Source organism: Sciurus carolinensis, chromosome 4, assembly GCF_902686445.1.
Source record: "Sciurus carolinensis chromosome 4, mSciCar1.2, whole genome shotgun sequence".
In the NCBI taxonomy this organism is placed as follows: Eukaryota; Metazoa; Chordata; class Mammalia; order Rodentia; family Sciuridae; genus Sciurus; species Sciurus carolinensis.
This window is the reverse complement of record NC_062216.1, coordinates 124,537,281-124,825,638: the sequence shown is the minus strand read 5'-3', so window position 1 is coordinate 124,825,638 and position 288,358 is coordinate 124,537,281. Positions and strand designations below refer to the sequence as shown.

Genomic DNA, 288,358 nt, shown 5'->3' with positions numbered 1-288,358 from the left:
TGAAAAGCTATAATAATATGATTAAAACAGAATTCATGATTATCTTCCATCCATCTCTTCACCTGATGCTTGAATCTCCTGACAACCTACTTTTGGACAGATTCTAATAATTATCTGTCTTCTGTTTGACACCTTCTGAAGAGTTGGGGTTGCATAGGTGTCACCCCTGAGAGCAGTAACACAGCCAGGCAAATAACAGGTGACCCTCAGCTATATTGTTATGTGACTGACTATCTATCACCTTCCTTCCACCCGCAACTGCCAGGCTAATGCAGACCATGTCTAAAGAACTCAAAAGTATTATCAGTTCCAACATCGAAATTTTATATCCCCCTGATAATTCCTTTCCCCTAAACTTGGGGTAATATTGTCATTTAGCAAAGGAATATCCCTTTGTTATTGGTTATACTTGCAAGAGACAAGACAGCAATGATCAATATCCCAGCAGGAAAAGTAATATATAACACATTTCCACATAAGAATTGCTTTCAAATGAGCTGCTAAGATTTGGAGACAGGTGATGGGAGAAGAGAAATGAGTGACAAGGTGAATGAAGACTTCACTTTCCATGAAGTCTCATTTCATGGTATCTTAGGGCTCAACAGGTGGATTTAATGAATTGAGCTAAGTTAGAGATGGTGACCTGGACTTAAATGTTCATCCAATAAAGGAAAACTTAGAAAATACAGGTTCCTACTTCTCCAGTCTTCAAAGAGAGATAAAACTTTTTTTTTTTTTTCTAGGACTAATGTTAAGGTTGCTAAGATTAAATGTTAATCCCAAGAATCTTTTCAAACAAAAGATGCTGTTGTGGGCTTCACTTGTTATGCAAGTTCAACTTTTGTCTTTAAAGAAACGCAGCATTTCAGGGGAATTTTTCCAAATACGTTTTTCAATTTTTTCTGGTGCTTCGTGATACTTGAAAGAGTTTTCAGTTGATTAGTTTCTCAAACAGATAGCATAATACACAGGGATAATATATCTTTTGTTGGTTCAGTAAATGTTTGCTTAATGAATCACAATGAACAGATGAGTACATTCATAAAAAAGTAAATAACCATATAGAATTAGGTGGTTCTTTCCGAAATATGTATCAGTTACATATTTTATGAAGCTTATTACTGGGAATTATAGATAATAATCCTATTACAACAAAAGACAAAACTAAGTGAGTAGAACCACTTCTCTGCTCCATGCAGGCAAAAGAAAGTCAAAAAGTGAAGCAATTATCTGGATAATTCAGACAAAAAAATCAACTTTTGAGGGAAAGGAGGCCCTTTTTCCTGGCCCAAATTCATTTGAGCCATTCAATAACATGACCCACTATAGTAGAATTTGGCATTAAACAGGCTTGTCTTGGCTCCTGTCCAGTGGAGTTTAGTTACTGAATTCCTTAAAGGACATTGTTCAAACATGGTCTCCCATGTAACTTGGTTCTAAGGCACACGCTGCAAGAACCTTAATGTCACCAAGTGACTCCAGGGCATTATTCCGTTGGATTGAATTATCCAGAAAATTACTGTCATTTCAGTTCACCTTCCTGGGTTAGACAAAAGCAACATGTATTGCTTAGAGTTTGCTACACAGCAATTATATGTGACTACCTGAAAGCTTTGCCTGCAAAGTATGTGAGTAAATATGATCCTGATTCCTGGATTCAGCAAATAGAAGCAAATGAGTGAAAGGTGACAGCTATTAGTGAATTGTGTACTCATCCCCCCTGCCTTCCACGTTCTTGGTTCCTCAGAAGGCACATTTGGTTGTTGAAATAATTGTGGTCTTTTGTGACTAGAAATTGCTCCCTGGATATTTGTTTACCAATTGGAGAAAATACAAGAATGCCTTGCAGAAAGTAATCATATTGCAAAAATGGCCATAGTGACCCTTTGCTTGCTTTTCTAGTGCTTCCACAGCTTCGTTAACCATGTCTGAGTACGGATTTTTTTTTTAACAACCTGGTATTGGGTCTTCTGCTAGGTACACACTAGCAAATGGAAGCCTCCTATCCTTGGGAACTCAGATACACGCCGGGTTCCCATTTTCTTTGCCTGCAAAACAGACAAGGACCAGCTGTTTGGTGCTGACACAGTTCACACTACTGGCGGGACACTAGTTAAGTGTTCTGCATTTGCTCATTATTTATCAATGGAAAGATATTTCTCCCAAGAAAAGCAAGCTCTTTGTCTTCAAGTAGAAAGTCCATTCTTTCAATGGGGGCCAATCTAGAAGGGGAAAGTCGATAATTCATGTCCCATGTGTAAGTCCCATGTGTAATTTCTCATGTGTAAGTTTTCATCTGAAGGTTTGAGTTCAAGTATAAGGAATGAACTGCAGTCCTAGAAATACCATATACCTTTTTTTCTGTAGCAATATGATTTTAAAATGGTTGCTTTTATCACCAATTTAAAGCATATATTATCATATAAGTATGATTAATAATTTGAAAATAACTTTGAACATGATCAGCCTCAAGGCAACCTAACAAAGCAGTACTGTGTTGTGTTTTTGCATAGACATGACATGCAATTGCCTGTGTAGACATGTGGACTTCACATGAGCTTGGGGACTCCAAAAAAATGAAGAATCAGACACTTGGCTAATGATTTTCTGAGGTCCATCCTGCCTCCTTTACACTATTCCACAGATTTCCAACATTACATGGGACGACATAGAAAAAAAATTAAAAATGGAATTTTCTACATCTCTACCTGAAATTAAAAATGCCTCAACTCTTGTTTTTACCTTTTCCTCCTTCTCTACCTCCTCCTCTTCCTCTTCTTCCTCCCGCTTCTCTGTCTCCTCCACCTCCCTCCTTTCTCCTTTACTTGTTCTTTTGAGACTTGTTAGATCCAATATCAGGTTCTCTTTTCTCTTTGAATTATTCATGGCACTCCATCTAACATTGTATTTATATCCATCCAAGGATGCTTAAGTTTTCCAATCGTGGAACTAATAGAGCATAAGGAAATGTAACTGATACCAAGCTATTGTCCTGGAAATAGATCTCATTACAATTATATGTAAGAGATATTAAAAAATAGCTGTAAAACAGGAGGCATATTTATGCTCTCCTGAAGATGAATAGACTTATTTATAGGTGGAGAGACATTCCATAAGATAAGCTAAAATTAATCATACTGCTGAAGTTTTCAAAGAGGTTAGAGTCCAAATTAAATATAGAAGGGCAAACCAGTTTCTTCCTCTTGTGTATTTTAATGAAGACTAGAGAGGCTGGGGAAATATTTATATTCTTTTATTCATATTTTCAGGATTACCTCATGTCTCGATTTTTTCTCCCAAATCTCTCATTTAAGTGAGGGCACTTCAAAGTGAATATGGGTAGTCTCAACTCCTCATATCTTTAAAAAAAAAAAAAAAAAGTGTGGGGGGGAGAATTAATGGGACTGGAAATTTAAAAACAACAGATGTACTGAAAGTGTGATTACCGCCATGAGTAAGACATATGGGGGAGGTCCACCAGTTTATGTAGTTTTGGTTAAGGGCTGATGGTATCTTAGAGGAACTGGAGCCTCAGAGCAGGGCTAACACCATCTCTAGGAAATGCTGCTGATTTCCCTTAGCATGCAATAGATAAGGGGTTGTTTCTCTCCAAACTTAGCTATCTAACTGCTTTGTGGTTGACAAGAGCCTCTGCAAAGCATTTTGGGTGATTTAGTTAAGGATGAATATCGGAACGTGCTGTGTGGTGAGGGAGGAAATCCTGCTCCCAGATGACTTGCTGCATTATTCTGATGGAATTCAAGGGTAGAGCCCCACCAGCCCTTCTGGAGTTCTCCGAGAGTGGACCCAGAGAAATAAGCTGAACTCCAGAACCCAGGGTCAGGAAGAGACTCTAGCAGCTCCAGGGGTGTTTAAAGGACATTCTTTCCATTCTGCCCCCAGGTTTCTTTCTCTATGCAGAACCATATTGCTGGGTCATGACGCCTCAAGTGAGAAAGCAACCTCTTCAGACAGCAGTTGAGATAAGAAAAATGCAGTGAACCGAGTCCCAGGAACAATGGTGCGCATGTTGATATCACTGAATTATGAACTATTTCCTTTTAATCCAGTTTCAAAAGATGACTTCCTCCATATGCAATTAATTCCACATATAACTACAAGGAACTGCATATTTGAGAACAGTTGTGTCATCAGTATGAATGTTTAAACAATCTCTGTGGTCTCTTTCCCACAAACTGATTTAACATGTATATAAAAAGGCTTTTGGAATGAGCACTTTACATTTGCTTCTCAAACTTCAGCGTCTGTTTTCAGTAAATATTGAAGATGAAACTTCCCTCCTTCATGCCTGGAGCACTGGCCAATTGCAACTGAGGAATGCAGATCTTGGGCTTCTCATGAATACAGTTCTCCACTTTTGAACCCAGCCGTTCTTGGGGCCATATCAACAGGACCATAACAGAATAGATGGGGATGAAGCATTCAAGGTGAATTGGTGGAGCTGGTCATAGGTTATGCTAATTAATAGCAACACCACGGGGGGTCACACGGACCTGGGTTCAAATCCTGGTTCCATCATTAAAGCTGGAGTGACCATATATCTGGGTTTGCCTGGAGTGGTCCCAGTTCACACTTACTGCTCTGATGAAATTACTCTTTCAAGTGTCCCAGTGATGTATACGCTTGCCCTATAATAGCAGCACCCAGTTGAGATCTCTGTGTCCTTGCTTTTTATAGGTGCAGCAATATGGGTAGAGGTTCTACTTTCAAATTCCCATTTCAAGTGACAAAATCATCAGAATGAATTATAAACATTGGAAAGTCAATGAAAACACAGCTATCTATGTGGCATAATAATTTAGTGGAATATTAAGGTATGGGTTTTCTCCTCATTTTTTGGTTCTACTTTTTCCATTTCAAGAGAAAGCAGTCCCTTTTATGCTTCCTTGACTCAGAGATATTTGCAGGATGGCACTTCCTGCCTTTTGTAAAAGCCTAAAATCATTATCAAGAAAAAAATACTACATGCTCCAAACTCCAAGGAAAAGGAACTAAGGCACTGGAGGGCAAAGACTAGGATATAGAAGTTCTTCTGCTTTAATGGGGTAGAGAAGGAAAACTGCAGACTCCTTGAGGAAAGCAAGCAGAGGAGGTGGAGACTACAGGCAGGATCAATTTGCAAGGCCCAGTGCAAAATGAAACTGTGAAACCTCTTGTTCAAATTTCAAGACAGTCACAGCAGAGCATTAAAACAAGCTCAGGGGGACCCTAGGAGGCTGTGCAGGTGTCATGTCCATGGAGCTACTGCTCAGAAGAAAGGACTGCTTGTTTGCCCGAAAAGTACACTTGCAAAGTCCTCTGGCCCCAAATGGGCCGCCAAAATCCAGGGCACTCCAGTGGGCTTCACAATGGGAAGCCAGTGGTACTTTGGAAGACTACAGATTAGAGCCCTTCCTCTATTGCCCTTTTCCTCAGAGCACCTTTGAGGTTCTGGGAAGGAGAAGGGGACCCTACCAGGGAGGAGGTAGACATTTTTGCCATTAGTAGAGGAAGAGTGGAGTCAAGAATCAGAAAATTAAGTTGATTTTAAAAAATAAGGAAATTGATATGTTTTGCACACTTCAGTTTGTGGACTGAAATTTATTCCACATATGCTTTTATAAATATTTAAGCATATAAAACCAAATGTTTAATATAAGATCCACATTGTAAATATTCCTTTGAGAGTATTTTTCTGCATGGACTGGAATGGATGCACTTCTTAAAATATAAGTCCATGAAGTGGTGGGGAATGCCTGCTTTTTTGGTAAACCCCACTGAAGCACCCACAGGCTTTTCTCACTGCTGCAAGACTTTTGATCTGCTTTTAAAATTCAGATTGTTTATCCCTAACATTTTCCTTGTCCATTTTATGTACAAAAAATGCCTGAGTGTGTGGTAGGTTCTGTGGGATAAGTTTCCATGGCTTTGGTTAACTGATTGTAAATTTGAACATCTTATTTATGACAGTAAATGTTTAAAAATAATTCATGATTCTCTGTAATAGTTCGTGATACTGGAGGAAGCTCCTTAACCAGCTATAGTATCCTTCTCTGTCAAATGTGGAATATACCCACATCTTGGGGGTGTTTGGGGACTACTGAGGTGACATACAGAGCACCAGGCATGCTCTGCTGTTGCTGACCCAGCACATGATTCTGTCCTGTTATCATAGCATTGTGACCCTGTTTCCAGTAGATGGTCACCTACAGGTTTTGTTGTTTTCAGATTCATTGTTGTTGTTGCTGTTATAAATGAGAAAAGCTTCAGTCACCATGAAGCTCTGGAAATTTATGTATATGATTTGTTTCAACACTAAGACCATGGCCTTAGCACCAGTCTCCTCAGATGTTCAGAGACCCTGTAACAAATTATTTCATGCTACTGCCCCACTCCTCCTGGCCTTGGGCAGATATTGGATTGTTGGAGATTAGAATAAAAAAGAACCAGAGAGATCATAGTCTTTAGTGATTTTTAGCACTAATGCCCAGGAAGGGCTCTGTGGAGGTGACTTACTTCTGGAGGAGCCCCAGGGGCCTGCTAATGCATGTGGTCCCAGACACTTCCTCCACATTTTGCCAGAGGAAACTCCAACTGTATCTGTTTTAATATATTGGCCATCTAAGTAAGATTTTGTTTAACAAAAGGACTCTCTAGCCAAAAACAACAAAAGCAAAATAAAAAGAACATTTGAAAATCACTGGTCTGGTCCAGCCCTTAATTTTAGAACTGATGAAATTTAAAACTTGAAGACTAAGTAAGTGCTGTAACCAACATTACACAGCAAGTTAGTGGCAGAACCAGGAATAAACTGAAACAACTCCCTGTCCTGTGCAGTTTTATCTCTTGCTGAAAGATAGAACTAACATAGCAGATGCTGTGGCGGGGGGGTGGTGTCAAGAGTCACACCTTCTGCATCAGATGCACAAAGACAGTAGCTATTTTCTATAATTGATTCAATCTTGCTCTGAAGTTCTCCTTCCTACAGATAGTAGGAAGAAACTTAAACTTGGGAAGTAATAGTCTCTTCCAGGGTGGAAAAGGGGAAATTCCCAAGTACAGTCTAATCTCTACCTCCTGAGGATCTGCCCTCTCCTCTTCTTCCCAAGGTGGTATCTGAATGATGGAGAAGATTATGGATCATCACCGAGTCAGGAGGAGGACTGTGAAGCTTGCAGGTTGTCTTTTCCTGCAGGTTTCTGCAATTCTGCTGGAGTAGAACTCTTCTCCATCTTTGGGCATAGGCCTCTGTTCTCCCTGCATGTGCTGTGTAAGTGTCTACAGCTGGTGTAATTTGCGGTCTGTTCGCTCAGCATGGACAATCTATGGTGATAGCTCCCAGGGAGCTGGGCCACCTCTCCCTGTGAAAATTCCAAGCAGGGTGTCAGTGCCGTGGTAAGACAGTCTTCAGAACAGAAACAACTGCTGTCGGAGAAGCTCCTCTTTATCAGGAACCTCAACAACCCAAAATTAGCTAGAATTGAATACATTCTTCCTTTCCCTTTTCCTTGAAGTAGAAAATTAAAAAGCAGCCCCAATTATTTTGAAAAATGAGTCTTCTTGTTAAAGACAGCAGAGTAAAACCATGTAAGCCAGTCCCCTTCCTAAAAAATCCAATGAAAACAATAAATGGAACAAAAATAGAAGGAAAAATCTCCCCATCATGAATGAAACAAGGAAACAGCTATAATCCCAAACCACAAACTATGAAGAACACCTGCCAAATATTGTAGGCATGGATGGAGACGAGGGAGGCCCTTAATGCTGACAAATGCCTCTTTGGATCTCAAGCAGCATCTATATTTCTCTCAAATTAAGTGAGACAGCCTAAAAAGTCAAACCCATAGTCCTTTGATTAGAGAGAGAGGAGCTTGAAGGATATAATATGTGAACTATCCTTAGAGACACCAAGTTTTGGATGCTACAGATTTTCACTTTCTCCTTTGTACTTTTCTAAGTTTCTTGAATATTTCATGAGTACTTTTTGCCAAAACAATAGTTATTCTAGCAATAAGTAAAAATTGAACAAAACAAAACAAAGCAACTGGCTTAATTAGCTGTGTCGTAGAAAAGCTAAGGAATAATGAACAACTACATCAGAATGTTTCCTAGGAGGGACAGCCTTTGGTGTAATACTTTACTACTTTATTGAGGGTACAAAGATAAATCAGAACCAGAATCTCGAAGAAGAGGGAAGAGAGTGAAGGCCAAATTGTTCTGCATTTCAATGTGGGTACAACTGGGGGGATTTGGCTGAGACTGTTACTCACGAAATGATGGGGGTCAGGGTGGGGAGGTGGAAGTTGGTAAAAATAGCCAAAAATCTCTCCAAGTTGAGAACTCTGAGGTTTTCAAGTTTTTTATTTGGATTACCTTGATATAAAAACCTTCCTGGCTTCTCTAAGTTTTCCACCCACAAAAATTTTGGTTTTTATTTACTTGTTTGTTTACATTATTATTTATTTATCCCATGAGACTGAGTAGACATGAAGGAAGCCAAAGGAATGAGGCAGCACCTGTGGGGACAGAAAAGTCAGCAGAATAGTGAGCCCTGAACTAGAGTTAATCAGGAAAGCCAAAAGTGCTCCTGCCCCCACCCAGCCCAGCCACCTCCCGCTCCACTCCTTGCCCACACCTGCAAAAAGGCGTGAGCCACTTTCACTTGAACTCAGCTAATCCCTAGATTAACTTCTGTTATATGCTTTGGGTTAGGAGGGAGAAGGGGCCCCGTTGGTTGAGTTTAGGCAGGAAGTCATTGAAAACAGCAGTGAAGAAGGGGCACACAGAACAGGAAGATCAACATGGTTTCTGTTCACAGGTGACAACTCTTCATCTCAAATGGCCACCTATATCCTATCTACCCATCTACCCTGATCTCTTCTAGACCACTTCCCCTCTCCCAAATCATCAACCACAAGTAAATGAAAGAGTAAGTTGAAACACACACACACACACAACACACACACCCTCCAGTCAGCAGAGGAGAAAGAGGATCACATAATAATGCTTCCACTTCCAGGTCTTAGTCCTTGCCAGGAATTCTGAGAAAAGTTCTGAGTCTACAACACATTCCTTCTCATTCTGGAGTCTTACTTCTTCTGAAGAATCTTCTATTTTAAATAGGGAAATACAGATGTGTTAGTCAGCTTTCCGTTGCTATGACAAAATACTTAAGAAAATCAGCTTATAAGGAGAGAAGCTTTATTTTGACTCACTTTCAGAGGTTTTAGTATATGCTTGCTTAGCCCCGTTGCCTTTGGGCCTGTAGGGAGGGGAGAACAGCAAAGCTGCTCGCCTCATGGCATTCAGGAAACAGAGAGAGAGGAAGGATCCCAGTATTTCCTTCAAAGACATACCTCCAAAGACCTAACTTCTTCCAACTAGGCCCCACCACTCAAAGGTTCCACCATCTCCCAATAGTGCCACAAGCTGGGGAGCAAGTTTTTAACATGTGGCTGACATTTCAGATCCAAATTGTAACAACTGATTTTTAAAAAGTATTGCTTACTGAAAACCCAAAGCTCAAAGGCTTTTTAAACAACAGTGGAAAGAAACAAGGTAACAGATTTTTAAACTTCCAATTTAAAAAATGGAACAAAGAGAAACTCAACAGTCACTAATCAGTAGCAAATAGAAAACCCTGTTGAGTAGGGCTAGGAATGACTCCAGGGCCACTACCTGCTACCTGGTTGATGATTCTAGAAGCTGCCCTCTGGGATCATCTCTTTATTATCCTCTATGGATGCATCCTTGATGGGTAATAAAGAATGTAGATTTCCTAAGGAAAGCACAGTTTTTGCAGACCTCTTGATGCTAATGCAGATCTAGAGGCATGGAATTTGTTTTAAGAATAAAAATCACAGGCTGTGACCAGGGATGATTGAGGTATCTTTGACAATGTAGTATCCTAACAATCTTGGTTACTTTTCTGTTTACTTCCTATCATGTGCACAGAGAACCAGCCAAAGTTCCTATGTGCACAGAATACAAGTGAAGATTCCCCCCCTTTACTTTCAGCATCAGTGATCTATCCCTTCCTGCTCTTTCAACGTCCACTTCTTTGAGACTTCATCGCTTCTCATGGGGAGACACATCTTATGAATTTTTCCAATGGGCCTGACCAAGGTCTTTTGTGGAGAACCTTTAATTAATAGGAGAAAGGTTCAGGGTTTTTCTAGCTAAAGTTTCTACTTTTAAGTCATTGTCTCTAACAGTTTTTCAGAGGAATGAGGGGAGCAAACAAACAGTTGGTTTTGTCAGCCTTTCAGGCCATAGGGCTTTGAACTTCACCTTAGCCACAGCCAGAAAGAACCTCCCTTAGGAAGCAATATTGACACTACTAGTATCTATAGTACTATTGGTATCTAGCATTTGGTGCATAACAAAGGCACTCTTAAGCCAAATTCTGCATTTTAGATTCTGACAGAAGTTAAAATTCATTCTACTTTCCTATTGTTGCAGACCAAATTTGTTAGTTTCTTTTCTTTGTTTTCTTTTGTTGCTATTGTTGAAAACTACAGAATTCATGTCATCTGGTTTAAGCAGAAAGGGCATTTGTCAAGAGTTATTTGTAATTCAGTGACTTATTGGGAGCTCTAGAGATAAAGAAGCTCAAGGCTAATGTGATGGGAACACAGTACAGAACCTCACAGAAGTGGCCTGATGAGGTGCTGCCGCCACTGCTCTTTGCTGCCACCTTCACCTGCAAAACGGATGCTCAGAGCCCAATCTGTTTCCTGTTGCTGCTGACTTCCAAATCAAAGCTTCATGTGGATACGTTCGAAAGGACTTAGTTTACTCCCTAACTGCAAGGAGTGCTGGGAAATTCTGCCCAGGGAAGGCAAAACTCACAATTAGGAAACAAAGAAAATGTACAGTAGGGATTTAACAGAATGACAAGTATCTGCTAAAGAGGAATTTTTTAAATGAGTACTTTTTCCTTTATAGCCCCAGAACAGTGGAGGGACTTAGAGGCACTAAGAACTGTAGAAAATAAGGATGAAACGAGGTTTGGTTGTAGAAGGTAGAACAGTCAAATGGCTAGATTTTTTCACCTACCCCATGCAACCAGACAATTATCCTTCCATTTTCTCATCCTCCTCTCTCTTTCCCCTAAGAAGACTAGAAGTTCATTCTCTGGGGAACTTCTGGGCTCAGGAACACCAGGTTTAGCAGAGGGAGGGGCCAAGGTGCCAGACTGAAAAAAAAAAAATTAAATTAATTTTTTTTTTTGGTAAATGTGGAAATATTCTATTTTCAAAACCCCAAGAGATGTCTCCAGCCATGTCTCACTCTATCCAGCAGCAGGCATGCTGGGAAACTCTGGTTCCAGGTCACTGGGTCGTGGGCTGGGGGAAGGGGAGGAAGTAGCTTGCAACGATCATCTGCTTCCACTCTCAAATCACAGTCGCGTAGGGAATGGCGCTCGCATTGTTTTCTCCCAGAGTCCGCTTCTTGCTCGTCCTGATGCTCCACTTCTCAGTATCCTCCGAGGTTCTCCAGAGTGTCCTGAGCAAGTCGAAGGCAATGGTGAGCCTTCCCGGTTTCCAGTTTAAGAAATGAGTGAAATGGAGTCTCAGTTATAGTACAGGTGAGCTAAATAACACAGAAAGAAATAGCGAGAGTGTCAAGCACAACGTCTAATAGTTAAAAAGATCACACACACTTTTATTCCTAACAGTTCAGAATTTGGCGGAGAAAAGTTGGCTTTCCCGGTCTCCCAGCGTCTGGTGTGCGCTGTGTTCTACCAGCTTGACACCACGCGCCACCTACTGGTGGAGAACTGTATAGCTCCGGAGTGACTGCAGAGGGCGGGGGACAAAGGAGCCCTCAACTGACGAAATTTAGGCTCTCTGCTTCAGGTTATAGGCGAGAACAGGTCCAGACCGCTACCTTAGGAGGTATGAGAAAAATGAAAACTATCCTATTTGGGCAAGTTTCTCAAAATTGTCATCATTCACTTCAAGTTCATAACCACAAAGACACTCTTACTTACATTCTCAAGTATTTTGAAGTTTTGACGTGGGAAGAAAATATCACTTCCAGAAACACAAAAATTAGACAAACTCAAAGTGATCTGATTTTTACACCAATCCTCCACCTAGAGAGCATAGCACCTTCTTAAGGTCTCATGTCAGATTCTATACTAGCCAGCGTTACAAGACGATTTTCCCTAGTTTTCAATCTTTATTCACTGTGGGGGTGTTTATTTCTAGTGTTGCAATGGCTTTCTGATAGCAGATAGGTGCAACTGAATAGTCTTTTTTGTTGTTGTTGTTGTGAATTCAGGGGCCCTTAACCACTAAGCTATGTCCCCAGCCCTTCATACACACGCACGCGCGCGCGCACACACACACACACACACACTTTTTTTTTTTTTTTTTTTTAATTTAGAAACAGGGTCTCACTGAGTTGCTGAAGGCCTCACTAAGTTGCTGAGGCTAGCTTTGAACTCATGATCTTCCTACCTCAGCCTCCCCAGCCACTGGAATTATTGGCCTGTACCACTGTGCCTGGCTAGTAGTCTTAATCAATGACTGTCAATTCTGTTTTTTTCCCTGTTGCAAGTATACATTGTCTTCCATCACAGTTATTTGAGCAAAGCAGGTCTGACCTGGTCTCCATGATGCCAGACTACTAGAAAGACACTATGTAGTGTTTGGAATACCTGGAACAACAGGTTACTCTCAAGGTTTGCTCCCAATCATTTAAAACCAAAAAACAAATAAACAAAGGATTCCCTCCCAGGGCACACATTCATATTTGATTTTAATCATCCAGTATGATGAGTGGCAGGAAAATAATACATATATCCTTGCATATTAAAAATATTCTTAAGCCTGTCCACTATTTGCAAATTGTAGCACCTAACACATTATAAACACACACAAAAGTACACAAATATATCTTGTACAAGGGAATACAAAGAATTATTAATTTATTGAGCAATTGGTTTGGAACCTGCCCTGACGATTCCTTGCAAGGATGGGGAAACTGAAAAGGCTTTGGCGGAAGGTGACAAATGGGGGGTGGCACATAGGTATTTTCCAATTTTCCATTTTTCCAAGGTCATTGATGGTCAGTGTCTTTGTTCCACTCTCAATATTTGGCACCCTAATGGTCAAGGTGCAGATTCCAGGTTCTTTGGCTAGTGTTTACATTTAGGTCTCCAAGTAAACAAAGAAATTAGCAGAAATTGTCAAGTACTGAGGACAGATGAGGCTGGATATGCTGAAAGTTGAGTTCTAGACATTACCAGCAATTAGCTCATGCACCTGTTGATGTATCTATCTTCTTAAACCTCTGTTTCCTCCTCTTCCATTTCCTACTTTTGATCCCTACTTCCCAAGTCTCCTCACCCTGCTGCCTGGCTAAGGGCATGGGAAATAGAAGACTCTGAGCTCCCTCCTCCTGGTGATGGAGTAGCGGGCCTCACTGCACATCAAGTCCTGTGGAGCATCTTCAGATTCCCCTTCCAGGCCCATCCCAGGGCCATCATAATTTGCTCCCTCCTTCCTCACCATTTGCCTTTCTGCTCCCCCTGTGCCTTATTTTCTTTTCTTTCCCTTTCTCTCTCCACTAGAAGCTTCTTTTCCTGACATCTAATCAACCTTCCAGTTCTATATCACTTTTCTGCCCCAAGAGGCCCTGTCCTCATGGCTATGTGCTATTTTCATGTAGCTCAGTGGCAGGGCATTTGACTGGCTCACTCAAGGCCCTGGGTTTGATTCCCGGCACCACAAAATAAAAAGAAAAAAAGTGTTTAAAAATATTGTGTGTATAGGTGATTGGGCTCGCTACCAAAATGTTAGAAAATACTTTCAAGTCCATGATAATGATGGTGGTGGCAGTGGTACCTCAGGTGGTGATGATAGTGAGGTTGGTGGCTCAGGTTTACCGAGTACTTGCTCTTTGCCAGGCGATGTTGAAAACACTTCAAATGTTTTCATTCAGTTAGCACCCAACAACCCGGAGAAGAAGGTACTACTATTATCCCTATTTTGCAGGTAAGAAAAGTGAGGCATGGAAAAGTTAAATAGCATAAAAATCTAAAAACTACTTCTATTACTCTGAAGCCCACAAAGAGTACTTAGTCCCGAATGCAGGGAATGCCTCTTTCTTTGTGCATGTATCTGTTCATTCCAAACCCATTCATGCCAGAGCTCTATGCTGCCCTCAGCCAGTTGTGGGATCAAAGGACACTTTGCAATCACCACATTTGAAAAGCAGTCTTTTATCACCAAATGCAGAGGGATCTTCTGACCAGTGGAAGGAGAAATAGGGAAAAAATTCCAAACCATCCTTCCTCCCTACACCCAAATCCTGTCATTCCAGAGACAAAAATCCAAATAAGAACTTAAGGTCTTGCCAAGAACCAGCTTTGGAAGTGGGAGTATTAAAAATAACAATGAAAAGATGGCCTCTACTTCTCCCCCAAGAGCAGTCATTCCAATGAGGGACATGTGTCCCAGAAGGAACCCTGGGTGTTGTTTCTCAAGTGTCATGTTCTAATAGGCTGTCCCAGTGATGGCAACAACTGAAACACACACACACACACACACACACACACACACACACACACACACAGTGCATGTCTGATGCTATTAGAAAGGGCTTATGATGTATTAAAGAAGAAAACCACAAAACAGAATGGGAAGTTTTGTTGGTAAACATTGTAAGGAAAAAAAAAAAAAAAGGTAAAAGGGGCATATAACCTGGGGAAAAAACCTTGAAAAATACAAAATTCATTTTTAAAAAAAGTGATTCCACCTAAACAAAACTTATAGAATTTTTTATCATTTTTTGTTCCTCAAATTTCCACCATGAACATGTATTATGTGTATACTCAAATAAAAATCAATAAATTTATTTTTTTTTAAGTTTTACAAATGATTAGGAAGGAGCAGTCAGTAAATCATATTTAGGAGAAATTCAAACTTTAATATTTAGTGGCTAAGCATTTTATCCTACTTTCTGCAAGTATTGTAGCAATCTTGTTCAGGGTTGTGGGGGGGGCCCTTATGTAATATGCCCAGGGTCACTTGACTGATAAAGGTCAGAATGTCCAATTCCAGGACACTGACAAGGCCCATCACCCCAACAAAATACCTCTCTTGAGACATCCTTGGGCTCAAGTTTCTTTGTGTCTTTGGCTAAGATGTAAATGTTTCTGAGCACACATTACCTTGAACCACATCATTCCTGAATATAAGAATGTTTGTCACCTTCTCTCCCAAGCAGATGAAGAGGGTAACTATTGACCATCCAGAGTGAGATGCCACAGAAGGCATAAAGGGCACAGAGAAGCCACTAGAATGTTCATGCCCTTCTTCAGAGTCCTGCCAATGGCTGGCCTTGATTATAATATTTAGGTTTCTATGTTTATATCCTGTCAAGGCAAAGCAGAATATCACATTCTATCAAGTCACTTGAAAAGAACCACTGATTTACAACTCCAAGGCACTAACAGAGTGTTTGATTTAAAGGAGTATATCTATGTAACTGGAATAAACACACTGCACTCCAGAAAGTCTGAGATAGCTTCCCTCTGAGTAAATGGCAGAGAAGAACTAAGACTTGTTTATATTCCTTCCCTTCCCGGAGGGTTATCAGGGCCTTTTTCATCACCTAGGAGGGAAAACAAATGATCAAAAGATGAATGACCCCTGTCCCTTTCATATCGCCTCCTCGGTATGTCAAAAGTCTTCCCACCAAGGCAGGGCAAGCTAATTATTTTCTTTTAATCAATCAGCTATTTTAATGATGTGTGACACGCCTGATCTATCAGTGCCATTAAGATAACATCCACTCTGTTCAGGGGCAGCTAGTTTATGGACAATCCACTAACCACCCTGGACACTCAAACAACCCCAAACTCAGGTTCCCCACACATACACTTCAAGGTCTCAAGTGGGAAAAGCAAACCAGGAGGCAGTGTCTCGATGTCTGGGTGGCCATGGTTAAAGGAATTTTTGAAACGTAAAGCTACCCTAAAGGCAACCCACAGAATCTGAAATTCCTACTCTTTCCTTTGAGTTTTTTCATGGTCTTCAGAAGAAGTTGCAGTTAATAAGACAAAATAAAAATCAACCATGAGCATAATTTAGGTATTACCATTCATTTCTACAGTACCTCAGAAGTCTTTATCAAGAGACAAAGAGGAAGCTCTGGAATATTGTCCAGGAGTCCTAGCCTGTGGACAGGGGAGGGATGATGCTGATGAGCAAACCTGAGGGTCCTTGGGGAGGTGGTCAACAGAGACAATGTTAACAGGAGTGGGGACATTCAGCCGAAACATGGGCCTGTGTTAATGAACATACACTGTTTTGTGGTTCACGTTGCCTGGAGCCTCCCCCTCCGACCCTGGGGTACTTAGCCTGGGAATGGCACCTCATTTTCAAGGGCCTGAGTTCCCAACCATGAGCCAAGCAGAAGCTTAATGGTGGCCACTGGGGAAAGTGGGAATGGAAGGAATGTGCCTGGCAGGCCTAGGAGCTGCTGGGGCTCCTCTTCCTCCTCACTTTCTCTGCTGCTCAGCACCCCCAGCAGTCCCAAGCAATCAGATGGAGGAACTCACTGACTCACCAGCTGACAGTGGCCCTGACCAGATGTTGCGCCCGGAAGCCTTCACACCCCTCTCCCATCAGGCAGTAACAGCCCTGGACTGCAGGGGGAGGGGCGCCGGGCCACTGGGCCACAGCTGGCAAGCAGCTTTTGTTCTGGATGACTTCAGCTTGAAAATCTGCCTGAAGAATGTTCTCCTCTCAGAGGAAGGGAAAACCCTATCTAGGCATGGACACAGGCTGCTTTCACCTCTGAGTGGGGCAGCGCAAGGGAGGGAGCATCCCTTCTCCTGTTCATAGATGGTTCTTTGTTCAGCAGGAAGAGGAACCTAGGACAGGCACCACCACTAACCCTGTCATTTGGCAGAACCTTCCAAGATTGACTGGCTTTCTTTGGGCCTTGTCCCCTTCTGTGGCACAGATAAATATCTGTGGCACCCCCCACCCATGCAAATGTAATTTAATGTGAACATTCAGTTCCAGACACCATGGGGTGCTGAAGATGCAAAGGGGAATAAGATACACTTCCTGTCCCTAGAGTATTCCCAATGGAGGGGGAAGGTACAAAAATAAAAACATGTATGGTGTCATAAATGCTAGTTGAGGTCTGTGTGGTTATGTGAAGATATGAGAGACAGAGAGAGAAGAATACAAGAGAAATCTTTGACAAGAAAAGGAATGCTGGTGTTGGTTCTTGAAGAAGAATGAGTCTAGAGATCAGCCAAGGCAAAAGCAGTTCAGACAGAAGCAACCTCACATGGAAGGTGTGGAGATAGAGGGAAACTGTGGTCCATGCAGTTGCTTCTGCTCTAAGAACCAAAGACAAAGGAATTCAAACTTCTGTTTGTTCCTTTGATAAGTATTAAGTTTCAAGCACTAGCATATTGTGAATAAATGTTTTCCCTTCCTAGGGCTTATAGTTTAGCCATAGAGATAGAAAATGAGCAAATAAATAAGCACATCAATTTCAAACTAGGGCAGGTACTTTGGAAGAAATAACCAGAATTTGATGAGAAAAAGAAAGCAGGTCAGAGTTTGCCTTAGGTAAGATGTAAGGGAGGCCTCTTGTATCTAATGAGGAGAATAAGCTAAGCTGAGGAAATAGCCTATGCAAAGTTCCTTAGGTAGAACAGAAAGGAACTTAGAAAGTTTGTAAAAGACAGAAGAGTTTTAAAAAGAGGAGAAACATAATCTGAATTTAGCTGAAGAAAAAAAAAAAGTACTGACTTTTGTATGAAGAATGTACTAAAGGAAGTTGAGAGTCAAAATTAAAGAGATCAAGCTGGGCACAGTGATGTATGCCTGTTCAGGAGGCTATTCAGGAGCTATTCAGGAGGCTGAAGCAGGAGGATCATAAGTTTGAAGCTAATGTGGGCAACTTAGAGAGACCCTATCTCAAAATAAAATAAAAAGGGCTTGGGGTGTAACTCAGTGGTAGAGCACTAACCTAGCATGTGGGAGACCCTCGGTTCAATCCCTAATACCACTAAAATACATGGGTGGGGATCATTAAGGAGGACTTTGCCTATAGCCCAGGCAGGAGCTGATGCTGGCTCTGTCAATGGCAGTAATCATAGATTTGGCAGAAACAGAAGGATTTATGATGTTATTTTGCCATTCTGATCCACTTTATAGTCTCAAATACTTTTTTCTTTCTCTTCTCTTCTCTTTCCTTTTGGATATTCAAATTTAAATACGTGGAGAGTAATACACTTTGTCTTTAACCTTCCACTACAGCAAGTACTGAATACATGTCCTTGGTCTATAAAAGAGGGAGCCACAGAAAATTGAGGTAAGACTCCAGCTTAATGTCCTCTCATCACGAGACTCCTGGAGCTTTTCCGATCTTCTTAATCTATGTCTCTCTGTCCAGCCCTGTCTAGAATGTCCATCTTGGGACGATTTTAGAAAAACAGACATGGAGAAGAGAAGTGTGGCCAATCTCCCTCCTCAATTACAAAGCATTCATTAAAAGCCACTTCCTCCATAGAGCCTTTTCTTGCTTCCTGGGACCTGGATGGAGGATGCTCACAGCACCAGACTACTCCAGGTATTGCTGCAGGTGGACACTCCTCGTGCATCCTGGGCTGTCATGTTGTCTTGACTCCTTCCTTGACCTTGAAGTCTTTCTTATCCTTGCAGGGCTGGAAGCCCAAGAGCATGTGCATAGAAAAGGGTAAAAATGTTCAGGTTTGTTTACAATTATAACCACATCTCCCCAGCAATTTTGAGGAAAGTTTCACATTCTCAAGGTCCTTATTTACTCTTAGTGAGTCTCTGGAAAACCTCCCCTTTTGAGAAATATGAAGATTTAGGTGATATTCTCTTTTGTCCCACTTCGCAGATCCTTTAGTAACTAGAAGACAATCGGTAGTGTGTGTGCATGTGTGTGTGTGTGTGTGTGTGATGTTGATGTCTCCAATATGTATATAAAACCTTAGAGTTTACAAAGCATCTTTCCATAAGTTTTCTCATGTAGTCCTCAATTCCATTTTACAGGTGGAGAAAATGAGTCTCAGAGGAGCAAAGTTATTTGGTTATGAGCACAAAACTTATAAATTCCAAGAACATGGAGTCTGTCTGCATTTTTCTTCATTAAATCTCCAGAGCCTACCACCCTGCCTGACACATACTAGATATTTGCCTAGTGTTTGTTGAATTCTATTGATAAGTGAATTCATGATGCCTTGACTCCACTGGGCTTAAAATTCTAAAGTCTAACCTTTCTATCCACCATGTATTGTTTCCCTCTGATAAAATGGTTGATCTAGCTGCAGAAACAGCATGAGCTAAAGTACCTACCCAACTGGATCACAGAGTTTAGAAATATTTTTGTGTAATGCATATCAAAGCCACACCTCGTATTAGTGACTCTACCCACTTAGCATTTCGTAGACTGAAGGAGGCCATGGAGAGTGGGATTCTCAGAATCTGTGTCGTTCACCACTTTGGCTCCACAATACTTTATATGCTACGCACCCCTTTCCTCAACCCCAGCCCCCACACTGTGCACGTGTGCTCACGCACAGTTTTGTACACCATTTCATGGAGTACACAAATTCTCTACCCAAGTGCAAGAATGTCTTTTAAAGTTTTTCTGCCAAGTTTGGTTAATGTACAGCAAGGGTCTCTGACAAACGGTGTGTCCCCCCATGTGCACAGCTACTGCTGGGCCTCAAGAGGAAGGAAGAAAGACAGGAGGTCACAAAATATAGTGCCCTTTTGCATCTTGGGGAACAGGCAAGTCAACTCACTAGAAGTTCTAGCTGACTTGGAAAGCTAAAGGACAGCAGAAGCCTGGTGAAGTAATTTTTCAGACCCTCCTACTCGATAAACCTCAGAGCAGCCTGCTGGTTAGCTGACTAGCTTTCCATTTACTTCTGAGGAATGAGAGAAGGTTGATTGTACATTTAAATCCTTGCTGACCTGTGGCTAGGAGCTCAATAGACTGACACATTGCATCAAGTCTTGGTTATTCATATAAATACGATCTACTTAATGATTGATTTATCCTCAGAGAGTTTTGAGGCCCAGACCATTTTTTTTACCCCTTTCTCCCACTAATATTCTTGGTAAATACAAATAGAGTGGTTTTATAAACACTCTTTTAATAAACCCCAGAAATTGAGCCAAGACTAGCATCCACAATCCCGCTTTCGGGAACAGGCCCCCTTCCCTCAGATCATTATTCCTTGTGAAAATACCACATTCAGTTAAACAGACTTGCTGGTGTGGTCAAATAAAATGGTAAAACTCAAAATAAAAAACCTTTTGTATGTAGGAATGAATGAAGTAAAATAATTCTCCTGCCAGCTCAAATACATCTAAACATCTCGGGAGTTCCACGACCTTCAAAATAAAGATGAATTTGTGAAGATTAGCAGTGACAGGCATGGGAAGTAGAGAAGGATAGCAGAGCCCAGTCCTTTTAATGAGGAAAAAAGAATTCAACCTTGAGAAGTCAGGGGCCCCGAATGCTGTATATAGCAACTGAATATAATGTAAGCTTCCCATATCCTGCTCCTACCACCACATCTCCACTTTAGAAAGGCCACATTTCTCCAGCAGAATGGAAATTTTATATAATCCATGTATAATACATATTTTTAATTCTGAAAGAAAATATGGAAAACAAATGTGTACATATATAACAATAAAATATACCTGAAAAATATTATATTAAAATATGTGTACATACACGAACTATTAACAAAAATCTAGTACTTAGACAAGTTTGATAGCAATAAATATTGACAGCACACACATATTTAATATTCGTCATGTGCCAGGTACCATTCTTGGTAGTTCATATATGTTAACTTATTTAATCCTCGTAACTCCATGAGTATGCAATTATTATCCTCATCTTATGGTTGAGGAAACTGAGGCACAGAGAGGTAAAGTAACTTCCCCAAAGTTATAGAATTAGTTAGTGACAAAGTCAGCATTTCCATTCCAAGTTGTCAGAATCTAGACTCTATGCTTTTAGTTGCTACTCTAAGAGAGAGTTCAAAGCAGAAGTTGAAGATCAAATTCCTATGGACAGATTGGAACTGGAACATACCTGGGCATTAGGGCAGCATCAGTTGTGCAGGATGAAGGTGTTGAAATCACTTACTCTATGTGTGCTGCAATGCTGAACCTGAAGTCCTGTCTAAAGTCACATGCTGGAAAGTTCTATCTTGATGGAGAACTTGGAAAATCTGTCTACCATGTCAGTGATGTGGCACTGAAGAAGAGGAAAGAAGTCACCTGCAAGAAATAGAAATCCCAAGATCTCTGTGTCTGGGAGGGGATTCCAGATTCACACCACCTATATCATATCATATGGGAATGAGAAGTTAACATAAAAACGGCTCCACAAACAAACTTTGGACCTCTCCATAGAGTTGCTTCTCACAGAAAACGACTCCCTAGAAGGAGTTCAGAAGCACATAAGGAAACAAACTCCCATGAATGACGGTAAACAACGGTGTAAGTGAGACAACTGAGCAATCGGAAAGAGGTTCTTGAAGGTGTTCTGGGTAAGCATTCAAAAGAAAAAGTGTAAAATGGGCAAAGAGAAATATTTGGGGGGGAATATTTTTTATAAGAGATAAAGTTTCTAGTTTTGAGAAATACAGTTATTAACAATTTTAAGCTTTAACATGTAAATACAACTGCAAAATTGAGTTGAGCAGAAAATTATTCAATTAGATAGAGATGTGAGGAAATCATTGAGAAAACCATTCAAAAAGAAAAAGTGATGGGCACTAAACCAGAAGGTAAAAGGACATGGAGATAGAATAAGAAGTCCAACATGTGGAAGACAGGCATTATTTGGAAAAGGTGGTAGAAATGTTGTCAAATTTAAAGAAACTTATGCATTCTTAGATCAAAAAGAACACAGACTTTGAATATGATAAATTAAAACCTGTACCTAAATATCACTGTAACTGTATTAAAAGGAAATAACATACAAATTGCCAGAGAGAAAAAGACATATTTTTTAAAAGGAAGATAATGAGATTATTAGTCACAACTGATTTCTCATTAATGACAATGGATTCCAGAAGACAATGGAATATCTTTCTGTGCCAATGGGACTGCATTGTTATTTTAGCTTTTTATTACCTGTGAAGGTTTCACTCTTAAATGATACCAAGTATAGATATTTTCAGACTTCCAAAAGCTAAAAATGTTTATTACTAAGACCTTCATGGAAATATTTTAGCCAGAACAAATTTTAACCCAGGAAGAATGAGTGCGGTACAAGAAGCATTGGCAAACAAATAAGTAGAACCCATCAGGAAATTTAAAGAAGCACTTACAGTGGAGTTACAAAACCCTGCCAGCAACAATACAGAAGAGGGATGGTCACTTTGGAATTAAGGAATTCTGTCTAATTCGGAAGAATAAGAGATATTGATAAAGTTTAGAAATTGAATATTATGTCATAAATGCAAAGCATAAACTATGCTAATTGAGAAAGAGAGTATTTCTCCTCCATTAACCCGTCATTTTTGAGTCCCTTGAGATTTTCAGACTCTGATGGTTCTCATTCATTGTATCTGAAGGGGGGTCTCTGTTTCTGTGCTTTTTTATACAGCACTGCCCACTTCCAGCAAAATTTGCCAAGCAATTGTAATTGTTACTGACTAGTTCAGTGGGGCACATCCTTCAGATTCTTGCTTTTTAGGGTCTTCAAGATACACAGGCAAGCTGTGAGCTAGAACCTATTGGAAAATCAGTGTGCCTTAAAGAGAAGCTCCCTGGCAAGTGTCCTGGGATTATAATGAGAAAAGTCTCTTTATCCTCCCTGGCATGTAATGTTTTTCCAGGTGATTGGTTTGAGGAGGTAATTTAGTAGATCCTGATAATCGGAAACAAATTATTTTGAAGTGACGATTTAAATTGGGTATTGGCAGGAATTGAATATTTAGGCATAATGAGTTTAATTGAGTATCAGGAAGTGTTTTCTACAATGATGTAATAACTGTTGGCATTCTGTATGTAATATTGGGGAGGTTTAAATGTTGAAGTGTTTGAGCAGTACTGCTTTTGAGAAAGTACTTTATAAAAATATGTAAAAGTTATTAACTCCCTCTTTAGACTGGGTGAGAGGCAAAAGTGAAAGCCTGACAGTCCCATAAAAATACAGCTTGGCTCTAACTAAAATTTGATGTCACTCACCAGATTCTTGAGTAAAAGTCTCATGATCTATTTATGAAAAATACTATTCAACGGGGCCCCAACTTTGCAAATTTATCAATGGGTGCCTACATATGCAGGGCCAAAGTCCATGGAAATGCAAATCCACCTCTTTTTCTGATGCACTGAATTTGAAGAACTTTTTTAAGTGCATAGGCTGTTATGTTAGTGCCCTCTCCCTTTATTTGAAGGCCTTGGGATATGGAGGAGGTGGAATTTAGAAATCATGACACTTGTCTATATGATTGAGCATACTCATGGAAGAGAAGAATGATCATTTAGTTCTTCCATTGGAAGAGGGAGATTCTGTCAGCTCAGTCACATTGTATTGCTGCCACAACTGTGAGCCCATTCTTTCTATTAGACCATGAATATCTCAAGAGCAGAGCTTGGTCTTGTTCATCAGGGAATCTCCAGATTTAGCCCAGGGCCCGGCACATACTGGGTACCCGATAGATTTTTTTTGAGTGTGGAAGAGAGTGAATGAATGAATCCCTGAGGTGGATGTACACTATCATCATCTCAGAGAAACATCATTTCTTCCCCTATTTAATAGCCCTCTGCCCCATGTAACCTAGGACAGTTTAGGACTTGGTTCATATGGACCTGTACCTTTTAACATAAAACTGCATTTGGCTATTTGCATTTAAATTCATTAAAAGTAAATGATATTTTTGTTTCTCAGTCAAACTAGTCACAGTTTAAGATCTTAAAAGTCACATATGACTAATGGTTACTGTATTCAAAATAATGTATCTATAGAACATTTCCATCATTGCAGAAAGTTCTATTGGACAGGCCTGACATAGCACAGAATCTTTGCTGAGACCTCTAGAGCACCACACATATCTCTGACTCCACTAGTTATTAACTGTGTGACTAGGAAAACTACTGAACCTCACATGTTCAAGCTGTTTCCCCTACCTGAAGCACTCTTCCCTTCTCTAGTAACCTACTTAATTATTTCTCATCTTTCAGTTATTGGCCCATTCAAAATATCCCTATTTAGGTCAAACTGGGTAATTCCTTGTCAAGGTCGATACGTATGTATTTTTAATGTAATTTCTTGATTGATTTCTCTCTCCCAGACCAAACTGCTCCAGGAGGATAGGGATCATGTCTAGTTTTATCCAGCATTACACACCCAGAGCCTAGCAAACTGAGTAATTCCTAGTATACATGCAATATTTATTAAGCAAATAATGAATGAACCAGCAATTTCAGCATCTTTCTCCAACCACTGCCAAGTGTTTGATGCTCTGCTGGGTGGATACTTGGCTGAGGTGCACAGGTGAGGCCACATCTTTTGATTACAACCATTACCCCTTCAATTGCTATCCACATTTATTTCCCTTCCTTTTTTGCCTAGGCTAAATGTTCTCAACATCATCCCTGGCTATTTGCCAGAGTATTTAAGACTTTGAAAGTGAATAGATCAACTATGCCAATTGAAATCCACAAAGTAGAGAAACAGCATTTCATCCAGTCTTTGAGGAAGGTACTGTGAACCTTCACACACACAGGCCACACAGCTAAACTTTCCATCAAATCAAAAGCCTGACACTGAAACTCTGGATGACTTTCTGAATAGTAACTATCTCTAGGACAGCCTTTAATGCCAGGGTTTAACATCTGGCCCAACTCTCAGGATTATATATAGAAAGTTAGAAAACATGCCTCAATGTCCCAGTACTCAAGCCACATTTCTCTCAAAGTGCCCCAGAGGTTTGCAACTGTCGGGGCAATTTTGTACACCACCCCAGGCCTCTTGTTGCAGCAGTGGAAACTGTAGGTCAGGCCAAGTGTTCCTGAAGAAGCGTCCAGGTCTGCACATCCCACAACCATGGAGTGCAGGCAAACCAAAACAGCAACAGAAAGGACCGCCCACTCGGGCTTCTGTGAGCCTTCACGTCTGAGTTCATGTGGCTCTCACTCCGAAACGGAAGTGGAAAACCAAATAAAGTCAACTCCACGGAGGTCCTGGGGACTTAACACTGAGCAGCCACACGAATACCAGAGTGATGCATCATGATTCATGTTATTACAATAAATGCCTAAGAAAGTAATAAGGATTTGGCACTTAGTATAAAGCATTGGCAAGACAGTTCAAAGTTTTCTGCCTGTTGTAAAGTGTAGCCTGGGACATTTTCTGTCTTTGAGCAACATGCATTAGCAACGTTATCTATGGCAGTAAAGGAGTTACTCATAAAGCTTTATTAAGTGATGTCAAGACTCTTTTTTTCCCATGTTCTTTTCTTTTGGGGAGAGGCTTTAGAAAAGACACTAAGTTGTTTTTTCCCAAAGTGTGTAGACCAGCCCAATATTAAAAGATGAAACACATACCTAAAGCATTAGCAATGCAGAAATCACCTTTCCCAAAGAATTGCTGAAAGGCTAAACAAGTACCTTCTTGATTTAATACTGTTCATATTTACAGAATAGACAGTAAAGGACAGAAACAAGTTAAGACAAAGAGCATTCCCATAGAGCTAATGTTTATTGGGGGAAAAGATCCCAACTGGTTAGCTAGACCCTCGTGAGCACTGAAAACTTTTGACTCCTCATGATGAAAGGGGTTTTCTCACTTAGAAAAATAAAATAAACGTGGATCTCCATGGTGGCTCAATAGGTGGTGCTGGCCCTGCTAACACATCCATTGTGACCAACTTTAAGATGGATACATCATTGCTGGCTAATCTGTTGTGTAATGATCTGTGTTACTTAGTAAGGCAATCAAAATAAGGAAGTTGTGGGCCACTTTTCTTGTACATCCCTAGTGGATAACCCGATGTTATGGATTCTTAGAATAGAGGAGTGGGATGAAGTAGTCCTCTTTGCTCCACTGCTCAATATGAGAGTCACCTATACATCATCTCCCACAGTTTTCTGGATCTACACTCTCAAGAAACATGAGTCAGAGGAGAGACCCAGGAGATGTGGGACAAAACTCTGGAAGGCCTTCCACCATCTCTGCCCAGGATCCCCCACTTCCTTATGGCCTCACCTGCTTCCAGGTTTTTACACACATGCTACTTTCTGCTTGGGGACCCTATCCACTCCCTACTCCTTATCGCTCTTGCCTAGCTAACTCCTACTTGACCTTGTATGCTATCCCAACCCTCAAGAAGCCCTTCCTGACTCAGAAAGATTTAGTTAGATGCTCCCTTTGTTCCTCTCACTACAGAGGTCAACCATCCCAGTTTGCCTTGGAAGAACCTTCTTGGAATGTGGGGCTTTTAGTGATTAGGTCAAAAGACAGTAGCACGCAAATCACATCAGTCACCATACCTTGCATGATCCTTGTGCTTACCTTCTCCTGACTTGTGTCTTCTGTTGTCACTGACAGCTTACTGGTCATACTGTAGACTGCCAGTTCCTTTAGGGAAGGGATGGGACCATTCATCGCTACAATCTTGTCACACACCTAGCACAGGCCTGGCACGTGGCAAATAATTAAAAATCACAATTTGCACCAAATGAATGAATGAATGTAAAGTTAACATCTGTTTCCAAAGGATCTCTCAATTCTTCCTGATCTTTCTTTTTTCCTTTTTTTGTGGTGCTGGGGATTGAACCCAGGGCTTTGTGCATGTGAGGCAAGCACTCTACCAACTGAGCCATATCCCCAGCCCCCTCCGTGGTCTTGCTTGAATCCAGACATGGATCCTGAGATTTGCTGTGGTATCTCTCCAGCCAGCACCCAGAACAGTGCATATACAACTGATAGAGGTTCCTGCATCCAAAGCATGCACTCTTCTTTTTGGCTCTGAGCCACCATTTACCCTCAGTTGCTGGTATAAAGAAACTAGGGCCTAGGAAACATCTTTGTTATTATTGATTTTTTTTTTTTTTTTGGCTACTATTAACAGAGAGTATATATGTCAAATGCTACTAGGCCCTCTCATTAACTTTCATACTTAATACTCAAAATATCCCCTTTTCTAGATGAGGACTGGGTTGTGTAGAGAAGTTCAGTACTTGCCCAAGTTCCCACAGTTGGTTACAGGTGAACCAGGGAAAGATCCCTAGTTGAAAGCTCTCCTCCAGAGACTGTGCTTTTAGCCACTACCCTCTCCTGCCAGGTGCTTCCTGCAGTGTTGCAGGGTCTCAGTACAGGGAGGACTTTGCTGCCAAACCTGCAGCACTGAGGCAAGCGATGCATAGGGCATGTTTCTCAGTCCTTGTGCACCACCCATACTGAGCCTGGCTCCAGTGGGGTGAAAGGGAGCGTGGTGCGGAAGAGCTCATCTCTGAATTTCAGGGAAACCTATCCCAGAGGACCCAATGAATAGTTTGTAAAATAGGCAGGTGTTCTACCCCTTTATGAAATAAATGAGAAGCCAAGATCAAGCAAGAGCAATACCACTGTCCAAGGCAACACAGCCAGACAGTGGCAACGCCAGACCCGGAGCCCTAATCCCCTGACTTCCTGCCCACGTTTTCTCCCCGCTTTCCCCCCATTCTATGACTATAAAAAACACATAAGGCTCTCTTTACCACATTCCTCAGGTTTTAAAGCCACTGCTCCTGCTGTCCTCTCTGATTCTGAGACTTTTTTTTTTCTTTTTAACATTTGAGGAAGAAAGTGTTATGGTTAACAGCATTCGAATTCCACAATGTCACTGTAACATGTAATAAATACTTTTTATTATTTATTACCAAAATGCTTAGGGGCTGTGGAAGACTAAAGGCTATTCTATTCTTTTGGATGCAGCTTTAACAAGTTTATCCCAGTCCCTGGGCCGGCAGGGGAGTGGGCACAGCTGGGCTTGGTGATTTAATCACCTCAATGCCACAGGCTGTGTGTCCACCATTATGCTAGAATTGATGTGACTGGAAGATTTGTTTTAGCTCAATCTTTGCAGCCTTGAGAATGACAGGTTCTAAGAAACACCTATCCAGCCTCACAGCACGAGTTGATTTAGCTAAGGGGTAAACTGGCCAAGGTATGGGTCTCCCCAGAGTCGACAGTAATCAGAACAAGGGCTACAGAAAGTACTGCACCAAGTTAGTAGGACAAACTCACTTTAGGGATATTTTTGGTATTATTTTAAACTGTGGTTAAAAAGACCCAGAGACTGCAAGCCCTCCAGACCCCACCCCCGTGCCCCCCCATACCTGCAACCCAGGAATTTTGCTTGCACTAGAAAGGCATCTTCCAAAAGGACCTATGAACTTAAAACAAATGTTGTTTAATTTGCCATTCATTAGGGGTGTATCTGGATTGATTTATTGTGCCCTTCTGACCCCAAGTCTTTGGAACAGCATTCCTGCACGATTAAACAGGGAAAGGATTCAGGCAGGACTTTCAGGGATAAGCATAGAAGGCTCCAGTGATACTTCAAATTGCTATGTATCGGGTAACCCAAAGGAAACGCCCGACCCAATTCAGCATCAAATGCATGTGAGCCAGACAACAGTTTGGAAGTTTTTTGACCCTGGTTCCCGGAGCCTTTCCTAAGGGATGTGGTCAGCATAGACCACTATTATCCAGATTATGGGCTTTTGAATACTTCCACATTTGGGAGATTCTGAGAATGCCTGACCACATACAATTGATCACAGAAATTGCAATCCCTTTTGATCCTGAGGAAGTCAGCTCTTCCTGGTAAGGATCCCAGCAGCAGGAGAGAGAGAGAGAGACAGAGAGAGAGAGAGAGAGAGAGAGAGAGAGAGAGAGAGAGAGAGAGAGAAAGAGAGAGAGAGAAACACCGGGGAGAAAATAAATTCTACTGGCAGCTCAATAGGCTAGCGTAATCAGAAAACGACAAAAACCTTGTAAAGTGCTAAGAAGAGTGAGCCTAAAGCAATTGCCCTTTAGAAACGAGATCAATCTCCTCTCTTGTGGGTGGCACAAGTATAATAACAGCAATTAAGAGGGAAGACTACAGCTCTTTTTTTCCCTCTTAATGTATAAACAAACAATTCAGGAACTTGTAAGCCTAAGAGAACTGATGTATAGTTTAATTTTATCTACTACTGCAACTCTCCTCATTTTTAATTGGTTTCCAGGAAAATTTCTAGGGTCTTTGTGGTTGTGGTTTTAGTTAAATACACACTTTTACCTGGAGCAGGGGTCAGAGAGGGAGAGCACAGTGCTTTCGCTGACTACTTAACTCCTGACCAGTCAGTTGTCCCCAGGCTGCACTAGCAGAGTCCAGGGCGCTGGGCGGGAAAGGCATTGGCGGAGGACACCCTGTGTCCTGGGCTTCCTGTGAGGCTTTGAGTACTGAGTACCCCTTAGAGCAACTGTAATTGGATCTGACCTCTCCTTCCTGCATTCCTATCCCAGACTCCCTTCCTCCCACCCCAAAGTGGCATGTGTTGGGGTGTCTAGCAAACATCCTAATTCTGTTTGGTTTGCCCACTGAAGCCCTGTGCCTCTAGAGGAAGTAAAGAGACATCCGGGGCACCAGATGAGGCCATCTGGTTGGTCATATTCTGTAGTTTGGCGGCTACTAGGAAGCCCTTCTCAGAACCAGCCCCCTGACCCAGTGGCTGATATTCTACCATCCACGAGGGGCTGGCTTCTCTAAAGATTACTTAGGATTTATTAATGCAGTTGAACAAAAGACTCTGTGACTATTTACCATGGAACTCAGCTACGTACATGCACTTGTTGTTATGAGATGAGGCCTGACTGCCAGTCAAGGGTTATACATTCTCCTGAGGATGCCTTCCCACCTCTCTCTGAAGAACTTAGTGTATGCTTTCACAGTCTAACTAAATAGAGCCTCTGAATACAGGGACTGTCCATCCAGCAGGCTAGCAGGCAGAAACTTAATTCTATTGATAGAAATACATTTCAGTTTAAAAATTACCTTACATTGCTCTTTCAGAAGGCAGTTGCTGCGTTTCCCTGTGGTGGCATGCATGCAAAGCAAGAGGATCTTTTCACAAGATGAGGCTAATAGGAGAAACGTCAATGGAGAGATTGGGAAACCCAAGCCCTCCCTCCAGCTTTGCAGCTACTTGGGGAACCAAGAAACAACCAGTGTAGGCTTTCTTGCTGTATTTTACTTCTAGGCCAGGGCCTTTTTCCTGCTCCAGGCTGCCTTTTTTACTAAATCTCTACAGGAAGCTCACTCTCTCCACTCCCTCCAACCCTCGCACAGCCCACCGGAACTTCTTGAGGATCTGAAAGGGAGCAGAGCTGCTCAGAAGCTGGGGCAAACTGGCAAAACTTTTCTGAATGATTTCTGGACTGAGTCGAGGGCCAAGTCAGCACAGCCACCAGAAGCTTCAGTGGGGAGGCAGTTTGTGGAAACCTTTGCCACCACATGGGGACTGTTCATCAATGCTATTGAAAGTCTGGTTTGGTTCAGAAGAAAGAGAAACCAGAGGCACAGCAGGAACTGGGAGTTACTTACTTCAAAAGAAATATGATTACCTAGTAGTTTTCCCCTCCATCCCATTCATGAATGAGTGGCTATGAGTACATATTCTGCTATGTCTTCTTGTTGGTTTGTTTGAAAATGACACATTTGTGTGAAGATACCAAAATTACATGCAATTATGTACATGCAATAATACGCACATGCAATTGTTGTTATGTTAATAATTACATGTTATTTAACAGGCACTACCTCCAGGAATTGTAGTCTGAGCCATTCTTTTAAGTTTCTATTTGACTGACAGCATTCACTCTGCACAAAGTCCAGCAAAGACTCTATGACTGCACCACAAAAGACCGCTCATTTAAACAGCACAGAATTAGCAGAGGGGCCACTAATTCTGACAATTCCTCACTCAGGGTTAGGAAGAAAAAGAGATAGAAGTAATAAAAGAAAAGCAGGAGAAACTTAGAAACACATGCAGGGCAAAAGGGACTTTATGGTTCAGATCTGGAATGTGTCCCAGAAGCTCATGTGTTAGACAATGCAGCAGTGTTCAGAGGTTAAGCAATTACATCATGAAGCTCTGACCTCATCGGTGGATTAATTCATTTAAGGGATAAATAGTTTGAATGAATTTACCATGAGATGGTGAATACTATAGGTAGGTAGAGTACAGCTGAAGGAGTAGGTCACTGGGGGCATGACTTTGGGGACTCTCTCTGTCTCTGGTCCTTTCCTACCTCTTTCTCTGCTTCAGGCTGCCATGAGCTGAGAAACTGTCCTCTGCTATACTCTTCTGTCATGATGTTTGTCCCTTTGAGTCAGCCAAAAATGGACAGACTTTTCTGAAGTCATGAGCTAAAATAAGTCTTTCCTCCTCCAAGTTGTTCTTGTCAATCAATGAAAAGCTGATGAACACAGACCTTCAGTGGAGAGTGGCTTTCAGGGAACTGGGGTCTTAGAAACCATCTGCATGATGGGCCCTGAGAATCACTGGTGAATGCTTCATGCTCAGGAATGAAGAGCCTGGATGGATGGCGTCTGCCTTTGGAACTTGCCTGAGGTCTGGCGCAGAGGTGAGGTTGGTGATCTCTGGAGTACATGGAAAGTTTAGTAATAAGACAACCTGCACTTCATCAGGCAGAGGACTAATTAATGCAAAATGATGGGACAAAGTTATTTAGTATCAGGTTTTTTTCTAGGTCTTCCCATCTTGAAGCTCAGATTTGAGCAAGAATGAGAAATAAAGAGGTGCTGTTGGGTGGGGATAGCAGAATGGGGGGCAGCAGCTTGGGGCACCTTTCTTAGTTCCACTACTGAGTCATCGTGGGAAAGTGAACCTCTTAGAGCCCCTACTTCAGACGAGAGAAAATTCTTTAGCACCCAGTAAAAGCATGACCATGCCAAATGTTTATGATTATTTTTTTTCTGGGAAAATAATGCATAATCAAAATGACACGAGAGAATCAATGGGAAAATGGATAAGTAGGCAAGACCCTGTCCCATCTCCAGCACTCTATAATGTCATATCACATCACAGAAAAGAAAATAGAAAGAAAAATGTGTCTCTAGAGAGTTTAACAACATCTCAACTCTATCTGTTCCATGAATGGAAATGTTTACATTTTATGTCCAAAATGCCATATTAGGAAATTGCTTTTCTGCAAGGTTCAATTCAACTGGGTAATGGGCAAATGGATTCAAAACGATTAGACAAAAATCATTTCCGTCATTCTTTAAAGCGTCCTTATGACTCTAGTTCCCCATCTCTGAATGTGCAGGCAGGCTGGAGTGTCTGAATAATGTTTATCCTCTGTGGGAAAACAGGCAGAAATGACTCTGGGATTCTAGCAACATCTGTGGATGATCTGAGCTTCATGGGTTCCAACCCCTCTGAAGGAAAGATAAGCCACCAGCTGCGGGACATGCAGGGGAAAAGAGGCTTCTTGATGCTGGCCTGAACAAGCTGCCAGACAGAATTGGTCAAGGTCCTGGGTCTCTGCCCAGTGAGAAGCCACACTCAGCACATGGACCTTTCTCATGAACAGCTCAGTGACCAGCAGTGTAAGTTAAGGGAAGGGGCTCAGGGATCCTTTACTAGTTTAGAATTCTGCCTCCCCACACACATCAGTTGCATGACCTCTGGAAATTTAATGGGCCTCAGTTTTCTCATCTGTAAAATGAAGATAACAGGGCCTCATATGAATAAAAGAGACTTGATAAATATAAATCACTTATCACAGTGATTCTCTCATTTATTAAGTGCTTCATAAATGTTAACTATCACTATTGTTTGCATTTGCTTGGGATGCAGTAACAAAAATACCATAGAATGAGTGCTTTAAACAACAAAGATTTATTTTCTTTCAGTTGTGGAGAGTAGAAGTCCCAGATTACAGTGGTGGCCATTCAGTTCTTGATGAAGACTTTCTGACTAGAAGACAACCACCTTCTCAGCTCTATCCTCTTATGATCGTTCTTTGTGTGTGTGTGTATGCATATATATATGCATATACTGAGAGAGAGAGAGAGAGAGGGAGAGAGAGACAGAGAGACAGAGACAGAGACAGAGAGACAGAGAGAGAGAAACTCTCTGTGGCCTCTTTTTATAAGGATACTAATCTTATTGGATCAGGGCCCACCCTTATTACTTCATTTAATCTTAATTACTTAAAATCTTCATCTCTAAATACAGGTGCAGTAGAAATTGGAGTTCCAACATGTGAATTTAGTTCATAAATATTATTATTTTCACTATTAAGATTATTTTTAAAAGAGTATACTTTGCTTGTCTTCAAAGATGTTCCCAAATTTAAAAACCAGGTCTGGGTGAGTCCAGTGCAAAACTGTGAAGTAAGGTACAGGGGTGTCCATGTCCCCTTCCTTAGGCAAACTTCAGTTAACCATCAGAGACTCCTGACCAGACTCTCAAACTCCCATAGCACACACACACAACCAACAACCACTACCATACACTCAGCACTGTGTCTGTCTTCCAGACCACACCACTTCTTGATGCTGTTTAAGTCTCTGCCATACCTAATAAGTACATAGTAGGTGCTTGTCAGGAAATAATCTCTTTAATTCACTGTTTTATTGTTGATAAGTTCCTGGTCTCCCTGAATGGTGCCCATTGCAGTTGTATGGAGGTCAGCACGTGTGGTCATTTGCAGAAGCTCATGGGGTGGGGGATTTCTCCTGTGTGTCACCTAGAGGGCATCTCTGCTTTCTATAAGTAAGATCTTCTCTCCAGACAATGTACAACCTGTGTATAATGACATTCTGATTCTCACTTTCAAATGATACATTATTTAGTCACTGTAGGCCCAAAGTAACTCAACCAAATTATGGTCTTCTCTTTCCCTGTTAAATTTCATTTTAAAGTCTATTCACTCACTAATTTATCCCAATTCAAAATGATTTTGTTCCCCTGCACGCTCAATCTTTGAAGTGAGAGGGATTTTTCTTTCTTTTTCTTTTCTTTTTTTTTTTTTTAATCCAGGTCTCTCATGGGCTTACAATTTGATGGCTGCTAGGGCTACAGTCGCTGCAAACGTTTTCTCACATGTTTAGAATTGATGCTGGCTATTGGCTGGGACCTCAGCTGGGTGTGTCAGCTGAGCACATACACATGGCCTCTCCATGTGGCCAGAGCTTCCTCACAGCATGGGGGCTGGGTTCCAAAAGAGCATCCTACAAAGACCATTTGGAAGCTGCATCACTTTATGACCTAGCCTCAGAATTCACACAGAGTCACTTCTACCACATGCTATTGGTCAGTCAGACTCATGGGGAAGTGCATAAGCCTCTTGGATAGGCTTCATTTCCCACCATTGCCAACTTGATTGGAAGGAAAGACCTGTCAGTCATTGAGCTGATTTCATCCTGAAGCAGCTAATTCAGTCAGGGCTGAGGCTGTCAAGACTGCTGGCATCTCCCTGAAGTGTGGTGGGATTGGAATTTATAGACATTTAAAAATGACCACAGTTAAGCAGAGAAGATCATTAAGATGTTGTATGATGACTATGACCAAATGAGTAACTTTTGCACATTGTAATTGGGGAAACAAACCCAAACACACTCCTACAACAGGAATTGTGGATTTCAGTAGGTTACATTGGTTGCCAAAAGTTCTAGCAGACTGTAACAGTGGGATGAACCCTGGACTAAGAATGAGAATATTTTCATTCCAATGTCACTATTTGCATTTGAACATGGGCAAGTTATTTAACAGCTATAAACTTCAATTTCTTCATCTATATGGATAAAGAAAGAATAATAATACTATCTACCCTGTGTGGTTCATGGATATTTATAAGAAAGCAGTGAGATGAAGAATGGAAAAGGATCATGAAAATTATAATCTGTAATTAGTATAAGGGATCCTAATATTGCTGAAATTTAATTCTTACTCTTCCTAGGCCTTGGTTTTCTTATCTGTGATAGTGATGCATTGGAGCAAATTTGTTTCTCAAATTTGGCAGCCTAAGGATCAGAAATAAGGGAAAGAAAATTATCATAAATTTATAAAAGTATATCTATGTTCCTTCAAAACTCCATGGATTCCAGTTTGACAAACATGGTCTTTAGGAATTCAAGTCTCACTCCATGCAATATCTTTTGATTGTAAATCATTAGTCCAAACAAAGAATCTCTTTTTTTCTTAAGAGCTAGTAAAATTTGTTTGAGATTATGATCAGTATGAAAATCACAAAATTAAAGGAGAATGACTGTAGAGCTCTGTGACCCTTGAGAACATATCAGTGTATCTGGCCAGGTAGTATTTAGATGCTGTCCATTTCACTGCATAAACCTGTAGTTTTGTAAGGTGATTCACTGAGCTGGCTTTTCCACTGAACTGCAGAGAAAGGATGTGTCTTAGACACCTTTGAACCCTTGAAGGCATTCTGCATATAGGATGCACTTGGTGAATTCTGACTGAAAGGAAGTATAAATGGATGAAGATCTTGACAATAGTAAGTAGGACAGAGTGTACACCTTTGAATCCCATCTTTTTCTCAAGTTAGTACCTTAATATTAACCCTCAACCCCATCCTTACCCCACCCCCACTTCAGTGAAGAATGCCAGCAGCATTGACAGCCTCAGTCCTGACTGAATTAACTGCTTCAGGATGAAATTAGCTCAATGACTGACAGGTCTTTGCTTTCAACCAAGTTGACAATGGTGGAAAACAATTTCAACCAAACTGATGGAGGGACAATTCAAAACACAAAATCCTGCTCTTTGCCTTCAGATCCAGAAGGATCTGGGCTCTCCCTGCCTCAAGCTCCATCTGAGCTCCCTGCCTCTCCCCTGCTGTTCCCTCTGGAACTCAGTTCCCCCAGCTTTTCATTTGGGTATCTCCTATCTATCCACCAGGCCCCTGTTTCAATGTGACTTTCTTGGCACTTGAGCCCCTTAGTCTAAGTCAAGTCTATGTTAGACTCAATCTTAGCACCCTAAATCTTCCACTTAAAAGAGCTTATTTATTTCAGTCTTGGGGTTTATTCAATTTCTGTCTTGCCTTCTTAGACTTTCATCTTCATGAAGATAGGAATTAAGTCTACGTTGTCTGTGATCGTCTCCCTGAGGCCAAGTATAGTGGCATAATTCAGACATCCAAGTAAATGCATACAGGAAACGAGCCAAGAGGGATTCTTTTTAAAAGCATGCCATGTGTATGTAGCAGCGTGCTGGCCACACAATTGTAAGTCAGTCTTTTGAAGGAAAAATAAAATCTTCCTGGAAACTGGGATTTCTCTTTTGAAACCAGCAGCCTAGTCCCCATTGCCTGTCAAACATGGCTGCTTTAGCTAGATTGACTAAAACCAGATCCCCTCCAGGGTTCTGTTTCACACCGTTTTAAATAGGATATGAATCAGACAAGATACCATCCAGCAAGCACTCAGCCAGGAAGCAAGACCTGGTAAACCTTTCAAGGTGAACTGCCTTACCAGCAGGATCCAGCCCCACTGACAGCATTATTATAACGCTAAGGAATGGGAACACACTTAAACCCCACAAAATATGTCTTGGATCCAGGTAACCAGCAGTTGTGGAAAGTGTGCTAAGTGTGGAAATTCCCTTCAAGTTTCTCAAGCAACTCAAAGCCATAAGCTACAGAGGAAGTTCAAAACTCCAAAGAGAAATTTCATTTTTCCTCTGTCCCAGTCTTTCCATTCCAGACCTGAATCCTGGTGGTTTGAGCCACTTCATGAATGTGGGATTGTTAGGGTCATTCCAGAGACTCAACACTATTTTTCTTAAGTTAAAGAAAGAAAAGAAAAAATAATAATTTGGCATACATGTTCTCTTTTCATTTGCCTTAAAGAAATCAATATCCCAGTCTGGGGTTACCAGATGTGGTTCATATGCACCCTAAGGCATAGCTACTTTATTTTATAACTGCTGACAGACATTCTTCTCCAGACCCTCAAACCCTCCTTCTGGCCCAGGCTCAAAGATGGGCTTACTGAAGTCAATGTTTTGACGAGGTCCTTCCTTATGAGCACTTACAAGGATTTACCTTAAGAACCAAACTCTCACCTCCGCTCACTTTTCCCTATCTACCCTGATGTTATTTCTGATTGGGCAGAATGCTATCTGTTTGCTTTACAATTTCAGGGACATTGAATTTTAATTCATTTCTGACTTCATCAATTACTAGCTATGGGTTCAGAGAGACATTACTTTCTCTCCAAGTCTAAATTTCTTTGTTAAATGGAAACCATCATTGTATCTACTTTGTACGCTGTCATAAATTGTGAAAGAAGCTGCAGATAACATACTCAGCACACTGCCTACACATAATATGGTAGATTAAAGATGGCTGCAAATTCCTTTCTTCAGGTGAGAGGTGGAATCTGTTTCCTCTCCCTTTGAATAGGGACGGGTCCGAGGGATTTGCCCAATATACAGAAGTGGTGGGACTGCTGTTGTGTGGCCTCCAAGGTTAGGACACAAGAAAATGTCCAGCTTTTGTCCTGTCAATGGAGCACTTACTGTGGGGCAGGCCAGCTGCCATATGAGGAGTACAACTTCCTAAGTCCCTGGCGCTAGGGGAAGTCCAGAGTGGCCACAAGAAGAAAAGGTGTGGATAAAGAAAGACTCTTTCAGCTATTGCAGCCCAGTAACCAGACAGATGAGTGAAGAGCATTCATTTCAGTTCCAGGGGATATAACTTGGACAGAAAGCAAGGAACACAGGCAACTTCTAGAACAAAGGCCCCAGACACATAGATCTAAGCACACCATCCCTGCTATCTCCACCCATTTGAGCACATAACTGAGGCACAGTCAATAGGAACTTGGTCCCTGTGGTGCCCTGCCCAAATTCTTAACCCACAAAGTTGTGTTGATTCATACCACTAAGTCTTGGGCTGGTTTGTTATGTAACAATAGAAAGCTAGAACCATGGTGAATGTTACTTAATGAAAATATTTATATTAGCATTTTGGGGGAGGATTTCACAATTGCTCCATTAAATTCTGAGCATCACTCACTGCAGGACACTTGTTTCTTGAGGGCATATGGGGCCAGGAGGATTTTTTGAAATGACAGAGGAGATGGCTTGACTATCTTGAGCAATTCCTCCTTCATAGGAGTGCAAAAAATGTTTCTTTCATGAATCAATAATATTAATAATGAAAAATTAATATCAATCTTTCATTAATTAATGGTAGGTATAGTACACCCTTTGGAACATTATTTTTTTTTATTTAAAAGATTTTATTATGGAATAAATTATGAAAACATTTAAATGTTTTGCAATGAAACATGAGACTTCCAAAAAATTATACCTTAGGTTGACCATTGAGGTTCTGATGTCACTCCTACCATTAGGATTAACTAATTGGTTTATTCACTTAATAAGTATTTGAGTGCCTATTTTATACCAGACACCATTGTAAGTGCTAAAGATACATTAGTGAGCAAACAAAAGATACCTGTCTTTTGGAGCAATATTCTAATTGGAGGAGATAGTGAACCAAAAAAAATAAAATAAAATAAAATAAAAAGGGTATATTTTTGAGTGTGATGGAGAAAAGGAGAGCAAGATGAGGGGGGAAGAATGCAAATAAGAGGTAAGAGTTGCTATCATTAAAAGAATGATGTTTGACACAGAGACTAAGGGATGTGTTTATCTGCCTTAGTTCTTTGGCTTTTTAGTATTTCTGCCTCTTGCAAAATCTTTCTCCTTTGCTTGTTCCCCATTTCAACATATCCTGTTTTTTAAACTTAAAAACATTTTTTAAGCTGGGCATGGATGTACATGCCTTAATCCCAACAGCTCAGGAGGCTGAAGCAGGAGGATCACAAGTTCAAAGCCAGCCTCAGCAAAAGCGAGGCGCTAAGCAACTCAGTGAGATCCTGTCTCTAAATAATATACAAAATAGGCTGGGGATGTGGCTCAGTGGTTGAGTGCCTCTGAGTTCAAACCCTGGTACCCAAAAAAAAAGTTTTTAAAATTTGAGAGAAATATCTCCCTAACACCCAGTACAGTGCCTGATATAAAATAGGCATCTAAATAAATGCTGGTGAATAAATGAAATGAGCAAACAGGGACTTTGGTAAAGCACATCATGCATGTGCAGCAATGTGATGTGTCATCTGAACAAATCCTGGCATCTGTGACTGTCTAGAAGGGAAAGAAAGATATGGCTAGTAAAAAATATAATGCAGACGGTTGAAAAGGAAGGGGACTTGAACTCTCCATCCTCTTGAGTCTCTGGCAAACTGTAGTTTTACCTGATACTAAGAAGAGATGACTCCCTCCCACCAGATGGGATTCAGCTGTAGAGCAAGAGTAAAGAAAGAAGGAGTATAGAATTATCATTTCGGGTCAGTAGTTGAAATGGATAGGCTATTGCAAAGGCTCAGCTTCCGTGCCTAGTAGAACTTACTCACCAAAGGAATTTCTTGGCAGAATGTCAATGACAGCAGCACCTGTGAATGAACAATGCAGGCCCAGGGCTGGTGTGACAAGGCATAGGATATTTGGGGTCTCTATTACTGCACAGCAAACTGTCCCAAAACTTAGTAGCTCAAAATAATAATATTATTTCTCATATAATAATATATAATTTCTCATATAATAATATATTTCTCATATAATAATAATATTATTTTTTGGACTAACTAGAGTCAGCTCAGTGATTCCCACTTGGGGTCTGTCATGTTAAGGTCCTCTGAAAGTTCCCTGGTTTGGATATCCAAGATGGTGCATTCACCTGGCAATAACTGATGCAGGCTGTTGTCAGGAAGCTCACATGGGGACTCTCAGCTGGGTTGCCTCTTTGTGGCCTCTTCACATGGCTTAAACTTACCTAGCCTTATAGCTGGATTCTTAGGAGAAGTATCCCAAGGCAAGGGAGAATCATCTTCTAAGACATAAGAAGGGGAACTGCCAGGCCTCTTAAAGGCTAGGCACAGAATTGATTCAATGTCACTTTTGCTAAATTCTGTTAGTCAAAGTAATCACAGGTTGGCCCACATATTAGCAGATGGAGTATATAGAGACCTCAATTCTTTTGATTTTTTTCTTTTAAAGGTAATCATTGCACATATTTATGAGGTACAATGTGATAATTCAACATGTATACTATATATAACAATAAATCAGGGCACATTAGCATTTCCTTCTCCATAAACACTTATCACTTCTTTGCATTCTTTGTATTTGTCTCTTTTAGTTCTTTATAATATACATAATAAATTGTTGTGAACTGTAGAGACTTTACTTCTTAATGGAGGAGAAGGAAGAGCACAGAGGGAGGAAAAGGAGGGATAGCAGCCTTCTTTGAAGGCAAGCTACCACATGGTATTCCCAGAGAGTATCTTCTAGATTCAGTAAAGCTCCCACAGAAGGGAATGGAATTGACCATCAGGCAACTGAATACTTATTAAAAAAAAAAAAAAAAAAACTTATGGAGAAAAATAGATAAATGAAATAAACCCACTGGGGGAGGGGGGGCACCAAAAAAACACACCTGGAAGCAGAATGAGGTGGATTAGAATTCCAGTAAATGAACTGGTGAGTTTGGGTAGAATAAATGGGTTTATTCCCATCTATTCCCTCAGGTTGATATGACCTGGAAAATTACCTGTTACATATAAGTAAAAATTCAGACTCAAAGGACTAAGATTTAGCATCATTAAGACAATTCCAAAGAATATGCTGTAGGTTTGAAGACAATTTCCAGAGAGACATACATCTCCAAATGTTTCCAGTAATGGCAAAGTCACTGGAGTGAGCGGCCAACCTCCTCCCTGGGGGAACCATGCTCATTTTGATGTATGTGCTCAGGACAGTTCACATTCCAACGCTTTACCTAATAGTTGCACCTTGGGCTCTTGGATACCTCTGAAAATACTTCCAGCCCTTCCATTTTAGTCATAGCAACCGACTGACAGTCTCCTATACCTTTGGGAGGCTTTAAGAGAATCTGCTACAGCAAAGTCAAAAAGGGAAAGGAAAACTGAACAAGGAAGTACAATTCTCTGCAATCCTCTCTTCTTTTTCTTTGAAGTAATCTAAGACCATGAAGAATGAATTCTTCTAGATTTGGGGTGAGGGTTCAAGTCTTCTTTCTTTTCGTTTTGTACATATCATCAGGGAAAAGGATAATCCAACCTCAAGAACCATTCCAAGCCCAGAGCACAGTGTTTTGGGGGCAGTGTTAACCGATGTGCACTGATGACTAACACTTGTTCTTCAGGCTCTGACTCCAGCGCCCCTTCCACTAAACGCTTCCTTCCCTCCAGTGGAGTGCAGTAAGTCCCAACCACCATGCTGCCGTCACTCTTCCATTAGTGCATTTCACTCTCTACTTCCTCCATATTTTTTTCTTTTTTTTTTCCTTCCCTTTTTCTTTCTTTCTGAATTTTGAGCAACTTGAGATCAGGGATCATATTGCCTTCGTGTGTGGATCCCCAGGACCTAGCACATCTCAGGAACATCTCAGTTGGTGTTTGCTGAGAGGATAAATGTGATAGGTGGTTCTTCCAATGATCTGCCAATGGGGTGCAATGGGGTTCATCAATGGGTACACCGCTAGCATAATTATAGCCAGAATAAAAGACATGACTTTAAGGAGGTGATATTCAGGCATGAGAAGATAACTATAATCTGGGGCAGGATGGAATATGGTATAGAGAAATCATACTGACTTTTAAGGTTTGGGTTCCAAGTCCAGGTTAGTGTGTAAGAACTCTTGTTTGTCCTTTCAAATCTGAAGCTGTAATGTACATTAGGACAAAAATCAAGAAAACTTTATTTATTAGTGATTTTGTTAAATTATATCTGTTCTCACAAAAAAGTAATCATGTGAGATGACAGATATGTTAATCTACTTTACTATGGTAATTAATATCTCTATATATTTCATAACACCATGTTGTGAACCTCAAATGTACACAGTAAAATTTATGCAAAAACGTATTTATTGACAACATTCTGTAAGCCATCTATACCTACCTCTCACTTAAGAACTTTAATGTTTCCTGAAAACCTCGCACTAAATTTTTTAAATAAACTGTTAAATTACCCTATGGACACATATGATTACACAAACAGTTTGAATCTACATCATACACAGCCATAGAAACAAAATGATGTACCTCATTTGTGTACAATGAATCAGAATGAAATCTGTAAAAATAAAAAAATGATAAAAAACTGTTAAATGTAAAAATACTTTTATTAATATTAAAAGAAATAATTAGGATGTGTTCTAAATTACCAAGCCCTAAGATGCCAGCTTTAACAGATATAAAAATATACCAATTGAAAATTGAAAAAAAAATCTAAGTATGCACTCTGCTGTTCATTGCAGCATTATTCAAAATACCCAAGATAACTAAGTATTCACCAATGGATGAATAAATAGACATGGTATGTATACAAATGGAATAATATTCAAACTTTAAAAAGAAGGAAATTTGTCACTTGTGAGAATGTGGATGAATCTGGTAGATATTAGGTCAAGTGAAGTAGACCAGGCACAAAAAGATACATACTGTGTGATCTCATTCATATGTGGAATAAAAGTTGAATTCATAAAAACAGAGAGTGGAATGGTGGTTACAAGGGACTGGAGGAAGTGCTTGGGGAGATGTTGGGTAAAGGATACAGAATTTCAGTTAGATAGGAGGAATAAATTCAAGATATCTATTGTACAACATGGAGACTATAGCTAAGAATAATATATTGTATTCTTGAGAATAGATTTTAAATGTTCCCACCACTCAAACTATTTTTCTGGGTTAAAATTTTATTTGTAAATAATGTTTCAGTATCAGAAAATCATGAGTTTCCCAAACTTGGAAAAATTGGTGATAAAATGATGCAGGAAAAATGCACTGTTGAAGCAATGATTGATGCCACCAATGCCAATCTAATCCTTATCCACATTGCATTTATTTCTTCCCAAAATTTATTACTTATAAGTACTTTTTAAAATGTATTTTTTTATGGTTTCATTTTTTAATTATTTATTTATTTTAAAATTTTTTACAGACTGCATTTTGATTCATTGTACACAAATTGGGTACATCATTTCATTTCTATGGTTGTACACGATGTAGATTCATACCATTCGTGTAATCATACATGTACATAGGGTAATGATGTCTGTCTCATTCCACCATTTTTCATACCTCCCCTCCCTCTCCTTTCCTTCTGCATAATCTAAATTTCCCCCATTCTTCTCTCACTCCCCATACCTCCACCCCCATTATATATCATTCCCCATTTATCAGGGAAACATTCAGCCTTTGGTTTTTTGGGATTGACTTATCTCACTTAGCATGGTATTCTCTAATTTCATCCATTTATTCCATTTATTTGCAAATGCCATAATATTATTCTTCTTTATGGCTGAATAATATTCCATTGTGTATATATACCACAGTTTCTTTAGCCATTCATCAATTGAAGGGCATCTAGTTTGGTTCCACAATCTAGCTATTGTGAACTGAGCTTCTGTAAACATTGATATGGCTGTGTTACTGTAGTATGCTGATTTTAAGTCCTTTGGGTATAAACCGAGGAGTGGGATAGGGGGTCAAATGGTGGTTCCATTCCAAGTTTTCTGAGGAATCTCCGCACTGCTTTCCTGAGTGACTGCACCAATTTGCAACTCCACCAGCAATGTAAAATTGTGCCTTTTTCCCCACATCCACACCAACATCTATTATTGTTTGTGTGCTTGATAATAGCCATTCTAATTAGAGTAAGATGAAATCTTAGAGTTGTTTTAATTGCATTTCCCTAATTACTAGAGATGTTGAACACTTTTTCATATATTTATTAATTGCCTGTATGTCTTCTTCTATAAAGTGTCCAGTTCCTTGGCCCATTTATTGATTGGGTTCTTTGTATTTTGGGTGTAAAGTTTTGTAAGTTCTTAATATATTTTGGAGAAAAGTGTTCTATCTAAAGCACATGTGGAAAAGATTTTCTCCCACTCTGTAGACTCTCTTTTCACATTATTGATTGTATCCTTTGCTGAGAAAAAGTTTTTGAGATTGAGTTCATCCCATTTATTGATTCTTGCTTTGATTTCTTGTGCTTTGGGAGTCTTGTTGAGGAAGTCTGATCCTAAGCTAACATGATGAAGATTTGGGCCTACTTTGTCTTCTATTAGGTGCAGGGTCTCTGGTCTAATTCCTATGTCCTGGATACATTTTGAGTTGAGTTTTGTACAGGGTGAGAGATAGAGGTTTAATTTCATTTTACTGCATATGGATTTCCAGTTTTTCCAGCACCATTTGTTGAACAGGCTATCTTTTCTCCATTGTATGTTTTTGGCTCCTTTGTTTAGTATGAGGTGACTGTATTTATGTGGTTTTGTCTCTGTGTTTTCTATTCTGTACCATTGCTCTGCCTGTCTATTTTGGTGCCAATACCATGCTGTTTTTGCTACTATTGCTCTGTAGTACAGTTTAATGTCTAGTATTGTGATACCTCCTGTTTCACTTTTTCTACTCAGGATTGTTCCTGTGAAAGAGAAATTAGGAAAACCACTCCATTCACAGTAGCCTAAAAAAAAGAAAAAAAAAAAAAAAAACCTTGGGAATTAATCTAACAAAAGGGGTGAAAGACCTCTACAATGAAAACTACAGAACATTAAAGAAAGAAATTGAAGAAAACCTTAGAAGATGGAAAGATCTCCCATGTTCTTGGATAGCAGGATTAACATCATCAAAATGGCCATTCTACCAAAGGCGCTATACAGATTTAATGCAATTCCAATTAAAATCCCAATGACATTCCTGATAGAAATAGGAAAAGTAATCATGAACTTCATCTGGAAGAACAAGAGACCTCAAATAGCTAAAACGATCTTGAGTAAAATGTATTTTAATTGACAAATAAAAATTGCATATATTTGTTATGTACAACATGATAAAAACATGCAATTGATATTTGAAATATGTATACATTGTAGAATGGCTACATTGAGCTGCTTAACATGTATGTTGCCTCACATGTTTATCATTTTGTGTGGTGAGAACACTTACAACCTATTTTCAAGAATCAAATTCACTTACATGTGGAATCTAAAGTTGAATCAATAAAGGAAGAGTGTAGAAGGCCTCTCTGAGAAGGTGATCCGTGACTTGAGATATGAAGGGAAGGGGCTGATATATAAAGATCTGAGAAAGAGCCTTCTCAACAGGACGAAGAAAAGCAAAGGTCCTGAGGCAGGAGTATGTATGATATAGTCAAGGAATGGACAAAGAGCAAGTGAGCAAGGATGAAAATAGCAGAAAATGGGATCAAAGATGCACCGGGGGACAGAACATAGAACCTCAGAGGACAGAGTAAAAAACTTGGATTTTTGTCTAAAAGTGATGAGATTGGAAAATGATAAGCAGAAAAATGGTATGACCTAATTTACATGTTCTATAAACCACTTTATCATAAAGATTCTTCATGAGGCAATTAACGATAATCCTGCCAAGATCTTTCTTTACACTATGATAGATGCAGGGGTGATGGAAAGTTGGTGATACATTTCAGAAGTAAAACTCTTCAATGGGTTGGATGGAGGTAAGGAAGAAGAATCAATGATAAATCCAAGGGTTTCCCCATCTACAAATGGGGAAAACTGGTAGATGAATAGGTTTTGAGTGGTAGTGATTGGGGGGAACCAAGAATTCTCTTTTGGACTTGTTAATTTGAGGTGCCTGCAAGTTACCCAAGTGGAGAAGTACAGTAAGATGTTAGCTAGATCCATATAGAGCACAGGGGACATAATCTACCCCTAGATAGGGAGCATCTTTATATAACCTTAAGATCAGATCCGTCCCAGTTGTACGATTTTAGGAGAGGGAGAGTCCATGTTCTTAGTGGAAATGTCATGGAAGATTCATGAAAGAGGTCGTGCTAAATGGCTCTCCTTTCCAAGGAACTCTACCAGTGAGAAAAATGGACAGAAGTTTAAGAACAGAGGAATAGCAGGAAGGCGAAAAGATCAACGAGGGCTGCTGCTGTAGTGGGTTTGAGGAACAATGACAGAAAGGACCGTGATGGTGACAGCTGGGATGGAAGGGAAGAACACCTTCCATCTACCTTTCTTAGGTAGTTGAAACTAACATGGAAATTGATCAAACTAGGGAGAAGAGGGAGGAATCAAAGTAAACTGAAGCTTTGAGTAGGTAAGAAGAATGGTGTGCTAAGGAGCTGATTGCTACCTTTGTGTTTGTGGAAGGATGGGGAGCAGGGTAGGGCTGGGAAATAGATTGGTCAAGAAAAATGCCAGCAAGATACCTGTTTTAATCAGCATTTTTTGCTGCTGTGACCAAAAGACCTGGCAAGAATAATGTTAGAGAAGGAAAAGATTATTTCAGGGCTCACAGTTTCAGAAGTCTCAGTCCACAGACAACCAGCTTTATTCCTCAGGGCCAGGGGTGAGACAGAACATCACGGTGGAGGAAAGCAGCTGAAGACATCTCACCAGGAAGCAGTTCTCACCATGGACAAAATGTACACACCAAAGCCATGACCCCAGTGACCCACCTCTTCTAACCACATCCTACCTGTCTACCATTCCCATCAAGTTAATCCCTATCAGAGGATTAATGCACTGATTAGGTTAATACTCATAACCCAAGCATCAGAAGTGGGGGGCGCTAGGGAAGAAGAGAGTTACTTTAGATTAGGTAGACGGGAGTGAAGGGAGGGGAGGGAATATGGGGACAGGAAGAATGGTAGAATGAAACACATTATTACCTTATGTATCATGTGATTGCATGACCATTGTGATTCTACAACATGTACAATCAGAAAAATGAGAAATTATGCCCCATTTATGTATGATATATCAAAGTATACAAATGCATTCTACTGTCATGTATAACTATTTAGAACAAAATTTAAAAATTTTTTTAAAAACAAAAGACTCATAACCCAGTCTTTTCACCTCCAAATCTTCTTGCATTATCTTACACATAAGCTTTTGGGGGACACCTAATATCAAAACCATAACAATACCCAAACAGAATGCTTACTTCTGCTCTAGAAAGAGGGCTGGGAAAACAAATCAGTTCTTTTAGCATCTAAGGATGACTCTGAAGGTGGGAGAAAAAATATGGTTAGTAGGAAAGAAGAAAAAGAATAGAGCTAGCTCGGGTGGGCAGTGGGAGTCACAGAGGTCTACTGCTCATATAGCATCTAAAGGCTGATAATCCCTTGGGCTCTCCTCTAGCACCCTGTAGGTGCTCAATAAATGAGTTACTTCGCCTAAGAGGTGACTATAACTTCTGCAGCTTCCATTGTCACCCAGAGTCCCTCTCCTCATCTGTGACTTCCACTGTTGTCACTCCTGTTGTTAGGCATCGCCTTGACCCTCCTGGAGACCCCAGGGGTCATCCTTTGCTGGTGTGGAATGTCTTCTGAGCTGTTGTGGATTCCTTCTGAGCTGCTTCCCTCAATGTGGGTGGAGGTGGAGAAGTTGCTGTTTAGACACTAATTCCTTCCTGTCTTTTGCTTTTTCTACTTGTTCTGTATGCACTGAACCTGTGGGGATATGAAAGGGGGCTTCATGCATTAAGTTGAAAGAGAAAGGCTCAAAGTCATGTGAGGTGTCTTGGGCAACTTGGTCCCACCATGGGGACATTAAAAAGAGGCACATACATTAAGCATGTATATTTTGGCAGGGAGATTTATCTTTAGTAACCTCACAGATTTCTGTTGGAGGGAATGTGGCCGGGATGAAAATGAAAAAAAAAAAAAAAAAAAAAAAAAAACCATAGCTCTAACAGGAAACTACTCCTCACTATGTCAAAAAACACCAGAGTGAATAAGGCAATTTCATGAAATGTTGTACTTTAGGGAGATGGTTTGGGCATTAAGATATTGCAGCCCCTGCCCCGGGCATTGGTTAGCTCCCCGACAGACATGATTTGCTATAATGTAGTATCTGTCACAGCATGACTTGATTTGCCCCCAGGAAAGTGACTGGATCGTCACATCACACCCTGCAAGTTAAAATTGCTCATGTTTCTTGGTTCTGACCCAGGGCCAATGAAGCCTTCTTTTTCAGCAATGTCGAGATGTGAGTTTGAGGTATCACTCAGCCCTTTCTTACGAATTCCCATCTCAGGTTCCTCAGGGGGCAAGAAGGGAGGCTTTATATGAGTTGCTGTTGGTTCTAGTCCCCCAGCGCGTCCCTCTTCTCGCCTCATTTTTCTTCCTCTTGGACTGCGGTGCCACCAATGGACCATGATCCTTATCAGACACCCTATCTCCTTTTTTTAAGTCCTGCAAAATAACTTGTCTTACTCTCCAATAGCATCTATGCATTAAAATTAAGAGAGCAAAAGTGTGTCTTTTCCATTTTTGCTTGGAGGCTTCTGGGATCTGTGTCTTTGGTCCATTCATCTGCATGACCAAGTGCCTGACTTCCTGCTTTTCCTCAAGCCTCGCCTCCCTCTCCCTCTCCCACAGTCAAAGGGTAATCTTTAACTCAGGGGTGGGGGTGGGCATCTTTCCCTGCTCACCAACTCTGTGTTAAGGTTGGGAGCACAGTGGGTCTGAATTCCATCTTCAAAAAGGGAAAAGAGGGATCCTGTACTTCTTTCTCAGAGCCACCATAACAAAGTTTGACCACCTAGGTGCCTTAAACAACAGGCATTTATCACACAGTTTGGAGACTGGACATCTGAGTTCAAGATGTTATCAGCATTGCTTCCTTCTGAGGACTGTGAGGATTTGTTCCAGGCCTTCTCCTTGGCTTGTAGGTGGCCGTCTACTGTGTCTCTTCACACTGTCTCCTCTCTCTCTGTGCCTCAGTATCCAAATTTCATCTTCTTATCAGAAGGACACCCAGTTTACTAGATATGGGCTCACCCTAGTGACCTTGACTTCGCTTATTTAGCTCTTAAACTGACTCCAAATGCAGTTACATTCTGAGGTGCTGGGAGTACAATTTCAGCTTATCAAATTTTTTGATGGAAAGATGGGGAAAGGTGAAACACAGCCCACAGCAAATCCACCTATGATCAGAGGCTGAATCGGAGGCACGTGACCTCCCCAGTGCACCATCCTGTATATTGCAGCCTCTCCATCTGATTGGCCTGTCTAGGAGCCTCTTCCAACTATGAGGAAAAACCTATGCCTTTGTGTTTCTTTCAGCATGGCACAGTGAATTGTCTTCAAACTTTGTGGCATTGTGGGAGAAGGCAAAAGAGAAAGAAGAAGCCCATTAAAAGGCATGATGTTACATTGAGTATGAGCTTCTGCTCTTCCTCTTTCAAGAGGCAAGAGGGGGGGCATGTCTTCTGCCTAAGTTCAAATAGCCTTCCTTAAGGAAGTCTTCCCAGTCCGTCCCTCACCAGTATCCCCACCTTGGCAAAGTAACCCACTTCTACTTCTGGATTCTTGCAGTCCTTCTATGTACCTGTATTTGAACATCAATCATGTTACCATGATTGTGCATATATCTATCGGAACATATCAGTTTGTCCACTTGCCAGTGAGAGGAACCATCTTTGTTTTCCCAGGATCAAGCTCCCATGACACACTAATCCATTGTTGAATGATCAAGTAAAGGAGGAAACAACTGTCCATGTGCCAGAGAAGGTGCCAGCACACTAGTCTCATCAGTACAGTGCACTCGGGATTAAGAGCCTGATTAGTATGTGTGTTAGAGCAATCCTCCAAGAAACAGACACCAAGGCAGGGATTAGACACACAAGGGACTTACTGGCGCAGTGTCTGTGAGAGTGGGGGGGAGTGAGCAAAAAAGGTAGGGAGGCCCTTCAGATTCCAAACACCCCGACCCCTAGAGGAAGAGAAGGAAGGAAGAGGGTCCAGGTTGGAAAGTCTCCGGCTGTAGCACAATTCCTAGTGAGGGTCAGTCAGGTTGAAAGGGAGTCCTTGAGCTGAAGTTGCTGCAAGGAGGAGTCCTGGGTCCCTTGCGAATGAACCCACATCAGCATCTGAGCCAGCAAGCTCCATGAATGGCTTGGAGCAGCCCTCAGGAAGAGTAGTCTTGGGACAAGCTTGGCAAGAGCTCGGCAATGGACTTCCAGGACAGCAGCCAGGGTCACCAGCCAATTACTCTCCCTGCAGCAGGAGGTCTGAGTGGCACAGTTTTGAGGCAGTCACAACACAGAATAATAATAATAATAATTAAATTTGTTAGCAGCGTACTGCAAAGCTTCTATGCATGATCTCCTTATCACCCACAACACCATTACAAGGTAACCCTATTTAAGTGATAAGGAAAGGGAAGGGAAGCATCCCAGTTTATATCTTCCTCCAGAGCTCTCTTTACTGAACTGGCCAAAACCCAGTTGGCATCCACCAGTCAGTGAACCATCTGATGCCAGGAACAAGTCAGTGATCCTAAATGCCTTGTAACCAGTCTCAGCCTGTGTCATACAGCAGCCTAGCAGCTCTGCCCTGCTCTGGACCCCCAGAGTCCTTCAGGGGCTCTGCCTGGGACGGAGCTGTACGCCTACTCTTTTGTGTGAACACACACTTGTGCTTTCCTCAGTCATGTGCCTTTTGAGTTCCACCGATAGGGAGAGTGCGCGGCTGCCTGTGCTAACAGGATTTAGCTTTATGTGACAGGAAGACTAATATGGGCTCTGGGCCATGTGCTGCTGGAGACCGAGTGTGGATGCTCTTTGTTAAGCTGCCGGGGTCTGGAAGGAAGCAGCTATGCTCTTGTTTAATTCCATATGAGCAGCTTTTTTATTTTTACAAATAGTCCTCTTGCTGTTAGGGAGTGAGTGAGAGACATAAATCATCATCATGTCTTTGGCAGCCAGGATTTTGTGGGCATGGTCCTCATTAAAGTCTTTAGTTGCAGGGTTCCTGGAGCCCTTCCTTTGATACCTAAAAACATCAAACCAAAAAAGTCATGGTGAAGAGGAGGAGGAGGAGGAGGAAGGGGGTGGAGAGGAAGGGCGGAAGCTCATGAGGACCCCAGAATTGCTGTTGGGAAACAGCAGGGCAAACCAGAATGATTATTATTCACAGCCTTAAAAAGAAGAAGAAGAAGAATTGCAGGAGCAAGAGCAGCAGAAGCAATAAAACATCCCTGCTGAACAGAATCCAATCCACCCAGACAAAGAAGAGAGAAAGCGACACAAGCAGAAGGGTGGCTGCTTGAGGTGATTCAGGAAAAAGGAAAAATTCTCTGAGCTTTTCCGTCCCCAGACCTCAGCCCAGCAGGCTGTGGCCATCAATGAACTAACCTTTTCCTAAGGCCTTGTCTCCCTGCTGGGCGGGAATCCAATCCCCTGCCAAGGTCACTGGGAATACCATCCTGCTGTTGGCAGTGGCTGTTCATTCACAAAATGAGCTCCTTTGTGATAAAAGGAGCTAGAGCCCAGCCCGGCTTGTGTGCATTCCAGGCTGGGAGGAGAGCTGCCAACACTCCCCCTCGGTCAGTGGGAACCCAGCAGCACATGCATCTCACTTTACAGGATTGATGTGGCCCTGCAGAACCATGTACCTCCAATTCCTATAAATCAAATCGCATTTCACATGTGCCAGGGGAGCTGGCCATTTCAAGGAACCCTGCAGTGAATCTTTTTGAAAAGTGAAAAATCACTGCTCAATTGATCTGTTTTGCCATGAAGTAGCAAATATTTATTGAGTGCTTAGCATGCACCAGGCAAAGTGGTAGGCACTGTATTTCTTAAAGCAGGGTATCCCTGAACCTGAGAAAACCCCTCTGGGAGGGTTGTCCTTGGTTTGGATTAAACCAAGATGAGCTGAGTACAGAACAGGAGAAACTCCAGCTGGAGCCACATCCTTACAGCAGTGCTAAAGGACATGTACCAATTGACCTTCCTCTGGGTAACCAGACGGTATTTCTCATTCATGAAGACAAGCGATGCTCAATGTCATTTTAAGACCCGAAGGAGGAAGCTTTGGCCAGGAACTCAGGGAAAAGACCAGAGCCTCTATCAGAGAATACAACCTAAGCAAGGTTTACAAATCAATATCCACCCAGAGTTGCAATGTTTTTCTGTGGTTTTTTCCGGGAAACTCAATGTCAAGCTTATCCATTCTGGGCTCCTACAAACAGTTTGGCATTATATAGATTTACATACAACTTAGGTCACATCTCTAAAATATTTATGTAAATTATAGACTTTGGCCTCTCACATTTGTAAAATTTATGGTACTTGAAAACACCTTCAAAAGAGGTCTTAAAATAAATTGAAGTTATAGAAAAACAAAACAAAACCATTTTCACAGATGCATGTTTAACCTGGAGGTTAAGAGCAGAGATTCAAAGGTAGACTGTTTGCATTGGAATCCTGGGTCCACCCTGGTGCTAATATGAGCTCAGCCATGTGATTTATCTGCTTCTTGTTTTAGTTTATCTGCAAAAGTGTGAGTAAATAAAAGAAGCTACTTCGTAGGGTGTTCATAAAGATTAAGTCAAAGTGATTTTACTTCTAAATTCTTAGAATAGCTAGTAAGTGCACAGCATATGTCCAATCAGTGTCAGTTACTATGATGTTGTAGTTCATTTAAAAAACTAAACTACAGATGCACACTGCATAGTTTCAGAGGTTCAAGTGTGTGGTACCTCCAGGGATTGCCTATTGGAGGAAGCATCATAAAGAAGGGACAATATGTGTGCTAGAGTCTTATCACCATTGGCAACACATTGTATGTTCTCACAGAGAAAGGAAATCTAAGAAAGTCAAGTAGTACCTTTGCAGACTATTTAGAGAAGCATTCTTGGCATTTAGAATGGAAAGGGGACCTTCAAAAGGGATCACTGGGTCCAAACTCTCAATTTTTTATTTTTTTATTTTTTTATTTTTATTTTTTTTTTACGTTTACATAGGGTAATGATGTTTATTATATTTTTCCCCTCCCCCCCACCCCTCCCACCCCTCCCCACCCCTCCCACCCCTCTTTTCCCTCTACACAGTCCTTCTTTCCTTCATTCTTACTGCTCTCCTTAGCCTAACTCTAAACCTAACCCTAAACCTAATGCTAGCCCGTCCCACCCCCCATTATATGTCCTCATCCGCTTATCAACGAGATCATTCGTCCTTTAGTTTTTTGAGATTGGCTTATCTCACTTAGCATGATATTCTCCAATTTCGACCATTTGCCTACAAATGCCATAATTTTATCATTCTTCATTGCGGAGTAATATTCCATTGTATAAATATGCCACAGTTTCTTTATCCATTCATCAACTGAAGGGCATCTAGGTTGGTTCCACAATCTGGCTATGGTGAATTGAGCAGCAATGAACATTGATGTGGCTGTATCTCTGTAGTATGCTGATTTTAAGTCCTTTGGGTATAGGCCAAGGAGTGGGATAGCTGGGTCAAATGGTGTTTCCATTCCAAGCTTTCTGAGGAATCTCCACACTGCTTTCCAGAGTGGTTGCACTAATTTGCAACCCCACCAGCAATGTATGAGTGTTCCTTTTTCACCACATCCTCGCCAACACCTATTGTTGCTTGTATTCTTGATAATCGCCATTCTAATTGGGGTGAGATGAAATCTTAGGGTAGTTTTGATTTGCATTTCCCTTATTACTAGGGATGTTGAACATTTTTTCATATATCTGGTGATTACTTGTACATCTTCTTCTGTGAAGTGTCTGTTCATTTCCTTAGCCCATTTGTTGATTGGATTATTTGTATTCTTCGTGTAGAGTTTTTTGAGTTCTTTATAGATTCTGGAAATTAGCGCTCTATCTGAGGTATGGTTGGCAAAGATATTCTCCCACTCTGTAGGCTCTCTCTTCACATTTCTGATAGTTTCCTTTGCTGAGAGAAAGCTTTTTAGTTTGAATCTATCCCAGTTGTTTATTCTTGCTTTTATTTCTTGTGCTATGGGAGTCCTGTTAAGGAAATCTGATCCTGAGCCAACAAGTTGAAGATTTGGACCTACTTTTTCTTCTATAAGATGCAGGGTCTCTGGTCTGATTCCGAGGTCCTTGATCCATTTTGAGTTGAGTTTTGTGTAGGGTGAGAGATAGGAGTTTAGTTTCATTCTATTGCATATAGTTTTCCAGTTTTCCCAGCACCATTTGTTGAAGAGGCTATCTTTTCTCCATTGCATATTGTTGGAACCTTTGTCTAGTATGAGAAAATTGTATTTATTTGGGTTTGTGTCCATGTCCTCTATTCTGTACCATTGATCTACCTGTCTATTTTGGTACCAATACCATGCGGTTTTTGTTACTATTGCTTTGTAGTAGAGTTGAAGATCTGGTATTGCAATACCCCCTGCTTCGCTCTTGCTACTGAGGATTGCTTTAGCTATTCTAGGTTTTTTATTCTTCCAGATGAATTTCATAATTGCTTGCTCTATTTCTGCGAGGTACATCATTGGGATTTTAATTGGAATTGCATTGAATCTGTATAGAACTTTAGGTAGTATAGCCATTTTGACGATATTAATTCTGCCTATCCAGGAACATGGGAGATCTTTCCATCTTCTAAGGTTTTCTTGAATTTCTTTCTTTAGTGTTCTGTAGTTCTCATTGTAGAGGTCTTTCACCTCTTTTGTGAGATTGATTCCCAAGTATTTTATTTTTTTCGATGCTATTGTGAATGGGGTAGTTTTCCTAATTTCTCTTTCTGAAGATTCATCACTTATGTATAAAAATGCATTGGATTTATGAGCATTGATCTTGTAACCTGCTACTTTACTGAATTCACTTATGAGTTCTAAAAGTTTTCTGGTGGAATTTCCAGGTTCCTCTAAATATATAATCATGTCATCAGCGAACAGGGATAGTTTGAGTTCTTCTTTTCCTATTCGTATCCCTTTAATTTCTTTGGTTTGCCTGATTGCTCTGGCTAGAGTCTCAAGGACGATGTTGAATAGAAGTGGTGAAAGAGGGCATCCCTGCCTTGTTCCAGTTTTTAGGGGGAACGCTTTCAGTTTTTCACCATTTAGAATGATATTAGCCATGGGCTTAGCGTAGATGGCCTTTATAATGTTTAGGAATGTTCCCATTACCCCAATTTTTTCTAGTGTTTTGAGCATGAAGGGATGCTGTATTTTATCAAATGCTTTTCCTGCATCTATTGAAATAATCATGTGATTCTTAACTTTAAGTCTGTTGATATGGTGGATGACATTTATTGATTTCCGAATGTTGAACCAACCTTGCATCCCTGGGATAAAACCCACTTGATTGTGGTGCACTATCTTTTTAATATATATTTGTATGCGATTTGCTAAAATTTTGTTGAGAATTTTTGCATCAATGTTCATTAAGGATATTGGTCTGAAATTTTCTTTCCTTGATGTGTCTCTGTCTGGTTTAGGTATCAGGGTGATATTGGCTTCATAGAACGAGTTTGGTAGGGTTCCCTCCTCTTCTATTTCATGGAATAGTTTGAGGAGTATTGGAATGAGCTCTTCTTTAAAGGTTTTGTAGAACTCGGCTGAGAACCCATCTGGTCCTGGACTTTTCTTTGTTGGTAGGCTTTTGATGACCTCTTCTATTTCATTGCTTGAAATTGGTTTATTTAAGTTGTGTATGTCCTCCTCGTTCAGTTTAGGTAGTTCATATGTCTCTAGAAATTTGTTGATGTCTTCAAGGTTTTCTGTTTTGTTGGGGTATAGATTTTCAAAATAGCTTCTAATTATGTTTTGTATTTCACTCGTGTCTGTTGTGATGTTTCCTTGTTCATTCCGAATTTTAGTAATTTGAGTTTTCTCCCTCTTTCTCTTTGTTAGTGTGGCTAAGGGTTTATCAATTTTATTTATTTTTTCAAAGAACCAACTATTTATTTTATTAATTTTTCCGATTGTTTCTTTTGTTTCGATTTCGTTGATTTCGGCTCTGATTTTAACTATTTCCTGTCTTCTACTACTTTTGGTATTGGTCTGCTCTTCTTTTTCTAGTGCTTTGAGCTGTAGTGTTAACTCGTTTATTTGTTGATTTCTACTTCTTTTTTTGAATGCACCCCATGAAATAAATCTTCCTCTAAGTACTGCTTTCATAGTGTCCCAGAGATTTTGATATGATGTGTCTTTGTTCTCGTTTACTTCTAAGAATTTTTTTATTTCCCTCCTGATGTCTTCTGTTATCCATTCATCATATAATAGTGTATTATTTAGTCTCCAGGTATTGGAGAAGTTTCTGTTTTTTATTCTGTCATTTATTTCTAATTTCAATCCATTATGATCTGATAGAGTACAAGGTAGTATCTCTATCTTCTTGTATTTACTAACAGTAGCTTTGTGGCATAAAATATGGTCTATTTTAGAGAAGGATCCATGTGCTGCTGAGAAGAAAGTGTATTCATTCTTTGTTGGATGGTATATTCTATATATGTCCGTTAAGTCTAAATTGCTGATTGTGTTGTTGAGATCTATAGTTTCTTTATTCAATTTTTGTTTGGACGATCTATCCAGTGGTGAGAGAGGTGTGTTAAAATCGCCTAGTATTATTGTGTTGTGGTCTATTTGATTTCTGGAATTGAGAAGGATTTGTTTGACGTACGTGGATGAGCCAATGTTCGGGGCATAGATATTTATGATTGTTATGTCTTGCTGATTTATGCTTCCCTTAAGCAGCATGTAATGTCCTTCTTTATCCCTTCTGACTAGTTTTGGTTTGAAGTCCACATTATCTGAGATGAGGATGGATACTCCAGCTTTTTTGCTGTGTCCGTGTGCATGGTATGTTTTTCCCCATCCTTTCACCTTTAGTCTATGGGTGTCTCTTTCTATGAGATGAGTCTCTTGCAGGCAGCATATTGTTGGATTTTTCTTTTTAATCCAATCTGCCAGTCTGTGTCTTTTGATTGATGAATTCAGGCCATTAACATTCAGGGTTATTATTGTGATATGATTTGTATTCCCAGTCAATTGACTCATATTTGTTTTTGGCATGATTTGGTTTCTCCTTTATTTGGCTATTCCTTTAGGCTAGCGCCTCCTGTTGCTGATTTGCATCGTTGTTTTTCATCTCTTCCTCATGGAATATTTTGCTGAGAATGTTCTGTAATGCTGGCTTTCTTTTTGTAAATTCCTTTAGCTTTTGTTTATCATGGAAGGATCTTATTTCATCGTCAAATTTGAAGGTAAGTTTTGCTGGGTATAAGATTCTTGGTTGGCATCCATTTTCTTTCAGGGCTTGGTATATGTTGTTCCAGGCCCTTCTAGCTTTTAGGGTCTGGATTGAAAAATCTGCTGATATTCTTATTGGTTTCCCTCTGAATGTAATTTGATTCTTTTCTCTCGCGGCCTTTAAAATTCTGTCTTTATTTTGTATGTTAGGTATTTTCATAATAATGTGCCTTGGTGTGGGTCTGTTGTAATTTTGTATGTTTGGAGTTCTATAAGCCTCTTGTACTTGGTTTTCCATTTCATTCTTCAGATTTGGGAAATTTTCTGTTATTATTTCATTGAATAGATTGTTCATTCCTTTGGTTTGTTTCTCTAAGCCTTCCTCAATCCCAATAATTCTCAAATTTGGCCTTTTCATGATATCCCATAGTTCTTGGAGATTCTGTTCATGATTTCTTACCATCTTCTCTGTTTGTTCAACTTTGTTTTCAAGGTTAAATATTTTGTCTTCAATGTCTGAGGTTCTGTCTTCCAGGTGTTCTATCCTATTGGTTATGCTTTCTATGGAGTTTTTAACTTGGTTTATTGTTTCCTTCATTTCAAGGATTTCAGTTTGGTTTTTTTTTCAGTATCTCTAACTCTTTATTGAAATGATCTCTTGCTCCCCGTATTTGGTCTTTTATCTGTTGATTGGTGCGATCATTTAATGCCTGCATTTGCTCTTTCATCTCCTCCTTCAATGCCTGCATTTGCTCTTTCATCTCCTCATTAGCTTCCCTGATCGTTTTAATTACGTACATTCTGAACTCCCTTTCTGACATTTCTTCTGCTCTGCTGTCATTGGGTTTTATTGATGTAGTATCTAGGTTTGTTTGGGACATTTTCTTCCCTTGTTTTCTCATAATGGTCAGTTGTCAGTGGGACCCTGAGATATTGCAGTTTTCCACTATTGGCTTATAGTGTCCCAGTAGATTTCCAGTGTATCACCTCCCAGCCTTCAGTAGCCTGATGTCTTGGAGGAATCTGATAAAGCAGCTCATTCGAAGAATACTGCCCCTAGCCCCCTACTGGTTCCACGTTTTGGAACTGGCTCTGTGCGGAAATGCTCTCACTGTGGGCCTGCACCGTGCAGCTGGCCGTGTGGGAAGAGCCCACTGCCAGAGTGTGGAAGACTACCTTGGGAAGACTCAAGCTGCCCTGCCCGGCTCTGCTAAGCCACCTCTATCTGGACCTGCCACCCGGGCTGAGCTTTACCCAGTGGGCAGACTCACCCGTGGCTCTATTTCAGTCCGAGTCTCTCTATGCCTCCCCCTCTTAGCTCCTGGGTTCTGGAGCGACCGGGGGTGCAGTCTCCCTCTAGGCCGCCATCTTGGATCTCCCCGTGAAGAGAGCCCGCAGCCGGAGTGGGCAGAGCCGCCTGAAGAGGTCTCCGGCTGCCCTGCCCTTATCCCTGAGGCTGATTGCAGATCGAGGCTCTCCGCTGGTTCTTTGCAGGAGTACACTGCACTGCAGCGGCTCCGGGACTCGGAGCCTGCTCTGTTCAGAAAGGCTCTCACTAGCGGGCCAGTTCCGTTCCGAGAACCTGGAGAAGCTGGCTGTGTGGGCGGGGCCCACCGCCGGAGTGCGCAGGACTGCCTGTGGATGACTCTAGCTGCCCTGCCCGGCTCCGATAAGCCACCTCTATCTGGGCCTGCCACCAGGGCCGAGCTTTACCCAGTGGGCAGACTCACCCGTGGCTCCACTTCAGTCCGAGTCTCTCAATGCCTCCCCTTCTTAACTCCTGGGTTCTGGAGCGACTGGGGGTGCAGTCTCCCTCTAGGCCGCCATCTTGGATCCGAATGCTCAGTTTTTAAAAAACAGTAAGGAACAAATGACCTCACCCGGGTAGCCTTCGTGAGCTCTGCTGTTCAGACCAGTTGCGCCACAGCCTGCAAGTTATCAGGATGTTGTTGCTTCCCCCGGCGAAGTGGGAGCGTCGCAGGCGAGAGGCGGGAGGGTCGGCGGGGCGGGGACCGGCAGGTGCCGGGCCGGAGCCGCGCGCCAAACTCTCAATTTTAAAATGAGCAAAACCAAAACTCAGATCACGTAAGAGACTTAGCCAGGATATGCATCTTCTCGGTGGTAGTACTATTACTACTACTGATAGTAATAATAATAATAATAATAATAATAATAATAATAATAATAATTGAATCTCTGACCTTCCTATCCATCATGCTTCCTGCTTTAAAGAGAGAGAGAGAGAGAGAGAGATTTCTCCAAAGTTAAAATGAGATACAATGTACTCCATCCACCAGAGAAGATGGTTACCACTTAGCAAGATCATGACTAGAATCAGTCTACAATCCCTGTAGAAAGAAATGGAAGCAGAGTATAATAACATACTGTGTCCAGATACGAAGAAAAAGGAGACAGGTCACAGGTTTCTTGTTTTTAGGGGTAAAAGTTTGATGATGACCATGTCCTCCTGCGATTAAAGGGGTAAGGAGGACAGTGAGAAGTTGGGGTGCCCTGACACAGTGTTGGCATTTCCCACACATGAAGGAAGCTTATTGCTGGACCAGTATAAATACGACACTCATGGCAGTAATCAGAGTAGGCACACCAGTTCTACTCATGTGAGCCATTACAGAGGTGGAACTGTTAGGCCTCAATCTAAGCCTCTTACAAGGCACAGGGAAGATTTGGGGGCAACAAATCTACATTGACCAAGTCATCAGGGATTTACCACAAGCAGAAAGAATTCTTTTTACCTATAACAACTCAGTAGGCTGCACATGCTTCCCATATGCCATTTCCTTAAACTCCCTGTATTAAAATAGAATTTACTAAGATATTGTCTCTTGGAAACTTCTCAGGCAGAGCACAGATCCTAGGGAATTCCTAGAGACTTTCCTTTGCATCTTGTTAGATAACAGGCTGGGGATATAGCTCAGTTGGTAGAGTGCTTGCCTTGCATGCACAAGGCCCTGGGTGAAATCCCCAGCACCACCACAAAAAAAAAAAAAAAAATAGAATCCATGATACCTTGAGGAAACTCCTTTCCTTTACATATCCTCTGAAACATGTCTTTCCCAGCTCGGAATCAGAGATTTAAACTATTTTGAAATCAATGACAAGGTCATCTCTTACTAGGGCTCTCCCAGAACTTTCTTCTGGAATGTGCCTTCATCTTAATCCCTTCCCTATCCATTGGAGAAATGCTTGAACATTAAAGCTACAGTTCAAGGTACACATTGATCTCAACAATAAGCAAAAGCTATATCAGGTCAAAATAGGAAAAAAAAATCACAAGACTTGGACAATCTGACCCCAGGGTGAGCTGAAATCTAGGCCTAGATTCCAGTAAGTCAGACAGACAAAGTCATTCAAAAGCCTAAGAGATAAAAATTCAAAGGTAGTTAGAAATGCCACAGAAGGTTAGCAAGAAAGCGGTGAACTTTCCCTCATGGGGGTGCTAGCAGGTGACTGTTTAGAAGGAAAAATGGTAGAGCTGTTCGTCTCCCTTTACGACAATCCCAAAGGGAGACCAGGTGTATGGACACAGCTACTACAAGAAGGAAGTGCTGTCAGGTAGACATTACTGGACAACAAAACGTGTAGTCATGAAATTCTTTGGGTTGATATTCAAAGAATGAAAATCACAGGAAAGCTACAGAAGGATATCTGCGACCTCATCAATGATAGGAAGCAGGAGAGCAAAGTTTTTGAGATGGCCAGAGGAGCCCTGACTTCCTGCAGAAGCACGGATACCCATGGATTAAATGCAAGGCTCTAAAGTCACAGGAAACCAAGCAGAGACCACCCAGGAAGGCCAAGTGGTGGTTTTCTGGATTTGTGCCTTTGTCTCTATCCAGCCTTCAGGAAAGTCATTGAGCTCAATGGCCAGGTGACAAACGACTTGCCACCTCCAGGGACCAGTCAAGCCGGTAAACCCAGCTGAGAAGAGCATATAATGAAGCTCTCAAATCCAAAGAAATGGTTTTGATGTCAAATGCAATGAACTCAGTGCAGGGAAGTAACAAAAATGAGGAGGACTTCTGGAAACTTCTCTGGACTGCAAGCTTTTGGAAACTAAGGACTGTCTTTCTGTAGCCCTGCTGGTCTTGCAGTTCATGCTCTGTGAAGAGCTTCTGAATCAAATGAAGTGCACCGGGTCCACTAGAGTTGGAATAACCTTTGCACTCACTAGCTGTGGCCTTAGCAAGCCTGTTCATATCTCTGAATGTCAACTTTCTCATACACAAAGTACAGCGACAATGTCCCTGGCACAGGACTGAGATGAGGATGATGTCACAGTGGTTTATTTATGAGGTTAGCACATTGCCTGGAATAGACAAGTCTCATCATCTCCATCATCATCTTCATCAATTTCTTCTTCATCATCATCACCCCAGTTCTTACCCAGGCCAATCATGGACACCTTTTCCAGGAAGTGACTGGTTTTTTGTGTTTTGTTTTTAATTCACCAAGTCAGACAGTGTCTTCCTGCTGTTCCTTGTCTTAACAGCAGTAATGACCAGGTCCCCACCTATCTCTCCTGTTGAGTTCTAGAAGGAACTTCTTCTCCTCTCACATTGTTGATGTGTGAAATTTCCATCTCTTGCCCCTGCTCTTGCCTTTCCCTCCTTCTCTGTTGCACAGTGTGCAGCTGCCAGAAATCCTAGGCCTCAAGCCTACACCCAATAGGACCAGCAGAGAAGGGGAAGGAAAAGGGGGAAAACTCAAGAAAGGGAAATCCCTGACTCCTACCAGGTCCTTCCCTCCTCCTGTACCTGCAGCCCACGCCTCAGCTCCTTTCCTCACCCTTCATTCCCAGATGCCCCTCTGCTCCTGTAAGGAAACACCTGGAAGACAGGAGACTTCCAGCCTTCATATCTCCATAGTCCCACTGTAATCCCTCAGGTAGCATATCCCCTGCCCTAAGGGACCTACATAAGAAGAAGAAGGGAATGGGTGAGGAGGAAGGCATCTTCTGCCTTGCCTGCTTCCTGTTTTTACTAGAGATACAGACCCTTACAAATCCTCAATAGTAATGTCTGTCTGCTTAGGAAGGAGAGAATAGAAAGAAAGTATAAGGCCAGCTTGCTCTCCTCACCTCATAGATGGGTGAGGTGATGTCAAGGACACCTGTCTGAAGCAGTAGGTGGTGGCAGTATAGAAAGGAGCATGAATGTCATTCCTCAAGATCCTGAGAAAAACGAAGAGCAGAAGCAAGGATTGGTGGGGGTTCATGGAGCAGAATTCTCTCCTCCCACCCACCGCTGTCTCTGCTCCACTGACTTCCCCCTGGAAGCCCTGAGAGTCACCATGCATGTGTGGCTCCTATACTGACAGAACTCTCGGTTGGAACATCATGGAAGGAGAGAGAAGCTGCCGTCTCACAGCCTGTGCCTAGGTTGGGAGGCAGTGGAGGAAGGATCCCTGTTGCCCATGTTGAACACGGGAACACATCTGCCAAGGAGACATTGGAGATCGTGGTAAATAGAACCTGTTGCCAGAATCCCCAATGCACCAACCTGGAAACACAAGCATGTTGAAGCAGCATGTCCTCTTGAAAATAGAGAAAACCCAGCAATCTGTGTGGTATCATGTAGCAACTTAGCAGAGGACAAGAGAACCAGTCCTCAGCGTTTGATGATGACAAAGACTCCAGGGAGGAATTCCTCAAAGAGTCTGATGCAGCTGCAGTTATACTTCTAGGGATCTGGACTAAGTCAATAACCAGAAATGCACAAAGATAGACATAAAAGATGATCAACAGAGCATTATTTGAGGAAAGAAAAACTGGAAGTACCCTAAACATTTATTAATGTGTTCTGATCAAGTAAGTCTTGGAACATCCAATGAGGTATCTATTACTTAGGCCACTACTGTGGACACATGTTTAATACCACAGAGAAGTGCTCAGCAAGCTGTAGTAATAAAAAGCAGGAGGAAAAGCTGCATCTTTAGTATGATACCAGTTATGTGAAAAATGTACACATAACAAAGACTAGAAAGAAATATGGGAAAACGTTCACAGCAATTTTCTCTGGAGCATGGGATTAGGGTCAATTTTTACTTTTACATAAATTTTTTGCATTTAAAAATTTTCTATGATTGATTCATTTTTTCTTGATTATAAATATATCGTAATTTAAATTAAATGAATAATTTAAAATGAAGGCGTTTTTAAAGAAAGAAAAGTCAAGCTCCATGAAATATCAATAGCAGACATTATTTTAATTTCTTTCTTATTTCATTTCAAAAGAGAAAAAATGATTTTTTTTAAATTCCTCTCCTCTCTATCCTGAACCTTCTTAGTGTTTATTCCTCATCTACCTCCTTCTAATATGATACCAGTAAAATACAATTCCTAGTTAAATTTGAGTTTCAGATAGGAAATGAGTAATGTTTTTTTGTATACGCATGTCCCAATATTGCATGAGACATATTTATACTAAAAAATTAATTATTGTCCATCTAAAATTCAAATTTAATCAGGTATCCTATATTTGAGGAACTTCCATGACTATTAGGAACTCCCATGACTTTGGATTCTAAACTTTATTTAGATGTGAGTAACAGGGAGAAACAAGTTTTAATATGGTTCCTTTTTTAATTTTTAAAAATTTAATATTATCCCTTCTGATGACTGAAACTGGTGTTAATTTTTGTTTTCGTTTATTTCACATTGACACATGCTATTTACATAGTTATGGGACACAATATGAACATGTGTTGTATGTATACAATGTATAACAATCAAATCAGAGTAATTAACATTCTTGTCTCCTCAAACATTTATTGTTTCAATGTGTTCCATTTTCCAAAATCTTATAGTTCTTTTCAAATGAGTAAAAAGTTGTTTTAGACTACAGTTACCTAGTGTGTTCTGGATCACTGGAGTGGATTCTACTTGTCTGTCTGTTTGGGTGCCCATTGTCTAACATCTCTCTGTCTTCCTTCTCCCCATCCTAGCCACTAGTGACCACTATTTTAATTTAAGAAAAAAGAGTCATAACCATATTTTACTTTAATAAGCTTAAAGTAGTGTTGCGGTCCAAGCTGACACATTTTGGGCTGCTCTGAATTCATTTCTATAAAGTTGGTGTCCCTAGGGCTACCTCCCAGGAGAATATAGAAATGACCAACTCTTACTCACCTGTGCTCCTCACAAAAATTACAGGACACTGTATTTTTTGTCATGGGACTAACAGCCCCTCAAAACCAGTGATGAGTTTTCTTGGAAAATACGTAGACCTGTTTTGGAGAAACACCATTGCTATTTTCACTAACGACACTTCCATTCCATTGCGTGTGTAGAGTTGTAGCACCTCTTCCAGTTACTCTGCACCACGTACTCTGAGTCCTTTGTAAGGCTTCGTCATAATGAGGGGACTGAACATTCACCTTGGTCATCCCTCTGCCTTTGTTCAAATCAGGCCAGCAGAAATAGATTTTCTTTAAGCCTTGATTCAGCAGAAAGACCCAGTTGAACTCAGGGTGGTTGAAGCCACAGTGAAGTGTTTCAGGACAGTGGGTAGATGAATGGGTTCAAGTCTAGGCTTTGCCACATACCAGCTGTGTGGATGGTACCCACTCTGCATCTTAGTTTCCTTGGCTATGTAATAAGGGTCACAGTTAGGATTAAATAAGTTCATGTATATCGAATTCTTAGAACAGTGCCAGGCACAAAGATGAGATTCACAAGGTTCATGATCTTAATATATCGTTTTGTACTGTTGATAGAAGTAGAAATTTTCTCAATATTTCCAGAAAACAATATGGCAAAGTGTAGCAAAGACCACAAAGCTGTTCTTACCATTTGATGCCATGATAATTTCTAGAAATCTAGAAATGATTGGAGATACAGGTATACACACAGGTGCAAAGAAATTCATCCCAGTGTTACATCTCACGGCCAGGTACCATAGCAGCCTAGAGTCCGACATCCGGGGCCTTGCTAAATAGGCAGAGGCGTATCAGCACAGACTGTGTAGAGTCACTAAATATCTTGTTTTAAAAGAATACTTATTTAGTATTATGGGAAATTATTACGATTAACTGAGGAAGGCATAATAAAACATGGTTTTATTTTATTTGCTAGCCTCCAATGACAGACCCTTGATATAGCTGCAAGGCAAGGGCTATCGGCCTTGTGTTGGTCTTTACAGATAGAATTATACTAATGGTCAGCAGCAGAATCCTTGAAAAATGACATATGTATATTCAATTGAATGGCACAGACAAAAGGTGCACAGATGACATCAAAGATCATACTAATGTATACAAATTCAAGAAAAGGGGCGTAGGGAGGTAGTCACTCTGATCAAATGAGAACTTTTTCCTGGCATGATATATTTAAAGTGATGCTGACATTCTGTCTCTACTCATAGAAAACACTCTGTGATCAATTTGTAATGTCTGTCATGGACACAGGAGTGTGAATGGCAGTGTGCACAACATATATGTGCCATCCTTGACATTAACAGTAAGAATGACCAAGGAATCACAATGAAAGGTGAATCTATTCCAGAAAAATTCCAAATACGTTTCCAGATTTTTCATGAAATTGACCTAAAACCTTTAACTTATAAATATATAACAGATCACACTGAAACATGGCAGTAGTCTGCAAAGGATTAGATAAGGAAGAAAAACTGGAGAGCCAAGGAGGTTAGACTGGAGGCAGAAAATGAAAGCATAGAACAGATAACTCACTCCATTTGTTGGGAGGTCATAAAAAGCCAAGATCTGGGAAAATCTTGGTCAGGACTAAGAAGGGTGCTGGTAATAGGAATCAAGACAAGAACTATCAAACATGATCTCATTTAATTCTCTGAACTCCTTCATCCAGTGGGAACTGTGGTCCCTCTTGTATCAAGGAACTAAGACCGGAAGCTCTCAGGGTCGCATAGCTAGAAATGTGCAGAGCTCTCTTCAGTCACAGCTCTGTGGGACTGGATTTCCTCCTAAGCCCCATCTGCCTCTCTGACAATGAAGCAGAACTTCCTACTCCCCAATTATGGGAGAATTTTGCCTTCCTGTAGACACCCAGGAAGTAAACAGAGATCATTTTTTTTTTTTAATGCGGTGCTTGGGATTTGAACCCAGGGTCTTGTGCTTAGTAAGGCAAGCACTCTACCAATTGAGCTACATCCCCAACCTGAAAACAGAGATCTAAATGAACATTCCCAGCTTGATTGTGTCTCAATTTTGCTCTCACGCTGTTTCCTTATCAATGCTATCTGAATTGACTGGATTAATTAATAACCAATTAATAATTTTCAAATAATCAAAGCCTGTGAGAAGTAGTGATTTCATGGACACTTTCTCACTATTCCGGATGGAATACCCAGGAGCACCACAACGATGGAGAACAAACACTCTGAGGGTCTTGTCACCCAGGAGTTGGAGGGGGGATGCACCTTGAGAATGCGGGAGCGAGCCCCCCATGCCCCCAGGGTTCTGAGCAAGCCCAGAACAGCCCAGGAGTTGGCCCCACCCCGGCTTTTCTCAGCATGGTCTCAGCAGCAGGGTGACCCAAGGCCAAACCCAATTCAGTAAACCCAGACTTCTGCCAAACAAGTGCTCCTGCCTCACTCAGTGTCCCTGGGGGTTTGCATGTGCCTCAAGTACTAAAAAGCTCTGCAGAAAGGCCAAGTGCAGAAATCTTACCGGAGATTTTCTACTTTTACAAAAAGAATGGCCATGTGGGGTGCTTAGCCAAGGTCAACCTGGAATTGGGAGACTGTGGCCAGGCTCAGAGGAGCCAGAGCCAAGGTGGAAAGCTGCAGGCGCTGGGAGGGCAGGGACGGGAGGCTCGAGTTAAAGGCCAAGTGTGGGAATGTTTATTGAAAAGAACGTGCTGGGGAGAACCCAGCCCTCACACCTCGGGGATTTGGGGACTGGCCGTCTGCAGTAGAGAGGCCTGCCAGATGAGTTCAGCCGTTCCCACTTCATAAAGTTCCTGGTGCAAAAATGAATGGCAAACCCAGCCGTGAATGTGATTTCTGAAAGAAGATTATTGAAACAAATGGTTCTGCTTTTTCAAATCTGCCCTGGTGGTCAGGAGGAGGAAAGTAGGGAGAAAACTCCCTGGTCACTTGCAGACATCTCTGTCCAACTTCAGAAGCCACTATGGTCTCATGGCATGACAAGAAAATGTTGTGTGTTCTCAGATTTCTCCCCAGAAGGAGAGGGGGATAGTCTGAGCCTAAATGAAGATTCTGGATCTGGTTTGCCAGCAGAGATTGCAAGAATGTCAGGGATAGTGAAAGGGAAGAATCATATGTTTCTGACCCCAAAATAACATGACCCCAGACTGCCCCGGGGCAGTGGCACTTCAAGGCACATGTTAGATAGGCAGCTCAAGCAAGAGACACACCGATTACATATCTCTTTGGCTGTCACTCTCTTCACTTCACAACATCACGTACGTCACGGTGGTTTTTCGGATTACTTGCAACCTAGAGAGCCTAGATACCCAGATCCCCTTTCTCCAGTCACTAAGCTGGCATCTTCCCTTGGAACTGGTTTCACTTCCTCACTTGCTGTTGGTATCACTTCTCAGATCTTTGCCAGGGTATTTGGTGCCTTTCAAACCCCCAAGTCTTTAGAAGCTTTTCCTAGGTTGCAGAGTCCTGACCCTTTATGTCTCCTGATCACTCACAATGATATCAAACCTCACCAGATTGTCTGGTCTTGTTGCTTCTGGATCTACTAGCAGCCCAGCTTTTACCCCTTGATCTTTTTGCTGAGTTCAAGGACAGAGCAGGTGAAATCATCACAATTGCTCTTTCAAGTTTAAGGAATGTGATAAATGAAGTTGTGTGGGGTCCTGGCAAGCAATACATTTGAACAGAGTTCAGTGGCCATCTGTGGAACAGTCCCTTTATTCCTTTTTTGTAGATACATATTCAAGTTCAAATTGCTTAGTTACACTTTTTTGTGTGTCTCTCTTTTTTATATTTCAGCTTTAGACAATTATTCCCAAATCTTCAAAACTGACAGTTGAGGGAGAGTAATTTGAAAGGACTGCTTAGCTTATCTTTGGAATATTTGTACCATGGCTGCATTTTTCTCATTTCCTGGCATCTACTCTGTTCTCCTGGGTTTTCAAAAACAATTGAAAGGTGGATAAGTAAATATAATAACTGATTCCATCAATACTCTTGGACCATCCATTTGGAATTTCCACCTTTGGATATTTTGCATTTTATAATTTATTTTAACTTTCCCAATATTTCAAAAGAAGGACACATGCAAAGATCTCATGGGTCTAATTAAGGACATAGAATAGGTACAAATTCATTTGTAATTTCTACATATAAAGAGATAATTTCTGGAGAAAAGACGAGAGTAAATTAAATTCTCCTTATGATTAAAATTGCACAGTATGTTTTGTCCACTTCATCATATGCTATGGAAATAAAATAAGGTCGTATATTTTTTAAATGTTCAAATAAAATGCCCTGTCTTGCTATCAAGAGAACAATTCCTCATTTTTTTCTCTGAGATCCTTTTCCTTGTTGTAATAAATATAAGTACTGAGAGTGGCTTCTGATCCTCCTTGGCCCAGTGAAATTTTGTTTACTCAGAAGAGACTGTGGCTCTTGCACAGCTGAAGGCATCTGACTGCCTAGTGATGTTGCTGGTAGGCCCCCAGAACTTTCTGTACTGAATGTCTAGGATGCACATTGTCATCTCTGGTGGAATGTGAACCAGGGTGTGCTCCTTTAAAGAGGTAGCTCCGTTACTTCCCCCAAAGTATTTGGGGGCTCAGTTGCTTGCTTCTATAAGCCAAAGCCTATTCCCTTTGCCACCAGAACCACTTTTTTCTTTTGTTTTTCTTTTTTTTTTTTTTGTACCGGGGATTGAACTAAAGGGCACTCGACCACTGAGCCACATCCCCAGCCCTATTTTGTATTTTAGAGACAGATTTTCACTGAGTTGCTTAGCGCCTTGCTTTTGCTAAGGCTGGCTTTAAACTCTCAATCCTCCTGCCTCAGCCTCCTCAGGGGCTGGGATTACCAGTGTGCGCCACCATGCCCAGCACCACTTCTTAATTTTAATGGAATTTCACTGAATTAACAGATGAATTCGGGGAGAACTGACATGTTTCAATGTTGAGTCTTACCATCAAAGAACATGAAATAACTCTTAATTTATTCAGGATATTAGCCATATCTTTTATTAAAAGTTGGGTATTCCTAATCCAAAACCTCAAAATCCAAAATACTAAAAAATCTAAAACTTTTTAAGCTCCAACATGATGCCACAATGGAAAGTTCCACACCTGATCTCATGTGACAGGTCACAGTCAAAATTGAGAAGCACTTAAAATGCTGCATAAAATTACCTTTAGTCTACCCATTTAAGGTGTATATGAAGCACAAAATAATTTTGTGTTTGGGCTTGGGTTCCATCCCCAAGACATTTCATTTATGTGTATGCAAATATTTCACAATCCAAAAACTATCTGAAATCTCACACACTGCTCATCCCAAGTATTTCAGATAAGGAACACACTCAAATTGTACTATAATTTTCTTTATATAGATCTTATCCATTTATTAATAGCTTTGTACTTATGTCCTTTCCAGGTTTAGTTGTTTCTGTAAAGGTCTTTCTTTCCTTTACATTTTCTAAGTGAGCATCACTCTGTACTCCAGGTATCATGTAGCTGATTACCTTGAACAATTTTGCTAGTTCTAATTTTTGTTTCTTGGTTTTTATTTGTTTGCTTTCACTTGAGGTGCTTGGAGTTTCTAGTCAGATAGGGGTTCTTTCTATTTCCAATCCATATGCATTTCTTTTCTTTGATCTCATTGCAATGAATGGAAACTTTGCCACAATGTCACATGATTGCAGTGATAGCTAATGTTAATGTCTTTTTTCAACTTTTAGGATCTACCTTTGTATTTTACCAGTACACATAGTGTTTTTTTGTAGTTTAATGGCAGCTACTCTTTATGGAGTTAAGAAAAAAAAAGAGAGAAATTTTCCATCCCAAGTTTCATACCAGGTAAGATGTTGGATTTTATCAAATGCAAAATCTCATTGTTAGCCAGCTTTTTGTTGCTGAGGAAAACAACTCAGAGGAGGAAAGATTTATTCTGGTTCTTGGTTTCAGAGATTTTGGTCCATGGTAGGCCGGCTGCATTGCTTTGGGCCTGAGGTGAGGCAGAGCATCATGGTAGAAGAGTGTGGTCCAAGAAAACTGCTCGACTCATGGCGGCCTAGAAGCAGAGAGAGAGGATGGGAATGATACCCTTCCAGAGGATGCCCCCAGTAAACTACTTCCTCCTACAATTTTAAATGCTTCCCAGTAGTTCATTCAGCTATCAGTGGGTTAACCCACTGATGATATCAGAACCCTCATGATCCAATCATTTCCAAAAGCCTGACCTCTGAACGCTGCTGCATTGGGGACCAACTTTTCAACACATGAGCCTTTGGGGGACATTCCAGATCCAAACCATAACACTCATGAAATGCAGGAATTTCATAACAGCTGTTGATAATTCAGAATAAAGCTCATTTTTACCACAGTTTTTATGCTTTTGCAAACTTTCCAAAATGATCAATATCATAGCAAAATATCTATAACTAAATGTGGGCCTTATTCTTATCATGGTGGACCTCATTTTAGAATTATGATCAATAAAGAATGTGAATCATTGTTCTGAAGCCCATAATAGCAGAATAATATAAAATATCAACAAAATTGTGAGTACTGAAACCCGAATTATTGGTGTCATTTCATGCTTTAATGAAGAAATGAAAATGTCAGATCTTACTTTTTAAAGTCTAATCGATTTTCCCCATTCTGATTCTTGAACTACTTCTTCCCTTCAGAGTGTACCTCATCTCCCCCAAACTCCTAACTCCCCAGCCACAGTCTCAGGAAAAAATAAAAGACCAGCCAGAAAGAAAAATTGTAGTTCTGCTTCATACCCAGGAATCATACTTCACTTAAAACAAACAGTTGGTAAAACTCCAGACCCAACAGGGATGGAACACTCAACAGCTTCATCTTTCACATGGAGAAGAGGGAAAGAGGCTATTGTAGAACAGGGACCAATACCAGCCGATATCTGGAAATGTCAAAACCATTAACAGGAAATACTAAACTCATGTGAAGTCCGTTTTCCAACAGTGTGACTCCCGAATACTCTCTGCACCATATTGCACGCCAGGATTAAGAAAACAGCCCTGGAGTGTTTCACAATAGCGCCCTCTTCTCAGTTGACTTCGTGTGCTTTCCAGAGTCCTTAATTCTGCTACTTTCAGCATCCCTGTCTCTGTGGATTTATGACGTGTCACCAATATTATTACTTTCCTGGCTTCCACTCCTTCCACCCCAAATATCTTAGGCATTGTAAGTAACACATTTCCACATAAGGGTGCTGAAAAGTCAAGAAGCAGACTTTCTCAGCAAGAGGAGCTGTAGGTAAAGGGGCTCTCCCTCGCTGTTCAAGTTGGCACCCAGCAGGCCTTGCGCGCTATTGAGAAAGATGGATTGGAGGGAACAAGGTCATCCCAAGGAAAGGGAAAGATGCTTTAAGGATGAGACTGGCCCCCATTTTCCTACATGGTCAGTGCAGCCAGCTCTGGGAGCAAGATTTAATTTTGCAGGAGCACCATGATTGCCTTAGCTACCAACTCAATCCCATTTTTCTGTCCTTTGGGGTACCTGATAGCATGGAAAAGCTTTTGTTCCTATATACTGTCATGACAAGAACCTGTACATGGGAGAACCAGTCCATCACTGCTGCAAGAAGTAAAACGTTAACTAATTATGAAATAACTTTTCATGACAAATTTCTTCTGACCCTTTTTTTGGAAACAGCTGCTATTGCCATACTTATGTCACCTGATTCTATAAATGTAGAGCTCTTTTGTACTTTTTGGGTATTAAGCAAACACTTGTTCACTGACTGATTACTCCTCCCTAGCTGGTAATGCAAAGAGAAGGAAGGTCTAAGAACTGCTGGGGCAATACCCAGCTCTTGCCTCTTACAAATCCCAGCCAGAAACCGTCCCAATTTCTATATCGGGGGGTGACCCCATAGTGGGCACCACGACACCCTAGCCAGATCTCTACCCCACTTTGAGAGCCAGGACCCTCAATTTGCTAGCTTCCCAGAGTGTTGGCTACTGGCATCTCATCGCTGTGGTCCTCTCCAGGGATTGCCCTTGAAGGAAAGAAGGTGCTGTGCCCAAAGTTACAATGTCTTATTGGAGACGGACACATCCAGCGCCAGGTCAATGGCTCTCTTGCCTCCATGAGGACCGGTCTGAGGGTTAGCCCTGCTGCAGGCTTCTCGAGCGATCCATTGAGCCTGCTGATGAAAATGCTTTGTAATTCTACTTCTACCTTTGTGCCATCCTGCTTTCTGCCCCACTCACAGGTGTGGCTCTGCCGTGGCTCATAAATCTCCACCTCAGAATCCGTGTCCCAGAAAACGAAAGATAAGCCTTTTCCTCTCCATGTTGTTTGGTTTCTAGGTTCTCTGCTACTCCTTCATATAAACAGACATCTCTATGTATACATACATGTATACATTGTGTGTGTTTGGATTGCAGAGGTTGCACATGCTTATAGATTCTTTCCACCTCTAATCCAATCCAGTCTGAGGCCTGTTTCCAATGATGAAAATCTGACTTGAGCCGTGGCAATGATTAGAAAGTTTAAGTAGTCTGGCTCTAGCAAGAGCATGATCATGATTCAAATATTACAGGTGTGGATCTGGTTTGAGGGTATCTCCCAAGGGTTCTGGTGTTGGACTGATCCTCAGTGTGATAGTGTTGGAAAGTGGGACCTTTAAGAGATGAGGCCTAGTGAGAGGTCCTTAGGACTATGGGTGTGTGCCTTTAGAAGGGATTGTGAGACCCCCATTCTCTCTCTGGCTTCCTGTTTGATGATGTGATCTCTTTGTCCCTCATGTACTCCTGCCATTGCCATCCACCACGGCCCACAGAGGCCCTTATCAGAGTCTATGCCACACTGTTTGGACGTTTTAACCTCCCAAACTGGGAGCTAAATAACCTTTTCTTTATAATATTAGCTTGCCTCAGGTATTTTGGTACAGTAATGAAAAATGGACTAATACAAGGATCTGTTTATTTCTCTTTTCTCAGTCCTGCTGCTGCCATATTGACTTTACTCTGAAAGAGCCTGTTATCAGTTAGCTACTGTCACAATCATGCTGCCTAACAGTAACCATGAACTATCAGAGGCATTCAACAGTGAGCCCTCTTTTTTTTCCACGCATCTGCTGGTCAGGTGATGTCATCTGGACTTACTCACGCCCTTTGAGGGGTGGCTGACCAGAGCTGGGGAGGTGGATCACCTTGCTCAAATTACAGATAGAAATTAGGATACAATCACCAGCATGACGATGTCCAACCACCCTGGCCTGCCAGAAACCACTTCTGTCCGCAGTAGGGTCTTCACTCCCTCTGCCCCTCAATTCTCTCTTCTCTGCTCTTAATGTGGGGCTGCTTCTCGCTTTATTCATTATGCTTGCTGTTTTTTCTTGAGTTCTGCTCATGACAGTCGTTTGAACTCTGGGTGGCTGGGCTCAGTCTCCCTCATGCTTGCCTCTCAGGTTGCCTTCTGCCAATGTGTTCAAAATTCCTCTTTCTTTAGATTTCCCTCTTCAGAGGACAGTCTCAGGACACCCATTGTCCTATAGGCACCCATTGTGGCTGCCAGTCCCTGGGTCAAAGTCCTCTCTGAACTTCCCTGGGACATGCTGACACACAACCCCTTTGGTTCTGGAGGAGGGCTGCAGTCTCCCAGGCCACACACTGCCTCCTCTGTCAGCTGAGCCCTGGACCTGACGAATCTCATGTGGCTGCCCTGGGGCTTCTCTCAGGTCTGTTCTTTAGGAGAGAGATTTATTTCCCTGATGTTTTAGGGCAGGAAAAGACTTGCTTTCTGGAGGCGTGCCAAGAAGGAGGCGATCCACCCAGGAAACAAACAAGACCCTTTTCTCTATAGTCTTTCCTGCTTCCCCATGTCAAATCCTCCCTGCACCCCCCAGTGAAAGGAAAGCTGTCAGGATCAAAGGCCCCGCATCTGTGATGAACTGCTGCTGGCTGGACCACAGGAAGGACTGGCAGCAATTTAACTCCTTGTTACCCAAGACGTGCTGGCTGCATTCAAAAGACTCCTTAAGTCACGCTTTGGGGAATGAAGCATGGTTTTATGAGCAGAGAGCCAGGCCAACTGGAAGGTTTGAAAGAACGGTAGAGAACTCAAAAAGGCAACAAATCTGCCGAAGAATTCTTCTTGATCTCCTCAATTGCTTCGCAAACAGTGATCTAATCTATTTGCCTCAGGAGAGAGAAACAGCTAAGAACTGGGGTTCCAGAGGCAGCCTGGTTGAGCTGTTCTCTCTTGCACTGTTCCCTCGCTGGGAGACCTGGAACAGGCATGACCCCTCTCATGGGCTTGTTGGGAGGAATAAATGAGATAGGCTCATGAAGCCCTTGCCACTGTGTCTGGTGTGTGGTACAAAAGCTTCTTTAATTTTCTTTGTGGTTGTTGTCATGTAGCATGCCAAAGAAGAAAGGGTGCAACATCTGCTTGCTCCCCACCCTCCCCCCATACAGGAAGAAGTTAGCTACAAGATGTACTCTGCATAATCACTCTGGGGCTTCAGGTTCTGTGAAATTTGCCTGTGAATGACTCAGTCATGTCTCACCATATAACAAAATGTGATTATTTTCCAAAGGAAAAGATTACAGCCTAACATAACTGAGCGATCATATGGGCAGAACTGGGACAACCTCAGACCTTTCATTTCCTAAATATGTTCTAAGAACTCTGACTTCATGAAATGAGAGGGATCAAAAGGGGTTTGCCAACTGATGAGAAAGACAATCAATCTAACCGTACATCTGTGGTGAGTGCTACAACAATATAAGCATGAATGATTTGCAACTCAGTGCTCACATATCTCCATACTTGCTTATGGATTTTTAAAATTTTTCATTGTGGAGCCCATTCTAGATTACTTCTGACTCATGGAAGAGACAAGGAGTTAAGAAGGCATCCAGGGCTTTGAGATTCTAGATTGTTCCACTGAATTATAAATAAGGATGGGCTGAAACTTTGGTAATTTAGCCCTAGCAATTTACAAGATATTTCCTCATCTTGTCAAATACATTTTATGCATTTACTTAAATTGAGTTACAGCCATGAAATCTTTCCAATGCACACCACCATCACCCAATATAGATCTGAAACTGCTGTGAACCATGACACCCCAAATGAAGATGGCCACAATGTCTGAGGAAACCACCGTGAAAAACATTGTAACTTTGGTTTATTTTTCTGGATTTAAAAGAAGGAGAAAAAGATGGTTTCAAGAAAGAAAGTATTATATTTGTATATCAAAAAAATCCTAGTTTTAATCAGTCTAGACTGTCTATCTGGGCAACAACTTCACCCAAGACAGAGTGATTTCTGGAATGTGGGGTCAGAAAGACAGCAGGCTGTGAGGGGCAGCTTGTCCCAGCACCATGTTGGATACCTGCTGAATGAGTCAAGCAGATGGAAAAGTAATGAAGGGCGAAAGACAGAGATAAGACTGCTAAAAAAATAGTCAAGATGGCAATAACAATATTTACAGATTCTGCATTTATTCCTATGTTATTTAAATGAAAATGAGAACTTTCATCATGACTGAACCTAAAATATTATCAAGTGGAAAAATCTTTGCTGAGTGTGAGGAAATCACTATAAATGAGCCTGTCCAATTCTTCTTCTTTTTTTTTGTATCAGGGATTGAACTCAGTGGTGCTTACTCACTGAGCTATGTCCCCAGACCTTTCTATTTTTTATTTTGAGACAGGGCCTTGCTAAGTTGCTGAGGCTGACCTCGAACTTGCAATCCTCCTGGTTCAACCTCCTCTGAGCCTCTGGGATTACAGACATATGCCAGAGCACCCGGCTCCAATCCTCTTTTGAACAAGTAAGTTTTAAAATGTTAGAGAATAAAGGAGGTTGATCTTTTAATGGAATTATGGCAGAAAGTCAGATTCAAAAACTTTGACTCTTCATGTTTGAGAAAAATAGGCATTGATGAAAAGGGGAGAGGGAATTGAGAAGTGACACATCCACCAGAAGTCTTTCCTCAAAAGGAGGAAGAGGAGAGGGAAATGGAGAAAAGAAAAGGAGAAGAGAAGAGACAAAGGAGGAGGAGGGCAAAGAAGAAGAAGAAAACAGACGGCATGAATTTTTTTTTAAATTCATGTTTTCAGTTTACAGTAACTATATTGATGGAGTACAATGTCATATTTTTCTATATACTGTGGAAAGATTAAAGTGAATTAACACATGCATCGCCTCATCTTCTTATTTCTTTGTGGTGAGAATTTTTGAAACCTATCCTCTAGGCAATTTTGAAATATGTAAATCCATGATTATTAACCATGGTCACCATACTGTGCTAAAACATACTCCTCTTGACTAACTGAAACTTCATACCCTTTGACCAACACCTCACCTTTCTCCATCCCTCCTCCAGCTCCAGCCCTATTCTCTGCTTCTCTGAGATTAACTTGTTTAGATTCCACATATAAGTAAAACTACATATAAGACAAAACCAGTATTTGTCTTTCTGTGCCTGGCTTATTTCACCAAGCAGAACATCCTCTGGGTTCATCCATGTTGTCACAAGTGACAGACTTTTACTCTTTTTAAGGCTTAATAGTATTCTGTTGTTTAAACATTCAACATTTTCTTCATTCATTTACTGGTGGATACTGGGGTTGCTTTCCTATGTTGAGCATTATGAATAATGCCGAAATGATCATTGGAGTACAGATATCGTCAACATGCAGATTTCAATTCCTTTACATCTGTACTATACCAAGACAGAGTACCTTATTTTAATTCATTTTCTTCATAGCTAATTTAAAAGGAAGGATGTGATGAAAGGCATTGTGAAGTTTTTTCTATTGCTATGAAAGCAGTCTCTTACAAAGAAAGGAGCTATGATTTAGAGAGAGAAAGATGAATACTGACTTACAATGCAAGGACAATTGAGGAAACCTTGAGTTAATGCCTGCCAAACAACCAGTCAACACCACAGTGACCAGAGATAATGCAGCTGGCAGACCCCAAGATCTCCACTAACTGCACAAACCCTAAGGAAAAGAAAGCTGTGGTTAGACCTGCCTTTCACTGTGGCAGGGCCTGACGCAAAAATACAAATAGAGGCATTTTTAAGTCAACAAATTTGTTTCTATTTGACAAATATTCTTTCATAAGGAAATTTCTGAAATATGCATGTTATGCCTAAAAGTAAAATAGCAAAAGACTAAATTCCATGATTATATTTCAGGGCTGAGTGTTCTCTCAAGGGGTTCACATGCATAATAAAATGAAAATGCATGTAACCCATAACTTAAATACTAATCACATGAAATTAATGGTCCTCATCTTCATTTAAGTAAAATGGATGGTAATGATATGAAGGATTAAAATACAAAAAGAAATTATGTTCAACACACACAAAGTTTGTACTTTCATCAAAATGTAAATTGTGATGTCGGATTGTGTAGAGGGAAATGAGGGGTGGGGAGAGGGCAGGGGGAAGGAAAAATAATGAAATGAGACAAACATCATTACCCTATGTACATGTATGATTACATGAATGGTGTGACTCTACATTGTGTACAACTATAGAAATGAAAAGTTGTACCCCATTTGTGTACAATGAATCAAAAAATAAATAATTTTTTAAAAAATGTAAGTTGTGATAAATGTGAACAAACTATTAAAATTATTTTTATTTAATAATTCAAGATATTTTCTACCTCATATTCAAAAGTACCCTTAAAATTAAAAAGCAAAATATTAATTACAATTACTATAAAAGCTTTAAATCATTCTTATTTAAGTGAGGTTGAATTTTTATCTAACTTCTTGGAATAAAACTTTTAAAAACACTTTATAGAGGTATAAGTGATATCTAAAATACTACATGAGTACAGATGTACAATTTGGTGAGTTTAGACATACAAAGACACCTGTAAACCCACCACAATGAAGGTAATAAGTATACCCATAAGCTCCAAAAGTTTCCTCATACCCCCTGTCAGTTCTGGTTTCTTGTCTTTTTGTTTTTGTGGTAAGAACACTTCACATGAGATCTATTCACTTTACATGTTTTTTAGGGGTACAACCCAGGATTGTTAGCGATAGGCCCTGTCTAGTACAGCAGAGTTCTAGATTCATTCATCTGCCATAGCTGAAACTTGGTCCTCACTGAACAACTCCCCCTTTTCTAACTGTTGTTTACATTGCCTGGGGCAGATCAAATGAAGGGCTAACACATCAGAATGCAAAAGACTCAGATGCATGAGGAGAAACCAGAAAACCTCACACTCCAACACTGTCATTTTTCAAACAGATGAGATTTGACCAAAAAAAAAAAAAAAATGTTATGATGGAATATAGTCCTTGTCCTGTTAGAGGAGACTTTGGGGACAAAATGCAAAATGCCAACTCTTGAGTGACTCCAGTTATTTTTCCTCTGTCCACTCTTTTGGGGATCTGCAAGCCAGAGAAGTTTTGCAAACACTCTGTGCCACTCGATCTGACCTTCTCCTGGCCCATTTCTTTCCTTCTTGCGTTCTCTGGAGAGAGACACCCGGAGCTCATACTTAGATCGTGCTAGTAATGAGCAGCACATGCTCCAATGAGATCATGACTGAGCCATTTTACATTCCTGCCATTTACACATCAACAGATAATTGCTGGGCGAATGTGAGTGTCATCTGGAGGCATTATTTCTAGAGTCATCCCTCCCCTATATCACCATGCTTGTCTGCCATATCCCAGCAGTCAGTCTCAGGACTAGTATTTATGTTCACTTTCAAACCCCTGTGTCAAATTACAAGTAGCACTAAATTCCTACTGTTGCCTTTTGGAGTGGGGTTATACTATTTTTCCAGCACTGTTTATTTTAAATTTCAAGTTATTATTGTTATTTCTTCTCGGTGGTTAAAAGTCCAGTTGGAAGGATTTTCCACCAGGCTAAAAATTCCTGAGAAACCGTGACAATATTCGGCATTCATGATTAACTAGACGGACATATTTTATGAAAATTGCATTGCCTTTGAATGCCTTCCTATGAATGAGCTTGAATGTTGGGATTCTATTAGATTGGATTTCAGAACATATTTAACATATTTCCATCCAGCAACCTTGGGATGTCTCCTCTATAACAGAGATTATGAATGGATTGGTATTTGGTATGAAAACATTTGCTCAGGATAGACAGGCTTCCTGAAAAATGTTGTACATCTTTATGGCTGACATTTTTGTTGTTTTGAATTAAGTTTTTTTTTTTCACCACCAGTCTGAAATATTTCACTTATAAAACTCTTCCTATACCACCTCAAACAAAACTGGCAATTTTCCTTCAGAAATTTAAGAACTTGAAAAGTCACATCCATGAAAATACTTTTATTAATGGGAAAGCCTGGACTTCCCACACTTGCATTAATATCAAATGATGCTTGTTCAGTTTCTCATTTTTTTTTTTAGGCTGGTTATCCATGGACCTGAAAGTAGGCATATTTTTAAGATTTAATTTTTTAATGATGGACTTCATGTTTAAAGGAAATTGAGTATTTTTTTTCCTCTCAGGTACACAAAAGATTCCCGAAATAATTTTCAAGAGTTAATATACATAGGGGCATCCAAATAAATCAACACTAAGAATCTGATCTTTTGTGCTTTAGAAGAGAAACACTGACATGAGGAGGCAAAGCCAAATTCCAGAATGAGACAAGAATCAAATAACAGAAATTTCTGGAGAGAGTGAGAGGAACTTATAGAAGGCCTCAAAATCTATTCAGAGTAAATGTGAAAGTCTTTACTCACAAGTCTCTTTAGGGATAAAACCAACAGAAGCAAAGGTCAAGGAGACGGTAATTCTAGAATAATTTCCATGAAAGACAGATGTTTGTTCTGGCCTCCCTTCTGAAGGCCCTGTCTCCATGGGCCAGTTAGAGGTGTCTAGTGTTGATCACCAATCCAAATGTCTAAAATCTCACCTAACCCAAACATCTCCTCTTATTTGAGCAGCTACCCCCCTTTGACTGAGAAGGATCCCAAAGCTGGAGAGACTTCACTTTGGGAATGTGAACTACTTGGAGTCTACAATACTTCTTTCAAGTCCTGTGAGGACCTTTTAAATATTGAGGGGTTTTTAAATTAAAGTATGGTTTCAAATATGGCAGAATAATGCACTTTTCACTCATTCTCCTCTCAAAAATTACACTAAAACACAAAGAAGAACAAGAAACAGAAAATCAGATTCCACCTTTGATTAGAACTCATATGCAACCACAAACTGCAATACGGAAGACTGAAAGTAGATGGAGAAAGGTCAAATGACATAGCAGGGTGGAGGAAGGTAAAACCTAAGGGCCCTCAGAAGAAAATAGGTTAGCCTGAAAGAAAAGATACAAGAATTAGAAGCTCCAGCTAAGTCAGGTTGCATTTTTCTCACTTGAGTTGGGGAGAGGGGCAGAGAAGGCAAGTTGGCCCAGGAGGAGGCAAGGCTCCGTAAAAGGAGACCTGTTTCTAGCAGTATGGCAAACCTTTATGCTGAAGTGTCCTCCTGCTGAAATTCAATTAGAGTCTGTATAACCATGACAAAGATAATCTTAATGCACTTTGAGATTACTAGAATGTAGAAGAAATCTCCACTTTCCTTTCCTGCACTCCAAACCGAAGTGGAAAAATTAGAGCTAACTAAATTCCAAGTAGAGCTATAACAGTAAGTAAACTTCAGTGAGCAAATTCCTAGGTTGATTGCCCTGGGCTTATGAAAGTAAATGAGTAAACACCTTAGTTGGTGTTGGGAAACTAAACATAGATGTCACAAGTCAAGATAAGACAGATACGACATGAAGCTCCTAATTAATTCAGGACTGTGAAAGTACAGTCATAGCTCCAGTCCAGCACAAGTAAATTCTCTTTGGAGGAAGTCATCCTAAAATTTCCAGAGATTCATTTCTACCAAATATGAGCACATAATCCAAATTACAAAACCCAAAATGAAAGGGATCACTTATAAGTAAAAAAGACTGAAAAGACAAACTCAGATTTAAATTCCAAGAGTTTCAGATTTCAGAATTATCAATGAGTATCAAATAACCAAATATACAAAAATTTAAAAACTGATTTTTTTTTTTTAAAAAGGGTCAAGAACAAGAGACTAGGCATGTTTGTAAAATGAATAAAAGAAGTTTTAGAAGTGAAATATATAATCGTTGGCCTTTTAAACTAAATGAATAAGTTAACCAACATTTTAGACTCAACTAAGTAAAGACAGTGAACTGGAAGATGTATTTAATGAAATAACCCGAAATGCAGCATAAAGAAGAAAGGAGATAGAACACACAAAAGGGTAATTAGGAAGCATGATTTCTCTGGCTGGAGTTTCAAGGACCAAATTGAATAGGAGTGGGCATTTTTTAGAGGAAATACTTTCAGTTTGTCTCCATTCAGTATAATATTGGCCTTGAGTTTGTCACATATAGACTTTGCAGTGTTAAGTTCCTCCTATCCACAGTTTTTCTAGTATTTTATACATGAATGGCTGCTGTACATTGTCAAATGCTTTTACTGCATCTATTGAGATAATCATGTAATTTTGTCTTTAAGTCTATTTTTGTGGTGAATTGTATTTATTCATTTCCATGTTTTGAACCAACCTTGCATTCCTGGGATGAAACCCACTTGATTATGGTGCACTATCTTTTCAATTTATTTTTTTTTGGCAGGGGAGGCACTGGGGTATTGAACCTACTGGTGCTCTACCACTGAGCTACATCCCCTGCCCTATTTGTATTTTATTTAGGGACAGGTTCTCACTGAATTGCTTAGCACCTTGATTTTGCTGAGGCTGGCTTTGAACTCACAATCCTCCTGCCTCAGTCACCCAAGCCGTTGGGATTACAGGTGTGCACCACCACATTCAATGTATTTTTGTATGTGATTTACAATAATTTATTAAGAATTTTTGTATCTAGCTCATCTAGGATATTGGCCTGAAGTTTTCTTTCCTTAATATGTCTTTGTCTGGTTTTAGTATCAGGGTGATAGTGAATTTGGCAGTGTTCCTTCCTTTTATAGTTCATGGAATGATTTTATAAGGATTTGGGGTCTTCTTTAAAGGCCCAATGAAACTCAGCTAAGAATTCATCTGGTCCTGGGATTTTCTTTTTTTGGAAGGCTTTTTATAACTGCTTCAATTTCATTACTTGATATTGATTTGTTCAAGTTTTCTATATCTTCATGGTTCAATTTGGGTAGGTCATATGTTTCTAGGAATTTCTCAATATCTTCAAGATTTTCTAGCTTCTTGGAGTATAAATTTTCAAAATAGTTTCTGATTATCTTCTGGATTTCAGTGGTGTCTGTGGTAATATTTCCTTTTTCACTTTGAATTTGAGTGTTTTCTCTCCTTCTCTTGGTTAGTTTGGCTAAGGATTTATCTATTGATCTTGTTTATCTTTCAAAAAACCAACTTCCTTATTCAATATAGTCCTTGAAATGCTAGCCAGAGCAACTAAGCAAGAGAAGGAAATTAAAGGGATACAAACAGGAAAAGGAGAGCTCAAATTATCTGTTTGCTGACAACATGATTCTATAGTTAGAATCTATATTTAGAACTCCATCAGAAGACTTCTAGAGTTAGTAAATTAATTCAACAAAGTAGCAGGATGCAAGATCAACAAACATAAATCAATTGCATTCCTATATTCCAATGATGAATCTACTGAAAAAGAAATTAATAAAACTATCCAATTCACAATAGCCTCAATAAAATACAATACTCAGGAATCAATCTAACAAAAGAGGTAAAGAGGCTCTACAGTGAAAACTACAGAACACTAAAGAAAGGAATTGAAGAAGACCTTAGGAGATGGAAAGACCTCCCATGCTCTTGGATAGGCAGAATTAATATTGTCAAAAAGGCCAAACCACCAAAAGCACTATACAAATTCAATGCAATTCCCATCAAAATTCCAATGACATTCTTCACAGAACTAGAAAAATCAGTTCTGAAATTCAGTTGGAAAAAATAAGAGACCCAGAATAGCCAAAGCAAACCTTAGCAAGAAAAGTGAAGTCAGAAGCACCACAATACCAGACCTGAAATTATAATACAGAGCTATAATAACAAAAACAGTATGGTACTGGCACCAAAACAGGCATGAAGACCGATGGAATTGAATGGAAGACACAGAAACAAACTCACATAAATATGGTTACCTACTCTACAAAGGTGCTAAAACCATACATTGAAATGACAACCTCTTTAACAAATGGTTCTGGGAAAACTGGAAATCCATATGTAGAAGAATGAAATTTATACCCTATCTTTCGTCCTGCAGAAAAGTCAACCCAAAGTGGATCAAAGACCTAGGAATTAGATTAGAAACCCTGCAACTTCTAGAAAAAAATGTAGACCCAACAGTCCTACATATCAGCACAGAAACTAACTTCCTTAAAAGGACTCCTAAAGTGCAGGAAATAAAATAAAAAAATCAATACTTGGATCACATCAAACTAAAAAGTTTCTGCACAGCAAAGGAAACAACCAAGAATGTGAAGAGAGAGCCTACAGAATGGGAAAAGATCTTTTCCACCTGCTCCTCAGGGCATTAATATCCAGAATACACAAAAAAAACTTAATGTCAAAAAATCCTAATCAATAAATGGCCAAAAATACTAAAAAGACACTTCTCAAAAGCAGAAATACAAGTAGTCAACAAATACATGAAAAAATGTGCAACATCTCTAGCAATAAGGAAAAAACTAATTGAAACTACATTGAGAGTTCATCTCACTCCAGTCTGGATGGCCATTATCAAGAACACAAATAATAATAAATGTTGGCAAGAATGTGGGGGAAAAGGTACACTCATAAATTGTTGGTGGGACTGAAAATTAGTGCAACTACTCTGGAAAGCAATATGAAGATTCCTCAAAAAACTAGAAATGGAATCACAATATAGTCCAGCTATCCCACTCCTTGGTATGTATCCAAAGATTTAAAATCTGCATGCTATCATGATGCAGCCACATCAATGTTTATAGCAGTACAATTCACAACAGTCAAGCTTTGGAATCAACTTAGGTGCCCTTCAGCAGATGAATGGGTAGAGAAAATGTGGTATATTGTGTATACAATGGAGTATTACTGAGTCATAGTGAAGAATGATATTATGGCATTTGCCAGTAAATGGATGGAACCGGAAACTATCATGCAAGTAAAACAAGCAGTCCCAAAACATCAAAGGTCAAATGTTTTCCCTGATACACAGAAGACAATACAAAATAAGTGTGTGGGGGGAGGGAATAAAAATAAATTAAATAAAGGGAAAAAAGAAGCATGAAAAGCAGAATCAGAAAGATTTATATATGTGTAATTGGAATTCAAGAAAGTAGGAATAGAGGAAATGATATCATTTCAAGAGATAAAGCTGAAAATTTTTCCAGAACTGATTAAAGAGATGAATCCACAAACACAAGGAGCATGGTATATATGCCAGGCAGTATTTTATTTAAAAAAAAAAATTCTAGAATTGAATTATTTATTTATTTAGTTAGTTATTTATTGATGCTGAAGACCAAACCCAGGGCCTCACACATTAAGCAAGCGTTGTACCACTGAGCCACAACCCCAGCCTAGAACCAAATGATTCTAATGAAAAAGAGACACTATAAAAAGCACCTGTAGAGAGGAAGAGGCTGCCTACAAGAGAACAAAAATTAGGGTACCCAGAAAAAGTAGGACTATATTCAAAGTGCTGAGAAAAAATGAATGCCAAATTCGAATTGTGTAATGACAACAACAGTAAAAAATAACTTTTATGAATGAGAGTAAATAAAAGGTTTTCAGGTTAAAGAAAATGAAATAGAGGATTTTTCTTCAAAAGCTACTGACTGAAGAAACTTCTAAAGGATGAACTTCAGGAATATGAAAAAGGACCTCAGAATAAAGGTGGGAGAAGCAAGAGTGAATTGTGGGCCCAGAAATTAATAAACATGCAGATATGCCATCATTTGAGATGAAAAGGTAACAGAACTAAAATTTTATAAGAATATCTAAATTGGGAGGGGGAGTTGTGATAGTTAAAGTACACTTAGATTGTTGGGTTTTTGAGATACTGAAAAATTAGTTATTAATTATATGTGGTAAATTCCAAGAGAGAGGTTATGATTTCCAAACTAAAGGGTAAAGAAGTGAAACAAAAATCAATTTAAAAAACAGTAAGAAGGGACTGGGACGGTAACTCAGTAGCAGAGTGCTTGCCTAGCATGTGTGAGGCACTGGGTTCAATCATTAGCGCCACATAAAAATAAACATATAAAGTAAAGGCATGCTGTCCGTCTACAACTATAAATTTAAAAAAAACAGCAAGAAAAAGAACATAAAGTAAAATGGTATAAACCAATCCAAAGATAGCAACAATCCTAATATATCTACATATATTAATCCATAAGTTAAAATGAGAAATCTGGCTTTTTAAAAAGAAAAGTCCTGCTATGTGCTGTTTAAAAGAGATTCATTAAAATATAAGGTAATGGCAAGCCCTAATGAATAATTTTCATTTGAAAATTTGGCCTATATATGTGTTCTTGGGTTGGAAAAAGTAATAGTGCTATGTCCCTACTACCCAGAGAGATCTACAGATCGAGTGCCATACCTATCAAAATTTCAAGAGAAAATTTCAAAGAACTAGAAAAAATAATCCTAAAATTTGTATGGACCCACAAAAGATTGAAAGTACCAAGGAAATATTGAGTAAAAGAACAAAACTGGAAGCATCACATTACCTGACTTCAAAGTATACTACAAAACTACTATAAATATACTACAAAATAAACTACCTAGAATAATACACTACAAATCCAAAGAGCTTGGTACTGACAAAAAATCAGACATATAGCTCAATGGACATAATTGAGAGTCCAGAAATAAATTGTTGCATTTATGAGCAATTAATATTAGAAAAAGGTGTCAAGAAGCACAATTTGTTTGACAAATAATTTGGGGAAAACTGGATATCCACATGCAGAAGAATGAAATTCATCTGGGCAAAGGTAATTATTATTATTTTTGTTGTTGTTACTGGATGTGACATCAAAAGCATAGGTAACAAAAGCAAAAATAGACAAATGAGTTTGCATCAAACTAAAAAGCTTCTATACAGCAAAGAAAAAACAAAGAAAGAAAACAACCAACATAGTCCAGAAATAATCTATACAATGTTAGAAAATGTTTGCAAATCATAATTCTGATAAGAAGTTAATAATCAAAAAATATATAAGAACCTCAACTCATTAGAAAGGGAAAAAAAAGCAATTTAAAAATGGGCAAAGAACTTTAATAAAAATTTCTCAAGAGAAGACATACAAATAGCCACATAGCACCTATATGAAAAAAAGATTCTCATTATCACTAATCATCAGGGAAACATAAATTAAAACCACAATGAGATATCACCTCACATCTGCTGGAATGGCTATTATCAAAAAGATAAAAGACAACAAGTGTCAGCGAGGATGTAGAAAAAAGGAAGCCCTTTTGCAGTACTGATGGGAATGTAAATTCGTGCAGCCATTATGGAAAACAGGATGGGGTTTTCTAAGAAAATTTTAAAGGGGCTCCATATGACCCAGCAATCCCACTTCTGGGTATATATCCAAAGGAAATGAAACCAGTATGTCAAAGAGATGTCTGTACTCTCATGTTTATCACAGCATTATTCACAATAGCCAAAATAGAGGGTGAATCTAAATGTCCATCATGAGATGAATGGATAAAGAAATGTGGCTTATATACACAAAAGTATGCCATTCTGCCTTAAAAACAAAAAAGAGTTTTTGCCATGTGCAACAACACGGATGAATCTGGAGGACATTATGCTAAGGAAAATAAGTCAGACATTAAAAGACAAATACTGATCTCTCTTACATATAGACTCTTAAAATGCTGAACTCATAGAAGCAGAGGGTGGAATGGTGGTTGGCAGGAGTTGGTGGTTGGCATCAGGGAAACGAGAATATGTTGGTCAAAGGGCGTTAAGTTTTAGTCAAAAAGGGATAAGTTCCAGAGCTCTATTGTACAGCATGGTGACTATGTTTGATAATATATTATACCCTTGAAAATTTCTCAGAGAGTAATTTCTGAAAACTTTCAAAACACACACACACACGCACACACACACACACAGAGTAAGTATGTGAGGTGATAAATATGGTAATTATCCTGGCTTAACCTTCTCACAATATATGCATATATGAAAGCATAAGTGTGCACCATAAATATATACAATTTTTATTAGTCAATTATGATTTAATGCTATGGGGATATAAATGTTCATATATATCAGGAAAATGAAAGAATTTCTATATTTTTCACCAAATAAAATAGATACTAACCAAAATCATTATCAAAGACTAGGAGGATCACTACATATAAAGTTTAATTCACCAGACATAATTATTTATAAACTTTTATCACCAAAAATTAGCATCAAATACACAAAATTTTAAAAAATAGAACCCACAAAAGATGCTGACATTCAAAATTATATTGGGAGATTTCTAACTATCAACTATTTAGGTTAAAAAGAAAAAAATACAGTGACAATACAGAAAATTAAATGATATAATTAATATATGCAACAGAATCAGCAATTAGAGTATACATGTTTTTCATAAGTACATAGAGAATATTTATAAAAATTGGTAACATTCTAGGATACAAATCACATCTCGGCACATTTTAAGAAAAATTATAACATGGGCTTTGTTTTCTGATCACGGTGAAATTAAAATAAAAATCAATAATAAAAATGTAAACTAGAACTCATACTTCTAAATAATTCATAGATCAAAGTGGTAATCATGATGGAATTTTTTTCTAAATATAGTAGTAAATGATAAATTCATTACACATAAAAATTAAAAATTTTGTAGTATACAAATAAAAGTAGTTAGAGGAAAATTGATGGAATCAAATGCTTATAACAAAAATAAAATTAATAAGTTTAGCATCCAATTTAAGAAGTTATAAGATGAACATATTCAAATAAAGTAGGAAAAAGTAGACAATACAAAATGAAAGTAGAAATGTAGAAAGTAGTAAACAAAGATACAATACAGGGGATCACCACATCCTAAACTTAGTTTTTTTTAAAAAACTAAAATAAAATAGATAAATCTGTTTATCTTAGTTCAGAAAAAAAGAAGATAGAAATAAAATGTATCAGGAATAAAAAGGGCTACTTAGGAACATGGCAGATTTTTTTAAAGCAAGTGAATATCACAAAATAACTTTTGTTGATAAATTTTGAAGCAGTCACAATGAACAAATTATTAGAACAATTAAGCCTAAAGTTTTTCTATACTGATTGTGTATACCACACAAAGGAAGAGTACCCAGTAGCAAAATAAATGAAATACAGTGACAAAGAAAAAGATGAAGGAACCATAAAACACTGCTTGAAAAGATACCAAGTTACGAATGACAACACACAGCATAATACTATTTGTATAAAGCACAAAATAAATAAAGCTACCTAATACATTAATTATGACTACTTATATATGTGATATAACTACTTATTATTCCAATAAGATTAGGACAAGTACAAAATTTAGATTTGGAGTTATCAGTTGGAGCAAGACAAGGGGACCATACAGAACATGCACACATAGATAAAATGAAAAAGAATTACTATGCCCTAATTTTTAAGTTGAGAGTGGATAAATGTCCATCTTAATGTTGTGCTCTGAAACTTAGATATATATTTCATTATTTGATATATTAGATATTACTTTGTAAGTTATAATATGTGGATATCTGTATAAGTAAAGGTGTGATTTCCAAATTCTCCTCCCCTCCTGCTGCAGTCAGGCGACTCTCTCCACCCCCAGCACCCGCAGTGTAGGTGAGAGGAGTTGTATGCTAGAACAAGTTTACCATATAGACTCTACATTTAGAGACAACAAAAGATTGGAGGACTTTTCTCCAGAAAAACTGTATCAAAAAAGATGTTTAAAAGAAGAAAAACCAAACAAACAAATTGTTTCCCAAAGTGGTTGGACCAATTTATACCTCTATCAAAGTAAAAACAATCAGCTATTGGGAGTCCTAGAGGAAAAAAATGTGAAGAACCACCCGACTCTTGAACCCACTAGGTTGCAAACTTCCTCAAGCCCAGTCAGCCGTTCAGTGTTTTATCCTTACTGGACTTGAACAGGTGAAGATCAGTAGATCTTGAGGAAAACCTCCTCACAGGAAACAGGGTCAAAACAAACAGAAAAGAGATCAAAGAAGCACAGTACAGAGTGATGTCAGCAGGAAGGCAGAATAAGCGATCTCCAGGTTTCCTTAACCTTCACAGTAAGTTCAACCAACAGCTATCTACAGACAAGAACACCTTGGTTAAAACCTCTAAAATTGTAAATTATCCTGAGTCAAGGGAGTGGTCCACAGAACAGAATAATAACCACACAGTAAGAGTAAGAGAACCGGTTTCACTTTGACAATGTTGCCATTCCTTCTCTTCACAATCAGCACAGGCAGAATTCTCTAGAGACTATGGTTTCTACAGAAGGAAAAGAGAATTAGAGGTGAGCATTCAGCTTCTACAGCATCCCCAGATTCTTCCCAGGAAGGCTATTCCCATCTCACTTTAAAGAGAACAAACACAAAGGTAAATAGCATGGCTAGACCATCTGGGTCAGGTAGAACAAAAGCATATGTCTTACATCAACACAACACATGGATCTTGGTGGTACCCAATTAGAGGTACCAGATAACAGCATAGCCCAACTGCAAAATCAAATTGACTCCTTCCCAAACTAGAGAGAAGTTCTACATGACTTGAATTCTAGGTGGCTAACCTTAGGACCAGCCTTAATTGTGTGTTTCTAATGAGAATAGCAACTGGTCCTATCAATTCTATCAGTGATTTTTGCCTCATCTTAAAGCCCTTACTGCAACTCTGTCCAATCCCTGAGTTCACACAGTGGTACTGCTTGACCAGAAAATACACCCTATGCCCTGCTTCATCAAATGAGGTTTCAGTACCCTTCTAGTAACTCAGTCTGATTGCAAAGTTGTCAGTGATCTTGCTAGATAGAAGATTCTTGCCAGTTGACCCACCCAAATTCAAAGGATAAGCAGTAACCCAGTCATGTAGAGAACTGAAAAGCAAGTTTTGCCTACTCAGGGTTGTTAATGGCTGACCCACCCAGAAATTGCAGTCTAAACTAAATAGTGAAAATCTATCCCTTTCAAAGAAAAGTAACCAGAAAAATGTGGTTGTCTCCTCAAATGCACAGACACCAATGTAAGGACACAAGGATTACAAAGACTTAGGAAACCATGACACTTCAAAAGAAAGTAACATAGTTCTAACAATAGACACTAAAGAGAGATCTATGAAATGACAAAGTTCTATGAAAAAGTTCAGAAAACTACAAGAATATTCAGTTAAATATTTTAATGAAATGTGGAAAACAATGTATGAACAAATGGAAAAAATGACAAAGAAATAGAAAGAAAAATATGGACTTTAAAGATAAAAAATACAATGATTAAAATGAAAAAATGCAATAGAAAGCTTCAATAGTCTGCTTGATTGATCTGAAGAAAGACTCAGTGAGCTCCAAGACAGAAGATTCAAAATTATCCAATGAAAGAAGCAAAAAATAAAAAAGAATGGAGAAAGTTTATGGGGATTATAAGATGGCATCAAGAGATCCAACTTTCACATAATAGGAATTGAAGGAGAAGAAAGAGATAAAGTGACTGAAAGTATATTTAAAGAATTAGTGACTGAAAACTTTCCTAATAAGTGCCAGCATCTAGGTGCAGGATACACAGAGGTCTCTAATCCAGTTGAATACAAAGAGGAGTTCACCAAGACAGTTAATAATCAAACTATCAAAAACAAAAGACAAAGAAAAAAAAAGCAGCAAGAGATAAGAAATACATCACATTCAAAGGAGTCTTGGTATGACTATCAGTGATTTCTCAGGAGAAACTGCATGATAGGACAGAATAGGACAGTATATGCAGAGTGCTGAGGGAAAAAAAGGAAAACTATCAACCAAGAATACCTAGAAAAGCTGTCTTTCTGAAATCTAGGAAAAATAAAAACTTTTCCAGACCAAAAAAAAAAAAAAACTAAAAGAATTCATCACCACTAGACCTGCCTTACAGAAATTGCTAAAGGGACTTATTTAAGCTGAAACAAAAGTTCATTAGTTAATAACATAAAAGTAACAAAAGCACAAAACTCAATGATATCAGTAATGCAGAGCCACATTCCAAATACTCTAGGGTTTTAATAGAGACATATAAAATAATTTTATACCTGGAACAGAATTAAAAGAATGATTAAAAACAACTACAACTAAAATAAATTGTTAAGGAATGCATATTACAAAATGATATAAATTCTGATATCAAAAATATCCAATGATGTGTGAGGGATGAAAAGTGTGAAGTTGTTGTATTCAAAGTTAAGCTATTATCAGCTTGAAATAGATCATTATAAGGTATTCTGTATAAGCCTTGTGATAAGCACAAAGTAAAAAACCCACAGAAGACCAAGTAAACAAATACAGAAAGAATCCAAAGCATACCACTACAGGAAACAAACTACAAAAGGCAGCAGCAAAGAAAAGGAAGAAAAAAAACAAACAAAAACTGGCTAAATAAACAGAAAACAATTAACAAAATGGCAGCAGTAAGTCCCTTCCTATCAATAATTACCCTGAATTTAAATGCATTAAATTCTCCAGTCGAAAGACATAGAGTGAGTAAATGGATAAAAAACAAAACCCCTGTGCCTCTAAGAAACTCGCTTTCCTTTTAAGGCCATACATAGACTAAAGTTAAGGGTATAAAAGAAAAAAAAAATACTCCATGCAAATGGAAATCCAAAGAAACCTGAAGTAGCTATATTTTTTTCAGACAAAATAGACTTTAAGCAAAGAACTGTAAAAAGATACATGCAGGACACTATGCAATGGTAAAGGTCAATGCATCAAGAGCATATAACAACTGCTTTAAAAATTACATATCTGTAATATATATACATATAGCCAATATCAAATACCTAACTATGTAAAACAAATATTAAAGGATCTAAAGGGAGAGATAGATTGCAATTTAATAATAGTAAGGAACTTGTTTATCTCAGTTTCAATAATGGACAGATGATCTTGACAGATAATTAGACTGAATGGACCTAACATACATACACAGAACATTCCATCTAACAGCAACAGAATAGACATTCTTCTCAAGTGTACATGGAAATTCTTCAGGATAGAATGTATGGTAAGCTAAAAGACAACTGTTAGCAAACCTAAGAAAACTGAAATCATATCAAATATTGGTTCTAACCACAATGGTCATGAAACTAGAAGTCAATGACAGGAGGAATTTTGAGAAATTCATGAACTCATGGGAATTAAATAACATACTCTTGAACAAAAAATACGTGAATACTGAAAGAGAAATTTTTAAATATCTGAGACAAACAAAAAGGGAAACATGCTGTCAAACCTTATGCAATGTGACTTGAACAGTTCTAAGTGGAAGTTTAGAGCAATAAACACATCAAAAAAGGAAGAAATACCTGAAATAAACAAATTAACATCACAACTCAATTAAATAGGAAAAGAGAAACAAGCTAGGTCCCATGTCAGTAGAAGCAAAAAAATAATCAAGGTCAGAGCAGAAATAAATAGAAACAAGAAAACTGTACAAAAGATCAATAAAATTGAGTTGATTCTTTGAAAAGATAAATAAACCTTTATCTGGATTAAATAAAAAAAAAGAAAAGACTCAATTAAAATCAGAAATGAAAAAGAAGACATTACAACTGATATAATAGCAGTACAAAGTTTAAGAGGTAATTACATGCCCCAAACTTGGATAATCTAGGGAAAAATTGGATAAATTCCTAGACGTGTACAACCTACCAAGACTGAATCATGAAAACAGAGAAACTCTGAGCAAATAACAAAGAAAAATATGAAATCAGTAATAAAATTTCCCATCAAAGGAAAGCCTAGGGCTTCATGAGTCCACTGTTGAATTCTACTGAACATTTAAAGAACAAATACCAACCCTTCACTAACTCTTCCAGAAAGTCAAAGAGGAGAAGGTACTGCCAAAAACTCTTTTCACAAGGCAGGATTACCCTGATACTGAAGCCCAACAAAGACATCACAAAAAAAGAATAAGGTCTATTTTCTTGATGAACATAGATGCAAAAATCTTCAACAAAGTGCTAGCAAACCAAATTTTGCCACACAATGAAAGGGTCATTCACCATGATCAAGGGGTTATTTATCCCTAGGCTGCAAGGATGGTTTAACATATGCCAAAGACTGGCTTAATACCATAGTAACATGATATGATGACCCTTATATCCATATCATTAGATGTAAAAGAAAAGCATTTTCTGTACTGGACACTCAACAAATTAGATGTAGAAAGAGTGTATCTCAGTACAATAAAACCCGTATATGACAGGTCCACAGCTAGCATCATATTCAACAATGAAAAAATGAAACTGTATCCTCCAAGATAGGGGTGCTATTCTTGCTATTTCTTTTCAAGGTAGTATTGGAAGTCCTTAACAGAGCAAGTTGGCCAGGGGAAAAAAATAAAAGGTTTCCAAATAAGAAAAGGAAGAGGTGAAGCTTTCACTGTTGATATGATCTCTTATATATGGAAAACCCTAAAAAGATTCACCCCACAAATGGATGAAATTGGAGAGTATCATGCTAAGTGTGATAAGCCAATCTCAAAAAACCAAAGGATGAATGATATCGCTGATAAGCAGATGATGACACATAATGGGGGGTGGGAGAGGGGTAAGAATATATAATGGGGGGTGGAAGAGGGGTAAGAATGGAGGAAGGAAGGACTGTATAGAGGGAAAAGAGGGATGGGAGGGGTGGGGGGAAGGGAAAAAATAACAGAATGAATCAAACAACATTACCCTATGTAAATTTATGATTACACAAATGGTATGCCTTTACGCCATGTACAAACAGAGAAACAACATGTATCCCATTTGTTTACAATAAAAAAATAAAATAAAATAAAATAAAAAATAAAAAGGGTAAGGATGAGGTGACAGTCTCCTCATCCTGAATAATTTCCAGTACTCTGAAGATTAAACATGCCTTTTTCCAAATATCTTGGTTTATGACACTCCCCTCCAAATTGGGGATTGAATCCAGGGGCACATTACTACTGATCTTCACTCCCAGTCCTTTTTTATTTAGAAAATGTTTTTAAATTTTGAGATGGGATCTTGCTAAGTTGCCCAGGCTGGTCGTGGACTTATGATTCTCTGCCTCAGTCTCCCAAATCACTTGGATTACAGGGGTGCACCACTGCACCCAGATTGATTTGCTTTTCTCACAATATAGTAGAAAGAGTGTTTATGTGAAAAGCTGCAATACTACTGTTAACGTATTTGGTAAAATTAGCTTTTAATACTTCTGCTAAGAATGTAATCAAAGTCATAAGAATATCCTGACATGTAAAATAAGCTGTGCCTCAAAAAAAAAAAAGATTCGCCCCAAATTATATTGTTATATTGTGTGCATGTACAAGTATATAACAACAATGTCACCAATCAAAATCTTACCAATATGTACAACTATAATGTACTAATAAAAATGTGGAAAAATTTTAAAATATATAAAGATTCCTTCCAAAATCTATTAGAAAAAATAATTACATGAAAGTGGCAGGGTATAAAATCAGCTTACAAAAATCAATAGTGTTTCTATGTGCTAATAACAAATTCTGAAAAATAAATTGAGAGTATAATCCCACTTAGAAGTCACAAAATATACACTAAATACTAAGGAATAAATTTAGCCAAGAAGGTAAAAAACTTGCACATGAAAACTATAAAACATTAATGAAAGACATCAAAGAAGACAAATAAATGGAAAGATAAACCATGTTCATAGATTGAAAAAATTAATATTGCAAAAATGTCCATACTACCCAAAGTTGTCTACAGAATCAATGCGATCCTTATCAAAACACCTGTCATTTTTCACAGAAATAGAAAAAGCAATTCTAAAATTCCTATGGAACCAAATAGTCCAGGCAATTGTAAGCCAAAAGAGCAAAGTTGGAGGCAACACAGGACCTGATTTCAACTAAGGTACAAAGTGGTAGCAATTAAAACAGCGTGGTACTGGCATACAAATAGACTCATTAATCAATTAATCAGTGCAACCAAATTGAGAACTCAGAAATAAATGCAAGTACATATGCACAATTGGTTTTCAACAAAGATGCCAAGTATTAGGAAAAGGAAAGTTTCTTCAGTAAATGGTGCTGAGAAATCTATATGTCCATATGCAGAAGAATGAAATGGGACTCTTTACCTCACACCATTTACAAAACTCAACTCAAAATGGTTGAAGGATTTAAGCATAAAGACTGAAACAACTAGAATAAACAGAGGTGAAAAACTGTAAGACATTAGTTTAGGAAGTGATTTCCTGATTATGGTCCCAAAAGCATAGGCAACAAAAGCAAAAATAGATGAATGGGATTACATGAATATATAAAAAAACTTCTACATAAAAGGGAAATAACACACAGAATGAAGAGAGAGCCTATGGATTATGAGAGTTAATATCCCAAATATATAAGGAATTCGAACAATTCTATGGAAAGAAAACAACAATCCAATTTAAAAACAGGCAAGGGATCTGAACAGACATATCTCAAAAGAAGACATACAAATGGTCAACAGATACATGAAGAAATGCTCAACATCACTAATCATTACAGAAATGCAAATCAAAACCACAGCGAGCTATCACCTCACACCTGGCCTGAGGTGGTGAGAGATGAGACTGGAAAAAGGGCAGGTTGCAGCCAGATTGCCAATAGCCTTTGTAGGCTCCCTACAGGTGTTCACACCGCCTCCCACGATGCATGCAGTCAGATGACCAGATTCAAGCTTTCGTAAGGTCAATGGCTGCACTTCAGAGTCTGGAGAAAGAAGACCAGAAAGGAGACAGGAAGCCAGTTTGGCAACTGTTGGAGTAGTCCCAATAAGCTCAGAATGGCTTGCCCTGGAGGCAGAGGAAGCAGGACTGAGGTGGTCTCAGATATGAAAGACCCTACAGAAGTCACCCTCTCCTCAGAGGTTTGGAACACAGAAAAGGCAGAAGTGACTGCCAAAGGCTCTCTCTGAGGTCTTCTTCTTCCCTTCGCCCCTTCTATTTCTCAATTTATAAATTTAATAAATATATAGATAATAAATTATATAGATTAATTATATATGAATACTTACAAATTATTTATATGTATGTAACTATTTTTATATATAAACACAAATTTTTCTGAGGACACATGTTGCAAAAGGACAGGGAAGGCAATGAAAGAGTATCCCGTGATCTTGAAAAACTAAACATATTTGGGTAATCTGTAACTTTTTCACATAGTTACCAGTTCGTTTTCTTGAACCACCTGATTTTGCTCCTTTCTTTGTGAAAGACTACATACTTTCCAAGACTCCACTTCTGTTCACCAAGTGAACCCTTCTTTGCCACTCTCTCCATGTCCTGGGGGGATCATTCATTTTTGTCCCAACTGAGTTCTCATTACATTAATTTACACTGCCCTTTAACTGATACAAGGTGCCAGTATTTCCTGCATTTAGCCACATGCCTATTTACCCAGCTAACCACATGGATCCAGTTTTACTCAGTTGGGGTGTCCTGTGCCTAGCATGGCACCTGGCACCCTAGTAAGTGCTCAATAAATATGTGCTGAGTGGATAAACCCCAAACAAGGGAAATAAGCAGAAAACAATAAAGACAGCAGTTGGTTTTTCTTGCAGGATTTTGGGGGTTTGTTTTGATTTGGATGCACTTAGCAAGGTACAGTCTGTGAAAATACCTAGCACAGAAAACACTTGGCATTTGTAAAATTTTGACACATTCACCAGTCTGCATTAGAATTCTGGGACTTGGTATGGAGAGAAACACGCCGGTGGAGATTTGAGGCGTTCTCTGAGTTTCCTCCGTACAGTCTCCTTGCCTTTTCTCTCAGGGCACAAATAGAAGCCTTGGGCAAAAGAGCAGGAAGCCCAGTGGCCATGTGTGAGGAAAAGGCCCCGCCTATGTAATTGGATGTAAAAAAGGAAAATCTCTTTTCGTCAGGCACAGGATTTTGGCTGAAGTTCAGCTACATACCTATTCTAAGCTGAATTTGGGTATAGCCCTAATAATTACAGTTACTTTTTAGAGAAAGAGCCCAAGAGGTTTACCTGGAGATTTTTTCCAGATGTAAGCAGGTATGTAAGAAGCACAGTAATGAAGATGTAAACCGGATGAGGCCATTTTGGGCCCTGTGGTCTTCTCTCCAATCGCTTGAATGCTAGGAGATGTTCCCCAGTAATCACCAGGATGATGCAACACAGCCATCTAACAAACACCAGATGCCTGACTGGCCCTACAAGCTGTAGTGTTAAAGAGAAGGGGGGTGAGACCCCAAGTTTGAATGCCTTTGCAGTTATCAATCTGTCATGAATTGTAATCAAACAGAAACAGCCCTCTTTATTCCATTAGTTTCTGGGATAGGCCCATCATATGCCCCACAGACATGCTCTGGGTGTGGTTAGAGCCCTCTGGGCTCTGTCCCCCTCCTTCACCCTCCCACTGCAGGGACATCTGTAAAGACACCTCGCTCCCACCCCACCACCTGGTCTCTGTAGTTTTCTGGATGAAGAAAAAGTCACTGGATCCAGCCCTGCCTGAAACTGGAAGTTTTGGTCAAATGCACCTTCAGTATCACCTCTATTCTTTTCTTTTTTCCATATAAGTCCAAAATATGACTTATTTTCCCCTTTGTGGTAGTTAAAATTATGAGGAGTATTAAAGCTAGCCCTTAGGGGGAAAAATGACTCTTCATCATCAAAGTGTAAAAATACCAAGATGTACATACATGCTTAAATAGTTCTCTCAGAAAAAAAAAAAAAAAAGTAGCGTGGCAGAATATATTTTAGAAGAGGTAATTCCAGTTAACTTCAAATAAATAAGAAATGATTGTAAAATGTCACCCAGGCTAAAGCCCCAGATTAAAGCCCAGTCACTGAAAACTACAAAGAGTCAATGACCTATGCTGGAGGCAGTTTAGTGTGGAATAGGGAGCACAGCCTTTGAGGTCTCCTGAACTTGGATTCAATTTGAGCTCAACCATGTTTTGCTGGTACTCTAACTTGTCTCCACTGTTTTGAGCTTTAGCGCCATCATCTGTAGATTGGGAATAAGACCACGCACCTCACATTGGAGATAACGGAATAAGTGCTTGACTTACAGAGATTATTTAATATACAATATCATAAGGTGAAAAGAAACCCCATGGTGATATAGAAGACTTTGGGAATAAAACTTCAGGAAACCACATCTTAACTCTTAAAACTTCTTCCTGGGCTAATATACATAACCTCTATTACTTTGCTTTCTAGTTATTCAATTTCTACACCTTTGCCTTGTTATTTTAGTGCTGAACTAAATAGTTGCTAATTACTAAAGGACTTGCCCTTCTGGTTATTCCTGAAAATCCCAGGTGCTATATGAAATACGAAATCCTGATGATAAGGTTGCAGGACAGGGGTTGAACCCTTAAGAATGAGGTTTCCTGGCCTACATAATCTGACAAGAGAGCAACATATGTAATCACACTAAAAACTCACTTAGGCTGAGGATCTGGTTTGGCTCCCAAATCTCAAATCACCGCGGCCTTATCCCTTGATGGCTCCATAGTGTTCCTCACTTAGAGCCTTTCAGGTACTTGTGGGTGGTGAGTAGAGCTACTTTGTTTAGCTATCGTTAAGGTGATACCTCTCAGGGTTGATCTGGCCTCTGGGAGCAAGTGGATGGGAAGAGTTCCTGTCAGAATATTCTCCATGGCACATAGCACCTCTGCAGGGCCCGCATCAAAATGGTGGAGTTTCCAACAGTTGTGGAGCACAATGAACACTAGCTTGGAAGTTGGTACTGGGTGTGTGCATTTTTTAATTCAAACTTTTCGTATGCTAGCATCTCCCAGAAGTCATTTCACTGGTAAGATAATGGGTGGTAATGATAGTTTTCTGACCAAAAAATAAATAAATAAATAAAAGTCAAGATTCCAGTATGTGACACTTTGGCACCTTCATAGAAATCTCGTGAAGGGTTAAATAAAACCGTGATGATGATGAAGATGATGAAAGTTACAGGTACAAATAGAAGAGATGAGAAAGATCATTTATAAATTTACACACTTGGATTTGTTCTCTAATTCTTGGAATTACAGGGGTGAACCCTGTCAGTGACATCCTGTGGTTCTAGAAAGGCCCTTCTAAGCTCCACTGGGCAAATAAGGTTCAGTTTAGAAGGGATCAAGAATTAAGGCAGTGCTAGTTGATGAAGACAGACAAGTCCTCCCAAACAAGGTAAGTGGTTACTGCAGGGTAAAAATAGCTGCAAGGCATGAAGCTTTGGGAAGACTGACCCAACCCAATAGGAGAACCAATAATGACAAAACAAGCCCAGTTTTGAGATAGATAGAAAATACTTTTAAAATAAACACTAATTGAAGTTTCTCACTCCATATTTCAAGGTAGCGTTTCTCCATCTTGAACAAGCATCACAATCACATGGAGGACTTCAACATATCTTGTTAACCCATGGTTTTTATTGAAATCTGGGATGAGGTCTGAACACTGGTATTTCTAGAGTTCCCATGTGGGGACTACAGGATAGGAAGCACTTTGGTGGGGTACCCTACGCGAAATTGATGGCCTGCATTTTAGGATCCCGAGAATAGGACTTAAGATATGGGTCTTTATCACCCCACTTCTCCTCCCCCAAACAAGTAAATCAACAAAACATAAAATCAAGCATTTCAACAACAAATGATATGATACCAAAACCCATCTGTAGAGATGACTTTTAAAGGTGAAAAGTAATCTGTGAACAATGGGCAACTCTGCACGTATTTCCTTAGAGACCAACCTTTGACAACTGTGTAAGAGTTTTCTGTCAGATTTTTTAACAGACACATAGGCACCAGCATGGTATAATTCCTGCATTTTTACCTATAGAGTTATCATGATGGAACTCCCCAAAGTCTACATTTTAAGCACAAAAACATACAACTGCTAAAGGTTTTGCTGAGGTGAGGTGAAAGTCGAGTGATTCTACAAATATTTCCTTTTTTCCCAATCTTGCGGATCCTTACAGGCCTTTCTCATGGCCTTGGGTAAGGAGAGGCAGCCTTGACCCAAGGATCAGAGTCCCAGATTTCGAAAGCTACATCAGAGAAAAAGTCTCTCTCGATACAAATGACAGACCTGCCAACCTGGTAAGGAGGTGAACAGTCTACTGCAAACCCTGGTAGACAATTCATGCAACTTTGCGAGAAATAAATGGAATCTTTATGAATAACAGAAGAATACTTTTTATAAGGAAATTTTATTACATAATTTCTGTATACAACAAACATAGGAAAAGGGTTTTTAATGAAAATTTCATGTCATATTTTCAAAAGTTTTGAACTGTCTGGAGGAAATTCATTGCAAAGGTATTTAAGTCAAGAATAATATTTGACCTTCAAAACAAATGATAATCCCTTTCATCATTTTTCATATTTAAAGCAAGATATTTTAAACACAATTAACCTGGAGAGATTTTCAAATTGCTATGTCATTTGTATTAAGAACATAAAATACATCTAAGAAGTGAAAAGTTTCGCCACATAGAAATGTTCTCTACTACAATAGATAACTGTTGCTTTCTTGAGATCTGCTCTGCATGGCTGTATGGATATATTTTCTGCACACCAGCAAAACCCTTCATCTTCCAAAGGTGCAGTAAGAGCTGGAAGGCAGAGAGGAAAAGTCCCATGCATTTCCAATGCTAAATGGCATCCCTCCCACAGATCACATACACCTCGCCATATTGACTCAGTTCATTGCACTCCATATCCTGCAAAAATAAATCTAGTGCTCGACAGCTGACATTATTGCTCACTGACGTTTTAGTAATATATTTCCTTAACATAAGACAGAAATATACCGAAATTTGATACCACTTAAACCCAAAAGCAATTTGGAATTAAACCACATGCATACACCCGGCTCTCCCCGCCCCCTTCAATGGATGTTGCAGTTTTCTTCAAAGTTGGTGCTGGAAAATAACTGGTTTTCCTTGGGTGGGGGAAAGACTAAAGATTAGAAGTATATTTTTATTACATTTTTTTCAAATTTTTGCTTTTGGAGGGAAATGCTATGCCCTACTAGAAAACAAAGAAACAATGACAGTCCATTCTCTGGGGAGAGGGCAGCCCTCTCACATTTCTTCCTTGCCTAAGCCAACACTGTGGATCATATCCAGGGGACCTTGGGTGAGGCCATCACACATGGCTAAAGTGGTCGAGCAGTGCTGTGTGCCTCTGAGAATGGATGGCAGGCTAAGGGAAGCCCATTTCTTTCTTCACTACCCCTATACTCCATGAGTGAATTTGGGAAAGATTTTTAGGATGGTCTGGATGCCAATGGCTGATCAGGTCTTAAATTTTACTCTTTGTTTCTAGAAGGGAGTGGAGACTGAGAGTTCCAGAGTATGGGGTGGACACCTACAGCTGAGGGAATATCTGGATAGTCAGACGACGGTTTCTTATCTGAGCACGTTAAGAGCATGACTCCTCTGGGATTGCATACATGATGATGCACAGTCACCAGGATGCCAGGCCTCCCATGTGCCCAGAGAGTCAGGGAGGTATGCTGACATGGCCATGTTTGCATTTTGGTTTTTCACAACTTTTCATTCTCATTTCTCATTGTGCCTCTATAATTGTTCAGTGTTCCTCTTTCTTATTTTTGTCTTGGTGCATAAAAGAAAGATGTCAGTCTTCATAAGCTATCAAACATTTACAAAATTAATATGTTAAAAAACTACATTTCAGGATGAGCATCCAAAGTTATACACACGATACATGTCAACCAGTCACACACCATGCTTCCACACCTGGCTACGGCAACATCAGCTTGTACCTGTGAAAACCTTACTGTGCACAATGACACTCGTTCCACCAGATCACATGTTACAAAGCAGCTAGCAGAGCTTCTCAAAGTAAAACCAGCCATATTGCTACAAAGAAAAAGGTCTGGCTCTTGGCCCAAATGTTTCCATACCAATCAGCTAAGTCAACCTCTGCTTCTTTCTATTTCAAATGCCTGGGCTTCAGTTTTTGAGGCAATTAGAACCAGATCAGTTTAATTTTACAATACTGATCTTAATTGTATAGCAATATAGTAATTTTGCCCTGAGAGTGTCAATACATTTTACAAATATTATGAGTCCCAGTCTATTTGTACATAAAGAAATAGGCACAGAGAGGCTAAATGGCTTGTCCCTTCTTGCACAGCATGCTAGTTAGTGTCGAGTGCGGGGAGCGGGCCTGGCTCTTTCTACTAGAACCTTTCCAGGGGTAACTAAAGCTGTGCACAAGGTTCCTGCTTTGGGTTCTGTTTGTTACTTGCAGTAACCTGCTAGCTTTTCTGCCCAGCACTGGTTTATTTAGTACTCAAGGCTTCATCCTTGGTCTTCTCTGCTCTCTCTCATTTTGCTGTCTTGATGAAGTGTGTTGTCCCCAGTATTTTATTTTACACAGGGGGATTTACCAAATGCCCTTACAGCTGCAGCTGGTATTAGGTGTGGAGGAAGGTATTATAAAAAGGCAATGGGCAGGTGTTCTTCTCTGTGAACTTTGGACAACATGGGGCTCAACATTTTACAGTTGTCTTGCATTCCAATGTTCTCAATGGAAAATAAAATAAAGGCCTAACCGTGAGGTAATGTTTACCTCTCTGCCACAACATTCAGAGTGCCCCCTCAGATCTGGCAACAATTTAACATAAGGAAAGACTTTAGACCTTCACACCCTTACAGTGAGAAAAAAACGACCTCAGCTCAGACTTTCCACAAAGCTGAGAAGTCTCCTAGACATCACTCTGTCCTTATCTTAGGTAGATCTGTAAAATGCCATGAGACCACGAGTCTCAATGCTGGGCACCTCCCAGCTGTGGTCCCTACTCTGCCTAGATCTTTACTTTCACATCTGAAGACCAAACACCCTCTGCCTCTTAATCAAGAGTTAACAATAACAAAACTCAAAAGAAGATGTGTACTCAAAGAAAAGAATGCCAAAGGTTATTTTAGTGACTTGTGAAGAAGTTTCACAAAGCTATCTCCATTTGCAAAAGCTATAAACAGTTCTTTATCTAGTAAATAGCAAAATACATGGATGGACAGGGCCTCGTTTAAGCGAAAGAAGAAAAAAATCTCAATAGCACAAAACTGCCCTTAAGGTTTTTGAAAAAATATATCTATTAAGATAAACAATTTTCATTTTTTAATAAGCTGTGCATTAAGTACACTTTGTTTCCATCACTCTCCATTTCTCTACAGCTCCGCTTTGTCTGCCTGGGCTGGGCTGCCGACCTCGCTGCCTCCTTCCGCGCCACTGCTGTCCGCAGGTGTGAAAGACAAGGAAGCTGAATTTATGCAGTATCTTTTGCCGGTTGGACGAGGTCCGTCATCAAAAATGTGCCCAAGATGAGCCCCACACTGAAAGAAAAGAACAACATGTAAGGGGGAGTACACACAAAGCAGGCTTTCACAGAGAGCAGCTTAAATGGATGACCAGCCTGTGCAGAGATGATGGAAAGCATCCTGGACGATTTCTAATCCGCCTGTCAATCGCTAAAAACATGGTTTCTGGCAGGCTTTGCACCACATGCTGAGAATAAAAAACACTAGAATTGTGCATATCAGAAATCATTTAGGAGCCACTGTATTTTTTGATCTGCAAAGTCTCTCAGCCAGCTGAAAAATGACTGCAGTAATTTTATGAATTGAATTGACCCTTGATCTCCTCTTTGTAAGAAACATGGCAGAATAAAATCTCTCCCCCCTGGCATTACTTTTGGCTTTGGATGGGTGGTTTCAGATATGCAGAAGTCCACTATAAAAGATACTGTTTAACTGGCCATGACGGAGGTGATGTTTGCTTTCATGGGCAGTAAAACTTAACATCAGACAAGCATTGGATGTTCTTGGAACCCAGTGAAGCAATGGCAAGGCTCAACAGATTTATATCACGGTCACCAGGGCTGCAAGTGTAGCAAATGGAAATGTCTCGAGCTCACACCATTATTTTTTTCCTGGTTTCCATGAGATGCAGTGTCATGCTGGCTTCTTTACCCACGAACTACAGTGTGGGGAGAAGGGAAAAGCTCTTTAGCTAAACTCAATGCCACTGACTATTCAAAAAGTTGGGAAAGGAGAAAAGACCTGGAGTTCAGACAGACAGAAGGATGGATGGTTGCTCGGGATAGTGTTTAAAAGAAATCCATCCCAGAAAAGGTTTTTCCAAAAAGGCTGGCTCACTGAATAAAGACCAGCACTGACTGCTTCAACACTGGGGATGGCTCTCAGAGACTACAGCATGTCATTTCTCCCAGCCTTTCTCAGCAGGGCCAGGAGGAGATGGAGATATTAGTCCACCACATTCAACAGGCCTCAAAAACACATCATTTGTCATGGAACAAAAACACCAAAGGTTGAGGTAAATGACTTCCATTCCCTCATTTAACAGACACTTGTGTGATGTCTGCTACTTGCCAGACTCTGTTCTAGACTCTGGAGATATGGGCAACAATCCCTGGCCTCAAGAGCTTTGATTCCAGTAAGAAAGACAGACAATATTCAAGAAAATTGTGAAACTATAATGTGTAGCATGTAGAAATCAATGCTAAGGAGGGGAAGGAAAAAAAACAGAACATGATACGAAGAAGATGAAGCATCAAGGTTCAGAGCAGATCTCCCTGGAGTGGCCTTGGAATAAGAACCTGAAGGTAGCAGATTTCTAGGGGAGAGCATTTTTGAGGAGAGGGTAGAGTCACAATTTAGATAAGAATATGACAGAAAAGACCTATAGATGATTTATTAATTATTCTCACTGGGCTGCTTCAATGTATAAAAAAACTTATGAACTGAAAGGGAAGATATGAATTGACAAGGGACTGGGGCTGAGGTATGAAATGGAGATGATGAGAGAGAAATGAGGTAGGATACTCATTATGTTGGAAAGAACCAGAACCTCCGTCTCCCCATTGAAAGAGCTAAACTCAATTCTCGAGGGATCCTGAGTTATTAATAAATAGCACAAACAATAACTTTGACTATATGACATTTCCATGTTAAAAGTGCATTCTTATTTTTCTGCCAATATACTGTGTCAGCTTATTAAAGAACTAAAAATGAACCCTGAACTGATTTGATCTATTGCCTGGAAAATATGAAACAGGCCTAAAAAACAAATCTTGCATTATTTTACCACATTCAATGCAGATTTAGGTAATATCAAAGCTGACAGCTCAGATTGCTTTTCCTTTCTATAAACAATCGAGGCTAAATTTTCAGGCATCAGCAGTTAAGATGCACCAGTAAGAATATATCTGCTTGCCCAGTGGACACAGGAATACACCATTTCTGTTTGCCAAATACACCATTTCTGTTTGCCAAAAAGGCCAGCATGCAGTCCAATAGGAACCGGTGCACTTGGTGACCAGTGTGTGAATACAGTTACTGATCTCTCATACAGCTCTGGCACTTTGATTACTTGGCATCTGAAAGGTGACATTTTTGCATAAAAGCCTTAGATGGGAGGGGTGAGGTCTGCATGTGTTTTATGAGAGAATACAGCTATCTGGGCAAAATATATGATATGGCCTTCCTTTACTAATCATCACTTGAGCATATTAAGAAAACAGTTCTATTTAAATTACTCCAAAAATAACATATAGCAAGGATATTCTTGAAGTCATTTAGAAATAAGTCTTCATTTCCCAAATCATTTTTTTAAAAATCCAAACTACAGTAATTTAATCTGTAGTTTCATTTGTTAATCTGGAACCAGTCTTCTGTTAAACAAAAAGGAAAATGCTGCATCTACATTTGTCCCTAAAACAATCCAAAAAAAAAAAAAAAAAAAAAAAAAAGGCAAGGAAAAGAAATGGGTCCGGGATGTGGTAGGCAAATTTTCAGGAAAAGTGTGATGACAGCTGATGGCTTCATGATATTTGTCACAAGATGTTCTGAAAGGTTCACACCAGGCTTAGGTTACCAAGGGTGGAGCAACATTTTAAAGTGGAGACAGGTGTCATTTAAATCTGTGCCACCACATACCTGCCCACCTGTTGCCTGCAAAGTGGCTAGGCCTTTTGAAAGAAGACTAACCACAGGTGCCACTTGTGCTTTCCCCCAGGGATACCCAGTCTCCCATAAAAGACCAGGTTTCTCTGAAAACCGTGCAAGGCCTGCAGGCTCCTCCCTCAGGGCGATGCACATGGAGCCCATTCTTTCCAGCTTCCAGGCCTGGCAGCAGGCTGGGATGATGAATGGAAGTTGTCAGTGATGCATTGTTTCTTTAGCCTCCTGCGAGCTCTGCCTCCCAGCCCCAGCCAACTGGCAATATGTTGGGGTCTCTCAGCACACCTGGTTGTAACTGAAACAAACTGATGGCCCGATGAAGAAATCTCTGAAACCTGCTGTTAATGATTTATTTCAGGATCGAATCTTTAGTGTGTGTTTTGAAAGTTGTTTTTAAAGGTTATATAGTTCTTTATTTTACAGGTAAATAGAAGCCACACACACCTGAATATTCTAGTCCTCATTCTGAAGAAGGATGAGTTCACTATTCGAAGGAAAAAAAATTTAATTCCCACAGACATCCTTTATCATCTAAGCCTCCCATTCAGAAAAGTTGGCAAGAACTTGAGGAGAACCATGGAAAAGGACCTCCTAAAAAAACTGACTGAGCATCAAATTTAACATAATTTCCTAAAATCTGACTGTAATTCTCACCGGTGTGCATGAGAAACACAAATAGTGTATTCAGCACAGTTACATATTTCTGCACTGATGTATTTCCCACTGTCCTAGAGGGCTTTCTCCTAGCTGTTCCTAGGATGTTTGGGCTTTATTATTGTCATTTTCTCTTAAGTGTTTGATCTACAGCATGAAACATTTTCAAAGCAGGGCTTTTACACTTGGGCACATGGGGCAGGATGGGAAAGAGAAAACAGTTTTAAGAAGAAAAGCAATTTACTTTGCCAGTATTCTGTTTTCTCCCACTGTTATTGAAGACACTTGTGTCTAAGTATGGGCCCTTTTCCTCTATGCTTGTGATATTAATCTTTTGCCAAGGAAATGATTGTGAAGTCACCAGTTTAGCATTCTGATTTTACTGAAAGATCAGAAAAAGAGAGATGGGCTGTGAGTCTGAAACCCAATTGTAACACATGGGTATCTTTAATCATCAGCAATATATGAGCTGTCATCTGCAGAAGATTAATAAGGTTTGGAGTTTTACCAAAAACAGTTTAACTTCTGAAAAATACTTTGTATTGGTAGATATCTACCTTTCTGTTGATTTGACTGACTTAGGACAAATTAATAATGACCTAAAACAAATCTAAGGGACTCAACCATAGACTCAAGCAGTAATAGCGACAGTCACACACAGACTCCAGCTTGGGTAAACACAGGATCTGATGATTTCCTCGAAGATTATTATAAAAAGTTAAGTAATTTATTAGTCTCCCATTTGATCCAGATGTAGAATTTTGATATGAAGAAGGAACAATTCCCCAAGTATTTCCAGGAGGGTCTTATTTTGCCAACTACACTTGACCATGCGAATCTTGCCTCTTTGCACTGAATTTAAACTCTGACCAAGTATTGTTCAATAAGCTGGAGTTGGAAGATTAGGAAAAAGCTGTCAACAAATTATTCACAATAGTCGGTGAAACTGGAATAAAAGCAATCTAACCTATTACAAGTTGAAAATATAAACAAAATTAAGGAAAATTATTCATAATTGAAAATCATTAGGAAAAGACTGGCCAGAGAAAAGATACACATGCCCACCAGAGTAGGCAAATGGAAGATAAAGACCATCCTTAGAAGAAAGAATTGAGATGCAATTCCTCAATTCAGGAGCACACAGGAAACAAACAGGGCTGCAGAAAAATTTCAGAATACAACAGGGCAATGTATTCCTCCTTAAGCAACAATCATGACGGCAGGAGGACCCCCTACTACTGCCTATTTTCTGTTAACTGAAGCAGTGTGCCAGGTTTCTTATACAACACTCTGTTAAAAAGATCTAATTGCAAAATTTCTCTGAGAAGTGTCACAAGGACTGAACCAATCTTACCGTCCTCAAGAAAAACTTCATTAAAACACTATTGCCTAAGATGTCACTGAACACATGGGAAAACTACAATCTACTATCAAAATGTGGTAGGCTACGGGCTCCCAACCTGTCTATAATTCCTACCCAAATATGAGCCCTAATTCATTACATTCATGATGTGCTTAATACCACAATTAAAAAAAAAAAGAGTCCTAGTACTAAAACAAGAGCAGACCAGTGAAATATTGCCATATTGCCAGGCAAACCAGTTGAATCTACTGGTTTCATCTATGCATCCGTGTTGGCAGTAAGAGGGTCTTTATACTTAGATATTCCACCTTTATCTCCCAAAAAGAAGTATTCCACATAATATGCTTGACTGAAAATGTCTATACTAAAAGCATCTAACGGGACTCTTCATAACACAAATTACATTACTGCAATTCACTTCAGAGAAAGGAAAACAAGAATTTTAGAAAAAGTAAAAGCAAACCAGAGAAACTTCCTACACCATCTCACCAGCAAAACAAAAACTATCCTTCTCTGCAAAAAGGAAGATGTGATAACAAGAGACAATTTAAACTGGAAAAAAAAAAGGTCGAAAAAAGATTAACCAGTAAATAAAAAATAATGTTAAGAATAAGGAAGTAGGAAGCAAAATACAAATGGTTGCACTAGCATGGGAACTATTATATCAGTTATTTTCTTTTTAAGTCAAGGTAAAAAGAATTTATGAGAAAAAGGAAAAGAAAACACTATCAAAGGAAAATAAATGTGTGTGAAACACACAAATTAGATGACAAAGAAACTGAAGTAGAAGATTCTCTAGCATGCTTCAATTTAGTGGGCTGATGTTGTAGTTGGGAGCAGACACCCTGTGCTCTGCTGCATGGGGACAGCCAGCAAGCCTATCGGTCTATATGCTGGAACTCAATAATCTCCCACATGGAGCTCACTGTAAAGCATGCATTTTTATACATTCCTTAGAGGAACACGTTTCTCTCTCTCTCTCTCTTTAAATTTAGAACTTTTATTTAACAAAGAGTCAAATGCTTTCTAAATATGAAAAGTGAAGGTGGTGGACAGAGTGCCCGAAAGGAACACGTTGGTGTTAGGTCTTCACACAACCCTCAGGAAAGAACCCAAAGACTAGTCGCAGCCATCCCAGCCTTGACCAGAGGGCTAGGATATCGTTCATGAATGTCACCTCGTCTTGGCATTGCCTGTGGGTTTCATTTCTCTTTGGTCACTGTAGGACACATTCAAGAATGATCTTTTCTTGACCACTGTCAATTTAAATGTCTGTAGCTGGCACAGGGAAAGGAGGAAGCTTATTTCAACTGTGAATTATAAGAATTAGTTACAAAAAAATAAGAAAGTAGAGACTTAAGGAAAGTTAATAACATACATCTCACTTTTTATGAGTCTTGTTTTCATTGTTTGAAAATGGGTTGTGAGTGAAAAGGAAAAGAGTAGTCACAGAGCAGTTTAAAAATAGAAGAAAATATTAGCTTTAAGAAAGATTTACTAAGTATCATGTATTTAAATTACAAATTACTGTGTACCATCCTGTCTATACTTTTTTTTGTCAAAAATTTTAGATTCTTGGGTAATCTCAATTTTTGGGTGACTTTTCCAATTCATCAATTATAATTCAATTGATTAAAACTGAATTACATTAAACCAACAGCAGGAAAATCATGGGATTTTTCATTTAATTTATTGTTGTTATTGTTGTTGTTGTTGTTGTTAGTGGGTGTGTGTAGTACTGGGTATCAAACCCAGGGCTTTGTGAACACTAGTCAAATACTCTACCATTGAGCTCTAGCCTCAATCCTAAATTTTTTATTTTAATTCGTCTCCTTCTGGTAACACTACTTGCTACATTGTCTCTCATGTAAAGCTCTGGGAACAGACTGCCTTGTACTGAAGTCTCACTTCTGCCACTTAAATCTACGTAAGTTTACAAAAGTTCAATTGCCCTCTTTGTGCCTCAGTTTCATCTATTATAAAATAAGGGAGAGGAGAAGTACCTACCAAATAGGGTTATTGAGAGTATTATCCAGGGGAGAGGTTTTAAATACCGCATGCAGGCTGTGCCTAGCCCAACTAAATCAGATTGGCTAGGGATGAAGCCCAGCATCAGAAAGTTTCACTACCATGTTCAGAGACTCATTTCTGAGAAATGAAAGTAGAAAGAAAATGTGATTTAGATAAAATATGTAGTCTATTTTTCAAGGGAAAGAGTGGATCCCATATCTGTAAGACAGTAAACTTGCCAGTCTTATTTTTTATTTACAAAATTGAAAACAGAAATTCATCATGTGGTCAGGTTCAAACCAATCTCCCTCCCTACTTGGTAGTAAATATGCCACCTACTCCCTAAAAATCTTGTGCCTGATGAAGGGAATTGAAAAAAAAATGGATAAAGGGCAAGTAGAAGAATCCTGAGGGAGGCCCTTGTGACAATCACTTTGTTATTGCAGCCCCCTGACTGGGCCCCCTTTGCCCCTGATCTGTGCAATAGACACCTTCTAACAAATCCCATGGTAGTATCAATGAATGTCCATGCCACAATCAGACTGTACATTTTACTTATTTAAAGCAGATTAGAAGAGAAGGACTGCCTATCATAGGATATGCAGTTGCTCTTATTCTGTATATATGGAAGTTCTAGTTATATTACTGGGTTTAGGAACAAAATACCCACAAGTTTAAGTCTCTCAACAGATTAACTACTTTTGCTTCCTTCTCAAAACATGCTCATTTTCTCCCTTAGAGCCAGCATTAATTTGGCTAGAAAGCAATGGACAGTACTCATGAGAACATACTTAGAAATGAGGATGTTGGCATGACAGGAGATGCAGAGAAAGAATGACCTCATCTCATATTCCTCAACGAGCCTATCACTGGACTTCTTATACAGCCTCTCTGCAACCTCCCTCCTTACACCCACGCAAGAAAAATCATTTCTGGGGTCTTCATAACCGTGTTTTGGATCATAGCCATTAAAGGCACAATGCCTGAATGATGAACTTCAGAGAGAAGGAGATTATCAAACACCAAGCTATACAAGGCCATATAATGAAATTTTCATATACCTATCCAGATAGGAGCCCACTCCCCATTATATTGAGTCAAATGAAGGGTTTTTATCTTACCAATTATTTTGTTTAACAGTGTTGAAGCCAAAGAACAATATTTCATCAGACTGGTTAAACACCTGAAGACTGAGGTATCATTCAAACTTTGAAAAGACTTCATTGTGCTTGTCTGTCCCACTTGAGAACAGTTGCTTGATATCAGTTGCTGTATTTAGCACAAGCAAGAGTCTTGAAAGTGTTTGCAATGGCCTATTGGGTTTTCAGGTGGGGTTAACTAACCTGAGAGCAGCTTGTTTCCACCCTGTGCATCCCGTAGGAAAAGTCATCTGTGAACGTGATGGCCTCAGAACTGATCACATCATGGAAGGAAGGCCAACCTGGACAGACAGAACAGGCACACGAAATAGAAACAGAGAGGAGAGATATACCACTGTGGGTTAAAAGGCAATTTTAATTCAATACTAAGCAAATTTGTCAATCCTTAGTTTATGACTCATGCTTAACTTTTTCAACTAGAAAAAAAGTCAAAAGCTGAAGTATATTTTGCAAGATACAATTTTTTTTAAAGAGTAACCCTTTTCTCACATCCAGATTATAGTTGCACTGGGGTCTGATGTCTCATGAGACATTATTAGGCCACCCAATAGTTTTCCAGAGCATTCCCAAACTTTAAAAGTTCTCTGCCCCCATTCTTTCGTCTCCAGAGTCACTGGCATGACCCTGAAGCACTATCAATCTTCCACTATGACACTTTGTAAAATGCAATCAATTGGTCTGGCTGTTAACTTTCCAACTATTTCATGCTTCTATATAAAGTGTGCTTTTTCAATATTTGGATGGTTCAAATATAAAAAAATGAATAACCATTTTGATCAAATTTCCCAGCACAAGATGTATCTGGAGCATGACTTATATTCTGTGGGAACAGGCTTACTCACTTCATAGGAGAAATTCACAGAATAGCCTTCCTCTCATCTCCAGGTAGCACCTTCTCTCAAATAGCACCTTGTTCCAAGTTTCATTTATTCCAATGGTTTAAAAATACATTCACATTTTAATAAACACAATGGAAAGTGGATCATAAGACTGGTACAGATGTTTTGAGTCTACACTCAGGTTTTGTGTTCAATACTTATGGGCATGTTTTTATGTTTCCTAAAAATATGTGTGGAGTTTCTGAACTGCAGTCTGAATCCCCTAATGATGAAAGAGGTGCCATGTTGTTGGACTGCTGGTGCAACTTTTTTTTCTCTTTTTAGAAGTCAGATTTATTCTTGCAAAAAGAAGGAAGCCCTTTAAAACACAATGCTTTATGTTAATACACATATTGAAGGAAAACAGAATGCAAACTTCAACAATATCATTTCCAGTTTCAAACAAAAAAATTAGCTCATGCCAAGTTTTTATAAGAGACTGGCCCAAGCTCCCCACCCCTACTATACAAAAGTATAGTCCTCACAGTCAGTGCTAGATAGAACACCACAGTTTAAACACTCTCCAATTCCTTGATTCCAGCTCAAGGCTACGACAAACCACCAGGAAAATCTTAATCTCCTAGACTCTGACATTTCACAAATTAGTTATGCAAAGTGCCAGTATCATTTAAAAAAAAATAATTTCTGCCTACTTTTTAAATTCTAAAGGGATTTTAAATACATTCTAAGCTATGGAATTTGGTTTACAATGGTTGTTTGATACATTTCAGTATCCTTGTTCAATGACAGAAGTGCCAATTGCTCACAAAGACAAGTGCTAGTGATAATATTTAGTGACACTGAAAATTAAAGCCATTTATCTATGAAAAGAAAGAAAACATTGTGTACTTTCTTTTTTAACCTTCCATGGCCTAAATCATTTGGTAGTAGTTTAAGGCAACTGATATTAAGGGGGGGCACACTTGATTCAGTAGTAAACAGACAGAAGACTAAGGAATTTGTTGTTGTTTTAAATTGACTGTAAAGTACCTTTGTGCATTTGTGTGTGCACATGTACATACATACACACACATATATGTACATATATTATATACATATATACAATATATGTATATATAAATATGTATATATATAATACATGTATATATAACATTTATATGACTATAATATATATTACACTGGATTTGTGATTTGTTTTCATATCCTCCTCCCTGACTAGGAGGTGAGCATCTTGAAGGCACTCTAAATTCACTGACCTGAGTATTCTCACTGCCTACCACAGTGCCCAGCACAAAGGCAAAGTTCAGATGCTTACTACACTGATTTGCAATGAGCCTTAAATCACTGGAATAAATAATTCAGCACATCACAGAAGCCTTCAGCAAAGAGAAAGAATATAAGCATACTCCTTTTTTACAGAAGAGATTAAGAAATATCAGTGCTAGTTTCTTTCTGCAGTATCCAACTTCGCTTAATTACTATAGTAAGCCTCTCTACATAGGCAGATAAGTAGCCCTATTACGTATTCAGCATGGTGGAAACATGAAGATCACCTGGTTACTCATATTACAAGGTTTTAGAGAGAGCAGAGGGATAAGTTACTTATCTAGGTTACACAGGCATTAAGCAGCAGAGTCAAAACTAGAATTGGAGAATTTTGACTTTCAGACTCTCTTTAGATTCCACTTTCTTCCTCAACAAAAGCCTGAGAGGTCTTTGATTTAAAAGCACTCTAGCAGCTAGGAGGTTGCGGGTTTTAAGAAACCTTTTCAGTTCTGTCTGGATTAGTTGATTGTTGCACTTCTGGGTCACTAACGCAGACAATGAATGTACCCTAAAACAATGCCTCTCACTTTCTAATGACCAAAGTGCTTAAAGGGAAAGTCCAAGAGTAATGATGTTAATGATGCAATCTACTTTGAGATATATATATAATTTTTTATTCATTTACCTAAAATAATCATGAAGACTTAGAAACTCACCATTCAGCAGTAGCATTCAGAAAACTGTCAATTGTAATTGAAATTGTAATTTAAAAATCGTAATTTAAATGAGTTTCCTAATTCTACTTTTCTCCTAATAATTGCAAATACTTGTCCACTAAAGATTCAGAGGGGAAGGGACTTGTTTCAAATGAGTCATGTATTTTGTCTACCTGAAATAAATATTTACAAATGTTCCAAAAAAAAACTGTATTCAAAAACAGAGCAGGGTGAAGTGGGGTGAAATGAGTGGAAGTTCTCAAAAGATTTCAGTGTTCCTCGGGAACTACTGATACTTGAATAGGTTTTTGTTGTTGTTGTTGTTTTCTATGGGATTATTTCATTGGAAGAAACAATAAAAATAATGAAAACAAAAATCAATAAAGACATTTCAAAACTCCCCAAGTTCACAGTGTCCTTTTGCACCGTGGAAGAAATGCAGCTTTCAGATGCAATATTCGACTTGTCACCCAAATCTGAATCACTGGAAACTGACAGGAGAAACCATGTTGAAGACTATAATCCCCAGTGATGGAGCACATTTTGAAAAAAAATTGGAGCTAACTTCACCAGTAAGGTTAACAAAAGGGATGGGCGAGTTGCTTTGCTAGGTCTCTCAGAAAAAGCGAAGGTTTGTGGAAAGAGAATCCATCAGAAAGGTAAGTCCTTAATGACAATCAAGCTAAGAAGGACCTTCGCCCAAGAATAAATTGTCTTATGGCAGAGAAGCCACAGTGATGACAGCACTTTGAAAGCGGAATTCCCTCATCATGTGAAAGTATTTAAAGGAGGAACTCTTCACTGCTGTAAAAATCCTCAAAGGAAACCCTGCCCCCACTGCTAATAATAAGAAAAGTGCTTCAAAGGGTGATAGGCAAAGACTGAAGCAATCTGCGTCTTGTTGAGAAAATTATCTTGAGCAAAAGGGTGGGGGGAGGGGAGTGTTTATGTCAGTTTTGACATTAAAGAAAGATCATCCATCCTCCTTTCTCTAGGCTTTTCCTTTTGGTCTTCTCATCTAACAAAACATTATTTGTTTTGGATGCATTCCATGCACTTTTTAAAAGGAAAGTCATGTGAAAACCTGTAAAAACAGAGTGAGCTCCCTCCACCCCCAATACATCCCTTTGTTTCCACTTGGTGAGGTTGGATTTGGGCCTATAATCATTTCATTTCAAAGAATATAAACTGTGCTTTTATATATTAGCCTACTAGTATCAAGAATATCTTCTTTTCAATAAATACATTCTCTCCTCGAGGAATTCCCATCTCCAGATAGCAAATAAATACAGCTACTGCAACTGAAGCAGACCAGTTGGAATATGGCAGTTCTGCTTCAGTTTTATTCAACCACTAGGCCACATGCGTCTGTAGTTATAACTTAATACTTCTTGTATAATGTGAAACAAATCCAGAACATGCCCATTTACATCTCTAATGTAAGAATAAGTGAGACAGAATATTAATAGTGGTTCCTTGGTGCTGTTACCATCTAAATTATAAGGGATTTTTTTCTAGATTGAAGTAAAAACAATTATTCCACTCCCTCTCCATAATGTAGCTGATGCAGCTGCTCTGGGTCTACTTGAACCCATAATTGAACAGTGACATGGTTTTTCACAAGTAGTGTTCTGTTGACACATCTTCAATATTTCACTCCAATAGAATCCTAGGAAAAACCTCCTCAGTTCCCTATCCCTACCTAATCCTCCTTTCTTTCAAAAATCTTTAAAACAAGTTGTTAAAATTAGCAACAGATTATAAACAATTTGAAGCCAATACCATCTGTACCATGTCTAGAAAGTGTGGCCCTCACTTCCCGATTCTTAACAAAGATGACTGTGCAGCTTCTACTTCTCCTACGTCCTTCCCTTGCCCCTAAATAAAAATTAGAAACTTTACTAAGTTAGCTATATGACCAATCAGTAGAACATAGAAAAACTACCCATGAACACAAATTTACTGAATTGAAAGGTAATTACAAATATTTTCTTATGAATACCAGTTGAGCTTAGGTGATAGTTTAATAATGATGATTTAGTTGGGTATGGTCATTCATGCCTTTAATCCCAGAGATAAGGAGGCTGAGGCAGGAAGACCACAAGATCTTGAGACTAGCCTGGACAACTTAGTGAGACACTGTTTTAAAATAAGAAATGAATAAATGAAAGGGGATAAGAATGTAGTTCACTGGTAGAGTGCCCACGGGTTCAACCACTAGTATAGCAATAAATAAATATTGATGATTTATATTTGAGCAGAGCTTTGTTAAGGTAAGTTGAAGATGTACATCCATATCTTTAGGGTGTGCCAATTATCATACCTCTATAATTCTAGAGACATATTTCAAAATTTTCAGCTTTTGGTTTTCCTTGTAGCCAGAGTGTTTAGCTCACTGACCGCAATTTACCTTATCAGCCACCTCAAGACAAATAATGAAGCTCCCTATGAAGGTCCCCTGTGGACAAGAATTGTTCTAAGATTAGACCTCTGATTCTTGCCAAATTATTCATTTGGCTTTGCATTCAAGTATAACTTTTATCTCGTTTTTAAAAGGATGATCCTCTATTCCCCTTCAAAGACCCATTTGGTTGCAATCTAGTCTTCCAAAAGTTTAAGTAGCAATCAACCAAATACATGCATGTAGTAGAAAATAAAAAATGCAAGATGGTTCACTATGAGATTTTCCCTTTCAATCCCTCACCCACCCACAGGCAACTAAGATTAATAGGTTTTCAGTTTAGTTCTAAAACAATGTGCTTATGCTGCTACCTCTTGATTCATTCATTTTAAGCCTGTGCTGTACAACACAGTAGTTACTAGGCACATATCATGAATTAAGTTTAAATTAATTAAAATTACATAAATTATTCCTCAGTCACATGAGCCACATTTCAAGTTCCCAACCATCCTATGTAGCTAACAGCTGCATAGATACGCACAAAACATTTCCACCATGATTTCCCCAGATTAGGATATTTCTACCTTAAACAATGCTGTTTGACATTTGATTGGTTTCTTCTAATGAAAGATGGAGAGTTAGTATTGTGCCTGTACTAGTCTCCTGCATCCCCTTTCCAGTTTTTGATACTTATGTTATTTTTAATTTTTTTTAAAAAACCTCACTTTAACATCTACATCTTGAATGGGAATTTAAGTTCAACAAAAGTAGGAAATGTGCTTGTTCATCACAATATTGCCAACCACCTAAAAGAGTGTCTGCTACATAAAAGGTGTTCCAAAAACTATCTGACAAAAGAACACATGAAAACATGAATATCCTGTAGCATAGACATAACTGTTTTTGACTCTCCACTCTGTAAAATGGCCTTAGAACCCTCATCTTCCCTCCAATGGAATCTTTGCCTCCATTCCAGCAACCAAGCATAACTAAGTCTTTTTTGCTTTTCTATAGATTATAAGAAATGAAAACTAATACACAGAATTTGTATTATTATGCTATATACCTGTTGCTAACTGCAGGGCTAAAGGGTGTTAGCACTGTTTTTCCTTCTCTAGGGTCCAAATGTCATGATCCTGGATTGCCTAACATCAAAAAAGATTTTTCCTTTTGTTGACTGCATTATTGTTAAAAGGTATACCACCTTTCTTTTCATTTTTTGTTTGGATCATGACTTTATTATTCAGTTGTATAAAATTTTTCTGTAATTCAAGATTTTAATATTTGTAGGTATTTCAAGTATATGCAAAAATGAAAAACATAACATAATGGGTGTCCATGATTTAACCTATTAATTGTCCAGATTTAACAGATAATAACATTGTTTCCTGTATTTGCTTTGATTTTTTTCTTTTTCTCTTACAAAGAAAAATGTTATATGTCAGCTAGATCTGACTCTAACCTTCTCTGTACTCCTCTACGTCTTGATGAGCCAAAGACAATTGTTTTACGTACCATTTCCATACTTGTTTTGATTCATTTTCTTCATATGTCTATGTCCAAGTGATATGTAACATTTTAAATGTTTAAAACATTTATAAAAATGACATTGCATTGCAGGTATCTTTTAGCGACTGATTTTTTCACATTATTCTTGTTCTTTTGATTAAAAACAGTATTATTTTGTTTTATAAATCAAGTATCTTTCCAAATACTGAGAATATGAATTACAGAGTTATTTTATTTTACTTTTGTACTATTCTCTAAAATATCTCTGTTTCCTCTGGGGCAATTGTTCTCCTTATCTTGTTTTTTTGTTTTGTTTCCCTTTCAGGCTCTTGGTGTCCTTCTTCCATCTCTGGTGATCCCTGATCAACACTACCTCCTGTTTTATGATGGAGGTCTGGGTCAGTTATCTTACCAGTCTGATGTAGGTTTCCTCTACTGTCAGGAATAGTATCGGTTTGTTTCCTTAGCAGGTCTTATCTCTAACAGAAAAACTGCCTGGAGCTCTGGGAGCATTGTCATTGTTTGCTGACCAGGCAATGGTTTATTTTGGTGTTCCCTAAACACCTGAAAGGGGAATGGTTTACTAGGCAGTACCAACACCTCAATAAGAACACCAGGTCACTCAGACAGGTTGTTTAAAAACCTTAAAAAAGCACCATCTTCCAGGACTTTTTTTTCTCATGGATAACTGGTGAGCTGTCATTATAAATGTGAAGGTGAGGAAGATGTAAAACTGCTCAACCTGTTCTTCAGACTTTGGAGCTAGCACCTCGTCGGCAAGCCATTTTGCTCTTGCCAATTCTAAGCTTCTTTGTAACCCCACTGGGCATCTCTATAACAACTCTCCTGCACACTGGCGGTTGCAGCCTTCTTTGATCAGTCACACCCATTTCTACCTCCCACTCCACTGGAAAAAGTTTTTAAACTTCCTTGTCTGCCCTAAATGGCCCACCCACCCCAATTTTCTTTGCGTTGTGTTTCCTCTTCTTTTGCTCCTCCTACTCCTCCTCTTCTTCCTCTGACTCTCATTTTAAAAAGGGGTCTCATGGGACAGAGGAGAAATAATCGTGTATGCTATCTATATCATCTTAAGAAGTTGAAATTTAAAAAAAAAATACTGTTAGTCTTTTTGTACTAACCACAATTGAATTATTTTTATCTTATTGATTAAAAATAGTAAAACCCAGTAAGCTTTAGCAGCTTTAACTGGCTCAGGTTTAACCCTGAGGCTAAAAACTGACAGTGGATTAAGTGTCTGAGACTAACCACTCATGACCTTGGCAATGCCATTTGAGCTGGAATCAGCAAGTCAGAGAGCCTTCCTGCTGACTTGCTCAGTAAAAGAAATACCTTGAACTGTTTTTCAAGTTTATGTTTTATTGTTTAATATTAGTTGAGAATTTATACCTTCCAGGCATTTATACCTTCCTGGCATTGCAAACATAAGGACAAATATCCCCCTCTATGTTCATGACATGATTTTATTATTGCCAACAAGCGAGAGTCTCAAGAAGCAAACGACTCCAATCAGGACAAAGGGATTGACAACAGTTACAACTGAAAAAAAAAAAAATCACTGACTTTGACAAACTTTCTCCCATGCTTCATTCAGCTTTATTAACTGGAACCTAAAATAAAAATGATACCTAAAATGCTTACCTTGAAAAGCAAGGAGGTTAAAACATAAATGAAATTAGCATAAATCTATTTGTAGATTCTAACAATTTATGAAGATAAGACTGCTAATAAAATTTAAATGCAAGTTACTGGTGTAGCATTAATTTATTCTGGGTACCGGTTACCATGCTTTTTCATTTTCTTGTCAAGTAACCCAGGAGTTCTAAATGACGGTGGCATGGCTGCCAGCCGCATTTAGGATGACAGGATGATTGGGGGTACTGGAAGGCTTTTAAACAGACTGCTAACATGATCATATTTGTGTTTTATGAAGATGCTAGAAGCAGGCTGGAAGGTGAGGGATAAGAAGGAGCATGAAAACAGGAATATAGGTGGAAGATTATATACAGAACAGAACTGATGAAGTTCAAATGAAGACATTTACAACAGTACTGGAGAGCAGGGGACAGACTATGGAGAGATTAAGAACAGAATTCCCTGATTTGGGTGTCTGCAGTATATATGGGGCAGTGAAGGAGGACAGAATCCAATTATTACTAGGTTTCCAGGCCTTGAGACAAGCTGGATCATGCTAGACATACATTTTTTGCAGGGAAAATCATAAAATCAGTTTCTTTAGTAACTTTGTAGGAGGTGGAGGGATATGTGGACTTAGAGGTGAAAACTAAGCCAAAGATACAGATGTGAAAGTCATCAGAACATAGAAGACAGCAAGGCGGTTTATGAGGACAGGTAGGAGGGAATTCAGGGAAGAGGTGAACAAACAGGTACTTAAAAGTTGGTCAGAGGAAGAGTCAATAAAAATAAATAAATAACAGAGTTTTTCAAGAAATGGGAGGAAGACAAGAGAACCAGGACAGAGTCCAAAGGAGAAAAATGATTTAATATTGGAGGGCACACAATAGTGCCACAGTCTACAGAAAGGACAACTTAAATAAGATCTGAAAGGACACTGCTCAATTCAGCAACTAGTGTTAGGCTGCAAAGCCAAGTAAAGTGGGGAGTGAGCCAAGGATGACCAAGGCTGGCAGGGAAGGAAGGCAGAACAGGGTGATGGCTGCAGAACACAGCATGTCTGTGTTAACATACCTGGACTCAGGTGTCCTCCCACCTATCCCACCTTTCTATTTTATAAAGCACTTTTTAAAGTTAAAATATGATTTTCCTAGAATTTATGAGTGATGTAAATATATGTAGACATGCTAAAGTATCTTAAGCATTACTCCAATGCTCCTAAGGACATAGGATGAAAGTGATATTTGAAGAAAGACTGAAAGATATTTTAAAAATTTTAGTGTATTTTTATTTTTTTTATTGTTGTCCCTAGTATGTTGTAGTCTACTAAAAAAAGGGTGATAAGTTGTAATGCTTTTAATGACTATTGTAATGTGTTTTACTTTTTGAGGAGAAAGTAGGTGCTCAATAAATACAGTTGAAGAAATGAATCCAGAGCTTTAATTTAGGTTCTCATGACAAACATGGTTACAGCACTCATTACTTTTACTTCAAACCATATATCATTATTTGTGATTACTTATTTACATGGGTACTTTTAAATTAATGTTTGCTTCTATCACTAAACACTATGAGATCAAGATTATTTTTTACTAATACATCCATGCTCAAGACCTAGCTCATATACTGTTTGCAAGAACTAATTAATAAAGAAAATATAACACATTTCATTATTGAACAACAAAATTAACTAAACAATAACTTGCGTCTTGGACACTCAAAATCATAGAGACAGAAAGTAGAATAATGGGTTGCCAGGGGTTAGGGGAAGAGGCAAGTAGGTATGATTGTTTAATGGGCATAGAGTTCTGAGTTTACAAAATGAAAACAATTACGGAGTCAGATGGTGGTGATGGCTGTATAACATGACTTTATCACATGACACTGAACTATGCACTTTAAAATTATGAATATGGTAAATTTATGTAACATAGGGTAGCATTTTATAACTAAAACAAAACATTAAAGGGGCGGAAAAGACAATGACCATCTCAAGACAGGAACAGGGCCATCACCAGGAACTGAATGGGTCAGCCTTTTAATTTTGGATTTCCCAACCTCCAGAACTATGAGAAATAAATTTCCTTCATTTAAGGAAACAATAAAAAGAAGACAATCAGTTATTAGTTTGGAGATGCCTATCACTGGACCAACTGAAATTTTTTTTAAAAGGTAAATAATTTCTGCTGCTTTGCTTTAGGCATTTTTTTACAAATATGAATTTAACATAGGCTTATTTTTCATGCCTACCACTTTTCTTCAAAATGTTCATTGATAGTTTCAGACATAGAAATCACATGGCCTTATCACCCACAATCATTCCAGGTATTTGAGTCTATTTAAGGACAATATGACTACAGACCATCAAGAACACTGAGGTGTCCTTTGGGCAGTGTGAACATCTGGTATCTATTCTCTTTGGAGATTAATAATGTAGCTGTATTGCAGCAAGCTTTACTAATTCCTTTGAGCCCTGCACAGCATTTTTTAAATGGTTCCAAACACACAAGATCTCTAATTGGTATGGATTTCATCCACAGTTTTCGTACAATCTCAGACTATCTCCGAAACTCCTAAGCAGGGATTGACAGGGGCCAGCTTCCCTATTTCCCTTTGTGGAGGCAGCTATTAATAATATTTTTTTCAGGTTCAATAAAATTACTGAACTCAAACAATTTCAACCAAAAAACTGGAGAGGGAGACTTTATTTTCCCTGGCCTGAACACTGTCTCTTGCTACTTTAAATCACAGTTAATGTTTTAAAAAATATATGTTACACATAAGTCAGTTGTAGACTTTTAGCATCAAAGGATCTGAGCAACATCACATGGAACAGCCTGACCTTTAGCCATAATTTCTAAGTGCCATTAAAAAAAGTCTCTCAAACTGGTTTTAAATTTAGTGTTGACCTTGTAACCTTGATCCAAAACATTCAACTTTACATGATTATTTTATTTTGCTTCCAAAAGCTCTTCAATTCAGTGAGGCATCCATTAGGAAGCTTCACAAGGAGTTTGTAGTTTGCTTAGAATTTATTAGCTACATCAGACAGGAAAATGGTGATTTGGGTTGCTTGCTGAGTGAAGATTATTTACTGTGCTTAACTGACCTTAGGAATACCAGGAGAGATATAGAATGGGGAAATTCAAAGAAATACAGATTCTATTCATAGCAACATGCAATCCAGACAAAAATGAAATAATGTTCCATTCAAGTGCAGTCCTGAATTAGGTCTATTAACTAAAAATCATCATTTGGGAATGTCAAACTATTCATTATAATCTTTAGTTGGGTGCCTTCAAAAATTTCAGAATAATTCTCCTTCTATACACACATACCTAATGAAAATATAAGATTACTTATTCTAACAGGCAGTTAAGTCTCAAAACTCTTTTATCTAAATTTTCTCTTAATATTTTACTCTAACTGAAGTCTCTAAACTTCTGGATAGGTTTTAGATCTTTATGCTATACTTTTAAGTACTTCAATTCAAAATAAAGGATTTCCTTGTCTTTATAAATCTATGATCTTTCACTGGTCCACAAAACCTTTTAATGATGTATCAAAACTTAGTTCCTCCACTACAACTTAAATTTCTGAAAAACTATCTTGAAAGAATATTTTGAAACAGAATAAACTGCTCAGAAAAGCTGTGACAAAAAATTTTTAGAACAAAATAATTGCTTAGAGTTGTTTACAAAAGACATTTTGCCATCAAAAAGGCATGAAGCAAACCAAAGCGTACCCTGATTACTCATCCTTTCTTTTCTAAATCTTTAGGATGCCAACACTCAACACACAATTCCCCATTACTATACTCTATTTTTATCACATAAGTTATTACTTTGTAAAATATTATACCTGGCAATTTATTATGCTTTTTGTCTCCTGTTTGTATTTCCTCAACGACAATGTAAATCCATGAAGATAAAGATAATTGCTTTGCTCCTAATATAGTTCAAGTTCCTAAAAGGGAGCTTGACATTCAAAACAATTTAATTGAATGTATTTCCTACATACACCTGCTACCCGGGAAATCTGGAATTTAAAGATAAATATTTGTTTGGGTTTGAAAATACAAGACGCATGACTTTATATTGTAATAGGATTAGTTGTAGAATCTCCGGGTCCTTACTAATATTCATTAAAGATTTTGACACCTGATAACAGTCTTCTCTCAGCTCCAAACACCTGTCTACATTCTAAGGGACCTCAGTGAGAGTTAGTCACATAAAACTTTTCACTATCAGCAGGTCTTTCAGTACCTCAGAGAGCTGAAACTAAGTCCATGGAGTCAAGGTCCAAATCAAGACTCATGGGTACGAGTGGCCCTTGCAGTTTAAAAGATTCTTTAATTCTGACCATGGACAAGCTTGAATTCATTAAAAGTTAGACATCATCACATGAAGAGAGTTGAACTTCACATGATTGAATTTGGCTGACATGCTATGGTATACACTCATATTTTAACCAGACATTAGATATCCATGACCAAAAAAGAAAAAAAGTGTAATTCCATAAAGGTCCAACTAGGCCATAATATATTCCACAACCTACAGGTTGACTTGACTTATCATTCTGTTAGTTATGCAGTAATATTTAAGTTCTATACCACAAATACTATAAATTATTAACTAGTGCAAGACGTGGCTGCTTAGTAGTGAGAAGACTAAATGCTTGTTGAATAAGTGAGTCAAATTGGGGTTGAAGAAAATGTTAATGAAAATTGTGGCTGGGTGCAGTGATACACTTCTGTAATCTCAGCAACCTGATATACAGAGGCAAGAGAATTACAAGTTCAAGACCAACCTCAGCAACCCAGCAAAACCCTAAACAACTTAGAGAGACCCTGTCTCAAAATAAAAAATAAAAAGGTATAGGAATGTAGCTCAGTGGCAAAGCACTCCTGGGTTCAATCCCCAGTACCCTCCCTCACCACCACCCCTGAAAAAAACTGTGCAAATGATATTACAATCAATGCACATATTTTAGATATTTTTTATAATGATCATTCTTAAATATTTATTATTTATTGAAATATTAATAGTATCACAAGACCAGAGTATGTTATAGGTACCTATAAAATTTCTCTGATCTTTTCAAGTTTGGGCAGCATAAAATTTTGGGAACCTTAATCAGGATCCATACACATGAAAAACTATAACATTATTGCAGTGGTGTCTGTCTGTCTGTCTCTCTCTCTCTCTCTCTCTCTCAATATTTGGCTTCTTTTTAGTGTTAAAAAATTACAAAAGTCTCAGCCATACACTATTAAATAGTGGCCAAAATCATGGTCTTAAACACTATGTAAAAATGAATTTTAATTACATTTCCCATATTGGAAAACTTCCTCAGGGGAAATGTTACCACAGTCTGGTGTATATAAAATGTTTTTTAAAAAACAATCTACTTTGACTTACAGGGTAAACCAACAGCCAATATAATAGCTCTTTGATCTTTAACAATTTTTATTTTATGCATTTTTATTTGCAATGTCTCTCTCACATAGTTTTTACCTCTCACTCTCAACTTCTTGCTTAGTCCCTAGTATTGCTCTTGGTTCTCTCCTCCAAGATATCTTGATGTTATTACTTTTTAAATGCCTTGTTGCTAAGCTCCTTTTGCTTTTTAAAAATGTCACACACACATTTATTAACCACATATAAATGCATAAATGTGAATTTATCATGCATACTTTTACTACAACTCCCCCCTTTTTTTTCTTGGCCCCTTTCCCCATCCCATAGGAAACCTATGTTAACAACCTAATAAGTTTTCTATTGCATTTCTGTCCATGTTCTTATAGCCATATAAAATTATGAGTATCTATATACATATAAACAGAAATGTTCTATTAGCTACATAATATTCCACTGTGTAGCCATCTTCCAATGACAGAAATGGCCTTGTTTCTGTTTTTCCTTTATGAATCATACTGCAATAATATCCGAGCACATGTGCTCTTACATCTGGTGGAATTTTTCCTCCTATGGGATGAATTCTTAGGAATGGGATGTCTAGATCAAAGGGTATATTTTTGCATTTAAAAGATATTTCTAGATGGCTTTTCAAAACAATTTAATACCCTTTTCTTCATACCCTCATCAACAATATGTTATAGCTTTTTTAAATGTCCAATAAATTATTGTCAATAGCTCATTTAAGCATAACTTGTATTTCATTGGCTACTTATAAAATAGCTCTTAATGTTTGTTGGCTATTTGAATTTGCTTTTCTGGGATTTGCATCTTCACAGTCTTTACCTTTTTCTTTTGGGTTATTTGTTATTTTCTTCTCATATTTTCTTTGCATATTGTAGATATTTATTTATAGGCTCTGCAATATAATTATTCTCCCAAAGCCATTATTTCTGTATTTGGCTTTGTTTAAGTTTTTTTAGATAAAAATACCTTTCTGTTTCTTTTGCAGTTTTTCGGCTACCGGTCTTGGTTGAGAAGAACTCCCTCCCTGCTGCTGGATTATATGTATAGTATCCTATATTTTCATTCAGGATTTTTGTTTTGCATTTACATCTTAAATCATCTGATAAATATTCAATTTTATTTTCTTGTAAATGGAAGAGCAATTGGGACATCAACATATTTTAAATCATTTGTGTTAACTTTCTGTTGCTGTGAATAAAAAAAATCTTGAGGAAAGATTTATTTTGGATCATGTTTCAGAGACTTTATAGATTTCATAGTTGTTCCACCCCATCAATTTGGGTCTGTGGTGGCACATTATGTCATAGTGGGCATGATGGCAAGAGTTCACCTCTCAAATGCCAAGAAGCAGTGAGACAGGAAGAGACCAGGATTCTTTTTTTTTAATTTATTTTTATTGTAAACAAATAGGATACATGTTGTTTCTCTTTACATGAAGTAGAGACATACCATTTGTGTAATCATACATTTACATAGGGTAATAGTTTTTGATTCATTCTGTTATATTTTCCTTCCCCCCACCCCTCCCACCCCTCTTTTCCCTCTATACAGTCCCTCCTTCTTCCATTCTTGTCCCCCTCCCATCCCCCATTATGTGTCATCAAACGCTTATCAGCAAGATCATTCATCCTTTGGTTTTTTGAGATTGGCTTATCTCATTTAGCATGATATTCTCCAATTTCATCCATTTGCCTGCAAATGCCATAATTTTATTATTCTTTATAGCTGAGTAATATTCCATTGTACATATATACCACAGTTTCTTTATCCATTCATCAATTGAAGGACATCTAGGTTGGTTCCACAATCTGGCTATTGTGAATTGAGCAGCTATGAACATTGATGTGGCTGTATCTCTGTAGTATGCTGATTTTAATCCTTTGGGTATAGGCCAAGGAATGGGATAGCTGGGTCAAATGGTGGGTCCATTCCAAGTTTCCTAAGGAATCTCCACACTGCTTTCCATGGCTGCACTAATTTGCAACCCCACCAGCAATGTATGAGTGTACCCTTTTCCCCACATCCTCGCCAACACCTATTGTTGCTTGTATTCTTGATAATCGCCATTCTAATTGGGGTGAGATGGAATCTTAGGGTAGTTTTGATTTGCATTTTTCTTATTACTAGAGATGTTGAATATTTTTCATATATCTGTTGATTGCTTATAGATCTTCTTCTGTGAAGTGTCTGTTCATTTCCTTAGCCCATTTGTTGATTGGGTTATTTGTATTCTTGGTGTAGAGTTTTTTGAGCTCTTTATATATTTTGTAAATTAGTGCTCTATCTGAAGTATGAGTGGCAAAGATTTTCTCCCACTCTGTAGACTCTCTCTTCACATTGCTGATAGTTTCCTTTGCTGAGAGAAAGCTTTTTAGTTTGAATCTATTCCAGTTATTGATTCTTGCTTTTATTTCTTGTGCTATGGGAGTCTGTTAAGGAAGTCTGATCCTAAGCCGACATGTTGAAGATTTGGACCTACTTTTTCTTCTGTAAGATACAGGGTCTCTGGTCTGATTCCGAGACCCTTGATCCATTTTGAGTTGAGTTTTGTGCAGGGTGAGAGATAGGGGTTTATTTTCATTCTGTTGCATATGGATTTCCAGTTTTCCCAGCACCATTTGTTGAAGAGGCTATCTTTTCTGTCAGGGGTGGGCTCTGAGGGCCCCAGAGCCGCACCGTGGCCTGATCTCTAAGATGGCGCCTGGCAGCTTGACAGACATAGCTGCACTCATATACAAGTTTTAGGAAGTAACTCTGGTTGGCTGTTGTACATGAGGCAATCCTGGTATCTGCCTGGAGACTGTTCCTTGATAGGCTGACTTTCCTGGTAGTCTACTCTCTGATAGGCTGATGTTCTCAATATAAACTGAGACTTGCGGAATAAAGGCCTTTGGTTCCTGTGATCAAGAAGAGCGTACGCGTTGTGATTGTCCCTGCGGGCGGTGGGTGGTCATACTTTTCTCCATTGCATATTTTTGGCCCCTTTGTCTAGTATGAGAAAATTGTATTTATTTGGGTTTGTGTCCGTGTCCTCTATTCTGTACCATTGATCTACCTGTCTATTTTGGTACCAATACCATGCCGTTTTTGTTACTATTGGTTTGTAGTACAGCTGAAGTTCTGGTATTGAGATACCCCCTGCTTCACTCTTCCTGCTAAGGATTGCTTTAGCTATTCTGGGTTTCTTATTCTTCCAGATGAATTTCATAATTGCTTGCTCTATTGCTATGAGGTACATCATTGGGATTTTAATTGGAATTGCATTGAATCTGTATAGCACTTTTGGTAGTATGGCCATTTTGACAATATTAATTCTGCCTATCCAAGAACATGGGAGATCTTTCCATCTTCTAAGGCTTTCTTTAATTTCTTTCTTTAGTGTTCTGTAGTTCTCATTGTAGAGGTCTTTCACCTCTTTTGTGAGATTGATTCCCAAGTATTTTATTTTTTTCGGGGCTATTGTGAATGGGGTAGTTTTCCTAACTTCTCTTTCTTATGTATAAAAATGCATTGGATTTATGAGCATTGATCTTATATCCTGCTACTTTACTGAATTCACTTATGAGTTCTAAAAGTTTTCTGGTGGATTTCCTGGTTCCTCTAAATATGTAATCATGTCATCAGCTAATAGGGATAGTTTGAGTTCTTCTTTTCCTATTCATACCCCTTTAATTTCCTTGGTCTGTCTAATTGCTCTGGCTAGAGTTTCAAGGACAATGTTGAATAGAAGTGGTGAAAGAGGGCATCCCTGCCTTGTTCCAGTTTTTAGGGGGAATGCTTTCAGTTTTTCACCATTTAGAATGATATTGGCCATGGACTTAGCATAGATGGCCTTTACAATGTTAAGGAATGTTCCCACTATCCCTATTTTTTCTAGTGTTTTGAGCATGAAGGGGTGCTGTATTTTATCAAATGCTTTTTCTGCATCTATCGCAAAAATCATGTGATTCTTGGCTTTAAGTCTATTGGTATGGTGAATTACATTTATTGATTTCCTGATGTTGAACCAACCTTGCATCTCTGGGATAAAACACACTTGACTGTGGTGCACTATCTTTTTAATATATCTTTATTCTTTTTTAAGGAACTCCCCCACTGACCTAACTTCCTCCCACTAGCCCCCACCTCTTAAAATTTCTACCACCTCCCAACACCACCACCGGCTGGTGACCAATCCTAAATATGAGTCTTTGAGAGATATTTAAGATCCAAACCATAACATCATACATTTTTGACTGAGTTCAAATACCACGCTCATAAATTTTCACTTGTGATGTATGTATTTATTGCTTCTCTAGGCTATTACAATGGTCTATTTCATGCCAGTATAATATTATCATGGTAGCTTCAAAAAACGCTTTTATATAAGGAAAGGCAAATATCTACCTACATACTGTTTTTCTTTTTCATAAGTGTTTCTTCTCTATTTTATCCCTTAATCAGATTTATTATGAGTTAATCTATTTTGTTTGATCTTTCTAAGAACCAACTTTGGATTTATTTTTTTTTCTTTCTACTACTCTTTGATGTGTTTTTTTTTTTTTGACTTTTATCTTTATTACATCTTCATAGACATTTTATTGTTCTTTTCTATAGTTACTTTGTTTTCCACTTTTTCCTTTAATAATCAAAGCATGCAAAATTTTGAAAAGTTCAACTAAGTATGATTTTCACAGCATCTCACAGTCAGATGTTTATTTCTAATTTTATCAGATAAACTGTAAAATTATAGCCTTCAAAAATCTTTAGTAAGTTTATGATTGCTCTATAGTCTTTAAGAATAGTGCCCTTTTGTTATGACATAATTCCCCCCCACTTTTTTTTTTTTTTTTTTACTTTTTAGCTTACATTGCAGTCTGTCTGATATTAACATTGCCATTCTTCCTTTCTCTTCATTTCCTGGTCTAGTATCTGTTTAGCCAGCCTTTATTTTCAAACTTTATTTATACTTTGTTTCTTATAAGAAGCAAATGACTTTAATTTAACCCAATCTTTGACAATCTCTGCTTTTTAGTGGAAGGATTCAGTCCAATTCATATTTGATCTAAAAACCAATATATCTGCATTCTGTTCATCTTGTCTTGTATTACTCATTTTATGCTGTGTTTTCCCCCTTGTATCTGCTATTCAAAACAAATTCCTATGCATTTCATTGTTTCACCTTAAGTCACTTTCATTTTTTATGTGCCCACAAACACAGTCATCTACTATTATTTGCAAACAAGACATTATTCCTTCCACAAAGACCCTTTTTCCTACTCAGGTATGATTTAGTCTTAGAAACTTTCATTTGCCCCCGCTTTGTGTTCTTCTCCCCATCTACAGATAGAATTCTGCCATCTCCCTCCAGCATTGCAAATGAAAGATCTAATGCTAACCGGGCACTTCTCAGATTCAAAGCTCATAAAATTCTCTTTATCCTTGAAGTTCAGGAGTATCATTTTGCTAGACGTTAGGTACTATCTTCCTCATTAATTCTATGTGCAATTTGGTGATCTATTCAAAATGTAGACTTGAGACTTTCCTTAGATTAGAAAATCTTTTCCCCTAAATCATCTATTATTTTAATGTTAAGCCTTTTGGAGGCTTCTATGTCTCTTAATTTTTCTTTCCTGGTTTATTTCTTTGGAGTTTTACTCTGTGCTTCAAGATACTTCTTTCCATTGATCCCCTAAGCAAAATATTTGAGTCTCAGCAACAGCTTTCTTCCTTTATGAAAATGTTTAGTTAGGAAATCATGATATTTTCAAATCTGAAAAATACTTTTTTGGAACCGAGCATGAATTATTTTAATTATAATAGGTATGATATTTCAGCCACAAAGAACAGAGGACACAAATACTGACACAAAAGTGCTTTAAAGAAAAAAGGAATTATTATCTCACATAATAAGGAGTCTATAGTTAAGAGGTTCCATTTTGGTTAAGCCAGTGGCCAACCTCTTAAGGGTCAATGTGTTTTTCTTTCTGCTTCCCTCACAGTGTTGATGACGTTCTCCTGGTCACATGATGGCTACAGCAATTTCAGACACCATAAGCAGCTATGACAACATTCAGTGAAAAAAATGGAGCTTTTTGACAAGTATGTCTTGTTTTCCTAGTAAGCAAAACTTTTACCAAGGGGCTGGGCATATAGCTCAGTTGGTAGAGTGCTTGCCTTGCAAGCACAAGGCCCAGGGTTCAAATCCCCAGCACTGCCAAAAAAAAAAAACTTTTACCAAAAGCCTTCCAGATTTTCTCTTATACCAATAGAAGAGTAATGAGCAGCTGTCTAAGTACACTTATCAACCAATGAAATTTTATGATTGGCTTATATCAATTATTATTCACCTGGGGCAGAAGCTGTTCTGCCCTGAACACAAAGATAAGAAGATAAGTTTAAAGAGATTAGGCAACGAGTATCATAACAGTTATCTTTTAGTTGTTTGGTTTCATGGTTGTGTTTTGCCTCCAGAAGTTGTTTCATCAGACAGATATGGCTGCTGGTCTCTTGGATGTGTTGTTTTTCTTTGTGAGTTCACTGAGGCTTAGAACTGTTTATTAAGGTAATCTAACAGTTAGTGGTCCTTCAGATGAGCAAGTCCAGACCCAGACAAGCTTACTGAGGGAATAAGAGGATAAGAACAAGAGAAAGTCTCCTCTATCCAAGGTTCCTTTCAGGGACAGAGACTCACCTCAGATGTTTAGTTCCTTCTTATTCTCTTGGGAACAAGGACAGGTACAAATATGAGTGGTCATGCTGATCTTTATTCTTGGAGCCCATAAATCTCTGTAAGTCATACTTCTTCTAGGATCCACTACATTCAAAATCTCACCCCCATCCTCTCTGATCACTACTGCCTTAGTCCACAAAGACAGAAGAGCTTTACCCAAATAGTTCCTGCCAAGATTTCCACCACCATTTAGTTCAGGAGGTTCAGAGAGACCACATTAAAAAGTGTAAGTGTAGCAAGCCATGCAGGATCATCTTCAATGAATGTTAGTTGTTTTTTTGTTAGATGTTATGCTAAATGCTTCATATTTATTGTTACATATAAACTTTACACCAATTCTACTTTACCTTATTTTATAGGTGGAGAGACTGGGGTTTAGAGAGTATGTGTCTTTCACAAGGTCACTTTACTGCCTATTAGTAAGTTTTAAAGTTGGCATGCAAATCCAAGATTGTCTCCAAACTCTTTGCTCTTAAATACTATCACCAAACAGTCTCTGTGGCACCTCAGAGATTTGTCAAGTGGAGATAATCTATGACAGAATATAAATAGTGAGGAAAAGAAATAAGATAGTAAGAATCTACAAATATTCCCCCAAAGCTAAAAATTGTATACTATGCCAGATGATTAATGATTTTTGTGAATTTTCTTTTTAATAAATAATAATATATGATAAAATCCTAAGCTTCATGTCCCATGTTCAACACATTGAAAAAAAAAAAAAAAAAAGACTGAAAATGATGATGTAACACCTGAAGCAGGGATTCTTGAATTTTTCTTGTTCCTGTTCCATGGATGCTTAAAGTCTGGATCCCTCAAGATAATTTTTTAATTCAATTTTGGTTTGGAGGATTGAATCCAGGGCCTAGAACCACAGAACTACATCCCCAGCCCAGAATAATGTTTTTATTTAGGGTTATTATTTTTTAAATTTATTTTCATTGGTGCACTATAATTACACATAATAGTGGGATTAATTATGCCATATTTGTATGTGTACATAAAATGATTTCTCAGAATCCTTTCCCAGTACCTTCTTTTCCCTCTTTCTCCCTCTTCCTGAGTATAATATTTTTAGAGACAATACATGAGAATGCAAAAAAATTTAATCTTCATATGGTGTTAGCAAAATACTAAAAATAAACCAAATTTGTAACATACTAATAAATGTGTTTTCCTTATTAAGAAATTAAATGACAAAGTTCTAATAGATCTAATAACTATCATAATTTTTGAAATAATTAAGAGTATTATTGTGGTTTGAATGTGAGCTGTTCCCCAATAAACTCATGTGATAGATAATGCAGTGAGTTGAATGATTAGATCATGGAAGCTGTGACCTAATCAGTAGGTAAGTTAATTTGATAGATTAATAATTTGAAAGGATTACTGGGTGGTCTGTAGGCTGATGGTGTGTGACTACAGGAAGTGGGTCATTGGAGGTGTACTTTCAGGGTTATATTGTTTTTCTGTCTCTCTCTCTCTCTCTCTCTCTCTCTCTCTCTATCTATCTATCTATCTTTCTCTCTCTCTGCCTCCCTCCTGGCTGTTAGGAGCTGTAGCTTTCCTCTACCATGCCCTTCTGCCATGAAGTTTTGCTTTGCCTCAAGCCCAAAGCAAAGTAGTCAATCCACCATGAAGTCAATCCCTGCATGAGTCCAAAATAAACTTTCTTCCTCTAAGTTATTCTGGTCGAGCTTTTTGGTCACAGTGATAAAAAACTGACTGCTTTACAAAGCATGAATGTTTTGAGATATCTGTACCAAGTGGATTTTTGTGAGTTTTATCTTTTGAAATTAAAAACCTCACCTGAACATGTTAATCTAGATACTGGTATTATTTCATTAATTCTAGCAGGTACATAGTAAATGTAGTTTTTAGGGCTTGGAATTCATATCTTTATGTATCTCTTACTACTGTTTCATTTACTACTTTGTTTTTTCTGTTTTCTTTTCGAGGGACACCAATTATGCACTTAATTGAATCATAATTCTCTATAGTCCACAGCTATCATCTTATGCTGACAATTTTCCAATCATTTTGATTTTTTGCTTCACTATAGGACCATATGCCAATTGTTCTTTTGCATTACTAATTATACATTTAGCTTTATACATTAATACATTATCAATTTAGTTCTATACTGCTTCTAATGAAGTTTCTAATTCAGCTACAGGACTGTTAATTTCTCTTCAGAATTTTTTAATATTCTACCAGCTCTGTTAGAACTTATTCTATGATCATATTACAGATTTCACTTCTTTTATAGTTTCTCTTATCTCTTACTCAGTGAAAATATTTTTCAATAAAAATATTTTAAACATACATGTTTTAGGTCAGAGCCTTGTTATTTTCATTTGCTTACTCTGCAGAATATTTTGTAGGTCCCATGTTTGTTCACTTTCTTTCTCCCTATACCAATAGGAAGTATATTTATACCTGATATTGGACACACATTAATAGGGGCATATTGTCCTTCCATACTTCACTGTCCACCTATATATTGTTAGATTCTACCATCTATGTGCTGTTGTATGTCTACCTGTGTACTGTTACTTGGAATGTTGAAGACTGATCAATTTGTATTATTAGTTCAGTAATCCAGTTCATTGAGGGAAATGTTTGGGATCAGGTGCTACAATTTGTCCTTACTGGGGACATTTGTCTCTGTATACTTTTCACTGTGTTTGATAAATATTTTATGCAAAGGATCAATTGTTGCTCCACATCCAGTTTACTATTTGGTTTGGCTTCCTTTCCAGGTACATGATGGGGCTGTGTGTGGCCTTCATTTGGTTGCTTGTTACTGTCTGGTCCAACAGGGAAAGGTACAAATTCTAACCTGTTATGTTGTGCAAAGGTAACTGCCTTTAGACCTCTCCACTCAGTTTACAGCTCAGTGTAGCTCTAGAGTGGTAAAAGGATTTCCAAAGTGGAAAATTCCTCTCTCCCATGAACCAAACTGGCACCTAGCTATCAACTCTTGTCTCAGAAGTATTATTTGGGTCCTGACAGTATCACCCTAACTTATACTATGCCACTTTCTTTCTTATGAAGGATGATAATACATTTTCCCACAGTATCTTCCACTAATCAAATCTTAGTTTACCTATAGAAATTCTCAAAGTTAAAAAATTATTTTGGTATTCCTTTCATTATTTTACTTGGGATTTGGGAGAGCAGGGAAGGAACAGACATCTTTTCATCTTGCCACATCCATGTGGCACAGACATCTCAAATTCTAATTCCCCCTCTTTAATTTCCAGTTTTTATGATTTTAAGAAATTCTTATGTAGGACTTTTTAAGAAATGAATAATAAAGAAAAATAAAAATGAATGATATTAGGTTTTATATATTACATATTATTATTGTGATAAAAATATATATGACATTTTGCCATTTTAGCCATTTTTAGGTGTGCTATTCAATTGCATTAAATACACTCACATTGTTGTGCTATTTCCAGGACTTTTTCAAACCGAAAATTGGCACCTATTAAACAATAACTCCAAGTAGGCCCCTGTATCTAGTACTTGATAACCACACCTTTCTACTTTCTTCTCTATAATTTTGACTATTCAAGATACTACAAATAAATGAAATTATATATGATTTGTCATTCTGTGGTTTATTTCACCTGGTGTAATGTTTTATTGTTTTGGGGGTATTTTTTGGTACCAAGGATTAAACTCAGAGACACTTGACCACTGAGTCACATCCCTAGCTCTGTTTTGTATTTTATTTAGGACAGGGTCTCATTGAGTTGCTTTAGTGCCTCACTTTTGCTGAGGCTGGTTTTGAACTCACGATCCTTCTGTCTCACCCTCCAGAGTAACTGGGATTACAGGCACGCACCACCATGCTCAACTGGCATAATGTTTTTGAGATTCATTCATGTGGCACAATTTCATTCCTATTAAAGGCTGAATAATATTCCATTATATATACATACATACATACACACACATATCTATATATAAAATATATGCATAGAGGTCATATCGTCAAAGTCATATATCATGGAATATTTTTCAGCCTTTAAAAGGAATAAAACTCTGATACAAGCCACATGACCCTTTGTATACAGTCCATTTTATACCATGAACTGTTACTACAATAAATACCTGAGATAAACAATAAGAGAAAAAGATTATTTTGGATCACAGTTTTGAAAGTTTCAGTCCATGATCAGTTGGCCCTATTGCTATGGGCAAGACAGCACATCATGATGGGAGTGTGTGGCAGAGCAAAGCACCTCAAGGCCAGGAAACAAAAGGGAGGAGACCGAAACTTTTGTTTACCAATACATATATCCAAGAACATTTGAGATGACATTTTGGTGATTGTGAATAATGCTGCTTTAAACACTGGTATATAAACATCTATTCAGGTCCCTGCTTTTAATTCTTTTGGGTATATACCTACAAGTGGAATTGCTGGACCAATGATAATTCTATGCTTAATTTTTTGAGGAAATGCCACACTGTTTTCCACACTAGTGCACCATTTTGCATCATTTGTATTTACCAGCAATGTACAATAATTCCTTACTTCCAATGTAGTTATGTCTTGATACAGCCTGGATCTGGAATGTCTCCCAAAGCCCATACATTAAAGGCTTGATTCCCAAGGAGCATTATTGGGAGGTAGTGAAACTTTTAAGAGGTGGGGATTGTTGGGAGATCTTTAGGTCACTGGATACATGCCTCAAAGGGGACTGGGGGACCCTGGTTTCCTCTTTCATTTCCTGGTCTTGAGGTGTTCTTCTCTGCCACACACTCCCACCTCATTGTGCTGCCTTGCCCATAGCAACAGAGCCAATTGATCATGGACTGAAACTTCCAAACTGTAAGCCAAGATATACACTTCCAGAGGAGAAATAAGATGGTGGAATTGAGAGGTCACTTCCCTGGCTGTACCATGGAGTGAAACCAAGAAAAGCAGACAGGCAACTTCTCAGTGGGTGAATGAACAAAATTTAGGGGGGACTTTACTGAAATTTAATACCAGACACTCAAAACAGATCAAGCACTCAGGATATCAAATATAATAAAATAAGGAAGAAATTTTCAGCACTATAGCCTTGGCAGCGGCCAGAGGCAAAAGCCAGAATGGTCCCTCCCCCGAACACAGTAAAGCAATAAGGGAATTAAAAGAGCCTACATTTTTGGGAGAACCGAGGCATGTCTGGGTACAGAGAGTTTAGAGATCAAAGATACGGCCTGACTAAACTGTAAGGTGCGCTGCACAATATCCTCCTACAGGAAAGAAACATCTCTCCTGGTGGAATGTGGAGGACAGAGGAAGGAATCATTTTGCAGCCACAGTGCAAGGGCCAACAGCCAAGGGAGCTGATTTCTGAGAGATCCAAGTCTGGCCTGATAAACAAGCCTGGCAAACTCAAATGTGAGACAGAGAGTGTGCCTAAGTGACCAGGAGAAAATCAAGCATAGAGAGAGTTTACACAGGGGAATACTGGTAGTGGAAACCCACCCAGCTTCCCCTCCCCTTTCAATCTGGCTGCTTGTAGAACCAGCTAGGAGAGAAACACCTTACCAGGAATTCAAAAGGGCAGGGGTAAAGAGATTGAGTGTGGAAACTGAACTTGAGACCAGGAATTGTGTAGTCCACAGGTAACATAACAGACTAAGAACTGGCTCCTATACCACATGAGTGGAACCCAAGGGAGATTCTGGGGTGCAGACTTACAACGTGGGCTGGCAATTGTTGGACTCTGCAGGTGCACTGATTTAAAATCCCTAGATCAATTGGCCATCATCAAAGAGCCTGGAGCTGCTCAGTTCACAATAGCCAGATTGTGGAACCAACCTAGATGTCCTTCAATTGATGAATGGATAAAGAAACTGTGGTATATATATACAAAGGAATATTACTCAGCCATAAAGAATGATAAAATTATGGCATTTGCAGGCAAATGGATGAAATTGGAGAATATCATGCTAAGTGAGATAAGCCAATCTCAAAAAACCAAAGGACGAATGATATCGCTAATAAGTGGATGATGACACATAATGGTGGGTGGGAGGGGTTAGTGTTAGGGTTAGAGTTAGGGTTAGGGAGGGGGGCAAGAATGGAGGAAGGAAGGACTGTATAGAGGGAAAAGAGGGGTGGGAGGGGTGGGGGGGGAAATAACAGAATGAATCAAACAACATTACCCTATGTAAATTTATGATTACACAAATGGTATGCCTTTACGCCATGTACAAACTGAGAAACAACATATATCCCATTTGTTTACAATAAAAAAAAAGAAAAAAAAAAAAAAAGAGCCTGGAGCACACCTAAGCATAAACCCCAACTCCAGGAGTTCTGCCTCCAGGATTAACTCTCTCAACCTAGCAACCCCACCCTGAGGGTGGAGCAAACTCACACTCCAGACCTAACACTGTGGAGAAAGGAAGCTGAAAATCTTAATTTCCAGTGGAAACAATTCTTCAACTTTTCATCAAGATCTTTTTTCTCTCTTACATTTCTACCATTTTTGAAACCAATTATTTTTCATGGATCAGTTTATTGAGGACTAGGATGTCTGATTAGTATATTTCAGTTTTGCTTTGTATTTAATTTTTACATTTTTCTATTTTTAATTTTTTAAGCTTCTACTATATTTTTTTCTCTCACTTGTATGTTTCCTTTGATTCTCTTTATTCCTGCTAATAGCCAACCTCTATGGTTCTCTCTTTCACTCTCCTTTAATTTTTTACTTCTATTTTCTCTCTTCCTTCCTCAAAATCATCACATTCTACACCACTTCTGTTCTTTCCTTGTACACCATTAGAAATTATAAACCCTTTTGAAAACTTACTGTTTTTATCATAGGCAATAACAACACATCATTTCTATTTATTGTGACAAAACTGTAGATGTCTTATCAGGAGCTATTTGGTTTAAGGTTGTATATTATTTGCATTGGTTGCTGTTACTATTTGTCTCCCCCTTAATGTCAAGATACTGGAAACCTTCAGGGACACTATAAGTCTACAGGGTGGAAACTATATTTTCTCAGATCCCTACTGCTAGATAGGTAGACACACAAACAACATGAAAAAATAAGGGAACAAATCAGTCCCAATAAACAAATAAGGGAACAAATCAGTCCCAAGATGCTCCAATAATAGAACCCACTGACACAATGACACCACAGTGGAAGAAATGTCAGAGAAGTTTAGAATGTACATAGTTAAACTGAACTATGAGGTAAATGACAACATGAGGAGTGAAATCAGAGAGAAAATACAGGGAGTGAAAGATCACTTCAATAAAGAAATAGATATTCTTTTGAAAAGAAATCAAGCAGAAATTCTCAAAATGGAGGAATCAATAAACCAAATTGAAAATTCAATGGAAAGCATCACCAACAGATTAGACCACTTAGAAGATAGAGTTTCAGGCAATGAAGACAAAATACATAATCTTTTTTTAATTGTTTGTTCTACTTAGTTATACATGACAGCAGAATGCATTTTGATTCACTGTACACATCTGGGGTACAACTTTTCATTTCTCTGGTTGTGCACGATGTGGAGTCACACCACTCCTGTAATCATACAGATACATAGTGTAATGGATGTCTGTCTCATTCCACCATCTTTCCTACCCTCTGCCCCTTCCCTCACCTCATTTCCCTCTACACAATCCAAAGTCCCTCCATTCTTTCCTTATCCCCCGGGTCCCCTGTTATATATCAGCATCCACTTATCAGAGAAAACATTTGGCCTATGGTTTTTTGGGATTGGCTTTTTGGCTTAGCATTATATTCTCCAACTCCATCCATTTACCTACAAATGCTGTAATTTTATTCTTCTTTATGGTTTGAGTAATATCCCATTGTGTATAAATAACACAGTTTCTTTATCCATTCATCTACTGAAAGGCATCCAAGTTGGTTTCACAAACTAACTATTGTGAGTTGAGTTAAAAACATTGATGTGGCTGTGTCACTGTAGTATGCTGATTTTAAGTCCTTTGGATATAAACTGAGGAGTGGGATAGGGGATCAAATGATGGTTCCATTCCAAGTTTTCTGAGGAATCTCCACATTGCTTTCCAGAGTGGCTGCACCAATTTGTAACTTCACCAACAATGTATGAGTGTGCCTTTTTCCACACATCCACATCAACATCTATTATTGTTTGTGTGCTTGATAATAGCCATTCTAATTGGAATAAGATGAAATCTTAGAGTTGTTTTGATTTGCATTTCTCTAATTACTAGAGATATTGAACACTTTTTCAAATATTTATTAACTGCCTGTATGTCTTCTTCTATAAAGTGTCCAGTTCCTTGGTCCATTTATTGATTGGTTATTTGTATTTTGGGTGTTAAGTTTTTTTTCTTTATAAATTCTGGAGATTAGTGCTCTACCTGAAGTGCATGTGGTAAAGATTTTCTCCCACACTGAAGGCTCTCTCTTCACATTATTGATTGTTTCCTTTGCTGAGAAAAAGCTTTTTAGTTTAATTCATCCCATTTATTGATTCTTGTTTTTATTTCTTACACTTCGGGAGTCTTGTTAAGGAAGTCTGGTCCTAAGGCAATCTGATGAAGATTTGAGCCTACTTTTTCTTCTATTTGGTGCAGGGTCTCTGGTCTAATTCCTAAGTCTTTGATCCATTTTGAGTTGAGTTTTGTTCAGGATGAGAGACAGGGGTTTAATTTCATTTTGCTGCATATGCATTTCCAGTTTTCCCAGCACCATTTGTTGAAGAGGCTATCTTTTCTCCATTGTATGTTTTTGGCACCTTTGTGTAGTATGAGAAAACTGTATTTACGTTGTTTTGTCTCTGTGTCTTCTACTCTGTACCGTTAGCCTACCTGTCTATTTTGGTGCCAATACAGTGCTGTTTTGTTACTACAGTGCTGTTTTGTTACTACTGCTCTGTAGTATAGTTTAAGGTCTGGTATTATGATACCTCCTGTTTCACTCTTCCTGCTAAGGAATGCTTTGGCTATTCTGGGTCTCTTAAGTTTCCAAATGAATTTCATGATTGCTTTCTCTATTTCTATGAGGTACATCATTGGGATTTTAATTTGAATTGCATTGAATCTGTATAGCACTTTTGGTAGTATGGCCATTTTGACAATATTAATTCTTCCTATCCAAGAACATGGGAGATTTTTTCATTTTCTAAGGTTTTCTTTAATTTCTTTCTTTAGTGCTCTGTAGTTCTCATTGTAGAGGTCTTCCACCTCTTTTGTTAGATGGATTCCCAAGTTTTTTTGTTTTTGTTTTTATTTTTGAGGCTATTGTGAATGAAGTGGTTTTCTTAATATCTCTTTCAGAGGTTTCATCACCCATGAAAAGGAATGTATTAGACTTAATGACTGTTGGCTTTATATCCTGCTACTTTGCTGAATTCATTTATTAGTTATAGAAGTTTTCTGGTGGAATTTTTTGGATCTTCTAAATATAGAATCATGTCATCAGCAAATAGTTTGAGTTCTTTTCCTATTCATATCCCTTTAATTTCTTTCATCTAATTCCTCTGGCTAGAGTTTCGAGGACTATGTTAAATAAAAGTGGTGAAAGAGGGCATCCCTGTCTTGTTCCATTTTTTAGAGGGAATGCTTTCAATTTTTCTCCATTTAGAATGATGTTGGCCTTGGAATTAGCATAGATAGCCTTACAATCTATTGAGGTATGTTCCTACTATCCCTATTTTTTCTAGTGTGTTGAACATGAAGCAGTGCTGTATTTTATAAAATGCTTTTTCTGCGTCTATTGAAATGATCATATGATTCTTAACTTTAAGTCTATTGATGTAATGAATTACATTTATTGATTTCCAGATGTGGAACCAACCTTGCATTCCTGGGATGAACCCCACTTCATCATGGCGCACTATCCTTTTAAAATGTTTTTGTTTGAGATTTGCCAGAATTTTGTTAAGAATTTTTGCATCTATGTTCATCAGGGATATTTGTCTGAAGTTTTCTTTCCTTGATGTGTCCTTGGTTTTGGTATCAGGGTAATACTAGCTTCATAGACTAAGTTTGGAAGAGTTCCCTCCTTTTCTATTTCATGAAATACTTTTAGGTGTTTGGTATTAGTTCTTCTTTGAAGGTGTTGTAGAACTTGGCTGAGAATCTTGTCTGCCTGGGCTTTTCATGTTTGGTAGGCTTTTGATGGCATCTTCTATTTCATTGCTTGAAATTGATATGTTTAAATTGTGTACGTTCTCCTGATTCAGCTTGGGTGGATCATATTTAGAAATCTGTGGATGTCTTCGAGATTTTCTATTGTGTTGGAGTATAGATTTTGAAAATAGCTTCTGATTATGTTTTGTATTTCAATAGTGTCCATCATGATATTTCCCTTCTCATCACAAATTTTAGTAATTTGAGTTTTCTCTCTCTTTCTCTTTGTTAGTGTGGTTAGGAGTTTATCAATTTTGTTTATTTTTTCAAAGAACCAACTTTCGTTTTGCCAATTTTTTCAATTGTTTCTTTTGTTTCAATTCCATTGATTTCAGCTCTGATTTTAATTATTTCCTGTCTTCTACTTTTGGTGTTGATCTATCCTTTTTCTAGGGTTTTGAGATGTAATGTTACATTATTTATTTGTTGACTTTTTATTCTTTTATTGAATGAGCTCAATGCAATGAACTTTCCTCTTAGTACTGCTTTCATAGTGTCCCAGAGATTTTGATATGTCATATCATTTTTCTTGTTTACCTCTAAGAATTTTTTTTATCTCCTCCCTGATGTCTTTCCCCAACCATGCATCATTAAATAGCATATTATTTAGTCTCCAGGTATCAAAGTAGTTTCTATTTCTTATTTTATCATTGATTTCTAATTTTATTCCATTATGATCTGATAGAATGCAAGTTAATATCTCTATTTTTTTTGTATTTACTAAGAGTTGCTTTGTGGCATAATATATGGTCTATTTTAGAATAGGATCCATGTGCTGCTGAGAAAAAAGTGTATTTACTTGGATGGATGGAATATTCTATACATATCTGTTAAGTATAAATTATTGATTATATTATTGAGTTCTATGGTTTCTTTGTTCAGTTTTTGTTTGGAAGATCTATCCAGTGGTGAGAGACATATGTAAAGGTCACCCAGTGTTGTTGTATTGTGGTCTATTTGATTCCTGAAATTGAGAATGGTTTGTTTGATATACATAGATACTCCATGTTTGGGGCATAAATACTTATGATTGTTATGTCTTATTGATTTATGGTTCCCTTAAGCAGTATGAAATTTCCTTCTTTATTTCTTCTAACTTTAGCTTGAAGTTCACTTCATCTGATATGAAGTAGAAACCCCTGCTTTTTTACTGAGTCCATACGCACGATTATGCTTTTTCCCATCCTTTCTCCTTCAGTCTTAGATGTATTTTCCTATGAGATGAGTCGTTTGAATGCAGCATATTTTTGGATCTTTTTTTAAAATTCAATCTGCCAGTCTCTGTCTTTTGATTAATGAGGTTAGGTCATTAACATTCAGGGTTATTATTGAGATATGATTTGTATTCCCAGTCATTTTGCCTTATTATTGTTTTCTAAGTTGACTTGATTTCTCCTTTGACTGGCTTTTCCTTTAGGGTGGTTCCTCCCTTTGCTGACTTTCATTTTTGTTTTTCATTTCCTCTCATGGGATATTTTGCTGAGAATGTTCTGTAGTACAGGCTTTCCATTTTTAAATTCTTTTAACTTTTGTTTATCATAGAAGGTTTCTTTTCATCAACAAATCATCAAATCTGAAGATTAGTTTTGCTGGGTATAAGATTCTTGTTTGGCATTCATTTTCTATCAGAGCTTGGTATATATTGTTCCAGGCCCTTCTAGCTTTTAGGGTCTTGGCTGAGAAATCTGCTGATATCGGTATTGGTTTCCCCCTATATGTAGTCTGGTACTTTTCTCTCACGGTCTTTAAAATTCTATCTGTATTTTGCATGTTGGGCATTTTCATTATAATGTGCTTTGGTGTGGATATGTTGTAATTTTGTACATTTGGTGTTCTATAAGCCTCTTGTATTTAATTTTCCATTTAATTCTTCAGTTTAGGAAACTTTCTGATATTATTTCATTGAATAGATTGTTCATTTCTTTGGTTTGCATCTCTGTGCCTTCCTCAATCCCATTGATTCTTAAATTTGATCTTTTCATGTTATCCCATAATTCTTAGAGATTCCGTTTCTTACCATCTTCTCTGTGTGGTCAACTTTATTTTCAAGATTAAATATTTTGTCTTCATTGTCTGAGTTTCTGTCTTCCATGAGATCTAGTCTGTTGGTGATGCTTTCTATCGAGTTTTTAATTTGGCTTATTGTTTCCTTCATTTCAAGGATTTCTGGTTTTTTTTTTTCAGAATCTCTATCTCTTTATTGAAATAATCTTTTGCTTTCTGCATTTGCTGTTTTAACTGTTTATTGAAGTGATCATTCATTGCCTGCATTTGCTCTCTTATATCATCTTTTACTTCACGGCTCATTTTAATTATTATGTTCATTCTGAACTCCTGACATTTCTTCTACTGTGCTGTCAATGGATTTTATTAATAATAGCATCTCAGTTTTTTTGGAGCACCTGTGTTCCCTTGTTTTTTATGTTGTCCATGTATCTTCCCCTCTAGCAGTGCAGATCCAAGGTATTACAGTTTCCAGCCTATAGATTTATAATGTCCATGCTGGTTTCCAATTCCTGGCCTTAAAGGGGGAGATCAATATTAACAGTATCTCATGCAAACAACATGCAGTCTTAATCTAAATAACCCCTCTTAAGACAATAACAGTATTGTCATAATAAACAGAAATGATGTGTTTAATTATTTATAGCATAAATAATAGGTTTGCAATAAGGTTCACAATTTCTAATGATGGACAAAGAGAGGATAGAGGAGGGATGTAGGATGTCATGTTAATGAGGTAAAAAGTGAGAATATAGAGAAGTACTAGATCACAGGAAGAGCGAAAGCAGAATCAAAAGAAGTTCGTTGTTAGGAGAAAAGCAAGAATGAGACTCTGGAGTCAATTCATTTATTATAAAATCAAAAGAGCTAGAGAAAGATACTGATAATGAAGAAATTAACTTTTAAATGTCAGCTTGTGTTAACATATATTTCTAAATCACCATTTCAACTCCTTTATTATAGAAACTCCTTTATTACAGTTTTTTTTTTCTTTTGTAATCCATTCATCTTTTCTTTTTTTCCCACAAAGCTGTCCTGTGCCAGAATCTGACTCTTTTCTCAAGCGTCTAACATTTCATCTTGTCATAAACAGCATATGGATATAGATAATGATGATATTGTTTGCTACATCCCAACAACTTATATTTGTGCATGTATGTGATAGTAAGTAATTATCCTCCACCCTCAAAATAAATAATATCCTAATTGACCAACTAAAACAGTACATATATTGTTTTGTGATTTATATGTAGAACCCCTTCTTTTTAACATTTTAAAAAAAGTTTTGAGCTAAAAAATGAGAGCCATAAACATTATGTGAGCTTTGTGGATAAAATTTAAGATTTTTTTTCTCAAAGTTAGCATACTAAACATAATGAAGTCTAGTGAAAGACTTCCTAGTAGTCAATTTCTGAATAATTTATGTCGATATTCTACTAGCCTTCCATTTTTTGTTTGTTCCACGCTAGAAGAATCTTGCTAAATAGCATGTGCAGACTTAGACTTCTGTTTCCTCGGCACATGTTCAGATGCCATGTATTGTCAGGACACAGGCATTGTCTTTCAAAACTCACAAAGACATGCACATGCACATACAGCTCCTCACATAAGCAAAGTGTGTACTATAATAATCGTTAAAACTCACATGTCAAAAAGTATCATCCTCACTTCTCTGAACCTTTTAAATGGAAACACACAAGGTTCTGACTTTCCACTAACCTGACTTTCACCTTTTCAAAAAAGAAAGAAAGAAAAAAAAAATAAGAAAAAGAAGGAAAGTGGACATCCAAAGGCCTTTCTCATCAATTGTTAAATGATTCAATATATTTGTAACTCTATCTCCTTTTCCTTTACACCAAGTGAGTGATGAAAACCTGATGGGACAGGCAGGCAACATGCGAACTTCATATCACTCAAGTATATTCACAGAAATAGATAAAAACAGTCCTAAGTAAGCACAAAAAGATTAATGTTGGGAATAGCATCAGCGGCAAGTGAAAACATTTTCATCAAGAGAAAAGGTTAAACAGTTTAAGGAAATATCTGAATAAAATTGTTAAGGCAGTGAAAGGGATTAACTTTTCAATTTTCTTGAAAAACAGGAGTCAATCTGTGACCCAGCTCCCCAGGTATTACACGCAGACCTCAAGAATACAGTCATTTAGGAAGTAACTGCTTCAAGGAGGCTAGCTAAAACTACAAAGACACAAAATTCCAGTCAGACACAGGAAATTCTTTGGGGAATAAAAGAATTTTATGACTCATAAGATGAAAATCTCCTGTATAGTCATAAAAGTAATCTAATGAAGTACTATCACCAAGAAAGAAGTTTGATGAATTTATGTGTTATGCAGGAAAATGTTAAGCAAAACAAGAAATGGAACAAACTTGAACCCGTGTTCATTGGTGATTTTTCCTTCAGGGTAAAACTAATTTCAAAAATACCAGACTTTCCTATGTGGTATGGCATTCAACAGAATGCCATATTTTTAACTTCTAGGATCTTAGGTAAAATTTCATATTCACTTAAAAAATTGTACAAGTTAGTCCAGGAGTAGGCCCAGGATTCAAATTTGGGCCATTTCAAAGGTCTCTGGTCTTCAAATTTAATATTCTTTGGGAAAAAAAAATACAGTTGTTGAAGGTAAAGACTTGAAATAGATCTGATGTAAACAGAAAAAGGAGTTTTTTCCTAGGGAAATCATCAACAACAACAAAAAGAGAGAGGAGTGTTTACTTGACTTTTAGACAAGGATTAACCTTAAGAGAAAATCAATCCCAAGCAGGCTCCCCTGACCTTAAAACTATTTCCATTTTTTTCTAACTTAATTCTAATTCAAAACTTTGTTCTCTATGAAACTTCCTTTTGGTGCCAGGTTCTAAAAAGAAAGCAAACAAAGAAAGCCCTCTGTTTACTATTTTCCAGGGCCAAACACAGTGTAATGTACAATATTTGAGTTAGGTTGAAAATTACTTTTATTTAATTTAGTCTAGTGTTTGGCTTCACCTCTGTAATATCAGTCTGCATCCTTTTATTTTGGTTTGATTCTATAGTCCACTTAAAACAGTAAATGTTTACATTAAAAGGACAAGAGAATGTGCGATGTATTTTAACTGTCAAAAGTGTTGTGAACAGCAGCAGCTGGAAGAATGTCTAGTCCACTGTTATCCTGAAGCCTTTTAGATTCCTCAAATCAGCAGTTACATCCTCCAATGCCCATATTAAAAAATACACAAGAGAATTCAATTATTGCTATTTCTGAAAAAGATGTTATAAAATTTCTCTTGTTCACGTGTGGTCTTTGCATTAGATTCTACACTAACTTGTTAATGCAAAGAGTGAACTGGTGGTAGAGATGGAACTTTAATTTTTTAGGTTGCTAAATCATATAAAGACAAAATTCAGGATAAAGGTCTATATGAACTATGCTTAGTCTAATTTCTCCAAGATCATAGTTCACATCATTCTGATTTTGTTATGATATGGCTGTTGGTCAAGGCAATCAGAAGACCAAACTCTGAAAACAAGTTGCTTCCTTTAAGGTTTCCAGATCTTATTATTCCATTAATAAAACTAAAGAGAGGAATGTATTGCACATATTGCAATGATTTCAGGCCCAGTGGAAATATAGCTGGAAGGAAATGTTGGTGGATAAAGACAATACATCCATAATTAGACCTGAAGTTTGACATATTCAATTCAAGAAATATTTGAAGGTGCACGAAAAACTTATGTTATCCAACTCCTGAATGCCTCTCCAAACACATCTTTTTTTTCCCTCCTGGTCATTTAAAATGATATATGCTTTTTTTTAATTCGGTATTTCTAGGTATCTTATGACTGAAATGTCTTCAGGTTATCTAGTCAGTTACACTGCTCAAAAAGGAAGACTTTTAGCTGGGTGCAGTGGCGCAGGTCTGGAATCCCAGCAGCTCAGGAGGCTGAGGCAGAGGATCACGAGTTCAAAGCTAGCCTCAGCAAAAGCAAGGCACTAAGCAACTCAAGTGAGACCCTGTGTCTAAATAAAACACAAAATTGGGCTGGGGATGTGGCTCAGTGGTCAAATGCCCTGAGTTCAATCCCTAGTACCCTTTACCCCACAAAAAATAGGGAAGACTTCTATAGATGAGGAGCAACGCTGAGGGAAGTAAAGCAACCTGTCCAATTAAAAAGCAGATTCTGGGTAGCTGGGGTTGTGGCTCAGTAATAGAGCACTTGCCTAGCATGTGTGAGGCACTGGGTTCAAATTCTCAGCACCACATATAAGTAAATGAATAAATAAAGGTCTATCAACATCTAAAATATATTTTTTAAAAAAGCAGAATCTGTACTTCAACGGAAGTCTTTCTTAGTACTCTTTTCTCCCCTCCATTGTTATTATGCTCTTTTTATTTCAGACTTAATTGAACGATGTTAAAATTTTAAAACCATTTAAGTGGGAAAGTATATAGACCCAGAGGTACTCTACCACTGAACTATATTCGTAACATTTTTTTTTTTTTTTTTTTGGAGACAGGGTCTTGCTAAGTTGCTGAAACCAGCCTCAAACTTGGGACTTCCTGATTTAGCCTCCTAAGTTGCTGGGAATATAGGGGCACACAAACACATCTTGAACCACTCTCCCTGTTATGCTTCAACCACACTGGTCTTCTTTCAGTTTTTCCAACATATCAAGTACTTGATTTCCTTTCTGCTTAAATCACTCCCCCAAACACTGTATGGTTGGATTCTCATACTTTAGAATTTAAGTATAATTATCAACTTCTCAGTGAGGATTTCCCTTCATGCCTATCTAAGTTAGTGCTTCCTTCCACACACCACTACCATTCCCTCTCATGTGATCCTTTCTGGGCCCTCTTTAGCTCCTATAAGATGTCATGTTTGTTTATTTGTTTAATATCAGACACATAATCAAATGTAAACTCCTCAAAAGTAGGATCCCTGTCTATTTACCACCGTACCTTCTCTTCTAAAGCAGTAAATGTTTACTGAATAGATGAGCTTAAAATTCTACTAGAGGCAAAGGGTAAGTGATCATAATGCAGTGAAATAATTGCCTTACAAGGATAAAATGAGCCTAGAAGAAACAAGCTTATGCCTATCCTATGGGACAAAAGTATATTTCAAGGGAGGAGACTGTATAAAAGCACAGAACTAGTCATAACTGCATAATACATTCTGGTGAATTAGTTCAGATTTTCTAAAATATAAGTTGCAAGAATGAGGATAAGTAGGGGAGGAACTGAAGTTGGCAGAGATGGGGCCAGGTCAAGAAAACCCTTTCATGGCATGCAAAGGGAGTGAGATTCCATCCTGTAGTCAACAGAAGTCCTTGGAAAAACTCTGAACAGAAGGGGTACATCATCAGATCTGCAAGTTCCAAAACCTCATACTTCCTCTTTGTAATATTATTTTTAAGACTCATTAAGTTAGGGAAGATCCTGAACCCATATTGTGCCACATACTCAGTGCTTACCTATTACAGCAGGTATTGAACTGGTGTTTAAAAGAAAGAAAAAATAATAGAATACTACCAAGATGGCAGAGAAAAAGAAATCAGCCTTCTCCCTCTCCCTGCCAAAACTAAACAGCTATCCACAAATGAGTATCCCAGAGAAGTCCTGAGAGAGAGTCTATTAAAGAATTTTGTCTACCAATACAGTTAACAAATGAAGAAGAAGAAGAAGAAGAAGAAGAAGAAGAAGAAGAAGAAGAAGAAGAAGAAGAAGATCCATATAGAAAGTATCATTGGTAAAACCAACACAACTGAGATGCCTGAAGATGGACAGGAACAAAGAAGAAAGGCAGATGCTATTGCTATCAGACACACAACAGGAACTCTCACTATTCCAAAGAGGATACCAACTTTTTTTGCCACTGAGGTAACCAGCAGCTTTTGCCACCAAAAACTCCTGAAAGGAGATGCAGCTCACATTCTTCCACCACCCAAAAAGTGGCCACTGTTGAGTTGTTCTGGGGAAGGAGTTGCCACACTCCTAATTTTACTTGTGCAGTGGGCCTGGAGTGATGGCCACCCCTTGAGTGCCCATACTGTACACCTGGGGACTGTGAGTGCAGATACTGGAGCCATCACCATAGCAAGCTAGTTTACAGACCATGGAGCCAAATTTTCATAGAGAACCAGGCCCTGCCATGAACCTCCAGCCACCATAACTCTATATATCAGTCCTCAAGTTCTCAGCTCCTCCATTACTTTACAAGTATATGAGAAACTCAATGTGATAGCAGTGCCATTACTACCCTAGGTCTCAGAGCCATAGTCTTCCCGCACATCCCCATGCATTAAGTCTCAGCTCCATGTACACTTGATGGATCCATTCATCAGATAACAGTGCTACCACTACTGTGAATGGGCCAAAAACAATACTGAGAGTCATTACCTCAAACACAACTTCCCTAGTTGGAAAAAAAAGAAATCAGGAGGATGTTAGTAGCTATTGACACTGAAGACCCTGACAACTCTGGTGACTACTGTGGATGTCCACAGCACTGGTCACTGAATATCCCTGCATGTTCATCCACATTGACCTCAGATGACAGAGTTGTACATACACTACATAACTGCATTCTCATTGGTGCCAGAACAGCTACACCACCTGACCAGCAAGCTCCCTCAAAGTCCAGGTCTTTCCCCATCAAAACGAGCCTATAAAGTTTGGAAGAGGTGACTGCTAAACCAAATGCACAAATATTAGTATAAGGCAACAAGAAACCTGAAAAACCAAGGAAACATAACACCACCAAGCAGTGCAGTAATTTTCCAATAGCTGACCCTCCAAAAATAGAGATCAACGAACTGGATGACAAAGAATTCAAAATAATTGTTTTAAGGAAGCGCAGTGAACCTCAAGAAAATATAGAGAAACAACTCAAGGAAATCAGGAAAACAATAAATGACCAAAATGAGAAATTTAAGTGACCGAAATTATTTGTTAAAATCGAATGAAAGTTCTAAAGCAAAAAAATACAAAAGCTGAAAAATGCAAAAGACAGCATCAACAAGAGAGAATATATGAACTCAAAGGTTATTTAAGAACACTGTCAGAGAATAAAAGAATAAAGAAAGTATAAAGGGCTTATGGGAGAGCATCACAAGAACAAATATTTGAATTGTAATACCTTGAGAAGGACGATACAGAGACAAAGGGTCAAAAAAGCTAATTGAAAGAAACAATAGCAGAAAACGTTCCCAATCTGATGGAAGGCAAGAGTATTCAGATACAGGAAAATCAAAGATTTCCAATCAGATCCAATCCAAAAAAGACTACACCAGGACCAACTTATAATCAAACTGTAAATAATGAGAGGATCTTGAAAGCAGGAAGAGAAAAGAAAAAAAATATGTATATATAGGGAGTTCTAATAAGGCTATCAGTGGAATCCTCAGTAGAGATCTTATAGGTCATGAACGAGTGGGACAAAAAATTCAATGTACTGAAGATAAAAAAACTGATAACCAGGAATACTTTACCCAGCAAAGCTGTCATGCAGAAATGAGAGATAAAGACTCCCATCAAACAAACCTGAGTGAGCTCATCACCATCACACCCAAACTTACATTACAAGAAATGCCAAAGGGAACTCTTCAAGTTAAAAGAAAAAGATGCTAATTAAAAACATGAAAATAAAAAAGTATAAAAGACACTGGTAAAAGTAAATACAGTAAAATTCAGACTATTATATTACTGAATGCCAATGTGTAAGTCACTTTAGTATGAAGAGTACAGTGCTTTTTTACTCTTTATATTAAAGTGATTTACATACTACCATCCAGTATTCTTTATTAAAAATATTACCTAAAATAATTTAGGGGGTATATGATATAAAAGAATGCAAATTGAAACAGCCTTACAGTAACTAGAAAGTAAAACTCCACTGCAGATATACAAGAGGTAAAAAGTAAAGAATACCACTGGTTAAAAACATCTTGTCACAAAAGAGGACAGCAAGAGAAAAAGAAAGGAACAAAGACTCTATAAATAAATGAGAATAATAAGTCCTTACCTATAAATAATTACCTTGAATATAAATGGATTAAATTCTCCGATCAAAAGACATAGATGAATGGGGGGAGGAAACAGGCCCCAAATATTAGCTACCTGCAAGAGACACTCTTCACCTTTAAGGACACACATAGACTAAAACTGAAAGGATGAAAAAGGACTTTCCATGTAAATTCAAATAGAAACTAAAAGAGAGCACAAGAGGCAGCTATACTTATTGGATGGAAATGAAGACCATAATTTTGAGTGAAATAGATCAGACTCAGTGAAAAAAAATTATCCTGTTTTCTTTCATATGCAAGAGCTACAGGTGAAAAACATGGGGAAAAAATGGATACCATGTAAGTAGAAGGGTTACCATTAAGTTAGAAGAAGGGGATTAGAGGGAGGAAAGAGAAGAGGGTAGGGGAGGAACTGGGGAGTGAAACTGACCGAATTGTTTTTACATATGTACAGATGTGCCACAATGAAACCCACCATTCCATATAATTAAAACACATCAATAAAAATAAATAAAACTTACCCCCCAAAAAATACCCTATAAAGTAAGACAGAGGAGGCTGTTATATAGTGATAAAGGGGTTAGTACATCATGGGCATTTAACAATTGAAAATACACAACCACATAAATATATGAAGCAAACTAATAGAACTGAAGAGACTATAATAGAATGACAATAGGGAACTTCAAAAACTAACTTTTGACAGTGGACAGATCATCTAGACACAAAATTAATGTGGAGACATTAGACCTGAACTGCACATTAGAGCTAACAGACCTAAAAACATAAGTAGACCATTCTGTCCAATAGTAGTAGAATACACATTGTTCTCAAGAATACAAAGAACATTTTCCAGGATCGATCATATGTTAATGCCACAAAATAAGTCTTTTTTTTTTTTTTTTTTTTTTTTTTTTTTTTTTGCGGTGCTGGGGTTTGAACCCAGGGCCTTATGCTTGCAAAGCAAGCACTCTACCAACTGAGCTATATCCCCAGCCCACAAAATAAGTCTTAACAAATCTGAGAGATGGAAATAATGTTGAGTATCTTTTCCAACTACTATGGTATGAAACCAGAAATAGAAGGAATTTCAGAACACTCATCAATATGTGGAAATTAAACAACATGCCCTTAAATAACCAACGGGTCAAAAAAGAAATTTAAAAGAAAAATTTAAAAATCCTAGAACAAATAAAAATGAAAACACAATGGGATATAGCAAAAGCAGACTAAGAGGGTCTATTGCAATAAATGCATTTATCAAAAGAGAGGAAGTATGCCAAATAAATAACCTAACATTATACCTCAAGGAACTAGAAAAAGAACAAACTAACCTTAAAGTTAGCAAGATAAAAGAACTGATAAATATCAGAGTAGAAATAAATGAAATAGAGACTGGAAAAACAATGGAAAAGATCAACAAGACCTGAGCTGGTTGTTTGAAAAGATAAGATTGACAAACTTTTAGCTAGACTAAGAAAATAAAAAGACTTAAACAAAATCAGAAATGAAAGAGAAGACATTACAGTTGATGCCATAAAAATATAGATTATAATATTCTATTATGAAGAATTATACAGTAAAATTTGGATAATCTAGAAAAAAAAATGAACAAATTCTTAGACATGTCTGACTTACCAAAATTGAATCATAAAGAAATAGAAATTATGAACAAGTTAATGACAAAAAAGAACATTGAATCAGGTACAAAAACTCTCCTATCAAAGAACAGCCCAGGAACTGATAGCTTCACTGTTGATAATACCAAACATGTAAAGAACTAATATTAAACTTTTTCAATCTCCTTCAATAAATTAAAGAGCAGGAAATACTTTCAAACTCATTAACAAAAACAGTATTACCCTAATAACAAAGTCAGACAAGAGCACTACAAGAAAAGTAAATTATAGGCCAAGATTCCTGATGAACATAGATGCAAAAATTCTCAACAAAATACTCGCAAACTGATTCAGCAGCATTATAAAATGATTATTCACCATGATTATGTAAGATTTATCCCTGGAAAGCAAGGATATGCAGACAAATAAACAGTACATCACGTTAGCAGAATGAAGAACAAAATCCACATGATTATCTCAATAGATGCAGAAAAGACATTCAACAAAATTCCACAGCCTTTCATGAGAAAAACTCACACCAATTAGGTAGACAAGGGATATACCTCAGCACAATAAAGGCCATATATGAATACCCTATGCTAACATTATTCTCAAAAGCAAAGAAAAGCTGTTCCTTTTAATTAAGAAAAAACAAGGATGCCTACTCTTATTGTTCAACATAGGTATAGAAGTCCTAGTCAGAGCAACTAGGCAGGGAAAAAAAGAGGGGGGGGGGAAATAGAAAAAGAAGTTAAATTGTCTCTGTTTTACATGACATGATCTTATATATAGAAACTCAGAAGACTCCACCAAAAAACTGATAGAATAAATAAATTCAGAAAAGTGGCAGGATAAAAATATCAATAAACAAAATTGGTAGCATTTCTATATACTAACAACACACTAAATAAGAAATCAAGAATACTATCCCATCTATAATAGCACCAAAAATATAAAATAAAATACATAGGAATAAATTTAACCAAGCAGTTGAAAAATCTATACACTAAAGACTACAAAAACAAAGAAGACATATATAAATAGATACCCCATGTTCATGGATTGGAAAAACAATATAGTCAAAATGTCTATACTACCCAAAGTCATCCACAGATTCAATGCAATCTTTTTCAAAATTCCAATGACATGTTAGAAAAAAAATCTTAAAGTTCATATAGAACCATGAAAGACTCCACACTTTTACAAAAAATCAACTGCTTTTTGACAAAGATGCCTAGAAAATAAAATAGGGAAAGGAATTTAACAGATGGTGTTGGGAAAACTGGATATCCATATGCCAAAGAATGAAATTAGACCCTCATCTCACACCACATACAAAAATCATCAAAATAGATTAAAGACTTAAAGATAAGACCTGAAACTATAAAACTACTACAAAAAAACATAGGGGGAAAGTCCAATGACACTAGTATGGGCAATGATTTTTAGGATCTGATTCAAAGCAGAGGAAATAAAAGCAAGAATAGACAAAATCACATCAAACACAAAAGCTTCTACACAGCAAAGGAAGCAATTAACAGAGTAGAGATATGACATATATAATGGAAGAAAATATTTGCAAATTATAACTACTAAGGGGTTAATGCCTCAAATATATGATAAACAACTCAGTAGCAAGGAACATAGTGAACTCAATTTTAGAAAAGCAAATGACCTAAATTGATACTTCTCAAAAGAGGACATACAAATGGCCAACAGGCATAGGAAAAAAATACTTATGCTCACTAATAATTTGGGAAATGCAAATTTAAACCACTATGAGGTATCATACCTGTTGGAATGGTTATTATTTAAAAAGTGAAAGACAGCAAGAGTTGATAAGGATGTGGAGAAAAGAGAATCTTTGTGCATTCTTGGTTGGTACGTCAATTAGGACGGTCATTATGGAAAACAGCATGGAGGTTCCTCAATCAATTTAAAGTAGGACTACAATTGGAGTTAGACCCAGTAATCATGCCTATAATACCCGCTACTCATGAGGCAGGAGGATCACAAGTTTGAGGCCAGCCTGAACAATTTAGTAAAACCCTGTCTCAAAATAAAAAATAAAAAGGGGGCTGAAGGTATATCTCAGTGGTAGAGTGCCCTGGGTTCAATCCCCAGGACAGCAAACACAAAAACAAACAAAAAACAATACAATATGAACTACTGGGTATATATCAAAAGATAATGAAATCAGTATTCTGAAGAGAAATCTGCATCCCCATGTTCATTTCAATGTTATTCACAATAGCCAAGATGTGGAATCAACCTGTCAATAGATGACTGGATGAGAAAAATATCACATTTATACACCTTGGAATATTATTCAACCTAAAAAGTATAAAAGGAAATTCTGTCATTTACAACAACGTGGACAAATCTGGAAGATTTTATGTTAAGTGAAATAAGCTGGACACAGAAAGGAAAATGCTCCATAAACTTGAAAGAGCTGAATTCACAGAAGTAGAGAACAAAATGATAGAGGGTAGAATGGTCATTATCAGGGACTGTGGTTTAGTGGGGGTGTGAAGCAATTTAGGGGATATTGGATAACAGATACAAAGTTTCAGTTATACCAGAAGAATAAATTCAAGAAATCTATTGTACAACATGGTAAATACAGTTAGTAGTAATGTGTTGTTTACATGAATATTGTTGAGTAGATTTTAAGTGTTCTTACCTCAAAAAAATGATTAGTATGTAAAGTAGTAGCCATTCCACAATGAGTACATATTTCAAAACATTGTTGTGTACCATAGGTACATTTACTTGTCAAAAGAAATTAAAGAAAGAAAGCAATTATTATTCACTATCTTCTAATTCATACAATAAAGGTCAGAAGTACAGTCCTCAAGGGCTCTTCCTCACCTTCCTACCTAACACCCATCAATTCCCTTCATGGGAAACAAACACCTAGTAGGCTAAGTATTAAAGGGCAAACCCCAGAGGCAGAGTTTACCACTGCGTAGAATTTACCACTGCCAAAAGGAAAACTGAATACATAAAGCAGGATCTGATATTCGAATAAATTTAACTAGATTTTTTTTTTTTTTTTTTTTTCAAATGTAGATAGTTTATTCAAATGGCTTATGATTGTGTTTAAATGTACCAAAACTCAATTTTTTTCATATTTAAATCCATAAAAATATCTGGACGTATATTTAAAAATTAAAACAATTTAAGTACATTCCCAAAATTTTTAAAAGTTTGTTATTATAATTGCTGATCTGAGGCCAATGTTGATTCTTTTTTTTTTTTTTTTTTTTTTTTTTTATTTTACCTTTTTTAACTAGATTTTGAAGTCAGTAAAGAGGGTCTTCTTTTTTAAAAATTTTTTTTCTTGTAGTTGTATGGACAGAATGCATATATTTATTTTTATGCAGGGATAAGAATCAAACCTACTGTCTCATTTGTGCTAGGCAACCCTCTGCCACCAAGCTACAGCCCCAGTCCATAAAGAGGGTCTTCTAGAAACAGAAAATGAACTAGAATCTAAAAAGATATACTACTCCTATTTCACTAGAGAAAGACTGAATTGTGTCTTTAGTAGGTTGTCCTGTCTGAGCAGGTGATGAGAAGGAGCAAATTTGTGAGTTTATCAATATAAACTATGTTATAAAAACCCAAGCAGAGTCAGGAAAGAAAGAAAATCCTAGTATACACTATCAAGTTGGCAAGGGAAAGACAACTGTATACCTTTGGGTTTCCCATATTCCTCTTATGCATGTCACAAGGGATAAAAGAATGTTATACTTGGAGCCACAAAGATTTCTACCACATCTCACATGAGGTATTTTTAAGTCATGTTTATGATGGGGGGTGAAATTTTGCACAGTCAAGAATGTTTTGGAGCTACCAATTAACCAGGAAGGTCTCCCAGTGCTGATTCACAAACTGGCAAGAAACAAATGCAAATTTGTACCAAGGGACTGAAATCCTTTACATGCACCCAGGTTTGACTGAGACAATCAGGAAACTATTTGTCAATGCTCCTGACCTACTTGTTACCTTATTCCCTGTACTTACTGGCCCATGTTGTGTACAAGGTAAATTTCATCTGCACCCACCCATCTTCCTGAAGGCCCCATCTTCCCCAAACATATACAGGTATGTTGACTTGGCATTGCTTTCTGGATTTTTTATTTGTGACCAGAGATTAAATCCATAGGTATCTGGCAAAGTGTTTGCAAACCACATTCTGGCACTACAATCTGTCCTCTGGGGCCAGATGAGTTAAATCTCTGAAATAGTCTCCTAAGGCCATTCAGGTTGGCTTTCACAGATGAAACTAGCTCAAGAGTTCCATGATCCTCTAGCATCTCTCTCAAACTTCACAGAGTCAGATGAGGCTACTATCAGAAGAAATAGGATAGGTTCCATCCCATCTTTCATATGATTCATGGAAAGAAACTCCCACTTGAGAAATAAGTATCCTTTCAGCAAAAGTGTAGTGACCTCATTTGAAGTCAGGGGGTGGTCTAAATTTAAACCATCCCACACAAGAGAGCAGGCAGACAGTTTCTTTCTTTTGCCTGTAAGATACAACTCTTCTCTTGTGTTTCCTCCTATCTCATAGCCATACCTGTTCTCCCTGGTTCCTTTGCTGGTTCCTCCATTTTTACCAACTTCTAAATGTTGCTGTGCTCCCAGACTCATCTTGATCCTGATCTCTAACTAAATATGCTCCCCAATGACGATCTTAAGTCACACTCGTGGCTTATATATAACCTATATCTTACGACTTTCTCAAATTTTTATCTGTAATCTAGTTTTCTCTTCTAAACTTCAACTAATGTGTTCAATATTTCCACCGGGATGCCTCAATCTTAACCTTTCCAAAAAATGCATTACTGATTCCCCCTGCCCAGTCCCCTAACCGCCTTCAAAAACTTCTTCTACCTGTAACCTCTCTCATTTTAATGGAAGAAATTTGATCTTTCTGGTTAATCAGATAGGAAACTTTCCTCACATTATTTATATCCTACCAGGAAATACTTTTGGCTCCATGTTCCAAAAATCTACCGTATCTCATCCCTACCATTTCTACCACCTAATGCAAGCTACCTAGGAATTATTGTAACAGCCCTCTCATGTCATGTCACTCTTCTGTTCAAAACCTTCCAGTGATTTTCCATTTTATTCAGAGTAAAATCCAGTGTGTTTATGGTGGCCTACAATGCCCTACCTGCTTTGACCCTGTTTCCTCTCTGATCTCCAGTCACCCTCCCTCTCACTGACTCCGCTAGAGTCATGTTAGCTTTTTTTTTTTATCTTCTTCTGTTCTTAAAAATCAGAGACACATTTATCTCTAAAGCCTTTGTTCTATCTTCCCCAGGATGTCTGCATTGTCAGCTCCCTTTTTTCCAGAAAATGTTTGGTTAGATACCTTCCTCTCCTTGAGGCTGCCCTGTCCTACTTTTTGTTTTTATGTTTTTACTAGTGCATTATAATTATATATAATAATGGGATTCATGGATCATGAAAGAACTTTTAAGAGTTTTTTTTTTTTTTTTAATCCTGAAGACATTGGAAGTCCTAAAACATTACCCTGACCTTTTTATAACAGTGCCCTGTGTCACTCCTCCCCGCAACATTTCCAATCTCCCTTATTCTGCTGGGTTTTTACGTAGTGATTACCATCTAATATTATAATATATAGATACTTATTATTTCTTTTTTGTCTGTTTCCCCACACACACCAGAATGTGAGGTCCAGAAGGGCAGAAATTTTTTATTTTCATCTGTTTTGTTTACAAATGCATCCCAAGTACCAGTAACAATGACTGGCATATAGTAAGCACACATAGTCATCATTGAATAATCCAGATGGCCCTCCTTATCCATGGGTTCTGCATCCATAGAGTCAACCAACCTCAGGTTGAAAATATTTGAAAGGAATAAACTGTGTATGTGCTGAACATGTGTAGGCTTTTTTTTCTTATTATTTCCTAAACAATATAGTATAACAACTATTCACATAAAACTTACAGTGTATTAGACATAAATAATCTAGACCTAATTTAATATCTAGGAGAGGATGTGTGTAGATTATATGCAAAACTATGCAATTGACACAGGGAACTTGAGCATTCAAGGGGTTTGGTATTCAAGGGGGGTACTGAAACCAAGTTCCCCATGGATACTGTAGGACAACTGTATTTATGATTATTGAATGAAGTAGGGAAGTAATCTATGAAGAAGGATTAGAGTTCATAGAATAACAACAACAACAACAAAAACTCAGCGGAAAAATAAGCTAAAATAGGAAACAGGACATCTCAAAGCTAAAAAACAATAGAAAATAATTATCCCAAGTTTGCTATTTATTCTTTACTGAGGGCTACACGTCAACTACTCAGGCATTTGCTTTTACCATAAAAGGTCAGGTAACAAAGCAAAGAAGTATGCTGACTGCAACTGCATTTATGATACAGCACTTACTACCTGCTGGATATTTCTGGAGTTGGTATAAAGATTAAGAAAGCAAATATACTGTCCTTAATACAGAAGAGACATATGCCACTCAACACTGGTAATGCTTAAGTCTGTCTTTTATCTCCGTCAAGGAAAGAATTCATCTTAATGCCTTGTATCTATTTTGGCATTTTAGCAATTTAAAGAGACACTGTTAAAAAAAGAGCAAATTATTATTTTCCATAAGGACTACCAAATCCAATAACTTACAAGGACAAGGGAAAGATAATTAGTATTATTCAGGGGTACCATGGTCAATGCAATTAGAGCTACCTACAATTTTAATATGCTGTTTAATGAAAAGACACAGCTGTTGAACCATTGTCTTTAGTCCTATTAAGTTCATTCAGTTAATCATGATGGTTGTGAGCTACTTAGAAGCCTCAGAATACAGCATAAAATTTCAAGGTCTGCAACAGGTACAATGTACCATGACACCTCTTGAAGGACACAGGCAACATGAAGTTACTACCTATTCTTCTATTAGGTTCTCAAGATGGGAATACATGCTGAGCCCTGGTGTTGCACACCTAGAATCCAAGCAGCTTGTGAGGCTGAGGCAAAAGGATTGCAAGTCCAAAGCCAGCCTCAACAATTTAGTAAGGCCATAAGCAAATTAGCAAGCCACAGTCTCAAAATAAAAAATAAAGGGCTGGAGATTTAGCTCAGTGGTTGAGTGTCCCTGGATTAAATCCCTGGTACCAAAAAAAAAAAAAAAAAAAAAAAAAAAAAAGAAGGAGGAGAAGAAAAGATGGGAATACATAACATATTGCAGGTACTTAGATGGCAGTTTTTGAAAATTTTCAGAAAAATTAAACTTAGTAGTAGACTTAGTAGTCTATGAAGCCTGCTGCCTAATATGATGGCTCTTGCTTTGAAAAATCTTCCAAGTGATCAATAGGAAAATTTTGAACAGATTCAGTCAAAAAATAACTATGACATTAAAAATAAGTTAAATAAAAATTAAAATTTGTGGTTACCATCATAGGTAGTATGTCATTAACACGATCCTGAATTCTTAACTAGGTTCTACCACATAAGACCTTGGGTAAACCAGGTGCCACCTCTCTAAACTTATTATTTTAAAATAAGTGTATTAAACTACATGATCTCAAATGTTCCCCTTTTAAGCACTAATATTCTAGTTCTATAAAATCAAATCAGAAGACTTATATCTTCTTTATATGTCTATAATAAAATAAATAAATTCAAATATGAAATGTAAAATATTAAAACATGTGTATAACATTGCATGCTTTTATGTATACAAATACATAAAAACATTATTTAAAAACTTAGCTTATTTCTGCAGATAAATGGTAGAGTAGCAAAACTTAGAATGACTCCCTTTTTCTTCCCTTTCATCAATGACCTAATTCTCATTTAGCCTTTCTACAAAGTATGCATGATTAAATATCTGAAAACTAAAAACAGTTTATAAAAGGAATTTCATAAGAATTTAAGCATTTACCAATTTTATGATCAAAAAGATATTGTGATCATTACAAACTTTTCAAAGTAGAAGAGAACAAATTTTACATTCATTTGTACATATGGGTTTTACAAAGGAGATCCAAGAATAATGGGTAGCATATGTACAAAAGTTGCATCATGGCCACAGAGAGGACATATTTCATTCACCCACAGAACAGGCAGATATGTAAAAATTATATGAAAAGAAACAACACGAGTAAGACTTCCCTATGGAAAGCTCACATTCCCATTCCTCCAAGCTTTTGGGAGGAAAAAATGTCACTAATCAAAAAAAGAAGTAGTCCTGGTGGCATATTCAGAGTTAGAAACATCTTTAGGTTACATCTTCTACTTGTACAATTGCCACTAGTACATAAGTAGGAAAGCAGTGTTTACTACATATAAAAACAGTTCTCTATTTACTGAGCTTTATTTATTTAAGTACACTTAATTGGAAGACCTACACAAAGAATACCCAGAAAACTCCCCAATTCTTGAAACAAAATAAAAATAAGATTATGTATCAAATACACTGCCCCTGAAAGGGTGGGAGAAGCAGGGAGGTGATTACCAGCAATATTTCTGGTAAAGAGCATCCATGTCGTTACATAAAAAGGTCCCCAGCACATTTTGCCTGAGGGAAAGGCTAATGGGAAGAATTCATACACCCATTAATTTCATACAATTTCCTTTACTTCTGCTTAGCTCACAAACAGGAGCAGCCAGAAATGACTAAATGTTTACTTGATTACGACAGATATTTTGCTAAGCCCTTTAAGTCCTTTAAACAATCCCATGAAATTGGCACTGTTGTTTTATATTAGTTTTGGCAAGATCTAAAAGAAATTAAACAGTTTCCCCAAATTACGCAATGAGCATGTGGCTGAGCTGGGATTTGAATACAGAGCCCATGCTCTTAACCACCCCCCTAATGAAATCCCAATAAGCACTGATCTGGTGCCAAACAGAATACAGTGAAAATAAATCAGCTGGACAAGATACGATGATCTAATACCCTTAATATATAAAGAGATGAGACAAATCAATCAAAAAACAAGCAAATGACATAATCTGGCAATACATAAAAGAAAAAAATGTTGAATAACTACATTAAAAATTAAACTTAATAATTAAACAATACAACTAAAACATTAATGACATCCTAGATTTCAAACATGGCATACCATGCATTAAAATGGATTAAAATATTCAGTATTAAAGAAAGAGGGTACAAAAAGTGCTATACAGATTCAATGCAATTCCAATTAAAATCCCAATGACATACTTCAGAGAAATAGAGAAAGCAATCATGAAATTCATCTGGAAGAATAAGAAACACAGAATAGCTAAAGCAGTTCTTAGCAGGAAGAGTGAAGCAGGGGGTATTGCAATACCAGAACTTCAACTATACTACAAAGCAAGAGTAACAAAAACAGCATGGTATTGGTACCAAAATAGACAGGTAGATCAATGGTACAGAATAGAAGACACAGACAAAAACCCAAATAATTATTTGTTGTCTTTTCAACAAATGGTGCTGGGAAAACTGGAAATCCATATGCAACAGAATGAAAATAAACCCCTATCTCTCACCCTGCACAAAACTCAACTCAAAATGGATCAAGGGTCTCGGAATCAGACCAGAGACCCTGTATCTTACAGAAGAAAAAGTAGGTCCAAATCTTCAACATGTCGGCTTAGGATCAGACTTCCTTAACAGACTCCCATAGCACAAGAAATAAAAGCAAGAATCAATAACTGGAATAGATTCAAACTAAAAAGCTTTCTCTCAGCAAAGGAAACTATCAGCAATGTGAAGAGAGAGTCTACAGAGTGGGAGAAAATCTTTGCCACTCATACTTCAGATAGAGCACTAATTTACAAAATATATAAAGAGCTCAAAAAACTCTACACCAAGAATACAAATAACCCAATCAACAAATGGGCTAAGGAAATGAACAGACACTTCACAGAAGAAGATCTATAAGCAATCAACAGATATATGAAAAAATATTCAACATCTCTAGTAATAAGAAAAATGCAAATCAAAACTACCCTAAGATTCCATCTCACCCCAATTAGAATGGCGATTATCAAGAATACAAGCAACAATAGGTGTTGGCGAGGATGTGGGGAAAAGGGTACACTCATACATTGCTGGTGGGGTTGCAAATTAGTGCAGCCATGGAAAGCAGTGTGGAGATTCCTTAGGAAACTTGGAATGGACCCACCATTTGACCCAGCTATCCCACTCCTTGGCCTATACCCAAAGGATTAAAATCAGCATACTACAGAGATACAGCCACATCAATGTTCATAGCTGCTCAATTCACAATAGCCAGATTGTGGAACCAACCTGGATGTCCTTCAATTGATGAATGGATAAAGAAACTGTGGTATATATGTACAATGGAATATTACTCAGCTATAAAGAATAATAAAATTATGGCATTTGCAGGCAAATGGATGAAATTGGAGAATATCATGCTAAATGAGATAAGTCAATCTCAAAAAACCAAAGGATGAATGATCTTGCTGATAAGCGGATGATGACACATAATGGCGGGGGTGGGAGAGAGGCAAGAATGGAGGAAGGAGGGACTGTATAGAGGGAAAAGAGGGGTGGGAGGAGTGGGGGGAAGGGAAAAAATAACAGAATGTGTTAATAACTATTACCCTATGCAAATGTATGATTACACAAATGGTATGCCTCTACTTCATGTACAAACAGAGAAACAAGATGTATCCCATTTGTTTACAATTTTAAAAAATGGAAAAAAAAGGAGGGTACAAAGAATAGAGATATCCATAAAATTGATATGAAAGCTAAGTTTTCTGGAAAGAAGTCTACGATAACTACCAAAAATAATGGAAACACTCAGAAGTTATACTACTCCTATTCTAATTCTAAGGATTGTTTCTTAAAAATCAGAATACATAGCTCAAGGTAGGGGAAGACATAGTATCTAAGAAATATCCAAAACAAATCAGCCAGTGTGCAGTGGCACACGGTTATAATCCCAGTGGCTCCGGAGGCGAAGAGAGGATGGAGAGTTCAAAGGCAGCCTCAGCAAAAAGCGAGGCGTTAAGCAACTCAGCGAGACCCTGTCTCTAAACAAAATACAAAATAGGGCTGGAGATATGGCTCAGTGGTCGAGTACCTCTGAGTTCTGAGTTCAGTCCCCAGTACCAAAAAAAAAACAAAACAAACAAAAAAAACCCTTATTTTAATGTTGAATCTACCTAACTCTTTGATAACATGGTTTTGAAAGATTATGTAGCACATAAAAATGATTTCATAATAGAAAATTTTCATTTTGTAAAGAAATAAATTACTAATAATCTGGAACCAAATTCCCAATTACTTTAAAGAACATGAAAAGGGAGAAAAGGAAAAAAAGAAAAATTATACACACACAGAAACACCCTACCTGTACCCATTAGCAGTTACTCATTCAATTCTTATTTATTTTCCCCAAAATCCCCAGCCTTGGGAAACCGCTAATCTATTTTATGTCTCTATTGATTTACTTATTCTACAGGAACATCAGAGGAATAGTGTAACATTTCCTCTTTTACTACTGACTTGTTTTCACATAACGATGTTTCCAAGGTATATCCATGTTGTAGCATGAATCTGTATCTCATTTGTTTTTATGGCTGAGTAAAGTTCCATGAGTGGATATACATTTTATCTATGCTTGATGAACATTTGGTCTGTTCCCATCTTTTGATTATTGTGAACAATGGTGCTCTTAACTATTCAAGGACAAGTTTTAATATGGACATATATTATCAAGAATCATGATTATATAGTTCAAAGTGAAAATTATTCATGTTTACCATTTGAAGAATTGACAAATTGTTTTTTAAAAAGGCTGGATCTCTGGGAATGTGGCTCAGTGGTTAAGTGTCCCTGGGTTTAATCCCCAGTACCAAAAATAAAAAAATAAAAAGTCTGGACCACCTTATATTCCCATAAGCAATGTATAAGGGTTTCAATTTCCTTGCCAACAGTTGTTATCATCTCTTTTGTAGACATCCTATTTAATAGGAAGTAGTATCTCACTCTTGATTTGAATTTTCCAAATGGTTAATGTTGCTCTGAAGTTTTCAAAAGTGCATACTGAACATTTGTATATTATCTTTTTCAGAGAAATTACTACCCAGATGTTTTGCAATTTTTAATTTATTTTTATTTTTTTAATATTTATTGATAGGAGATTTTTATATAGTCTAGAGATTAGTACCATATTAGATATATGATTTGTAAATATTTCCTCCCACTCTGTGAATTGCCTTTTCATTTTTGTGATGGTACCCATTGAAACATAAAAGCTTTCAATTTTTCATAAGTCAAACATCTCTATTTTTTTCTCTTACTACTTGTGCTCTTAGAGTCATATGTAAGAAAGTCTTGCTAAATCAAAGATCACAAATCCTATAATTTCTTCGAAGGGTTTGATAATTTTATTGTTATATTTAAGCTTATGATACATTTTAAGTTAATTTAGTATGTGAATATCCATTTGGGGTATCCATTTGGGAGTAACAATCTCTAAGTACCTTGCATACTGGGCCAGAAATTCAATGTCCCTCAATCCCCTCAATTGTATTTCTATACACTAGCTGCTATTAAATACATTTGCCCCTCCCATGCATATTCTGAAGTTCTAATCTCCAACATGATAGTAGTAGAGTTGGGGTCTTGGAAGGAAATTAGATGGTGAGAGTAGAACCCTCAGAAGTGGGATATTACACTCATGTTAAGAATTTTGCCATTGACTTATCTTGGTGCCCTTCCTGAAAATTAATTAACCATGAATATGAAGATGCATTTTTAAATTCTCAATTTCATTCCAGTGATCTATATGCTTATTCTCTGGGCAGTACTACATTATCTTTATTACTGTATCTGTTTTAAATTTTGAAATCAGGGAATGTGAGTCCTTTATTCTTCCTTCTGAATTTTTTCTTTCTTTTCTTTTCTTCTTTTTTTTTTTGGCTATTATTGGTTCCTTTTTATTTTCATGAGAGGTAGGATCAATTTGTCAATTTATGCAAAAAAAGCCACCTGAGATTTTGATAGGGTTTTTGTTGAAACAGTAGATACATTTAGAAAATAGTGTCATATTAAAACATTAAGTCTTTCAATCCATGAATATGGAGCTCTTTCTACTTATTTAGGTCTCCTTTAATTTCTTTCAACAGTGTTTTGTAGTTTTCAAAGTAAAAGTTTTAAATTTCTTTTGTCAAATTAATTCCAGAATATTTTATTCCTTTTGAAGCTACTATTTAATTATTCTCTTAATTTCATTATCAGATGTTCACTGCTGGAGTCTTTGTCCATTTAGGATGCTACAACAAAATGCCATAAACTCATTAGCTTATAAACAACAGAAATTTGGTTTTCACAGTTCTGTAGCTTGGGATGTCCAGGATAAAGGTACTGGCGGATTCAGTGGCTGGTAACGATCTACCTGCTGGTTCATGGATGTCACCATTTTATTGTACCCTCACATGGTGGAAGGCAAACAAGTTTCTTTGGGCCCTCTTATAAGGCCACTATACCACTCATGAAGGTTTTACCCTCATGATCTAATCACCTCCAAAAGACCACATGCAAACATTCATATCGTAACAGTTAGCATGTAGAAATACAACTGAGGGACACTCAATTTCTGGTCCAGCATGTAAGAACTTGGAAGTTGTCATTACCATCTTCATAATAAGAAAACAGCTGAAAAATGTAAAATCAACAATTCTTAGATCCATCAGAGAACTGAGGTACAAGACAACCAGTTTCCCCCAAAATTGGAAAAATAGGTGAATACAAAGAAACATGGTTTATAAGAGCAGGAACCTAAGATCAGAAACCAGTGCAGAAACCAGTATCAAGATAGGAAAACTTATACTGTGACTGATAAACCACTGGAGGTTCAGTGTGAATAAGTTTAAGAGTTAAAAGCTTCAGGGAGGTCCAGTCTTGGGGGTAGGGAACATATTTTCATATATTTTACCTCTAGGAGCCCTACCAGATTGACACAGTAAGAAGCAGAGAAAAATCCTCTGTGCTTCAAGCAGTGGGAAGGTGAAAACAGTCAATTTTTAAATATATACAGAGCATTCTGTTCTATTTAACAACGTCTGCCCTCAAGGGAAACTGTTTTCCCAGAGCCTAACCAACTGGGCTTTTATCAGAGTCTAATCAACCTGAGAGAAAGAAAATACCCAATCACAGTTCACACTAAGCCCTTCACAATGGGGAAGGGAAATACCCAACTCCTGCCCCTTCTAGCCACCAAAGAGGAAAGGGAAGGACTAAGAAGCACTTGTGAAAGTCACACCCAGAAGACCACAGGCTCATTAAACAGCTGAGCCCTGATCACAGGTTCATAGAATTGACCCTCTCTCCCCACATTTTACCAGCACAATAGGGCTCTTGTTTAATAACAAGATATTACAAATGAAAAAACCACACCTCTCAGAACAAGTTTAATGTCTCTGGCCACAGAAAATAATAAACACAATCTAATTCCTAGCCAGATAAACAAAATATCACATTAAAGGCTTCCCTACCTCAGCTCTTATTATTCAGTATATCATGTTCAGCTTTCAACAAAATATAGAAGACATACTAAAAGACAGAAACACACTTCAGAGAGGTAGAACAAGCATTTCTACCATACTTAGATATGGTGAAGATTTACAATTATAAAACTGGGAATTTAAAACAACTATGACTAACATGCTAAGAACTGCAATGGAAAAAACGGGCAACATGTAAAATCAGATGAAAATGTACGCAGGAACAATAAAAGTTCTAAGAATGAATCAAAGAGAAGTGCTATAAATCAAAAACACTATCACAAAAAAGAAAAGTTCCTTTGATGGGCTCATCAACAGACTGGACACAACTGAGGAAAGAATCAGTGAGCTTTAAGAAATTTCAAGAGAAATTTCCAAAACAAATTCAAAGGGAAAAAAGAATGAAAAAGAACAGAATATCCAATCGCTGTGGAACAATTTGAAAAGGGTATAAGATTTCTTTAATAGGGATATCAGAAAGTGAAGAAAGAAAGGAACACAGAGACGTTTAAAGTAATAAATAATTGGCTAAGAAATTTCCAGAATTAATGACAGATACCAAACCATTTATCCTAGAAGCTCAGAAAATATTGAGCTGGATAAATATCGAAAATCTATACCTAGGCATAACATATTCAAATTTCAGAAAATCAAAGACAATGAATAATTTTTCAAAGAAGGGAAAGAATGGGAAAAACACATCAGTTAAGGAAGAACAATTATAAGAATGAGATTGAACTTCTCCTCAGAAACCAAACAAGCAAGAAGGGAATAGAATGAGACACAGCATTAAAAGAAAAAACTCGCCACCCAGTTTTATATATTCTATACAATTTAAATTAAGAAAAAAAGTGAAGAGAGAATAAAAATCTTTCTCAGATAAAAGAAAATTGAGTTTTTCCAAAACCATTTATTGAAGAGACTATTCTTTTCCTATTGTGTTCTTAATATCTTTATAAACAACAAATTGACCACAAATAGACTGATTTCTGGGTTCTCTATTCTGTTCATGTGTCTGGATTTGTTTGCTTATTTGTTTTTTGAAAGTACAATATTGTTTTAACTACCAGAGTATCTTAGCCCACTCCTGCAGTATAACAAAATATCTTAGACTGAATAATTTATAAAAATAAATTTAATTCTCCAGTTCTGCAGGCACGAAAGTCCAAGATCAAAGCATTTGCAGATTTGGTGTTTCATGAGTGTTAGATCTGTCTGCTTCCAAGATGGTGACCTGTTACCAGGTCTTCACCAGATGAAGGGCACAAATCACCTGACTAGTTCCTGACAGACTTTTTAAATTAAAGCACTAATCCCATCAATAAGGGCAGAGCCATCCTAACCACATCATCTCCCAATTATTCCACCTCTTACTTCTGAACAGGGGATTAAGTTTCAGTTTGAATTGTGGTGAAGACACAAACATTCAAACAAGAGCACACAGCTTTGTAATAGATTTTGAAATCAGGTAGCACAATACCTCCAGTTTTATTCTTTTTGCTCAAGATCATTTTGGTTATCTGGAATCTTTTATGGTTCTATACAATTTTAAGATTTTTTTTCTATTTCTGTAAAAATATTTTTTGGATTTTTTGGGTTTTTTTGTATCAGGGATTAAACCCAGGGGCACTTAACCACTGAGCCACATCCCCAGCCCTTTTAGTATTTTATTTAGAGACAGGGTCTGGCTGAGTTGTTTGGCGCCTTGCTAAGTTACTGAAGATGGCTTTGAACTCAAGATCCTCTTGCCTCAGCCTCCCAAGCTGCTGGGATTACAGGCATGCACCACCATGCCTGGTTTGGAATTTTGACAGAGATTGCATTGAATTGGTAGATTGTTCTGGGTAGTATGAACATATTAACAATAATGCTTCTTTCAATCCACAGGATATCTTTCTACTTATGTTCCTTAATTTCTTTCATTAATGATTTATAGTTTTCAGTGTACAGATTTTTCACTTTCTTTGTTAAATTTATTTCTGTTTTTTCTTTTCAGTACTAAATGGTATGGTTTTCTGGATTTCATTTTTGAGTAGTGTGTTGCTAGTGTGTAGATGTGCATAAGAATGAACAAAATGGAATCCTTATTTCACACCATACACAAAAATGAACTCAAAATCAATTAAAGACTTAAAGGTAAGACCTGAAATTATAAAACTACAATAAAACAGGGGAAAAGCTCCATGACACTGATCTGGACAAATATTTTTTGGATATGACCCCAAAAGCACAAGCAACAATAGAAAAAGTAGACAAAAGGTATTATGCAAACTAAAAAATTCTGCATAGCAAAGAAAGTAATCAACAGAGTGATAATTCACAAAGCGATAACACTGACGAATTTTTATGAGAAACAGAGCAGTAAACTGTAAAAAAAAAAACTATTTGAAATGCAAAGAAATTTGGTAATCCTCAATTATTGTAGGAGCTGTTAATGCACATCTTTCCAAATGAAAAATAAACCTAACCAAAAATAGGGAAGAAGAAAATGGCATGAATTATATATAATGAATAAGTCCTGCTGAATATAAAAAATTTCCTCTTTCCATGCATTTACAAGCTACAATTAGTTCTAGAGCAATAGGGCAACAAAAGGGAATTTGAAATGGAAGAAATGGAGTTCACTGACAGGGACTCTAAGAGAAAGTGGTACTAAAGAAGTCAAAATGTCAGTCAAACTTTAAGGTCCTCTACTATCTGGCTGAGATTTAGGGGCAACATTCTGGGTTTTAGGAAGTGAGTTTAACTTGGGATCACTGTTATTGATAGGTTCCTAACACAAGGACTGAGAAACAGTGCCCAGAAGAGAAAACATGAAGTGAAGTGCCAAAGGGGGTTCTTAGGAATCGGACAGAAGACCAGTTGTCTGAATTGAGACAGGGTCAGAAAGAGACTAGGCACAATGGGACCTAATGCTGAACTATAATGTGTGAGATTAGAGCTAATTAAATCCATTCATTCCTCCTCCTTTGATTCATTCTTTGCATCCAAGCAAATTTTCATTGAATTTCTATTAACAATCAAGCACTATGCTGGGTGCAGAGGCAAAATAGTGCATAAAATCAAAGTCCACTATTTTTAACCTTGTGTAACCTATTTCTGGCTGTAACTAACAACTTACCCCCTTAGATACACACTGGAATCACCTAGGGAGCTTTTTAAAAAATGCAATGTCTCTGTTACAATTGCAGAGGAATTGAGTAAATTGATCAGTGATGGGCCTGGCATCTCTGTTCTTTTTAAAGTCGCTTAGGTCATTCTTCAGTATGGGTAGGGTCAAGAAAAACTGTTCTAGGCACTTCAAAGAAAAAAAATATGAATCGTTAACAAATATATGAAAAAATGTTCAACACCTCTAGCAATTAGAGAAATGCAAATTAAAACTACACTGAGATTCCATCTCACTCTAGCCAGAATGACAATTATTAAAAATACAAGTAACAGTAAATGCTGGCAAGGATGTAGGGAAAAGGGTACACTCATACATTGCTGGTAGAACTGCAAATTGGTGCAACCACTCTGGAAAGCAGTATGGAGATTCCTCAGACAACTTGGAATGGAACTATACTCCTCAGTATATATCCAAAGGACTTAAAATCAGCATACTACAGTGACACTGCCACATCAATGTTTATAGCAGCTCAATTCACAATAGGTAAGGTATGGAACCAACCTAGGTACTCTCTTGAACAGATGAATAGATAATGAAAATGTGGTATATATACACAATGGAATATTAATCAGCCAAAAAGAAGAATGAAATTATGACATTTGCCGGTAAATGGATGAAACCAGAGACTATCATGCTAAGTGAAATAAGCCAATCCCAAAAAACTAAAGGTCAAATGTTCTCTCTGATATGTGAATGCTAACACACAATAAAAGGTAAAGGGAATAATAGAAGTTCATTAAATTAGACAAAGCAGAATAAAGGGAAGGGAGGGGGATGATTATAGGAAAGACAGTAGAATGAATCAGATATAACTTTCCTATGTTCATATGTGAATATATGACCAATAAAACTTCATATCATGTACAACCACAAGAACAGGATCCTAATCAGAATAAGTTATATTCCATGCATGTATAATATGTCAAAAGACACTCTGCTGTCATGTGTAGCTAAAAAAGAACAAATAAAAAAAAGAAAAACTGTTCTAAATGCTGGACCTAATAACCAGAGTTGGGGTTGGCTAACGTGGTACAAATGACTCCAGATGCAAGTAGCAGGACTACTGTGGCTAGAAAGCCAGGCAGACACTAAAGCTTTGCCACTTGAGAAACTGCATTCGAAGTCCTTAGTTACCCTCTACTTTCTTCCATCTGTGGATTCCTGGAATACTCTCCCATTTTCTTTGAGCACTTGATTCAAATTTTCTCTTTCTAATCCAACTTTTCATGGTCTTCTATGACTTTAACAATCCTGTTGATTACTCTTCCAGGACCCTGGCTTCATGCCTCCTCAATCTTCACAACTCCCAAAAGCATTTATTATTATTCCCCTGTTGTTACTGACCAACTTACACAAATCTATACCTTATCATCTTCAAAAAATTGCTCCAAACTCTCAAGAGTGTTGGTTTTTTTTTCTTTCTTTTCCTTCCCATAAAGTAGGGAAATGGGAATTTGATTCTTAGCACCACAACCTGAAATTCTAAATAAATTCTCCACTGAAACTGTTATGTACTGTCAAGTACATTATAGGTTAATATGTTGGATAAACTGACCTTGAAATCTAATTTTTCTATTATGTTGTTTCTATAACAAAATGCATTCTAAGCTCAAAACAATCCAGAAATGAACTTAAAAAAAAACCTAATCATCTCCTTGAGAGCATTCTGTATATTATATTACTGGCCAGTGTCTGATATGACAGTACCACTTACATGAATATGAATTATGAGGAAAAGACAGAGCTAGAGACCCACACAATAAGTTTTATATCACATTTGTAAAGTCAAAATTAAAAGTACAGCTAGAAACATATATCCTGGATATCTTTATTTAACCAACAGTGGTTTCTGAAGAGGAATACACTACTATCATAAATCACTTTTTCTCACTTTCTGGGGAAGGAGCCAATACTTCCTTACTTTCAACTAAATAATGTTTTGGCTGTTAGTCTTAATATTCAGTGAAGTTATTATGAGAAAGTGCATCCAGAGTTGATATGAACTTACCCTCTCTTAACTTGAGATATTTTGGTTCCTTTGTGCCCAGTTGGTTCCCTTTCTTCTCTTTAATGTTCCCATGCATTATGAGTCCCCGTCCCCCAACATTCTGTATAGATCAGTACATTTCTAGCATTCTTCACAAGTTTGATGGAAAAATTACACAAATCATTTCCCCCCTCTTTTTCATCATTTACTCCAGTGTTTCCTGAAAGTACCCTAAGGAAGAAATGGAGCATAGAGGAAACTTAGGGATGTTAAAACACCTTTTTACAATAACCCCTATTCTGTTCTTTTACCAGGAGTGAAGGGGACAGGAATTGATATACATAACTTTTCCTTTTCTCTGTTTATAAATGCAATAAATGTTCTTGTAAATTAAGTTAGAAAATTATAAGAGACTATTAAAAAGATAATAAAACCATCCACAATCATACCACACTGAAGTAACTACCCTTAACATTCTGGTGTACTTCCTTTAAGACATTCTTCCTTTGTAAAGAGAGTATGATAATCTCTCTATTATTTGACATTTAAGTTTTAGACTGGTTTTCTTTATTCTGCTTTTTCAAATTTTGAAAAAATTTTCCTATGATAATGTTTCATGACATTCTTTCACATTTATCCTTAAATATTTTCTTCATAAAGTCTCCCAAAACAGAATTATTGGATTAAGCAATTACCTAATTGCTTTTCAGAAAGATTGCATCAATTTATATTCTACTACTAATATTTGAGGGTAAATATTTAACCACATTCTTGAGGCCCTAATTTCTTTGGCAAACATTTTTCCAGTTGATATGATATGCATTTCTACAACTAATAGTTTGGTTAAACTCTTGCAAACGTTTCTTGACCATTAGTATTTCTTTAGTTCTCCTTTTTCCTTTTTATTAGGCTGTTCCTCTGAATAAGACAAAGTAGAAACAGTGTAGTATACTGGAAACCTTGAGTCCAGTGGAAAGGAGAGATGAATGTTAGAAGCAAACAAAGTTGAAGAAGTTGTGTTCTGGTTTTTGTTTGATTCTTTTTTTTTTTTTTTTTTTTTTTTTGACAGGATGATTTGAGTTCATCTCTGTGGGGAAGAAACAAGCAAAATCAAATGGCTTCAAAATTCAGAAATTATAATCAATGACTAATAGAATGATATCATATAGGGGAGAATTCATAGTATTCCTGTGTAAAGTACATCTTTTCCTCCAAAAGTGTAGGGAGTGGGAGTATAGATATTTGTAGTTACAAGAGAAAAGTTCAAGCCTCATAGCCTCATATTTCTGTATGAAATAGGGGTAAGATTATTGCTCAGAAAGGAAAGAGTGGTAGAAAAGGGGATTTGAGAAAAGTGATAGAGACACAGAAGGGCTACAGAATAGTGCCAAGAGGCAATCTGAAATCTAAGGCTATAAATCTCTAGTGGCAACTATCCCATAATTTCATTCTTTCTTTTAACAGAGGCTGAAGGAGCTACAACTGAAAGCAGATGGTTGGGGATTTTTCTGGGGAATTTAATGTAAGGAAAACAAACTCAGAACCTAGAGGGCACTGGCAAAAGAAACAAAATGGTCACCATGGAGTCTGGGAGGGATGTGGGGGAAAGTAAAAACATTGGGGTACAAAACAGACGAGGTAGGGCAGGGCCAGGGAAAAGGGTCAGGACATGGAAGATGAACAAAGTTGGTCGGTGGTTGAACTTTCCATATTATCACTGCAATCATACATTAGTACAGCAAGAATTAGAGAAGACTGAAATCCTCAGTAAATGAAGAACACTTACCAGGAAGCCGATAAATCACAATAATGAAGAAAGGCAATGAGTGGTTGCATAAGGTGGTAAACCTCAAAAGAAGAGTTTTTACATGAGAAGGGAAAAGTGAAGGTCTGAAGAAGTAATAAAGACTTTCTGACAACACCGCCTGTGGGTAGGGGAGAAACTGCAGTTGCAGGAAGTGGTGGGGGGGGGGTAGATAAAGAAATGAAGGAAACATTTTTTGAAAAGATCTGAGAATAAAAAATAATGTGTATTTACAAAGGAATCAAAGCTCCAAGAAACAGTAGAAATGGCTGCACATCTAGGAAGAAAGAACCAAGCATGGGTAAGAAAATAGAGTGATAGAAGAGAATGAAAGAGAAGCAGCATAGGGTGGGGAAGTACAACCGCAGGGTGAAACTTCTGCATAGCACATTTTGCTAGAGACTCAAAATAATACTGATCAATTCTCTCATAACAAGAAAAGCATTTAAAAAACATGGCTCCCAGATATTCCATTAACACCATTATTTACTACAAGGAAGAAGTAGACCCTTGAGAACACTCGATTTAATGTCCAAGGTAGTAGAATCGAGGGCTGTGTGATTGGTACCAGTACTCTCTTCCTTATTTTGTGTTCATAATATTCAAATAAAAAAGCTTTTCTTTTCTTTGATGAAGTGCCTATATAAAAGTCTGCTCAATTCAGTTGAACTATGCAAATGGATTTAGATGAACTAATGATTATTTTCTCTAAACTATTTCAAGAGCCATTGTGTGAAACTCTGAAACATAGGGCCCTCTTATAAACCCGTTTAACCTGGGCAGCCCAAAGGAGCCTAGTGGAAGAGACACGTGGGAACTGAGTTCCTGCTTCCCTCACTCTCAGACAAGTACACTCATCTGAACACAGGAGTCATTCAGTGCAGTGTGGGTGCTGGTGATAATGGGAGGTGGGGACCATTTTTCTACTTTGTTGGCCCAAGGACATCACCATTTTTTTAGTGGACACAAAGACACTTCACAGGACTGTAGAGACCCTTCCTAAATATACAAATCAGCCAGGAACATATTGTTCAAGTCTTTAAAAAAGCATTTTAAACTTGCTAAACAGGTTAACTAATGTTTCTGAATATTTTTTGACAGGAGTACATGCTAATATTTTGTTAAAGAAATAAAAGGTAATAGAATTATTAGTTGTCTTCTATAGTTTGCATCAGGAAAATGTACGATTCCACTTATAACTCAGTTACATTGAAAAATTCTTCCATCAAAATTTTATATTCTTGGGTGTGAAGGATAACTTTCTTAACACAACTCCAAAGTAAATATATAAAAGAAAGAAAAGAATAACATATGCTAACAAAAAATTTTGAATCTCTATAGAGAAAAAAGCATGACATAATCAACTGAGAAAAATATTTCAAACTTAGATTTTTAGCAGCAGCAGCATCACTAATGTGTACCGTGCACTTTGCTATTTTATATATTATTTTATTTTAAACCTCACGCCATTGAAGTGGATATTAAAATTATTTTGTTTTATAAATAAGGAAATTGAGGCTTATAGAGGTTGCCTTCCCCAAGTCTTATTTTATAGTGCTTAAAAGATCAAGTCAGGATCCAAATGATCTGATCAAGCCCTGCTCTTACGCCTAGCCTCACAGCTGCCCCCTACTCCCTTTACAAAAAAAATGTTAGTAAGCAATTAATTCAAAATTAATTCAAATTAATTCAAAAAATTAGAAATGATCAATATAAAAATGAAGAAAAATGTTCAAATTTGCTAGTCATTAAAAATGAAAACCAAAATAATGAGAATCCACCTTTTATCTACCAGATAGGCAAAGGAAACAAAAGTAGAAATATTCAGATCCAAAAGGGAAAAAAGGATGATAATATTCAAAGTTGGTCACTGTTTTCAGGAAAAAAAATTACTAAAAACAGATTGTGTGAATATAAGTTGAAATAATTTTTCACAGTAAAATTCAAAAGTCTTGAAAACATACAGACCTTTTAGCTCTTATTTCATTAATTTTATTTGAATATATTCATGTTGCTAAATTTTCCCCTAATTTCCCTTTTGGTCACTGTCTTTCATTCTCAAACTTTATTGTGTCAAACTGACTCCCTGAATGCCTTTAAAATGATATAGTGCCATGTACTCTAACCCTGTCATCCATTAGCTCTACAATAGTCTTATATAAATAAACTCAAAAGTTTAAATAATGAGATAAGAGCAAGAAATATCAGGAAATATAGTCTATATTAAAGGTATATATCTGTAAAATACTTATAACAAAACTGACACAAAAGGTCTTTGCTTCATTAATCTTTGTAAACTAGAAAAACAAAGTGAAATCCTGTTATCCCTTGGATTGCTCTAATACACTGCTAATTTTACTAAGTATCCAAAAATGGATAATGACATTTAAAAATTGGTATGACTTATACTCCAGTTTAATCAAAGACAATATTTCTTTAAAATTTATAATTTCAAGTGTTTAATTTAAAAGTCCTCCTCAAGCACAATTCAAGAATTATCAAGACCAAGTTTAAACTATAACATGAAAATGTATATTTTAAGACATTGAACTAGATATTGTAGTTAAAATGATCTTCCTCAATATTGGGTTTATTAAGTATTTGTTTAAATACACATTTTTAAGTGTTTGATACCTGAACATTTTTAGCAAATGACTTTAAACAAATTCAAACATACCTATAAAAAGGTTCATTATTAAAAAAAAAAAAAAAAAAGTCACCAGTTGTGGTGGTGCATGCCTATAATCCCAGTGGCTCAGGAGGGTGAGGCAGGAGGATCTCAAGTTTGAGGCCAACCTCAGTAACTTAGGCCCTAACTTACTTAGTGAGAATCTGTGTTAAAATAAAAATAAAAGGGACTTTGGGTATAGATTAGTGGTTAAGCATCCCTGGGTTCAATCCCTGGTACAAAAAAAAAAAAAAAAAAAAAAAAAATCCACCCTTAATGGAAGCATATACAAAGATCCTAGAATTATGTAAGCTCACTTTACCAATTTCCATTTTTAAGGAATTAATGCACAAAGGTGTGACTTCTGCCTTGACATCATCAGAGGTGTGAATAACAATCTATCAGGTATATATATAGATAATTCAGATAGCTTGCTATATAGACAAATTTCAAAGAATATCCATGGAAGTATCATGGGGGGTAGGGGGAGAGTAGGAAACGTGAGGATCAGAGATGAGTTAAGAGTACTAAAGTTCTTGTAGTGGGAGAATGGGAAGGGGGTTACAGATAATGGGTTCTCAACATTAACAGAAAAATACAAGATCAAATATTTTTGTTAAAATTAAATGTCAGAATAAAAGAAACAATATGTTTAACAACTTGAAGTTCTTTTAAAAGGGTAATCAATCTAAAGCAAACAAATAAAAAAAAAACCAACAAAACAGGATCACAAGGAAGCACAATAAACAGGAAAAAAAAAAAACAGATGGCAGGAACAATTTCAAATACATTCATTTTCACAACATACGTGAGTAAACAAATGTAAATGAAGATTAATCCATTTGGCATTTATTTCTCAAATCATATAGTCATTTGTCACCCAATTGCACTTAGTGCTGGTAATAAATATAACAGATGAATTAAACAGGTCTCTGTTCCTAAAAAAAGCTCATAGTACCAGAAGTTAAAGAAAGTATTTTATTTTGTGAAGTTCTGAATTAGATATAATTTTAAAAGGTAATGTATTCTTTTTCTTACATTGAAATTATAAATTCATAAATATAACTTGCCAGAAAATTATGCTATAAGGTAGCTACTGAAGATTAGCTGGGGATTTAGTTGGGAAATCAATGCAAGTTTTGATACAAATGGTATGCCAATAGTAATGGGAAATTAAGAAGTGATGAAGCAAAGTTGGGGTGGGACTGAACTGATTCCCCTAAGCAGACATGATCAGAAAAAATGTATCCAGTTTTTAAAGCAATTTAATACCAGTTCATACAATTTGCAACATATTTTTCTTTGGTCTTATCCATTCTCCTCCCACCAAGCAAAATCCCTATCACTAAAGACAGGCTGATGTGTTTGTTTAAGATGAATGGTATCTTTAGACAAAACAGACTTCTTCCATTTGCCATTTTATGTAGTATTTACACACAACCTTAGTGAAGGAGAAAAATGGGGGATTAAAAAGACTTCCACTAGGTAAATATGACAGAGAATGAATACACATCATTATCTCTGGATAAAAAAGAGCAATTAGAACCAGTGGGCAAAGTTCCAACATTAATAGTTATACTTGTCACCTATTTATGAACATAAAAACATTTACAGTTAAACGTTCTAAAATGGCCTATTTCCAAATGATGAAGAGCTGTCTAGTTGTAAAGATAATTTTTTTTAAATTACATACTGACTGAAGTGCTACCCTCCCTAATTGAAAACAACAATCTTAGATCTTTCATGCTAAAACTAATAAATCTTAACACTTTAATGAATATATTTAAGAATAGCCCAAAAGCTATATTTTTGTTAAAAATTTGTTCTTAATTTATGCAGTTTGGGATAAAAAGAAAGCACAATTTGATAAGGTAAAACAACTTCAAGTGGATTATGAATGATATATTTTTCCTGTAATATTTTAGTAGTTATAAATGTTAAAGTAGAAACTTAAGATTGTGGTCATTAAAAACAGAATGTGAAAATATTTTAATCTTCAGTTATTAATCATGTCATCTTTACTAGATCCCCTCATTAAGTTATTTAAAACAGATGAAAATGTTTTCTGAGCCATAACTTTACTATTTCTGATCATCTACATAAAACTATGCTATTGACACAGTGACAAGTGTGGATGGCAGAAAAGAATAGAAGCTTTCAGCTTTTTGTTATATGAATCTGTTACTTGTATTGTGATATTCCATATATATCAAAAAATCGTATGAGTTGGGAAAATATCTTTAGGAAAATCATGCCCAAAAGAAAACCATTAACTCCAGAAGTAAAAAGAATAAAATAGGAAAGTGAGTCTCTACCAATCATTTTATAAAAGAAAGAAATGATTCCAGCTGGGCATGGTGGAACATGCCTGTAATCCCAGCAGCTCTGGACGCTGAGGCAGGATGATCACTAGTTCAAACTCAGCCTCAGCAACTTAGCTAGGCCCTAAGCAACCCAGTGAGAACCCGTCTCTAAATAAAACACATACATATTTTTTAAAAAGGACTGGAATGTGACTCTGTGGTTAAGCATCCCTGGGTTCAATCCCCTGTACAAAAAAAAGAAGAACAACAAGAACAAGAACAAGAAGAACAAGAACATGAACAAGAAATGACCCTACTGTAGTCCAAAAAAACAAATATGTATTTTGAAAACCCATAAAGTTTATTTTCTTAAAAAATGATTACAGAGAAAAGGAAGGTGAATGGGGGGAGGGAAGAGAAGAGGGAAATCAGATGGGGCAGGAGACAATTGGGAACTGAAATGAAATAAATCTAATTCCATGTTTGTATAATTTGGTCAAAATGAACTCAACTATTATGTGTAACTATAATGCACTAATAAAAGAAAAAAACTGATTACAAAATAGGAAATAAATTTAACCATATTTAAGAATATAATTAGTCTGTGTCTTTAAATGTTTCCCCCAAAATATATAGAATCATGTATACTACATAATAAAGCTGATTGTAATCAAGATGCATAGCTTTACTTTTAAAATAACTCTACTAACAATGCATCTTTGTTTATATGATTTCCTACTTCAGGAAAAAATAATCATTCATCATTACTTTATTGTTACCCATATCACCAAGAAGTTAACAAATACTAAAATAATAGTAACTAGCTACTGAAACAACTATTAAGTCAACTGCACAACTAAACTGACACTGAGATGTGATTATTTTTCCCTTAGGTACATTACAGACACAAAAGGACAAAGTAAAAAAAAATCTCCACTGGCCTTGTTAATTAAAAAATAAAGGGCTGGGGAGATAGCTCAGCTGGTAGAGTGCTTGCCTCACAAGTGCAAGGCCCTGAGTTCGATCCCCAGTACCAAAAAAAAAAAAAAATAAATAAATAAATAAATAAATAAACAGGTTATCACAATTGTGAAGAATATGCTACCAGTAATATATTTCTATGCCAAGAATTGCTTCTGCTAGATATTAAATTATTCTAAAATAAGTTAGAATAATAATTGCTCAAGGTAATGCACAAAGCTTAATCAGAATGTGATCAAAAACCCTGAGGAAACTGAACAGGAGTAAATTAAACTTCGAAACTGATGAAATGGCATTCACCCTGACATTAAAATTTCCTTTTAAATTCGTACATTCATTCATTAAAATTTCTTTTAACAAAAATATCACAGTGTGTTCTATGAAGTTACTTCCAGATTTGACAGATCTGTCATGACTACGTTTGATAGTTTATAAAATTCTTAAGTTACAGAAATAAATAGTAGCTTTACAAAGAAAACTTGTGGAAAAAATAATTATATTTCATCATGAATAAGTTTAATGATTGCAAAACTCTGGGGAGAGAAATTTTTATTCTCATACATATAATACACATATATAATACATTATATTATATATTATATATTATATAATATACAGTTCTAGGTTCTAGATATGCAATATTCTACAGTCCTGAAAAAAATATATGAAATCATACAGCTAGGAAAACAAATACATGCTACGTTGCTAAGTATGTTTCTCAGTACGTTGCTTAGAAAACCAACAAAAAAAATCCTAATACACAAATCAGTAAGTCACATACTCTGACAATATCTCAAGGGAAACTGCTAAATAAAATGTAGCTCATGATGAAAATAAATTGAATAAATTCCAATTATATTATCATATTATAAGTATATAATTTATATATAATTAATATAATTACATATAATTATAACATATAATTATATTATATTCTTATATAATTGCTTATATAAAGCAAATATGTATATAAATTGATATAATGCAAGTCACACTAAAATATATCTAAACAAATTCTTACAAATCAGTTCTAATGTATTACATTTAAATGAAATTTTAATGCTTTCATTCATAATAAAAGCATATTTTTCTAACTCTTAGAATAAAATAACATGGAAAAAGTTTAATGCATTTTAATAAAATCTTAGAAATAAATTTAAATCTAAAATATGAAAATAAAACCCCAAACTCTTATTTTTGATTGGCTGGAGAACCTGAGGCTTATTCTTTTTGGTAGAAAAACTACTGAGAAGTGTAAAACTTGAATCTCTGCATTGTTAAGTTTGTGTTGCTGTTTTTCCATAAAATATTTCCTCTGTTGTTGAATTTTTTGATCCTTTACACCTCTCACCTTTTACAAACAGTCTTTCTTCCATCATAATATGAATGATTTGGATACAAGGTAATTTATAAACATATTGTTTTTCAAGAGAAATGTTTTTGTTAGTGTCAAATATTTCATGTTGTTGTAGAAAGGGCAAACAATATTCCATATTGTTTTAGAAAGTTTCTTTGCAAAACTCAACATCATTCTATTTGTCATTCATTCACTCCACTATTCAACAAACATTATCACATGCAATTGTATACAAACCTAATGTCAGTATTTTTAATGTATAACAATTCAATAGTTGTGTTTTACATTTTGTTTTTTGATTTTGTGTGTGTGTGTGTGTGTGTGTGTGTGTGTGTGTGTGTTACTAGGAATTAAACCCAGGGACATTCTATCACTGAGCTACATCTCCAGCCCTTTTCCTTTTGAGAAAGGGCCTCAAATGTACAATCCTCCTGCCCTGGTCTCCCAAGTAGCTCACAGGTGGTGTGCCACTATGTCAAGCTAAATGTGCTTTTAATATCAAAAGAACACAAAAGTACAACTGGTATGGAAGGTTACTAATTTTAACGTTTGAATACAATGTAAGCCATCCGGTCACTTACTTTCTTAATTAAGAAATAGTATATGAATCTCCAAAACGTATGCTGAAAAGTCACTAAGACACAATCATCAAGCAAAAATTTACTCTCAATTTGTTCATGTTTAATTCTCATTTTGGGAAATTAATGAATAATAATATACAGTCTATATGAATGAAGTGAATTAGTAAATATTAAAAACTTAGTAAGCATAAGCATAAACCTAATGTTAGCAATTGTTTTTTTTATTATCATTACCTACGGAGTTAAGTCCAAACTTTTTGGCATGTAATCTCTAAGAGACTCCTAACTATACCAGTACCCTGCAACAAAAATCCTTCAGTTCTGGTAAGTTGGTTTACCTACTGTTCCTCAAATACATTTGGTCCCTGTGGCACTGTGCCTGATCCTAAGTGACTCTCTATTTAAAGCGTTCTCCCAGTGCTATCCTTAAAGATACCTCCACCAAGAAACTGTGCTAATCAATCCCTATCCTAAAGAACTCCCCTTTCTATTATTCTCCTAGGATTTCACTATAGTCCCCTAGGATTGTACTAATATTGCCCTGAACCTATAGAGCTCATCTCTTCAATTGGATTATAAGCACCATAAAATAAGAATTGTGTCATAGTTGTGTATCTTCCGAATGAGTGCTCTTCATACACATGCAAAATGACTGATCATAACTGATCACTAAGTCAAAGTAAAAATGCTCAATGAAATAATGATGGTATTCTGGACCTGAGAACATTAGAAATAGACTGCTCATTAAGCACAACCACATCAGCAGTAGCCAAATTTATGCCATTACATTCAAAAAGTACCTCTAAATTACTAACCAAAGAAGAGAGATGTGGGGGAAACATATTGCACATTTAACCCTTTAGCCCAAAAATGGCACACCTTCCACTGCAAGAATTAGTCATATATCCCCATAGATAGAAAGGGCCTGGAAATCATAAGCTCTAGCTAAGTAGTCATTTCCCATCAAGAAGTCAACACTATGAATGGGGAGAATAAATCTTTTGTCATTATTTAAGCATTTCTACCACAATTGGAGAACAGAACAAAAATTTCAAATCTTGTGGAATTTTTATTTATTGAGTAATTATTTCATAACAGATATCAAGGCAATAAAGCTGAAGAGGAATGGTTGCTGCCTTTAAGAAACTCACAGATTGGAGAAGAAAAGATCCGTACACATAATTATAGCAGATAAGAAATGCTACCATCGATGCATGTACAAGATCCAGTTTTTGAACAGAGAAAGGGATGGCTGACTACTGGGAAGGAGTCAAAGCACACCATATTTAATTGAGGCAGCAATTCTTGAGATGAGCATTAAAAGAAAAACAGAATTTTGCCAGACAAATGGTGGAGTTGGGAAGGATCATATATGGAAAAAACAAAGATTTGCACATAGAAAAATCTCAGAGCCTTTCTATGGAGTTGGGGGTGAGTGGGTGGACCATGGTGAGAGAAGAGGAGAGCACTGGTATTTACCAGTGATCAAACATCTTTTGGTTTCACATAAGAATTTGGAATAACATGAGTTTCCTATTTAGAGCAACTTATATATGCATGAGCACTGATTTGGAATAATATTCTTTACATGAAGACAAGCTCAATGCATGACCCAATCAAGTTGGCTAGAACTAGATCACATGGAGCATGTGAAGATGACAATAGAGGGATGGCGTTGTGGTTTGGATCTGAAATATATCCCAAAGGCTCCTGTGTTGAAGGCTTCATCCCCCACACAGTAGTGTTCAGGGTTGGGGCTTTTGGGAAGTGATTGGACCATGAAGGCTCTGATCTCATCAAAGGGGTAATCCACTGATGGGTGGGTTTATAACTAGTGGCATAAGTAAGAAGTGGTGGAAACTCTAGGAAGGCAGGGCCTAGTTGGAGGAAGTAGGTCATTGGGAGCATGCCTTCCAAGTGCATATTTTTCAATGGACCCTTTCCCCCTCTCCTCCTCTCCTCTTCTTCTTTCTTCTTCTTCTTCCCCCTTTCCTACTCTCCTACTCTATTCTTTCTTCTCCTCCTTTTCCTCCTCCTCCTCCTCCTCCTCCTCCTTCTTCTTCCCTTTCTCCCTCTCTCTCCCTCCCTCCCCTCTCCTTGCAGCTATGAGATGAGCAGCTTTCCTTTGTCATCCCTTACACCATGATGTTCTTCTGACCATGGACTGAAACCTCTGAAGCCATGAGCCAAAATAAATCTTTTCTCTTCTGAGTTGTTTTTCTCAGGCATATTGTCACAGTGACAAAAAGCCAACTAACACGGATGGTAATATCTAAAGACATAGAATTCAGGTAAAAAACACTGAATAACAGACTATCTCCTTCCAAAGTCCTTGTCAGATAAAATAAAAACCAAATAAATAGTGATATAAAAGTTATATTATCTTGAATCAAATTTATCTAGTGAATGGGCATCAAACATAGTTTTTCAAACCATCCATAGAAGAGTCATAAAAATTAAATATGTGTACTACTTTAAGATTTACTAAAAATTTGTAAGGTCATATTCTTTGAACACCAAGCGAAGAAATAGAAAAACATTAACAAAAGCAGAAAATGGGAAATTTGGAAATTTAAAACCACTTTTCTAACAATTATTGTATCCAAAGGAAAATCAAAACTGTGACTATTTAAAATACAGTATGAAAACCTATAGAATCCAGAAAAATCTTTGATGAAGAAAATCCATAGCTTTAAATGTTTTAATTCTAAATTAGCAAAAGACAAAAATACAAGATTTAAATATGTAACATAGTGGTACACACGAAATCCAATATAACCACTGAAAATTATTAGAAGAAAGAAGAGACTTCATTTAAATCTATTTCATCCAAACCTTAGTAGTCAGCCACTATGCCTTACTGCTTCCTGGTCTTTAAGTTAGTTTACAAAAGAAGCTGAATAGCTTTGTCCCTTTTACTTGTTTTGTTATTGTTATTGTTGTTTTTAAATCCAATAAGGGTGTCACAGAAACGGTTGCCTGATTTTTCAGGCCAACCTTGAATATGATTCAGATAGATAAATAGATACATAGATGATAGACAACTGAAAAGGAGAAAGTATTCACAAATATTTGTCATTGTTCTCATCTAAGTCTCTTTTGATGATAATTAAATGTCACTCTTCATTGAATGCTATATAAAAAACCTATATGCTAACTGTTAGCATTATTGGGCTAGTCTCTTAAAAACTCAAAGTGGAAAACAAAGTGACATGGTTTGAATAAAGACTAGTGATTTTTGTCTAAACCTAAAATATATCAGTTCATGCTTAAATATCAAGAGTTCTTTAATTCACCATCTGGATCTAAGTTTAGCCCTGTTAGGTCTCCTACGTTAAATATGTAGAGAAATCCAGGGGAATTTGTGTAAAGGACCAAGTAGTGTAAAATTCCACAAGGGAAAGAATTGTACCCCCCCTTTCATAGCTACAACCTAAACATGTGGCATAGAGTATGCTCAATATATGTTGAATGAATAAGTAAAGGAAAAGTCAGTATTTCTTATCTTAATACTGAATTATGCCCAAATACAGATTTTAATATTCACATACAAAATTTTGTATTTGATTTCCTTGTTCTTCATTGTTACAAGACCTTTGAAAATAAGAAATGTAAAATGGTAAAACTGAACTGTGCAACAAAAAAGTATTGTCAACATATTCTCACACTTACAAGAACTGAAAATATTTTTCTTATTAATATTTCTTGAGGAAGGTTTACCATGTTAGACAAATCATCTCGTCTGTTAATAAGCTTTGAAAACTCAAGTTGCACAACATTTAACTTTCTCATTTCCCTTCAGTTTGTGGCTACCATAATAGCTCACTCGATTCTTCACTGCCTTACGCTTTAACTGATTGTGTTCTTTGATTTCCTTACTCTGGTGTGTAGATTCCTTTTTAACTACAGATCCTAAAAGCGACACTAGCTGCTTTTTGTTCCTTGGAAGTTTTTTTCCCCCTCTTCAGGATAATTATATTCTGTTGTGCCTTTTATTATCATGCCTTTTAGGATCTCCTAACCTTCTACACTCTCAGGCTTTATTTAATAGTGAGCTCCCGCCTCAATCCTCCACACTAAACCATGCTCATTAGGTTTCTTAATCCTCCATAATTTGCTTTCATGAAATCTTATACCTTTGAGTTGCTGTGTTCTATGAGCCCATTTCCTTAGTACTGCTATTCCAAGCAGCCCAGAATCAACAAGCACTAAACATAAGCTTATTCACTTTCTTGGCCAACATGACTCGAAGGAAAAAAAAAAAATCTTTGTTTTGAATGTTTATGGACCATGAAACGATACCATTTAACTTGGTATTTCATTTTCTCACCCAAACATTGCCTGAGAAGGTGAAGACTACAAAATTAGCCCACAGATAGTCCTTAACATATTGTTAACTTAGGAACATCAGGTTCTTCTTAGAACAGAAATAACAATATCCTGATGCTGTATTAGTGATCAGTAAATTATAGTTATATCTCTGACTTCTCAGAATTCAAGAGAAAAAGTATTTTTCCACTTATTCCACAAAAGCTCTGTTTTATCAAGTGGGTGTTTTGTTTTTTGGTGTTTTTTTTTTTTTTTTTTTTTTTTTTTTAATGGTAGGGGCAATTACTGGAGATTAAACCCAGGGGAGCTTAAGTACAGAGCTACATCCCAAGCCCTTTTTATATTTTTTTATTTTTGAGACAGGGTCTTGCTAAATTGTTTAGGGCCTCACTAAGTTCTGAGGGTGGCTTTGAACTTGGTATCCTCCTGCCTCAACTTCCAAGTTGCTGGGATTACAGGCATGTGCCACCATGGCCAGCACTCAAATGGGTTGTTTTCAAAAGACATGTATGTGTTCTTGAAATGTGACCATAGAGCTAGCTAACTCTGGATCTTTTCAGCAGCTCATCCTGTTTTCCCTTCCATTCCACTCTTTACAAGCACCTTGGTTGATGGGGTATGTGAAGAAGGGCCAAGAGAGCATGTATTTCAATTTTTTATTTTTAACTCTTGGGAACTTTGGTTTTAAAAAAATCTTGGCAGTGGACTGAAAGAGTTAAAAGTTTCCAAAGGTGCCTAGCTTACTCCAACGAAGTTTACACTTCAACCCTGTGCATGTTAACTTGCGATCCTCCCCATCCAGATGATAGAAAGCAAAAGCCAGTGAGTTCTTTATTTAATTGGTTTGCATCCACACACTGACCTCCAGGGCTCTGTTTATATAGCCTATCATGCAATATGCTCCGCAGTTCTCTGCTTCTTTCAAAAGCATGTTTCTCCCGAGATTTGATATATGGCTTTCATGTTTAATCACTACATTAAACTCAATGCTCTGCTTCCTCCAGCATCAACTAACTTCCCTTCTTGGGAGGTGGGGAGAAGAGCACAGCTTCTTTCTACTTCTGAACATAAAAGGAAGTCTGTTTTACTCTATTAGTAAAATCACCAGCTCCACACAATCTAGGCAAGCAACATTATTATTACATCAACTAGGAACTAGTATTAAAATGGAAACCTTAAAAAAAAAAAAAAGATGGGTTTGCTGTTCTCAACTGGCAAAGTCAAAACCTTAGGTGATCCAGTTATATATCAACAGAAAAGGTTTTTAATCAGCATATAATTCAGTGTATAGAGATCACAGCTATATAGAATTAAATCAGTGCCTCTGCCTTCTGGTGAAAGGTTTTCTTAACAGCACAATGCCCCATAAAAAGAACTTCCAAATTTTCTTTAACTAAATGTTATGATCCTTTTCATAATACTTTGTATGTGACCCATATTTCTAAGATAGATAAAAATCTCTAAAATTAATCGACCCTTTTCAATTAGTCAACACGATCTACAATTCTCAGGTTTTTAAAAATCATGTGAAATATATGTGTTTTACTTCAAAATATTCTGAACAAAAATTGATGAAATGAATGTTGTGAATTATTAATAAGTAAAATTTAGATCATGTTTAGATGATAGTTATTTGGATGCTCATAATGTTAAACTCTACTTTCAAATGTAGTTGAAATTTTTCACTATAAAAATTTTTAAGTTAAAAAACACAAGAAAGTCTGTGAACTTAGAACAAAATTGATACAATTCTGATAGAAATTTTATATCACTTTCTAGGTTGATCATTGGATATATATTCAACAACTGAAATTTTTTTTATCATGTACTGGCAATGAAAACTTTCTTTCCTTCCTCCTAAATCTCTCTCCATACCCTGAAATCCATTTGCACCAACAACAAATGTTGTGCAGTAGGTTCTGCATAAATTGGATACTTTCCTTAAAAAAAAATGTATATATACACATGCATATATATATGTATACAGATACTTTATATGTGTATATATAAATACATAAAATTTGACTTTGAAATCCTTTCCTTTATGGCTAGTCATTGACCATAGTATTTATTTTTTAAGGTTTCTTTTCTTAGTAAGATTGACATCATTCTTCATTTAAAAATCTTGCTTTGTCACAGCAGTATACAACATTAAACAGAGCTGGTTTACTTTCTTCTGTATTCAATGAACAATAGAAAATCTGAACCTATTAAAGTCATACATTTAATTGTTCCAATATGCTACCTTATTTCTAACCAAAATTTGCATGAGACAGAATGCCAAAGAACAAACCTCTCACTTCCTTTGTCATGATTTCTCATACAAATAGCCAGCTAAAAGAGCTTTTAAGAAAAATAATTACCTATTTCTTAATTTGAAACCATCTGAATTTCCTCCACATTTAAACCCAAAATTAAAAGAATAAATAAACTTTTAATCAGTATTCCCCATAAGGCTTTAAGAGTACAGAACTTTTTAGTTCTCAAAGACATGCAGATGTTGTCCATGTAGACATTAAAAAAAAAAAAAGGACTTGAATAAAACAAGACTCATGGACAAAATCTTTGGTCACAAGAGTGAAAGATGTGTGCACGTACAGATGTTATAACTATTTCCATGATAAATACTAACCTTTGGTATGAGAATTTAGCAGCACACTTTAATTTGGATTTGAAAATTTGACATAAATTATCTGACTTTGACAATAGCTGCCTAATATTTCAGTTTTGTACATCATTTCCAGGTTTTTCCTTCAAAATGAACCTTGTGGACTTTCCTTTTCAAAAGCTATATTTCAGATCCTGTACCCTAAAACGTTTCTGGTTTGATATTTAGGAAAAGTAAATCAGATCATAATAAAGTGAGTTCTTAAATATTTTGTAACTGCCTGGCAGAGATTTTTAAAAAGACACATTTTTATGTAAAAACACATTTCTCCACCAATTTTATTCATTTTATTTACTTTTTCATTATACTTACAGATTGTGACTGTTAACAAATTAAAAAAGACTTTTCACCATATTTAGAGTCACCTTCAGTGAATCAATAAAAAGAGTCAAGTAGTTGATACAATGTCATCATACCTTTAGTTTCCAGACAGTTAATACTATTTACCAAAACTGTTCATGTTACACTATCACTGTCATCTGTGATTTAGAAGACCCAGGACACACAGAATAAAAGAAGAATTTCTGGAATCAAGATTCTCAAATTAGGTGAATTTGTTAACGTACAGACTTCATAAAGAGTCTCACCTAAATTGAGGAAAGTCATAAAGCAATACAATGAAAAAAAAGATGATGCTTATAAAGAAGAAAAGCATGTTAACTCCTTAAAACCACTATCAAAAAGTCTTTATAGCACTTGGTTCCTCTGTTAATATAATAGGGAAAACATTTAAATTTTAAGTTAAAACAGAGTGGAATACACACCAGAGTAAGAATGTTACTTTTAAGATCAATGCGCTATATATGTTTTTCTGCAAATTATTTTTTCCTGGGAAAAAAACTAATGTTTATTTATAATGGTTCATTAAAAGACATAATTCCTTGTAAAACTGAACATGGAGCAATTTTTGTTTATAATTTTTATTTACAATTAAAGTAAATATCATCAGAAATTCTGAAGCACATAAATCTCAGGAAGTGACAATAAGGACATAGTCAAACCTGAGGATTACATGGCTATATTCATGCTTTATGAGAAGAAACCATCCAATGAAGCTGATATGCCAGTTTGTGAGAATATGAATTTTCTCTTAATAAATACAAAACAATGGTTTAAGGTGATTTTCATTTTCCATCACCCCCAACAAAACTTTTTTTAAAAAAACAAATTCATAGACAAATTTCCATTTCTGTTGGCTGAAACTCTTTATACTTTGCTGGATTAATAAATCCATTACCCACATTTGCTGACAAATCACTTGTAGAGAATCTTCAAATTATTCAAGATGCTTTGTCTACAGAGAAAATAATATTCTATTTTGAGCAATAAGCATGTACGACTCCCACCTCTGATTTTAAACTGAAACTGCAGATATAAGGCACTTAATGCTTATTGCAGAACTATGAAGAATCCCAAAGTGAACATCTCAAATTATGATTCAAAGTAGCCAATAGCTCTGCTTTGAGATGGGGCTCATGTTTTGAAAAGAGATGGCCCAGACGGTTTAAAATCAAAATGGTTCTTGATCTGATGAATTACTCCTCAGAGAATAATGTAAATAAAATATGCTTGGAATAACGTTATTAATGTAAACATACCTGAACCGGAGTCAAATTTGGTTTCTGACCTGCAAAGTGAAAAAAATTTTACAATATAAAAATAGTTTATAAGGGAGGTAGGTATAATAGTTATAGATTTATGTATATTGATCAAGAGGTAAAATGTAAATATAAAATCACATTGATAAAAAGTAAATATATATTATTTTAACCATTTTGGTGCAATGTATTAACCTAGGTCCCCTAAGAATGAACATATCAATACAGATAGCACAGTATGGAAAAGGACACCAACATTTTTGCTTGTTTTTTTTTTAAAGAAACAGGATAAATTGTGTTTTTTTAAAAGGCACCCAACCTTTCAGATTAACTTGCTTTAGTAATACAATAAAGTAATAAAAACCCAAGTTTATAATTATGCTTTTTACTTTATTATTCAAGATTTTCAATTATTTAATACCAGATAATTTTTCACTCAGTTCTTAGCACACAGCAATTGAACCTAGTAACCCCATACATTTAATAAGAAGGAGAAAAAAACCTGAGCCCTTGTGGGAACATTATGTTTCAGATATAGGTTAATACTGGTTGTAAATTCAGAAGCCTTTGAAGCTCTCAGATCGGCTGTGGGAAAACTTCTGTTGGGTAATTACTCTCAAGATGCTGCTGATGTGCTGTCAAGCAGAATTAACCCTATGACTAGGCCTATCTACACAGGCTACTATAAGACAGCATTGTCTATATCTAGCTCTCAAACCAATTAGTGGGCATGCTCCAGTCGGATTTATATCACACATTAACAATCAATAGTATATATGTTCACAGCTGCCATAGCAAGATACAAGAACCAAGCAGCAGGAGTCCTGTTAAAGGATGTTACATTGACAGAGAAGACTTTTTTTTCTCCTGGGGAAATGTAGTTAACTAACTGGGAAAGAAGATTTCTTTGAAATTATGCCAGAGTACCAAAGCACTTTGGGAAGCAGTGGCTCTCTTCACCTAAATTAGTTTCAAGAAGTCATCAAAGAGGGGGAGGGAAGATAAGCAAGAGGCTCCTTTCATCATAAAATTTCATTTTCTCAAGTACTCTCAAATAAAAGTTTCACCTGATGCTTAAACATAGTCACTGTGAGTGTGTATGTGTGTGTGTGTGTGTGTGTGTGTGTGTGTGTGTGTAAACAGATGACAGCTAGATAGAATGTACACGCATACAACTGCACCCACGGTTTTCAACCACTACTGTAATCCAAGTCCATTTCTTCCAAACACAATCCTCATCTCAATCCCTCTCTTACATGTCCCTGTCTCTTTGCAGGTGCAAGCCTATTTTCACTTGTGTCCTCTCTGATTCTGGAAAGCTTTGCCTCATGTCCATCTCCATGATTCCAGCAAGACCGATGGCAACTCTAATTGCACTTACCGCATGTTATCTTGCTGGCTTCCTTATCTAACTCCTCCACTAGACTACAGCCTTGCCTTATTAACCTCTGTAGCAACTATACCTAAATAGTGCCTGGTGCATATGTTCTCATGTCTGTTAAAGGAAATTTTTACAACTATATACATCCTTCTTCTCCTTACCTGTATAAAACCAGAGGCTTCCTTCTGTCTGAGGTTCCCTGTGTGCTAAAATGCATTCTTCTATCTGCCTTGAAGCCAGCCTGTATCAATTATTCCTTCTCTGTCATTCTTCAATATCTGGCTCTACACAGTTTCCTCTTCCCCTCAGCATATAAATAGTCCAGAATATTTTGAAAGTCTTCCTTTAAATCCTTTGTTTTGTTATCCCTTCCCGTCCTCTGACTATACAATCAAGTATACCAAATGTACAGCTGTATATATACCATGAGGTGTGGAGTGCATCTCATGTACTTTTATATTCCCAACACTTAGCACAGCACCTGGCACTTAAGAGTTCATAAAAATTTGTAGTAAGAATTAATCCATGAATAAATGAATCTATAACTTAACAAAAGGCCAAAAGCAAAATATAATTACAAAAATCTATAAAATAAGTATTTTGAGATTAAGAAAATTCACATCAGAAGACTTATTTTTCAAGCCATCTTTTCTTCAGGGATTGGTAGTCAATATAATATAAGAAGGTCTATATGATAAAGTCAGTCAAATACAGACAGGAACAAATGGCAAGGGTAAAAAAGGGAAAAAAGAATATACAATAACTTGGAACACATAAGAAAGGCAAAGAGAGATGTTCATTCATTTATTCCAAAAACATTTCTTGTGTGCTTATTTTCAATGACGTACTATGCTAGATGACGGAGATAAAAAAAGCACAAAATATGGAATAAGATGCATAAATATAATTGTGTCTCCAAAAGGCACCCATTTTGGTCCTTGACTACATATTCATATCTAAGCTTAAAACTATTTAACTCATTTGTTTTGGTTTGGTTTGGTTTTGGTAATCACCAAAAGAGAGTGATCATAGGACAGACCCTTACTGCTTTCCAGCATCCACTGTCCCCCTTTTAAGTTTAGAAATAGGATCTCTGAGTTTTAAATGGGCATGTAGCTGCCTAGATAAGACAGTTTTTCCACCACTACTTCCTACCTCTCCCATGACTAGTTGCGACCGTGTGACCTAAATACACTGCACCAGCCCATCCACCCTCTTAAAGGTTCCAGCACATGAGCACCACCACACTAGGGGACCTGGGTTCCAGAACATCAACCTTTGGAGTATACACTCAAACCATACCCAAACCATAGCAAGGCTTAAACTAAAACTTGCAAATATTTAAACCTGGTAAAGAAGGCTTTGTGAATTTTAAACCAGAAAGGGTAGAGAATAGTGGAATTCAAGTATCATTCTTTTATTCATTCTTATCATACTTTTAAAATAATTAAAATATGTAATAAAAGTATTCATTTGATAATAGTGTTACAGATTTTCAAAAGAGTGCAGTTTTAGTCATTGGTTAAGAGTTGCATACTCCTGGGTAAATTTATAAAATTACTATTTTCTACTTATAGAGAATAGCCCATTATCTATGAAAGTTCCATGTGTATTGAAGTCAAAATATTTATTTTATTTTTACTTATTTATTTTACTGTCTCTCTTGGGGAACAGAGTCTCAGAAAACATTGCTCTTTCTTTAATGTTCAATTGAATCAAAAATTTTTAAATGGAAATAGTATAAGTATGAAAAATGGATTGAAGAAATTAGTGTTTCAAAAGTTTCAGACAACATGTAGAAAAGTGAGGGTGCTGTTCTCACTGTTTTTAATTGACATCAACCAATGATTCTAGCTGCAGAACATTATTAGAGACAAGAAGCAGAAGTAACAGACTTACTTTTACCTATAAGTGCATTATACATGGCAACTCCAAGGCAAGAATTTTTCTAGGACAATCCCAGTCAAATAATATGTTCAGTTGTCCCCTTTGAACATGAAAATTTTTCAGGAATTCCAATATTTCAGGATTCTACTTATAAGTCTAAGAATTTATTCTAGAAGTAATTCAAAGATCTTCATAGGGCCAGAGACTAGTAATAACAGCAGTGAATATTTATGTGCCTTTTCATTTTATTTATTTATTTTTTTATTGTAAACAAATGGGATACATGTTGTTTCTCTGTTTGTACATGGCGTAAAGGAATACCATTTGTGTAATCATAAATTTACATAGGGTAATGTTGTTTGATTCATTCTGTTATTTTTTTCCCTTCCCCCCACCCCTCCCACCCCTCTTTTCCCTCTATACAGTCCTTCCTTCCTCCATTCTTGCCCCCCTCCCTAACCCTAACTCTAACCCTAACACTAACCCCTCCAACCCCCCATTATGTGTCATCATCCACTTATTAGCGATATCATTCGTCCTTTGGTTTTTTGAGATTGGCTTATCTCACTTAGCATGATATTCTCCAGTTTCATCCATTTGCCTGCAAATGCCATAATTTTATCATTCTTTATGGCTGAGTAATATTCCATTGTATATATATACCACAGTTTCTTTATCCATTCATCAATTGAAGGACATCTAGGTTGGTTCCACAATCTGGCTATTGTGAACTGAGCAGCTATGAACATTGATGTGGCTGTATCTCTGTAATATGCTGATTTTAAGTCCTTTGGGTATAGGCCAAGGAGTGGGATAGCTGGGTCAAATGGTGGGTCCATTCCAAGTTTTCTAAGGAGTCTCCACACTGCTTTCCAGAGTGGCTGCACTAATTTGCAGCCCCACCAGCAATGTATGAGTGTACCTTTCTCCCTACATCCTCGCCAACACCTGTTATTGCTTGTATTCTTGATAATCGCCATTCTAATTGGGGTGAGATGGAATCTTAGGGTGGTTTTGATTTGCATTTCTCTTATTACCAGAGATGTTGAACATTTTTTTATATGTTTGTTGATTGCTTGTACATCTTCTTCTGTGAAGTGTCTATTCATTTCCTTAGCCCATTTGTCGATTGGATTATTTGCATTCTTGGTGTAGAGTTTTTTGAGTTCTTTATAGATTCTGGAGATTAGTGCTCTATCTGAAGTATGATTGGCAAAGATTTTCTCCCACTCTGTAGGCTCTTTCTTCGCATTGCTGATAGTTTCCTTTGCTGAGAGAAAGCTTTTTAGTTTGAATCTATCCCAGTTATTAATTCTTGCTTTTATTTCTTGTGCTATGGGAGTCCTGTTGAGGAACTCTGGTCCTAAGCCGACATGTTGAAGCTCTGGACCTACTTTTTCTTCTATAAGATGCAAGGTCTCTGGTCTGATTCCGAGATCCTTAATCCATTTTGAGTTGAGTTTCGTGCATGGTGAGAGATATGGGTTTAGTTTCATTCTGTTGCATATGGATTTCCAATTCTCCCAGCACCATTTGTTGAAGAGGCTATCTTTTCTCCATTGCATATTTTTGGCCCCTTTGTCTAGTATGAGAAAATTGTATTTATTTGGGTTTGTATCCGTGTCCTCTATTCTGTACCATTGATCCACCTTTCTATTTTGGTACCAATACCATGCCGTTTTTGTTACTATTGCTTTGTAGTAGAGTTGAAGATCTGGTATTGCGATACCCCCTGCTTCACTCTTTCTGCCAAGGATTGCTTTAGCTATTCTGGGTTTTTTATTCTTCCAGATGAATTTCATAATTGCTTGCTCTATTTCTGTAAGGTACATCATTGGGATTTTAATTGGAATTGCATTGAATCTGTATAGCACTTTTGGTAGTATGGCCATTTTGACAATATTAATTCTTCCTATCCAAGAACATGGGAGATCTTTCCATCTTCTAAGGTGTTCTTTAATTTCTTTCTTTAGTGTTCTGTAGTTCTCATTGTAGAGGTCTTTCACCTCTTTTGTGAGATTGATTCCCAAGTATTTTATTTTTTTCAAAGCTATTGTAAATGGGGTAGTTTTCCTAATTTCTCTTTCTGAAGATTCATTGCTTATGTATAAAAATGCCTTAGATTTATGTGCATTGATCTTATATCCCGCTACTTTACTGAATTCACTAATGAGATCTAAAAGTTTTCTGGTGGAATTTCCTGGTTCCTCTAAGTATACAATCATATCATCAGCAAATAGGGATAGTTTGAGTTCTTCTTTTCCTATTCATATTCCTTTAATTTCTTTGGTCTGTCTAATTGCTCTGGCTAGAGTTTCAAGGACGATATTGAAAAGAAGTGGTGAAAGAGGGCATCCCTGCCTTGTTCCAGTTTTTAGAGGGAATGCTTTCAGTTTTTCACCATTTAGAATGATATTAGCCATGGGCTTAGCATAGATGGCCTTTACAATGTTAAGGAATGTTCCCACTATCCCTATTTTTTCTAGTGTTTTGAGCATGAAGGGGTGCTGTATTTTATCAAATGCTTTCTCTGCATCTATTGAAATAATCATGTGATTCTTGACGTTAAGTCTATTGATATGGTGAATGACATTTATTGATTTCCTGATGTTGAACCAACCTTGCATCCCTGGGATGAAACCCACTTGATCGTGGTGCACTATCTTTTTAATATGTTCTTGTATGCGATTTGCTAAAATTTTGTTTAGAATTTTTTCATCGATGTTCATTAAGGATTGGTCTGAAATTTTCTTTCCTCGATGTGTCTCTGTCTGGTTTAGGTATCAGGGTAATATTGGCTTCATAGAATGAGTTTGGGAGGGTTCCCTCCTCTTCTATTTTATGGAATACTTTGAGAAGTATTGGCAACACCAAAAGTAATAGAAGACAGGAAATAGTTAAACTCAGAGCTGAAATCAATGAAATTGAAACAAAAGAAACAATACAAAAAATTGACAAAATAAATAGTTGGTTCTTCGAAAAAATAAACAAAATTGATAAACCTTTAGCCACACTAACAAAGAGAAGACGAGAGAAAACCCAAATCACTAAAATTCGGAATGAACAAGGAAATATCACAACAGACACGACTGAAATACAAAACATAATTAGAAGCTATTTTGAAAATCTATACTCCAACAAAATAGAAAATTTCGAAGACATCAACAGGTTTCTAGAGACATATGAATTGCCTAAACTGAACGAGGAGGACATACACAATTTAAATAGACCAATTTCAAGTAATGAAATAGAAGAAGTCATCAAAAGCCTACCAACAAAGAAAAGTTCAGGACCAGATGGGTTCTCAGCCGAGTTCTAAAAATTTATGTGCCTTTTTAAAGTTACATAAACACAATATGCTTCCCTGCCTGGAACATCCCCATCCTCCCTGCCCAGTATAACCTTAACCCCTTTGCTACCTCACTCTGAAACTTTCTCCACATATTAACTTAATAATCTTTGAAAAAGAGTGGCCAGTCTAGGTTAAATATCTTGTTTCAAAGTACCAGTCACTCCTTCCTTGTGATTCTACATTTGTTCACATGGTTATCTGATCATACTAAAAGAGTTTAATAATAGAGGTAGATACTATTAGTTACCTACCTAATATCCACTCTCTTTTCCTCCTTAACATAATTTCAATTTTTGAAGGACACTAAAAATATGCCCACCTCAGGGATGAATCATAATTAGGCTAAACCAGTCATGGTAATCCTCTTTATGTCAGTGACTGGCTCAAGGATAAGCACTTAACCCCAGTTCTAAGCAGTGAGAGGTATTGAGAAGGCTGCTAGTGGTATTTCTTGGAAAGGTGATTCTTCATGGAAACAAAAGAATAACTTAGGGAGAAGGCCCTTTTTCTACTCTCTCCCTCTTTTCTGCCATTGAAGTTACCATGTAAGAATATATAAACAATCCTGCAGCCCTAAGTGAAAGGCAAGAGAAGCATGGTATGTTGCCCTAGAAGCTGGAGGTCATTCCAGTTTCAAAAATCAGTCTTTTTTGGGAGCTCTTACTAATAGTCAGCTCTGGCCTTGTCCGGCCACTGTTACTTGGACATTTCTGTTACTCCAACTTACTCCAATGGGCATTCCTATCATAGCACTAAATTATGTGCTATCTATTTACTGTGCTTAAAACTTAGACCACAATGTTATATTTTGATAATAACAATGCTCTACATATAGAAGACAAAAACTGCACACAAACAACAGTGAATTTATATTTTTAAAGACACACCAACTACAACTAAAAATAGATACAAATCAAGGATGTTCATCAATTGCATAATTTTTTAAAACCCAAAAGCATAAATCAGAAAACTCCAGAAATTTAGAAATCAAGATAATCATGAGCAAAAGAGCAGCAAGAATTCAGCCAAGCCACTTTGAAAACACGATACAATTACAACTTCTATGATGAATCGTGTGGTTTAACAAAATATTGTTTTATATGTCTTTTAGCTTTCAAGTGAAAATCAGATTTATGGTTGCTTGGTTTAGAAATATTACTAAAATAAAGCATGCCAAAGTCTTTAAATTTGCCAATATTAAAAAGGAATAAATCGTGTTCAAAGGAAAAGTCTAAATTAATTATAAGAAACTAATATCTGAGAGAACAAATTGAGACAAAAAAATTATCGAAAGAAACTAAAGAGCAAACCCTGTATAAAATATATTTATTTAGAAACTGTGTGCCACATCTTTTTTTTTCAACAAATATTTCTTGAGCTCTTAGGAATGAGGCTCTATGCTAGACATTGGAGATCTAAATAGTAAACAAACAGGTATACTCCTTGGCCAAAATGAGGTAATGATTGTGGAAAAGGTTGCCAGTAGGAACAGGCAGAACAAAGCTACTTTCCTAGCTCTTTTACTTTCTACCTTATGTGACTTTAGAGAAGTTGATTACCATTCTACAGTCTGTTCTACTACCTGAAGAATGGAGTAATATATTTGCCTTTTAAAATTTTGGGGTAGATTAAATGATAAAATACATACAATGCCTAAAGTCAGGTCCTGATACATATTAGAAACTGAATAAAATATAGGTTTTGTCTAAGCAAAATAAGTAAAGTTAACCTATGACTGCAAGGACAATTACTAATATTTTGTCAAATAAAAAATAGCACTATATTATAAAAAGAATTATTACTCTGGTTGATATCTTACATGGTTGCAGCATTAAATGATGTAGAAAAAATAAGAGGATAGTGATAAAAATAACTGAAGAAAATGGAAATGTTTAAAATAAAAAGCTAATGGAAAATAATAAGAATAACCCTGTTACACAATATGGAAAAGAATTCTTATTTGTTCTTACAACTTAAGTATACATTCTCAACTAAAATAGTAGCACAATGCACTTGAAAGCATATGGGAATAAGAATCAGGAGACTTGGATTCTCCAAATTATTTAATGTGCGAGTTTCATTTTCCTCATTGACAAAATGAGATTATTAAAGTAAATCAAGGTTGCCTCAAACTATCCCATGGACAGGTAAGCTACCTAATTTTCTTCAGTTCCCAAAAATTAAGAACAGGAAAAATACAGAGGAAACAGAAGAAAAAGTAGAGTTGAGGTGATAAAAATTTTCATCTGTAAAACTTGAACCCATAGATGGATTGTGTTGAAAAACAAATAATTCTTAAGCCAGTTTTGGCTTCCAGTTTCTATAATTCTCCTCTATGCCACGTTGATATTACCTTCTCTGAATTCCAATATCATTTCCTGTCTGCATAATTATGTTTCCTTCAGAATAATTTAATGCTTCCTTGTGCACTTCAGAGAGAAGAAACCTTTTAGAGTCCAAACCCTTTATCTATTAAGAATAAATTCAAGATGCTAAAGAAACAGCTTTAAAGAAATACAATAAACCTTTGTGTTATAAGTTGAATTTCTCCCCCCAACCACACACACGCACACATGCAGACAAATTCCTACGTTGATGTTCTAAGCCCTAGTACCACAGAATGTGACTGAATTTGGGGAAATGGGGTTTTTAAAAGGTAATTAAGTTAAAGTGAGGTTGTTTGATTGGGCCCCAATACAACATGGGTGCTGTCCTTATAAGAGGAGGAAATTAGGATATATATACATAGAGAAGAAAGACCATGTGAAGACACAGGGAAAAAACAGAATCTACAAGTCAAGGAGAAGACCTCAGAAGACATCAGACCTGCTGACATTTTGATCTTGGACTTCTAGTTTCGAAAACTTGGAAATTCTAAGACAATATGTGATGCTTTGTTACAATAGTTCTAGCAAATGAATTCATTTTATTTTTTCTATGGTTACATATTTCACAACCTCACACCTCTAATAAAAGCCAAACATCTAGAAATAAGAATGAAATAAGCAAAACTATCTATGACTCTTTAACCAATTTTAAATAAAAAAACATGGTTGATTTCCCTATTCTTTATCACTATTCTCAACCATATTCTGCCCAAAGTGCTTTACCTGCATTTTGGCCACAGGGCGGCTACTTCTGGGAATTACTGAAGGCCACGTATAGGCATGCCATGAGATCCTGATCAATGGGCTTTGTCTTTTCATATCACTTGACCATTGGCCTTTTTTGCCTGAACCTTCATGATCCGTGCTGTGTACACACCTGTCGTGTCCTCTCTAGCGGATGAGGTAGACTCAAGAGTTACAACAGGTTGTACATATATCCCTACCCTATATTTTAGTCAGAAGTAGAACAAGAGAAGTTATGGCTAGAAGGTTATTAGTGCCAAATGCAACTACTGGCAGATTCCAAAATTTAAAGAGATAACAAAAGAAACTCAAAAGCAATACAAAGTTGAAAAAAAGCTCCAGACACTGTGACGGCTTCTAGGGAGGTCAATGTAGATGAGAAGAGCAAGGGGAATCAGGTTCTACATCGAACAGAACTCTGTAGGAATTGGAGGGCAAAGGAGAGTCCTACATAGCTCATTAGGGCCTGACTGCACCTTGTTTTATAACACAGTTTAAAAATTAATGTTCCTAATGGCAACTAGGTCATGAAATTAATCAGTAAATTATGGTTTTTAGTATGACACATCAGTATATTATTTAGATAAGATTATATAAAAATCATTAGTAATTTTAGGGTTAAAGTAGAAATTTTTGTTTGTCTAGAAGATATATTTATCCAAAGTCCTTCATTCTCTGGTTATCACTATACACAAACAAAAGTAGTAAAACAAAATTAAGAAGAGAAAGATATAAATGAAGGGCAAAAAGACCATGGAGAAAACATCTGATTTGCAGTCTTAAGCCTGCTCTCTGTTTTTACAAAACTCTAAAAAAGTTACGTAGGTCTTGAAAGTCAATTGTGCTTTATATTTTTAAAGCAAATTAATAATACCTGTTATTCCATACAGTTATACTGAGAGCAAAATGAATCATAATTGAAGCACAGGGAAAGATTATAGGAATAAATTTTTATTGAAAATTTAGTATTGTATAATTCAATAATTAAACTGAATACAGGACTTAATTTTCATGAGATTTTATTCATTACTTTAAAATCTAGCTGGAGTTGTAGCTCAGTGTGTAGAGCACTTGCCTAGCATGTGTGAGGCACTGGGTTGCATCCTCAGCACGACATAAAAATAAATAAATAAAATGGAGATATTGTGTCCATCTACAACTATATATATATATTTAATCTAGCATTTCTAGTTGGAACAATTAAAATGTGGCCTATGGCAAAGTTTCAAAAGAAAAATGGATGAAAGTCATTCCTCCATTCAATATGTGTTGCATATGGGCCATATACAGGTGGTCATTCTAAACTCTAAGATGCAGTAGAGACTGACAGACAAGGTTCCTGCTCTCATGCAGCTCACATGCTGATAAGGAGATTTACACAGTGAACAACTATGTAAGTCAGATTATTGCAGAGACTGAAATAAAGCACCTGCTGTAAATAAAATCTATAGGGGTAATGGGACAGAGGGTTCCTAGGATAGGTAAGAGGGGCTGTTAAATAAATGTTCATGGATATGCTTTCAGAGATGACATGTCTGCTGACACATGAAGTACAGGCGCACACAATGCAGAGCAAAACAGAAACTTTGGTAGAGATTTCAAAGGAAAGGAAAAATGCAAAAGCTGAAGTTTGGCATGTTACAAATAAAAAATAAAGAAGAGGAGGAAAGGGGGAAAAAGGGAAAGAGGAAACAAAGGCCAATGTGTTTAGAAAGGAGTGAATGAGAGAGCATGGTAAGAGATGAAATCATAGAAATAGGCGAGGGCCAGATCACAACTTTAAAAGCCACTGTAAGAAATTGTGATTTTTAAAGAGAGGAGGATAAATGATCAGAGGCATAAAAAAACAAATTGGGCTTGGGGATGTGACTCAGTGGTGGAGCACCTGCCTAGCATGCATGTGGCACTGGGTTTGATCCCCATTTTACTGATAGAAAAAAAAGAACAAATCACCAGTGTAATCTAATTTAAATTATTTAAATATTCACCTTGTTATGTGGGGAATATACTACAGTGGAACAAAAACCATACATTTTCACACAAAAATTCTCATGTGGATATGTATATTCTAAGTCTAACCCTAACCCTAATGCCAGCCCTAACTTAGTCCTAGGCTTGAACAGTTTCTACCAAGGAAGTCTTTTGTCCAAAATGCACATATTTCAATGCATATTTATACATGCATTGACATAAACATTTATGTATTCACACAAATTTACAAATATGTTCATATATACATATTTTTGCATATGCATGTCCTATATTTTATCCAAGCGGTAGCTATGCCTTTGTCTCCAATATTTCCATATACAGATATACATATGTTATAAATGTTTTGTGTATATTTTCACAGGTATAGTCATATTTTTGGATATATATGTTCTAACCGTAACCCTAACACTAAACCTACCCTCTCACTCAGTCCAAATCCTAACACTGGTCCACATAGGATCTCCAATTTTAAAAAATGTTTTTCTTCTATTTTGTTTTTTACTCATGAAGATACTAAAAGTTTGCTTTGTAATAGAAAAAAATATATATATAAGTGTCATGAAACGAGATAATATAAATGTTTCTTGTCCTAATTTTGGGATAAAATACTACTACTAAATCAGTGGTTTTCATAGACCAAAATCAATGATTCTAGAAAATGTATAATTATCTAAATTACATCAAGTTTTTAAAAGGCACAGAATAGAGTTTGGAAATCTATATTTTTAAGTTCTTCAGATAATTCTAAGGATCACTAACCTTGATGGCACTCCTTTAAAGCAAAGATAACCTCTCCATTTAAAATAAGAAAGCATCCCATCTTTCTACTTATCCCATCTTCTTTATATCACTCATTTCCATTTTTTTGCCCAATGGAAAAGTAAAAAGTTTTCCCTCATGTCATATAAAATGGGGGAAGCACTCAACCAAACACCAAATAAGTGAAAATCCAGCAGAAAAGATCCAGTCCCAGGGTAAAAAATAATGCACTTACCACTTTCTTGATGAACTCAGTAAAACTATTGTTTCATTTTACAGCTATATTGAAATAAATAATAAAACTTAGTTTGCAAGACTTACTGAGACTGGATCAACAAACCACCAAAAAAGACTCATCAATAAAAGATGAATTTCATCTTTCTTCAGTAAAATTATACTCCATTAGTCCCCACCCCCATTTCCCCAGCAAAGTTCACTGGAAAGAAAAAAAAACATAAGGTCAAAGAACCTTGCCTCAATCAGAAAACTATGAAGAGAAAGAAGTTCACCAGAGGGTCTAAACACATGTTGTCAGGGTCAGTGGAGAACATTTATGGAGTGCTCACTACGTGCAAAGCACTTTACATTAAGGAAGGGGTCTTTAAAGTAGCCATAATTCAGCCCATAAAGCCTGTTATAGTTTAAGATCAACAGTTTGAATCTTGATCAAGAGCAAATGGTAGCTGATTCATACTGAAGGATGCAAGTGTAATTGGTCAGTCAGTGCTGCTCCGTTTCTGAAGCTGAATGGGTCTTTGCAGTCTGTGTAAATTCCACCTTCTGGGTGGTCTTCCAGAGCAATCTCAAAGAAGGCACACCACAGAGGTACCAGAGTTAATTTATGCTTGTGTAGACTATGAGTCATACGACTGCCATTAACACTATATACTTAAGTGAGTACATAGAAGTAAAATGTGCAAATCTCCAGCAGCATAAAGCCAACTTTCCTTACAGCAGAAAAACTGCAACTGCAATGACCATTGAAAAACAAATCAAGACATGAATTCACAAAAGCGTATTTTGTTCCAAGAACAATGTAAGATAATACACATAAAATATAAACAGCAGAAGGGAGCACAGACTACAGCCAGCTAATTCATGATCATGAAATACAGAACTGAAAAACCATAGAGTTATCTAGTTTGATGCTAATGGAGTTTTCGTTCCTTTGTCTACTCTCTGGTGGTGGTACCAAGCAGTAAAATGTCCAAATAGTTGAAACAATAGCAACCCTAATAAGAGCTGCCAACTATTGAACTCCTATTCCATGGCAAGCATACTGAACACACATACACAAGCAAAGAAATTGGCTAATTCCCAAAACTGAAAATCAAAAACTTAGCTCAGAGATGGACAATTGTTAATCTTAAAAAATGTTCCATTGGGGCTATAATTGTAGCTCAGTGGTAAAGCATGTATGAGACACTGGACTTAATCCTTAGCACCACGAAAAAATAAATAAAGCAAAGGTATAAAAGAGTATAATAATAAAAACTTTATTAAAAAATGTTCTAATGCCTATCTCCCAAAAGAAGAAATATCAATCATTTTTACTAAAGTTTATTGTACCTGTTCTTTAAATCTTTCTCTCATTTCTAGCATTCTAAATGTATCTCTCATTACACTTTTATCAGTTTAATTTAAAAAAAAACTTTTTCCTGAAGTCTGCCGTCCCTCCCATTATGAGGGATTGACCTCACCACTCCCTTTCTTAACTGTATCAACCTAATCACAGTGAGTGTATTTTACCATGTTTTCTCCATTTGGGTTTGTGGTTTGAAAAGATATCATATCCCAACATTTCCACAATCTTTCACTACTACTTCTACTGAAATTGTTTTCTAATATTGCCAAACCAAGTGCCTGGTTCTTCTGAGTCTATACAGCATTCCATAGCCCTGTGCATCCCTTCCATGATATCTATACATCTAGCTTTGACCTGTGTACTAAACTTAAATACCCTCCTTGTCTACTTTAGCATTTTCCAGTGTGTATTGTCAGGAATATTAGCCTCACAATATGTTCTTCAATTAAGAAACATTCTATGGTCAAAAAATTTTGAAAATGCTACTTATTCTATTCCACTCCTGGAACTCTACAATTAACATCAGTGTTGTAGGCTTTAAGGTCTATGATGTGGCAATCATTTGACGTATTTCAGCTCAGTATTTCCCAATAAGCAAACCTTTTTTTTTTTTTTTCCCCTTTCCAAGCAATGGCACTCTTTCTTTGCATAGAACACCTATTAATATGTTATGGAACTAGTTTTATGTAGGAGTAAATATTCTAATGAAACTATAAATATTCAGTAGAATACACTTAAGGGAATACTAATATGCCTGAAATTTTAGGTTAAAATCTCAAATTGATCAGGATTCTAAAATTAAATTCATCATTTTTCTCCTAATTTAGGTTTTAAACATCAAATTAATCTTTAATAACAGCTTTGTCACCAATCTAACATTCAGGCAACTGATACATCTTCTCAGCTCTCAGTCTGTTTTTTGTAGTATGTGTTATATTACTACTGACATTACCCTAAGACAGATCTTTCTTAAACTTCATCTAGACCAATGGTAATCAAGCATAAGAAATGTGAGGGAGAAGCTCTAAAACAAAACAAAAAACAGATTCAAGGCTCCACTACAATCTTATTAAATTTGCAGAAAAAGCTTGGAATATGTGATTCTAATGAACAGTTAGATTTGCAAACTACTGAAACATACCATGACAAGTTCGGACTTTTCTCTTTCAGCTAACAGTCTCTTCTATCATCTGTTCAAAGCGACATGATATTGAGTCTCCAAACCATCAGTTGTTCTATCTCCGTGCTCCATTATGATCATTAACCTTTAGATTGAAGGCCTCGTACTGAACTACTGAGTACTTTAGTTACAGCCTAGTCAATTTGTGAGAGATCTGAACTGTCAATTACCTATTGTATCCTTGGTTTCCCTAGATCTGTCTTTATGCTAGACAAGCAAAATCACTCTCCTCCCCAATCCATCCCCTGTAGCAAATTACTACTAGTTATCACTAACAATCTGCAACTACCACCAGAATGCAACCACTCAGCAAACACAAAGAAACTTCGCAGAATTCTAAAGCATCATTTACCCAGATGATCTCTGGTTTCTATTCTGAATAAAGCAATGTGTTTCCCTCTCATTGATGAACTTCAGTTTTGACCGCTGCTATTTATACCAATCCTTATACTGTTTTAGTATCAAAGCTTCACATGTATAGTGATTTTTTTCCATTTACAAAACAAATCAAGATTATTAACTTGATCCTCTCAGAAGTTCTTGTGCTATGGGTATTAGCCTCATCTTAACAAATGAGGAAATTAAGGCTCCTAGAGGTTAAGTAGCTTATTCAAAGTCACACAGTAAAGCAAGGGAAGTTGTGATTTCAACCTTGCTTGTATTACACCTTAATCATAGCTTTCTCCACTTTAAAATCCAAGTATAGTTACTTGGCCATCATTAGAATATTAGAACCAATTAGCACCAGAGGGTGATAGCTACCAGATGGTAAATTACCCAGTAAAAGGACTAATCAACCAGAACACAGGAAAGTCTTATGATATAGGAGCTGGGGAAGGAGTGACTGAGGGCCAAAAAGACCCTAGTTCCATCTCTTATTGCCAGTGTTCCCTTGAGAAAATGACATACCCTAAACAGCTTTGATAATTCTATTCAAGTTAGAAAAAACATAATTTTTTTGAAATTGATTAGCATAGTCCCTGGTATAAGTCTTCAATCAATGGTTGCTTTAAAATATCCCCAATGCAAGCATGATAAACACTTCATAAAACAGGTCAGTTTGGAAAGAAATACAATCTCCTGAACTTGGTGAGGCATCCTTAATCAATTACCTCAAGGTTTCCAGGAATATGATCACTTGATACTGTAGGAAGAGGAAGGATAATCATGAAGATGGAGAAAATTTGAAATGGTGATTGAAGTGGAGGTCATGAAAAGATATAAATAGAAGATTTGAGCAGTCCAAGCCCCCAGTGGCCATCTTTCCAGTACATTGTATTAATCAGTTGTTTTTTGCTATGATAAATACTTGAGGCTGGGTAAGTTGTAAAGATAAGACATTTATTTAGCTCTCAGTTCTGGAGGTTCCAGAGCATTGTGCCAGCTTCTACTTGGCTCTGGTAAGAACCTCCCCAGTTGTTTCACAGTATGGAAGTATGTGTAAAAGAGATCACGTGGCAAGACAGGAAGCCAGAGAGGAGGGAGAAACCCATCTTGCTCTTTTTATAACAGCCCACTCTCAGGGGGAACTAACAAGGTTCCCACAAAAATGACATTAATCCTTTCCGAGCACTGCCTTCGATGATCTAGTCAACTCCCTCTAAGGTTCACCTCTTAAAGGTTCCAGCATCTCTGAACACTTCCACACTGAGGACCAAATTTCTATCATATAAACTCTTGGAAGACACACTCAAACCATATCCAAACCACAGCAGATGCCATCACCATTACCATTTATTCCTATAAAAGAGAAAAGAAAGAAGCAGCAATAACTCAGAAGAGAAAGTAGTAAATAAGAATAACTGAAATAATAATGATGAATTTGGGCCCACAAAAATAAATTTGGAATGACATTCCATTTCATTCCTTCGAATTATCATTGTGAAAAAACAAATTTTGGGGGTAGAGAGATAATTTGGAAAGGTGGGAGGTGTGCTGGGGTTTGAATCCAGGGCCTTGTGCATATTAAGCAAGCACTCTATCACTGATCACTCTATCACCCAGCCCAAGAGTCAATGTTCTTAATTTTTTAAAATAAATTTTCAGGGTTTTTAAATACACTGAGTAAAGGTAATATTAAAATAATAATATTTGCTTATTATCCAAAAAACAAAGGTCCATTTTAGAAAAATTAAGTAGATAATAAAAAATCTCTTAAAATTCTACTACCTATAGTTAACTACTATTAACATTTAAAACATAATCTTCTAAACTGTTTTATATATATATACTTGTAAATATATTTAATGAATATAGATCATATTAATATTATTTTGAAACTTGTAGAATTATTTTAAATTCCACACATTTAATATTCTTTTGCAATATTATTTTGAATGCCAGATTGTTTTCTATCATATAGTTTATTTATTCAGAACCCTATGTTGGACATTTAAATTACTTTTGCTACCTTAAAAACATAATTGTTAAGAATATTCATGCAGCTGCATCTTTATGCATAAAAATTATTTAGCATAAATCCCTTAAAGTATGATTGCTAGATCAATGGTATATAAAGTTCTAAGACTTTTGAATAATTTACTAAATTGCTGTCCTAAAAGACACTACCAATTCACATTCTACCAGCAGCATTTGAAAGTATTAATTCCCCATGCTTGGATTAACACTAGATTTTATAACAATAGGAATTTTTCCTAATTTGGTAGGCAAAGAGCTACTCATTCTTTACTTCATTTTTTTTTATTATTAATAGGTGGAAAATTTTTTTTCCTGTGCTCACTGAACATATATAGTTCTTGTTTTGAAAAGTATCTGTTTATATCTCCTATATCCTTTGCAATATCCTTTAAAATAAATCAGAACATATGCCTAAAGTGCTTCTATGAGTTCTATAAGTCCCTCTAGCAAATTAATTGAACCCAAGAATGGGAAAATTTTATAGCTGATTGGTTAGAAGCACAAGAAAATCAACCTGGGGCTTGCAATTGATACCTGAACAGGGGGCAGTTTTGTGAAACTAAGCCCTGAACCTGTGGAATCTGAAGCTATTTTGTGTCAGAATCTAATTAAATTAGAAGACATCTACGTGGTGTCTTGCTTGCTGTGTGGGAAAACATCACACATATTTGGTCACAGCTATCCAGTGTGGTATGTTGTACTGAGTGTATGAAAATAGGAAAAAAAGCATTTTGGTTTGGTTCTTCCTATATCCTTACATTTGGTGTTAGATGTATTTATTGACATATTATGAAGTGATAAAGAATAGAAAAAAACACTTTGGGTTTTTTCCTCTGTGTTCTTGCAAATGGCTTCTTAGATTTGATGAAAAACAGTATTTATTTCTAGTTATTCATTAACAGATTTTTAAGTAGACTCTCTTCTGGATTTTCCTAAGTTCATATTTTAAATGACCATATTTTCTCTAAGATGTCCCAGTATTAAACTATTTGTACATCCCTGAAATAAACTTTGACTTGGTACTTTACTCATTTAATTTGCTGCTATACTCATTTTACTAATTTATTTAAGATCCTTACATCTATTTTCATGAATCGGATAGTTCTATAGTTTTTCTTCAGTTATAATGTCTTTTGTCATATCTTGGTTTTATGGGAATTTTACATTTGTCAAAGAAGTTAATAAGCTTTCACCTATTTTCAATGATTGACTATTTATAAAAGGATAGGAAGATTTTTTTAAATAATTCAGTTTCTTCCAGGGTTACTAATCTATGTAGGTCTTATAACTCTTCATGAGTCAAATTTTGTATTTTACTTTTAGAAAATTACCCATTTTGCTGAGATTTTTAATTTATTAAAAAAGGGTTCCACATAGTATTTCTTACATTGATTTTCCATGTATTTAGTTTCATCTTTTTCTCATTTCTCATGTTTTGAACCTAATGTTCTTTTCTTTGTTCCTTTCTTTCTTAATTAATCTTGACAGAAATGGTCAGTTTTTAGTCTTTGGGAAGGTCAACTTCTTGAATTTATTTAATAGCTCTATATTTCATATTTTTCAAGTTAACTTATCTGGCTGCTTTTAAAACTTTGTCCCTGCTTTGACTCTTAGCAGTTTTGCTATGATGTGCCTAGATGATATTTTCTTTGTATTCATCCTTTTTTAGTTTATAGCACTGTGGCCTGATGTTTTTTCTCAGTTTAGAAAAATTCTGTGCTATTATCTCTTCAAGTATTACACTTCTTTCCCACCATTTTTTCCTTCTTTCCTTGGTTCTTATTTTTAAACATATGCTATACCTGAAACTCTGCAACTTATTTCTTGGGTTACTTTTTGTTTGTTTGTTTGTTTCAATCTCTCTTCAGTCTGGATATTTTCTATTGACCTGTTTTTCTAATCACTAGCCCTACCTTGTGTGTCCAATATGATGTTAATTTTATCTCCTGTTTCGTGTTTATAAATTCAGTTAACTGCATTTTCAACTCTAAAATTATTTTATTCTTTACCACAGATTCCAGCTCTCTGGTGAAATTCTCCATCTTATCTATTTTCTATTTTTTCATATATATTAATCACAATCATTTTCAAGTCTTGTGACAACTCAAAGATCTACACATCTGGGCCATCTACAAAGATTGCTTCTTTTGTAAATTCATTTTCCTGATCTTTAGTAATTTACATAATACACAGAATTACTATTATAGAAATACTACTTGATGGTGTCATACTTATCTCTTTTCAACTTCATATTCAGAGATATTACATCTGTACTTGAAAATAGCCCATGATGGAAGTATTTCCACTATAAAAATCAGCAAACACATCAGAACTTGATTTATTGTTTTGCTGACTATCTAGCTCAGTTGTTCTCAACTAGAGATAATTTTGCTCCCCCAGGGCATATCTGATAATTCCTAGAGAAATTTCTGTTGGTCACAACTGGAAGGGAGAGGGCAGGATATTACAGGCAACTAGTGAGAGGTCAGGGATGGGATGCTACTAAACACCCAACAATTTATAAGGCAGCTCCTTACAACAAAGAATTATTCAGTCCAAAATGTCAATAGTGCTGGTATCTATTCTTCTTAGCAATAAGTCTCTGGAAATGTCTAGAATCTTTACCTCTCTTACCATACTTAGAAAGTGGACATTTTGTCCCAGGTTATTTTACTATTTTTTATTTGATGCTATTTTTTTAGCATCCTGACTTGAATACTAAATTCAGTTATTTTTTTAAATTTATTTTTATTGTAAACAAATGGGATACATCTTGTTTCTCTGTTTGTACATGAAGTAGAGGCATACCATTTGTGTAATCATAAATTTACATAGGATAATGGTGTTTGATTCATTCTGTTATTTTTTCCTCCCCTCCACCCCTTCCACCCCTCTTTTCCCTCTATACAGTCCCTCCTTCTTCCATCCTTGCCCCCCTCCCACTCCCCATTATGTGTCATCATCTGCTTATCAGTAAGATCATTCATCCTTTGGTTTTTTTGAGATTGGCTTATCTCACTTAGCATGATATTCTTCAATTTCATCCATTTGCCTGCAAATGCCATAATTATATTATTCTTTATGGCTGAGTAATATTCCATTGGTAATTCAGTTATTTTAAAATATCTCACTTTTTAAAATTTTATTGTAAACAAATGGGATACATGTTGTTTCTCTGTACATGGAGTAAAGGCACAGGGAAGGGAAACAATATCTCACTTTTAAAATAATAAAAATATTTAATTAGATTTTGCCTTTTAGAATAGCTTTAGACTATTGGCTTTTGTGTTCTGTGGAGTATTTTCATGTAAAAGATCCCAGTCATTGACACTGTCATCCCTCTAAATTCAGATAGGTACACCTTTGCAGTTGCAAGCACTGCCCTTGCTGAAATAAGCATTGACTAAAAGAAAGTTCTATAAGTACTATAGTTTAAAGAAAATGCTTTGGAAAATGTGGCAGGAGCTAAGAATTAAGGAAGTCTATATTTATGCTTCCACCATTCTTGTGTCAACTAAAATCATTTAATTCTGTGATTATTCTTATCAGACTTAAACTACTTAATAAATAGGTAAATACTTAGGATATGCAAAATTCTATGTCCTTCATTGGTGGGGTAGGGGTTACAAAAATGCCAAGTCATGACCTATTCTCTCAAGAGGTTTACAGTTTTGTTGAGAAAAGAGATTTGCAAATGACTAATACATTAAAAGTCTTAGTTACTCATCTAAATTACATGGTTTGAAGGAGTTTAAATCCACACTGAAATACTTTAAGATTATAAACATAAATTGAAAATATTTTGAATGCGCTAGATCACTGGGTCAAATAATAAAAGATGGAACCAGATGTGGTGGCATAAACCTGTAATCACAGATACTTGGGAGACCGAGGTAGGTGGACCACAAGTTTAAAATCAGCCTCATCAATTTTGCAAGACCTTGCCTCAAAGTAAAAGGACTGGGGATGGAGTTCAGTGGTACAGAACCCTTAGGTTCAATCCCCAGTACCACAGTGAGGGCAGGTGATGGTGAGAATACAGAAATATTGGAATCAAAAGCAAATTATAAGCCAAAATATAAATAGTGTATGCCTATAATTCCAGAAGCTCAGGAGATTAAGGCAGGAGCATTGCAAGTTTGAGGTTAGTCTCACCAATTTATTGAGGTCTTAAAACAAATTAGCGAGACCCTGTCTCAAAATAAAAAAATAAAAGAGGCTGGGGGTGCAGCTCAGTAGTTGAGCACCCCGGGTTCAATTTCTGATACAAAATAAAAAAGAAAATTATATTTCCTCAATTTTGGAATTTTAAGTTTTCATTTTGTTTATAATTTATCAAGTAAATTTATTTAAAGTTTCTGTTTTTACAAACCTCATTTTATCCTTATAGCTTATATGATTTGGACATGAGGTGTCCCCCAAAAGTTCATGTGTGGAACAATGCAAGAAAATTTAGAGATTAAATGATTGGGTTATCAGAGCCTGATAGGGATTAACTGGGATTAACTGGGCAGTAACTGAAGGCAGGAAGGGTGTGGCTGGAGGAGGTAAAGTCACTAGGGAAATGCGTTTGGGGTTTATATTTTGTACCTGACCAGTGGAGTCTCTCCTTCTCTACTTCCAGGTGGCCATGTTCTGTGCTGCTTTTCTCTGTCACACTCTTCTGCCATGATGTTCTGCCTCACCTCAAGCACTGAGGCATGGAGCTGTCTGTTTATGAACTCAGACTTCTGAAACTATGACCCCCCCCCCAAAATAAACTTTTCCTCCTTAAAATTGTTCTTTTCATTTTCAGTTCTTTTGGTCACAGTGACAAAAAAAGCTAAAACATAGCTTTAATAGCATATTTCTGTTCTTTCACTTGATACAATAATGCTATGAGTTAAGAAAAGATACTGTTAATCTTACCACTTTACAGATGAGGAAGACAAAATGGAATGTTTAAAAAACTGGTTTAAGGTTTTGCAGCAAATCTGTGCCAGAACTTCACAACACTGTTTTCCAGTGGTGCTCTGGATGGCTTCATGACAATGTTCATGATGATTCATTTATACATATATAAGACACACTGAAGATGTGTACCTGGATTAAAATTTATGCAATTCTCACTAACCACTTTCTGAAGAAAAGTATTCATTTAAAAGAACAGCATCTTCGTGGATAACCTCTGAAGTACTTACTAAAATTTGCACAATATTTTTTGAACTGCCTTTAAGCAATTTCAAAATCTGTGAACTAGAATAATACTCATTAATTTTTTAATTGGCTTACTCAATCAAGACAAATTTACATGAATTATAATTAAAACTTTTACCTTTTGTTTCCCAGTTTATTCTAACCATCCATTCTAATTCACTGAGAAAAACATTCATCTGTCTATATTTGGAAAATTAATTAATATTGTGATTTCAGTAATACAAAGAAAAATTGCTCTTCCCCCACCTTTCTTTCCCCCACATACATACACATATGTACACACACACACACACACACACACACACACACACAAGCACAGGTGCACCTTCAGGATCTAGGAATTTTATGTGTAGGTATTGCTTCAATACTTTTTTGTATGTTTGCATAGTTTTTATTTTTTTATATCACTCAAAATTTTATTATTCTGTATAGTTTTTAAAAATAAAAATGCAGTTATAATTATTTTTGTATTTTGTTATGCTTTGAATCATGCTTTACTATAGTTTTCTAGTTTCTAAAACACAATTGCTCTTTTGCTCTTTTCTTTTTCAATACTATGCTTTTTATGCTTTCTCCCCACCCCCGCAGTTCAATAGGTCAGGCATCAGCAGTGATTTTTGCTCCCTCTCTTTCTCAATAGCTCAAGAAAGTCCTTTCCTTCCACTCCAGCTGTGGTCTTATCTTGAATTTTCAGATAAAATGAGGGCAGAAAAGTAACTCCATCTATTACAAATACTTTTTCTGTAAATCTCTATGTGGGGACAAGATGAGAAGGATCAATGGGATGAGAGAAGTCAATTTTACATTCTCTTCAAAATCATTTGTGTTTCATTCAGATATAGCAAAATCTTAAGTAAGTCATCACTCAGACATCTATTTCAGAGCAATTTCATTACACTGGCAACTTTCCTTAGTTAAAGGATTTAGAATATGGTGAAAGGCAATTCAAATCTTTTAAAATTCAAGTTAAATGTAATTTGCTAAAAACTAGGAAACATTTGCTGGAATTATAAGCAATTTCCAGGTAGAAATCTTAAAGTTCTTGTTGCTGTCCCAAGAATGCCAGAGACTGAAAATATGAATTAGTAAATATCATATGAATGGTATTTGAAAGAGTTGAGAAAGTAGAATCTGAGTAGAGGGGAAGAATGGAAAACTCTATCTTCTTGCCCTGTTCTTATACCCTCCCTGCCACACACAAAAAAACTGTGTGGAGGAAAAGTTCAATGTTGAAAGTCTGTTTTACTGGTGAATGGAATAGCATACATGGAGTAGCAAAGCTGAGTAAACTGTGTGTGGCATTGGGCTGGAATGTCCTCAGTGAAAGGGCTTATGTTCTTAAAGAGCTGAAAAGAGGTTTAAATTTTCTGGTAGCCTCAGATAAAACTGCACAGGAGGTTCACATGAAATGTAGCATCATGTGTGAACAGTTTTGCTGCTGAGTTCCATCTGAAATGTAGCAGGACAGCTGAAATAGTGACTCATCACTCTAGTATCTACTGTAAACAGACTCTAATATTGAAGTCTCTACTTTCTCACATTATAAGAATTTTTTAGGCTGCAGTATTAGTATAATATGCTCCCAAAACTTGGTCAGGTCACTTATATTTAATATACGAATACTGACATAAAATAGGCATTTTTCTACATTTAGTTTTATTACCTGTTTGGTTTTATTTTCCCCAGTTTATAGATAATGAGTCTGAGGTCAGATCATCTGGGCTAAAAACACAAGTACTACCACTAGCTTTTAGCCAGTGCCTGTTCTGATTACTTGATGAAGATGAAGATAAAAAGAAATTTCCAGACCGATGGAAAAGCATTTAGGATTACTCATATTAGTTGGCATAGACTTCTAAGAAATATAGAAGATAAAAAAATAGTGGTGAAAATTTGTAATATAGTAACTTGAGAAAAATGTAAGGGGAAATCATTGAATGAAAATTAAGTGACCTCCTAGTTTCAGTTACTAGAGTCCTATCCATAAATCTAGCTGCTGCCCTACCTCCCAGATGCTGAATGGCCTGATGGCCTCTGAACCTTGGTTGCATCAAGATTCCAGCAGCTTCTTGGTACCACAAGATTCTAAGGACACCAACAGACTGAAACAGTTCTTCTTGATGACCTGCTATAATGGATCTAGTTACTGTTGATTCAGCTCTTCCTATATTGAGATGGTCTTCAATTTTTAACTTTAGCATTTAAATACTGTGACAGATTTACCAAAGAATCAAGATAGGTCTATGTGTTCCATTTGTTTTGATGTTAACCAAATAACCAGACTACAGTGACCAAAATAAAATATTAAATCATTCTATTCTAATTCTTTTTGCTCTTCTTTTTAAAATTTTGAGCATGAATATTCTAAGACTATTCGAAATCTGCCTGTATACTGGCTACTGATCTTCATAAGTTGTTTATCCTTTCTCAGTTCCTTCATCTGTAAAATGCAGTGTCGTGAAGATTAAATGAGTCAATATACATAAAGTACTTAGAACTTTGCTTGGCATGTGGTAAGTGCTTTGTAAGAGTTAGTCTTTATTTTAGTAATATTGTTATTTGTTATTAATGAACCTATATAACATGAGTTACTCAATGCAAGGTCTGCCAAGTAAATGTATACAAAATATTAACTACCCTATGTGGTACTTCAAGTCTGGAACAAAATTATCAGGAGCTGTTTATACATGGATAATGTTTATATTTATCAGCAAACAGAAAAGTTCCCAATGAGGCTGTTACAACCCCATGTCCTTCTCTTTTACACCCAGAGATCCATCTTATAGCACTATGGTGGTTTTTCATCATTGCTATTCCCTTATTCAAAATTGTTCCATAGTCTATCCAACAAAGTTCAGCATGCATGTGATCAACAAATAAATGTTTAGGAATTATAATGTGCCAGGAGTAGAGATTTAAAAAAAAAAATGACTAGGGCATGGCCTTACCATTGGGAAATTCACATAAACAGATAATTCAGAACAAAGTAGAAACTGTAATCAGGGAAGTACATACAACATGCTATGGAGCAGAAAGAAAGGACAATAAAGTTCACCTGAAAGGATCAAAGGGCTTGACTTCATGGAGGAAAAGATTCCAGGGCTTAAAGGATTTCAAGCAGGAATTTAAATGTCTTCTCTGGTCTCCAAAAACTTCCCCTTACTGGTCCAGCCAATAATGCTCTATAATGCTCTAGCCATATCTACCATTATGCCCAACATGGCCCTTTTCCCAGCTCCTACTGAACTGGTCTCCTATTTCCTTGAACACTCCACTTTTGATCTTACCTCTAATTTCTCTTCTCACATGATATTCTCTACCAGGCATCTTCCCCCTGGGCAAAACTGAAATGTCTGTGCCTAGTAAAATGTGGTCTCATCTCCTCCATGAATTCTTGCCTCACTTGATGTAGTCAATGCCTTCCTACTACATATAAAAGCATTTCTAACAAGCATATTCAGATAGATGCTAACATTATTGCCATACTTCATAATTGCTATATTTTTCATATCATGTGAACAAAGCCACAAGTACCTTGAGGAGAAAATATTTCATAAATTTAGTTTATTTGTTCCCAACACCTGGCCAAGAGTTAGCCAAAGCATGATATAAGTGGTCAAAAATACTTTCTGAATTAAATTATTTTACCAATGCTTTCTCTGGTTTGTCTGATATGTAATAAATTCACTTTATGAAATTTTAAAAGTTCAAATAACCAGAGGTGAGAACATTCTTGCTTCTGTCAGTTAATTTACTAACTGAAAGTAGTAGGACTATATGAGAAATAAACTAGCTTGGTAAAATTTGTGAATGTGAAGAAAACATGAACCATGGAATAAATTACATATTTGGTTTATAAGAAGCCTGTGAATGAGGTTCTTGTGCTTGGTAAGCAGTAAAAAAGCAGCATATTGTTCAGAGAAGGAATGTATTTCGAGTAGAGTACTCATTTGAAAATGAAATAAGAATAATTGAATAGCCTTTTTTGTAAGGAAATATAATACATACACATCAGTCAAGTAAAGGGAAAGGATTATGCACATATGTGCACACACACTACTATAAGTGTGAATTCAATAACCATTGGAAGTTGGGGAAAAATTTTTTTCAAACTGCTAATGACAAGACATTTTCAAATTCAGAATTTTGTATTTCTTCCTTCTTATCTATTTTCCTCCTATTGCTATTTCTCATGCTGTTCCTCTATTTAGTCATTTGCCTAATTTTCTTCTCACAATCCTTTCTAACAAAAACTACACACACACACACACACACACACACACACACACACACGCATGCACACCCATACCCTCATACCCCAATTGTTTCTTTTACTTTGTATACAAAGTATAAAACCAACTATCTAGAGGATCCCTGACAGTGAGAACAATAATTCACTAGACTAGTGGGTGATTTTCAAACTTTTGACTATGTATCCCTCAAACAATATTGAAAAAAAAAATACAGACTTTGTGCCAGTTATCAATTTGTTATCTTTCACCTAAAAATTCATCTTCCTTTCCTGTTCTGCTAAAATGGAGCTGGGTCCTTTAAAATATTTTTTCTTTGTCAGTTAGCATGGTGCTAAGTTTTGCCCATAGAGGGCACAGAAGAAAGGCTTTTCTTCCAGATTTGAAAGGAAAAGACTTTTCCTTCCAGATTTGAGTATGCTTGCTCAACAGGCTCCTTCAGTGCATGCAGCTTCTTGAGCATCTCAATCCTGAGGCACATAGCTCTTCCACTTCTAGGCAGCTCTTGCAGCATGCATGAATTCTCCAGTGCTAGGCTCCTGTAGTGTACACAGCTTCTCCCATATCCAATTCCATCAATGTACCCAGCTTCTCCAGCACCTGGTTCCTGCAGAGCAAACAGTTTCTCCTGCATCTGGCCTTTTTAGCATACATGACTTCCCAAAAGCCCAGCTGCTGCAGCACAGCAGGTTCTCCAGTGCCAAGAGCCTGCCATCCCAATGCTCTTTTCAGGTCAGAGCAATCAGCAGCACCTAGCTCCCCCTAGCTCTTCTTTCAGGTGGTTTTGTAATGGACTGCCTCCACTGAGACATCTTGCTACTAACAGTTTTCCCCAGAACCCTAGAGGACAGATATCCAGAAAATTCCAGAAGGTAGATTTCCAGAAAGTTCCAGAGGCTGAACTTACAGTGAGTTGCACCCTCATGAATTGAAGACTTTTCTGCCATTTAGTAGATATAGACTCATCCAGATTTCAGTCCTTGGGAAATGAAAGTGGGGATATAGGGTAGGAAGGAGGAGGAGGTTTTTCCTTGGTTATTCTCAGCCCAGGAGTCATGTTTGCCATTCCTGTTATTTCTATTTTCTTTAGAATTTCTCTATACTTTTTACTAGCCAATCCTCATTATCACAATCCTCTGTAATGGTACATAATTTTTTATATTAAACTTTCCTATTCAAATAACTGTGGGTTCTGTATCCTGACTGGGTGCTGATACATGTTTCTTCATATATTTTAAATTCATAGCTAAATGTCTTGTCAGAAATTTAAATAACTGCAAAAGATGAATCTTCTGTTGTTTTGTATATCATATGCATGCTTATTTTTACCAATATTGAGAGTTACATATTTAGATCATTCAATGAATGAAGTTCATGATATGAAGTAATTTGCAAAGCAGTGCTCACTATCAAATTAATCAAATTTTTTTGGACAGAAAATAAGTCTGAAAATAAGTTTGTCATGGGCATTGTGACACACACCTGTAATTCCAGTAGCCCAGGAGGTTGAGGCAGGAGGATCACAAGTTCAAAGCCAGCCTCAGCAAACTAATCTCAAAATTCATTTAAAATGTTTTTTAAAATAAAATAAATATAAATAAAAGAGTTGGGGATGTTGTTCAGTGGTTAAGCACCCCTGGATATAGTCCCTGGTACAAAAAAGAAAAGAAAATGGATAGACAGACCACAAACAGAGGACCAGACAGGGAGGTAGACTGACTTGTGCCAGGAGCCTTGCAAGATAAAATACTATTTCAATATTTTTACCAATGCTTTTTTATCTTGCTTTTTTTGGGTCTCTCCTTCAGAAGTAATGCTTTCCTGAACCATCACTTTACTTGATGCCCTAGATCATACCCAAGGACAATAAATCATCATAATATCTGGGACAGGTAAAAGGTTTGACATCTTTCATGAAATGGGAGAAAGGTGATCATGATAAAAGACATAGGAGAATAAGCAGCAGACCACAGACTCTTAGACACATCAATTTTAGGAAACATACATATAGAAGTTGAGGATCAGAAAATTGATTCCCTCAAAACTGCCCATGTCCTAGGGCTCCTGGAGAGTTTTGTGGGGACCTGTGGAACACATTCTCCAGTATGAAGACTGATGCACCAAACCAATGAGTTACTCCATCTCCAGAGAAGGGAAGAGCAGGGAATCTTCTCCCAAATAGATAAGACACCAAGAAGGGAGAATCAAACAAACCTCAGAGAAAAGATGTAGGATAAAAATAATTAAACCATATTCCTTAAAAAATTTATAAACTAAAACATTTCCTTACAAATTTCCTTATAAGGCTGTTAAAAGAAATCAAGGCAATGTCACACCGAATGTGAAACCTGATTTCCACCAGTACCTATGTTTGGATAAGAGTCCTGCTTTTAGAATTTGTGATTCAAAATTTCACATGGGTTAAGTCCTTCATTTATAATGGTTCTGTTTCTTATTTAAAACAGTAAGTTTTCCTTAGATACAGTTAGTGAATCACATGATAGGGAAAGAGATGGAGGATCTTAAATAAAAAGCAAAAGGGACGTGGCCAATTATTACCATTTGGGATATTAACAAGTTTAACATGACTCAGCAACTATCTTAAGTGTTTTATCAACTGTTATAAAACAAGCTAAAGGTGTTGAAATATAAGGACTTGTGTTTTCTGAGAGGAAATGGGTGACAATTTGAAGGGCCAGTTTTTTAACATGAATAATAAATACGGAGGAATTCAGAACAGATTCTGAACCGACACCAATGTAAAATGAGGTTTGTGCAATTTAAGAAAAGTTCAAGGAAACTACTATTTCCTGTTATTTCTGGAAAATCTGTAAATGCTAGTGGTCTAAAAGAGAAACATTTATGAAGAGATATAAAGTGTGTTTTACATGCTACAAGTCTCAGATTCTTGTTTATTCATTTCCCCTAAGAAACTTTGCAATTCTGTTTTAAATACATGACATTTACTTTCAAGTAAGCTTTCTTTTTAGTTCCCCAAATCAGCAACCCCATGGGGAAATTAGGACTTCTAGGACTTTTTTCCACCTACATAAATAAATTTTTGATAAATATTTTCCTTTCTCAAATGAGATCTGTACTCTATAGAATGCACTGTCTGAATTAATCATTTTGTTCAAAAAGTCTATGTGATCTCCATTTTATGGTAAACTGTTGGAATCTTTAAAGATTTTTTAATCATTGTAAAAATAGTTAACTTCATATTATATAATTTGTTTATCTATGTATAAGTATCCTTAATACTTCTCAGTTTACTTTCAGTACAGGTGTTTCCCTTTATTAAAGAAGTATAAATAGTCTACTTGGTGGTTATTATTAAATCTGAAAGATGTACATGAAGACCTTTCAATATAGTCCAATAAATAAATTTAGGGCCATCACTTGAAAGTAGAAAAAATTGATCAATAAATATTTCTATGTTCATCAAAATCTCTTTCAGAGCTCTGCTAAGCACAATGATTACTGAGATGAGTAAGTTAATGTTGGGTATTTTAAAAATCCAAATAGTGAAATATCTGTCTATCACACTAGTAATTTACCATGAAAGTCAATATTTTGTTTTGTGGGAGGTAAACAGACATAAAAAAAAGATAAAAGTAAGAAAATTTAGTAATGAAAAGATTCCAAGTTGAACAAGCAATAACTAGTTTGTTGCCATCTGTTACATGCCCATACCTACAGGTTGTTAATATACTTACTTGAACAATGGAGTTCCACAAACAACACATTTATAAATTCCAGGATCTTTGTGATGTGTGTATTCTCCTTCAAAGGCACTGACAAACAATAAACAGATCATCAAAAAAATTAAGCAAAGCTAGCTTTATTTCTTATAGAACATAAATGCTTAAAATACATTTCTCTAATAAATCTTTCAAGGGCTTTTTGTCCTAAAATGAGAACAGACCCAACATATGGAAATCTGAACAATACTAATATATTTCAAACCTATATAATAAAATGTGCATATAACTACTCCAAACTAGTGCAGGTTAAATAAAAAAAAAATCAAGTCATATAGTTATGTAATGCTTAGAAGATTTTTTTTCCTATTAAAAAAAGCCTGTAGTTTGATTCACAAAAATAACATTATTACATAAGATTTCTGCTACTCTACAGTGTCCAGGAGTATACCAGAAAATGCAGAAAGGTCTGAGACTTCAAGTGGAAGGAGCCTTATTTTTTGGTTTGAAAAGGAATATTGCAGCTTTAAGGGAATATTTTTCTAAGTTAACAATCTTAAAGGCTAGGAGGTCATTCAGCTAATACAAATCAGCTGTGCTAGCCCAACAAAAAGTCTATGTGCTCTGCAGCTTGTTTTTATTATCCTTTCACCCTCTTTATGAGGTCCAATTTTTTTTTATAAACAGAATTTTTAAGAATGACCTAATCTCTGGTTGTTTGTGTGCATTAAATCATTTTGCTAGTCATGCACACAACAGGACGGGTAGAAGTCCTCCAGAGTTGAGTCCCAAGTCCACTGCTAGATCACTGTACAGTGAGGGTAGACTGTCAGATTCAACCTTTGGTAAATTCAGTAAACAGTAGATACTGTGACAGGAAGAGAGTGTTGCCTATTAACAAGGATCCCATGTGTGGTAAAGAGCTCTTTCAGTTCATGAATGAAAACAAGAAGTTACATCATTAATAAATCTGGATCAGAGGTAAGTTACGGCCTTATGCCAGGCTCCATGGTATAAATTAGACAACAAAATCATTGGACCTTGGCAAGTTACTTTTGAGCTGGAATCAGCTGAGAGAGACTTTATTCACTAAAAACAGTCTTGGAAGCGAACAAACTCTTTTTTCAGGACTTAGGGCGAACTTCCAAGGACCAAAGCCATGTGAGGGCAGTTATTGAAAATTTTTGACATTCCAACCACAAATGAGCCAATAAATACTTTCTCCACATGTGCTTCAAAAAGAAATTGGAGTGGGGTAGAAAGGAACTAAATTATGCTACCTTCTTTTTGCAGCCAAAACGTCTATACTTACAATGGCCACCTTCAAAATTTCGGCATCCTGGCATAGCTCCATGTCCTCATGGTTTTGCTTACTGTGATGTCTTCCCAAAAAATATACCTAAATCGCTATTACTTCCACACATTTTGTAGTAAACTAAAAACAGGCCCTTAACAAAAGCCCCGTGACTTTACATAAGATACAGTATTCATTAAATGGAGGAAAGAACAAATAAAACTTAAGTCTTAACCTGAACAATGCCATTTTCAAAGGTACTGATTTGTAGATTTTAGCAAATAAGTAGATAATTCTTTAAATTAATTGGCAAAAAAGAGGATTCAAAGGAGGAGATGAAGAAAACTAGCTCTAGCTTAATGGCATTTTATTACAGCTCACCTTACCTTTCAGTCCCTTTCTCCTGAGTGACATGGTACTGCAGGGGTGTTAGCCGCTTCCTCAGCTCCTGCTGGGAAAAGACCACCTTACAGTTCTTTTTATCCCTACATGACCCTGGAAAGAGAGAGGATATGGGAGAAGGAGGCTTTTTAGCTTGAATCCCAAATAATTGCTTTGGCTGGCCGCCACAGCACAGTTTCTATAGTCACTTGTCAATGACCAGACCAGTCCCTGGTGCACTAGAAAATCTTACCTGAACTGCAGCTGATTATTTCTCTAAGTTTAAAAAGAGTATTTCTTAAGATCCAAGTGATTCCATTGGAGTAGTGACAATGTGCTACAGCAAAAGCTTCTAGCATGTGATACCAAAACTTACTGAACATTCACAAGATGATGCTATATTCTTTGTTTCCCAGTGCACTGAAACTCCTTTTTAGAAAAGAATTTCAGCTGGGCTGGAGATACAGCTCAGTGATAGAGTGCTTGCCCAGTATATGGGAGGCCCTGGATTTAATCCTCAACATTGTAAAAAAAAAAAAAGTCAAGAGCACAAGTCTATTTACAATTATTCACACTGTATATTTAAGATGATGGGCATATTAAGTTAACCATAACCCTCCATTAAATAATTCTGCAACTTGATAGAATAGCTTGAAACCATCCTCAATTCCAATTCTGTATGATTTAACTACCATCCTACTTATTTTTCTGTGAACCCTTAAGATATACTTTCCTACAACCAGGAATTGTTTTTCTCTATGATGCCATCAGATTCTTCTCTAGGTTCTGTAGGGTTCTTAGAAATAAATGTTTCTTTAAAGACCATACCTTAGAGGTTAAACAGACAACAAGAAACTTTCAATAGATGACAGAAGGCCTTTATACTAATGCAGATGCAAGGAGTTCCAAAGAAAGTGAGAAAAACAGAGAAGGAGAAAGACAAAGGAAAAGTTAATGTAATATTTGCAAAGTATCTCTAGGAAGGCTTCACTGATTAAGTGTATTTGATGGTGAAATAATTTTAATGTGACTCTAATAACAACGGAAGCTTTTATTTCACCCTATATAGACTGTAGTAAAATGTTCAGAAAACACCTGTTTGTGGCAGTATTTTATTTTACCTGCACAAATGATTGAAAAGAAATGCAGCTTCAGGACAGGGCAGCCATTACTCACTGCAATAAAGCTGCTTTTCTTTGCCATCCGTCACAGTGGGAAAGAAGCTACCAATGGTCCTAAAGGTAAAGATGGTACAGCATGTTCTGAAGTTTCTAAAAGAAAGCTTGCTCCTTTTCTTCACTGTTTCAATTTCTTTTCAAACATAAAGAAATATGATTTAATAGTGGAAATTCTTTCTACTTCTTTTAGTTTCAAGGTCCCTAATGTCATAGAATGTGAGATCACTGAAGTTAAACTTGGAAAAAATTAACTAACCAGTTACCCTGATTGTGGGATTAAAGAAGGGTATCAGCTTCCAGAATCAAGGCCACCAAGACACAGTGGCTGATTTTCTATCAGAAAATACAGAGGCAGGAAAAGAGCAAACAGCCAAACAGAAAGGTATGCGTCTGCGTAGGCCTGCGGCTATCAACAGCTCTTCTGCTGACCTTCCATGAAGTACCCTGGCCCTTCCTAGCCTGCAAAGAACCACAGGAACAGCTGGCACATCACAAAAGGCAGCTGGGTGTCTCATCTCACTGAGCCCCATTTTACACTACACTTTATCCAAAAACCTTCTACTTGAATTTTTACTGCTGTCTAAGGGGTAAACAGAAATGTCTGTTCTGTCAGGAACAAGCCTCTCAATGGCTTGAATAAAGAATAGCTCTTTCTTAAATAATCAATTGACCATGATAGCTGAGTTTCTGCTCAATCACTGTAGACTTCTTAAAAGTTGTTTTGTTTACTTATTTGTTTGTTGGAAAGGTCGTATCTTTGTTAATTCTGTCAAAAAAATCATTAACTACAAACTTAACATGACAAAATATCTTGGATAGGATCACTCTTTCCAATGGCATAGATAATTAAAATTCATACCACTAGAATTAAACAATTCTGTCCAAAATATTTTTGTTAATATATGTTCATTCATACAAAAAGGCCAATTGTGTTCCCAAAGTTGAGAGAACTAAGCTACCCATCTGTATGTCATTTAGTACAAGAGAAGCAACTGCAGGTTTAAATTACATGGTATTGGATTGCAATTTCCTAACATTGGATGCTTTTCTGCTTTTTTACCTTGAGTCATTTACTAAGGAGTGTTCATAAAAAGTAGCTTAAAGCACAGATGCTTGCAAATCGTTTAGGCAAAGATGTTTCTCTCTTTTTCATTCTACCTCTCTCAAAAATCTCTCTTTTCTGAAGAAAAAGAATAAAACTGTTGGTCAGTATTGATGAACCATGTCAAGTGTTTGTATAAGGGAAAAAAAGGTGAAATTGAAAACATCTGATTGAAGTAAATAATACAAACATAAAAGCTTTACTGGTGAATGAAGGGTATTGAAGAGACTTTATTTCATAGATTAGAAATTACTTTTGATCTAAACATTCTTAAAAACAGATTGTTTTCCACTATGAACCATCTCATTAACTGTGCTACAGAGACCTCGTTTGAATGGCAAGCTTTGAAAGAGTGCTGCTGTACTCCTTTGTTAGTCTCCGTCTTATTTAGGAGGGGAATAAAGATTTCATTCCAGCTTTCTTTGTTTGTCTTTCAAGAACCACTAAAGCAGTATTCACACAAATTTTGTAGGAATGTGCCCTATGTCATAGCCTACAAATTATTTGGTTTTGGTGCACTTAAAGGTCATCTTCCAAATTAGCAAAATTTTCCTACATCCTGGCTTTTCAACCTTAAATATAAATATTGTTTCCTAACTGTAAGTGAGGTTTGTTCTCTAAGAAATGCTAGTGATTATTTAAAGTTGTCAAACTTTATACCTTTCTACTCTTTGGTCATACTATGTTCTCAAAATAATTAAGACTTTTAAAGTATACTTAATAGTGAAAGGAAGTATATATACTTTAGAAACAATTATTGTGATTTTACATTAAACAACCCATTGAGAAGTTTATCAGATATTATAAATGTCTTGCCACGTAGTTTAATAATAATAATATTACACTTGGACAACTGAAAGCTACACTACTACATTAGCTCTTCTAGCATAACCCAAACCCCAATTTGGCATACATAAACACAGAAAAGCTTCCCTTTTGTCTCTCTCTGATTTTCTTCTCCCTATCAGACTCACTTTCCTGAAGTCATATGGTGCCACTGTTAATTTTAAAGATATTATTTCATTTTGAAATTTTAGAGTAATTCATTGGATGGTTTCCCTTTACAAGATATCTTCACTTAGGTACTGTAATTTTCTTATTACACAGGGTAATTTAACATTAGTATTATATGACATCTGTTCAATGACCTCTAAATTGGCTTAGAAGTATGTTAGGGAAAGATGTTTCCCTTTATTTAAATGTTTAATACTACACTTTGAAGGTACAAGTGAGCGAGTGTGCATACACAGCAACACAGGAATATTTGAGGAGTTAGTACTGTCCCTTCAGTATCTAATCATAATCCATTCCCTTCAGAGTAACCTTGATAAAGATCAAATCTATCTTGAACCTAAACCAAAGGTATTTACTTACTGAAATATGCCCAAAGTCTCTTTTACATTGTTCTATGTTGTTGCCTTAAAGCAAAACTGTTTTTCCTTCCAACGTTAAGCTCTCTGTAAGAAGTAATAAACTTACAGTGGGAGTTCACTTCTGCTTCTACTGCTTCTTAATCATGAGATCTTAGACCAGTCAACTGTTCTGACTACGTGCTACCACTCAGACCTGTTCTAAGGACCACAGCAAATAGCATTTACCAAACACAGCCTGGCTAAATGCAATATCATATTATCATTCTAACTGCAGTGAATTCTAAAGTTAAAATTGAATTTCACAAGGAAGCTAAGTCAGGTATTTCCACGTGCTTCAATAATTTTATTAGTAATTATTTTTTATGTAATTCCCTCAGACCAGTATTTTCCCCAGAAGTTATCCTTAGGAAAATGCTAAAAATAGGAAATGAAGGAAGAAAGTAAAACTAAAACCTGAGTTCTACTATGTGTCAAATACATTTCCAAGCACATAGAACATAGCTGTCATGCCCATTTTACAGATACAGAAAACAAGACTTATAAAGTATAGAACTTAAGGTACGAAGTAGACAACTCAACTCAAGATCAGAGCTGTTTGCCAAGTCCAAAGTCATGGTGTTTTTTATCAGGAAAAATTATATTACAACTTTCTTTCTTCTAACAACTAAAAGATAATAAGGGGTGAGGGGAGTGAGACTGTATCACACCCAGAAGAGTAAATACATTTGTCATTAGCCAATGTCTGCTCTCCCGGTATTCACTTTCCAACATAAGTTCACTGACAAGGTTCATACAGGATTCTCAGAGTCTATAAAATGTTGAAAGGCTTTTTAACTTCCTGTTAAGAAGTAAATCAGATCTGCTACCTAAAAATGCTTAAAGCACTTTTAAGTCATAAATTTTATATTTCAGTGTGAAAGAAATGAAAGAAAACAAAACTTAGAGATCCTATAATTTTAACTTTGGTAGAAGTATCAGAAAAAAGTCAAATTATTAAATATTTTTCCAAAATAATGAATAAGAGATAAGAATATCTTGTTTTTCTTTGAATTTACTAGGTTAAAAGAGTAAAGTTCAAGTTGAAATAGTTTACTATTAGTTGAAATACAATTTATGCTATATTTAAAGGTAGCATAAAATTATATTTTAATTTTCACTATAAATTTTAATTTTTAATTAGTTATTAGTCTGTCATATTGGGAAACTGAACAAATTTTTATTCCAGCCTTGATACCACTTTTAAATGAAACATAAATAGCGTGACCTATTATTGTGTGTGTGTGTGTGTGTGTGTGTGTGTGTTTTCATTCTAGTAATTCAACAGAGGTCTTAAGAAAAATATTGCAAAGCACGGGGAAGAAAAGTTCCCTACTTGTAGAAACATACCCAATTCTCATTCTCCTCTTAGAGTAGACATATACAGGAAAAACATTCATTTGGGTCAGGACACTTTGTTTCAGGCCTCTGGTTTCCACAAAACTAGGGCTGCAGAGCTTACTTGGAAGCCCACTGATCCAGTACTTTAGTATTTGTCTAAATTATAAAAATGTTGAATATTTACAGAGTGCCAGGTACTATGTTAAGTAAAATACATTCATTTATTCATTCCATAATTACTTCTTGAGTACCTATTATATGTTGACATTAATTTGGTGTATCAGAATATACCAGAGAGTGAAATAAAGACCCTCCATTCACGGAGCTCCCACTCTGAGAGTGGTAAGGGAAAAGAGACAAAACAAAATGAAAATAAGAAAGTAAATTATATAGTCTTACATAATTTAAACCTTATACCTATAGTGGTAAGTATGTAACAAAGAAAAGGAAACCTGGAGCAGGGCAATGAGAATGAAGAGTGGTAGGATAAGCATTCTAACATTAGAGTGGTCAAGGTAGTTCTTCCTAAAAAGGTAACACTTGAACAAAGCCCTAAGGAGGAGAGAAAACTGACTGTGCTGAAATCTGGAAAAGAGTTTTGCAAACACTCAGGAAATGGTCAATGAAAGAGATGGAAACACCAAGATGTTACACACACAATTGGCAGAGGAAGAGACAGGTAACTTGAATGCAAGTGCAAAAACCTGAATTATAAACACAGTAGATACACAACAATTCAAACATGCAAAGAATAGTTTTAAATGAGGAAATTTACAACTTATATATCTTGATATGGACCTTGTCTAACATTACCTTTTTTCAGTTCCAAGAGAATTCTTAGAAATATCTTTTTAGCAAAGTGCTATATACTCAAAATAGCTCTCAGTAATTGGTTGAACTTTGAATCTTCAATCAGCGTGGAGACTCTGCTAATTCGCATTGTCTACTTAATGCCATGCTATTTAGACTACAGACCATCATTCCCAATCTGGAGTCATGTGTAAGAGGATACTCAACAGATATTTTTGGTGATGAAATCTGGATGTGCACAGAGAACAAAAAACTTTGGCCCAACAACATTTTTACCCTTCTGAAACACTTAGTCACCTCTTCCAAGTAATCCTGTAGGTAATAGCAGAGAACATCCGTAACTAAGGAAACTATAAAATTAGTACCTCAACTGTGTTTCTGTTTGTTTAACGACATTCTTAATTTTTACAGTTAGGCTCAAATTAATTTCATCTGTGTTCCAAGCCCTAAATATAACATACTGAAAATAAAACTACAAATCTTAGGAGTCAAATAGCAGACAGTAGTTTCTTCAGAAAGATTTCTTTTTCCTTTCCTAAATGTGAGGGAAAAAAATCATATCTTGATTTATCATGATAATAATCAAACTTCATACCTTCTCACTTTTTTTGTATTACTTCATATAAAATAATTCTACACATCACTTTTAGTTATATTTTACCCATGCATGCACAGAGTTCTAATTAACATCAATGGATATGGTAACCATGCCAAGGCAACATACCATTTTAAATTTCTTGAATTAAACAATACCATATGTCTTAGAGGTGCATAGCTGAATGATAAAATTGGTCTTCCGATTTCCATACTAAAGGCATGAATTGATCATCTCAGAAGACATTTCAATCAAATTTTCCTTCCAAGCCTACATATCCTATTAACTTTGCCCCTACCAGCAACCTCAGCATTAGCGTATTTACTGGGCAAGGCATTATTTGCATGAACAAATACAGTATTGTGCAATTATCCTCAAACATCTTTGGTTGTTTCTGCTTCATTTTATCAAACACATTGTAAATTCCTTGAAGATAAAAACTGTTCAGCCCGCACACAGTAATCCCAGTGGTTCGGGAGGCTGAGGCAGGCAGATCATGAGTTCAAAACCAGCCTCTGCAATTTAGTGAGGACAATAAAAAAAAAAAAAAAAAAAAAAAAAGGTTGGGATGTGGCTCAGTGGTTGAGCGCTCCTGGGTTCAATCCCTGGTACAAAAAAGAAAAAATAGAAAAAAAAATACAATCAGCCTAATATTAATAATACTCATACTTCCTACAACTATTTATTAACATCTACAGTGAGTCAAGAATGTGTGATGAGCATGTAATGTTAACAAATCAATAAGGTTCCTGGTCTAGGAATGCACACACATCCACACAGGCAGGAAAGATTAAAAACAATGACTCTTGACCTGAAGTCTATAGTAAAGGTATGTGCCAAGGTTTACATAAAAAGAGTTAACAAAGAGGACATTAATGCTCTTAAACTTTGGTCATGTCCAGTTATTATAACTAGTATAAAGAAAACTCAAATATTTATATAAACAGCATCAACAGTGCCAGAGTGCTGGAGAAGATCCAAATAGAGAAAGAACTTCATCAGGACCAAGCTGATGAATGGGTTATGATCAAACGTGTACAAGTTAAATGTGTACAAGTCATCCTATCCCAATGGAAGGTATACAAAGAGATTTTTCATGTAAGCCTTATCAGCTAATTTAAAGAAAATACATAATAAAATGTAGATTCATCTTTGAAAGAGGAAAGGTTGGGGATCTGGAAAATAAGGCAGTTTAAAATTTAGGGGGAAAAGGTGCAAATGTTTTCTGTGAGTCAGTAGAGTAAATATATTTTTCACAGTATCAGAAGCTTATTAATATGACTTAAAATTCCAGACTAAATATAGTAAAATCTCACTTACAAAGTTGCCTGACTTTCTTGAGGGGAAACAATGGAGGAGTTTACCACTATATTCATCCTAATGAAACATTCATTAATAATTCACCTGAATGACTGTAAGATAGAAGCCACATTTTACATTTCTATTTTTTCCTTGCATGTTTCAAATTTTTGATTGTTGAATTCATGTATAGTAGTCATTTTATCAGCATTGTTTAAGTACAACAAAGATTTAAAGAGTACTTTATCAACTCTTCAAAATTTAATGCAAATACTGACAGCATGATTTTCATGTTATTGTGAACCATGAAGCTTAGAGTTTAGAGAAATATGTTAGACATGGTTTAATCCAAAAAAGAATTTTCTTACTTGCAAAGCTATGAGTAAAAAGAAAAATTTTAAAGGCACTGCCATCATCAAGTGACAATAGTGGAAGAGAAAGTCACTTAACTTCAATTCTATCTGATTGCATGTGAAATGTCTGACGAAGTTGGAATTCCCTGTTTTTAATTTTTTTTTTTTTTTAAGTTTGGGTCTTCTCTAGAACATCATAGCCCATACAGGGAAAAAAAAAAAAAATTAAAAACAGACAGACTCATTTCCATTCTACATTTCACATGCAATCAAAAAGATTTGCAAATAAAAAGGCTCTCTCTTCCATTCTCCCTCTTCCCCTTGGGGAGCATAGATTGCTAGGAAGATGAGAGGTAACCACTCACAAAAAGAAAGAAAAGGAGCCCTCTCTTACACTATCATGCAGAATTTTATTTAAATACGACACTGAATATTATAAAGAAAATTAAATTGGTATTATCTAAAAACTCAGCTTTGCATATTTCCAAAACTTCACGATGGTCCACATCAAATTTCAAATCTAAATGAAGAACAATGAACAAAAAACAATTCTGCAATTGCCATTCAATGAACAGCTAAATTTGAGTCTACAATTCCACAGAAACCTGAGATATTCTGGAGGGGATAAAAAAAAAAAAAACTAGTCAAAACTTCTGTTTTTATTTTTCACCCAGATAAGTTCAAGAAAAGGTACAGCTTCCCCTGAATTACTCAATATCTCTTTCAGGGACCATACTCATACATATTCTAGTCATCTTGTATTCCCAGCACTTAGCAATGTGCTTGGTCAAGGAAAGAAAAAAATTTTTGTATGTATTGTAGTTGCTTATTCAACTCTATATTTTAATTATTTTTATTTAATTCTTCCTAAAAATATTTCTTAAATGATACCTATGGCTATGTTTAGTTTAAAAATTGCAATAATAACATTTGCTTAATAAATCAATAGTTTTTTTTAAAAGAATGAATAATGATATGGGTTAAAAAAAACCTTTCTCTTTATTACTACTTTGAATCCTTTATTGCCTTTCTAGAGTTCCACATTCAAGTTCTTTTATTTTGCCTAATATTCCACTAACTCTCTGGATTTAAGACTACGAGATTATCTGATCCACCACTACCCCAAAAGTATTTTGTTTAATACTGTCTCTGAAAACAATGATAACTGGCTGTTTGTTTGGGGGAATGACAAGGGGAAGGTTCGATAGTTGAATCAGACTAGTAAAATCTAGGTTTCATGGATTTCTTTTTATTTTCTTTCTTTCTTTTTTATTTTTTGTTTTTCCTGATATCCGGGATTGAACCCAGGGATGCTTAATCACTGAGCCACAACCCCTTTTTATTTTTTATTTTGAAACAGGGTCTTTCTAAGTTGATTGGTGCTTTACTAAGTTGTTGAGGTTGGCCTCAAACTTGCAATCCTCCTACCTCAGCCTCCCACGTCGCCGTGATTACAGGCAGTTACATGGATTTCTTGATGCAGATCTCAGAGACTTTATTTTGCTGAGATCTATTACTAAATACGTGATGTTCTGATCCACCATTAACTTTATACTCCATTTTAAAAGGGAAAAAAATGTTTCCAAACTATGATACATCCTTATCACAATTATTTTTAGGCTGCATTCTGATTATCAAAATGGTAGAATATAAAAAGGTATAGCTTAGAATTTATGAAATATGATAGTATATAGTTTTTCAATTTGATGAAGAAATTTGTTTTACAGGGTAACTGTTAGAATTAATATTCCTCAGATTTTAATTTGGAAATGACAGATTTCTAATCCAAAACGTTCAAGAGGAAATTAAGACTCATCTGCAGTTCTCCTTCATTAAGTATTCATTCAATTACATTCCTCTCTTGAACCATGTTTTGTTGTATTTTAATATACTCATCTATTTCTAACCCATCTGCCCATAGCCTATTCCCACCCCATCCTCCCATCTTTCACCCCTACCACTTCCTAAGTTTATCTATGCATTCCTTCAATATCCTGTCATTCTGTGAAATCCTATTCCAAGAAGTCTGTCATCCATTTGAGGCAGAAAGAAGCACATGCCTCCATAGTGAAACACAAGAGAAACGTTTACATAGACTCAAACCATCAAGTATGTAACTCCTTTTATCCAATAGATAATAAAATGTTGGTCCAAAATGGCCATCTTTCTCATCAGAATATATATTCCTTAAGAACAGAGATTACATTACTTGGCAATGTGGCATTATTTTGATACATTAAGATAATGCTACTTTTTCACAGTCATTTATTCATTCAACACATACTTACTGAACACCTATTATGTGACACAGACAATTCCAGTTGTTGATATATAGCAGTGAATTAAACAGACAAAAAAATTCTGTCTTTCTCAGTTTATTCTGCAGTAACCAAGAATTTTCTGTAAAAGGAAACAATTTTGCCTGATCAACCCATCACCTTTCCCAGACTTATTTGACGTCCCTTCCTTCTTTCCCTCTTTTCCCCCCATTTTCTTCTCCCTTATAATAAGGAATTAAGATTCCAAAAAACAAATTTTGGGGAAATGCCAGCTAATGTAACCACAGAGTCATATCTAATTGTAAAAGACTTAACCATATTATGTAATTCTTCATTTACAGATGAAGAATGGGGGGGGAGGGTACAAAACAAAAACTCTTGGGGTCAGAAAGCAAGTTGGTAGTAGAAACAAATTAGTAAATTTACAGAATATACTAATCTGTTTCTTCATCAATATCAATAATAAGATGGTAAGCTCTAACGTGCTGTAATGTTATCTAAAATTGCATAAGAAATATTAAAACTAGGCACAGAGGCACACCCCTTTTAATCCCAGTAACTCAGGGGGCATAGGGAAGGAGAATCCCAAGTTTGAGGCTGATCTCAGAAATTTATCAAGGCCCTAAACAACTTTTAGTGAGACCCTATCTCAAAACAAAAAATAAAAAGGGCTAGAGATGTAGCTCCTGGGTTCAATCCCCAGAACAAAAATGGAAATCAAATGGGATGTACTACAAACAGCTGTATAATTCTGAATCAACATTTCTACAATTAAAAACCCTCATAAAACTACAATTATTCTAGATTTTCTTTGCTTGCTTAAAATTAAAATAATCTAAATATTTAAGTTAATATCCCATTCTTTGTTTGCAATTATGTGGCTGAAAATGATAAATAGATTTAGTTTTAAGGAAAAAGCCTGTCATAAAAGTTGAGTAAATTTAAACTATAAATCTTTCTAATCAACTAAATAACTGATATCTACCTCATATCATGGGTTTTTAATAACATAACATGTATTTTTAAATAACTAATATAAGTGCAAGCACACTAAATGTAAAAAACAACCTAGGGAACTTAAATAAATAAAATTGGTATTTTAAAATTTCAAATAAATAGTTGATTTCAAATACAAAGTCACAAAAAGTAATTAGAGATAATTTGCTATTACATTTCAATAAATCTATTTAAAAGAATTTTACATGAAAATGTATATAGCAAAAGCAATCATGAGAAATTTAATCTCCAAATAAAATGTTTAGTTTGAAACTATAAATTATGAAAGACTGATAATAAAAATTCATCAAGCATCTACCATCAATATTCGTCTTTGTAAACTGTCCTTCATGGCTCATTCCTTCACTAAAATTGTGTTTGTTAAAAGCAAAAGACTTCATTTTAATGAATCCTATGATCTATTAGGTAACATTATTATGATTATGTTTAGATAAATAAATATTTAATTAACTATGTGTATTTCTCAGATACATATTGACTACATATTCTAATCCTGTAAATTGTTTTAGAGCTAACAATATGTTATATTCTAGAGTAATTGTTAATACTGAATTTCTCAAACAAAACTTAAAATTTAATTTTTTCATTCATTCCATTTTTAACTCTAATGCTGCTAGATACTGGTTTGTCTTTTATGACTATTAAAGAACAATATGAAGAATTTATTTGATATTGAAAATTTTAACAAAATCCACATTTAAGAAACCATATGCCCAACACCTTATTTATACAGATGTATTGTTCTAGAACAATTTAGCCACAAATAATTTTCGAACCTCTTCTGGTAATTAGATGTTACACAGCAACTTTTCAACATTAACTAAAATTTCAACACATCATTAAGGCTACTAAAAGTTTTTTTAGAAAAAATACAGCTATATCAGAATATATTCATTAATCAACATTTTAAACATAAATTTTCTTAGTTTCAAAAAATATTTTCATTCATGCAAAAATGACTCATGCTTAACAGTCAACATGTTAAACTAATAACATTTTCAAAATTCTATAAAAATTTAAAACTGCAAAACACAATGTGAAATTTTCTTTAAATTCTGGGTGGTCTGCTGAAGAAAATTTAGTTGCATATAAAAACTATAAATTACTGTTAAATCAGTTATTTGGATACAAGATAAGTTAATTTATTAAAACTTGTTTTAGTTTTTAGAAAGTCTACACGTGAAAGACAATTTCAATGAGATGTCCAAGCAAAAGGCATCAGAATCCTATTGAAAATGGAAAAAGGTTTTCACTTCACAAATATTGTTTGAACATAATGTAAGCAGAAAATGTTGTGGTTTGTAAATCCATATGTTCTTAACTGGATATTCTTTACATATTTTTTAAGTTTTCACAATGTACCTATGTGCTAATGCTATCAGTACATGTCCATGCTGGGAAAGAATGTAAAACTAGTGCCATCTACTGGAAAGAGTGGATATCATTCCATCAACTAATTGCAAATTATGTTGCAAATTATGAGTTGGAATTTGTATATGTTTTTAAAAATTATTTGTTTCTCTCTTTCAAAAAGTCTTCCCAAAGCATTTTTAATATAGTCAAAAAGGTTAGTAAGAAGAATATGGAGGATTGATAAAATTGGAGAACGGAGGGCATTAATCAGAACATAAGGGAGAGAATTCTATTGGTGACACCAATACATAAATCAGAAATACTGCCACTCTGAACAGAGTTTGCCTTTGATTTCATATGTACCTGATAAAGTGGAGTTTTTAAACTCTATTCAAAGAACCCTTTCTGAAGAGCTTCAGAAGATCTAATTTAAAAAAAAACTTGAAATTGTTTGAAAATTTTAGTTTAGGGGTGTTTAGAGGTGTGTGTATGTGTGTGTGTGAGCACATGCATGTGTATGTGTATTGCTCCCCCCCACCCCAGGATGAAGGTCATAGCTCTTGTACAAGAACTAAGAAGTTGGTTAACATTTTCATGATCCAAAAAGATTGTTAATTAACATAAAAAGTTAATCTATTCAAGAAGTGAACAGCACACTGGCGAATTCAATTTTTTTTTTTTTTTTAGGTAAATACATCAGTTGCTATGAATGAACTCTCACTAGCTCAAACTTAAGAAAAAAGTACTTTTTGCTCATGAATGCTGCTTTAATGCATACCTATAGTGTTTCCTCTTTAAAAATGGAGACTTTAAAGGACAAAAAAAAAATACAAATTTGTTCAAAAAATAGTAATCAAAAGAACCAGCGTTCTTAATTCTCTTAGTAAGTATAAGATGTACTTATTCACTTCCTCAGCTGACATACCACCAAAACTCAAAACTCGAATTGTTTGAGAGAAAAACTAAAAGCATTCTGGATAATATAGACTCTATTTGTGTTACCACTTTTTGTTAAATGTTTAACTACAATGCTATTTATATCTATGACATCCCCTATGTTGTATGAATGCAATAAAGTGAAAAAAAAGAAATTATTTTTAATAATAAATTTGACAGCTAAACTATGAACTTTACTTTTAATCTTCCCATATAAAAGAATCTCAAATAAATTTGTACTCTGTTACAGTTATGACTTCACCTACATGTAAGCTTTCCAAATGTTTATTAATTTAACAAATATTTATTAAGTGCCAGGCATTGTGCTAAGTTCTGAAGCCATAAGCCGGTGATTCATAGAGTTCTACTTGTACAGATGGTATTGTATGACTTTCAAACACCATTTGCAAAATATCTCTTTAAGACGTCTAAGTTATCCATTAGAAGATAATGATATAATATCTTTATGAACTGCCTAACAGCCATGTGGTTCTTCAATTCGCTGGAGATTGTTAAATACGGCCCTGAAGTTAAGGAAGAATCACATATATTATGTGCTTGATGTTGGATAAAAGTATAATTTATCACTATAATTAGCACTATTTAGACAAACACCCTCACTTAGCTGAAAACTACCATGATATCTAGCCTACAATTACCCTTAATTTCTATCTAGCATTAAAACTATGTATAAAACTGTGCTTCCTAATCCCGCCTCAGATAATCTTCAGTCTTGATTTAGTGGCCATGGGTTCTAATGTTCAAACAGAAAGTATTTCTATCCTCCCACCCATAAACTAGAAGACTTATGTAAGTTTGCAACATTAATTAGTAGTGAGTTTTAAGATTTAATTTACCTAAGTCTAAAATTTTAAACAAATGGCAGCTAATAAAATCACTGAATTTCAGATCTGAAAATACCATGTAAATTTAATTTTTCGTTTTAAAGTCTAAGATCTAGAGGTTTACTGATTTGTTCAAGGACACACAAGTTAATGACAGAGCCATGGTTAGAGTTTTCTGACTCCTATTCCAGTGCTCTTTTTAATACTTAAAGAAACTGTTAGAGGAAATCAAGAAATTCTAAGAGGAAAAAAATTAGCTCTAATGACAAACATAAGTGAACCATAACTCAGATGCACTTAATAAGCTCTAAATTAAAATTATACTTTATTAAAAAATAGAAAAGGAATTCAAAGCTCAAAAATGATGGATCACTCTTCTGGGATACGACCTTCATGCAGGTCAATCCAGTTATAATCAATGTTAAGAGCCTGTTGCAATTATTTTTTAGTTTTGGAATTATTTCATATTGAATAATACTCAAAATTAGTAGGGTACTGGCTAGGGAACAAAAATCTTTTTGATTTACAAAGATTTCTGTTGTAATGGGTTTTGACCAGGAACAATAAATTAAAGCAAGACTTCAAACTTTCACCTTAATTTCCTATCTCTCCAGTGTTGGCCTCTTCCTTCTTTACCTGTACAAAGTAATAAAGACTAGAATTCTCATTTCATTTTTATATTTCAAGGTTTAAATACTTTGTACTGTTGTACTTAATTTCTTCACCATTTATATATACCTAAAATTAAATCCTATTACAGAAATAAACAGTAAGGATTCTGCTAATATGTAGATACTAAAAGACTAACTTTCCTACCACTCAAAAATTAAGTGGCACTTAAATGGTTAAGTAATTACAGAATACTATTCTATCCAGTTCATTTGCCATCTTAAAATGGGTCTATAAGGATTAGGAAAGAATGATAACAGAGTTTCTCTGGGCTTTCATTAGTACTGGGTAATAAGAATGACAGAATGTATTATTATGTATTTATAGGGTTTGAATTCTGGTTCAGCAGGATGTATAAGTAAAATAAAGAGTTCAAAACAACAGATTGAGGTGATTATTTCTCAAATGTAAGGTACATTTGTGGTTCCTATTAAAGTAAAAGTCGTTAAATGAAAGATGGTATATTTTTAAATGTTTTTAAAAGCCTATTATACTGGAAAAGTATGAATCCATATGGATACAAATGCATGGATTTTTACAGTGAACCTAGTGAAGAAGTAGATGGCATTGACTTCATGCCAGCCAGTGTGCTAAGCACTTTTTATATCCCAAACTATTTAATTCTCACAACAATACTTTCAGGTAGATATTTTTATCCTTATCTTGCAAACAAGTGAGCTAAGGTACACAACTGGTGAGAGCAAAACCAGATCTCAAGCCCTGTCAGTCTGAATTCAGAATGTGTATGTTTAGGCACTGTACTGTAATGGTTACTTCTTTAAAATTGTCAGCTTTGTTGAATTTATCTTGGAATCATTTTGTTATCAAAATTTAAAGATATTCATATTTCAATTAAACAATTTCACCATGAAATACATTAATTCCATGACAGTCACATCTCAAGGAATATACAATAAGTTGTTTCTGTAAACATTTGGCCTCCTCTGTGTACAGCAAATCCCATGTTACAGGAACTTTCCTGGGTTCTTTTACCCATGGGTTTCTTTTTCCCCCAATGGAAAACATGGTTACATGTGAACCAAAATAACATTCCCGAGTCTAACCATTTTACATAATAGAACAATGAACAAGTTCCACATGGCACAGGTACTACAGTGGTTAACGCACTCTCTCAAGCTCATATACAATTCAATAGACAAAGCTTGTCAGTTCTGCACTCTGAAGCTCTCCCTAATGCATCACCTTTTCTTTTCAAACCTATTATCATGACCACTGAATTAAGAATCTCAGTTCTTCATGACACCATTCAGCCTCATACTCCTCCAATATACTGTATGGTGGGAGTGCAGGTCATGTGGAGCCAGGGCAGATACTGAGAAGAGTGGTGGGGGCCTCCATGGTTAAGCTGCATTAGTCCCTCAAGTTACCACAAATAGACAAAAAACCTACTTTAAAAAAGTATACTTGCTATTCAGATACAACCTCAAGACAAATGCCTTATCTTCCCTTTCTAATCATGTTGCCATTTCAGCCCTTTTCAGAAACACCTGGAAAATCAGCACTGAACTTTCCCCACACTAAATCAATAGTCTTTTTAAATACAAAGGAAGTCATATTATTCTGCCTCTTCCTCAAGATTTAAATTCCTTAAAACATCATTTATGACACTTCATGATTTGGCTACATGTCCTTCCTAGCCTTTTCTACTTCTCCTTCCCTTCCTAAACTACCCATAGCAAATAATCCACATTTTCTGAACAAGACATTGCTCTTTCAGGCCTTCATGTTTTGCCCATGCTACTCCATATGTTAGAAAGGTCCTTAACCCTCACTGGCCAAGGGGCTAAGGACAGTTAGCCTTGTCCTTAGGCTAACTCACAGTCTGAGATTCAGCTCAAGTATCATTTCCTCCTTGGAACCTTCCTAGAATTTTGGAAACCTTCCCTCCCTTCCAAATTTTCCTCCCCTAAAGAGGCAAGCCCATCCTCCTCTGGACTGCCATAATACCCCAGGCAAAAATGCTTCTATTGTAGAGATATTGTCACACCTTTCCAAAGTCCTCACTTCAATCACTACTTTGTACTTGTTGAAAGAAATTGGTTTTACCTTGTATATCCTTGTATCCTCACTGCTTAACACAATGCCTGGCACTCATAGTCAAAACTCAATAAATATTTAACAAATTAGAATTAGATTCTCTATCCAATGTAGTAATAGAGATGCACATTAATGTATGTGTAAATAATATTAATAACAATATTAAAACAAAATATCTAGTTTTCATAATAAAATTAAAATATTAAACTTATAGGCACACAAGGAAATTCTGGACTTTCATGCTTCATTGTTTTAAATGCTCAAAAATCACATCTTAAAAAAGTATGGTGGTTATAATTTAAGAACTGGCTTACATATGCTATATTAATTCTGTTATTTGGTCATTGTTAAGTAGAATATATTTTCTCTTAAACTACAATGAATGTAGATTATGCTAAAGTTGTTCATTTAAATTTTTTTTCCTAAAGGAATGCCCATATGTAGAATGAAAGGTATTTTCATTATCCTTTAACAAGATGAATGTCTTATTTTGTATGATTTGGGGCAGTTTCTTACTGAGCTTCTACTTCTTATGAACATTATGACTTGCAGATGTGTAGTGTGCAGAGAACAAGAAGATATCATAAAATATTAGTGACAATTATATACTGGACAAAGAAACTGGACAGTGTTTCCAAGGACTGAAGGATTGTGGAAATGAATGTTACTCAAAGTAGAGTGGTGATTTATAACCAATTTCCGTGTTCAAATTAGGACCCAAATCAAAGAAAAGGAAATTTAGTAAAGCAAGGTGGTGTATCATTTCCTGCAGCAGAAACACCCACTCAGACCAGTGCCCTCACTATGTACACTATAACAAGCAGCAACCTGAGGGAAGCCCACAGGCTCGCAGGGCCACTGGCTGGCTCTTTGTCACCAAATGCAGCAGGTTGAATGCAGACATCACTGTGATATCTTCACCAACAAAACGAGAGGCAAAGAACAGGGGCAAGAGCTGAGTAAGAGAAAAAAACAAAACAAAAAAAAACAAATTAACACATCACGAATGTTAAACACATTCATTGAACAATTTAAGTTATGGTTTTATCTGAACATACATACACACACAGTGCTAATAAATTTCAAATGCCTATTTTTCAGACAGTGAGCTTACTTTCCACCCAGGCTTATTTATATCTTATGAATAAGATATAAACCATATAATAGCAGTATAATCTGTGAACACATCTTGCAAGAGGTTGAAGTTTAAAACAGTTGAAAGGAATTAGCTTTAGTGAGTTCATAACATGTGACAGGAACTGTCTAGAGCCTAATATACACATTGTATCATATAATTCTTACAATAAACCTAGGAAGTAGGCTTTATCCCCCAATACATATGCGAGGAAACCTAGACTCAAAGGTCCAGGGTCACAAAGCAAATAACCAGTGGAAAAAGGATTAGAAAACCCTGTTATATCTGACTGCAAAGTCATATTCTTGCCTTGTACCATGCTGTCTTTTCCCAGCAATTATTTGCAAGTCTCCTTTCCTGGAGAAGACTATAAAATATTGTGAGATTAAGAGACTCCTTTTGCTCAAGTTTCATTTTTTTTCAACTAGAGTCAAAAAATCTAAAGGGAACTAAAAGACTTCATAGAAACCAAGGTAAGTTAAAATAAAACATGAACAAGAATTTTCATTCCATTTTATGATTTATAAATTCTAAATAAATTTCTGTGAAAAATACCCATGACCTAGTATTTAAAAAGGTAAAAATATTTTTCCAAAGTCTTTGGAAATAAATCATGTGGAAGAATCTCAAACCTGTATGACTGTTAAGCTTCAAAGAAAAGTTCAGTTCTTAGGATTTTTTGTGAAAGTTTTAAACAATATTACAATCTGTAAAGATTAACTTCAAATGAAAATGGAAAAATACTAGATCAATATCTATTTCTTATTGTTATTTAAAATTAGCATGTTAAGTAGCTTTAACTACCAAACGTCCAAAATGGTTATAAAACTAATGTCTTGTTCATTTCCTGACCACCATGTCCATTCCCCTTCAACCAACCCCCTACCCCCTACAAATAAAAACCTGTTCCTGGACTTTTCTGACCTACTTCAAGAACAAACACATAATAAACAGTAATATATTTTACCAAATCACTCTGGAGTATATCTGACAGAAATCTGCTTGTATTAACATGCCTGAACTCTGACTTCTCCAAACTAAACTCACTATGAAACTAAAACATTTTTGTGTTACCAACTGGAGACAAAGGAAAGGAAGAGGGAAGGTAAGTATCACAATGCATGCCTGAAAGAACCATTAAACATAAATAAACATGTCATTTTCATGAGTGACTGCAGAGCAGGGGAAAGAGAGCATGCCTTTGGAGCAGACTACTGACTAATAAAAGATCAAAGGTCTATACCTCACAACACTATAAATAAAAATGTATTTTTTTTCCTCGAGACCCTTCTCTGCAAGGAATAAAGTGTGCACGGTAAATGTAATTACTTAGCAAAGCTGTAGCCTCATTGTGCTCCCGCAGCTGACCATAAAACGTCTTCCTATTCTGTTTCATCAACTGCTGTACCAGGCAGACTGGGCGCCTACCGATCACTGTGGCCATCTGGCTTGTGTCAAAGCCAGCGCACAGGAAGAAAGGCAGTGATGTCACTCTGCAGGTCAGGCAAAGAACAAAGATGCATTCTGCAATTAAAAGCTGAGGGCCGCAAATGCCCAAGACCCTCCACCATGATATGACTGTGATTTAATGTTCTGACTGCACTGCCTTTTTTTCTACCCAAATAGCCAGAGCTCCATCTAGTGGCAAATTAGTTTTGCCCAGTTTTTTCTAACACACCCAGAAAGTGTTAACATTAGCATCAACAAAGTGGAGCACTAAAGTGACTACTTTTAGAGCAGCCTAGATTTTTTATATTGAAGAATGTAAAAAGCACAATCTGTCACAGTCCTTCATTTTCAAATCCTACAAAGAATGCATTTCACAAATTAGGATTTGATACAGCCCTAATTGTTTCAATGTTCACAAGGATGGGAGAAAAAGCAGATAAGTTTACAAAAGACATAAAAATGGTATTACTCACACACTACTCTGAATACATGCAGCTGAGATGGAAAGTGAAAAACAGTTCTAAGAATACGTACATGCTTCTGGATGCCTTAATTAAACCAAACCCATAATCTTATACTTGCACAAAACAAAAGAACCATAGTAAATGTGGCTCAAGCATGTGACATCAGGAGCAACTTTTCTCCAGACTAGAAAAGGTAACACTTTTATGTTAAAATGTTTTAACAAAAATTATTTTTAGTTAATGTTTTCCACCTAATTTGTTTGCAGTAAAAGAAATAAAATAATTTTGTCAAAATGGATCTAAAATACATAATATGCTTGTGTGAAAGATGGATAGGTGTGAACTATGGAATCATACTGCCACTGTCTGAATCTTGACCTTGGATAAGTGGCTTTCCCTTATAGTACTTCAGTTTCCTCAACTCTAAAATAACCATTAAATAAATTATTTGGTTAAAAAGTACCTAAAACAACTCCTGGCACATAGTATAATGCTCAGGAAATGTTAGCTACTATTATTATTTAAATATGTCAGATATTTGCTATATTTAAAGTTACATGAATTCAAAAATTCTAACAGTTCATTTATATATCCAACCATATTGACAGCAAGCAGATCATGCTCTAAAAAATCCTACTTAGGCCAGAAAAGTTACTATTCGCCCATAGTAAAGTATCCTAGATAAAACAGCAGGATAAAGAAATCCTGAAGATAATAGTTGACTAAGCATTTGACAGGTGCCAGGTAGTATTCTAAGTACTTCACATTTATTGCTAATAAATGTTTTCATGTTCACAGCCTTAGAGTAAACTATCGTTTTTTCCATTGTAAATATAGAGACTGAGGCTTAGGGAGGTTCAGTACTTTGCCTAAGGTCTTATGGTTAGGAAGGGGCATGGGTCCTAAGTAACTGGGTAATGTAATTAGCACATCTGAACCCAGGCCATCCAGCTCCAGGGCCAGTGCTCTTGACCACTACACAACTGAAAATGAAAAGCTTTAGGATGCACCAACCCACTCTGCATACTCTGATTCTGTTTCTCTGCTAGATAGGGTGGTTAACAATCAACAAGTAATAAGAAAACATAATTCAAGATTACTTAAGAATCTTTTGACACTGAGAGGAAAAAGTAAAGAGTAAATAAAAGAGTCTGAGATACTCAGATTTCTGCATTTTATCTTCCCATTCCTACTGGATACAACTCTAACTTCTCTTTCACCTTCAAACTTTTTCTGTAAATATCTTGCATATATCCTCAGGATTCATAAAACTCACTGCACTTTAATCTACTAAAACCTAAATATGTCCCTGATATGGTAAAGCAACAGCTACAACAACAACAAAACAATCAACACAAACATGTGGCCCTTAACTTTCTCAGTCTGGCTTATTTTGCCTAAAATAATGCTCTCTAGTTCCATCCATTTTCCTGCAAATAACATAATTTTGTTCTTCTACATGGTCAAATAAAACTCCATTGTGTATATATACCACATTCTTTATCCATTGATATGTTGCCAGACCTAGGCTGGTTCCATAAGTTGGCTACTTCCACATCCCCCCCAAAATTCAAGTGTCAATTTGTAGCTTTCTTCCTAATTATTCTCCTTCAACTGCCAGGGTGAAGATCCTAGCCAAAAACAATTCTAGTTCAAGAGTCATGCTCTTTAATTATATATGCTTAATTCTGTCTGAAGTGGTGCTTCAAAACCCCTTTCTGTCCTATAACCATCCCATGGAACACATTCTGGTAAATCCTTTGAATACAATTCAAATTCCTAAACAGAGCATCTGAAGTTGTACATCTAGCTGCTGCCTAACTCTTCAGCACCTCTCACCGCACCTCCACATTTCACCCTGCTCCGCACTCCTACCATACCAACATGCTCCTTATTCCCCAAATAGGCTCACAGTTTCCTAATTCCACCTCCGCATCTTTATTTCATATCAGTACTCTCTTTCTGCCACCTCTCCCAGCTCCCACCACTCCCAACTTCTCCAAGAACACCCAATATGCCAGCACCTCCCTATGACAATGTTCAGGACACTGATCTACTCTCAACTTTTCCTCTTAAGGACAGGGACAGTATCTTTTTTCATCTTTGTATCCCAGGACCTGACACATTACAGTCATCCATTTTACAAAGTGAAAGACTCACCAGGTAAATGACAGTTTCTATGGAATTGACTGTATGGGATCATCATTTCTAATGCTGTCTGTCTGCTCAATCTGTTATTTATACAATTACCAGCAGTTTCTATGAAGAGATGGAAAGTTAAAAATGCAATCTGACTTGAATCCAAAGATAATTCAAATACTCTGTTATGGTCAAAAATTTCCACTTCTCCATCTCTTTCCCCCAGAATTCCAATGCTTCAAAATTCAACTAAAGATTGTTTTTGTTTGGATTTTTTTTCTTTTTACTTTTTTCCCTGAAGTTGAACAATAAAGTACAAAAGAGAGATGGAATACACAGGGAATCCAGAGAACTCACAAAGTTGATAATTAGCTTCAGAATAAATGAGCTGATTGTAATAATGCATTTAAAGTGTCAAACCTAAAGGTCAAATTCCTTTCCAATAAATGCCAAAGGAATGTCTACATCAATGATTTTCCACAGGCTAGTAAAATGTGCCCCCAAAATTACAGAAGCCAACAGAGGGTTGGCAAATTTGAATTTTGTCAAGTAAGAACATTTTTTTAAAAAAACCTGCAAAACTTTAATCTCATCATATAAGAAAAGAAAGATTACATTAACACCATCAAGATCCAGGCAATCAAGAGAAAGAACATTTTTTTTTAATTGTTGTTGTTGTGCTGTAGATTAAACCCAGGACTTGGTACATGATAGGCAAGAGCTCTACCAGTGAGCTACATCTCCAGTCCAAGAACATTCTTTTAATTTACTTATTTAGAATACATTAGTTTTGTGGGAGAGAAGTTTCATTTTTGATATTTTTCTCACTAATCTAAATGTGTACTATAAGGTTATATAAAAATATTGTTCTTATCAGCACAGCACCCAGTTTATTGAGTGAATTAATCAATCATCTAACTACTGCTTGACATCAACAGCCAATTGGTAGAACTTGGCAACCCTTTTGTTAAACAAAGCTCCCTCTGTTATTGTACTTCTTTTAAGAAACACCAGAACCCTGCTATTGAGGAATTCCCAGTCAATCTTCCAAACTGCTTACAGTTGAGTGATTTTAAGATGTGGAATTTTTAAGTCATGCAATTCACCTATCTAAATTCCTACTACATGGAAAACAATGTATCAGGTGCTGATGAACTATGCAAAGATGTAAAACATAGTATGCACTGTCAAAACTTTATTAACCTAAATGGGAACATGAGACATGTGCCAAATGCCATGACAGGTAGAAATAAAACGCTGCAGAATTTCAGTTTTAGGAATTGTAGTGGAGGGATATATGGGGCCTTGTTACCAAAGAAAAGATGTAGGAAGGAGGACTCCTTTTATTTTCTTTTATTTTTGAATCCTAGGGTTACCCATTCTCAAACATTTTGATATCAGGAGTCTTTAGACTCCAGAGAAATTTTCAAGAACTCCAAATATCTTTTGTTTGTATACTTATACCTACCAATATCTACTGTATTTGTAATTATAACTGAGAAAATTTTAAATATTTACTATTTGATTAAAAATAATGGCAGTAAATATAAATAGCTTGAAAACAACTTTTAAAAAATTGTTATATCTTGGGCTGGGGATATAGCTCAGTTGGTAGAGTGCATGCACACACAAGGCCCTGGGTTCAATCCCCAGTACCGCCAAAAAAAAGAAAAATTGTAATATTTTAATTTTTAATGTGAAATACATTTACAAAAATAACATCTTATTGAAAAATAGCTATATTACCCAAACAACAAATATATACACATGGGAAGTTTTACATTTTGCAAATCTGTTTATATCTGGCTTAACAAAACAATTGGATTTTCACTTTTGCAATCAATCTGATGTGATATGTTGTTTGGGTTGAAGTATATTTGTGAAGAAAATCTAGTAGCTGGAAAAGTGAAGAGTATTCTAATAATATTTTGAGACAATTGTAGACATTATCATCAAACCAAAGGTCAACAAACGATAGTCTAAAACTGTATCAATGAACTTCTCACACTCATGATATAAGTAATGATATAACACATTTAAGACGTTTTGAATAGATGTATGCTTCCCTAATTTTATGACATCATACAAAGTTCATCTGGAAAATACTGGTTCACTGGGTTATACAGATCTTTCAGATGTTGACACACTTGATTACATGGTACTAAGAAATCATATTGATTAATATCACTACTGATTTCATCAGAAAAGATTTTAGATAATGAGAAACTATTGTGCTTACTTACTTACTTACTTTTTTTTTTTTTTTTTTTTTTTTTTTTGCGGTGCTGGGGTTACAATAGCAGATATGTTTTCCAAAAACTTTTAACCTGAAAGGTCACTTTTTATAATTGACAACAAATAGTACCAGTATTTTCCAAGAACCAATTCAAGAAAGTGCTCCCAAATACCATATCATTCTTTTTATCATTCTTTTACGTAAAATGGTACCTCCAACTATTACCCAAGTGAGCTTCCTGAAGACAACCAGTGTGCTTCAATACCCAAAAACACTTTACAAAAATATAGTTTCCATTTCTGCACACAGAATATTTAAAAAATACTATTAATAGTATTAAATAGTATTACTGCATCAAGGACATTCTTAAGTGAAATTGTCTTTTTTTCCTTCTTGTGCATATGTTGCTGAAAAACAGAATGACAGTGAAGTTTATTGCTTTGTGTCATACTAAGACACCTGCAAGTTTACCCACTTTTGCTTTTGCAACATTAATGCAAACGTCCAACAGTGAGAAGAGCAGTCAGTGTTAGTATCAAAATAGTTTTGGTTTAATAAAATTCCTTGAAAGGGTCTCAAAGACTCCAGAGATCCACTGTACACACTTGGAGAATAGCTAGTTTGGAAGTTGGCCTGTCATGTAGTAAGTGCAACAAATGTTTAAAAATACTTGTTGAGCCAGGCACAGTGGCACACACCTGTAATCACAGCGGCTCAGGAGGCTGAGGCAGGAGGATCAAGAGTTCAAAGCCAGCCTCAGCAATGGGGAGGCACTAAGTAACACAGTGAGACCCTGTCTCTAAATAAAATACAAAATAGGGCTGGGGATGTGGTTCAGTGGTCAAGTGCCTCTGAGTTCAATCCCTGGTGTATAAATGTGTGTGTGTGTGTGTGTGTGTGTGTGTGTGTGTTGAATAAATGAATGACGAATTAAGGAATACATTTACAATTTCTCCCATAATAGTTAGGAAATAACAAAGAGAAAATAATATCTACTAGTAGACTTTAGATCCCTTGCCACTTCTGGAAGCATTTCCTATTTCATCACATTAGTGAAAAAATGCAAAATTTTGCACTATTTTATCAAGGTCAGGAAAACTAGTTATGGCAGATTTCTGAAAATAACAAAATACTGAAAACCAGTCTTCTCAGTACCACTTTTAGAAATCCACAAAAACATGTCCTGCTAAGGAATAAGAAAAAAATATGAATGATTGCTGTCTTCAGACAGGGATAATTATTTCACTAATAAGACCACTCATATTTACTGAACCCATACCATGTACATGTTACTATTAATTCACGTAATGCCTACTAACAAAAACCTACTAGTAGGAAAACCAGGAAATCAGAATTGCTTGAGAATAACAGAATTGCATCATTAAATAAGTTTAATACTAGCCAAAGTCTTGGAGAAACATCTACTACCTCAGAAGTCACACCTACCAGTGGTAAAATATTAGTCATGAGGTATCTTGCTAAAAATGTGCTTAAGTGCCAAAGTTTCAGAATACAGACTATCAAAAAGAAAACTAGATGGGTTTAGAATTACCTCTAATAATGTCACTTTCATTTACCAATCTTCTGGAATATTTTCTTGAATGGGAGAGAATAGTTAGATCTAGTGCTAGGCACTGAATATAATGTGCAGCCTGTACCATCTACTTCACAACCTATAATCAAACATCCTTAGGACTATGTGAGTACGATGCCATTTGTCATGTTTATCACAGTGGGTGGAAAAAGGTGAAGGAAACAAAATTTCCATTTCCTAACTAGGAAAAGAGACAAAGAGACCAAAGATAAGGTCAGAAGGCTCTTTTGAAGAAATATGTCTACATGTTGCAGCATCTACATTTTCTTTATTATCAGGTTCACATAAAAAAGTAAGAAAAGGACATAAATAAGTGTACCTAATACTGACAATGCAAGGGTGACACTATGTCCATTGAAAAGGTACACCAATAGTATAACTAGAATAAAATGTAGATAAAAGCTAAACTTCTTCTGATGTAAAATATTATATTTTAACTTTTACATTTCTTATTAAATATAAATTTAGTGTTTATATTTATTATAACATGTTTAATATTTTATATTATACATAGAGGTCATCTTTTTTCAGAATTTCTTCTTCATAACTGGGTATTATCTGTTAAATAAAATTATAAAAGTAACTACTGGAGAATGATTCATAAACTTCACTTCAGAAAAATGAAATACACAGGGAGGGGTGAAGATGGAAGCTGCCGCTTTCCATATTAGGTTCCCCTGTACCAAGAAGCACATGCAGGTTTTTTTTTTAATGAAAATAAAGTTTATGCTAGGCAAGGTACTGCATACTTGTATAATCCCAGTGACTCAAGAGATTTAGATAGAAGAATTGCAAGTTCAAAGCCAGCCTCAGCAGTTTAACAAGGCCCTACACAACTTAGCAAGACCCTGTCTCAAAACAAAAAAATGTGATGAGGATATGGATCAGTGGTTAACCATCCCTAGGTTCAATCCCCAGTACCAAATAAATAAATGAATAAATAAAGCTTATACATGAATAAAAAGATTCAAGGCAACAAATGGACCATTTCATCTAAAGAAAATACTTGTTAATCCTGACTGAATAATCCTATGCCTGGGACTATAAACCAGGTATCTATATCTATTTTTTAAAATATTTTTTGTCTATTTGTTTAATGTATCATTCCCACCTGCTTTAGAAAAATTTTCAAAAATTTATTTTTATTGTTGCACAACTATACATAATGGTGGGACTCACTGCAATATATTTGTACTTGTACATAATAAAATTTGATCAATTTCATTTCCCAGTACCTCCCTGTGTCCCCTCCTCCTCCCTCCTGGTTCCCTACTTCTACTCTGCTGTTCTCCCTTCTACTTTCAGGAGATACCCTTTTTTCTTTTTTCTCTCTAGAAATATGTGACCCCTAATTTTCTCAGTCTAGCTTATTTTGCCTAAAATAATGCTCTCTAGTTCTATCCATTTTCCTGCAAATAACATAATTTTGTTCTTCTACAAGGCCAATAAAACTCCATTGTGTATATATACCACATTCTTTATCCATTGATATGATGCCAGACCTAGGCTGGTTCCATAAGTTGGCTACTGTTAATTTCACTGCTATGACTTTGATTCTTTTGGATGAATATGTAGGAGTGATATAGCTGGGTCATATGGTGGTTCCATTACTAATCTTTCTAGGAACTTCCATACTAATTTTCATAGTGACTGTACTTATTTATATTTCTACCAACAGTGTATAAGAGTTCCTTTTTCCCTGTATCCTCACCAGCATTCATTGTTATTTGTATTCTTGCTGACTACCATCCTGGAGCAAAATGAAATCTCAGTATATTTTTTATTTGCATTTCCTGGATAGCATTTTTCATTTGTTCATTGGCCATTTTTAAATGTCTGTTAAGTTCATTTTAATGTTTATGAAATGGATTATTTGTTGATTTCTTTTTTTTTTGGTGTTGACTACTTATTATAGATATTAATCCTCTGTCAGAAGAGTAGATGCCAAAATTTTTCTCCTATTCTGTAGGTTCTCTCTTCATGTTTTTAATTGTTTCTTTGCTATACAGAAGCCTCCAATTTATTAATTCTTGTTATTACTTTCTGGGCTTTAAGAGTACTATCAAGGAAGTCACTGCCTGCACCTAATGCTGGAGTATTTCCTTGTGTTTTCTACTAGCAATTGGTAAGTTTCTGGTCTAATTCCTAGGTCTTAAACACAGTTTGAGTTGACTTTTGTACAGGGCAATAGATAGGGATCTACCTTCATTTTTCTACTTAGGGATTTCCCATCTTCCTTGCACCATTTGTTTAATTGTTTTCCTCAATGTATGTTTTTAGCATCTTTGTTGAGGATCAGATGACTGTATCTGTTGTGGGTTTGTCTTCGTGACTTCCATGATGTTCTATTGGTCTATGTGTTTTCATGCCAGTACCATGCTGTATTTGTTACAGTAGCTCAGTAGTATAATTTGAAATCAGGTACTGAAATACCTGACAGCATTGCTCTTTTCACTCAGAACTGCCTTGGCTTTGCTGAATCTTTTGCTCTCCCCTATTAATTTTAGGACTGTTTCTTCTAGTTCTATAAAGAATATCATTGGTATTTTGGTGGGGATTGCATTGAATCTGTGGATCACTTTTGATAATATGCACATTTTAACAAAATTAATTCTGCCTACCCATGAACTTGGGAGATCTTTCTGTTTTCTAGCATCTTCTTTCATTTCTTTTTTCTGTAGCTTTTGTTGTAGTGGTCTTTTACCTCTTTAGTTAGACTTATTCTGTTTCATTTATTTATTTATTTTAAGGATTTTGTAAATGGAACTGTTTTCCTAATTTCTTTCTCAGTGGACTCATTATTGGTTTAGCAAAAGGCTATCAATTTTTATATGTTGATTTTTGTATCCTGTTATTTTGCTGAATTTGTTTATCAACTCTAGAAGTTTTCTGATGGATTGTTTAGGATCTTTTACATGTAGGCTCATATCATACAGTGATAATTTGACTTCTTCCTTTCCTACTTGAATTTTTTATTTTCTTCTTTTGCTTAACTGCTCTACCTAAAATTTCAAGCACTATATTGATTAGGAGTGGTAAAAGTAGACATTCTTGTTCCTGGTTTTAGAAGGAATGCTTTCAGTTTTTCAAGGCTTTGGACCTGTCATATGCATCCTTTATGATGTCAAGGTTAAGTTCCTTCTATCCCTAGTTTTATCAGGGTTTTTATCATGAATAGGTGCAAAATTTTGTCAAAGGCTTTTTCTGCATCTATTGAAATAATCATGAGATTTCTGTCTTTGGTTCTATTTATGTGGTGTATTACATTGTCTGATTTGCATATACTCAAACCTCCTTGCATCCCTGGAACAAAACCAACTTGATCATGGTATAATTTTTGTAATGTGTTGTTGAATTCTACTTACTATTTTCTTATTAAGGATTTTTGTGTCTACACTCATCAAGGATATTGGTCTGTAGTTTTATTTCCTCCATGTATCATTATCTGGTTTTGGTATCAGGGTTCAACTTGGTTCAATTTTGGTAGGTTGTATATGTCTAGGTATGAATCCATTTACTCTAAATTTTCTACTTTATTGGGACATAAGTTTTCAAAATAGTCCCTAATGAGCCTCTAGATATCCATGATGTCTGTGTGATATTTTTTTCTATCTCTAACTTTATTAATTTGGGTCTTCTCTCACTAATAGACAATTCTAATGAGTTAAATATAAGCCCTAAGACATGTCCTTAAATCATATTTCAAATATTACAATCAGAGCTTTGTCACCATTCCAGGAATAGAAAGTTTTAGCACTGGAAATTATAAATAAATATTTTTTCTTATATCAGAAGTTTAGCAACCCTCCCTCCAAGTTTACTTTCTATTGCAGAAAACAAGAAATTTGATCTGATATAGCAAATAACAGAGAAATTTTATGAAATGAACCCACCAAAAAGTAAATCTTTGTGACTCTATCAACTACCTTTGATACCATGTTGGTCTTGAGAGGGAGAAGTCCAAAAGAAGTTCATATTTTGCATAATATTCTTCCTACTTTGTCTTACCATGGTTTTATTAATTAAATCATGTTTTTAAATGAACTTAAGGGGTTGGGGTTGTGGCTCAATGGTAGAGCACTTGGCTGGCATGTGTGAGACACTGGGTTTAATCCTCAGCATTACATAGAAATAAATGAAATAAGAGCCATTGTGGCTATCTAAAAATTAAAAAATTAAAATAAATAAATATATAAATAAAATGAACTTTTAAGTCCTCCACATGTACTCCAAACTGTTTTTCATATCCAACACTCAGGATATTTCCTTTTCTTCACTAACATTATTATTTCTATATTCCTGATTCTGTTAAAAAAAAAAAAAAGACTCCCATTTACTTAATCACTGAAACCACAAACCTGGAAATCACCTTGATTCTCTTCTAACGATCATTATGTCCAAACAACACTAAGTACTATCTTTATTTCCAAGATAGTACTCAAATACATCCTTTTCATCTCTCATTTAGAACGACCTCTTACTGCCCATAATTGATTCCTTCCACATTCAAACTCCTCTCTGCTGCAAAAGCCCTGCATGCAGGCTCTGACCATGCCATAACCCTACTTAACATTCCTCATGGCTCATTAGCACCTACAGGGAAAAATTCAATCTATCCTGGCATTCAAGACCTACTTGGCTTCTTTCTTTTCCTATTTCTACAACCTTAATCCTCCACACAGCCAGGTACATTCTTATGCTCCATGAACTCTCTTGTCCTTTACTTTTTCTCTAGTACCTCACACAATACCTAACCCCTAGCAGAAATTCAATATGTATTTATTGAACAAATAAACATTTGACAATAACCAGTTATTTCTTATAGTTTCCCATACATCTTTTATAACCTCACCATACCACTTATATCCTGTATATTATATACAGAATGTATTCATATTTAACTCTCAAGTCCAGTTTAAACATCATCTCCTCTAGGTAGGAAAACTGTGTACATATCATTTATACAAAGGATATATTTAGGTATCATTTCCCTCTCAGGTATCTCCCATTTCCTTCTTGACATTCCTTCCATTAGAAAATGAATGAATTTCTCCTCTGCACTACTTCCTACTTTAGTACTTCAATTACTATATGTATACTGCAACTAGAATTTTTGGTTTACAAATCTGCCTATCTTATGAACTCCTTAAAAGTATTCAGTGGGATTTCATCTCTATAAAATAAAGTCTCAATAAATTTTTTTAATGTAACTGAACTAAAATATTCTTCCTATTTTCCCTATATTTGTGCAGTGTCCTAGTGCCCATAGAACTAGTCCTACATTCTGTTTACACAGCATGGTATTCAGGAACTGGATTCAAATTCTGACTCAATCAGTTGAAAAATCCTGAGCAAATTAGTTACCCTCTAAAATCTTCAGTTTTAGGCCTGAAGATGCAGCTCAGTGGTAGAGTGCTTGCATAGTGAACATGAGGCCCTGGGTTCAGTCCTCAGCACTACAACAAATACATAAATAAATAAAATTCCCAGTTTCCTGAGGATCTGTCTCGTTAGCTCAATAATGTAGATCATAATACTTCAGTGAGTTTCAGAAAGATTAAATAAGATAATGTTTTTAAAACTATCTAGCAGAGGATTTTTATTTCCCCTACTGAGTAACAAAAGAGGAGGTTTAAGAAAGAGAAAGAGTTGGAGAGTTTAATTTAGTTTTGGACAGGGTGAGAATAAGGTGATTACCTAACAGATAACTCAACTGAGATAAATTTTTCCACTGCTGAGGATGTAGCACAGTGGTAGAACACTACAGGGTACACGCACAGCCCTGGGTTCAACCCCAGTACCACTAATAAAAATATGTATTTTTTTCCATTTCAGCAATTACGTTTTAGTGACTTTCAGAAAAATCATTATCTTTGACAAGAAGGAAAAACTTCAAATTTTGCAATCTACTGTTTCAATCATACAGGGTGATCTAATTTTATAAATACATAGGCATATAGGCATATACACTAATAGAATAGAAATTTGACAAAATAAACTTTGGGTCAACTCCTATTTCAGTAGTCCAATAGGAGTTATAAATTATCATTGTCATTCAACTAAAACTGACAATATTACTCACTTTCATCCAAAGATAAAACTGTGCAAGGACTTATCCAACATGGTGGTACATATCTGTAATTCCTGCTACTCAGGAGGCAAAGGCAGGAGGATGGTTAGTTTGAGGCCAGTCTGGGCAACTTAATAAGATTCTGCCTCAAATTTGTTTAAAAAAAGGGATGTGTGGGGTAGCTCAGAGGAACAGTGCTTACTTAGCTAGAGTGAGGCTCTGAATTTATTCCCCTGTACTGAAAAAAAATAAACAAGCAAACAAACAAAACCTGTTCAAGGATAATTAATTTTACATCATAACCCTAACAACTACATACACCCCTTGAATTCTCAGCAAGAACCCCAGGAGTGGTACAACTGAATGCCAGTAAATTCTATTATTAATAGATTCTTCTTCTGTATAGAATGCTAGCAACTTTTTTATATTCCATAATTATATTATTATTTACATTCAGGTTATTCTAGAAGAATTTTCCAGCCTCCTAATTATCAAATTACACTTTTCTTAAATTTTCTAATCAATTAAATGTTATTTTGCAAGGGAGAGTTAACATGTTATCTAATATTATTTATTTAATTCCCTAAGATAACAGGGGAGCTCAGGAAATGAAGATGCATACATCCTTCCCTACAAAAAAAAAAAAAAGATATCAACTCAAGAATGTACCCTAGCTAAACAATGTATATCAAAATATTCTTACAGATGGTGAAGTTAAGATATAAAAGGTATGGTGGTAATAACTGCATGCCATAGATGTTACATGATAAAATGAAAAGGATAAAAATAATCCTTAAAAAGGGAGAATGTATAATATAAAAATAACGATAATTCAACAATAATCTTTTTGAACTAAGGCCCACTTTCATTAACAAAGGAGAGCAGAGAAAAATAAAAGAATCTTAAGTTTTTCCTGTAGAAAAGGGCCAAATGCTGTTGTATTTTTTTAAAGGAAATAATTAGATTAGGTAAGGCTCAGCGATGTTTTTAAGGTCAGAATGTAAAGTAATCCCTATAAAAGATAAAAGCAAATAAAACACAGAAACCATATGACAAAAGACTGAAAACCAAGGCAAAAATATCACAAAAGAGCATAAAATAACAGGGCAAAGAATGTCATCAAATATGTCCATGACATAAAACATAAATAATTTAAATGTGCCTATTAAAAATAATGACTCTCATATAACATTACAAAATGTATGGTACAGAGGGATTTTTAAAAAGAGTCAGGAAAAAAGACTGCTCACACATGTGCACATCCATGAAGACAAAGGGGGCAATATAAACAAACACTTTTCAGAAGAGAACTCTCTCATGTTCTCCATCAATCAGATATTATCAGTTCCTCTCAAAATGGTGAACAGAATATAAAAACAGAGTAAGACCTATATCACTCCTGGAAACTAAAAAAGAATAAAGCCCACTCTGAAAAACTTTGAGGTGCAGAGGGGAAGTAGTTGAAGAAAAGGTGCCCCTAACTCATCTCATTTATGACCACTGTCCCTGCAAGTTAGTGAAACAGAGTCCAGCAAATTCCCACCAGGATTCAAAACAGGAGGAGGAAAAGCCAACAAGAACAGATAGTCTACAAGGTTTACAAAGCTTAGCAACCAGCCCATACATGGTCTATGTGTCTGGCTCCAAAGGGTAACTCTGGCAAGCACTTCTGACACTGGATGCTACTTTACAAAGGATATGGGAAGCACAGTCATGCTGACTTGAAAGGGGTGGCATATCCTTAGGTACTAGGGTCGCTGCCCTGGAAACTCTGGGTGGCACTCCAATTAGAAAGAAGAAACTTCAACACCAAGAAGTACCTTCAGAACCATCTGCAGCCCTCATGCTGCTTTCCTCCTCTCTACTCAGAAGTTTCTGGAGCTCTGAGAGTGAACTAGGGTACATCGAAACTTTCCTGTTCCACCCTTTTCAATCCTGAGTGATTAAGACAAATGCACACTAAACTCAGAAGGTCTCCAATTCCCCAAAATGGACAAGCCTGTGTTACACTCATTCTTTGTTCTATTTAACAAGCAGATGCTGGGGACAAAGTGAAAAAAAATAACATGGACTCTGGAAGTTAAGATGTTAGTGAATATGAGACATTATTAGCAAATGCAATAAAGATCACATAGAGGCAGAGAGAGAATAAAGATCCTAAATAACAGAGAGAGAGGGAGGGAGCATGAAAAAGGATTTCTGGAAGAAATAACAGTGAAACTAATAATAAAGGTTAAGACTTATGCTCAGTTTAAGATTGAGGAGAGAAGTATTCTAAACAAAGACAAAGATAAACAGTGGTCCCAAGATAAGATCATGGCTCACTGAAGCTCTTCTCAACAAGAGCAGTGGAAAATATAAGGAGTGGAGGGGGAGATGATGACATTGACAGAAGCAAATCTCAGAAAATGTTAAGAATTTAGAACTTCACCCTAAGAAGAAAGAGAACTAGCTGAAGGACAGTGACATGATCAGATTTGCAAATTAAACAATTAAGATGATAAAAACGGAAATGGATGGGAGTGCATAAGACCAAAGGTAGTAAGTCTAATTAGGAGACTTGCAGAAAACTGGGCAAGTGGTGGAACATTTACTGAGCTAGGGAACAAGGAAGGAGGGAGGCTTAAGTTCAGGTTAAAAAAGAAGTTCAGTTTTTGACATGTTTAAGGCACCTTAGACAGTCACTGAAGAAGATAGAGAAGTTATGTGGGTATATGGGCTGTAGTTTAGGAAAGAGAACTGACTAATGGGTAGACCTGGTGGGGAGTAATTACACACAGATGGAACTGAAGCCCAAAAGTAAACAATATTGTATAAGTACACATACTAAATGAGGAAAAAGATGCCAGAGCCTTGAGGAACTTCAACACATAGAACTGAGTTGAAAGAACTATCAAAAAAGACCAAGAAGGAACACTGGTCAGAGAAGGGAAAGTGTTGTCACAGAATGACAAAAATGATGACTATGATGGGGATGACAGTACCACTGTGAATCAACTCAGTGGACGATGCTGTGCTAAGTAATCCACATATATTCTTTCACTCAATGGTTACGAGAGCCTATGTATGATATTACCTCAATTCTACAAGTAAAGAACCTTGAGTCATAGACAATATAATTAATTTTTGCCTAAGATTGCATATCTAACAAAACCAAATGTTAGAAACCATTGATGCACTGTGTTTAATGATATGAACACCATAAGTGGCTTCAACCAAAGCAACTTCAGTAGAATATGAATGGTTTTTCTATTTTCCTTAGACCTATGCCTAATCCATCAGCAAGGTTTCAGTTCTGGTACCAACACCCTAGTCCAACCATAATCAACTCCTAAGTGAATCACCAGTACAGCCCTAAATGGTGTGCTTGATACTATTCTCAACCCCTACATTACTTTCTCCATGTGGCCGACAGAGTGTTTATTTGAAAATGCAAATAAGATCTCCTCATTGCCTACCTAAAACCCCCTAACTGCTTCCATCATACATATAATATCTACACACCTCATATAATCTTGAAGTCCATGTGATCTGGCCTGCTTCTTGACCCTCAACTCTAACCATACTCTCTCTTGCTCTTACCACAAAATGATCTTGCTCTTTCTACAACAGGCCACACCAATACCAAACTGGGTAGAAAAGCCCCTGAGAATGAGGCCTGTGATAATGTGTCCCCTGAGATAAGACAAGTCAGTGCCTGACACGGAAGAGGGCTCAATACATATTTTTAGATGAATGGCAGATAGAGATGACAAGGACATAAACAGCTTATAAAATAACTTGATCATATTGGATGTTGGGTTGAACAGACATTTTGCTTGTTTTTAAAGATGAGAGAAATTTGAGCACATTTAAATACAAGATATTAGGAAGGTATGAAAGAGCTTGGGAAAACTTGAAGACATAATAAGACATAGCATGTAAGAGAAAATATAATTAATTAGCTACTTTAGGAAAATTAAAGTTGTACAAGAAAGTTATGAATCAAAGGTATTGTACTTTTGAATGCCAATGTTTCTTCTTCTTTAATTTGAGGGTATTAGGTAAAATTAGTAGTTTCCAATCACTATCAAGAACTTTCTTTTATTTAATCATTTCCCCTTGTGATTTCTCTTTGTAATTTCACACTGACAGTGATTAGCAATTATATATGTCTGATTAATAAAATAAGTACTACCTACAAGATGCAACTTATCTAGGAAATCCAAAGTTCAAGATGATTAACTGATTCATCTAAGACCATACAAATGTTTTTTAAAAAGAGTATGCTTCTGTCCAAATGTGAAGAAACTGGTCCAAACAAGCAAAAGAAATCAAGGAACTCAAGTCCAAACCACAGATCAAAAATTAAAAACTGAAAAATTTTAGAAGGATATGAAGAAGACATACTTTTTCTTTATAATTAGGAAAAAAACAATAATAAATCCTGTAGAATCAAAAACAAATTTGTATTAAATGTTACTCTAGGGGGAAGAGAGGAAGAATGGAAAAAGGGAGATGTTGATCAAAGAATACAAAGTTACAGTGGGACTGGAGTAATAAGTTTTAGTGATCAACTGCACTGCATGGTGACCAGAGTTAATAATAATCATTCTATAATTAAAACATGCTAAAAGAATAGACTTTTAAAGTCTTTACCACAAAATATAAATTGGTGAGGTGATGGATGTATTAATTAGCTTGCCTGAATCTTTCTACAAGATATACACACATCAAGACATCATATCATACCCCATAAATATATACAATAATTATTTGTTGATTAAGTTAATAAAAATTTTATAATTTTAAAAGAAAATCATGGCCTAACCATGAAGCAAATTAAACTGTGGCATGACTCTGAGCAGTTGGTGTTGTGCAGGAAAATCGATTTGAACATCATATGAGAGTCATTCCCTTTTAATGTCCTAGCAAGGTTTTGATATCTTAAAAAGTTAAATGGGGAAAAAAAGAAAAAGACTACATTGGAGTAAAATAGTGTAATGATAAAAGCATGGCATTTGTAGTCAGACTGCCTAGTTTAACTTCGTCATACAAATTAGGGAACATCTCTGTGCTTTAGTCCCTAATATTTTTCCCTATGGGTTTATCATGATGAAAAGTAAAATCTGTACCTCCTTGGCAAATTTTCATGAGCATTCAATGAGTTAATACATGTAAATATAAAAATTTAAAACAGTATCTGGAACACAGTAACATCTGTATATGAGTACTTGTATTATTATCACAATTAACACTATTATTATTGTTACTTAATATAGAGATGATAGGGCTTAAAAGAAGTAGAAGAAAATGCAAAGATTTGAATTGATAGGAAAACACAAGAACCCTACTCAACAAATGTGCAAGAAGCATAAATAAATTAAAAGTAGAAAATCATGGATAATAAAAGAAATGTTGGTTTTTAAAAAAATGAGTTCTACACAGCATTACAGATGGCACAAACAATACTGCATGGAATAAAGCAAGCTATGGAATGTATACAGCAGATAATACCTACCTAATCTCTATATAATGCGTGCAAAACTGGACAATGTAATATTCAGGGATTCATCTATGGTAAAAGCATAAAGCAAGATTTATCAGGTATCATTAGTATTAAATGAAAATCACAAAATGCAGGACTGCAGGTACCTCTGAGCAGAGGAAGATGTGACTGACAAAAGTCACAGAGGCAGCATTAGTATTCCATTTTGAAGTTAGGTGAAAGCAGCCAGATTTTTAAAAAATCATTTTTTATGCCTTATGTATAATTTTATATTCTTCAAGTGAGTGAAATATTTTATGATAAAAAGGACAAAAAACGGGCAGGGATATGGCTTAGTTGGTAGAGTGCCTGCCTTGCGAGCACAAGGCCTTGGGTTCAATCCCCAGCACCACCAAAAAAATAAAAATAAAAATAAGGACAAAAAACTTAATAATAAATTTTAAAGGCAAGAAAACATACTTTTTGCCTGTCAAATAAAGCATTTTTTCTTTAAATCTCATGTGAACATTTATTTTTTCAATCTTTACTTTGAAATCTTTTAATGATAAAACCAAGATTAACCAGTGCTAAGAGTTAAATATATTTCTAGGATGGTCAGAGGCAAATTCCACTGGTGGTGTAATGTACCTTCATTAAAAGAGGACTTTTTCATCTGAGATATATTCTCAAGCATAAACAAGTAATTACTGGCTATTCACACAGAATAGTGGACATAATTTCTGGTGCTTAATGCTATTACTTCAGATGGGACATTCAATATGATACTTGCACTATGATATAATCTATCTTTTAAGTAAACACTAAATTTTTAAGAGGGTTATATAACTGACTACAGATCAAATTACTAGGCACACTAGGCTACAAAGTGCAAATAGATCTTAGCATTTGTAGTTAGTTCAACAACAAATATAGTTAACTCATGAAGCTTGAACAAAACATATCAAGAAAAGAAAACTTCATAATTTATTAATCATGTTATTTTCATTGAAAATTATGGAAGCTGTTGGAGACTTTTAGACAACTCAGATATGACAGAATCTTAAACAAAAAGCAACATCAAGTATTACCTAGTCTAATTCATTCATTTTACAGATATGAAAGCTGAGACACAAGAAACTTAAATGACTTAGACCTAAGAACAGGTCTGGGAGACCCTGTCTCCCAATTTGCCACCAGTGTTCTTTTTATGGCTGATTCCCTTGCAACCTGACCATGAACACAAAGATGCAAACACTCAAATGAGCCCACAATTTCTTATATACCTATGCTTGTAGACAAACATCCTCTGTCCTCAACCCATTCTCTTCCTGGCCCACTAAGGCAGTCTGAGTTGGAAGCATATTCAAGTACAAAAAAATCAAAAACAAAGACTATGGTGCACTTTTAGTTTTTGCTTTCAATTACTATGAAACTAGAACTCCAAGATGACTTGTAGCCTCTCACCCATTGTCCTGTCTAATCCTCTGAATGATGTCCAGTGAGATATGTCTACACCTTTTCTCAATTATGCACCACTAATTTAAAATAAGTATGCATCTATAAATAAGCATTACACAGTTTCCCCCAAGCCCAACCAAACCCAGATTCTCTGACCACCAAACACAATAAAAACAAAAGAGAAAAGAAAGAATAAACATAAAATGTTTATCAGGACTCTGATTTATGCAAGGACTGTACTGCTTTTCTTTCAATAGACTCTACCATGCAGCACAGGATTATTTTCAATAATGTCTTAAGTTTAATATGTATACTGAAGGATTTTTTGGTTTTACATTAAATGACAGATATAAGAAACTATAAGAATCAATCATAGAATTTATAGTACTAGAAGACAGTTATGTTACGGTCATAGCAATGACAGCTGCAGACATGTATGTATATGCAAATAATCTTCTAAATTTCACCTTAAAATCTTTCTACCGTTCTAGTAATGATGCTCATATACTTGAAAATGCAATTTTTAAAGTATTTATTATATACTGTATCTGACTTTTAATCCCTGAGACTGTTTAATAGGCCAGTCAGCATAAAGCATATTGCCTGGTATAAAATAACCAATGGCTGTCGTAAGAGGATTTTGAGGAGTTTCCTGTCATTCCAAAATTTCAGTTATGGCTGAAATTTTCAAACAAAAAATCTCCCCCACATTCCAAAGTTAGATGATAATGAGCCACTGGAAGCCAAGGCCAGAACCTCCCTGAGAGTATCTATAAATCAAGAAATCAAATGCTATCTGTAGGCTGTCATAATTTCTACATATGTATACTTTCCAAACATAGGAGAATGCTTTCATATTTTTTAAAAAACTCAATTCAAAGTTTTATAGTAGTTTTTGTTATGTATTTTCTCAGTGAACATCTACTAAAAGCACAACTACTAGCATATGAGAGGACCCTTATATTTTTTTTAATTTAGCAAGTTAGAAATTACTCTTAATACTGTATACCAAATATAAATGTCACTTTAGACAAATGTTATAAACAATGTATTATTTTCAGAAACTCAGGATCAACATACATGATTGATTTGGAGGCTGAACTCTGAGAACACACTTTTTATGCCATCCTTAATTCTATTTCACCTGTAGTCATCTCCATGTTTTATAAACATCTATATATCTTTCTAAATAAGGACTCTCATGAAATAAGTTCCCCCAGTTTTCCTTCAGGAAACCAGGTACCAATGAATTGTCCTAAAGTTTCCAAATCAGCACACATCTGGGTAACCCAATTATACAAATGCAAATAACAGTGTTGCTCCAAACTACCACGGCCAAGTGTCAGAGGTCAGGGTATGGTGTCCAGTTGGCCAACTCAAGTGTAAAGGGGACACTTGAAGAGATAACACAGGCAAGGCATTCTGTTAAAAAAAAAAAAGGAGGGAGGAATATTTATCATAATTTTATAATTTTAATCTAAAATTAAATTAAAATTATCTTATAGTTAAGAACCTGACCCTAACATCAAAAAGTACCCATAAAAGACTTCTTTTCAAAAGTACACAGGGTACTCCATCTGCTGGAAATCACAGCTTCACATTTTGTCCATTCTTGGGGAAAAGAAAGGGAGGAATGAGGAGGAGTGTGAGACAGAATATGTGTTCAGTACTAACTGAACGACTTGAAGGAAGTCCAAATTACAGAAAGAAACAAGGCTTGGTGATCATGAAAACATCTAAGGAATGGGTTCTTTATCTTAACAAAGATGAGAAGCCATGGAAGGAGGTTAGGCAAGAAAGTAGCAGCAACAATTTTGCACTTTATTAAGGTCATTCTGGATGCAGTATCTTTTATTCAATGCTTCCCACATATTATTTGTAGGATTTAAAAACACGATCTTCCTTAAACAAAGAAAGCTCAAGGACAGAATGCCAGAGATTGAGTGAGCGTCTTGTAAAGACAGATCAAGGACTTAGGATGTGGCTCATAGGTAGAGAGCTTGCCTAGCATGTGTAAAGCCCTGGGTTCAAGTTCCAGAACCAAAAGAAAGGAAGGAAGGGAGGGATGGAGGGAGAAAGGGAGGGAGGAAGGAAGGAAGGAAGAAAGGAAGGAAGGAACGAACGAACGAACGAACGAAGGATAAAACATCTTAAAGCCAGATCCAATTCTATCTTCTTTATGATACTTTTCCTGTACCCCTCCTCTTATTTCAGCCAACTAACACTCTCTTCCCATCTTTATTTTTAAAACTCCTTACTCATACATGTTTTATTTCCAGCCCAAACTCTCTCCAAGTTCCAATCCCACACCATCTGATTCTACTACACATTTCCATATAAATGTCCTACCAGTACTTAAAACACAAGATCTAAAACAAAACATTTTTACCCTACCCATAAACCTGTTCTGAGTTCACACTCTGTCAATCAACCAGGCTAAATATCTTATCATCATCTTTTACTCATCCCCTTATTTCCCAATATTCATATAATTGTTTATTTCTGTTCAATGTACCTCAGCAATACTTCTCCAACCCCATTCCTAGTACTCCAATTCAATTCATTCTCTGAACTATTAGATACTATAACCTACAATTCAACTCTAATTCTGACATTTCAAGGATCAGGAAACTTCAATTTTGTAGCTTACTAAATAAATCCAAATTCCCTGGCCTAGCATTAAAAGGTTTCCATGTTTTAAATCAAACCAAAATTTCTTTTACTTTATCTTCCCACTATTCCTCTTTAAAATATGCTCAAAATATTTTTCTACACTCTGTCCAATCTGGTAAATAAATGTCAGGTGCTCTACAAAAGTTGATTCCCTTACATACAAGTTTGCTACATGCTCCCTCCCTGTGCCATTTCAATTGACAGGAAAACATCCTATCAGTCTGTATATTTGATCTCCACATTGAAAATCAGAATTTTCATGGAAAAACCTGTAAATATAAGAAACAGACTATAAAAGAAAAGCACTGTGACTGAGTTCCAATGTCAAGGAAGATGGTGGTAGCAAGCAGGAGTCACAAAAGTATCAGAAAATCTGAAAAAGTCAAAATCAATATAGCCTGAGACAATGGGTACTGAGCCTTAGCCAAAGTCATTGATTCATTGGTCTAAGGAAATTTAGTCTAATGAAGAAGATAAATACATATGGACTAAATTATACCACAAGATGAGAAAAGTTGTGCCAACAAAGATATACGATGTTATAGAAGCACTAGGAAATTACAAATTCTACAAGAGGAGGAAGGCTTCACAAAATACCATCTGAAAGAGGTCTTAAGGACTTCAATCTGATAGAAGAGTTGCAGGACAGAGGAATAGCCTAAACTGATGAATTCTCAGTCCCTGAACTATTTCTAAGAATGTCTGTAATTATCACTTACATAGTTTTAATGAATTTATCCTAAAGAGCTATTTGAGTTCAGCATTTTATCCAGTGAACTCCTGAAAATATGCAGATGATTATCTGCAGAATGGATTAGTTGCTATCAGACTGGATTTTCCTAGCTCGGTTGCATGCCAAGCATAAATTCCTGAATGTGGTGCTAATCTCAGGTCTACTCCCCAGAAGTTTCCTTCCTCTTCAGCATTACTGCAACAATGTGAATTGCACCAAGGTCCTAGAATCTCTAAGAATGTCACACACTTCCATACACGTTGCAGTCAAGAAAAAATTATTCATTTAAGGACTAATACCCCCACAATGTAAAATGTAATAATGCAAATACAAACCATCTACATGTACTGCATACTGTAGGTAACTCTAGAATTAGAAGAAACTTTAGGGAAAGTCTAGATCAACCATATGATCCAAACTGTCTACCACATTCCTCCTCTCAGGAATTTAAGATCAATGCTCAATAATTTAGTCTCTCCTTGTGCTTGAAGCCAAGGGACACAAATACTCAGGAGTTGCTGAGTATCCACATTCAGATATCAAAAACAACAAAAAAGACATAAATGAAAAAAGGTCAGCTAAGAGAAAACAAAGATGAAAGGAGAGACAGGGAATGTTCCAGGTTTTCCAATCCCTGGTCCAGGGCCCTACCTAATAAGGGCTGTCTGCACTTGGCTTCCAATGATCTTCCAACAAATTCCTTTCTTGCTTCCTTCTGTTTGCTAAAACTTGTTCAAGTTCACTTCTATTACTTGCAAGGGAAACAAAAGAGGCAACAACCAAAATTTTCCATAAAGTCAAATGACTGACTTATTACTGGTCTACCTTCTCTATAGTTTCTTTTTTTCTTTAATTCTATTTCCTTAGAAACCACAAATAGTCTTTGATATACTATACAAATGAATATATGAAGAGGGGTCAGGGCCTCTGCTGAGCATGTTGAAAGGAAAATGCATTCTTCCCAAGAAAGAGAAAATAAGAGAACATTTAAGGTAAAGCCTTAAGATATCTGTACAGTAATAAGAAATGCTAACTAATTAAATAGCTGATCACCCTCCTATCCAAAGGTAACTTAATTCTGAACAAATCAGGTAGATCCACTTCAGTCTTCTGTGGATCAAAAGATGATACCTCAAAATAGGGCATTTCATTTGGAATACTTCCAGATAACTAGCCACAGCCTTCCCAACCATAAGAAGGATCAGGAGCAATTTGGTGGTGTCCCTAACCTGAATCCCAATACCAAAACTGAATATCAAAATGATGTTAGGGCATGAACTTTATTATCCACAAAGAGCAATCAGGCATTTACCCTAAAACATAACCAGCACTTTCTCCTAGTAGCTGAAGGGAATAAAGGAACTGAAGTTTAATACTAAGGAACTCTGTGCCAGGTATCAAGACAATCCTGAGGCAGAACTGAGCTCCCCAAAGCTGTATCCACACCCATCAGATCTAACTACAGTTAGACCAGTTTAACAAGCATAACAAGTCAGAGACTGACAATCAGAAGTTTGAACCAGATGTGGTGGGTGGCTCTGCAGGGTTAAATAAACAAAAACAATATTGTAGGATCCTGGAGTTAGAAGAGACAAGGAAACTATATCCAGTTTCATCATTTTTACACAGAAGGAAGCTAAACACTGGAACTAAATTCATCAACCAAATCTCTAACTATAATGCATTATACAGATGAGAATAAAATCAAAGGAATTATGACCAGTTTATAACAGAACTAAAAAGCATCATTTCCTAAGGTTGCTCTTTGGTGGTTTAAAATCTATCTCTGATTAATAAATACTACATGTATTAGAAAACTAATGAATCCTGCTGGGTGTGGTGGCACACATCTGTAACCCCAACAGCTCAGGAGGCTGAGGCAGGAGGATTGCAAGTTCAAAGTCAGCCTCAGCAACTTCACGAGGCTCTCAGCAACTCAGTGAGACCCTGCCTCTAAATAAAATACAATATAGGGCTGGGGATGTGGCTCAGTGGTCCAGTGTCCCTGTGTTCAATTCCTGGTACCCCCCCCCCAAAAAAAGAAAACTTACTGTATCTACTTTACTGATAGTCTTTGGATATTATAATTTCTTGAGTAAATAAGGATTTCTGACAATAGGTTAACATTTTAGTTATAATATTGAAATAAGCACCTTGAAAAGGTAAAAACAGTATGTTGATTTGAAATGTAAAAGTTTTATGTTGCAACCTTGGCAGTCAGGCACTGTGACAAAAATTAAAAATCTAGATGGCTAGATTTTTTATTTTAAAAAAGAAAAATTCCAGCCATTCTCATAAAATCCTAGTAAAAGTCACCAGAAATTAGACCTATATATCAGATGGGACCAAAACTGAAAGAATCTATGTTTAAAAGATCCAAACATAAACTTGTTCAAAATTACTGGTAAGAGAGCACATTGCAGTAGATTTGGGTCATCAAGGTCTATTTTACCACAAATATTAGGTAAATCAACAAACTGAGGCCCACACAAACACACACACAAAAAGCATACATATATTTCCTACAATACAATCCACTCTTTATCAGCCAACACAGTATTTTCTAGAAGCCCATTAATAAAACAAGAAGTTAGAACCTGTTGTTTGCCAAGAAGTGCTATTAAAGTTACTCTAAAACACAAATCTATGAAAAGCAGTTTCTTTCTGAAAACAATATTCTGAAACAAACATGAAACTGTCGATGCTTATATTAGTATTTATAAGCTGCACATTTAATAAAGTTAAATATCGTAAGTATCTGCCATTAATCCTAATTGACATTTATATGCTCTAGGAACCCAGAAGATTTTTATGGATAAAATTCTTATAAAATCTATTTTGCTGCCTATACTGCAAAAGCAAATCGGATGATAAACCAGAGAATATAATCTATGCTTAGAAGAGTCAGCTTTCAACTAATTTATGTGTCCTACTTAGTCAAATCTTATTTTGACAGCTTAGTCTATTGATGACAAAAACAAAAGCAAACCGAAATCTCCTCTAAGTAATCTCAGCTCTCCAGAACTGTAATATTTGTTTTTCCATTCCGGGCAAAATTAAGGACCAAGAAGCTCTGACGGCTAGTTTCTCATCACAAAAGTAAGAGTCCATGTAATTTCACATTCACCTTAACTCCTGAATTGAAGAAAATTACCTTTTAAACCCTTACCGTTAGGACTTAATGGCTTCTAGCCTTAAACCTAATAAGGTAGGATCGGGACTTTACATTCATACAGTTTGACTTGAAACAGTCCAGTGTAAAACTTAAAAGAAAAAAAAATAGACTTGGATGCTTTTTTCCCACTAAAAAACAAAATAAAACTGGTACCTGGCAAACGGGGATCTGTGCGATTTTGGCCTATGAGATGCCAGCCGGGCCCGCGGGAACCCGGCCCAGCGGCGCCGGAGGCGCAGAGAGCGGGCGGCGGCGCTGCGCCCCGGGTGCGCCCCTCCGCGCCGTTCTCCGCCGCCCCCGCCCGCCCGACGCCCCACTCCCCTGCGCTACACGCGGCGGCGGCGCGGGCCTGGCCGACTGGTTCCCACGCCCCGGGCCCGTTATCCGGGCGGTGACGCCCGCGGAGTCAATCGCACCGAGTCGGGAGCTCCGGGGCGGCCCCCTGCCCTGGCCGCGGGCCCAGCGCCCCTCCCCGGCCTCACGCCGCTGTCTGGCCAGACCCCTCCCTCGGGGCCCGCGCCGGGGAGAGAGGCTCTCGCAGGCTCAGGTTCGCTCCTGGGACGGGGTAAGGTGTCAGCGAAGCCAGCCAGATGCCTTCCGTCGGCGGGGGGGACGCTGGCCAGCCCTGACCTCCTTCCAGTCAGCCCCTCACCGTCCGCGCGGGGCGCAACCCTCCCGCACCCCTCCTGGGCTCAGGAAGGGGATGCCTCCGCAGGAGGCTGAGGGGCGCAGTCAGCGCTCGGAGGGGACCCGGCTCCAGGTCACACCCTAACTTGGCAGGGTCGGGTGGGAGGGGTGAGGCGAGGCGGGTTGGGAGCCCGAACTTACCGGACTGCGCGGTTCCCCGCGCCGCGACCGCGGCCAGGCAGAGGCAGAGGCAGAGCGAGAGGGGGCGCGGGAGGGTCCTCCGCGCGCTCATCGAAAGGCCGGGGAGCCGCCGCCGCTGTCCGAGCCTCCTCCTCCCTCCCCGGCTCCGGGCGACGGACGGGGCGGCGGGAGGCATGACGGGAAATTCCTGGGCACGGGCAGCCGAGTCCAAATATGAGCATAGGAGACGAGCGAGGGAGGACCGGGGAGCGCGCCGGCCGCGGACGGGGCCGGCTGCCCGGGCCTCGGCGGCCGCCAACTCCCGCCTCCCAGGCCTCCAGCCGCCGTGCGCGAGCGGAAGGTGGGATTCCCCCTGCCCTGGAGCATCATTTTCCAACTTTGGGGCCCAAGAGCAGAGTCGAGCACCCCACCCCATCCCCATCCACGTTCTGAGAACCCTATAAGAGTGGGAAAGAGAGAAAACCACGTAGAGAGTGGCCGAAAGCCAGTGGTCTAAGGGGAGACTTGTCAGGACTTGACAATCTTTGTAGTGAGGGGATAAAAAGTTCTGGCAAATACTAAGCATGGGAAGGTAAGAGGCAGAAGCGACACTGCCAGGCTGGGGATATCCCTCAGTTGGTAGAGTACTTGCTTAGCATGTGTAAAGGCCTGAGTTCCATGCCCAGCACCACAAAAGGTAAATCAAATAAGAGGATTTTTAAAAATTTGGGGGTGGAGGAGGAATCTGCACTGCTACTTCCAATACCCATGTAACCATTGTATACATACAGAACAAGCATTATTATACAGGGAACCACCGCCCCAGGTGAGGGGGCCCTTGCTTCAGTGTGTGTGTGTGTGTGTGTGTGTGTTTAAGGGTCTTTTAATAAACATATTTTGAGGGTCTTTTAATAAACATATTTTGAACACCATATATGGAATCGAGACAAGCTGACTGAACAGTAGGTTTTCACATTAGCTAAAATGCTAACGTTTACACCAGCCTTTCTCCACCTCCAACCTCCATTCATCTCTCGCCCTCCAAACACACTTATTTCACACAACTCATTTTGTATTTATTGGAGCTTGTCTAAAGTGCAATGTTGACATTTATTCAAATAGTGTTACCTCTGATGACCAGAATGTCAGTCCCAGATGTTTAATTACAGGCCCAAGCCTGTAGTTGCCTGACTTTTCTTTGGCACTAACTCCTAAAGTAATCAAGTCCAAATGACCCTTAGCTTTCCAAGACAATGTAATTATGTCTTAATTACTATAATTTTTTTTTCAGTTTAATGAATGGGACAGGACCCAGAACAGTAGGATGTTATATAATTACTTATTAACATTTTAAGATGCTTCAGAAATGATTTATTGATGCAAAACACTTAAGGGGTAAATGTCAAACAGATTTAGAGGGTGGATTATTCTAATATGAACTAAAGTGGTGATAATTTGTACATAACACTATTTGTTTGAAAATACTTTTTGAAAATCAGAAACCTTATTTCAAAACAACTTCAATTCTGGCAAAGTATTAAGCCTGTAAGCCAAAATCAGTCTATTTGCAAGTGGCTCCCCTTAAACATCTGGAATTAAAAAACACCATACCCCATGAATTACACCTGGCAGATGGGCAAAGTTCACCTTTAATGTTACTAACAGTGATAAGGGGACTAAGGGCAGGTGACCTAGCTAAACTAATGGTAAATAAATTGTAATACAGTAAATAAAGAATTTAAATGACCCAAAGCATTACTATTCAACTAGGTACCTAATACCTGGTATTTGGAAGGAAATACTCAGGAAAGTTGAGTAATACTTTTTGTGTGTGTGTATATTTAAGCTTGTATTATATAAGCATCTGTTTTTCTTACTTCTTCCAGCATACCTAGCACAATTCTTTGCCCATAGTTAAATGTTTAAAACAAAAATATAATGAGCACAACCATTTGTATTCTAGAATCTAGGAACTTCCTAAAATAGAGAAAAGCATGTTTCAAAGTTTATAATAATTATGACTACATTTAAAATATTTCTGTTGAATGACCTTAAGTACTAAAATGTAAAATAAAGAATGCAATGTCATCACAACTTAATTCATGTTAATATAAGAGTTAATTGATAACTTTGCAGACTTCAATAGCTATTCTAAAGGCTTAAACTAAGTACATTAATGGAGTTACCAACCAAAGTTAATGGGTGCATAGTTAATGACAAACACTAAGCTAGATGTTTTATACCTGATGTCTCATTTAAATCCTTACAAATACCTGTGAGTTTATTCTCTTTATCCCTAGTTACAGCTAAGGAGTCTAAGGTAAGTAGTATGCTACCAAGATGGGATGAGGTAGTTATTGAAATTCACACCATTCCAAAGTGCATATGTACTTGTTTATTTGTTTTTTAAGTACCAGGGATTGAACCCAGGGGCACTTAACCACATCCCTAACCCTTTTAAATTTTGAGACAGCATCTCTCTAAGTTGCTAAGACTGGCCTTGAACTTGCAATCCTCCTGCCTCAGCCTCCCCAGCTGCTGCTAGTATCAGAGGCTATACTTTTTACTATACTAAATTGGTCTATTTTCTCGACATTACAAAAAGGGCAGGGCATTTAAAACCTGTACTCCTTGGGCTCTTCTGGTTTTAAGTAACTGGTATGCACTCAGGCTACCTCAAGTACTAAAAAAGAAAAGAATAAAAATTAAATAAAATGCAAAATTAAGACTGAAAAAAAAAAGAAAGAAAACATGTAGAAATAAGACCAGAGGTTTAACTGACTTGTTGGATCATCCTTTCTGGACCTGGGGAATGAGTCCTGTGACTTTGATAGCTGGGGGAACAGGAAAGGTGCCACCTTTGGACCACCCTCTTACAAGTTTTGTATTTTAACCACTAATATTTTAATCATATATTTCACAATGCTTTCTCTAATTTCTTTTTCATTATATCCTTAATAAGTCATTTTAACAAAGTACTTTAAGCAGAGGTAATCACTTCCCTTGCTGCCTATACTATCCCATTCCCTTGTAAACATTTAGCAACCATATCTGAACCCAGAGTCGTGGGGGGGGGGGTGCTGATTTGTAGCATTAACCAATTTATGTGGTGTAAATATTTTTACCAATCTAATGTTTCTGAAGGCAGAGCTGGGAAGCCAACTCAGCATAGTACTAGAGCCACCTCTAGCATACTGCTGCTCCAACTCTTCACAAAATATCTTCAGAACACAGGATAATCCAACCATAGTTCTCTCTGCCTTTCCACTTCTGCTCCTGTGACAGCCCTCTCCTCATAATCAAATGTCTCACAGGGGAGAATCTTTTTCATTCATCATTCTTGTATGATTCTGTACACTGGCCACCTGACCCAGATGCCCTCTCCCAGTTCTTCAACTGTGGCTAAAATGTGGGAGTCACATGCTACAGAACATGGCCAGCTATCTGCTGAAGAAACAGACTATCTGATGCGGCCATGCTTAGGGAAGCCCTGTTCAAAAGGAGTGCATAAGCATGACAGGCACCCAAGCTATAACCTAACATGCTATTCTAGTTATTTAATAAAATCCCCTCCACCACTGCCCAAAGCTTTGGGACAGCCCCCTTCCCACATCTCCTAAGGAACTGGATGGATGCCAATGACTGCAAATGGAAAATGGACACATGAGGACTAAATACCATTCCCTTAAGAGAGAACCTCTTAAGTTAGTACTTAAATTCAATGAACATCTGTCGAATGCCATTGTTTTAAAAAAATTAATGATCAATTGGAGAATGAGAGAAATACTCTTAGGAGGACACAACATACATTCAAACCACACTCAGTCAAAACCCAAAAATTCTGTGTTCCCATCCCAGGAAGTAGAATGTTATCACTCTTAACTCTGCTGAGAATACTACTGTATATGAATGGAATCGTGCCTCCTGCCTCAGTGTGCTCCAATGGAAATAGGGCTGAAAAGAACTATTTTCAACAACAGGAGGAACACACAGTCAATACTGTCTAAGGTAGACACTTGGATTTTTCTCTCAAGATTCTGAAGTATGTCCACCACCATGACATCATTCCATCCCCCAGTCATCAAATGTACTAAAATAACAAGAGCTATCTACCAGGAAATCAGGTGGGTCTTCTAAACACAGAAGACTAAAGAAATAATAAATTTTCTTGTTTTAATGGTGAAATGGTTTGCCTGCACCTCAGATGGCATTTTTAATTTTACACAGTTGAAGTCATCCCTTCGTGTTAATTAATTCTGGAGATTTGAAATGATTGATGTGCTGCCAATTCTACCAGCTTTGGCTTTGGATATGCCATAGCAAGAAATAAATATTTAACAAGATTTTCAGTATTGTGGTGAATTAAGTAATCCTCTCTAAACTAGCAAAGCTGCTTGGTTTTGGGCAAGATTTTTTTAATGTAAAGTGATACATGCAAAAACAACTAGATACAAACATGGCATGGTGGGAGCAAGAATTAACTTTTTAAGTGATACAGGAATATTCTGAGAAACTTCATTCTGTTCTTTTACTCAGTCTCTGTTCTTAAGTGCTTCTTGTATTAAGAGCATCTCACCATGGGGTATGTGTCCAGTGTCTAAAAGTGTGTTTTTCGTACAACTAGTCCCTTACCACAAATCACTTCTTTCATTTGTTATTCATCTGATCCAGGGATGGTAAATTCTGATCATTTCCTAGGAAACAGTATGTTGTTCTCCAAAATAATGCCTCCTTAAAGGGATTTTCATAGTTTTGCTTCTGCCTAACTTTCACCCATGTGAGCTGTGAACAGAGCCCAGTTCCTACCAAAGATGCAGCTCTACTCAGGTGTCAGGAGCCTGGGCTTTGGCATCAGACAGATCTAGATTCAAGTGTGGCTTCCACTATCAAAGCTGCAGGACAGCGGGCAAATAACTTCTCTAAGCCTTGATATTTTTATCTATAAAACCGAAAATAAAGGTAGCTACTACATATGGAGCTTAGCACTTAGTTCCATGCTAGCACATGGTAAGTCCATAATAACTATCAATATAGAACTAGTATTATTGCTAAACAACTTTCAATCACTACAAAGTCACTCTTTGCCTTTAAGCCTTATCTGATATGATTTCCTGTCTGACATGACTCATAGTTTCTCTTCGAAGCTCAGAGTCCCACATTTATATTCATAATCACCTCTTAAGGACATGTGTTCAGATTTAGTGATCTTTTCAATATACGTTTTTCAGAGTTACTTTTTATATTTATACTCAAAAGTACCAACAGTCATCATTTTAAAAATATTTTAACTTCCTCAAAGTAATCACCAGAATACTTCAGTATTAAATGATTATTCAAACTATTTTGTGGAAACAATTCATAAAGTGCTGTCTAAATACATAATACAATTTAAAAAATATTTCCAACAAAGGAAAATAATCTTTGCAGTCATACATTTGTTGATTTATTCAAACACTTACTGAATGCATACTATATGCTAGACAGACCATAAGCAAGATAAATCAGTTAAAAATTTGGCATGTTGAGCAGTGATAATGACTAATAAGAAAAATAAGGCAGGAAAAGTTACTGAAAGTGTTGGGGGAATGACATTAAAGACCTGAAAGAAGTAAGGAAGCAAACCATGCAAACATCCAGAAGACGGAGCAAGGAAGAAGGTCACACCTAAAGTAGAAACGGGCATCCTCTGTAGGACCCTCCTGGAGGCCAGGGTAGGGGGAAGAGAGTGAAGAGGGGTGGGGCAAGAGAGCATTAGGAGATATGACCCGAGAGGCAAACATGAAGGGTCGTATGGGTCTTTATAAGAACTTGGGCTTTTTATGATAAGATGGGGAAAAGGCACATTTTATACTGCTGTTGGAGTTGCAAATTGGTGCAGCCACTCTGGAAAGCAGCATGGAAACTCCTCAGAAAACCTGGAATGGACCCACCTTTTGACCCAGTTATCCCACTCCTTAGTTTATACCCAAAGGACTACAGTAATGCAGCCACATCGGTGTTTATAGCAGCTCAATTCACAGTAGCTAAATTGTGGAACCAACCTTGATGCCCTTCAACAGATGAATGGATAAAGAAACTGTGGTATATCTACACAATGGGATATATCAGCCATAAAGAAGAATAATATTATGGCATTTGCAGATAAATGGATGGTATTGAAGAATATCATGCTAAGTGAAATAAGCCAATCCCAAAAAACCAAAGGCCAAATGTTTTCCCTGATAAGTGGAGGATGGTATCATTGGGTTTTGACATGATCTGACTTACATTTTAATAATAACTGGTTGTTTTGATAAAGAGTGGACAGGAGAGACAGAAGGGAGGCTATTTATAATCCAGGTGAGATATAATGGTGATCTGGAGTAGGGTAAGAGAGGAAGCAGTGGAGATGGCAAAAAAGATCAAATTGTAGATATATTCTGGATTTACTGACAGACTAAATGTGGGGTGTGAAAGAAAGAAAACTTAAAAACATCTCCATTTTTTTTTTTTTCTAATCATTACCAAACAGCCATCTCCTAAAATAGAGAAGATTTAGGAGTAGGAGATGGCATACTACATTAGCAGATCTGTTTTGGACACAAGTTTGAAATGACTTTTAAATCAACTCTAAATTTTACCCTAAAATATGGCATTTAACATAGAGGAACAGTGGCACCAGAATACAGCAATATCCTCCCATTGTGACCACACTGAAAGTCTCCATAGGTCAAATAGCAAAACACCTAATATTTGTGATGTGTAAAAAATAAGTGACAATACTGAAAGGTGGGAATAAATGGATCTTTATCTCTTCAGAGGTGGAAAGCAACCTTTTGTGAAGTTCAAATAATTACAAACTAGTTCTAATCCTGTTGTTTGAAGTATTATTCAAATGTTGGCTATTGTTTTTAAAAGCTGACTTTCATAAAAAGTAGAGAAACTTACAGTTAGCAGATTTCTATTCAGACTTTGGTGATCCATGTAACAGTCATGCATCCATGAGTTTATAATTCACTTCACTTCTCTGGGATTTCATTACATTATCTTTGAAATGGAAGTAAATTAATACCTGTCCCACCCATTCTACAAGATGCTGGTGGGAGTCAAATAATATAACCAGGGGGATTTGAAACTGATGTCTAAAGCAAGACATGATTGAGGCAATTGGCATGTTTCTAAATTCACCCACTCTTTTAAAATAAGTCACATTCTTTATCTTGAAGATGCTTCATTGAAATTGATAAAAACTAAATACGTCCCATAAAATTATGCATACACACATTCACACAAAACTTAGTACATGCTGATTGAAAAATCACTTTGGAAAGTAACAGTAGTCATAAATTTTCTAGGTGGAAGAGAAACTTAATGAAAATAATTCTAAACAGTTTGTGTGTGCAGCACAGTGGGGCCAAATAGGAAGAGGAGTGTTGGAAATGCCCTGGAGCAGGTATCACCAAAACCTGGACTTGAGGTAATGAAGACCCCTATCCTAAAATGATAGCAGTTTGACTAGAGATAACAAGGAAATATGTAGGAATACAGATGCCAGACAGAATTCAGGATACCCAAATAAATTTGAATTTTAGATACTCAACCAAAAAAATTTTCTAGCCTAAATATATCCTAAATATTGCATGGTACATACTTACACTGAAACAGTATTCATGGTTTATCTGAAATTCAAGTTTGAGCATTCTGTTTTAATTTGCCAAAACAAGCAGCCTAGGGAGAAAATGGTAAGTTTTCTTCCACCCCCACCTCCATATTTCTCTCACAGGCATATTTTGAAAAGAACAAAAATGTGTGCAATGTGACCATGTGAAATGAAAGAAAGTCTTGGCTGGTGCAACTCTTTTGTGGATCCTGAAGAGATCAGTAAAGATTTCAAAATAATCTTTACAGACACATTTGTTTTCCAGCTGGGACATAAGTCTTCCTAAAATTGTGGTTGTATTCTATTCTTAATAAAGGTTTGTATTGTACTGTGCAATTTGCATGAATGTCTATGTGCTTGTGCATGTGCACACTTATTGTATGGGTTAATCAGCAAAGGAAAACTCCCTCGCAGGGTTTCCCCAGGAGAAATGATGAATAGGAAACAGCAATTGGAAGAAGGAGAATCAGTTCACACCCACAAGCACACACATGTGAATGTGAGAGAAAGGGCAGGGAAGTTGTGCTCCAAAGTAGTCTAGGCAACCTAAGCCTGTAGCTGTACTTGATTGGACAGTGTATGGTAAGTGTGGAAAAAGAAAGGCTCAGACTATGAGGTCCCTTTCAATGGAAGAGATGGATCAGTTAAAAAAAAAAAGTCAAAGGAGGAGATCCAGTTGAAGTGGTAGTGCAACCTGCAGGCAGGTCAAGCAGTTCAGAAGGCTGGCACTCCATTTGAAATCTTAAGATCCTTAGGTTATGCAAGGGAAAAATCCAAAGTAGAGCTGTAGAACTTTAACTTGTCTCTTCTACTTTATAATTCTGCTCTGAAATATTGGGGAAGACCAGGCAGGACTTGAATACTAACTGAATTATCAACAGTAACAGAGAAACTTGAACATGAATCTAAAGTTTTCCTCCTTTGACTCCTCAAAGTATAAAGGGTACCTTAAAAATGCTACTCGATGACCCTTTAACTGAAGGAGAAGTAATTAAGATAGAAATTTTATATGTTTAATTCTCACAGAGAAAGCAAAGCCATTAGCCACTTATTTTCTCACAATGGCAAAAGTTAAAATATAGTTCCTACTAAAAATGTTATATTCTGCTCCCAGTGTTAACAGTTACAAGGAAAACTATGAGTAAAATTTACTCACGTTAATAAAAATATGTAACTGAATCACTGCCAAAGCACTACAACCCAAGGTATTTAGGTGAAAGAAACCCTAAAAAGATATGAGAGTGTTGCAAGTTAAAACAAGTGAATGGGCTCAGTTAATTTCATGTTATTTCATGTCTATGGGGGAAGGAATGATAGTAGAGTGAAACAGACATTTTTACCTCATGTACCTGTATGACTACATGACTGAAGTGATCCTGCAATATGTATAATCAGAAAAGTGAGAGATTACGCTCCATTTATGTATGCTCTATCAAAATGTATAAATGCATTCTACGGTCATGTACAACTAATTAGAATAAAATTTAAAAAAAATTTTTAAAAGAAAAAATAAAGTGGAAAATATATATTTCTATATATTAAGTAAGTGTCAATATTAACAACATGAATGAAATAGTGCTGAACTATTTCCAGTTTTGCCTCTAAAATCCTTTGGTCCAACAACTTGACATATTATTTCCTGTTCTTGTACTCTGTGGGAAGTAACACACCCATTTCAATCTTTGTCACTTTTCTCCTGTAACAACATTCACAGGAAGAATTATTCAGTGTTGCTCCTATCATCCTTCCTATGTTGATATTTCTCAGATCCAGAAGCTGTTTGAAAGTGGGTCCCAATTCAGACTTACCTGGAGAGTTTGTTAAAATCCGGGGATCTTTCCCAGATACAGTGATTTCAGCAAGTCTGGTGAAGGACATAGTAATTTGCATTTCTAAGTATCCCTGATGATTTGAAAGCAGGTAGTTCACAGATCATTCTTTCAAAAACTCTTGATTCAGAGTAACTGGAGTAATTTTCAATGTCTACTTTCCAATTGGGGGTAGGAAAGGGATAATGCCCATAACGGGTGGGAGAGAGCGATAGAAAAATACATGAGAACATTTAAGACATTGATTTCATGACCTTTACAAAACACATAGCTTACTCATAATCCAAATAATCAGGCAACTCAAATAACTAGAATTTTCACAGTTTTATCCTATAATAAGCATTTAGTTATGAATTCAGGAACTACAAGATTCCAAGTTGCTTCTTGAGTCATCAATGATTAAATTAAGCTCCTCATAGTTTTAGTGCTATGAATATTTTATTGTATTATTTGAAAAGGGGTTATTTTTTAATCTGGTTATGATAAACCTTAGATAACTGAAATATTAAGTTTATCAGGATATACCTTTAATAATTATTCCAGGTAAATAGGAATGTACTGTACAAATCTCTTTAATACCAGACTATGATATACTTTATTAAAATAGTTATAGAACATGATAAAAATAAGTGTATTTCTCTAAATGTTTTAGTAATACATGCGATATTTTTTCCACCAATATCTGTGTACAATAAGGTTGTTTATAACAAAGTAGTTTAACTATATTGAGCTCTCCTTGAAGAAAACCAAGAAAAGCAATTTTTATTTTTTTCACGTTATTAAAACATAGAAAATGAAAATGGTAAATTTTTACATAATCAGACTGAATTTTATTAGAAGAGACAATGTAATTTTTAAAATTTTGCTTTTAATGTGATATTGAAAAATGACTTAAATGTAAAAAGTGTAAAATTCATAATGATGAATGAATAACAGAATGAGCAGCCTATCAACAAGGCCCATGGCTAGATCTTTGAGTTTGAGAATAGGATTCAAAACTCACATGATTATAGAAACAGTCACTCTCGTCACTGTCAACTTCTCACTCACCTCCATTGCTCCCTATTGTCTTCTAGGGATGTCCACCATGCAACAGACACACATTGGTGGAAGGCATACATCATGTGAAATGAATTTTTAAGACTCCTACAATTAAAAGATTATACCAGCCTCTATGTTCAGAGGGACATCAAGGAACATTTTAATAGCACAGGACTGATTGTAGACAATCATTTTCAAAGTTTAAGGTTTTCCACTGGAACACACAACTGGATCATTCCAGTCAGGCTGACGCCACTCTGATAAAACTGCATGTGTAACCAAAATATTTAGAGAAATACACTAATTTTTATTTTATAACAATTTTGATATGATAAAGCATATTATACTCTGGTATTAGATTCACACAATAAATTCCTGTTTACCTGGAATAATTATTAAAGATGTATCCTGGTAAATTACTGAGAAAACTAATGATAAAATGAACAAGAAAGATAATGAAGTATTACTGTTTCAAAGCCAAATAAAAAGAGAATACATTAGTTTCAAAACAACTAAAATACTTAATAGTGACAAACAATAAGGTTTAGAAATAAAGGGAGATTTCAAAACTTCTGGGCATTCAAAACTATACCCAATAGGGATATGCCTGAAAATTAACCATGAATGTTAACTATAGGTTTTTGGTAAATTTTTAAAAATCAGATATAGCAACCACTACCAGTTTGCTAAGAATTATTTTTGCAAAAAAGATTTATGTATATTGAAATTTATCAGATGGTTTTATTGCTATTTATTTCATTTATTTTGTTAATGCAAAGTTATATTGATTTTCTAATGTTAAAGCAATCCTGTAATTCTGAAATTAGTCCAATATGGTCATGATGTATAATTCTTTATATATATTGCTGGATTTGTTTGTTGACCAATTTGGTTTGTTTAGAATTTTTGCCTTTCTAATCAGTGAGAATGGTCTGTAAATTTTTCCTTTCTGTCTGCTATTTGCAGCAAGACTATGCTAATCAGGAGTTCACCCTTTTTATATTTTCTGCAATAGGGAATATATCATTTTAAAAGGAAGCACTAAAGAGCTGATACATTTTCAAAAATCTCTTGTGTGAGCATTGTTAAGGAGGACCACAATGTAAAACAGCAAAGGAATCCTAAAAATAGATCTTATTATCAAGTAGTCTCAATGACCAGTTTAGAAATAGTAACAGTGACATTATGACAGGTTTTTTTACATTATTTCAATTAATTCTTTCAATAGAACACTTACTGTTTTAAAAATGAATAGTCCTAGACAATTTAAATAACTAGCCTAAGGGCTGTAGAAACAATATGCATCAAAGATGAAATCTGAGCAGGGTTCTGGCTCCGGAGTCTATGCTCTTAAACCACTTCCTCCCTCTTTTGTCTCCCTTCTCTGAAACCAGGAATCTGGGGTGTTATGGAAGACCTTTCACACACTGACCAACAGTAACATCTCCTGGATCTGCAACCAAAATAAACATGGCCCTTTCCCAAAGTGATGAAATTGTAAGAACTCTAAATGTCTAAGCTTCATTAACAAAGATTGGCAGTGACTCAAAATAAATTTGAAACGTGGAGTGAAGACAAATTATGGGACTCCTAAATAAGGTAAACATTTAAATATGTAATAATGTACAAGGAGAAATTTCACAAAATAAATAATACAACAGATTGACCTCCACAGTTAAATTTTGGAATATTTCCTTCAAATTGTATGCATTCATTCCAGACTCAGTTTTTCGCCTTTTAACAACTCTGATAACAGAAATTTTAGAATCGACGGTGTCTTAAAATCACTGTCAGAATTACAGAGATACATTGCTGTCTACCTTCATTAAGGTCCACTTCTGCCACATCATTAATGCTTTCTTCTTCCTCCAGGAATTACCAACTGTGAGCACTTTATATCAAATTCTCTCTTTGCTTAAAGCTTTTTGGGCAATGCTGGAAGTGGGAATTGAAACCATAATCTGAAAAAGAACTATCTCTGCGCTCCCCTTCTAGAGACAGGTCTAATCTTTTTATTTATTTATTTATTTATTTGTCAGTGGACCTTTATTTTATTTATTTATTCATATGTGGTGCTGAGGATCAAACCCAGGGCCTCACACATGCCAGGCAAGTGCTGTACCACTGAGCCACAACCCCAGTCCGAGGCAGGTCTATTCCTATTTACCCTGGCTCTGAGATTATCCTAGCTATATGCCAGTCTTATATTAGAATCTACACCTTGTCATTTTTGTTATTTTCTTTCTTAGGTGCCAGAGGTGTCCTACATGAAATAGAGTTGAAATGATGTATATTCAACTTAAGCACTAGACACAATTTTTCACATCTTATTCTTCACATTATTTTAATGATTTGCCAAGATTTCATATGATAATTCATTATGTATTCCCATATTTATAGATTTAGGTTGTTTTCTTTTATCGCAATGTAAATATAGCTGTGATGAAAATCGTAGTCACCTCTGACGATTCCTTCAAAATAAATTCTAATGAAATCATTGGAATGGTCTGAATACTAAAACATTATTTATTATGTATTGGCAAACTGACCTTCTGAAATACTCATCATGACACAACAACCAATAGTACGTTTCCCTGCACTTAAGTCAAATTGATAAGTTTTATATGCCAAAAAAACCCTTTTCCAACTGTTCACTGATTTGCATTTACTTCTGTGGCTAAATGCTTCATATACTTATTGATCATTTGCCACTCTTCATTTATGAATCAAGTCTTGATGTCATTCGATTGTTTTTCTATTGGGATATGTTAATATTTTTAGAATATCATTGCAAATCATCTGCTAATATTTTCCCATTTCCTTGTCTTTTATCTTTGTTCTCAGAATTTTTGGATATAATGGTAATCATTTCTTTAACACAACTCAACATGTAATATTTTTGGTTTGTAATATTTATGGTTTGTTTCTGTGTTTTAGTCTTATATCATGTTTCCCTCTGATTTTTCTTTCAGTTATTTTATGATGATTTCAACTATTCTTTCCTCATGGAACTTATCTAGGCATATATAGAAGAGGATTAACAAGTAAAATCTGTAGTAGAAGATTTGAGATACAGACATATTAATCATATAAAGTCTAATTGATTAGAACAAGATATATTCCGTACTTTTATAATGAGGTCAAAATGGCTTCTACAGTCATGTATAACTAAAAAGAACCAGAAAAAAAAAACAGAATTGGAATTAATCCAAAGTCAGAAAAAGAGCTTATCTACACTCTCATCCATTCCCTGCTAGACTCTGCTATTCTTCTTCCTAACCCAAATGATTGTGTTACATGATATTATTCATATTTTCATTGTTTCCAGTTACTTAGAACAATAGTTCTAATCCAATCTTTTTTTTTTTTTTTAACTTTATTGGCACTAGAAGGAAAGGATAATAATTGTTAAGTGCATGGTTAAATGGAGGAAGCTGTTTATGGCTGGCAGGAGGCCTCTAGGCCTTGAACTTCACCACCCCAAGTACTGCTGCAACTACTCTAAAAGCTAATATTTGGGCACATCTGAGATATCATGATATATCAGCTGGAAGATTCTACTCCATAATAGCTCTGCTAGTTATCATGTTCCTCTGATAGAATTCCTGCTCTTCTGATGTTACTAGGAGTATATAACTCAGATGCTGGTAGTGATGTAGAAGAGCCTATGACTGTCAAGAAAAAAAGAGAACCCTGGAGAAAATAAGCATCAGGAAACCATCTTCCCTTCCTCTTGTCCTGTAGCTCGCCAGCTAAGGATAGGAGACTGAACATAAGGACTGAACACAATTGAATGAATGTGTCATTGAACAGTATGAAATCCTTGTGAATGAAATCCTCTGTCGGCTGAGTGACTCCCACATACTGTGGAAGGATCAGGTCATTAACATCTTCAAAGTTACTACAAGCCAACTTGTAGTTGGGCCTCTTCTAAGGAGACACAGTTACAAGGGTTACAGGACCTAGTACCACTAGTGCTCTGGCCTCTTCTTTGAAAATGTCTCTACTTTCACTGAAAGATTCACTTACCCAATTTAAGCAATCATTTATTTTTACAGGATGAGGGATGGAACCCAGTGCCTCACATGACAGGCAGGAGATCTAAAAATGAGCTATAACTCCAGGCCCTCCCACCAATTTTATAAGCCATTTTTATCACATATCAAATTCTTACTAGAATGTCTACATAATTCAAGTATTTAGTAACCATATTATCTCAGTTATCATTACAACAAATATTCTCTTATGAAAGTGTTTTTCACAAATTCTCCTTGAATATTCTCTGCTTCATAGTACCATCTATTCCTGCCCATTGTGTTAGGATGTATTTGTCAGTGTCTTGCAAATTGTCATTTAAAAATACAACATAAATGGAAATTCACTATAAGTTGAACTTGTCAGCCTCCCAAAACATCATTTTATGAAGTCGATAAAAATGACAGAAAACTTACTCACATCATGAGTATTGCCACAGAATGTGTCAGGGTTATTCCAGTTAGTAAAGTTGACAAGTACCGAAGAACAATGATGCAAAAAGTACTTAAAGGAATGATATAACTAGAAAAAGACTCCTATAAAAAAAATGGATGACATCTGGGATCATTTTGCAGAAATGATTCTTTGACTATAGAGAAGAAACCCAACATGGTATGAAAATTATGTCATGCTTTCAAATAATTTTTTTTCAGAAAAAAATACCAAAAATTTAATTCTGAAAATTAGCATACTTAGAACTTCTAACTTGTTACATAAAATTTTTGTTAAAAGTTCTAGTGAAACTACATATTGTGAAAATTTGATCCCTCATTAAAGTGAATTTAAGTGACCTTATCTTAGTAACAGTTATACTAAGAATCTGTTTCAAAACATTTATTCCCTCTCATTAGCTATTATATATTTTTGTTAATAATGTTATTTAGATTTAATTTGCTTTAATATCTAGTAGGGTCAACCTATCCTTGTGAGCCATTTTAATTTAAAAAATATTGCCTTTCTTGTTTATTCTTACAGCGGATATTCTAGAAATTCATTTAAAATTCCCAGAAATCAATTTATACCTATTTGAACTTTCATTATGATTATATTATACTTTTTAATAATTTAGAAGAATCAGTTCATTTGGTATATTCAGTCTATCAAGGAAAAATTATAAATTTTATAACTATCTGTTTTCTTTGAACTCTCCCGGAAAAAAATTTTCTCACATAGGTCTTCGATACTTCTTGTTGAATTAAGTCTCAGGTATATCTGTGCACATGTCTATCAAATCACCATCTAAAACAGTGTCCCTGTTGAACAGAGAGGTACCAATTATCAAGAGCAGTATGGCTTTTCTTTTTAGAGTAAGAATGATTTTTGAAGAGGAGAGCAATAAGAAATAGTGTTAACATAACTTGTTCTAGAATATAATGGTATAAGATATCTTAAATTTCTCATCATAAAACATCTTTTATGTTAGGTTAAACATGAATATCATCTTAAGTGAATCACTGATCTGGCAACAGAAGGAAGGGAAATCCTGAAATGCCAAAAATAAAACAATAGGATAGGTAACTCACATAGTCAATGTGGGAGCCAGTGGAGGCCCAAGAGCATTTGCTGATCCCTAATGACCTAGAAGTTTCAACAGCAGCATATTATTCTCATGTTCACATGGAATATTTTTCATGCCATGCTATGCCATAAACCAGGCTCAACTAAATCAACTAAAAAGGCTTGAAATATACAAAGTATAGTCTCAAATCACATGGAATGAAATTAAAAATCAGAAACAAGAAATGTGAAAAACTCACAAACATATAAATGAAAAAATATAAATGAACATAATGGATCAAGAAAAAAATTAAAGAGAAATTGGAAGATTATGAGATGAATGAAAATGGAGCTGTAATAGGCCAAACTTATGGGATACAGTTAAAGCAGTGCTTAGAACAAACTTTATAGAAGTAAAAACTTATATTAAAAGAGTAGATAGACCTCAAACAAGCAGTCTAAACTTCTACCTTCAGATGCTGGAAAAAGAAGCACAAACTAAATCCAAAGGAAATAGAAGAAACAGACTAGAGTAGAAATCAATGACATAGAGAATAGTAAAATGGATAAAAATCAACAAAACCAGTTGATCCTTTAAAAAGACTAACAATCTAGACTGACCAGGAAAAAGAAGACTCAAATTATTAAAATCAGAAATGAAAAAGGGGATATTACTACTGGCATTACAGAAATAAAAAGGAATATAAGAGAATACTGAGAACAACTACACAGCAACAAATTAAGATAATGTGGAATGTAAAAATTCCCAGAAGGACACAAACTACTGAATAAGTAGAAAATTTGAATTAGATCTATAACAAGTTAAAAGTAATCAAAATAGAATGAGACAAACATCATTACTCTATGAACATGTATTACACAAATGGTGTGACTCTACTCTATGTACAACCAGAGAAATGAAAGTTGTACCTCTTTTGTGTACAATAAATCTAAATAAAAAAAAACAAACAAACAAACAAAAAAAAACTACCCACAAAAGCCCAGGTCCAGATGCCTTCACTGGTAAATTCTACCAAACATTTAACTATTAATACCAATTATTCACAACTCTTCCAAAAAATATAAGGAACACTTACCAACTCCTAAAACTAGATCTCATGAACAATCTAAAGGTCAACAT

The 288,358-nt window shown here is 36.6% G+C and overlaps 1 protein-coding gene across 3 annotated transcripts; it reads right to left on the bottom strand.

Moving 5' to 3' along the window:
* Positions 1-103,427: 103,427 nt before the first annotated feature.
* Msrb3 (methionine sulfoxide reductase B3) lies at positions 103,428-271,381 on the bottom strand. 3 transcript variants are annotated; one of them, XM_047548257.1, is made up of 7 exons: positions 271,198-271,329; positions 242,605-242,731; positions 224,538-224,646; positions 222,873-222,950; positions 192,026-192,054; positions 111,874-111,971; positions 103,428-103,857 (listed from the first exon to the last, which is right to left on the bottom strand). In XM_047548257.1, the coding sequence occupies exons 2-7, from the start codon at positions 242,678-242,680 to the stop codon at positions 103,693-103,695; spliced, it is 555 nt and encodes a 184-aa protein (XP_047404213.1). In that variant the 5' UTR covers positions 242,681-242,731; positions 271,198-271,329; the 3' UTR covers positions 103,428-103,692. The 3 variants fall into 3 exon arrangements, with proteins under 3 accessions (XP_047404213.1, XP_047404214.1, XP_047404212.1); XM_047548258.1 differs by lacking the exon at positions 271,198-271,329 and adding an exon at positions 270,523-270,656; XM_047548256.1 differs by lacking the exon at positions 242,605-242,731 and having other exon boundaries at positions 271,198-271,381.
* Between the last annotated feature and the right edge of the window lie 16,977 nt (positions 271,382-288,358).

Excerpts from the sequence above, each read along its gene's own strand:
- Msrb3 (XM_047548256.1), bottom strand. The coding sequence starts at position 271,372 with ATGCCTCCCGCCGCCCCGTCCGTCGCCCGGAGCCGGGGAGGGAGGAGG. Across the intron at positions 111,972-192,025 it reads CAAATTTGACTCCGGTTCAG|GTTGGCCTTCCTTCCATGAT; the intron begins GTATGTTTACAT and ends CTGTCTGTCCAG. Across the intron at positions 103,858-111,873 it reads TGGAAACAAGCTGCTCTCAG|TGTGGGGCTCATCTTGGGCA; the intron begins GTTAGTTAACCC and ends CTTTTCTTTCAG.